Source organism: Vigna unguiculata, chromosome 4 (assembly GCF_004118075.2).
Source record: "Vigna unguiculata cultivar IT97K-499-35 chromosome 4, ASM411807v1, whole genome shotgun sequence".
Classification (NCBI taxonomy): Eukaryota; Viridiplantae; Streptophyta; class Magnoliopsida; order Fabales; family Fabaceae; genus Vigna; species Vigna unguiculata.
This window is the reverse complement of record NC_040282.1, coordinates 7,942,365-8,230,722: the sequence shown is the minus strand read 5'-3', so window position 1 is coordinate 8,230,722 and position 288,358 is coordinate 7,942,365. Positions and strand designations below refer to the sequence as shown.

Sequence of the window (288,358 nt, the reverse complement as noted above, 5' to 3'; positions counted from 1 at the left end):
GATGTGGTTGATAGATTGTATGTGGCGGAGGTGTCTCTTTCTGGCGGATGAGGTGGAGCCTCCGCTTGCGAAGCCACCAGAGATGGTGTTAATAGTACCGCGCAAGGGGGGGTCGGCAGGGGTGATGTTGGTGTGGGCGGGTTGTGAGTGTGGGTCATTGGGTTGGGTGGGTTGGTTATTGTGGTTGGCGGTGTTTGGTTGTTGTCTGTGGTCATGGCGTGGGGTGTGGTGGGGTCGGGAGGAGTTGTGGTCATCTCTGCGGATGAAGCGGCGAAAGTGGCCAGCGCGTACCAGTTCTTCAATCTTATCCTGTAGCGCTCTGCAGTCTTCTGTAGTATGACCGTGATTGCGGTGGTATCGACAATATTTGGTCATATCAGCGTTAGGAGGGGTGGTTGTTTTGCGTGGTGGGGGGAGGAGGTCGACCTGGAGGGCTTCGTCAAGTATGCGGGAGCGGGCTACTGTGAGTGGTGCGTATCTGGTAAAACGTGGTTGGCGGGGTTCACGTGGACGGGTATCGGGGCGCGGCTGAGGCTGTGGGGTGGGATTGGGTACGGGGTTGGGATTGGGGTTGGAGGTGTTAGCGGCATAGTCGTTGCAGAATTTGGTGTGAAGAGTTTGCATTTCTTCCATGCGTACATAGTCAGCGGCACGCAGCTTGAGTTCGTGCATGGAGGTGGGCGGGTGAAGGTAGACGTTGTTAGCGAAGGGTCCAGGTTGCAGGGTGAGGGTCATGCACTGGAGTATCATTTCTTGGTTAAGGTGGGGGGTGCGGAGGGCTGCTTTACTGAAGCGGTCGATGAATGTTCTGAGTGGTTCGTTGGGCTCTTGTCTGATGCCTAGTAGGGACATGGTGGTGGTTTGGTGCGGGCGGCTGCCGGCGAAATGTGTGGAAAACATGTGGGAAAGGGTGTCGAAGTTATCAATGGAGTAGGGTGGGAGGGTGGTGAACCACTCTAGGGCGGGGCCTTTGAGTGTTGTGGGAAAAGCTTTGCAGAAGACTGCGTCCTGGGACTTGTATAGGGCGACGTGTGTGATGTAAACTTTGAGGTGTTCATCGGGGTCAATTTCGCCAGTGTAGCGATCGAGGTTGAATGGTTCCCACTGGGTTGGGAGAGGGGTGTTGGAGATAAAGTCTGTGAACGGGTGGCGGCGTCTGGGCTGGTGGGGATGGGGAATGTGGGGTGGGGGTGGGTGGTTGATCATGGTAGGGAAGGTGGAGGTGATGTTATGAGGAGGGATGTGGGTTGTGGGGAGATATGGGGGGTAGTAGGGTGGGACGTATGTGGTGTGGAGAGTGGTGGGTAGGTTGTGGGGAATGTGGGTTGTTGAGGGTGCTGTAAGCCCTGGGTGACCGGGTGGGAGGTGTTGGGGGTGTGTGGTCGTGAGAGGGGTTTGTTGGGTAGAGGTAAAGGTATGAGGGGTGGGATTATATTCACTCTCTTCCTCTGTAGGTTGGAAAGCCGGAGACTTCACGGCTTCAGAGGTCTCTTTGCCTTTTCCCTTCAGGTCGGCATCTGCCTCGATTTTCCTCCTGAGGCGGGAGTTCTCTTGTTTGAGCGCTTCCATCTCTTCAGCGTTGCGCTTCTTCAGGTCTGTGAGTTCCTGTTGCATCTTCATCTGGCCGTCTAGGATGGCGGCCAAGTCAGGGGTGACGCCAGGAGGTCCAGAGGGACCAGCGTCAACTTGCCTGCTAGCTCCAGCTTTGCTGCGGGTAGAAACCATCTTCAGAGAAAAGCGGGTACTAAGGATGTTTGTCTCGTGCCCCACGGTGGGCGCCAATTGTTCCTGCAGAGAACAAACAAGAAGTCAGACACAAGAGTCACCTTACCATGTAGTCCGCTATCTCCTCAGTTGGCCTCTTCCCACTCGATACATGTCGGCTTGAACCCAGGAGGGGTTACCTGCAGAAGAATCTCCGAAGCTCAAGTAAGTCAAAGCTCTCCAAGAGTCCAATCAGCAATTAATGAATGCGTACCTTTAAATGATGGGGTCCACGTGTATTTATAGACATTAATGACGTTTGACCATCTCATGGGCTGGGCCTTGACTTGGGCTCTGGCTTGGGCCCCGGCTTGGGCCATGAGTGGGCCTGGTCCTAAAACAGGTTCTAGAGGTGTATTGAAGTGGGTTAACCTTTTAGGCAAGTAGTCGGTTTTGGCCGGCTACCTGCCTAGATGACTAATGCTGGTTGTGTCCGGGTACTAGATGGTATGTGGTTTTAACGTGTGTACTGTTTACTTGACTGGGTTTGACTAGGTACAGTACAATTTCTATTATTGATCATATACTTTTTTTCTGTATAATATTGATATCCTCTATTTGAGAAAAAAATTTAACTATGGTGGATAGGTTGCTTGTTTATAACCATGTTTCTCCTATTTGCGAAACATTGTCAATTATTGTATTGCATTCTTTTGTTTTTTTAATCCAATTTTAAATTTAATAAAGTTATATCGATTTTATATTGTAGATTATAATGGTCTTTTGAACCATGAAATTAATAAGAAGTTTTGTATAGATGTTCATAACATGTACATATATAAATGTTCAGAAAATTTAAACTTTATATTAGACAAAACAATTGTAACATCCCATTAATAAATAAGCTTAATTAAATGAAACATCACACAATATAATATAGAGAGTAAAGCTTCAGAGTATATATGTCACTCCATACAGTTATCCAAAGTTTACTTAAAGGAAACTAAGACACACCACGATGTCAATACAAAATAGAAGAAAGGTTTTGCAATATTCAACATAAAAGCCTAAAAGGGCAACGCAGTACATGGGCTATAGCCCTAAAGAAAACTCAAAGTAGCGGGATCCAACTCGATAAGCTATGCAGTAGAATCTCCATTACCTTGTTGACCACGAGGAGTTCTCGCATCTGCTCAATTAATAAATGGGTTAAATATGTTTTTGGTCCCTTAACTTTCAATGAATTTTGGAATTAGTCCATTTTGAAACTTTGGACCAATTTAGTCCTTCATCTTTCGGAATACGTGAATTTAGTCCTTTTAATCAAATTTTGGTAGGTTTATTTGATGTTTCGTACGCATTTTAGGATTGTATTTGAGTTGTTTATACTGTTTGACACATTTTTGCTTTAGTGTTAAGTCAAATACTATTGTGAAACGCGCTTGAAATGTCAAATAAACTTAACAAAATTTGATTAAAAGGACTAAATCCATGTATTTCAAAAGATGAAAGATTAAATTGGTTCAAAGTTTCAAAATGGACTAATTCCAAAATTCACTGAAAGTTAAGGGACCAAAAACATATTTAACCCTTAATAAATTGATGATCTTCGCAAAAAGAGAAAACCACACACTAAGAACATACAACAAGCAGAAAGGGTAAGCTAAAGTAGAAAATGATTTATCATCTAATTACATACACTTTCATAGTCCAAGATACATATATCAACCCATCATGTTATGACTCGCAAACAATACACTAAGACTTAAGATACGACTTATCCAGATACATATAATTAGTCGGATTCACCGGATGCTTGCACTTGTGGCGGCCTCTACTACTCTACCGAGCTAATGGTCAAAGTGTTTCATCCCACCATGCACAAAGTTTGCCTTAAAGTGTTTCAGGCCTCTTGCTACTCTCACCACTTGAGTCAGTACACTCTACGTGAGACTAACTGACTCTTTACAGTGTCAGGATGTAATCCTTACCTTGAATCCTTACTAAATTATACAACGAGGCACCACCACGAACTCCCACTAACAGGGGTCATGGAATTATGTCCTGACCATGAGGCACCACAACGCATGTTATCTATCGATTATAATCTATGGGTAAATTAAATATTATATACAAATATTATCTATCATTTTAATCCGTTGATAAATTAAACATTACTTACATATATTATCTACTATGCGTATATATACATGAAAGAAAAAAAAAGGACCAGGACTACCTCAAACATATATGAGCTCTACCATTAATTATACCTATATTGGATAGGTCCACTAATGCCTATATATTACTTTTTCTTGCTTATAAAATTTTTCTATTTTAGCACATAAGATTAAAGTTCATCCAAACTAAGGTATCGGGAGATTCCAATGATAGAAGAATGAGTCTCTTCCATATATATATATATATATATATATATATATATATATATATATATATATATATAAAATAAATGGGAATCATTTTTTAAAATTGTCTTGACATGTATCTCGGACACACAAGTGAAGGAGGAAAATGCAAATCACAATTTCCGCAAGAAAATGTGAGAATAACAAACACTTGTTGAAAGATGCAATGCATTGAAAAACTATATAAACTACAACAAAGAATGAGAAAATATGCATTAGAAAAATTAACACTAACAACACTTCATTTTTCATTCACAATTTAAAACGCAAGATGGACTCCCAAAACGCGAGCTACAATGCTGGGCAAGCCAAAGGCCAAGCTCAGGTCTACCTTTAATCTCCTCTCTTTGTAGCGTGTTGATGTTCATGCATGTTAGATATTCAAAAAACATTGACAACTTTTTTATGGTATTTTAGGAAAAGGCTAGCAACATGATGGACAAGGCTAGCGATGCTGCTCATTCTGCTCAAGACTCCATGCAACAGGTTCCTCTATATATATACTTTATTTCTCAATTTTTATCCAAATCAAATCATGTGATAACATTCATGTTTAATCCCTTTTTACAATATTCATTAGTATGTGAATAAAAAGAGTTTTGCATGGTTGTTCTATAATAAATTAGGATGCATGACAAAAGAGAGTGTATTTTGTTGTGTATAGGCTGGGCAACAAATGCAGGAAAAGGCACAAGGAGCCGCTGATTCTATCAAGAGTGCTTTGAATTCAAAGAACCAATGAAGCTAAATGGATCATTAATTATGGTGAACTTCGCTTCCCTTCAATAAGCATTGTTCCTACTCAGTGAACTTGTTTTTGTACTCCTTAATATATTGATGTATGAGCTTTCATATGTGGATTTATTACTTTGTGTATTGTGATTATTGTATTTCATACTATTTATGGTTTTAAAATATATTTATTGATAATACTTTAGAATCGAGAAATTATATATATATATATATATATATATATATATATATATATATATGTATACCATGGATTAAATCAATTAAATTGTTCAATTTTCTGTGGGGAAATTGCCCATTCTCTAAATGGGGAAGCAAAAGCACTTTTGGTTAGACCATCATATTTGACTCAAATATCGAGGGTCAAACCAATACTATTTTCGACAACTTCCATGCTACAAAATTCGCTAGCTTCTTATTATTATTTTTTTGGTTAAAATACATATTTAATTTGTCCCTTCTCAAATTGAGACAAAATTTAATTTTTATATAAATATTATATCGATTTTTAGGTTAGACTATTTAATTGATTTTTAACCTAAAAATCACATAAAGTATTAAATAGTTTAATTGATTTTTAACCTAAACATCATATAAAGTATTAAATAGTTTATATGATTTTTATCCTCTTCAAATTTTAAATTAATGATATTAGTCCCCGCTTTTAAATTTTTCATAATAATTTTAAACGAACTCTAACCCTAAATTAGGAATATTTTAATAAAAATTGTATAACATTTAAATAAAAATTAAATTTGGTCTCAATTTTGAAAAAGATAAAATTGCTCAATTTAGAAAAAAAAGGTTGAATTGGACAAATATAACGAATATAAAAAAAAGGCACACTTACTACCATGTGACACGATGTTGGCATGTGGCACACATCTCTCACTATCCATTAATTATTTAAACAATGTTAGTAAAAATAACTAAATTGAACAAAATTGACAAAAAATAGATCTTATTGAAGACAAAAATACAATTAGGATTGAATTGACAAGACCAAATAAAAATAGGGACTAAATATATATTTTAACCTTATTTAAAAAAAACATTGGTACTGTCATGAGTTAAGCCCTTGCTAGCTATTTAATTTTGAAAATTAATAACACTCATAGAGTCCATCTGGTCATTGCAAGATATGTAATTAATTAATTCTTAATATATAAAGAAAATATTTATATGGCCAACACTTAAAGCAAAGTTCAAATCCTATGCTGAATAGTGGCAATCAACAATCATAGATAATTGAACACTCAACACCTTAACTACATAAGTAAATACAAATTATAAACACAAAATTGGAAGTCTTCACAAATTATGCCATTTTATAACTACTAAACATTAGAAAGACAAAAACTAACCTTTGGACGACAATAGCAACACAACTTTCACTTCACCAATAATCATGCTCAAAATCGAGACTATATATCATGTTCAAACTCGAGAGTATATAATTCAAATCACAAAATTCAGTTAAAATCAAATATACTTGCACTATAACACTCATCTTTAATTAAAGTTTAGGGTTTGTGCTCTCACTGTAACGTCCCATTTAATTATTAAGCAAAATTAAAAGAAACGTCACACAAAATAGTAATGTAGAGTAGTCCCGGGGTCCTTAACACAACCCCTACAAACTAGGCACACCACGATGCCAACGGAAACCGGATAAAAGTCTAACAAAATGAGAGTAAAATAGTAAAGCATAGAGCAATACATGGGCCATAGCCCTAAAGAAAACCCATGAAGAAAAATAAACATAAAGTCTAACCCAGATGGCTAAGCAGTGCAATCGTCATTTCCTTGCTGACCGCGGGAACCTCGCCCATTTGCTCCCATCAATTAAATTGATGATCATCGCAAGAAAGAAGAGCGACATACAAGACAACCATACAAGAAACCGGGTAAGCTAGAGCCAACAACATTTTCATCATACAGTCAAATATACTTTCACCATCCAATATCCATACAACAACCAAGCATGTTATGACTTTTCAATCAATACACTACGACTCGACTCGACTCATCCGGATACGTATAACCTGGTCAGATTCACCGGATGCTCGCACTTGTGGTGGATACCTCTGCTCACCCCCGAGCTATGTGTTACAAGTGTTACAATGAATCAATTTCCCTCACCACAAGGTTAGCCCTTAATGAATTTCAGGCCTCCTGCTACTCACACCACAGGAGTCAGTCCGCTCTAGATGAGACTAACTGACTCCTTAGAGTGTCAGGATGCAACCTTACCTTGAATCCTTACCTAGTTATACAGATGGGGCACCACCAGGGACACCCACTAACAGGGGCCATGGAATTACGTCCCGACCACTGAAGCGCGACCTTGAAAGTCTCACCTAGAGACTCCAAGGAATTACGCACTGACACCGACCAAACATAATCAAACAGCCAAATAACATTCATCATGCATGTATATGTTCGTCATCCCAACCTTTAAAACCAACGTCTTTCATGTTCCAGGCCCAACTCATTTCCACTCATCATAAACCATCCATGCATAAGGATTCCCAACTCATCTCGTTATCATGTCTCTTTAATACCAACCATATCATGCTAATTTCACGCCAAGGATTTATTCAAGTTTGTCATTCATAAATTCATACACCCTCTCACACATTCATATTATACCCTACATGCCATTATACAATAATTCCATCAATTTCATACCAAACACAAAAAGAGAAAAGGAGTAACCACTCAACCAGCGCATACCCTCGCCCAAACTCTTCGCTCAAGCCAAGGGGTCTCGCTCAGGCGAGAAGGACTCTAGCTAATGTTGGTACCACGCAGCGGAATGTTTTAAGCGGGGGGTGAATTGGTTTTAAGTAATAAAATTAATACTTTAAAATTTTTCCAAAATTTATCAATTAAATCAAATATTAATTTCTTTTAATCACAATAACATATAAAATAAGGAGATAGAGAAGAAGATTGAACACAAGTATTTATACAGGTTCGGATCAAAAGACCCTACGTCTAGTTGTTAATCTCTCAATAACGAGATTAACTAAATCACTAGCAAGTAACAGATTTACAATCAGATATTAAAAGAGTAAGGAAAGAAAACACCTCTCTTGAACACACAAGAGATGAACACCTTTCTCTGAATCACACAGAGAACCTTGACCTTAGCTTTCCTAGCAACAGCAGCAGCACTCAATCTCCTAGAACACCTCTCAGGAAAAGTTATCGCTCTACCCACACTAGGTTTTTCAAAGCTTCTATTGAGAACACTAAGAGAACTCTTGCAATCACAGCACTAGCACTCTAGCTTCTCAAAAAGGTAAGTGAGAAGTAACTCTGAGGTTCCTTAAATAGGGGTTCCAGAAATTAGGTCAAAAAGTTGAACAGTCGCGCCCAACTGACTAGGATAATCGATTATCAGAGGCGATAATCGATTATTCCAGTGCTTTCTTGAAAAAGTTGGTTTTGCTCAGGATAATCGATTATTCTAAGTGATAATCGATTATCACTTTGATTTTTCGAGAAATACCAGAATTTTCTTGTACAATATTGATTCTAACTAACAACACATGGTCTTCATATTGACTTCCAGATGGCTTTCAGGCTTCTTTTATCATCATCAAAATCTTGCTTCAGCATTTAGACTTGTATTGCTTTTGCCAACAATCTCCCCCTTTTTGATGATGATCAAAACAATATGTTTAAAGTATCTGCAATCAAAATATCTTACAAGTAGATTTGTTAGTAGCACTGGTTGGGTTAAACGTTTAAACTTTTTCTCCCCTTGTTTTGATCATATGAAAAATGTTTTAATAGAGAAGCTCCCCCTCAATGAGACAATGGTAAAGAATAGCAATAAAAAGAGACGTTTATTGAGAAATAATAAAACTGGAAACTGGCATTTGGTATAGACATCTTTTTATAAAAAGTACTTTAACTATGTCATCCTGATCATGTTCAACATATTTGGTTAAATGGTTACAGTTGAAGTAGTAGATAATTGTCATTCTAGTGCTGAGGAGATCCAAGATATTGGTGGTCATAGAGATTTGGATACTGGAGCAGTTACCAAACCCTGTAAGAAAATACATTTTCTAGTTTAATTCGTTTTGTCATTTTGGAATGTAATATTTAAACTTATGCATTGGTTTCCCTCTTGACAACTTTTATGATGTAGGTAGGTCAAAGAAAGATAAGAAAAAAAGAAAACAGGAGGATAGAAATTCCCAGGATAAGGGAGAAGGGTACAACAATCTGAAGGAAGTTTATACTATTTCCTCCGTAGATGATGACCGCTCAAAAGGAATGAAAAGTATGAATTGTTAATATTAAGTGCATTTCTTTTCGTTTGATTTAAAACTCCAAACATTAGACATTCATAACATGTTTGAACATTTAGAGATATCTTTCTTTCAATCTGTTGATCGAATGGATTGTGATGCACCTTTGTTTTCTGTCCATATTTGTCACCAATTTACTAACAATAGTTTCTGAATGGGTACTTCTGAAACTACAGAATGGATCATGGAATACCATCAAAGCAGACCAGGATTGGAAGTATTGCAGCATCAAATTGATGACTTTATAATTGCTCATCAAGAGAAACTGGAAGAGGTAATTGTTTTGACAAACATGCATGTAATGACAACAGAATGATTAGACACACTTGTCATATTAAGCACTGATTCATAAGCATGTTTTTGAATTCCATAAATGTTTAGGCTTTTATTTTTCATATCGTACGAATGATCCCACATTGTTTTGTCTTTATTTTTGTTTTACATGTAATGATTTATTTATGATTGCAAGAAAGAAAAGAAAAAGAAGCCCTTGCTGCTGAAGGGGGGTGGACAGTTGTTGTACACCATAAAGGTAGAAAGAAAACTACTGATTCTGAAACTGGAATTGCAGTGGGTTCGGTTGCTCAAGCAGCCATGGAGAACAAAATGACCAAAAAGAAACATAAAGAAGTTGGTCTTGATTTCTACCGATTTCAAAAGAGAGAAGCACAGAGAAATGGTAAAATATGTATTTGTTTTTGAAAGTGACCTAAAAGTTGTTCTGTTTATGTCAAACAAATTTCATTAATTAGGGAGTTTTCTATCAAAGTTCGGATAAAAAAAATTTAGAAGCTGATGTCATTTGCTTTTCTTTTGTTTCTAATGAATTCCTTAATGTGTAAGTAAAAAAACCGTAATGTTTTTCCATTTCTATTCCCATATTGGATATTCATGAAATGGATCTCATGTTGCTATTGGTTGGAACTGCTTAAGGAATTATATGATTTCATGTATATCATGCTTTATATCTCATTTTGTTTCTTAGCTCAAGTTGTTGGAAATCAAAACCTAGTAACTGTTTAAATTGATTTTGATTAGATTTTTGTTATTGTTGGTGATCAAGGTGAGATAAACCCTTCTTATTTTGTTTGCAGAGATCATGACACTGCAGAGCAAATTTGAGGAGGATAAAAAACGTCTACAGCAGATGAGAGCTGCCAGAAAATTTAGGCCTTATTAATCAATGTTTTTAGCACAGTTCAAGGTTCACTGTAGTTTTTATGGGGAATCTAGGTTAGTTATGAAGTCTTAAAGTTGAATTGTTCCACAAATCATTTAAAAAAAGATTTCATTTATCATTCCAATTTTGCCGAAGGTATTTGTACATTAATATAGGTAATCATTATTTTATTTCGAGTTACATGACTTTGCAGGGGTGGGAACTTCATTTTTTTTTTGGCAACATTGTTATAAGCTTAACAATCTGTGTATTTGTTAGTTGTCATTTATATGCAAAATTTTGTTAACTATATAAGTATATAGTCTAAATTTGTTAATCTCATCCTAAATTATTTGATAAACTTAATGAAGTAATTAGTTACACTAATCTATCCTATACAAAAATATTGTGTTGTAAATATAAAATTTTCACAAAAAATTATCTTGTGAAAATCATGATCTTAAATATTTTTAAATATACATCCTTATAATGATTGAGAAATGGACATTATTATATATGGTAGTGTAGAGGAATTTGATCCATAAATCTTATAAATTTATTTTGTTTCTCTTTAATTTCTAAGTGATGATGTTTTGATAAAAGAAATACACTATTTCAAAAACTACATAAGAGAGTCACATAATCTTTTACTTGTAAAGGATGCAACTCCTCTTTGGAGTGGACGTGAAAACAAAGAAAAAAGAATTTTTTAATTGTAATTATAAAATATATAATACTCGTAATTATCAATACTCATAATTACCTTATTTATCTACACACACAAAAAAATGATATATATATATATATATATATATATATATATATATATATATATATATATATATATATATATATATATATATATATATATATATATATATATATATATATATATATGTGTGAAAACACATAACATGTGTCTTCACCTTTTTATTATAGGTAATTTTTATTTGTAATTTATTATGGATAATTATTATTATTTTTGTAGGTAACTTTTTTATCAAAAGTTATTTTAATTTTAAAAAATGATTAAATTTCAAAATGGTCAAATAAAAAATAGGGTCAAATGTTTAAAAATCACTTAAAACAAATAATTAACGATAACATTAGAAAATGAAAAATAAATTGAACACCAAAATGAAGAATTAACTTATATATTAGTATAGAAATATAAATAATAGTAAAAAAGTATAGATAGCATAGATTATTCTAGATTATACAAGAATAATTTCTACCTAATCATAAATATAAAAAAATATTAATAACTTGTGAAATTCTTTTTTTATTATAATTAATTTTGTATATATTTAACCATTTTATTTCTATGTTATAGTGGAGCTAACGTTAACAAACTTGCCTAAAATTAAAAGTCAACAAGCATTTTCCAATCATATATATTAAAAATATATCGTTATTGTAATTTTTATCAACAATGTGGGTGTTGATTTAAGGTTAATTCATGTAAATAAGTCATTTTACCTTTTAATTTATATAAAATTTTAATTTATATAAAATGGTATATTTTAAAAATATTACGTGTTTTTTTATCTAATTAAATAGAAATAGAATTAAATAACAATTTTAAAGTTATATTCAAAATAATATACACACATTATACATGGTATATGTCGTAATTATTAAAAGTAAAATATGAATACATATGTATAAATACATAAATACAACCTAAAAATATAAATATTACTATATTAAAAAAGCATTACCAAAGTATTTTTTAAAATATACAGTTTATTCAAAAAAGTAACAAAGTCAATACCATGACTAAATTTGCTTATTCAATAGTTTAGTATAGAACACTGAAATTTATGGTAAAAAAACAATTTCAGTATGGTATTCTTTTTATACATACCAAAAAATTATTTAATCCTTAAATTATTATGAATACAAATGTTTGTATCATTCTAGATTTATATACTTCAAATAATGTAGACACTGTCTCACAAAGGAAAAAATATTATCTAAATAGCCTAAAAATCAATAGCTATGTAGTACCTTAAAATCAAAAACTTTGTAGTACCTTAAAATTAAAGACATTGTCACATTAAACTTCAATTGAGAGATTAAAGACGATGTTAAATACAAAAATTGAGGAAATAGACTTCATAAAAAAATATTATTGGAGGACTAAAACCCATGAACAAATGTTAAGAAACTAAAAGTAGTTTTATTAAAAATTTTAAGAATTAAAAACAAAATTTACGTAAAAAATTAATGTGGCTGTTATGTCATATTTATAATTCACGTGGTAAGTCAGATGATTTTGATAACATAATAATGGCAATATCTAAATACATTAATTTCAAGTTGAGGAATAAAGACTAATAAACATTTATTAATTAAAAAAATTTGAAAGATGAGAAATTTTAAAATAATTTCTAATTACACACCTATCATTTCCAAATAATCTTTTATAAAAGTGACTTTTTGGATTATCTATTGTAAAAGCGTTTCAGAATAAATTTTTTGAAATTTCTAAACATGATTTTTAAAATAGGATCTTCGAAATAAAGTGTTCAGAATTCTAGAACACATGAAAAATACTTCAAAAGAGTTTTTCAGAATAAACTTTTCGTAAGACATTTTTAGGAACACGTACAATACTTTTTAAAATACAATTTTTGAAAAAAGATTTAGAACATTTTTGAAACACATTAAATGTGTATGAAACAAGTTTTTTTTTTTTCCTTTGCGATAGAGAACAATGATGACATAGAAGAATAAATATATTTTAATATTTTTCCAATAATAGCTAGTGCATTTAATAATAATGGAAGTGTAGAAAGAAAACTGCTAATAAATTGCATAGCCCTTTTACGACCACGATGACGTGGCAATGGAAGGTTTGTCTTCTCATCCCATATTGCATGTTTTTAATATGAAGATGATTGAAATAGAAAAATAAATAAATAAATAAATAATGGATTGAGATAGAGAAGTTTTTTAAATTTTTCTTTTTTTTTTGACAAAAATTATAACTTTCAAGTATTAACTTGATTAAACATTAACATAATTTTTATAAAAATATAACCAATATTTAAATAAGTCAATATGTATTAATTAGAAGTTTTTCTAAACTAATTTAAAAAAAAACACTATATAATTTATCTATAATATAAGTATAAAAGTAAATATTGAATCCTTTATATTAAACTCATCATTCAATAGTGAATTAGTTTAGGTTAAATCAGTTTTGACACAATCAAAATAAAACTCAGCCTGGTTTAAATGGATTGAACTGGGTCTGGGTCAGATTAAATCATCGATAATGTAACCCCATGAATACCCCTCCACTTATTAAACAAAAAAGAAGAAAAAAATGTTTTCAAGAAAAACAATTCGTTGATTAGATATACTACATTTTTTTAGTATTCAAGAAATTTGAAACACAAATCTTAATAGCTACATGAATACTTGAATTCCACAAACATTACATCTTACAATAATTCTAAATCTTACATTATCCTCTTAAATACATTTTTAACTTTAAGGGATTAAATACATTTTTTGTTCATTTAATTTTTTTCCTATGCAACAAAGTAATAGGAAGAGCAGTGAGAGAAGTAGGAAAATGTTACATAACATCATTACTCACTCCCTAGAACTATTGCCTTGTTCTTCCCACCAAACTACTTTAGTTCCCACATATCTTTAACCCTAAAGATAGAGGTTTGGACCACCTCACCTAAAAATAAGTAATAGGAAAAGTGAGTAGCATGCTAAAACTTCAATTGTTTGATTGGTGACAACACCTTCCATGAAGTGTTGGAATTATCCCAACACTTTAATTTCTCCTATCTTTTCTGGAAACACTTTGTAAGATCACAATCCCTTTGTTCATATTACAATCCTTTCCAGACTGTCCAACAATATCTTTCTTGGTGAAACATGTGTTCATTTTCTAATGCAATCATTCCACTCAATATAAAGATCTTCCTCCAATGGGGACCACAACAAAATGGGAACGTGGAAACCACATGGTTGTCGAATGCTAGATTCTCTGACTTTACCAAAGTCAATGGTTCAAGCTCAATTTAACACTTTTCCCACAAATATCCAACTTCAGTGACAATCTTATTTGAAGCACCATTAGAAACTAACAAAAAAAAAAAACCAAACTTTTAATTTGCCATATTATGATAAACTAACCCAAATCTGTCTGATCCAATTCCTGTTTAATCCCCACCCCAGGCTACCACAACTCATAATTTTGCACGAAACAGGTAATAATTACATAATATTAAACTGAGCCGAGACATCATTCTTCTTCATTGGTTCTAAATTCATGACTTGGTTACAAGGTTGGAGAAGAGGTTGGTTTAATGCCATTAGATGATAAAGACCCCACATCTGGCTAGGGAAAATGCAAGGTCCACATAACAAATTAAGAATCAGGTCCATGTTTGGTATAGCCTCTTTTTTAAAGCGTAAAAAAAATCTATCTCAAGAGAGTTTGTTAAAATAAGTTATTGTTTCATCAAAATAAGTTAAGGCAGACAAGCAACAATAGTTCCATTTCTAGGATTGAGTGTAGTACTGATAGTATATAAACTTGGGAAAAAAATGTACACACTTGCAGTAACAGACTAGATAACTGACTTAACCTAAATGCTCCAAGAAAGATTCTCCCAGAAAACACTGACATTTTCCACCTAGTTGACAATGCAACGACAAGCTTTTACTCATAGCAAGTCAAGGCATCTTACTTTCTCTTGTCATTTAAGGTTACAAGCGTTTTGAGCACTCCAGGGCTTATCTTGTCTGCAAGAACACCTGACTCGGATAGAAGGTAAGCTTTTTCCTTCATAATGCTCTGTAGTTTCTTTGACTCAAAGTCAAGCTTCGCTTGATCTGTAAATAATTACATGGTCAGTAAAAAAGTATAGCAAGCAATTTTTATTGAAAATAAGTTTTCGATAAAAGGACTTCACTTATAGCTATAGTTCAAAGTTTGGACAATTATAATAGTAACGATCAATAAAAGAACATGAATGGAGATAGTCAGTCTCAACACAACCTATAAACTATAATGTTGGTGTCATGTCATTTGCTTATATAAGTAAAGATTATGTATTACACAATTAAACATAAATTAATATAAAAAATAATCATAAAGTCCCGTGTCAACAATTCAGATATAGTTCTACACAAAGAATAGTTCTTTTAAGTGGCATTAGCATTTTGAAACCGCAACAGCGCATTAGACAAAAGCCACATTTACGTAAAATTACATTCTTTTCATTGTTGCAGCAATTGCAATTACAATGACTGAAGATAACCAAAGTGGGTGAACATCTAGGGAAATTTTCTGACTTTCTTTTAGTATTTTTCAAATGGTTAGAGAATAGGGTGGCCAAAAACATGTTTCCAATATAGTATGAGCTGCATGAAACTTGTATTCTGGCAAACAGATCTGTTCCTGGAAACATCATCCATGTCGGCTCAGAAGTGTTATGGTTGCCACAGGTGTTGCAAACCTCCTGAACCAAAGGTCTTTAGCTCTCAGGAACTCCCCTCATCATTGACTCGAAAGGAGATGGAACACTGCTCGTTGTTGTCCGAGCCCTTTTCCTTAATGCAGTAAGTGCTTCTCTATTCCCATTTCTCAATCTATCATTCTCAACCAGCTGTATTTTTCCAAAAGGGAGAATTGTATAACACATTTGATAGAAAAGCAATTAAAAAGAAGCTTTTATAGGCATAGTAAACAAAAAATAATAATAATGTTGATTGGCATTGTGGTATTAAAGTGATTTTTGTACATAGTAATAAGGAAATAACATTGGGATCAAGTAATTAGTTACTTTGTGAATCCAAACTGACTGACAAAACTCATTTGGCACTTTAGTTGGCTTTTCGTAGCTTTTGGTGTGCAAATTGAGTTCTGTTTTAACTTATTGCAGAGGGTAATATAGTGGATAGTAGAATGGACAGTATACCAATGATACTAGGGAAAAAAGAAATGTAACACCAAAGACATCTAATCAAAGAACAATTACAACAACCAACACTAAGGTTTCATAATTTAGGAGAGTTAGTTGCCCAACAACTTTGGTAGATGGGTCAAGGTTAAATATAGTTTTTGTCACTTAGGGGGTGTGCTTAGCTAAAAGCTTCTTTCGGAAAAAAAGAAGCTATTATACCATATTTTTTCAAAAGCTACGTTTGTAACTTATAGATCAAACATTGTTGTGTTCTACAATAATATAGACAAATGATTGACCTTTAAATCTTCCTGTATAGTTTTGCCTATAGTTCTTCTGATTCCAGTACTTCTATGCTTAGTTTTTATGTCTCCATCATGGTTAACAGTTATAACCCTTTTAATCAATATTAATAGTTTTACACATCACACTTATTGATGAAACTTATACACCCTTTTAAAAGTAGATCATGATTAACAAATGTTTTAATCATGTGCAACTTAAAAGAAATAAACCATTCTAAAATTATATATGGTTAAGTTGCACATGATTAAACACATCAGGGTGACATGCTAGTCACGTGTCAATCACCTGACGGAGTTTGTCAAATTTTAACAGAAAAATTAACATAAGAAGTTTCTGCATTTTGAGAACCTTGAGAATCTAAACATGCCTTTTGAAGTCAAGAGACAAAGTTGTACAAGACACAGATCTCAAGATGCTAATCTGTAGTTTTCCATGATTAATATGCTACAAAACTATTTCATCTTGAGGAGATATGATTGAAATTCGAGGAACTATGTACCAGACTCTTATTATACTTATTCATTTATGAAACGAGCAGGATGTTTTCACCATAAATTTGTGTAAAAACCTTGGAAGAAGGCAACATTAAGGAAAGTAAAAGAAGAATACATTAGATGTGAGTAAAGTGTCTCAAATTCATCCATATCATGTTCCCAAGACAATATTTGAATACAACAATAGATTCTGACATACATACTTCATACAAACCAAGGAAAAAGTTAGAAGCTAGAGTTTACTCCTTTTTAATGAATTTTATTACTTACTTAGTTTATAAGTCTTTGAAAAAACATAATCAACTTCAATTCATAAATTTGAATTACCTGTTGTCGGGCTAAAAGATGGTGCTCAGCTTCCACTTCCAATTCTGTTAATTTTTTTTGGAACTGTTTCATGCTCTCATCCATATTTGAAGAAAAGAAACTCCTGAAAGAATTAAGAAAACATTATCTAGAGAAACTTGAGTAAAATATCATCAAAACAACAATCATTCAGTTGAATCAAAATGGAAAAATAATGCTATCTGTTAAGGCAAAGAAAGGCAACACCGTAACTCACAGAAAGGAAAAAAAGCTTACCTTTTAGACACAAATAGCATAATCAAATTTCTTCAACATATTCAACTCAGAAGCAAAACACATAAATCAATGACAAGGCTGAAACTAAACACTTTACGACATTGCATAAACGCATTAGAAATTCTTACCGGGTGTAGAGGCGATTGGAGCTCGAGCTAGGGTTTTTAAAATAAGGGATTTTCGAACCTAAGGATGCAACCCACAAAGGACAAATCAAATTGAATGCAATTGGGAGAACAACAACTTTCTTTAATATAAACACATTCTTCGGAACTGAAATAGGGTTCGATGCACGAACCTCTACAGATTTAGTATACCATTGCATCCTAATATAAGTTTAATGGCACAAGATTTAGTAACAGATTTGATTCATTGCTGTAAAGAGTATCAAATTTTACTCACATTTAGTGTTAGTAACAAATGCAGTATATTAAAAAAATGTCATGTGTCTAGCTATGACACTCCCAAGTTAATACATTGTCAGCACCTATACCAGAAAATCTTACAACTGAATTCAAAACGGATGATTTCAATTAAAAAACAAAACATTGCACTTGATGTAACCAAAAAAATAACATTGCATTGTGACACAAACCTTTCATGGCAGGGGCTTTTGTAACAGCTTTTGACTCCTCATTAGCTTCTTGGAAGATGTACTTTTAGTTTATAAATGAGATCTTGCTGCTGGAAAGTAACAAACAATAAAGATAGTGGATACCTTTAGCTTTTGAAGTAGCATCGCCAGCTTATCGATCTGTTTATCAACCTCATGGATATAATACCAAAACAAAGAATATCAGTACATGTAGGATATTAAACTGCACACTATTGAACAAACTACATGAAGAAAAAGTTGATTATTATCCCCTTGGACAACAATATCTTTCAACTTCCAGCCTATTCTAAAATAATATCTGCACAACAAAAAACCCTAGAAAGTAATAAATTTACAGAACCTGGAAGGACCAACTAAACAGAGACAAAGCATGAAGATGCAAAGGAGGACGAAGCTCTGCAAGAAGAAAACGAAAACTGATTTAACAAATTAACACAAAAGTAGAACAAATTGCTAGAATCTCAAAACCATATCGCAACGTATGAAGTGAATGCAGATCTAGGAATTGTGCCATGCAACAGCGCTATAGTCGCTGCTTAAATCAAAGCCCACAAATAACGTGTGCTCATTTATCCCAGTATCTCAACACACTCAAAATTAAAGGTAGCATTCACATTTTCTTTCTCCATAACATCCAAAAACAACTCAATCGAGTTAGACAGTTAAAACCACTGAATGGGGTGGATTGACAAATAGAACACCTAAACGCATATTTGCACGCATCGTCAACAGACCCAACAAAAAAAATTAAGCAAAAAATAAAACAAAACTCCGATTCTCTGTTTCTTGATGAGAATAAAAGAACAAATACCATGAAATGTACATAAGCCTCAACACAACAGTTTACTTGAACACAATAGTCGCTCACTCATTTAACATCACAATGACAAGCATGGCGAAGAGAACCCTAAAGACAACGAGGATTAAGAGCACAAGAATAGGTCTTGATTAAAACAATGATATTAATTCAAATAACAAGAATAGGGATTGAGCATAAACAATAGACAACGGTGAGTAAAACCAAAACAAAGAGACTCTAATCGTTTATAGAGAAGCATTACATTCAATTCAAATAGTGAATAGATAGACAAAGAGAATCTTGAGAAAAGGGGGAATTGCACGAGCTCGTGCCACTGCCACGACGGCGAAAGAGTAAAACTGTGTTTTGAAGTGAATGGAGAGAAAATCGAATGAGAAATGAGTGTTCACACCAATTTTTTTTTACTACATTTTAAATTTTTGGTAAAAATCGGAGTCTCTCTTCTGTCTTTCTAATTAAAATTTTGTTAAATTTTTTATTAAAATTTATTAAATTTATTTAACGTATTAAACATATTTTTTAATTAATAATTTAATACAGAAGAAAAAATATGTTGAACCGTATAAATATATTATAAACTATGTTTGAATCATTAAATAAATTTAACAGATTTTAATTAAAAATTTAAATACACATATTTTTAAAATTTGAGATTAAAATTTAAAAACAAAATAAAAAACCAAAAACCTATTTAACAAATTTGGGGTTCAATCTATATAACTTCTAAACTGCCTCCCAATTTGTATTTCTAAAACCTTTATATTTGTTTATAGAGTTCATCTTATGTCAATATAATGATAGAAATGTTGAGAATTCTAATAGATGCATAGACAAACTTGTCTAATGAATATTCATAGACTTGTCTAATTAATTTATGGAGTGACCCATCCAATATTTTTTTTAAATACATCTAACTAGCACATGGATAAACTTGTCTAATATGTAATGATAGGTTCATTTAATTAGTATATGGACAAACTCGTCTAATGTGCATTAATAGACTCATCTAATTTATGTATGGATAGACTTGTTTAATATGTATTGTTAAACTCATATAAATTAGTGTATGAACAAACCTGTATAATAAAAATGTGTCATATGTAATCAAAGCAACATGAATTTCATAATTAGAGAAAAAAAAATAAAGTTTAACATAAGTGTTTGCAAATACAAAGCAAAATAAAGCTCCATTTAAACATAATTGTTTATCTTCAACCACAAAAGATTTGTCTAATATGACTCATATAAATTTGTGTATTAATAGACTTGTCTAATACGTATTGTTAAATTCATATAATTAGTGTAAGAACAAACTCGTATAATAAAATGTATCATATGTAATCAAAGCAACATGAATTTCATAAATAGAGAAAAATAAAATTTAACATAAGTGTATGCAAATACAAAGCAAAATAAAGCTCCATTTTAAACATACTTGTTTATCTTCAACCACAAAAAACAATAAAAATATCAATTTTAATTTTAATAAAAATATTTGTATACCATTTATATAAAATCATATTTTATTTTAATTTAGAGATCTACGAAATTGCTTATTTTTTTTTAAAATTATAACAAAATGAAAATACAAGAATCAAATTGATATTAAAATAAAGCACTTAGATGTGATACATAATATTATCACGACCATATCACACTGTTACTACTATTACTATGTCATGTGGTACAACACATGTAATAATTTTTAATTTTTTTAAATAAAAAAGAAAAAAATTAATAAAATAATAAGACGACTCGTGACATCCTCTAACATATTAGTAAAAAAATTAAAAATTGAAACAAAATAAAAATATAAGAATCAAATCACATCATTTAATCATTCTTACATAACAAATTTTTAATTTTTATTAATATAAAAATCAAAAATCACGATATATAACACCTCTTTACAACAAAATATATTGATACTATAATATTAACAAAAAAGAAAAAACTGATTGCGTTAAATTTTTTAAACAAAATTTAAACTAAGACACAAAAAAGAAAAAGACTAAATCTATATTTTCCAACAAAAATGTGAATGAATAGATAATTTAACTTAGATAATGGCACGACAGAATCCTGCACATGCATCTACGATCAAAATGTCCGGTGTGAGTTCTTTATACACAAGTCAACTACAAACAAACAAATCACTATCTTTTTTGTCGTTTTTTTTTTCTGAGGTTCAACTGAGCTGCTAAATTCTATCCTCTAAATCCTAAACCCTTCGATACAAGAGTTTGACTGAGTTTACCAACTCATAACCGATTCTAGGACGATTTAACCAGGTTGGAGTGTGTAAATGCAAATGACCCATTTGCAGTTTTTCCAACCTGAAATTTGATCCACCCAAGAAAGAAAGAAAAGCAGAAACTCATAACACTTTTCTTTCAAACTGTAATGCTTTGCAGGCCTCGAAATGCCGCTGTTTTCGCTGTTCATGTTTTCAAAGCTTCTTCAAGATTTCTCCATTCCTCTTCTCCCCAAACTCACCCCAATTTCCCAATCCCACGCAGCAATTCACCCCCTTCTCATGTCATTAACCCTTCCTCTCTTCTCTCTGATCTTGTCTCTTGCTCCCACAGCGACATGGCTGGCGTTTTGGCTCGTCACAAACGAGAATTAACCTCCAACCTCGTTCTTGGCATTTTGAGGGGCTACAAGCAACTGGGTAGGGCCAAAACCTTGAAATTTTTCTCCTTGGCCGGGTCCCACATGGGGTTTGACTTTGATGATTCCGTGGTTGAGTACATGGCCGATTTCTTGGGGAGAAGAAAGCTCTTTGACGACATCAAATGCTTGCTGACCACAGTGGCGTTTCACAAGGGTGGAGTGTCGCATAAGGCATTGGCCATTTGCATCAAGTTTTTGGGGAGACAAGGAAGAATCAAGGAAGCACTGTCATTGTTTGAGGATATGGAGACTGTGTTCAAGTGTAAGCCTGATAACCTTGTGTGCAACAACATGCTTTATGTTCTCTGCAAGAGGGAATCATCTCTGGAGATGATTCAGCTTGCACATTCAATCTTTCACAAGATTGAAACCCCTGATACTTACTCCTGCAGTAACATGATTGTTGGGTTTTGTAAGTTTGGTAGAGTAGAGTCAGCCCTTGAGATTTTCAATCAAATGGAGAAGATTGGAGTGCTCCCTACTCGATCTGCTGTTAATATGCTTATTGGGGAGCTGTGTTTGACGAGTGCAAAAGAAGGATCTGTTGAGAAGGTGAGAGTGAGGAACACTCGGAGACCATATACTATATTAGTTCCTAACATGGGAGGAAACAGTGATGCAATGCAGCCTGCAGTTCAAGTGTTTTGGGCAGTTTCTAAGGCTGCATTGTGTGAATGTCACAAAGTGAAGGAAGCTAGTGATTTGTTTGGGAGGATGTTGAGCCTTGGCTTAAAGCTAAAGTTGGTTGTTTATAACTCTGTTATACTTATGCTGTGTAAATTGGGAAAGCTAAAGGATGCTACCAGGGTTTTTGAAATCATGAACAAGAACAGGTGTCTTCTTGATGATTTAACCTACGCTGCTCTGATCCATGGTCATGGTGAGGGTAAGAACTGGAAAGTTGTTTATGATTTACTGATTGAAATGTTGGGTTTGGGATTGCTTCCAAATTTTGACACTTACAACTTAGTGGAGAGTCTTTTGAGAGAACATGGTAGGTTGGATCTGTGTGTTAAATTGGATAGAAAATTGGAGAACCAGAAGTTGCAGAAGTTGTGCAGAGGAGGTGAACTAGATGCTGCTTATGAGAAAGTGAAATCAATGCTGGAAAAGGGTATTCCTTTGTCAGCTTATGCCAGAGACATTTTTGAACAGGTGTTTCAGAAGTGTGGCAAGCTAAAAATAGCACGTCAGTTACTGGAGAATACTGAAAGAGTTCAGAAGGCTGAGGAGATTGACAAAACATAAATATTTAGAGCAACAAAATTCAAATCTGTTGCTGTTGGAAGTTGGAAGAATTTAGGTTTCATAATGATACTTATATTTTACCATAACTTTTTCCCTCAATCTTTTATTAAATATAGGAGGAATTGACCCTCAATTGTTACCAACATACATTGAACAATGGACTGCTACTGTAATCCGTGACTATGGTATTCATTACGAAAAAGAAGTCCAATCTTCACAAGAAATGATCGCCAAAGGTGAAACCTATTTAGGTGATATAGCAAGAGCATGTTGGGAATCCTTTAAACAAAAATACCCATCAGAATTAAATACATTAGCAATAGAACCTGGTCCCAATATTTATAATTTCTGTTCACTAATACAGAGATTACTCACCTCCCAATCCGTAAATGATGGGAATACACTCAGACAAAGAATTTATCTAGGACACCTAGAAAGGTTGTCTATAACATATTTTGGAAAAATTAAAGAATTTCTACAAGATTATCTCATGTATGCCTCCATAGCCGGATGCTTTCATGATATAAGCGTTGGAGAAAAAATGTTTCTCAAACTTCCAGGAAAATTAGGTCAGAAAATTAGAGAATCCTGGAAAAACGACGAAGTAACTCCCATGTTAAATAACCTCTCAATAAGAATACAACACATTATGAAAATAATGGAAGACACTTGCACACATATTGCAATACAAAAACAGCTAAAAAATTCTGATTCCGGAATTTGTAAACAGATATACACTCCACAGCAATACCATCAAAACAGACCAAACAGAAAACCTATTCCCAGAAGAAGACCTAAATATAACCAATCTTACAGTCAAAGGTCTCAAACTTCTGTACAAAAACCTTCAAATTCTAGAAAAACTTATACAATAAGATCCTCAAATTCTAGAAAACCTACTCTAAACCCTGACAGGCACGTCAGAAAATTTAGAGAAAATAAAAATTACAAACAAGCATTAAAATGTTATGCTTGTAACCAAACTGGACATTTCTCAAGAGATTGTCCAAACATAGCAAATCTCTATACAAAAGAAGCAGAACTTGTAAAATCCTGTCACATGAATCTTCTTCCGATCGACGAAGATGTATCTACTGACTCTGAAATATTATCAGTAGTTAGTATAACAGAATTCAATGATGAAATCAATTTAGAAAAACAACCCAAAAATTATGATTTAATAAATGATTTCACAAATAATGAATTTATCGAAATTTATCCTAAAGAAAATAATTTCGAATTAAATGACAAATACAACGAATTAGGAGAAATATTAGATGATTCTGGATATTATCTAATGAACATAACTGAAACAAATATATGTTCCCATACATTACAATACTTTTCAGGACCAACTTCTATTCCCTGCCAGTATTGTGAGAGATATTTTCATAAATCACAAAGGGCTCATTGTCCTTTATGCTACAAAAATTTTTGTATAAAATGTATTACAACACATTTAAAAATACAAGAAATACCAATCTTTTTAGAACAAAAAGAAAACATTAAAGATAAAAATATAATTGATACTAGGACCTCGATTTTAGAAACCAGAGTCAATAATCTGGAAGAAAAAATCCTTCAGCTAGAACAAATAATCCAAGATTTTGGAACAAACACCAATTCACAAAACATACCAAATAACATGATGGGAACCACAGAATGTATCCCATTAGTCTGCAACGAGAAACAACTAATATCTGTTAAGGTATTAGTAAAATTAAACTTTCCCAAACAAAACAAAAACTCTGCTAAAGAAGAAATCATACAGGCCCTCATAGACACAGGATGTTCAGAAACAGTTGTCTGCAAAACAAAAGTACCCCCATACATGATTACTAAGAGTAAACATGTACAAAAGACCAGGACTATGTCCGGAATAATAATGATAAATGATGAAGAAATAAACAATATTTCTCTTCAATTTAGTACTAATTGTGACCTTTTTGGCCAAAAGATACACCTTAAAACAATACGAGTAGAAAACTTAGTCCCTTCAAAACAAAGTATGATCATCGGTCTAGATTTTATTTTAGGCCAGAATAGAGTTATTACCATAAATAAAGATTACGTCACTATTAGTGACAAAACACAAATGTCACCCATAATTAGTGGAGACAGCCATACAAGACAAGTCCCTGAGGAATGCTCATGTACAAACCCTAAATCCTCAGAAAAATGTGATTGTATGAAAGAAAATCTAGAAGATATAGATTATTATTCAGATGACACAATGGATTCTTTTTCATCCATAAAAATATCTAAAACAATCACTTTCGATAGTATCCAACAGATTTTGGACAGGTTAAACAAAACTAGCATAATAGGAGAAGATCCCACCAAATTTTGGGATCGTGACCCCATTACTTGCAAATTAAACATAATTAACCCAGATTTAGTTATAAAAACTAAAGATATACAGTTTAATAACTGGGAACAAGAAGAATGTAGAATGCATATCTACCACCTTCTAAAGTTGAAAGTAATAACTCCAAGTGAAAGTCCTCACAGGAGTCCTGCTTTCATAGTTAATAAATCTTCTGAACAAAAAAGAGGTAAATCTAGAATGGTTTACAATTATAAACGATTAAACGACAATACAGTTGAAGATGGATACACAATTCCATCTAAAGAAATTCTTATAAATCGAATTCAGAACGCAAAATGGTTTTCAAAATTCGATCTCAAAAGTGGATTCCATCAAGTAAAAATGGATCCAGAATCCATAAAATGGACAGCATTCTCCTGTTCTGAAGGATTATACGAATGGCACGTTATGCCTTTTGGTCTTAAAAATGCTCCAGCAATTTTCCAAAGAAAAATGGACAACATTTTTAATGACTGCAAATCCTTCACATGCGTCTACATAGACGATATACTTATATTTTCCAAAACAAAAGAAGAACATTATCTCCATTTAAAACAAGTACTATACAAACTGGAAAAACATGGTTTAATTATATCAAAAGGAAAAATGGAAATTTGTAAAAATTTCATTGAATTCCTTGGAACAGAAATAGGTAATGGAACTATTAAACTCCAACCCCATATTTCTAAGAAAATACAAGATTTTCCTGACAAAATGGAAGACATAAAAACATTAAGATCCTTTTTGGGACTCTTGAATTATGCTCGAAATTTTATCCCAGATTTAGGAAAATACACTGCTCCTTTATACAATAAAACCTCTCTAAAAGGAGAAAGAAAATTCAATTCTGAAGACATAAAATTAGTCCAAAATATAAAACAAAAGGTAAATAAGCTACCTATTTTACAATTACCATTAGATTCAGATTACTTAGTAGTCGAATGTGATGGATGTGAATCAGGATGGGGAGCCATCCTAAAAAGGAAGAAAAATAAATATCTGTCTAAAAAAGATGAACAAATATGCAGGTATGCTTCTGGAAAATATACTGTAAAGCCACAAGTTTACCAAACTAGCACCGATTATGAGGTCAATGCAATCATACATGCCTTAGAAGCGTTTAAATTATTTTTGATAAATAAACCAGAAATAACCATTAGAACTGATTGCGAAGCAATTGTTTCATATGGAAAAAATCAAATAAATAATGACAAAAAGCCTCACAGGCGATGGCTACTTTTTAGGGACTATATGAATTCCGGAAAAATTATAAATTTTGAACATATCAAAGGATCTGACAATATGTTTGCTGATATCCTTTCCAGGTACATCGTACAAAAATAAGATTCGAAAGAATCTTTTATACAATTATGAATGTAATACACATCAGAGATCCTGAGATCCCTCCTGGGTTCCGAATTAATATCAGAATACAGGCACTTCCACCAAGAGGAATTAGTCCTAATTTTAGCCCCAATCCTGCCGTTGAAATAACTAAACTAATAAAAAGGATGAAAAGAAAAATAGCCAAGTTAAGGCTAAGAAGGAATGAATTATTCCCATACAACCCCTTTCAATACACCTATAGCCGACATCATAATTTTGGAAAAACACCTCAGGGCTATTAGACATTTTATTGCCTAACCTTTATGTCTTATTTCAGGTACAAAAATCCCAGAATGGAATTTATACAAAGTACAAAGAAAGGACCTCTAGGTCCTAAACCCGTAAAGTCCCCTTTTGTGGTGGACCAATACACAAAATATGGCAAACAAGAGTTGCCAATACTTACAAATACCTACCATTTCCCTGGTAGAGATAACACAAATGTCAAATTAAATGTTTTAATTGACAACATTTGGAATATTCCAAAATACACAGTTCAGAATGAACAACAAGTCACTAAGGTGAAACAAAGCATCATTAGTGCATTATACAATTTCTGCAACGCAGACAACAAAGGAGTTTTATTAACTTCATCAGCCTCTCCCTCTGGGAAAGGATTTACACATTATGCCTTAATTACAGGGCCAAACAAAGGAGTTTATACTTCATACAAAGACCTCTCTGAGGCAAAACAGGACCAATTCTGGTCTACATACAAAGGTTTCAATTCCTTAGAAGAAGCCCAGATGGCTTTAAAACTAGGAACTATTGATGAAGAGAAAATAAAAATGGGAATGGCATTCGAACCTAAGACCCAAACACATACCTATGCTGCTTCTTGCAGTTTTTCACCACAAATAAACCCAAACATTTTCCTCGCAAAATTTGGTGTCATACAGGAATTCTTGTTTGAGGTACATTCAGAAACACAAAATTACAACGGTTTGTTTGTCAAACCCCAAACATATTTTGATACAAAGACACCGTGTCAAGAGTCCTCCGAATATTGTAAGACAGTGTCTACAAAGTGTACTTGCCAGATCAAGTTTATCTTTAGAAAGGCCCAAATTGACTTAAAGACCTTCAAAAACCAACTATACAGAGATGTAGTCATATGTCCTTCTCTATTATTAGAAGCAGGATGTCTCCAGACACTTATCATTCCCCCTACCGAAAAATTCAACTCCCTCACCCAAGAAATAAATTCGGTAGTGAATGAAATACAGGCAGAATACATGACTAGTATCTGCCTACAAATTACCTCTTCTCCGAAGAGTGCCTCGAACCCTGACAGCATGGCAACCCATGTAATAAAACTATACACAGAGACAAATCCCGAGGCCCATGTCCATCTTCAACACGGAACCTTGACAGGATTATCCTTAAATAAAGATAAGTTTTACCAATACCAGCTTTGGAAGGCATATGTTGAAGGATCAAATTGGAATTTCTCTAGAAAGGATAACTCAGAATATATCCTTTTGAAAGAAACTATAAACACAAAGATGTATTGGAAAAAGTTTATGGGAAATAAATTTCACCCTTTTCCTATTGAAGCTAGTCCAATACTAGTAAAAAGATTTGAAAAAGAAAGAATATACAGAGAAATCTATGAAGAAACAGGAAGCCATGGACAAGGAACACCTGGATCTTCTTTTCCATCAGACAATGAAGACTCTGATCAAATCCTAGAAGAAGACCATGAAGACTTAACATCCACTGTGGTCTCCAGAAAAGGACAATAAAGAAAAGTTTTACCTGTGACACAGTAATTTTACTCTTATCCGAGTAATAGACTGAAGGGTAAAACAACACAGTCATCTCATGACCTACACTACAGGTAACCGGTCATTTAAAACCGGTTCTACAAGTTACAAGTCAAAAATTTTTCTATAAAAGAGTCTGTAAGACCCTTATGCTGGGCAAGAACTCGGAACCTCTCTCTCTCTAAATCCTCACTTCCCTCTTCCTCTGCCTTCTCTCTAAAAATCTCTCTCTCTCTAATTTCCCCCCTTGTATATTTTGTTTCCAAACATAAATAAACGAGGAACTTCAGATCTCTCCCCCCTCCCTCTGGAATCAAAGTAAGTTTTTATGGAGTAGTTCTTTTCTAGGCATCTACGGATGCCTTGAGTAATATTTATTAAAAGATGCTATAATCATTTAAAGGCTTAAAAACGTTTTATGTACAGAATTTTATCTTCCCGTTTATCTTTCTGTTTATATTTTGTCTTGCCCCCTGAGAATAAAATTTATGAGAGAATATCTAACCGGCTTTGCCAGATTTATATTCTCATAAGTTTTACCTCTTTTATGTTCATATTTTATGCTGAGACTAAAATTTATGAGAGAATATCTAACCGGCTCTGCCAGATTTATATTCTCATAAATTTTACCTCTCTATGTTCATTATCTCTCTCCCTCTTTCAATGTTTCTAAAAGTCTTGCATTGCCTAGCAAAATCTTCCAAGTTTATCACTGTAAATTGAATAAAAGAAAAGAAAGGACTTTTGATCTTCAATTTTCACTTATAGACCAATTCTCAGGATCAAGGCACATTGTAATCATCATTCAACAAATAAATATAGCAACACAATACTTTTAAAACTATTTAGATTAAAACTAAAATTAAATAAATGAGTTATTTTGATCCATTAACTTTAATTTATCCATGATCACAAAAAAAAAAAAAAAAACAGGTGAATTGGAGCATATTGGCCTAAAATCCTTTAATGGTGAAGAAGAGCGCAGAGCAATGAGTGTTCGGTCCAAAAACTTTAGCATATCGGCCTAAAACCCTGTTCCACTATTGGCCTGTCTTGTTTTTCTTTTTTCCTTCATTTTTTAATAAATTATTTTAACATTTATGATTTATATTGCAAATAATAAATATATTACTTATTCAAATGATGTTACATTTTCAATAAATATCTTATATCCGTCATAAATACAAATATTGATATGCTTTATTTAAAAATAATTAATAAAATTTTATTAAAAACTGAAAATAATCATCCATTTTTAATAAGCCTAATATGCACTTACAATGTCTGAAAGAAAGCCCTGCAGAATTCTACGATGCCTAAGTTTAAATTTTATGTTCATGAATTCACACGTATTTTTCCCTGTTGACATTCTTTCTCTTTTTTGTTTTATTTTATATTTTGGAAATTAGTTCCAGAAACGTAATTTCTAAAATACATTCTATACCAACCATAGGAAGAACACAACTGAATTAGTACACAAAGATAAGACATAAAAATTAGAAAAGAAAGGTCCTTCAATTAGTGAACATTGTGAAACTGAAGCAAATGACAATTTGAAAAATAGAGAAAAACGGTAGCCACAGAAAATACAAACAATGTAAATTTATCATCCTTTTACAACATAGAAGTCTTGCCCTATTCTTTCCTATATAGTTATTCCGTAAGTTTTCTTCTCTCTGGTTTTCCTTCATGAGAATTTTCTGGGGACATAGAGGAAATGCCACTGCTGTGACCATGTGAGACCTCAGACAAGTTGAATTTAGATTTAGATTTAGATTTAGAATTAGACTCGTGTCTTTTTTTTTGAAATACTTGATGGCTCAGTATATTCAGACAAAGAGCTTTTCTGTCTGCTACCTTTTGATGAAGCTGCACGTCCACCACTTTGCATAGGAAAGTATCGAGATGAAGTTGTCCCTGTGATTCCAGAAGAATGTCGATGTGCATGTCTTACATTGGTTGAATTGAGGCTCTCAAGTTCTTTAGGATCAGGGTAATGGACGGTTGAAACTCGCATCGAAATCTTTGCTGCAGTAAAGGGAAATAAATAACTTCTCTTAATGCTTGAATTCAAAGGCTACAAAATTAAAAACCTATAAGAATTAAAAGTGCTATTAAACAAAGCGACAAAGAAAAGTTTTTAGAAGGTTAAACAAACACATCGGAACTTTTTAGAAGTGATTTTTAAAAGAAGAAAAGAATGTGGAGCAAATGAACTCTTACTATCACAACTCATTAACTATGACTATATTAGGAAAAAAAAAAAAAGATATGCTTGAGGTACTAACTCAGGGATGTTGCAGCAAGTACATCCAATCCAACACCATTGTAAAGGCTATTTACTCAGACAACTTTTGATGTAGAACCAAGCACCGGCCCATCTTACATGTTCTAATGACTTGAGATTTTACCTCAAATTATAGTAACTAACCATAAAGCCCTCTTGGAGAGCTGTGATAACTCTCAAATAATTCTTACATTAACCAAAGAACAAAGATTAGTCATGGTCCCATCTTACATGTTCTTCTAACTTGAGATTCTACCTCAAATAATAGTAATAACAAAGCTCTTGCTTTTTATGACCCACAACAATTCTCAAACAAAAAACAAAATCTATGGATACTTACCAATTTTTGGTTCTGTAGAGGAAACAAAAACTGTTTCGTCTGGCTCCTGACCGAAAAAGCTTACAAAATCATATGCCTTACCTGCCAACATAAAATGAAAATTAAGGCACTCGCAGAAAGCAATCATATTCATCTACAACACACACACACAAAAAGAAGAAAAACACCAATTTAGAGATCAATTATGCAGAAATTTAAGTTGAAAAAAATAGGTCGTGGCACAGATGATTAATTTTATTTACCTGATGAACCCTTAAAGCGGGCTAGTTTACCATCATTATGAAGTGTGAGAGACAATTTCTTTCCATGTATGTCAGACAAAAAATCCTGGACAACATCATACACACATCAAGCAAGACAGCAATGGCAATAATAATTAACACAACACCAAGCAGGGCTCTTCCACCATCTAACTCCTAGATGGAACGAAACACCGCCAATACACATACCAGCTCATTTGAATAGAACTCAACCTTAAAAAGTTATAAAATTGACCGGTCTCCTATAATAAAGTAAGGGGATAAATGTAAGCAAATGAATAGAGGTAATATACAGAAATGTATTTTTCTACACTCCTTAATGAGAGCTAGCTAGCACAACAAAATTAACATGAAACATACACGGGAACTTTTAATCACCAATCAGAATCTAACACAATTAAAACTCCGCTTACGCTTAGTGGATAGGCTTGATAAAAAAAAAACAAAAAAACCTAATTGTTTGAAAACTGAAGTCAATTCACTCACTTCTATTTTTTAAATTTGCTTGAAACTACACTTGATTTTCCACTTTGTGATGAACAACAATATCAATCCTTAGTGATTTTTCTTTTTCATTTAGTTGGTATTAGCAGTTCAGATTCAGTTCAAAACAAATAACCAAACAAAGGCATAAAGGAGAAACTTACATTGGAAGAAGGCAACTTAAGAAACAAAAGTTCAGTTGAGTCAGTCAAGTTGATCAGAGCATCATTGCTGTCTTCCACGTATTCTGCAGAAGGCTTGTAACCTTCTGCACCCTCCAAATCCGCCATTGAAATCTGCAGAGCCTAAAATAAACACAGAAGAATACCGAAATTAATACAAAAGAAAAAAAACAATTATTGTACAAAAACAATTAATATATGAAATACACACCTCACCCTTCCTTGCTTCCTTCTTCACCTTTCTCTTCTTGCGCTTGTGTCTTTCTCCGAGCCGCTGAATCAGAATCTCTTTAGGTTCGTTCTGTTGCGTTGGTGTTCTTCGGTGCCACTTACGAAAAACCCTAGACTTTAAAATTTACCAATCATATAGTTTTCTTCAGGGATTCAATGTTATAATTTGTAAAGTGAAATTTATTTTTCCTTCCACAAATTTCAGTTGTTAATTAATTATTTATAAGATATTCCGTATCAAAATATATTAATTGACAAGTGTAATTATCTTTTAAATATCTTTTTCTTTTCTGAGTTTCGAGACTTATCTAAAGACTTAATTTATTCTAAAACTTTTAAGTACGAAAGTAAATATACTTTTTACAATACCATTTAACTACACATCAGTGACAAATCTGGACAGAATTCAAAGGTGCAGTACAATCCATTCTGTCAACAGATTGAAAGAAAGATATCTCTAAATGTTTAAACATGTTATGGATGTCTAATGTTTTGGAGTTTTAAATCAATCAAAAAGAAATGCGCTTAATATTAACAATTCATACTTTTCATTCCTTTTGAGCAGTCATCATCCACGGAGGAAATAGTATAAACTTCCTTCAGATTGTTGTACCATTCTCCTTTATCCTGGGAATTTCTATCCTCCTTTTTTCTTTTTTTCTTATCTTTCTTTGACCTACCTACATCATAAAAATTGTCATGAGGGAAACCAATGCATAAATTCAAATATTACATTCCAAAATGACAAAACGAATTAAACTAGAAAATGTGTTTTCTTACAGGGTTTGGTAACTGCTCCAGTATCCAAATCTCTATGACCACCAAAGTCTTGTATCTCCTCAGCACTAGAATGACAATTATCTACTACTTCATCTGTAACCATTTAACCAAATATGTTGAACATGATCAGGATGACATAGTTAAAGTATTTTTTTATAAAAAGATGTCTATACCAAATGCCAGAACAGGGAGAAATAATGCCACCAAATGAAAATTAACACAATATATAGTACTACAATAGTATGAGCAATTGTTCTACAACAATTGAAAATAAAATATATTCTAGTTTAAACTCTGACACTAGCCTACACTCCATATAACTTCTAACTCACCGCTTTGCTCTTCCAAATCAACTTCTTCACCCTTCGGTTTTCGTTTCCTAACTAGACTTTTGTCCTTGTTCTTCCTTTTTTTGTTGACAGAAGCCTTCTCCTTCTTTGTGTCACTAACATGTATTTCATTATCCACTGAAACAAACACTTTACATCAGACACAGCCAAACAAAAGGGTGATGATTATGAAAACAAAGCACTGTTACCTTCAACGTCCTCCACAGTAGCTTGTATCTCTACTTCATCATTTTGTTCCCTGTTCCTTTTCTTCTTCTTTTCCCCAGTATGCAGATCTCTTTTAGCCTTCTTTACCTTCATTGTACCAAATACTCAACCTGTGAGTGAACAAAAAATATTATGGTTAATCCGCAAACTACGAATCAAGTATACACAATGCATAAGAAGCATTCACAAGGACGAACCTGGAAGGACCAACTAAACAATGACAGAGCCTACAGATGCAAAGGAGGACGAAGCTCTGCAAGAAGAAAACGAAAACTGATTTAACAAATTAACTCAAAAGCAGAACAAATTGCTAGAATCTCAAAACCACATCTCAACGCATGAAGTAAATGCAGATCTAGGAATTGTGCCATGCAACAGCGCTATAGTCGCTGCTTAAATCAAAGCCTACAAATAACTTGTGCTCATTTATCCCAGTATCTCAACACACTCAAAATTAAACGTAGCATCACATTTTCTTTCTCCATAACATCCAAAAACAGTTCAATCTCGTTAGACAGTTAAAACCACTGAATTGGGTGGATTGACAAATAGAATACCCTAAACGCATATCCGCACGCATCATCAACAGACCCAACAAAAAAAAAAATTAAGCTAAAAATAAAACAAAACCCCGATTCTCTGTTTCTTGATGAGAATAAAAGAACAAATACCATAAAATGTACACAAGCCTCAACACAACATTTCTCTTGAACACAATAGCCGACTCATTCATTTAAAATCACAATGACAATGCATGGCGAAGAGAACCCCAAAGACAACGAGGATTAAGAGCACAAGAATAGGTCTTGATTAAAACAATGATATTAATTCAAATAACAAGAATAGGGATTGAGCATAAACAATAGACAACGGTGAGTAAAACCAAAACAAAGAGACTCTAATCGTTTATAGAGTAGCATTACATTCAATTCAAATAGTGAATAGATAGAGAGAAAGAACCTTGACAAAAGGGGGAATTGCACGAGCTCGTGCCACTGCCACGGCGGCGGAAGAGTAAAACTGCTTTGTGAAGTGAATGGAGAGAAACCGAATGAGAAATGGGTCCTCACACACACACACGTGTGAGTATTTTTTTTCTTCTTTTTACTTAAATTTAAAATTTTAGTGAGAATTTAAATTAGTTTCTTTATCAAATTTTAGTCTGGCCATCTTATAAATGTATGAATCTAATTTTTTTATTTATAAATTATTAAATTTATTTAATATATCAAATATATTTTTCAATTAATATTAAAAATGAAAATGGTCGAAGTATAAATATATCATGACGTTTAAAACGTGACATAAATATAATAAATTTTGATTAAAAAATTAAGTTAAGCAACAGAAAACCTATTTAACCAAGTTGCACTTCTAAATCCTTCATATTTGTTTTTATAGGGTTCATCGTATATCTAATATAATAATAGATATGTTGAGAAATCTAATATTGTAAAGAAAAAGGAAAAAAGAAAGTGGAGATTATGATATGGAGAATTCCAATATTTTTTGTTTATGAAGATAGTTCGTTGCCATTTCAAGATTTGGCTTTAGACCAAAGATAAATAATGTCTAAAAAAAATTATTTACAATAAAGTGAAATATAAGAAAATAAAAACAAAGTAGATTACATGAATAGAAATTTAATTCAAATTAAAATATGTTTTTTTCTTTTTTATTTTAAATATTTACCCTAGAAGTCAATGGTGAATTGATGATACAAGTATATGAGTTTTTTATTTACATAATAGTTATAGAAGATACACCATTATTAATTAATATATATTATTTCAAATAATTCTTTTATACTTAAGAAGAGAAACCCTAACCTGCCTTAATCCAGAAACTCAAAGGAGAAAGTGGGAAGGCAAAATCTGAGAAAGACACCAATAAATAAACAAATGCAATACCTACGAACAAACAAACAAATCCGCTGTCGTTTTTATCTTCTAGTGTTCAACCGAGCTTGCTGAACTGAGAAACGATTCTACGAGTTAACTAAGAAAGAGGAAAAGCAAAAAACCATAACATTGGTCTTTCAAACTGTAATGCTTTGCAGGCCTCGAAATGCCGCTGTTTTCGCTGTTCATGTTTTCAAAGCTTCTTCAAGATTTCTTCATTCCTCTTCTCCCCAAACTCACCCCAATTTCCCAATCCCACGCAGCAATTCACCCCCTTCTCATGTCGTTAACCCTTCCTCTCTTCTCTCTGATCTTGTCTCTTGCGCCCACAGCGACATGGCTGGCGTTTTTGCTCTCCACAAGCGAGAATTAACCTCCAACCTCGTTTTTGGCGCTTTGAGGGGCTACAAGCAACTGGGTAGGGCCAAAACCTTGAAATTTTTCTCCTTGGCCGGGTCCCACATGGGGTTTCACTTTGATGATTCAGTGGTTGAGTACATGGCCGATTTCTTGGGGAGAAGAAAGCTCTTTGACGACATCAAATGCTTGCTGACCACAGTGGCGTTTCACAAGGGTGGAGTGTCGCATAAGGCATTGGCCATTTGCATCAGGTTTTTGGGGAGACAAGGAAGAATCAAGGAAGCACTGTCACTGTTTGAGGATATGGAGACTGTGTTCAAGTGTAAGCCTGATAACCTTGTGTGCAACAACATGCTTTATGTTCTCTGCAAGAGGGAATCATCTCTGGAGATGATTCAGCTTGCACATTCAATCTTTCACAAGATTGAAACCCCTGATACTTACTCCTGCAGTAACATGATTGTTGGGTTTTGTAAGTTTGGTAGAGTAGAGTCAGCCCTTGAGATTTTCAATCAAATGGAGAAGATTGGAGTGCTCCCTACTCGATCTGCTGTTAATATGCTTATTGGGGAGCTGTGTTTGACGAGTGCAAAAGAAGGATCTGTTGAGAAGGTGAGAGTGAAGAACACTCGGAGACCATATACTATATTAGTTCCTAACGTGGGAGGAAACAGTGATGCAATGCAGCCTGCAGTTCAAGTGTTTTGGGCAGCTTCTAAGGCTGGATTATTGCCTAGTTCTTTTGTTGTGGTTAAGGTTATGTGTGAGCTTTGTCGTTTGGGTAACACAGAAGAAGCTGGTAGAGTTTTGAGGATTGTTGAGGAAAGAAAACTGAGGTGTGTTCATGAGGGTTACTCTGTTGTTATAAAGGCATTGTGTGAATGTCACAAAGTGAAGGAAGCTAGTGATTTGTTTGGGAGGATGTTGAGCCTTGGCTTAAAGCCAAAGTTGGTTGTTTATAACTCTGTTATACTTATGCTGTGTAAATTGGGAAAGTTAAAGGATGCTACCAGGGTTTTTGAAATCATGAACAAGAACAGGTGTCTTCCTGATGATTTAACCTACACTGCTCTGATCCATGGTCATGGTGAGGGTAAGAACCGGAAAGTTGCTTATGATTTGCTGATTGAAATGTTGGGTTTGGGATTGCTTCCAAATTTTGACACATACAATTTAGTAGAGAGTCTTTTGAGAGAACATGGTAGGTTGGATCTGTGTGTTAAATTGGATAGAAAATTGGAGAACCAGAAGTTGCAGAAGTTGTGCAGAGGAGGTGAACTAGATGCTGCTTATGAGAAAGTGAAATCAATGCTGGAAAAGGGTATTCCTTTATCAGTTTATGCTAGAGACATTTTTGAACAGGTGTTTCAGAAGTGTGGCAAGCTAAAAATAGCACGTCAGTTACTGGAGAATACTAAAAGATTTCAGAAGGCTGAGGAGATTGACAAAACATGAATATTTAGAGCAACAAAATTCAAATCTGTTACTGTTGGAAGTTGGAAGAATTTAGGTTTTATAATGATACTTATATTTTACCATAACTTTTTCCCTCAATCTTAGTTTCAGTTTGTATTGTATCTTCTAAAAGTCTTGCATTGCCTAGCAAAATCTTCCAAGTTTATCACTGTAAATTGAATAAAAGAAAAGAAAGGGTTTTTGATCTTCAATTTTTTCACTTATAGACCAATCCTCAATATCAAGGCATATTGTATCACTAAGGAGAGATTCATCATCATTCAACAGATAAATAAAGCAACACAATACTTTTAAAACTATTTAGATTAAAACTAAATGAATGAGTTATTTTGATCCATTAACTTTAATTTATCCATGATCAAAAAAAAAAAAACAGGTGAATTGAGTGTTCGGTTCAAAAACTTGAGCATATTGGCCTAAAACCCTGTTCCACTATTGGCCTGTCTTGTTTTTTCTTTTTTCCTTCATTTTTTAATAAATTATTTTAACATGTATGATTTATATTGCAAATAATAAATATATTACATTTTCAATAAACATCTTTTTACCCGTCATAAATACAAATATTGATATGCTTTATTTAGAAATAATTAATTAAATTTTATTAAAAACTGAAAATAATCATTCATTTTTTATAAGCCTAATATGCACTTACCACGTCTGAAAGAAAGCCCTGCAGAATTCTACTATGCCTAAGTTTAAATTTTAGGTTCATGAATTCACGTATTTTTCCCTGTTGACATTCTTTCTCTTTTTTGTTTTATTTTATATTTTGGAAATTAGTTCCAGAAACGTAATTTCCAAAATACATTCTATATCAACCTTCATTGTGCCTGAAACTAATTTTACATACTTAGTTATTTTTGAATTCTATTTTACAATATTACCTTTACATTATTCTTTAACCCCTTCACATGTATTTTCTCTCCTGTTTCTTCCTATGTAAAAAACAATACAATTTTATCAAAATTTCATTCTCAGTCCAGTTTTGACAACAAAGGCCCTAACAATGTGATGCCAGCAGGGTTTCAAAAACACTATTAGGACCAAAACAATCCAACCATAGGAAGAACACAACTGAATTAGTACACAAAGATAAGACATAAAAATTAGAAAAGAAAGGTCCTTCAATTAATGAACATTGTGAAACTGAAGCAAATGACAATTTGAAAAATAGAGGAAAATGGTAGCCACAGAAAATACAACGTAAATTCATCATCCTTTTACAACATAGAACTCTTGCCCTATTCTTTCCTATATAGTTATTCCGTAAGTTTTCTTCTCTTTGGTTTTCCTTCATGAGAATATTCTGGGGACATAGAGGAAATGCCACTGCTGTGACCATGTGAGACCTCAGACAAGTTGAATTTAGATTTAGATTTAGATTTAGAATTAGACTCGTGTCTTTTTTTGAAATACTTGATGGCTCAGTATATTCAGACAAAGAGCTTTTCTGTCTGTTACCTTTTGATGAAGCTGCACGTCCACCACTTTGCATAGGAAAGTATCGAGATGAAGTTGTCCCTGTGATTCCAGAAGAATGTCGATGTGCATGTCTTACGTTGGTTGAATTGAGGTTCTCAAGTTCTTTAGGATCAGGGTAATGGACGGTTGAAACTCGCATCGAAATCTTTGCTGCAGTAAAGCGAAATAAATAACTTCTCTTAATGCTTGAATTCAAAGGCTACAAAATAAACCCATCTTACATGTTCTAATGACTTGAGATTTTACCTCAGATTATAGTAACTAACAATAAAGCTCTCTTGGAGAGCTGTGATAACTCTCAAATAATTCTTACATTGAAATAACCAAAGAACAAAGATTAGTCATGGTCCCATCTTACATGTTCTTGTAACTTGAGATTCTCCCTCAAATAATAGTAACAACAAAGCTCTTGCTTTTGTGAGCCACAACAATTCTCAAACAAAAAACAAAATCTATGGATACTTACCAATTTTTGGTTCTGTAGAGGAAACAAAAACTGTTTCGTCTGGCTCCTGACCGAAAAAGCTTACAAAATCATATGCCTTACCTGCCAACATAAAATTAAAATTAAGGCACTCGCAGAAAGCAATCATATTCATCTACAACACACACACACAAAAAGAAGAAAAGCACCAATTTAGAGATCAATTATGCAGAAATTTAAGTTGAAAAAAATAGGTCGTGGCACAGATGATTAATTTTATTTACCTGATGAACCCTTAAAGCGGGCTAGTTTACCATCATTATGAAGTGTGAGAGACAATTTCTTTCCATGTATGTCAGACAAAAAATCCTGGACAACATCATACACACATCAAGCAAGACAGCAATGGCAATAATAATTAACACAACACCAAGCAGGGCTCTTCCACCATCTAACTCCTAGATGGAACGAAACACCGCCAATACACATACCAGCTCATTTGAATAGAACTCAACCTTAAAAAGTTATAAAATTGACCGGTCTCCTATAATAAAGTAAGGGGATAAATGTAAGCAAATGAATAGAGGTAATATACAGAAATGTATTTTTCTACACTCCTTAATGAGAGCTAGCTAGCACAACAAAATTAACATGAAACATACACGGGAACTTTTAATCACCAATCAGAATCTAACACAATTAAAACTCCGCTTACGCTTAGTGGATAGGCTTGATAAAAAAAAAACAAAAAAACCTAATTGTTTGAAAACTGAAGTCAATTCACTCACTTCTATTTTTTAAATTTGCTTGAAACTACACTTGATTTTCCACTTTGTGATGAACAACAATATCAATCCTTAGTGATTTTTCTTTTTCATTTAGTTGGTATTAGCAGTTCAGATTCAGTTCAAAACAAATAACCAAACAAAGGCATAAAGGAGAAACTTACATTGGAAGAAGGCAACTTAAGAAACAAAAGTTCAGTTGAGTCAGTCAAGTTGATCAGAGCATCATTGCTGTCTTCCACGTATTCTGCAGAAGGCTTGTAACCTTCTGCACCCTCCAAATCCGCCATTGAAATCTGCAGAGCCTAAAATAAACACAGAAGAATACCGAAATTAATACAAAAGAAAAAAAACAATTATTGTACAAAAACAATTAATATATGAAATACACACCTCACCCTTCCTTGCTTCCTTCTTCACCTTTCTCTTCTTGCGCTTGTGTCTTTCTCCGAGCCGCTGAATCAGAATCTCTTTAGGTTCGTTCTGTTGCGTTGGTGTTCTTCGGTGCCACTTACGAAAAACCCTAGACTTTAAAATTTACCAATCATATAGTTTTCTTCAGGGATTCAATGTTATAATTTGTAAAGTGAAATTTATTTTTCCTTCCACAAATTTCAGTTGTTAATTAATTATTTATAAGATATTCCGTATCAAAATATATTAATTGACAAGAAATGTGTAATTATATTCAAAAGGATAAATTAAAAAAATATATATAGACATAAGATAGAGAATCCTCCTTATGTATAATTATATAAATATTTGTAAGTGTTTGTAACATAGGAAAAATATAATGTTATTGAAAACAAATCACAAAAATAAACAAGAGTAAAAAAATAAATGAAAAAATAATATATGTTTGAATTATACATAAAAAAATATATGTTTGAATAAAAAAACAAAATTTCATGGACTTTAACTTTTTCTAGATTAGAAATCCATGAAAAATACAATAAAGAAAAGTAATTTTGGAAACTGTAAAAAGAAATAGGACGAAACTTCAGAAATTTATATCAAGATAAAAAAATTGATAAAATAGTACACATGAAAATACACCATAACAAGAAGTTTATAATACATTTTCAATGAAAGAAATAAAAAAAAAAAGTGTAATTGAATCACACACATACAAACAATAATGTTAAAAAAAATCAAATTATTTAAAACTTGAGACATTTTTAGAGAGCAAATATAGTATAAAACACACACACATATTAATTATCAGTCAATACAATTTAACGAATAATTAATGAAAATAATTAAATTAAAAAAGGTAATTATAGTGAATAGTATTTTGCATATTCATGAAAAAAACTTCCTTTTCTCAAAAAGTATTGCACCTTTTGTAATTTTTTTTTTTAAAATTGCCCAAACTTTTTATTGATAGATTATAGATGTACTTTAAAAAAAATCATATCCATAATGCATCTTCATAGTGATTATAATCTGTTTTGATACACACATGCATACATATATTTAAAAAACACATTATAATTAGTTATATAATTATGTCATGCTTCTTCACACGTTCCATCCTAATATTTTAAAAAAATTGATAAAAAATTAAATAAAATTAGATTAAAATAAAACACCACATACTAATTAGATCATATTCATTAACAAAGAAAGAAGTCTAATTTTTATATAATTTTTTAAAAACATATTTTAATTTTAGTACTAATCAAACATTGAAGTTATTATTTCTTTAAAAACCTAAAGAATAACTTAAATTTTAATATTCGAAACTAATTTTTATATAAAAATATAATTATAGTAATAATAAATTTAAATATTAAGAATTCAAGTTCAAACTCTAAGATCACACAATAAAAAATGCGTTCAGATGTCCATCATTATCTCTAACAAATTTTTCTCTCACAACAGAAATATTTATTTTGTAAAGAATTAGTTAGAACAAAGTTGAAAAATAATTTGTTTAATAGTCGTAAACAAAAATCTTTTTTAAGTAGAATTATTGTTTTATTATATATATATATATATATATATATATATATATATATATTTTAAATGGTTAATCGAGTACCGGTTTGGTTGATAGCAAATTTTGGGTCACAATCGATGGCCGGAAATGATGTGCAAAAAATGAGACCAGACATCTTTTATTTATTTTATTTGTGGAAAAATAAAAGTAGGAATTGCAAAAAATAAAAATAAAAAAGGGAAAATATGAAGGTGGTTCATTACACACTTTCTCGACTAATCCCTAGCTATTGACACTCTCTATCTCCACTCGCACACTCTGCCGCCTTCTTCTTGCCTGCGATTTTCTCTGCTCCGGCGCCGGAATCCACCGACGATCACTTCGACCGTAGCCTCTGTTTCGTTATCATTCTCCATCTCTCCTTCCCTCTTCCTTCATCTTCTTCATTTTCTTGTCCACCGCACCGCGTGATCTATTATTGGTTGCTGTCTGCATTTTGGTACCGAATCAGAAAATAGGTTTTCATTGTTATTTTCTCAATTCATTCATCTGCCATTTGAATCCCACATTCAGGGTTGTTGAATCCTTTAACTCTCCATATTACAATGGAGCTTTATCAGCGAATCGAAACTCACGATTTGCTCTTTTTTTTTCATTTTTCCTTTCAATATTTACACTCTCACGTTTTCCCTGAGGTATATGCAACTCTTCGCAATCCATTTTTACTCGCACTTGCTTGCTGAACTTGATCTCTTCTTTTTGCACACAATGGTCGTTTAGTCGAGACCACTCTATAATGCCAGAGAGAAAAAACCAATCCATTTTTATGGTGGATGAAATGCGCATATAGATGTAGGCCCATAGTTTGCTATAGGTTGAACCAAGGTTATTAGAGTCGAGAGTCTATGTAGATTCGTGAGAGCTTCGTAGACCTGACTTGTAGACTCGTACGAATCTACTATACCCCTACTTCATATAAAAAATTATATATAGTATCATACCAATTCATAATTTAATCACCACAATTAATGCAAATAGTAAACAATAGTTCAATAATTACAAAATAACTTAGTTCAAGAAACATGATTATTATATAAATTCAAATTTCAGCAAACACATAAGTTAATATGAATAAAAAAAAACATAAATAACTTCAACTTTTTGACTCCAATCATCTACTTATATCATCTCCAACATCATCTTCTTCATTAGGATCACAAGAATTTGAATGTCAGTCTCACTTCCGAACATTATAAACCAATCTCAATCAATTAAAAATCAAATAATTTAAATTTTAGAAAACCAAAAATAAATTAAATATAAAACAAAACTACATCTATATTATATATATGTAACAGAACAACAACGAAAGCCAAAGAAAAAAAATGAAATGAAAAAACAAAGAAAGATATATAATTTATATAATATATATATACATATATATATATAATGATTAGTAAAAGTAAAAAAAATGAAATAAAAAAACAAAGAAATATATATTATATACGTATGTCATTACTTCAAAAGAGGGAAAAGAGAAAGAGGGATCAACGACGCCACTGAACCAGCGTCCCGACGGAGCTGCCACGCGAGGCGATCAGAGTTGTTGTGCGAGACGATCGGAGCTGCGACGTGAATGACCGAAGCTGAGATTTCGAAATAGGTCAATGTTTTCAAGTTCTATCTTCTCTTCTTCTTCGATTAGGGTTTTCGAGTTGGGCTTCAATCTCTGTTTTCGCTTGGATTTTCGATTTGGAGCATTGGGGTTTTGGTTTGGGCTTAAAATCCGAAAGCCAACAACATGTTTTTGTGTCATTTCGTCTGGTTCTTCGAATTCGGTGACTCGCTCTCGAACTCGCGAGTCTGGTACGAGTCCACGAGTTTACTCCGAGTTCACTACGAGTTTGAAAAAAAATGAGTTTATATACGAGTTAACCCGTGAACACTGTCATGACTCGCAGACTTGTACGGGTGTACGAGTCAACTCGCGAGTTTGATAACCATGGGTACGTGCATCGAACTCTATTTCAGTTCCGAAGAATGTGTTTATATTAAAGAAAGTTGTTGTTCTCCCAATTGCATTCAATTTGAATTTGTCCTTTGTGGGTTGCATCCTTAGGTTCGAAAATCCCTTATTTTAAAAACCCTAGCTCGAGGTCCAATCGCCTCTGCACCCGGTGAGAATTTCTAATGCGTTTATGCAAATGTCGTAAAGTGTTTAGTTTCAGCCTTGTCATTGATTTATGTCTTTTGCTTCTGAGTTGAATATGCTAAAGAATTTGATTATGTTGTTTATGTCTAAAAAGTCATCTTTTTTTTTCCTTTCTGTGAGTTACGGTGTTGCCTTTCTTTGCCTTAACAAATAGCATTATTTTTCCATTTTGATTCAACTGAATGATTGTTGTTTTTATAATATTTTACTAAGTTTCTCTAGATAATGTATTAAGGAAAATGGCTCGAACAACAACAAGCAGTGTTCCATCTCCTTTCGAGTCAATGATGAAGGGAGTTGCTAGGAGCTCAAGACCTTTGGTTTAGGAGGTTTGCAACACCTGTGGCAACCATAACACTTATGAGCCGACATGGATGATGTTTCCAGGAACAGATCTGTTTGCCAGAATACCATTTCATGCAGCTCATACTATATTGGAAACAGGTTTTTGGCCACCCTATTTTCTAACCATTTGAAAAATACTAAAAGAAAGTCAGAAAATTTCCCTAGATGTTCACCCACGTTGGTTATCTTCAGTCATTGTAATTGCAATTGTTGCAACAATGAAAAGAATGTAATTTTACCTAAATGTGGCTTTTGTCTACTGCGTTGTTGCGGTTTCAGAATGCTAATGCCACTTAAAAGAATTATTCTTTGTGTAGAACTATATCTGAATTGTTGACATGGGACTTTATGATTATTTTTTATATTAATTTATGTTTAATTGTGTAATACATAATCTTTACTTATATAAGCAAATGACATGACACCAACATTACAATTTATAGGTTGTGTTGAGACTGACTATCTCCATTCATGTTCTTTTATTGATCGTTACTATTATAATTGTCCAAACTTTGAACTATAGCTATAAGTGAAGTCCTTTTATCGAAAAACTTATTTCCAATAAAAATTGCTTGCTATACTTTTTTACTGACCATGTAATTATTTACAGATCAAGCGAAGCTTGACTTTGAGTCAAAGAAACTACAGAGCATTATGAAGGAAAAAGCTTACCTTCTATCAGAGTCAGGTGTTCTTGTAGACAAGATAAGCCCTGGATTGCTCAAATCGCTTGTAACCTTAAATGACAAGTGAAAGTAAGATGCCTTGACCTGCTATATAGTGAGAAAAAGCTTGTCATTGCATTGTCAACTGGGTGGAAAATGTTAGTGTTTTCTGGGAGAATCTTGAAGCATTTAGGTTTTCAGTTATCTAGTCTGTTACTGCAAGTGTGTACATTTTTTTCCCCAAGTTTATATACTATTAGTACTACACTCAATCCTAGAAATGGAACTGTTGTTGCTTGTCTGCATTAACTTATTTTGATGAAACAATAACTTATTTTAACAAACTCTCTTGAGATAGTTTTTTTTTTACGCTTTAAAAAATAAGCTATATCAAACATGGACCTGATTCTTAAATTGTTATGTAGACCTTGCATTTTCTCTAGCCAGATGTGGGGTCTTTATCATCTAATGGCATTAAACCAACCTCTTCTCCAACCTTGTAACCAAGTCATGAATGAATTTAGAACCAATGAAGAAGAATGATGTTTGTGCTCAGTTTAATATCATGTAATTATTACCTGTTGTGCAAAAATTATGAGTTGTGGTAGCCTGGGGTGGGGATTAAACAGGAATTGGATCAGATAGATTTGGGTTAGTTTATCATAATATGGAAAATTAAAAGTTTGATTTTTTGTTTGTTAGTTTATATTTAGTTTCTAATGGTGCTTCAAATAAGATTGTCACTGAAGTTGGATATTTGTGGGAAAAGTGTTAAATTGAGCTTGAACCATTGACTTTGGTCAAGTTAGAGAATCTAGCATTCGACAACCATGTGGTTTCCACGTTCGCATTTTGTTGTGGTCCCCATTGGAGGAAGATCTTTATATTGAGTGGAATGATTGCATTAGAAAATGAACACATGTTTCACCAAGAAAGATTTTGTTGGACAGTCTGGAAAGGATTGCAATATGAACAAAGGGATTGTGATCTTACAAAGTGTTTCCAGAAAAGATATGAGAAATTAAAGTGTTGGGATAATTCCAACACTTCATGGAAGGTGTTGTCACCAATCAAACAATTGAAGTTTTAGCATGCTACTCACTTTTCCTATTACTTATTTTCAGGTGAGGTGGTCCAAACCTCTATCTTTAGGGTTAAAGATATGTGGGAACTAAAGTAGTTTGGTCGGAAGAACAAGGCAATAGCTTTAGGAAATGAGTAATGATGTTATGTAACATTTTCCTGTTTCTCTCACTAGTCTTCCTATTACTTTGTTGCATAGGAAAAAAATTAAATGAACAAGAAATGTATTTAATCTCTTAAAGTTTAAAATGTATTTAAGAGGATAATGTAAGATTTAGAATTATTGTGAGATGTAATGTTTGTGGAGCTCAAGTGTTCATGTAGCTATTAAGATTTGTGTTTCAACTTTCTTGAATACTAAAAAAATGTCATTTTAGAAGGGGAGAAAAAATTATACATATAGGTAGATAAAATACATAAATTGAACTACTGTAAAGTTAAACTAAATTTTATAATTAATTTAAAAGAATTGAACTAATTGATAAAATAGTTTAAATACTTTAATATTACTTTAGAATATCTGAATTATGTCAATGTCAATTATCACTGAAACATCTTATTTTAAAATATATTTCAGTTACTTCAAACAATCCGACTAGTACATAACATTAACTTATTAAATCTAAAACTAAATCTTGATTAATTTAACTCAAATTCTTAACTAGATCAAGGAATTGTTTTTCTTAAAAACATTTTTTTTAATAAGTAGAGGGTATTCATGGGGTTGAGTTATTGATGATTTAATCTAACCCAGATCCAGTTCAATCCATTTAAACCAGGTTGAGTTTTATTTTGATTGTGTCAAAACTGATTCAACCTAAACTAATTCACTATCGAATGATGAGTTTAATATAAATGATTCGAAATTTACTTTTATACTTATATTATAGATAACTTAAATAGTGTTTTTTTTCATTAGTTTAGAAAAACTTCTTATTAGTACTTATTGACTTATTTAAATATTTTTATATATTTTTATAAAAAAATTTATTTTTTAATCAAGTTAATACTCCAAAAGTATAATTTTTGACAAAATAAAAAATTTAAAACTTTTCTATCTCAATCCATTATTTATTTATTTGTCTATTTCAATCCATCTTCATATTAAAAAACATGCAATATGGGATGAGAAGACAAACCTCCCATTGCCACCGTTATCGTGGTCGTATAAGGGTTATGCAACTAATTATCAGTTTTCTTTCTACACTCCATTATTATTAAATGCACCAGTTATTATTAGAAAAATATTAAAATATATTTATTCTTCTATGTCATCATTGTTCTCTAATGCAAAGGAAAAAGAAGAGAGGCAAACTCATTCTAAAAAAAAAAATATATTCGTTTCAAAAATTATATTTTAAAAAGTATTGTACGTGTTCCTAAAAATGTCTTAAGAAAAGTTTATTCTAAAAAACTCTTTTGAAGTATTTTTCCTGTGTTCTAGAATTCTAAACAATTTAGTTCGAAGATCCTATTTTAAAAATCATGTTTAGAAATTTCAAAATATTTATTCCGAAATGCTTTTACAATAGATAATCCAAAAAGTCACTTTTATAAAAGATTATTTGGAAATGATAGGAGTGTAATTAGATATTATTTTAAAATTTCTCATCTTTCCGAATTTTTTACTTAATAAATGTTTATTAGTTTTATTCCTCAACTTCAAGTTAATGTATTTAGATCTTGCCATTATTATGTTGTCAAAATCATCTGACTTACCACGTGAATTATAAATATGACATAACAGCCACATTCATTTTTTTTACGTAAATTTTGTTTTTAATTCTTAAAATTTTTAATAAAATTACTTTTAGTTTCTTAACATTTGTTTATTGGTTTTAGTCCTATAATAATATTTTTTTTTTATGAAATCTATTTCCTCAATTTTTGTATTTGACATCGTCTTTAATCTCTCAATTGAAGTTTAATATGACAATGTCTTGTGATTTTAAGGTATTAGAAAGTTTTTGAAATTGTGAAACAGTAAGACTTTTTTTTCATGAAAATGAGCTTAAAAATGAATATATATATATACATATATATATATATATATACATATATATACATATATATATATATATATATATATATATATACATATATATATATATATATAATTTGCGATTCCCTCCAACTCTCAATGTTCAAAATCCATTTAATGTTCATTAAAAAAAATTGGCCTAGTTTAGACAGTATGTAGGTTAAACAGGTTGATTAAAAATTGGTAGACGAAAACATTATTAAAAGACTAAAATTAGTAAAAAAAATTGTAAAAAATTAAGAAAATATTTAGAATTAAAATGAGTCAGCAAAATATAAAAAAGCTAAAAGTAGATTTAATAAAGAATAAGAAAAAAAAATTTGACCCAAAAAAAAAAACTGTTATCACATTAAATTCATAATAAAAAATTAACATAAATATCTCATCTTAATTATAAAAGCTAAGACATTAATGAGTTTAGAAACATAATTTTCTCGTAAATTAAAAAATCTGTTTATTAAGAAGCAGAAAAATATATTTACTATTATGTTAATAATATTTAAATAATATATATATATATATATATTAATTTTGTCTATACTATACTTATTTTTTTATTACATCATATAATTTATAAATTTTATAATATTTGTTATCGGTAAATAAATATTTTTCTAATATTTAAGCATCGAAAAATATATATATATATATACATATATATATATATATATATATATATATATATTTTGTGATGAGTGATGATGCAAAATTGTTAGTATGAGACATTCCGTACACTAGTCATGGTCTCTGTCAGTCTTTCTCTTGAGATAACATTTTTTTTCTCTCTCTTTTCTTTTTCTTTTTTTTTATCTCATCAAATTTGAACTTTGATGCATTCTTTCTCTTATCCACAGCGGAAGCATTTCACTTGCCACTGGGCATATATTGGATGTACTCGCTGCAGTGAAAAACCAAGTGGCTACCCTCTGCCACGTGTCGATAGTCTGAGGAGAGTGAATAGGTCCTGCGACTGGGAATCACTTCATCTCTGAACAAACTATCTATAATTCATGCTACTTTCTGATCTCTTCGTCGGTTTTACATTTTTATCTTTTTATTTCGATTCAAACACTTAGAAAAAAGAAAAAAAGTTATAATTATAACTATACCATATTCTAATATAATTATTTTTATTAACTCTTAATGCATATGTATATATCTAATTTGATATAATTTATATCATGACTCATTTATATATATATATATATATATATATATATATATATATATATATATATATATATATATATATATATATATATATATATATATATATATATATATATATATATATATATATATCATATCCATTTACATGAAAGGTCAATTAAGTGATTAAATGTAGAGATATTTTAAAATATTCTTACAAACTTTTATATTCTCGTATTTACAATAATTATGTTATTCTATTAGCAATTTGATTATTTCGTGATATTTTCTAATGTCGTATATTTGTATAATATATGGTATAAGCATGGTTGGCATATTATTATTATTATTATTATTATTATTATTATTATTATTAATTAAGGTAAAATATTATTTTATTTATATTGCCTAAATATCACATTACTATTTTTTAGAAATTTCACATGGTGTGAAGAAAGAGTTTGACAAGGTTAAGAGTGATTCTAAATCATTTATATGTGCTCTCATGATGTTGGAAAATAGCTCTCACCAAATTAAGATAATTGACTTAGATATAATGTTGCTAGTTTAATTTTTTTTATTATGATGGTTGGATTGTATATGATTTGAAATTTTCACCGAAGAATTGCTCTTAAACATTAAGCTTATGGTTGGATTGTTTTTATTAAGATTATTGTATTGTATTTAAATTTCTCATTGTTAAACTTAGATATAACCACTATAATCACAATTATTTACTTTAATGATACTCTTAATTTTCTTATTATAAATTTTCTATATTTATTATTGTAATAATTATTTGGAACATATATCATGACTTTCAAGATGTCCATATTTTGTAGGTATTGTAGAAAAAAAATATTTTAATTAAAACTAGTAAACACATTACCTATGAATCATATCAGTAGGTAATTACATAGAGATATATCCGTAGGTAATTACATATGGACATATCTGTATGTAATTACCTACGGAATAATCTATATGTAATTACTTACAGATTAATCCGTATGTAATTATCTATGGATATATCAGTATGTAATTATTTACGGATTTATCCGTAGATAACGTTAGTTACGACTATTTTATCTACGAATTTTTGTTCATAGGTAGTCCATAGGTAAAATTGTTTTACCTACAGATTTTGTGAGTTACATATGAATTTTGACTGTAGGTAATAGGATTTTTTCTTGTAGTGTGATATCACCATGACCTTAACAAAGATTCATCTTTACCTTCTTAAACATCATTTGCAAACACTTATTCCTAGGAATGAAAACAACCAAATGAGAAAAGAGAAAAACAATAACTTACTATAAAAAAATTTACTTTACTTTCAAGACTATAGAAGGTGAAGACTCTAGACAAACTTATGAAGAAAACCCTAATTTCTTGTACCAAACAATAAATTCCTAACTCAAGGCGTAGTTAACATGTAGTTGAGGAACCCCAAACTCATGCAACATGCAAACTTTGGGTTCCCCTATGCATCTAAGGAACATCGACTTATGTATGCACAAAATACTTCAAATTCATATGCAAAAGACAAACTTCAACTTCAGTTGCATACTAAATCGAAGATTATGATATTAAAGATGCAACATGATAATATTGTCATAAAAAATAGACTATGCATTACATTCATCGATCAATATCAATAAAGTAGCTTCCCTTACTTGAAAAAATCCATCTACTTTAAGCTGAAACCCACATTACTAAAAAAAACACATATTTCCTGTCAATTTTCTTTTGAATTTTTTTTAGAAAACACTTGCAAATTTTGTTATGAATAATGGTTTGCAAGAATTTACAACCAATTTTTGCAAAATATTTTGCACAAAAATCTTTTTTTGCAAAATTTTTTGTAGGAAATACTAGTGAATTTTATAATTTTATAGGAAATAATTACCTACAAAGGAATTACTTGTCAAAAAAAATTTGTAAAAAAAAATAGAAAAAATAAATCATTTCTTGCGAAAACTTTATAACAAATTTTCAAGACAATTCTCATAAAATATGAAAAATTCTAATAGTGCCAATAAATTTATTTTCAATAGAAAAAACTCAAATATAATGTAGAAAATCTTGATCATCAAATTAATGATATCACTATGATCCCAACAAAGATTCAACTTTATCCCTCAAACTTTCATATGCAAACATTTATTCCTAAGCATGCAAACAACCCAATAAGAAATCATCTCAAGAAAATAGACAAACAAGGACTTACATTAAACAAAACTCTCATTCATAGATTATTTTCTCTTATTTACTAACATGCCTACGATGGATTCAGATCTCGAAAATGATGATATGTAAACTCAAAATCTTAGGAAAAAAGTATAGCAAATTTGAGTTTAGAAAGATACTAATTTTTATAAAATAAAATTTGCACAAACATTTTTTTTATTTATAAACTTTTTAAGTTCCTTAATTAAACAAAGTGTATCTCGTTTAAACCATTTATATTTTTAGACCAAATTACCCTATCATTAGAATAATTGATATTATAATTTAAATAATTTATATTGATTTTTATTAGTAATCTTTCTTATTAAAACTTAGGAGCTACACGGGTCAAGTTGATTATATTTCGATAAATCTATCACCTAACTTCACCTAACTCAATTCGGATCAAATCAGATTTTTTTTAATCGATACAACTTTATCAAAATTATCATTCCTAAAGTTATAGTGAATTAAATCAATTGAATAATATGTTTTATTTGTTTTTCAAAATTTATTATTTCAAAACATTTGTCTTGTTAAATTTTGTTAGAAAAGACAAACTTTATCATTTACTATTTAAAATTGAATAATTTAATATTCCAAAAATATACATTTAACTAAAAGAAAAATAGAATAATTATTATATTATTATTAGTATATTTTTTTTTTTGTTGAATTGAGTTAAGAATCTGTTATCCAACCAAAAATTGTGCTGTCCGATTTAATCTAACTAGAAAGGAATTCCCACTTTTTTTTAAGTTCGTATTAAACTAGATTAAATGTTATTCAATCAATTAAGAATAAAAGTCGCAAATAAGTAAATGTAAATGTATTTATCGAATTCATTTAAAAAAACATATTTAAATAAATTAGTTGGTCTATCCATATAGAAATAATCAGGAGCGGAGCTAAAACTTTAACTTTAACCTAAACAAATATTTTTTTTCTTGTTAAAAAATTAAGGAATCACAACAAATATTATAATAACTATAATAAATTTAGGCTAAGTATATTTTTAGTTTTTATTAAAATTCATTTTGGTGTGAAACTTTAATACATTTTTGTCTTTAGAATTTAGAAATGAATTAATGTAGTCCTTTTAACCTAATTAAGTTAAATATTTTGAATGTGTAAAACGCATTTCATGCGAATATTAAGTTGTTTACACCGTTTGACATGTTCTCACTTCAATATCTGTTGAGAAACATGTTTTACATGTTAAAAAAAATTAACGTAATTAGGTTAAAAGAACTATATATGAAACTTTGATACATTTTTGTCCTTAAACTTTAAAAATGAATGGATATAGTCATCTTAACTCAATTACGTTAAACTTTGTGACGTGTCGAACACGTTTTATGCTAACATTTGAGTTATTTATACCGTTTGACACGTTCCCGCTTCAATGTTGGTTGGAAAACGCATTTTACATGTTAAAAAACTTTGTGTTGTGTTTGAACGAGGTAATTTAGAAGGGTAATTCATTTATTTGAAGAATTTAAAATTCTTCACACTAAAATGATTTGTTTAGATAAAGTAATTAAAAAGTAATTCAAATTTAAGAAATTTTGGAAGGTATTTTAAATCACTAAAATAGAAGAATTTCAAATGCTCTCAAAAGTATACGAAATTTGAAATTTCACTTATTTTCACTCCACCATCACTCTACTCACGAAGATCGAGCCGAGTCTGCCCACATTGAAGGTCGATCCGAGTGGCTCCGGATCGATAGTCGAGTCGAGTTGGCTCGGGATGACAGTCTGACTGGGTCAGCCCGGGCTGAATATCGATCCTGGTCAGCCCAAACCGAAGTTAGAGCCAGGTCAGCCTCAACCGACATTCGAGTCGAGTCAACTCAGGGCGAAATTTAAATCAGGGTCAATCCAAACCAGTGATCGTATCGGATCTGTAGCCGGGTCGGCTCGAGGCAAAGGTTGAGCCTAGCCATGTCCAAATTATTTGAGTATCAAGAGTGTGGATAAAAGTTATAATCTTTGAAAAAGAGAAATGAGAGAAAAAAATATTGTTAGTGTTTTTTTTATGACTATTATTATCATTTTTTATTGTTGTTCCTTATATATTTTTTAAATTTAGAAAAATTATTTCCGATAAATATTTTATTACTTTTTGTTGTTGTGGTGGTGGTGTTCCCATCCCCTTGAACTAGTTTGATTTTGACAAAGCATTAGGTTTATTTGAAGGCATACTATGTAGCCATGTTCATTGGACTATACCAAAAGCTCTTCCTAAGTTTTTAGAATCATTGATGTTACATGTGAAAGAAGAGGATTGTTAATATGGTATTAGGTTTAAGGAGTGAATTGAATTGAAATGATGAATTTTGGTTGTTGTTGTTGCAGTACATTGTCACATCTCTCAACAGCTTTGGCATTTTCCCACACTTTGTGGACATTCTTCAGCCACAAATTCTTCATCTTCTTCTTCCATCCAACTTCACCAAAACACAATAATACAATACTACACATTCTATAAACCAAAACACTCTTTTACCTACATGCTTTCTCACACTTTCATATCATAACCAAACTCTAATTAGGATTTGTTTGCTTCAATTCGAGAAGTGATTTAATTTTAATAAATATAATAATAAAATGTTTAATTATAAAATGGATAAGTGTATTGATAATATATATAGTCATAACTATCTCTTTTTCTTTATCAAAATATTTAATGTTTTAGTTAATAGTGTATGTTATTGTTTCATTGTATTTAAACATTTTTTAAATTAAATAGAAAAGCTTATATATATATATATATATATATATATATAATTAATTACATAAATTGGTTTTTCTTATACGATTTGATCCTAGGCTTTTTTACTTTGGCTTCTTCGAGTAATACACACGACTCACCTTACGATGGAAGCCAAACACTATAGATTTTTGCTTAAATTGCAAAATTAAGGTGATATTATTAAACAAAGTACATGTTTCAATACTAAAACAAATAATCACTAATTAATTATTTTTTTGTCCTACAAGTTTCATAAAATATCAATCTTGTAAACAAAATTGTCTGAAGATACTTTCAATGAAACAAAATAAATAGTTTTTTCATGAGTCAAAATTAACTTACAAAAAGATTAAAACATAGAATTCATAAAAATTAACTCATTCTAGTTACTACAGCTTGTATTAAATATTTAGATTATGAAACTTTATTTTGATTAAATATTTAGAATTTGAAATGTTGACAGGTCCAAAAGTGAAGAAAATAAAAAAGAAATGGATTTAGAAGGCTAGGTAGGTCTGAAGCCTAACTCAATGAAAGAAGAGTTTTTGCATAAATAGTTTATTTCCCTAACATGAATATGATGATTGATTAGCAGCTTTTTGTGAAGCTGTTACTTTCTTACCATAATGCTGTCAATTAGCATGTCCAGTGCCAGAACTGCACCAGTACTACTTCTTTCCCTTTTCCTACCCACCATTTTCCTTCTTCTCAATTTCATCAAACATTTTTCTACCATTACTTTGCCTCTAACTTTTTCACCTTCAAATTCTACTCCTTCTTCCAAATCAGTTTACGTCAACATAAATTACTACAAATTGTGTTAATTTTTTTTAATCTTTACTTTAACGAGCAGACTAGAATTTGTTGTTGTCTTAATTTCCAAATTTAAAAAATGAATGAATGTAGTCTTTTTAACTCAATTACATTAAATTTTAACATGTCAAACGTGTTTTTGAACTAACATTAAAGTGAAAACATGTCAAATAATATAAACAACTTAAATATTAACATGAAACGTGTACATCAAAAAAATTTAATGTAGTTGGAAGAAAAAAATTATTTCCAATTGTTCATAAAGTTTGAGAATCAAAATGTATCAAAATTTCGAATATGTACAAATTTTAATTTTGCGTCAAACTGTTAGAGACTAAAAACATATTTAATCTTTATAAATTTTGACATCTCAGTTATTAAGTTCAAATTTCATCAATCATAAATTAAAATCCTCTTTTATTTTTTCACCCACTCACATTTCTCCCTAGAGTGTTAATCTTGCTTAATGTTCCAACCTCAACACTCCAAACATGCAAAAGCAACTTCTGTTGCCATCAAATATAGAGTTAAACAAATCATAACTTTCTTTTATGATATATCTATGTTTCATTAGAGACTTTGAAGACATATCAGCATTATAAACAAGACTATAATTTCTGTATGTGTACTATATGTATAAGAGAAAACAATTAAAAAAAGTCGACTTTTTTCCATATACTAAAATTACATAAATTAAGAATTAAAAGTTGAGAAATGTTTAAGTTGATTTAAACTTCTAAAAGAACCTTCTTTTAACTAATATCGGTAAAAACAGATACTTAATATGTCAAGTATATCGAAACTGAAACTTATGATATATATGATTGAAGTTAAATGATAAATCGATAAATAGTAATCAGGTATGTTTGTTTTGGAGTTTAAACAAGTTTTAACATGGATTTCTAGGTTTATAATCTTACATACTTTTTAAAATATATTAACCTCGTTGATTTTTCGAAGAGATTCATTAAAGATATTTAATATCAATGAAATAATCATGTAAAAAATTTAATGTTATTACAATTTAAAATTTTAAAACAATAAATTTATGAGTTTTATTTTTATAATTTGTTCAACTTTTTTTTATTGACTTAAATTTTCACTTAAATTCTCGACTAAATTCTTAATGTAACTTTAACATGATTTTGTGAATTATATGTAGTTTCCAAACAAATAATTGGTGGTGGAAGGGAAGTAAATTGGAATTTTTATGATGAAAAGTTAATATAAATTATCATTGACGTGAGATATATTGCAAGGAAAAATATGAAACTAGGGCTAGGGAACCCTACTTACTTGACCTTTTCCTTTTCTTTTTTATCTCTTGTTCTTTGTTTTCGTCTCATTTGATTTTCGCATTTTGGTTTCTGCAATTAGGTCACTTATAAATGCTTTTGAATGATACTTATTTGATGAAACTTACACTATGTCATGTTATTTACGACAAGAGAATATATATATATATATATATATATATATATATATATATATATATATATATATATATATATATATATATATATTGCATACAATAATTTACAAATTACGGAATTTAGATGAAGAAGAGATTAATTAACCAAATGGGTTAATAATAATAATTATTTTAATCAGAAACTACTTGCAGCTTTCGTTGGGTTGTGTTTTTTTTCTATAAATGAATGTTATATATTTCAATATGGACAAAACTTTAGCATAAGAAATATCATTTTATCATTGCAGAGTCATGTACAATATTATAGGGGGAGTGTTTTGATAAAATTAACTTATTTTAAATTAATTACTTAAAATCTTGGGCATAAAAGGTTAAAAGTGTACAATAAGTTAATCTTTTTTAGGATAAAAGGTTGATTGCTGAAAAGGACAACACAAATTATTAATAAAAGAAAAACATAATAAATTATGAAAGGATTAGGTCAAAACTCATGAAATACAAGAAGAAACATACAAAATTAAGCAAAAGTGAATGTAGATAGATCACGCTTATTCTTAAAGAAGTGAATCATGTAAAACTATAAGTCTTATTCCACCAAAAAAGAACTTGTATATTATTAATATCACGTTTGATTAATCTATTTTATATACATATATATGTATATATATATATACATGTATATGTATATATATATATATACATGTATATAAATATATATATACACATGTATATATACATGTGTATATATATATATATATATATATATATATATATATATATATATATATATATATATATATATATATATATATATTACAAGTGTCACTCTCTAGAAATATGTAAATAGTGAAAGATTATAGATTAACATTTCATCTCATAGAAGACACCATGTCACAAAACATAAGAATTAGTTGTGAATCACATTGTAAAAGTAATGTTTTTGTTAGATTAAAAGTTATATATGATCCATGTTAAAAGTAGTCTGAAATTACAAAAATATCACCGCACCATTATATGTTTCAGTTCCTGGACAACCGGGACATATAAGACGAATTAAAAATCAAAATCTGCATTAGTGAAGATTTATAAATTGTAAAATTAGTGTTGGCTTAAGTGTGACATAAATTTAAATAATTATTAAAAATAGATTTTATTAGCATAGGCTAAATCAACATTAACAAATAAATATTAAATAATTTAGACTAATATTAACTAAATTCACACTAACTTAAATAAATATAAACTAACTTCATCATATTTAATTCTATTAACTTTTTTTATTCTAGTTACAATATAGAACCAGCCCGACTAACATTATTTGTGATATTTATAGTTGATTCACTGACTCTAACTTTTTCTTTTTGATTTAAGCAATAAAATAAAATCAGTTAACTTGATGCAAAGTTTACATAATAAAAATAACTAAATTTTGTAATGACTTAACATTTTTTAATCCGTTGAAATTAAATTTAAAGTATTTATTTTTATTGACTTAATCAACTATTAACATCTCACTTTAGAATCTCATTTTAGGGTAAAAAGTGTTTATTTAAACCTAGTTTATTATTTTCTTGTAATATTAACGATACTAAAAAAATAATTTGAATATTTTCTTTTACTTTTCATATTAATTAAAATCATGTAACACGTAAATCCATAATAAAAATTAATATATTAAAATCAAATTATATATGTTTAATAATATTTTTTTGCTATCAATAAATTTATCATTTAAGTCTGTCTTGGCTTTTACATTTACTGAACTTCTGTTAGGCGACATCATATAAACATTATCACTTAAATTTCATCAAAACTCGTTTTAAACAACTTCCTCAAAATCAAATTTAAGGATCTAACATGTGCTCGCGGAAGGAAAAACACATTTTCGCTTAATCTTTCATGATAAGCACGTTTTCATTTTCAAATAAAAGTCTCCTTTTAGATTAATATAAAGAGATTTCCAATAAATATTAAAGATATGAAAATGAAAAAAAAAAACGAACCCAAAAATTAAGACTCGCATTTTATAAGCTAATTAAAGTCATTTATGATAAAAATAAGAGTTAAATATGTAACTTTAAGTGAATTTTAGAATTAGTCCATTTCGAAATTTTGGACAAATTTAGTCCTTCATCTTTCGAAATACGTGGATTTAGTCGTTTTAATCAAATTTGTTAAATTTATTTGATGTTTCGTACGTATTTCAAAATTATATTTGAGTTGTTTATACTGTTTGACACATTTTTGCTTTAATGTTAAGTTAAATACTATTATGAAACACGCTTGAAATGTTAAATAAACTTTATAAAATAAGTCCAGTTACAAAATAAGCTTACCAAGATGGAGGTATAAGGTTGTCTTAATTGTAAGAGTTCGAAAGAATATGAATATGAAAAATGTTATGTATTCAACTCTTTCCACTGACATTTGAAAAATATATAATTGGTTTGAAGGATTTAAAAAAAGGATCTGACAGAAATTATGAATCCAACTTCTCTCATTGACAAAATATTAACAAGTAACATTTAGTGATATAAAAGAAAACTTGTCAAAGTAATTTTTATTACATAAAGTATTATTAGTAGGATGTTATTTCTAAAATATATATATTTTTTCAGTTTTCTTAAAACATGAAAAGTCTCGAATCAACTAGAAATATCATAAAAGATTTAGGATTAACAATAGTATCAAAATTATCTAAAAAATATTTTAACAATATTTATTTATTAGACCTATATCATGACATCCGTTTTCAAATATCAAATTATTATTATAATATTCTAGTCTTACATTTTGAAAAGTATAAATTTTGTAAGAATCATTAAAAAATGTAGAGAGGTAGCCCACGTGATAATTTCAGAAATTCCAGCAGAATTTGGTTCGCATGGCTGCTTTTTGGGCCATACAAGGTCCCAACATTTGACTCACTCTTTCTTTCTTTCTTTCTTCCCTTAATAATAATGTGGAACCATCATCACCACAAAAACTCCATTTAATGTCTGCAATTCTTTCACTCTCTCTCTCTCTCTCACACACACTCACCTCTTTCAACACTCACATTTTTTCATCTATTCAATCCTCAAGCTTGCAAAATGCTATATATAATCAAAACCCAGTAATGAGTAGAAGAACAGTACAGTTTTCATATGAAGAATTTGGTGTAGCTATAGGTTGTTGCATGGTCAGTGAGTGCAGTGAGTAGTGTGAGAGAATAATACATTTTGGTGCATGCATGTTTTGTCTACATAAGTACATTTAATTCCAATATTCACATCATATCATTTTGTTTCTTGCTGGCTGAAGTTATATATAGATATATAGATATAGGTTATGGATCTGTTTCTGCAATGCTGCAATGCTGCATGAGCTTGTGTTATGTCAAACTGACTATAGTACTGAAGAGAGATGTGTGACTTTGTTTTTGTACAAAATCAAGTGCACACAGAATTTCTGCATGCTGCATAGATCAGTGTAATGGAAACTAAACCCTCCAAGGAGGAAAATCCCAAGTCAACCAAAAACCCAAACTCATTGGAATGTGTGCATATGCAGAGATCAATAATTAACTACAGCTTTAGGTAGAGAATGTTTTAATTTGCTTCAAGATGATTGCATTCTTAGTGTATATAATCATGCATCAGTAAAGTACTTCATATATTTTAAGAAATTGTTGAAATTCAAAGTTTATATATTTTTGTGGGGATATTAATTAAAAGGGGCAAAAAAGAGTTTGGTAAGAAAGTCATTTAGTGATTTTGCAAAGGAGTAGGTTGATTTAATGGTGATTTTGAAAATACATATCAGTGGTTGCAGTAAGATTGTAAGATAAAGAAGAAAAAGGCTTTATGTTTCGCAGTATAGTCTATAAATAAAGCTGTTGATATTTAAGAAGTGAAGTAAGATCTGATTTATGCACTGACACCTTTTTCCATTTTTGTTTTTTGCTCCTCTTAGGTAGAATTAAATGGCATGCTAATCTTTGCTTAATCAGAAGTTAACAACACGACCACAGGGACTTAATCAGAAACCTCAGTGGGTGGAAGAATTTGAAAAAATAAAAATAAAAAAGTGATTGGGTTCATTAGGAGGAGAATCACATGGGTTGAAACTTTTAATGTAAAAAACATGGTGCCATTTTACACTGAAATAATGAAACAGATGCAGTTGCACTTATTCTAAAGAGTCCCTTTCAAATGTTCAAAAACGAAATAAAGGGGTGCGTTTGGAAAAGCAAGAAAGCGAAAATTCAATTAAGCAATCACAAAATCCACCTAGCCATATATATATATCACAATTAATCATCATCTGGGAGCCACTCATCAGACGGACCAAACTCAAAAATCAGATTGTGGGTCCGAAAATTTATTCTCACCCTCTTCTTCACTTCACTAACCCCATCTCACCAACAACAACATTATTAGATCTCACGAAAAGAAAAAAAAAACATTAATTTAGATGGCATATGTTATAAATATACTGCTTCTGATTTTTCTAGGTTCTGCTCTTGTTCAGTTCAAAATCGGGTTAATCAGTTTTTGTTTTATTGCTTTGTCTACTTCTCACATTGCTAATTAATTACTGCTCCCACCATCACCACCATGCTCCTTCTTCCTCTAACTTATCTGCCACAAAAGCAGGGTAATATTGCATTGCACTGCACCGCAAAATAAAAATATCAATATATATTTCTCCGTACGTTTTTGCATGTTCATTCCGTTCAACTAAAAAATAAAAATTAAAAATTCTTGCTTTTTTCATTTCATAACTAGATTGGCCTGCCCACAAGCTTGAACTTGAATGTAAAACCATTTTATGGTGAGTTTCTGGATTTGTTGTATATGGGGTAAAATTGAATTGAAGCAAAATAAAAACTTGACCTTTATGAATTTTTGTGGCGAAGGATAACATTGAAGTTCATTGGGTGAATGATATTGTAGTAAAGTTTTGTTTATACCTTTTGAAAAAAAGTGAAAAAGATGGAATTTGATTGGATTGTGATGGTAATTTTTCCATTGAAGTTGTAACATATATCACAGTACAGATCACCCACCAATTACCCACTGTCTGCAGAAGCCGCCTCATAAACTGAGTTTCCCTCAAACTCTCACACACTCTCACACCAATAGAGAGAGAGAGAAGAGTAGTAACTTTTCTTGGCATAGAGAGAAAGAGAAAGAGAAAGAGAAAGAGAGAGAGATGGAGAAAGGGGACAAAAGGGTTCAGCTTTTTGAGGGTGAAAGTGAGATCTTTTAAGCGCACATCCATTTAGCAAAGAGGCAGAGTCTTAAACCACCAAGTGTGAAAAGAGAGAGAGAGAGAAAGAAAAACACACAGAGAAACACAAGGAAGAAAAAAAAGAAAGAAAGAAAAGAAAAAAAGACTTAATGTGCACGCCATTTATGGTGAGAAAGAAAGATAGAGAGAAGAAAATGAAGTTCCAAAGCTAACAACAACACAACCTCTCCAAATTAGGGCTTTTATTCTCTCACTCTTTCACTTCACTTCACTCTCCAAACTCGCACAGGTAACACTTGTTCATAAACCCTTCCTTAAAAAAACAAAACCCATGTTTTTATTTTCCTTATTTTTCTCGAATCTCTTCTTTCCTTCTTCTTGTTCCTACCGGCTTATTTTATTATCGCTTTTTTCGTGTTTGCAGTGTTTGAGACATGTTGGACTACGAATGGGGAAACCCGTCTTCAATAATGCTAACCGGAAACGAGGAGACCGCCGCCGGGGCTTCCGACCAGACGCACCGTCAAATCTTCGACCACTACGCGTCGCACTCGCTCATCCCCGACCACTTTCTGCACGCGCCAACTCACTCCGCCGTCACCACCGCCGCGGCCGCCACCGTCGAGTTCACCAACCACCACCACCACTTCAACCCGCAGTCGCACCACCACCAAGTCAACAACCACCACCACCACCACCCGTTCTTCGACCCACGCGCCTTCCACGGCACGTCCTCCGCCTCCTACCCCCCACCCCCTTCCATGCTCTCGCTTGACCCGCTGCCCCACGTCAACGCCGCCAACTGCGGCCCTGGGCCCGGCCCCGGCCCGGGCGGACTCCTCCTCGTTCCCAAGTCCGAGGACGTGGGCCGGCCCATGGACTTTGTCGGCTCACGAATTGGCCTGAATCTCGGTGGCCGGACGTATTTCTCCTCCTCCGAGGACGATTTCGTGAGCCGTCTCTACCGTCGGTCCCGGCCGGCGGAATCCGGTTCGGCGGCTTCCTCCAACTCCCCGCGCTGCCAGGCCGAGGGATGCAATGCTGATCTGTCTCAGGCCAAGCACTACCACCGCCGCCACAAGGTGTGCGAGTTCCACTCCAAAGCCGCCACCGTCATCGCCGCCGGGTTGACTCAGCGATTCTGCCAGCAATGCAGCAGGTTGTGGTGGTGGCGCTTGTCTCTTCCCTCACCGTCGGAAAATTAACATCAATCATTGATATTGAGTTCGCCTCTCCCAGGGGCACTTCCGTCTTTTCGCTACCCCTCGCGTAGCAATTTTATTTCACTTTGCAACACAACACACCGAACCAACCACGGCTTTAACTTAGTTCAAATTAAATTTTCATTATTTAATCGGGAGCCTCACGAAATGACGAAAACATCCCTCGTTTTCGTTCCTATTTTTTTTTTTGGATCCCAACATAGAAATTAAAATTAAAATCTGGGTGGGTCTTAGAAAAATTACGTTGCTTGGTTTCTTAGAAACTAATAAAAATGTGTGAAACATAGAATGGTGATGTTTCTCCATGGATGTAGGGGTGAGGTGGAAAAGACGGAATTGCCCTTGGGAGAGTGTTGATAATGATTGAGTTTGCCGTACGTTAAAAAAAAACCATATTCTTGATGCATCTTCATAGTGATTATAATTTGGATACACACATGCATACATATATTTAAAAAGCACATTATAATTAGTTATATAATTATGTCATGCTTCTTCACACGTTCCATCTGAATATTTAAAAAAAAATAAATCGATAAAAAATTAAATAAAATTAGATTAAAATAAAACATCACATACTAATTAGATCATATTCGTTAACAAAGAAAGAAGTCTACTCTAGTCTCATATTTTTTAATTTTAGTACCAATCAAACATTGAAGTTATTATTTCTTTAAAAAAACTTAAAGAATAACTTAAATTTTAATATTCAAAATTATTTTTTATATAAAAATATAATTATATTAATAATAAATTTAAATATTAAATAAGGGAAAAAGGTTGATTTAAATCCACCTCTAAAATTTTTATTACACTTTGTGAATCATTATTCTGAAATCTTGAATCGTGTAGAACTATCAAAGCTCTAGCTCCAATCATATGTCTAGCTAGGGATCTGACTCCAATGGTAATCAATCCCATGTGAACATATCTTCCTTGTTGATTTTGTAATTGTCTACCTGTTTGTGGAGATATTAAAGTAATTATCTCATAGGTGTTGTCAGGGAGATGAAAATCAGATCATATTCATTAACAAAAGAAAGAAATCTACTGTAGTCTCATATTTTTTAATTTTAGTACCAATCAAACATTGAAGTTATTATTTCTTTAAAAAACCTAAAGAATAACTTAAATTTTAATATTCGAAATTAATTTTTATATAAAAATATAATTATAGTAATAATAAATTTAAATATTAAGAATTCAAGTCCAAAATATAAGATCACACAATAAAAAATGCTTTCAGATGTCCATCATTATCTCTAACAAATTTTTCTCTCACAACAGAAATATTTATTTTGTAAAGAATTAGTTAGAACAAAGTTGAAAAATAATTTGTTTCGTAGTCGTAAATAAAAAATCTTTTTTTAGTAGAATTCTTGTTTTATTATATATATATATATATATATATATATATATATATATATATATATATTTTAAATGGTTAATCGAGTACCAGTTTGGTTGATAGCAAATTTTGGGTCACAATCGATGGCCGGAAATGATGTGCAAAAAATGAGACCAAACATCTTTTATTTATTTTATTTGTGAAAAAATTGAAGTAAGGAACTGCAAAAAATAAAAATAAAAAAGGGAAAATATGAAGGTGGTTCATTACACACTTTCTCGACTAATCCCTAGTTATTGACACTCTCCATATTACAATGGAGCTTTATCAGCGAATCGAAACTCACGATTTGCTTTTTTTTTTCATTTTTCCTTTCAATATTTACACTCTCACGTTTTCCCTGAGGTATATGCAACTCTTTGTAATCCATTTTTACTCGCACTTGCTTGCTGAACTTGCTCTCTTCTTTTAGCATACAATGGCCGTTCAGTCGAGACCACTCTATAATGCCAGAGAGAAAAAACCAATCCATTTTTATGGTGGATGAAATGCGCATATAGATGTAGGCCCATAATTTGCCATAGGTTGAACCAAGGTTATTAGAGTCGAGAGTCTATGTAGACTCGTGAGAGCTTCGTAGACCTGACTTGTAGACTCGTACGAATCTACTATACCCCTACTTCATATAAAAAATTATATATAGTATCATACCAATTCAGAATTTAATCACCACAATTAATGCAAATAGTAAACAATAGTTCAATAATTATAAAATAACTTAGTTCAAGAAACATGATTATTATATAAGTTCAAATTTCAGCAAACACATAAGTTAATATGAATAAAAAAAACATAAATAACTTCAACTTTTTGACTCCAATCATCTACTTATATCATCTCCAACATCATCTTCTTCATTAGGATCACAAGAATTTGAATGTCAGTCTCACTTCCGAACATTATAAACCAGTCTCAATCAATTAAAAATCAAATAATTTAATTTTTAGAAAACCAAAAATAAATTAAATAAAAAACAAAACTACATATATATTATATATATGTAACAGAACAACAACGAAAGCCAGAGAAAAAAATGAAATGAAAAAGAAAGATATAATATATATATATATATATATATATATATATATATATATATATATATATATAATGATTAGTAAAAGTAAAAAAAATGAAATAAGAAAACAAAGAAATATATATTATATACGTATGTCATTACTTCAAAAGAGGGAAAAGAGAAAGAGGGATCAACGACGCCACTTAACCAGTGTCCCGACAGAGCTGCCATGCGAGGCGATCAGAGTTGCCGTGCAAGACGATCGGAGCTGCGACGTGAATGACCGAAGCTGAGATTTCGAAATAGGTCAATGTTTTCAAGTTCTATCTTCTCTTCTTCTTCGATTAGGTTTTTCGAGTTGGGCTTCAATATCTGTTTTCGCTTGGGATTTTCGATTTGGAGCATTGGGGTTTTGGTTTGGGCTTAAAATCCGAAAGCCAACAACATGTTTTTGTGTCATTTCGTCTCGTTCTTCGAATTCGGTGACTCGCTCTCGAACTCGCGAGTCTGGTACGAGTCCACGAGTTTACTCCGAGTTTACTACGAGTTTGAAAAAAAACGAGTTTATATATGAGTTAACCCGTGAACACTGTCATGACTCGCAGACTTGTACGGGTGTACGAGTCAACCCGCGAGTTTGATAACCATGGGTACGTGCATCGAACTCTATTTCAGTTTCGAAGAATGTGTTTATATTAAAGAAAGTTGTTGTTCTCTCAATTGCATTCAATTTGAATTTGTCCTTTGTGGGTTGCATCCTTAGGTTCGAAAATCCCTTATTTTAAAAACCCTATATCGAGGTCCAATCGCCTCTGCACCCGATGAGATAGCGGACTACATGGTAAGGTGACGTTTGTGCCTAACCTCTTATTTGTTCTCTACAGGAACAGTTATCATTAATTATTTGTTTTAAGTGATTTTTAAACATTTGACCCTATTTTTTATTTGACCATTTTTAAATTTAATCATTTTTTAAAATTAAAATAGTGATAAAAAAGTTACCTACAAAAATAATAAAAATTATCCATAATAAATTACAAATAAAAATTACCTATAATAAAAAGGTGAAGACACATGTTATGTGTTTATATTAAAGAAAGTTGTTGTTCTCCCAATTGCATTCAATTTGAATTTGTCCTTTGTGGGTTGCATCCTTAGGTTCGAAAATCCCTTATTTTATAAACCTAGCGCGAGCTCCAATCGCCTCTGCACCCGGTAAGACTTTCTAATGCGTTTATGCAAATGTCGTAAAGTGTTTAGTTTCAACCTTGTCATTGATTTATGTGTTTTGCTTCTGAGTTGAATATGTTGAAGAAATTTGATTATGCTATTCGTGTCTAAAAGGTAAGCTTTTTTTCCTTTCTGTGAGTTACGATGTTGCCTTTCTTTGCTTTAACAGATAGCATTATTTTTCCATTTTGATTCAACTGAATGATTGTTGTTTTGATGATATTTTACTCAAGTTTCTATAGATAATGTTTTCTTAATTCTTTCAGGAGTTTCTTTTCTTCAAATATGGATGAGAGCATGAAACAGTTCCAAAAAAAATTAACAGAATTGGAAGTGGAAGCTGAGCACCATCTTTTAGCCCGACAATAGGTAATTCAAATTTATGAATTGAAGTTGATTATGTTTTTTCAAAGACTTATAAACTAAGTAAGTAATAAAATTCATTAAAAAGGAGTAAACTCTAGCTTCTATTGCTACATTGAGGACAAGAATTTGGTCTTAATGAGAAAGTAGATGGTAAAGTTCATAATTATATTTGTTTCTGCTATAACTTTTTCCTTGGTTTGTATGAAGTATGTATGTCAGAATCTATTGTTGTATTCAAATATTGTCTTGGGAACATGATATGGATGAATTTGAGACACTTTACTCACATCTAATGTATTCTTCTTTTACTTTCCTTAATGTTGCCTTCTTCCAAGGTTTTTACACAAATTTATGGTGAAAACATCCTGCTCGTTTCATAAATGAATAAGTATAATAAGAGTCTGGTACATAGTTCCTCGAATTTCAATCATATCTCCTCAAGATGAAATAGTTCTGTAGCATATTAATCATGGAAAACTACAGATTAGCATCTTGAGATCTGTGTCTTGTACAACTTTGTCTCTTGACTTCAAAAGGCATGTTTAGATTCTCAAGGTTCTCAAAATGCAGAAACTTCTTATGTTAACTTTTCTGTTAAAATTTGACAAACTCCGTCAGGTGATTGACACGTGACTAGCATGTCACCCTGATGTGTTTAATCATGTGCAACTTAACCATATATAATTTTAGAATGGTTTATTTCTTCTAAGTTGCACATGATTAAAACATTTGTTAATCATGATCTACTTTTAAAAGGGTGTATAAGTTTCATCAATAAGTGTGATGTGTAAAACTATTAATATTGATTAAAAGGGTTATAACTGTTAACCATGATGGAGACATAAAAACTAAGCATAGAAGTACTGGAATCAGAAGAACTATAGGAAAAACTATAAAGGAAGATTTAAAGGTCAATCATTTGTCTATATTACTGTAGAACACAACAATGTTTGATCTATAAGTTACAAACGTAGCTTTTGAAAAAATATGGTATAATAGCTTTTTTTTTTCCGAAAGAAGCTTTTAGCTAAGCACACCCCCTAAGTGACAAAAACTATATTTAACCTTGACCCATCTACCAAAGTTGTTGGGCAACTAACTCTCCTAAATTATGAAACCTTAGTGTTGGCTGTTGTAATTGTTCTTTGATTAGATGTCTTTGGTGTTACATTTCTTTTTTCCCTAGTATCATTGGTATACTGTCCATTCTACTATCCACTATATTACCCTCTGCAATAAGTTAAAACAGAACTCAATTTGCACACCAAAAGCTACGAAAAGCCAACTAAAGTGCCAAATGAGTTTTGTCAGTCAGTTTGGATTCACAAAGTAACTAATTACTTGATCCCAATGTTATTTCCTTATTACTATGTACAAAAATCACTTTAATACCACAATGCCAATCAAGATTATTATTATTTTTTGTTTACTATGCCTATAAAATCTTCTTTTTAATTGCTTTTCTATCAAATGTGCTATACAATTCTCCCTTTTGGAAAAATACAGCTGGTTGAGAATGATAGATTGAGAAATGGGAATAGAGAAGCACTTACTGCATTAAGGAAAAGGGCTCGGACAACAACGAGCAGTGTTCCATCTCCTTTCGAGTCAATGATGAGGGGAGTTCCTGAGAGCTAAAGACCTTTGGTTCAGGATGGATGATGTTTCCAGGAACAGATCTGTTTGCCAGAATACAAGTTTCATGCAGCTCATACTATATTGGAAACATGTTTTTGGCCACCCTATTCTCTAACCATTTGAAAAATACTAAACGAAAGTCAGAAAATTTCCCTAGATGTTCACCCACTTTGGTTATCTTTAGTCATTGTAATTGCAATTGCTGCAACAATGAAAAGAATGTAATTTTACGTAAATGTGGCTTTTGTCTAATGCGCTGTTGCGGTTTCAAAATGCTAATGCCACTTAAAAGAACTATTCTTTGTGTAGAACTATATCTGAATTGTTGACACGGGACTTTATGATTATTTTTTATATTAATTTATGTTTAATTGTGTAATACATAATCTTTACTTATATAAGCAAATGACATGACACCAACATTATAGTTTATAGGTTGTGTTGAGACTGACTATCTCCATTCATGTTCTTTTATTGATCGTTACTATTATAATTGTCCAAACTTTGAACTATAGCTATAAGTGAAGTCCTTTTATCGAAAACTTATTTTCAATAAAAATTGCTTGCTATACTTTTTTACTGACCATGTAATTATTTACAGATCAAGCGAAGCTTGACTTTGAGTCAAAGAAACTACAGAGCATTATGAAGGAAAAAGCTTACCTTCTATCAGAGTCAGGTGTTCTTGCAGACAAGATAAGCCCTGGAGTGCTCAAAACGCTTGTAACCTTAAATGACAAGAGAAAGTAAGATGCCTTGACTTGCTATGAGTAAAAGCTTGTCGTTGCATTGTCAACTAGGTGGAAAATGTCAGTGGTTTCTGGGAGAATCTTTCTTGGAGCATTTAGGTTAAGTCAGTTATCTAGTCTGTTACTGCAAGTGTGTACATTTTTTTTCCAAGTTTATATACTATTAGTACTACACTCAATCCTAGAAATGGAACTATTGTTGCTTGTCTGCCTTAACTTATTTTGATGAAACAATAACTTATTTTAACAAACTCTCTTGAGATAGATTTTTTTTACGGTTTAAAAAAGAAGCTATACCAAACATGGACCTGATTCCTAATTTGTTATGTGGACCTTGCATTTTCCCTAGCCAGATGTGGGGTCTTTATCATCTAATGGCATTAAACCAACCTCTTCTCCAACCTTGTAACCAAGTCATGAATTTAGAACCAAATGAAGAAGAATGATGTCTGGGCTCAGTTTAATATTATGTAATTATTACCTGTTTCGTGCAAAATTATGAGTTGTGGTAGCCTGGGGTGGGGATTAAACAGGAATTGGGTCAGACAGATTTGGGTTAGTTTATCATAATATGGCAAATTAAAAGTTTGGTTTTTTTTTGTTAGTTTCTAATGGTGCTTCAAATAAGATTGTCACTGAAGTTGGATATTTATGGGAAAAGTGTTAAATTGAGCTTGAACCATTGACTTTGGTAAAGTCAGAGAATCTAGCATTCGACAACCATGTGGTTTCCACGTTCCCATTTTGTTGTGGTCCCCATTGGAGGAAGATCTTTATATTGAGTGGAATGATTGCATTAGAAAATGAACACATGTTTCACCAAGAAAGATTTTGTTGGACAGTCTGGAAAGGATTGTAATATGAACAAAGGGATTGTGATCTTACAAAGTGTTTCCAGAAAAGATAGGAGAAATTAAAGTGTTGGGATAATTCCAACACTTCATGGAAGGTGTTGTCACCAATCAAACAATTGAAGTTTTAGCGTGCTACTCACTTTTCCTATTACTTATTTTTAGGTGAGGTGGTCCAAACCTCTATCTTTAGGGTTAAAGATATGTGGGAACTAAAGTAGTTTGGTGGGAAGAACAAGGCAATAGTTCTAGGGAGTGAGTAATGATGTTATGTAACATTTTCCTGCTTCTCTCACTGCTCTTCCTATTACTTTGTTGCATAGGAAAAAAATTAAATGAACAAGAAATGTATTTAATCCCTTAAAGTTAAAAATGTATTTAAGAGGATAATGTAAGATTTAGAATTATTGTAAGATGTAATGTTTGTGGAACTCAAGTATTCATGTAGCTATTAAGATTTGTGTTTCAAATTTCTTGAATACTAAAAAAATGTAGTATATCTAATCAACGAATTGTTTTTCTTGAAAACATTTTTTTCTTCTTTTTTGTTTAATAAGTGGAGGGGTATTCATGGGGTTACGTTATCGATGATTTAATCTGACCCAAACCCAGTTCAATCCATTTAAACCAGGCTGAGTTTTATTTTGATTGTGTCAAAACTGATTTAACCTAAACTAATTCACTATTGAATGATGAGTTTAATATAAAGGATTCAATATTTACTTTTATACTTATATTATAGATAAATTATATAGTGTTTTTTTTTAAATTAGTTTAGAAAAACTTCTAATTAATACATATTGACTTATTTAAATATTGGTTATATTTTTATAAAAATTATGTTAATGTTTAATCAAGTTAATACTTGAAAGTTATAATTTTTGTCAAAAAAAAAAGAAAAATTTAAAAAACTTCTCTATCTCAATCCATTATTTATTTATTTATTTATTTTTCTATTTCAATCATCTTCATATTAAAAACATGCAATATGGGATGAGAAGACAAACCTTCCATTGCCACGTCATCGTGGTCGTAAAAGGGCTATGCAACTTATTAGCAGTTTTCTTTCTACACTTCCATTATTATTAAATGCACTAGCTATTATTGGAAAAATATTAAAATATATTTATTCTTCTATGTCATCATTGTTCTCTATCGCAAAGGAAAAAAAAAACTTGTTTCATACACATTTAATGTGTTTCAAAAATGTTCTAAATCTTTTTTCAAAAATTGTATTTTAAAAAGTATTGTACGTGTTCCTAAAAATGTCTTACGAAAAGTTTATTCTGAAAAACTCTTTTGAAGTATTTTTCATGTGTTCTAGAATTCTGAACACTTTATTTCGAAGATCCTATTTTAAAAATCATGTTTAGAATTTTCAAAAAATTTATTCTGAAACGCTTTTACAATAGATAATCCAAAAAGTCACTTTATAAAAGATTATTTGGAAATGATAGGTGTGTAATTAGAAATTATTTTAAAATTTCTCATCTTTCAAATTTTTTTAATTAATAAATGTTTATTAGTCTTTATTCCTCAACTTGAAATTAATGTATTTAGATATTGCCATTATTATGTTATCAAAATCATCTGACTTACCACGTGAATTATAAATATGACATAACAGCCACATTATTTTTTTTACGTAAATTTTGTTTTTAATTCTTAAAATTTTTAATAAAACTACTTTTAGTTTCTTAACATTTGTTCATGGGTTTTAGTCCTCCAATAATATTTTTTTATGAAGTCTATTTCCTCAATTTTTGTATTTAACATCGTCTTTAATCTCTCAATTGAAGTTTAATGTGACAATGTCTTTAATTTTAAGGTACTACAAAGTTTTTGATTTTAAGGTACTACATAGCTATTGATTTTTAGGCTATCTAGATAATATTTTTTCCTTTGTGAGACAGTGTCTTCATTATTTGAAGTATATAAATCTAGAATGATACAAACATTTGTATTCATAATAATTTAAGGATTAAATAATTTTTTGGTATGTATAAAAAGAATACCATACTGAAATTGTTTTTTTACCATAAATTTCAGTGTTCTATACTAAACATTATTGAATAAGCAAATTTAGTCATGGTATTGACTTTGTTACTTTTTTGAATAAACTGTATATTTTAAAAAATACTTTGGTAATGCTTTTTTAATATAGTAATATTTCTATTTTTAGGTTGTATTTATGTATTTATACATATGTATTCATATTTTACTTTTAATAATTACGACATATACCATGTATAATGTGTGTATATTATTTTGAATATAACTTTAAAATTGTTATTTAATTCTATTTCTATTTAATTAGATAAAAAAACACGTAATATTTTTAAAATATACCATTTTATATAAATTAAAAGGTAAAATGACTTATTTACATGAATTAACCTTAAATCAACACCCACATTGTTGATAAAAATTACAATAACGATATATTTTTAATATATATGATTGGAAAATGCTTGTTGACTTTTAATTTTAGGCAAGTTTGTTAACGTTAGCTCCACTATAACATAATAGAAATAAAATGGTTAAATATATACAAAATTAATTATAATAAAAAAGAATTTCACAAGTTATTAATAGTTTTTTATATTTATGATTAGGTAGAAATTATTCTTGTATAATCTAGAATAATCTATGCTATCTATACTTTTTTACTATTATTTATACTTCTATACTAATATATAAGTTAATTCTTCATTTTGGTGTTCAATTTGTTTTTCATTTTCTAATGTTATCGTTAATTATTTGTTTTAAGTGATTTTTAAACATTTGACCCTATTTTTTATTTGACCATTTTGAAATTTAATCATTTTTTAAAATTAAAATAACTTTTGATAAAAAGTTACCTACAAAAATAATAATAATTATCCATAATAAATTACAAATAAAAATTACCTATAATAAAAAGGTGAAGACACATACACACACACAAACACACACACACACACACACACACACACACACACACACACACACACACACACACACACACACATATATATATATATATATATATATATATATATATATATATATATATATATATATATATATATATATATATATATATCACTTTTTTGTGTGTGTAGATATTGAATTAAAAAAATAAATAATTTGATCATTTAATAAAAAATTAAAATAAAAAAATTATCTTAAATTTTGATTAAATAATTTTACTAACATTTTTTAAAGTTTAATTAATTTATTCGATTAATTTTTTTTGTAATTAAATTAGAATAATCATTTATAATAAAATTACTTATTTATATATATTTATAATAGAATTGTGAAAACTTTTTATATTTGCTTTTATAATTATGATTGATGATAAAAAAATAAATTTACATACATATAAATATAATGTGTAGTTAAATGGTATTGTAAAAAGTATATTTACTTTCGTACTTAAAAGTTTTAGAATAAATTGACTCTTTAGATAAGTCTTTCTCCAACACTTCTATCATCAAAATTAGGTCAGAAAATTAGAGAATCCTAGAAAAATGATGAGGTAACTCTGATGTTGAATAACCTCTCAATAAGAATACAACACATTATGAAAATAATGGAAGATACTTGCACCCATATTGCCATACAAAAACAGCTGAAACATTCCAATTCCAGAATTTGTAAACAAATATACACACCACAACAGTACAATCAAAATAAATCTACAAAACGATACACATCTAGAAGAAAACCTAGATATAACCAAAATTACAGATCACAATCATATGTACAAAAACCTTCTACTTCTAGAAAGACTTATACAATAAGATCTTCAAATTCCAGAAAACCTACTCTAAATCCCGACAAACATGTTAGGAAGTTTAGAGAAAATAAAACATACAAACAAACCCTAAGGTGTTATGCTTGTAACCAACCAGGACATTTCTCCAGAGATTGTCCAAACATTGTAAATCTTTATACAAAGGAGGCAGAACTTATTAAATCTTGCCATATGAATCTTCTTCCAATTGATGAAGACATATCTACAGATTCTGAAATACTATCAGTGGTTAGTATAACAGAATATAATGACGAAATAAATTTAGACAATAGTCATAAAAACTATGATATAATAAATGATTTTACAAATAACGAATTCGCCCAATTATACCCTAAACAAAATGAATTCGAATTAAATGAAAAATACAATGAATTAGGTGAAATCCTAGATGAATTAGGATATGGCCTGATGAATATAATAGAAAAGAATACATGTTCACACACACTGCAGTTCTTTATAGGACCAACATCTATTCCTTGCCTATATTGTGATAGGTATTTCCACAAATCCCGAAGGGCACATTGCCCCCATTGTTACAAAATTTTTTGTATTATGTGTATCAAAACACATTTACCAGAACAAGAAATACCAACTTTCTTAAAAGAAAATACAAAAGATAAGACTATAATAGACACTAGAATTTCTATTCTAGAAACTAGACTAAACAATCTTGAAGAAAAAATTCTTCTTCTAAAACAAATAAATCAAAACCCAGAAACTAGTATTGTTTCAAGAAACATACAAAATACCATGATGGGAACAACAAAATGTATCCCACTAGTTTGCAATAAAAGACAACTAATATCTGTCAAAGTATTAGTTAAATTAAATTTTCCAAAACAAAACCAAAATCCAGCCAAAGAAGAAATCATACAGGCTCTCCTAGATACTGGATGTTCTCAGATAGTCATCTGCAGGACAAAAGTACCCCCACATATGATTACTAAAAGTAAGCATATACAAAAAACTAGGACCATGTCCGGGATTGTAATGCTAAATGATGAAGAGATAAGCAATATTTCTCTTCAATTTAGTACAAATTGCGACCTATTTGGCCAAAAAATACACATTAGAACCATGAGGGTAGAAAATTTAGTCCCTTCAAAACAAACCATGATTATTGGTTTAGATTTTATTTTAGACCAAAATAGAACCATCACTATAAATAAAGATTATGTTATCATTAGTGATAAATCACAAATGTCACCCATAATTAGTGGAGATAGTTCTACAGAACCATCCCTTAAAGAGTGTTCTTGTACAAACCCTGAATCTTCAGAAAAATGCGACTGCATAAAAGAAGATTTAGAATTTATGGATTATTATCCAAATGACATTATGGATTCCTTTTCATCCATAAAAATATCCAAAACAATTACTTTTGACAATATCCAACAGATTTTGGATAGATTGAATAAAACTAGTATAATAGGTGAAGACTTAAAAACTCTTTTTTTTTTATTATTATTATCTGACTTCGTATACCTCAACTGCGAGCTAAGGGGTTGTTATACTCAAGTGTTGTTAGCACTCCTCTTAATATATACCTCGAAGTTATAAGCCCACTATAAGCATTATAACCCAAAATACGCGTAGTATTTGATTGTTTCTAGTCAGATATTAAAACAAAAATTAAAAGAACATATGAACAAGAAAATATAAGTATAAAGAGTGTCGCAATATGCAAAGTATTCCTCAACCTACAAAGGTAGATCCAATGGGACTTATGGCTCTGTTGGCTCTCCTGGCCATAACCTGCCCGATCTACAAAGGGTATCCTAGCAAATACAGGCCACTTCAATTACACAGATATTCATAGGGTATCCAAGGATATTCATAGTTAAATTATAATTCTAACATGCTCTGATACCAATTGTTGAATTATGAATCCAAAAAATATTATAAGAAGCATCAAACAATCGATATAATTGAATTATCCCAATATTAAAAGCAGTTCCTAATAATATAATAATAGTATGCGGAAGCGTACCTGATCAGTAATTAAGAACAATATAGATGAATAGTGATACCTGATCTTCCAAATTAAATCAATGAAAGACTAAAATTAGTTTACATGTGAGATAATACTGATCTCTTTCTTGTAGGGTTTTCTAGAAGGTATCTTACAAATGTGTTTTTACATCGTCTCATAAAACTGACTAATGGGATATCAATTTTATATCCTTACCAGCAGAGACCAGGGATCTCTCAACAAGTTCCTGAATAGTTAAGTCCATCACAGACCGTTCATTGAACAATCCAACCCATCACGGATCATTCATCAGAAACCGAATATATATTATCCATAAATTAATAACAATTGTGTAATATAATTGATATTTACAAATAATTTAATTTATTAATTAATGTTAATCCACAATAATAATAGAGAATAATAATTTTATATAATAAAATTATATAAAATACAACAATCTCCCACTTGGATAACATTAATAAATAAATTAATTATATCAATTACAACATAAGCACAAATACCAATTAAGAAATATAAGCATAAATCACAAAGATAACATCCGATAGGGATACATATCATATGCTTAGATTTCAAAAAAAATGGATAATAAATAAAATAAAAACAAACATAACAAATATGTGATCCCAAAATGGTTCAAACATTTTATATGTTGAAAGAGATGTAATGAAACTGACGTCATTCATAAATTTACATCTCATGAAAACCATTATAATATAAAGGGTACATTACAGACTCCCACTAATCCAGAACATCAAAAGACTTAACCACATCCATATGAGTTAAAACTCCAATAGCTAAGTCTTTAGTTAGTGGATCTGCTAACATATCTTATGTAGCAGTATGTTTAATCTAAGTCTGAAAATCCAAAACTTTCTCTCTAGCAAACATAAATTTTATATCAAGATGCTTTGAGCATTAGAATGTATGTTGTCTTGAGAGAAATGCAAGGCAGTAGTATTTCCACTATATATTACAAGTAGCCTAGCAATACTTTCAACAATTTGAAAGCCAAAAAATCAAATTTTAGGCCACACAGTTTGACAAGTGCTTCATAACAAGCAACATACTGCCTTCAGGAGTAGCTGTAAGAGTTTGTTTAACCCTTTTCCAAGAAATAACTTCTCCTTCCATCATAAAATCAAAGCCAGAAGTAGATTTTCGGTCGTCAGGGCAACCATCAAAACCAGAATCAAAAAAACAAAATCAGACTAACTAATGACCTGAAGTTGATCAGACTTCTTATAGGTCAACATGTGATCCTTGGTTCCCTGCAAATATCTAAAGACCTTTTTAACGGCTTTACAATGACCCAAACCTGGGTCGCTCAAGTATCTCCCTACAATATTAAAGCAAAAGATTTAAAGGGACGAATACAAACTTGAGCATACATTAGACCAACAGCGGAAGCAATTATGGAACTTTTCCCAATTCAACTCTATCATTAACTATCAATTTTAAGTACTTTGAGTTGAGGACATTGAGATTTAGAGAGCTTGTCACCTTTTTTTAACAGGTGCTACACATAAAGAGTAAGAATGCATGTTAAACCTTGAGGATCAATATATCCTCTCTGAGACCATCCAATAATGCCACATGGCCTGTCACGAAAAACTGAATGCCTAGAAAAACAAAGGCATCGCCAAGGTCCATCATATCAAAGTGGCTATTTAACACAAATTTTGTCTCAGTCATAAATTCAACACTTCTACTAATAAGAACAATATCATTAACATATAAGACAACAATGATGAATTGACTCCCACTAGCCTTCAAATGAACTGACCTGATGTATTTTCCTTGAAACAAAAAAATAATGACCACCTGGTCAAATTTCAAATACCATTGTTTATAATCTTGGCTCAACTTATAAATAGACTTATTCAACCTGTAAACCAAAAGCTTTTTGCCTTTTCTAGCAAAGCCACCAGGTTGAACCATATAGACTTCCTCATGGTATATTTCAACACCATCAAGACACACTGTTTTGAGTGTTCCAACAATTTCTTACAAGGAGCTCTTTAGACAGTAGTGGACTCAAGAGTAAGAGCTGGAGGCTCTTCTTCTCTCAACGAAGAGTCCATATCGGTATTTGTCAAATATAAGTCCAAAGATTCTTTCAAGTCCTCAAAAAATTTGTCTTATTCAAAATTTTGACCAAAGTCAATTGCATAGGCAAAGAAGCCAATATCAAAATGACAAAGAAACATCTAATATGCGTGCAATAAAAATTTAATGTTTCTGAATACACACCCAAACATGTGTATAATACCAAATTTCTCATTCACTATGATCCCGCCTAAGGGTCCCGAATCATAATAAATAAGAAATATAATTCAAAAATAAAATACTATGCACAACTTATGTCATAAAAAAAATAAAGAAATCTAATACCGATAGGGTACAAGACAATTGATTAACATAAGATAAAATTCAAAAGTACATTATTTCAAAAAATAAAATAAATTACATTAACAACAACAAACCGCCGATAGGGCATGATTGACATTAATGTAATAATATAAAATTAATTAATGAGATAATTAAATTATCTCATTCACACAAAATTTTATACAACTGTACCCACGATAGGTGAGTTCACAACCATATAAAATTATATCAATCATGCTTAACAAAATATAATAAAATTGTATTATACATGAAAAACCCCTTAAATAAAAATATTTACAAATAAGGGTCAAAAAATTTAATTCAAGTATAAACATGCTACCAGAGAGAACATAACACAAAATTAAATTTTATTTATGAAATAATTAAAATAAATTATTTCATCTACACAAAATTTCATACGACTATATCCACGATAGGTGAAATCACAGTCATATAAAAATATATTACTCATTTAATTTTTAATTTAAAATGGATGCCTTAAAAACGTAATTAAATAAAGCGAATAATTGATCCGCCAATTAAAATAAATAAGCAAAATCATGCAACCATTTAATGAAACATATTTCGTTAATGCACCAGAATATAAACATAAATACTAGGTGCCTTTGCTTTCCCTAATTGAATGCCAATTTAATATGCAAAGAAAAATATAAAAAATAAATTTCAATAGAAAACATTTATAGCATTCAATAAGCACTATTCAATTGCATGATTTGACAATGAAATGAAAAACTTTTCAATTGCCATAATTCCAAATCCAAATTCACATATTTTTTGTACAATGCTCCTTTTGCACTCTTATTCAAATAATACAATTAATTCATGTATTATAACCAGTAATCCACGTATCCAAAACCAATACATGGCACTTTGTTTTCAATTCCCAAACAACACGCATGTATCATTCTAGTGCATCCAAAATATACACGAAACATGAATTTTAATTCCAGTAACAGAATATGTGCATGGGTCATATGGATTGCAAACCACATCGATAATTGCATCGACAGTAAAAAGATTTTCCCAAGACAAAAGCCATTCAAATAAGCAATTAAGAAACTTAAATACCCTAAATCTTAAAATCAAAAGAACATCTATTAATGACCCATAAAGCAATACATTTATATGCAATTCACATAAGTCATCCAATTCAATTGCATCAATTCTAATAAATTAGCTTGCAGCTAATAGTGGCAATTGTAACAAAAATTCAATTAAAACCACATGAACAAGTCCCTTTCTCTCTCTCTTCCGCGAGCCACCATTGACGGCAAAACCCAATGCAAAACCATTAGCACGAGGACAAAAGTCTTTCCAATCACATGTATTCATGCTATGATAAAACCAAATCACAGCTTTCGTAACATCATCCAAAAACAATTTCTTAGTCACCAGAAAACTGAATTAATGCATAAGGTTCAAAGAAAATGAAATCTCTAAAATTCCATAATTAGGATCCTGAAATTGCCACAAATTGGTAACTCAAGATGGATCTACGATGGTTGCACGGTGGCAGCGATTCAGCGATAGCGCCAAAGAAGACGAAGGAGCAGCGCCACCAAAGCAAGAAGAAGGGTGCCTCCGAAACAAACCATCTTGCCGGAACAGCGAACCCAAATCCCAAACTCCGAACGTTCCAACGCTAGCCACCGCGCCACCAGACCCATCGTTCCAAAAAACGAACGAGGACTGACATGACAGAGGCGCTTCGAGTCGCTGTCACAAACGCGACCGTGAGCTCTCCTGCGTTCACACAGTGCCACCACAGGCTAGAGGGGCAAGCTTTTATACCATGATTGCTCCTAACTTATCACCTCTTCCATGTTGATATTAACAAGTCATAGTATACACAATCTAATTGTCAATTTATGTATAACTGGTGTCAGAGATATAATAGTCTCAAGAACCATATTTCTGTCTTTGAAAGATAAAGAAAAGGTTTTCCATCTTCGGAATCGCTATAGCTTTGTTACAGCAAAATCCCCCCGTAAAGTTTGTCTCCAAAGTAAGCAAATGAGGGTATACACTCCCTTAAATTCAAGTAGATAAAGTTCATGATGAACTTCAAAAGAAGATGAAGAGTAACCAAAACAAGGTAAGTATATGGTCTTATGTTCTTATTATGACTTTTAAAGCTGAGAATTATTCAATGTCTTGCATTGAACCTGCCTTCTGCTAACTGTTAGTTATTTGTCTTTTATATACTTAACCATCTAGAGATCATCATTCCCCCCAAAATATTCGGGACTGATTTAACTTTAATCATGTAAGGTACTTGTCCTCATTAATTCTTAGAATACTTTGAATTTGTGACAACTTTACCACTTATTGTCCCCATAGCTGCAATATCATGGGAACTTTTGTCAGCAGAGCATGTAGAGTCAAGGAAAATAATTGCCAAGAAAGTTCTCAAATCAGAAGGAATAGGAGGTACAGAATTTCAACATTCACAGTTATCCTAATCATCCTCACAGTGATTAAAAAGGCCATGTAACTATTGCATGTTTATAGCACAGAGGGTTAGAGAATAGAACTTCAGTATCCATTCTACACTCGATAGGCAATGGAGTTATGGACTACACTTGAGTTTGATATTTTCATATAGCTAAAGACTACACTAAAGGATATACAGGAAAATTGGAAAACTCCAAGCTACTAATACCCATCGAATGCTGCCTCCAGCTATATTCAACGTATTTCACTTGCATTTTTTTCTTACCAAGTTTCATCATTCAGAAAGAACTACATTTGTTTTCAATTAGCCATGTTGCCTAGAAGCATATATATTCAAGTTTTCAGAACTTCATTTATTTCCTTGATAATGTGTGGTGAGACATGTAAGCAGAAAATTATATTCTGTATAGCCCAGCCATTTGAACAACTTTTATCACTGAAATCAATCTAGATTTCAAGGTAAAGGAAATCCTAATTCTTTTATGTTGATATTGTCTTGGGGTCATTATGACTTTCAAGGTTGGATTTTTCACAGTATACATTTGCTACCATGATATTTTTAGTAGGCATCTAGCACATGAAGTGACATGAACAACGATATTTAATGACAACAATGTCAATATCATCTAACAACCAATACCATAAAACCATGTTAAGCAGATACTCCTTTTGATTGTTAAGGCACCAGAAGATAGCACGCAACAAACAACCATGTATCAAACATCAACCAGCCAATATCCAATATTTGAATTCACTCATTGAAATCATAAAGATCCACAATTTCTATAAATAAGAGACAGGGGGCAATAGAAACTCAATGTTCGTCATCTGAAGAAGCAGAAAATACTTGCAGTCTAGCACAGCGAGAGCAATCTAATATAGCATGAACAAACGCAGACATCTGACATGTTAGAATTTATGATGAAACAGCCCAAAAATGTGATTTTGACGAAACAAACATTGAACTTTAAGTTTGAAAGCGTAAAATATGTGTGGATGAGTATAAAAAGTTCATTAATTTTCATAATAATAACTTAAAAATTATAACCAACAATGATTTCCAATTAGTTGATAATAGAAAAATTCAAAGAAGAAACTTTGTACAGGGCTGAAAATTTCATATTAAGTTTCATAACAAAAACAAGTTTTCAAACAAACCTTCTGCACTTACCAATCAACATTTAACAAATTTGCAAAAGCTAACCCATATTCCACAGTTTAGGGTTCTCAACCTACCTTTCCTGTTCTGAAATCTCTCTCATGGATCTCTTGAACTGTATATGAATTAGATCTACTTCGATTTCAGGGTTAGCGAAACAGAGGTAAAGTGAAGATAGCAGAATCCATAGGAAGACAAACATTGAATACGAAACATTAAATATAGAAAAAAAAATAATAATAAAAGAAAAGAAAATAAAGCTGCTTATACTTTGAAAAATGAAAAACATGGATTCCATGGTTGGTTGAAAATTAGGTTGCGAGATGCTTCATGGCGATCGCCATTTTCTTTGTGATTGAAATCGAGAGAAAGCGATAGTTCATATTAAATTTTGTCGTTTATTTATTCACTTTATTCTATACTTATTATTTTAATAATTTAATAATATGTATAAGAAAAGAAATTACTATGGGTTAAATTTGGTTTTACTGCATAAATAAGCGAAAATAAAATTCCTTATTATCTCAATTTTTTATTTTTCAAAATTTAAAAATATTATATATACGAAATATTGTGGTTCATCTCACTGAACCTTCCTCGCACTGTAACCTTGTCACTTAACCTGAAATCGGAGTTCAGTCGAAGAAGACGAAGTTCGGTTGACGTTGGCGAGTGAAATCCGGTGAGAAATTTGTCACTGTGTAGAGGTACGTGCAAGGTTATTAGACTCGAGAGTCTATGTAGACTTGCGAGAGCTTCGTAGACCCGACTCGTAGACCTGATTATGGTTCATTTCTGCATTAATTTCCTAGTTGATGAATTGTGATTTTGTTCTTCTTTTGTTAGATATTTTGAGTTTCTAGCATTTTTCATGATCAAACAAACTTATTTCATGGTATATTAAAAAACAACTTATTGTTAATTTGTTACCTTCTACAATATAATATCATTAAGTTAATATACAAAATAATTTTATATTTATTAAAATTAAAGTGAAATAAAAAAAAAATTAACAAAATCATTATTATAATAGTTTTGTAGAAAACATATAAAAATAATAGTTTTAAAAAATAAATAAATAATTATATTCAAAAGGATAAATTAAAAAAATATATATAGACATAAGATAGAGAATCCTCCTTATGTATAATTATATAAATATTTGTAAGTGTTTGTAACATAGGAAAAATATAATGTTATTGAAAACAAAGAAAGATCATATTCATTAACAAAGAAAGAAGACTAATTTTTATATAACTTTTTAAAAACATATTTTAATTTTAGTACCAATCAAACATTGAAGTTATTATTTCTTTAAAAACCTAAAGAATAACTTAAATTTTAATATTCGAAACTAATTTTTATATAAAAATATAATTATAGTAATAATAAATTTAAATATTATTAAGAATTCAAGTCCAAACTCTAAGATCACACAATAAAAAATGCGTTCAGATGTCCATCATTATCTCTAACAAATTTTTCTCTCACAACAGAAATATTTATTTTGTAAAGAATTAGTTAGAACAAAGTTGAAAAATAATTTGTTTAATAGTCGTAAACAAAAAATCTTTTTTTAGTAGAATTATTGTTTTATTATATATATATATATATATATATATATATATATATATATATATATATATATATATTTTAAATGGTTAATCGAGTACCGGTTTGGTTGATAGCAAATTTTGGGTCACAATCGATGGCCGGAAATGATGTGCAAAAAATGAGACCAGACATCTTTTATTTATTTTATTTGTGGAAAAATAAAAGTAGGAATTGCAAAAAATAAAAATAAAAAAGGGAAAATATGAAGGTGGTTCATTACACACTTTCTCGACTAATCCCTAGCTATTGACACTCTCTATCTCCACTCGCACACTCTGCCGCCTTCTTCTCGCCTGCGATTTTCTCTGCTCCGGCGCCGGAATCCACCGACGATCACTTCGACCGTAGCCTCTGTTTCGTTATCATTCTCCATCTCTCCTTCCCTCTTCCTTCATCTTCTTCATTTTCTTGTCCACCGCACCGCGTGATCTATTATTGGTTGCTGTCTGCATTTTGGTACCGAATCAGAAAATAGGTTTTCATTGTTATTTTCTCAATTCATTCATCTGCCATTTGAATCCCACATTCAGGGTTGTTGAATCCTTTAACTCTCCATATTACAATGGAGCTTTATCAGCGAATCGAAACTCACGATTTGCTCTTTTTTTTTCATTTTTCCTTTCAATATTTACACTCTCACGTTTTCCCTGAGGTATATGCAACTCTTCGTAATCCATTTTTACTCGCACTTGCTTGCTGAACTTGCTATCTTCTTTTTGCATACAATGGCCATTTAGTCGAGACCACTCTATAATGCCAGAGAGAAAAAACCAATCCATTTTTATGGTGGATGAAATGCGCATATAGATGTAGGCCCATACTTTGCCATAGGTTGAACCAAGGTTATTAGAGTCGAGAGTCTATGTAGATTCGTGAGAGCTTCGTAGACCTGACTTGTAGACTCGTACGAATCTACTATACCCCTACTTCATATAAAAAATTATATATAGTATCATACCAATTCATAATTTAATCACCACAATTAATGCAAATAGTAAACAATAGTTCAATAATTATAAAATAACTTAGTTCAAGAAACATGATTATTATATAAATTCAAATTTCAGCAAACACATAAGTTAATATGAATAAAAAAAGAACATAAATAACTTCAACTTTTTGACTCCAATCATCTACTTATATCATCTCCAACATCATCTTCTTCACTAGGATCACAAGAATTTGAATGTCAGTCTCACTTCTGAACATTATAAACCAATCTCAATCAATTAAAAACCAAATAATTTAAATTTTAGAAAACCAAAAATAAATTAAATATAAAACAAAACTACATCTATATTATATATATGTAACAGAACAACAACGAAAGCCAGAGAAAAAAAATGAAATGAAAAAACAAAGAAAGATATATAATTTATATAATATATATATATATAATGATTAGTAAAAGTAAAAAAAAAATGAAATAAAAAAACAAAGAAATATATATTATATACGTATGTCATTACTTCAAAAGAGGGAAAAGAGAAAGAGGGATCAACGATGCCACTGAACCAGCGTCCCGACGGAGCTGCCACGCGAGGCGATCAGAGTTGTTGTGCGAGACGATCGGAGCTGCGACGTGAATGACCGAAGCTGAGATTTCGAAATAGGTCAATGTTTTCAAGTTCTATCTTCTCTTCTTCTTCGATTAGGGTTTTCGAGTTGGGCTTCAATCTCTGTTTTCGCTTGGATTTTCGATTTGGAGCATTGGGGTTTTGGTTTGGGCTTAAAATCCGAAAGCCAACAACATGTTTTTGTGTCATTTCGTCTGGTTCTTCGAATTCGGTGACTCGCTCTCGAACTCGCGAGTCTGGTACGAGTCCACGAGTTTACTCCGAATTCACTACGAGTTTGAAAAAAAATGAGTTTATATACGAGTTAACCCGTGAACACTGTCATGACTCGCAGACTTGTACGGGTGTACCAGTCAACTCGCGAGTTTGATAACCATGGGTACGTGCATCGAACTCTATTTCAGTTCCGAAGAATGTGTTTATATTAAAGAAAGTTGTTGTTCTCCCAATTGCATTCAATTTGAATTTGTCCTTTGTGGGTTGCATCCTTAGGTTCGAAAATCCCTTATTTTAAAAACCCTAGCTCGAGGTCCAATCGCCTCTGCACCCGGTGAGAATTTCTAATGCGTTTATGCAAATGTCGTAAAGTGTTTAGTTTCAGCCTTGTCATTGATTTATGTCTTTTGCTTCTGAGTTGAATATGCTGAAGAATTTGATTATGTTGTTTATGTCTAAAAAGTCAGCTTTTTTTTTCCTTTCTGTGAGTTACGGTGTTGCCTTTCTTTGCCTTAACAAATAGCATTATTTTTCCATTTTGATTCAACTGAATGATTGTTGTTTTTATAATATTTTACTAAGTTTCTCTAGATAATGTATTAAGGAAAATGGCTCGAACAACAACAAGCAGTGTTCCATCTCCTTTCGAGTCAATGATGAGGGGAGTTGCTAGGAGCTCAAGACCTTTGGTTTAGTAGGTTTTGCAACACCTGTGGCAACCATAACACTTATGAGCCGACATGGATGATGTTTCCAGGAACAGATCTGTTTGCCAGAATACCATTTCATGCAGCTCATACTATATTGGAAACAGGTTTTTGGCCACCCTATATATATATATATACATATATATATATATATATATATATATATATATATCTATATATATATATATATATACATGTATATATATATATATATATATATATATATATATATATACATGTATATATATATATATATATATATATATATATATATATATATATATATATATATATACATGTATATATATATATATATATATATATATATATATATATATATATATATATATATATATATACATGTATATATATATATATACATATGTATATATATATATATATATATATATATTTATATATATATTAATTACAAGTGTCACTCTCTAGAAATATGTAAATAGTGAAAGATTATAATTAACACAAAGTTAAACATTTCATCTCATAGAAGATACCATGTCATAAAACATAAGAATTAGTTGTGAATCATATTGTAAAAGTAATGTTTTTGTTAGATTAAAAGTTATATATGATTCATGTTAAAAGTAGTTTGAAATTACAAAAATATCACCGCACCATTATATGTTTCAGTTCCTGGACAACCAGGACATATAAGACAAATTAAAAATCAAAATCTGCATTAGTGAAGATTTATAAATTGTAAAATTAGTGTTGGCTTAAGTGTGACATAAATTTAAATAATTATTAAAAATAGATTTTATTAGCATAGGCTAAATCAACATTAACAAATAAATATTAAATAATTTAGACTAATATTAACTAAATTCACACTAACTTAAATAAATATAAACTAACTTCATCATATTTAATTCTATTAACTTTTTTTATTCTAGTTACAATATAGAACCAGCCCGACTAACATTATTTGTGATATTTATAGTTGATTCACTGACTCTAACTTTTTCTTTTTGATTTAAGCAATAAAATAAAATCAGTTAACTTGATGCAAAGTTTACATAATAAAAATAACTAAATTTTGTAATGACTTAACATTTTTTAATCCGTTGAAATTAAATTTAAAGTATTTATTTTTATTGACTTAATCAACTATTAACATCTCACTTTAGAATCTCATTTTAGGGTAAAAAGTGTTTATTTAAACCTAGTTTATTATTTTCTTGTAATATTAACGATACTAAAAAATAATTTGAATATTTTCTTTTACTTTTCATATTAATTAAAATCATGTAACACGTAAATCCATAATAAAAATTAATATATTAAAATCAAATTATATATGTTTAATAATATTTTTTTTTGCTATCAATAAATTTATCATTTAAGTCTGTCTTGGCTTTTACATTTACTGAACTTCTGTTAGGCGACATCATATAAACATTATCACTTAAATTTCATCAAAACTCGTTTTAAACAACTTCCTCAAAATCAAATTTAAGGATCTAACATGTGCTCGCGGAAGGAAAAACACATTTTCGCTTAATCTTTCATGATAAGCACGTTTTCATTTTCAAATAAAAGTCTCCTTTTAGATTAATATAAAGAGATTTCCAATAAATATTAAAGATATGAAAATGAAAAAAAAAAACGAACCCAAAAATTAAGACTCGCATTTTATAAGCTAATTAAAGTCATTTATGATAAAAATAAGAGTTAAATATGTAACTTTAAGTGAATTTTAGAATTAGTCCATTTCGAAATTTTGGACAAATTTAGTCCTTCATCTTTCGAAATACGTGGATTTAGTCGTTTTAATCAAATTTGTTAAATTTATTTGATGTTTCGTACGTATTTCAAAATTATATTTGAGTTGTTTATACTGTTTGACACATTTTTGCTTTAATGTTAAGTTAAATACTATTATGAAACACGCTTGAAATGTTAAATAAACTTTATAAAATAAGTCCAGTTACAAAATAAGCTTACCAAGATGGAGGTATAAGGTTGTCTTAATTGTAAGAGTTCGAAAGAATATGAATATGAAAAATGTTATGTATTCAACTCTTTCCACTGACATTTGAAAAATATATAATTGGTTTGAAGGATTTAAAAAAAGGATCTGACAGAAATTATGAATCCAACTTCTCTCATTGACAAAATATTAACAAGTAACATTTAGTGATATAAAAGAAAACTTGTCAAAGTAATTTTTATTACATAAAGTATTATTAGTAGGATGTTATTTCTAAAATATATATATTTTTTCAGTTTTCTTAAAACATGAAAAGTCTCGAATCAACTAGAAATATCATAAAAGATTTAGGATTAACAATAGTATCAAAATTATCTAAAAAATATTTTAACAATATTTATTTATTAGACCTATATCATGACATCCGTTTTCAAATATCAAATTATTATTATAATATTCTAGTCTTACATTTTTGAAAAGTATAAATTTTGTAAGAATCATTAAAAAATGTAGAGAGGTAGCCCACGTGATAATTTCAGAAATTCCAGCAGAATTTGGTTCGCATGGCTGCTTTTTGGGCCATACAAGGTCCCAACATTTGACTCACTCTTTCTTTCTTTCTTTCTTCCCTTAATAATAATGTGGAACCATCATCACCACAAAAACTCCATTTAATGTCTGCAATTCTTTCACTCTCTCTCTCTCTCTCACACACACTCACCTCTTTCAACACTCACATTTTTTCATCTATTCAATCCTCAAGCTTGCAAAATGCTATATATAATCAAAACCCAGTAATGAGTAGAAGAACAGTACAGTTTTCATATGAAGAATTTGGTGTAGCTATAGGTTGTTGCATGGTCAGTGAGTGCAGTGAGTAGTGTGAGAGAATAATACATTTTGGTGCATGCATGTTTTGTCTACATAAGTACATTTAATTCCAATATTCACATCATATCATTTTGTTTCTTGCTGGCTGAAGTTATATATAGATATATAGATATAGGTTATGGATCTGTTTCTGCAATGCTGCAATGCTGCATGAGCTTGTGTTATGTCAAACTGACTATAGTACTGAAGAGAGATGTGTGACTTTGTTTTTGTACAAAATCAAGTGCACACAGAATTTCTGCATGCTGCATAGATCAGTGTAATGGAAACTAAACCCTCCAAGGAGGAAAATCCCAAGTCAACCAAAAACCCAAACTCATTGGAATGTGTGCATATGCAGAGATCAATAATTAACTACAGCTTTAGGTAGAGAATGTTTTAATTTGCTTCAAGATGATTGCATTCTTAGTGTATATAATCATGCATCAGTAAAGTACTTCATATATTTTAAGAAATTGTTGAAATTCAAAGTTTATATATTTTTGTGGGGATATTAATTAAAAGGGGCAAAAAAGAGTTTGGTAAGAAAGTCATTTAGTGATTTTGCAAAGGAGTAGGTTGATTTAATGGTGATTTTGAAAATACATATCAGTGGTTGCAGTAAGATTGTAAGATAAAGAAGAAAAAGGCTTTATGTTTCGCAGTATAGTCTATAAATAAAGCTGTTGATATTTAAGAAGTGAAGTAAGATCTGATTTATGCACTGACACCTTTTTCCATTTTTGTTTTTTGCTCCTCTTAGGTAGAATTAAATGGCATGCTAATCTTTGCTTAATCAGAAGTTAACAACACGACCACAGGGACTTAATCAGAAACCTCAGTGGGTGGAAGAATTTGAAAAAATAAAAATAAAAAAGTGATTGGGTTCATTAGGAGGAGAATCACATGGGTTGAAACTTTTAATGTAAAAAACATGGTGCCATTTTACACTGAAATAATGAAACAGATGCAGTTGCACTTATTCTAAAGAGTCCCTTTCAAATGTTCAAAAACGAAATAAAGGGGTGCGTTTGGAAAAGCAAGAAAGCGAAAATTCAATTAAGCAATCACAAAATCCACCTAGCCATATATATATATCACAATTAATCATCATCTGGGAGCCACTCATCAGACGGACCAAACTCAAAAATCAGATTGTGGGTCCGAAAATTTATTCTCACCCTCTTCTTCACTTCACTAACCCCATCTCACCAACAACAACATTATTAGATCTCACGAAAAGAAAAAAAAAACATTAATTTAGATGGCATATGTTATAAATATACTGCTTCTGATTTTTCTAGGTTCTGCTCTTGTTCAGTTCAAAATCGGGTTAATCAGTTTTTGTTTTATTGCTTTGTCTACTTCTCACATTGCTAATTAATTACTGCTCCCACCATCACCACCATGCTCCTTCTTCCTCTAACTTATCTGCCACAAAAGCAGGGTAATATTGCATTGCACTGCACCGCAAAATAAAAATATCAATATATATTTCTCCGTACGTTTTTGCATGTTCATTCCGTTCAACTAAAAAATAAAAATTAAAAATTCTTGCTTTTTTCATTTCATAACTAGATTGGCCTGCCCACAAGCTTGAACTTGAATGTAAAACCATTTTATGGTGAGTTTCTGGATTTGTTGTATATGGGGTAAAATTGAATTGAAGCAAAATAAAAACTTGACCTTTATGAATTTTTGTGGCGAAGGATAACATTGAAGTTCATTGGGTGAATGATATTGTAGTAAAGTTTTGTTTATACCTTTTGAAAAAAAGTGAAAAAGATGGAATTTGATTGGATTGTGATGGTAATTTTTCCATTGAAGTTGTAACATATATCACAGTACAGATCACCCACCAATTACCCACTGTCTGCAGAAGCCGCCTCATAAACTGAGTTTCCCTCAAACTCTCACACACTCTCACACCAATAGAGAGAGAGAGAAGAGTAGTAACTTTTCTTGGCATAGAGAGAAAGAGAAAGAGAAAGAGAAAGAGAGAGAGATGGAGAAAGGGGACAAAAGGGTTCAGCTTTTTGAGGGTGAAAGTGAGATCTTTTAAGCGCACATCCATTTAGCAAAGAGGCAGAGTCTTAAACCACCAAGTGTGAAAAGAGAGAGAGAGAGAAAGAAAAACACACAGAGAAACACAAGGAAGAAAAAAAGAAAGAAAGAAAAGAAAAAAAGACTTAATGTGCACGCCATTTATGGTGAGAAAGAAAGATAGAGAGAAGAAAATGAAGTTCCAAAGCTAACAACAACACAACCTCTCCAAATTAGGGCTTTTATTCTCTCACTCTTTCACTTCACTTCACTCTCCAAACTCGCACAGGTAACACTTGTTCATAAACCCTTCCTTAAAAAAACAAAACCCATGTTTTTATTTTCCTTATTTTTCTCGAATCTCTTCTTTCCTTCTTCTTGTTCCTACCGGCTTATTTTATTATCGCTTTTTTCGTGTTTGCAGTGTTTGAGACATGTTGGACTACGAATGGGGAAACCGTCTTCAATAATGCTAACCGGAAACGAGGAGACCGCCGCCGGGGCTTCCGACCAGACGCACCGTCAAATCTTCGACCACTACGCGTCGCACTCGCTCATCCCCGACCACTTTCTGCACGCGCCAACTCACTCCGCCGTCACCACCGCCGCGGCCGCCACCGTCGAGTTCACCAACCACCACCACCACTTCAACCCGCAGTCGCACCACCACCAAGTCAACAACCACCACCACCACCACCCGTTCTTCGACCCACGCGCCTTCCACGGCACGTCCTCCGCCTCCTACCCCCACCCCCTTCCATGCTCTCGCTTGACCCGCTGCCCCACGTCAACGCCGCCAACTGCGGCCCTGGGCCCGGCCCCGGCCCGGGCGGACTCCTCCTCGTTCCCAAGTCCGAGGACGTGGGCCGGCCCATGGACTTTGTCGGCTCACGAATTGGCCTGAATCTCGGTGGCCGGACGTATTTCTCCTCCTCCGAGGACGATTTCGTGAGCCGTCTCTACCGTCGGTCCCGGCCGGCGGAATCCGGTTCGGCGGCTTCCTCCAACTCCCCGCGCTGCCAGGCCGAGGGATGCAATGCTGATCTGTCTCAGGCCAAGCACTACCACCGCCGCCACAAGGTGTGCGAGTTCCACTCCAAAGCCGCCACCGTCATCGCCGCCGGGTTGACTCAGCGATTCTGCCAGCAATGCAGCAGGTTGTGGTGGTGGCGCTTGTCTCTTCCCTCACCGTCGGAAAATTAACATCAATCATTGATATTGAGTTCGCCTCTCCCAGGGGCACTTCCGTCTTTTCGCTACCCCTCGCGTAGCAATTTTATTTCACTTTGCAACACAACACACCGAACCAACCACGGCTTTAACTTAGTTCAAATTAAATTTTCATTATTTAATCGGGAGCCTCACGAAATGACGAAAACATCCCTCGTTTTCGTTCCTATTTTTTTTTTGAATCCCAACATAGAAATTAAAATTAAAATCTGGGTGGGTCTTAGAAAAATTACGTTGCTTGGTTTCTTAGAAACTAATAAAAATGTGTGAAACATAGAATGGTGATGTTTCTCCATGGATGTAGGGGTGAGGTGGAAAAGACGGAATTGCCCTTGGGAGAGTGTTGATAATGATTGAGTTTGCCGTACGTTAAAAAAAAACCATATTCTTGATGCATCTTCATAGTGATTATAATTTGGATACACACATGCATACATATATTTAAAAAGCACATTATAATTAGTTATATAATTATGTCATGCTTCTTCACACGTTCCATCTGAATATTTAAAAAAAAATAAATCGATAAAAAATTAAATAAAATTATATTAAAATAAAACATCACATACTAATTAGATCATATTCGTTAACAAAGAAAGAAGTCTACTCTAGTCTCATATTTTTTAATTTTAGTACCAATCAAACATTGAAGTTATTATTTCTTTAAAAAAACTTAAAGAATAACTTAAATTTTAATATTCAAAATTACTTTTTATATAAAAATATAATTATATTAATAATAAATTTAAATATTAAATAAGGGAAAAAGGTTGATTTAAATCCACCTCTAAAATTTCTATTACACTTTGTGAATCATTATTCTGAAATCTTGAATCGTGTAGAACTATCAAAGCTCTAGCTCCAATCATATGTCTAGCTAGGGATCTGACTCCAATGGTAATCAATCCCATGTGAACATATCTTCCTTGTTGATTTTGTAATTGTCTACCTGTTTGTGGAGATATTAAAGTAATTATCTCATAGGTGTTGTCAGGGAGATGAAAATCAGATCATATTCATTAACAAAAGAAAGAAATCTACTGTAGTCTCATATTTTTTAATTTTAGTACCAATCAAACATTGAAGTTATTATTTCTTTAAAAAACCTAAAGAATAACTTAAATTTTAATATTCGAAATTAATTTTTATATAAAAATATAATTATAGTAATAATAAATTTAAATATTAAGAATTCAAGTCCAAATATAAGATCACACAATAAAAAATGCGTTCAGATGTCCATCATTATCTCTAACAAATTTTTCTCTCACAACAGAAATATTTATTTTGTAAAGAATTAGTTAGAACAAAGTTGAAAAATAATTTGTTTCATAGTCGTAAATAAAAAATCTTTTTTTAGTAGAATTCTTGTTTTATTATATATATATATATATATATATATATATATATATATATATATATATATTTTAAATGGTTAATCGAGTACCAGTTTGGTTGATAGCAAATTTTGGGTCACAATCGATGGCCGGAAACGATGTGCAAAAAATGAGACCAAACATCTTTTATTTATTTTATTTGTGAAAAAATAGAAGTAAGGAACTGCAAAAAATAAAAATAAAAAAGGGAAAATATGAAGGTGGTTCATTACACACTTTCTCGACTAATCCCTAGTTATTGACACTCTCTATCTCCACTCGCACACTCTGCCGCCTTCTTCTCGCCGGCGATTTTCTCTGCTCCGGCGCCGGAATCCACCGACGATCAATTCAACTGTAGCCTCTGGTTCGTTCTCATTCTCCATCTCTCCTTCCCTCTTCCTTCATCTTCTTCATTTTCTTGTCCACCGCACCGCGTGATCTATTATTGGTTGTTGTCTGCATTTTGGTACCGAATCAGAAAATAGGTTTTCATTGTTATTTTCTCAATTCATTCATCTGCCATTTGAATCCCACATTCAGGGTTGTTGAATCCTTTAACTCTCCATATTACAATGGAGCTTTATCAGCGAATCGAAACTCACGATTTGCTTTTTTTTTTCATTTTTCCTTTCAATATTTACACTCTCACGTTTTCCCTGAGGTATATGCAACTCTTTGTAATCCATTTTTACTCGCACTTGCTTGCTGAACTTGCTCTCTTCTTTTTGCATACAATGGCCGTTCAGTCGAGACCACTCTATAATGCCAGAGAGAAAAAACCAATCCATTTTTATGGTGGATGAAATGCGCATATAGATGTAGGCCCATAATTTGCCATAGGTTGAACCAAGGTTATTAGAGTCGAGAGTCTATGTAGACTCGTGAGAGCTTCGTAGACCTGACTTGTAGACTCGTACGAATCTACTATACCCCTACTTCATATAAAAAATTATATATAGTATCATACCAATTCAGAATTTAATCACCACAATTAATGCAAATAGTAAACAATAGTTCAATAATTATAAAATAACTTAGTTCAAGAAACATGATTATTATATAAGTTCAAATTTCAGCAAACACATAAGTTAATATGAATAAAAAAAACATAAATAACTTCAACTTTTTGACTCCAATCATCTACTTATATCATCTCCAACATCATCTTCTTCATTAGGATCACAAGAATTTGAATGTCAGTCTCACTTCCGAACATTATAAACCAGTCTCAATCAATTAAAAATCAAATAATTTAATTTTTAGAAAACCAAAAATAAATTAAATAAAAAACAAAACTACATATATATTATATATATGTAACAGAACAACAACAAAAGCCAGAGAAAAAAAATGAAATGAAAAAGAAAGATATAATATATATATATATAATGATTAGTAAAAGTGAAAAAAATGAAATAAGAAAACAAAGAAATATATATTATATATGTATGTCATTACTTCAAAAGAGGGAAAAGAGAAAGAGGGATCAACGACGCCACTGAACCAGTGTCCCGACGGAGCTGCCATGCGAGGCGATCAGAGTTGCCGTGCAAGACGATCGGAGCTGCGACGTGAATGACCGAAGCTGAGATTTCGAAATAGGTCAATGTTTTCAAGTTCTATCTTCTCTTCTTCTTCGATTAGGGTTTTCGAGTTGGGCTTCAATATCTGTTTTCGCTTGGATTTTCGATTTGGAGCATTGGGGTTTTGGTTTGGGCTTAAAATCCGAAAGCCAACAACATGTTTTTGTGTCATTTCGTCTCGTTCTTCGAATTCGGTGACTCGCTCTCGAACTCGCGAGTCTGGTACGAGTCCACGAGTTTACTCCGAGTTTACTACGAGTTTGAAAAAAAACGAGTTTATATATGAGTTAACCCGTGAACACTGTCATGACTCGCAGACTTGTACGGGTGTACGAGTCAACCCGCGAGTTTGATAACCATGGGTACGTGCATCGAACTCTATTTCAGTTTCGAAGAATGTGTTTATATTAAAGAAAGTTGTTGTTCTCTCAATTGCATTCAATTTGAATTTGTCCTTTGTGGGTTGCATCCTTAGGTTCGAAAATCCCTTATTTTAAAAACCCTATCTCGAGGTCCAATCGCCTCTGCACCCGATGAGATAGCGGACTACATGGTAAGGTGACGTTTGTGCCTAACCTCTTATTTGTTCTCTACAGGAACAATTATCATTAATTATTTGTTTTAAGTGATTTTTAAACATTTGACCCTATTTTTTATTTGACCATTTTTAAATTTAATCATTTTTTAAAATTAAAATAGTGATAAAAAAGTTACCTACAAAAATAATAAAAATTATCCATAATAAATTACAAATAAAAATTACCTATAATAAAAAGGTGAAGACACATGTTATGTGTTTATATTAAAGAAAGTTGTTGTTCTCCCAATTGCATTCAATTTGAATTTGTCCTTTGTGGGTTGCATCATTAGGTTTGAAAATCCCTTATTTTAAAAACCTAGCTCGAGCTCCAATCGCCTCTGCACCCGGTAAGACTTTCTAATGCGTTTATGCAAATGTCGTAAAGTGTTTAGTTTCAACCTTGTCATTGATTTATGTGTTTTGCTTCTGAGTTGAATATGTTGAAGAAATTTGATTATGCTATTCGTGTCTAAAAGGTCAGCTTTTTATCCTTTCTGTGAGTTACGATGTTGCCTTTCTTTGCTTTAACAGATAGCATTATTTTTCCATTTTGATTCAACTGCATGATTGTTGTTTTGATGATATTTTACTCAAGTTTCTCTAGATAATGTTTTCTTAAATCTTTCAGGAGTTTCTTTTCTTCAAATATGGATGAGAGTATGAAACAGTTCCAAAAAAAATTAACAGAACTGGAAGTGGAAGCTGAGCACCATCTTTTAGCCCGACAACAAGTAATTCAAATTTATGAATTGAAGTTGATTATGTTTTTTCAAAGACTTATAAACAAAGTAAGTAATAAAATTCATTAAAAAGGAGTAAACTCTAGCTTCTATTGCTACATTGAGGACAAGAATTTGGTCTTAATGAGAAAGTAGATGGTAAAGTTCATAATTATATTTGTTTCTGCTGTAACTTTTTCCTTGGTTTGTATGAAGTATGTATGTCAAAATCTATTGTTGTATTCAAATATTGTCTTGGGAACATGATAAGGATGAATTTGAGACACTTTACTCACATCTAATGTATTCTTCTTTTACTTTCCTTAATGATGTCTTCTTCCAAGGTTTTTACACAAATTTATGGTGAAAACATCCTACTCGTTTCATAAATGAATAAGTATAATAAGAGTCTGGTACAGAGTTCCTCGAATTTCAATCATATATCCTCAAGATGAAATAGTTCTGTAGCATATTAATCATGGAAAACTACATATTAGCATCTTGAGATCTGTGTCTTGTACAACTTTGTCTCTTGACTTCAAAAGGCATGTTTAGATTCTCAAGGTTCTCAAAATTCAGAAACTTCTTATGTCAATTTTTCTGTTAAAATTTGACAAACTCCGTCATGTGATTAACACGTGACTGGCATGTCACCTTGATGTGTTTAATCATGTGCAACTTAACCATATATAACTTTAGAATGGTTTATTTCTTCTAAGTTGCACATGATTAAAACATTTGTTAATCATGATCTACTTTTAAAAAGGGTGTATAAGTTTCATCAATAAGTGTGAGTGTAAAACTATTAATATTGATTAATAGGGTTATAATTTTTAACCATGATGGAGACATAAAAACTAAGCACTAGAAGTACTGGAATCAGAAGAACTATAGGCAAAACTATAAAGGAAAATTTAAAGGTCAATTCATTTGTCTATATTACTGTAGAACACAACAATGTTTGATCTATAAGTTACAAACGTAGCTTTTGAAAAACTATGGTATAGTAGCTATTTTTTCCGAGAAAAGCTTTTAGCTAAGCACACCCACAAGTGACAAAAACTATATTTAACCTTGACCCATCTACCAAAGTTGTTGGGCAACTGACTCTACTAAATTATGAAACCTTAGTTTTATCTGTTGTAATTGTTCTTTGATTAGATGTCTTTGGTGTTACATTTCTTTTTTCCCTAGTATCATTGGTATATTGTCCATTCTACTATCCACTATCTTACCCTCTGCTGCAATAAGTTAAAACAGAACTCAATTTGCACACCAAAAGCTACGAAGAGCAACTAAAGTGCCAAATGATTTATGTCAGTCAGTTTGGATTCACAAAGTAACTAATTACTTGATCCCAATGTTATTTCCCTATTACTATGTACAGAAATCACTTTAATACCATAGTGCCAATGAAGTTTTTTTTTTGTTTACTATGCCTATAAAAGCTTCCTTTTAATAGCTTTTCTATCAAACCTGCTATGCAATTCTCCCTTTTGGTAAAATACAGCTGGTTGAGAATGATAGATTGAGAAATGGGAATAGAGAAGCACTTATTGCATTAAGGAAAAGGGCTCGGACAACAATGAGCAGTGTTCCATCTCCTTTCGAGTCAATGATGAGGGGAGTTGTTGGGAGCTCAAGACCTTTGGTTCAGGAGGTTTGCAACACCTGTGGCAACCATAACACTTCTGAGCCGACATGGATAATGTTTCCAGGAACACATCTGTTTGCCAGAATACCGTTTCATGCAGCTCATACTATATTGGAAACAGGTTTTTGGCCACCCTATTGTCTAAGCATTTGAAAAATACTAAAAGAAAGTCATAAAATTTCTCTAAATGTTCACCCACATTGGTTATCTTCAGTCATTGTAATTGCAATCGCTGCAACAGTGAAAAGAATGTAATTTTACCTAAATGTGGCTTTTTTCTACTGCGCTGTTGCGGTTTCAAAATGCTAATGCCACTTAAAAGAATTATTCTTTGTGTAGAACTATATCTGAATTGTTGACATGGGACTTTATGATTATTTTTTATATTAATTTATGTTTAATTGTGTAATACAAAATCTTTACTTATATAAGCAAATGACATGACACCAACATTACAGCTTATAGGTTGTGTTGAGACTGACTATCTCCATTCATGTTCTTTTATTGATCGTTGCTATTATAATTGTCCAAACTTTTAACTATAGCTTTAAGTGAAGTCCTTTTATCGAAAAACTTATTTCCAATAAAAATTGCTTGTTATACTCTTTTACTGACCATGTAATTATTTACAGATCAAGCGAAGCTTGACTTTGAGTCAAAGAAACTACAGAGCATTATGAAGGAAAAAGCTTACCTTCTATCAGAGTCAGGTGTTCTTGCAGACAAGATAAGCCCTGGAGTGCTCAAAACGCTTATAACCTTAAATGACAAGAGAAAGTAAGATGCCTTGACCTGCTATGAGAAAAAGCTTGTCGTTGCATTCTTAACTAGGTGGAAAATGTCAGTGTTTTCTAGGAGAATCTTTCTTGGAGCATTTAGGTTAGGTCAGTTATCTAGTCTGTTAGTACTACACTCAATCCTAGAAATGGAATTGTTGTTGCTTGTCTGCCTTAACTTATTTTGATGAAACAATAACTTATTTTAACAAACTCTCTTGAGATAGATTTTTTTTTACGCTTTAAAAAATAATTTATACCAAACATGGACCTGATTCTTAATTTGTTATGTGGACCTTGCATTTTCCCTAGCCAGATGTGGGGTCTTTATCATCTAATGGCATTAAACCAACCTCTTCTCCAACCTTGTAACCAAGTCATGAATGAATTTAGAACCAATGAAGAAGAATGATGTTTGTGCTCAGTTTAATATCATGTAATTATTACTTGTTGCGTACAAAATTATGAGTTGTGGTAGCTTGGGGTGGGGATTAAACAGGAATTGGATCAGACAGATTTTGGTTAGTTTATCATAATATGGCAAATTAAAAGTTTGATTTTTTTTTTGTTAGTTTCTAATGGTGCTTCAAATAAGATTGTCACTGAAGTTGGATATTTGTGGGAAAAGTGTTAAATTGAGCTTGAACCATTGACTTTGGTCAAGTTAGAGAATCTAGCATTCGACAACCATGTGGTTTCCACGTTCCCATTTTGTTGTGGTCCCTATTGGAGGAAGATCTTTATATTGAGTGGAATGATTGCATTAGAAAATGAACACATGTTTCACCAAGAAAGATTTTGTTTTACAGTTTGGAAAGGATTGCAATATGAACAAAGGGATTGTGATCTTACAAAGTGTTTCCAGAAAAGATAGGAGAAATTAAAGTGTTGGGATAATTCCAACACTTCATGGAAGGTGTTGTCACCAATCAAACAATTGAAGTTTTAGCATGCTACTCACTTTTCCTATTACTTATTTTTAGGTGAGGTGGTCCAAACCTCTATCTTTAGGGTTAAAGATATGTGGGAACTAAAGTAGTTTGGTGGGAAGAACAAGGCAATAGTTTTAGGGAATGAGTAATGATGTTATGTAACATTTTCCTGCTTCTCTCACTGCTCTTCCTATTACTTTGTTGCATAGGAAAAAAATTAAATGAACAAGAAATGTAATTAATCTCTTAAAGTTAAAAATGTATTTAAGAGGATAATGTAAGATTTAGAATTATTGTAAGATGTAATGTTTGTGGAACTCAAGTATTCATGTAGCTATTAAGATTTGTGTTTCAAATTTCTTGAATACTAAAAAAATGTAGTATATCTAATCAACGAATTGTCTTTCTTGAAAACATTTTTTTCTTCTTTTTTGTTTAATAAGTGGAGGGGTATTCATGGGGTTGAGTTATTGATGATTTAATATGACCTAGTTCAATCCATTTAAACCAGGCTGAGTTTTATTTTGATTGTGTCAAAACTGATTTAACCTAAACTAATTCACTATTGAATGATGAGTTTAATATAAAGGATTCGATATTTACTTTTATACTCATATTATAGACAAATTATATAGTGTTTTTTTTTAAAATTAGTTTAGAAAAACTTCTTATTAGTACATATTGACTTATTTAAATATTGGTTATATTTTTATAAAAATTATGTTAATGTTTAATCAAGTTAATACTTGAAAGTTATAATTTTTGTCACAAAAAAGAAAAATTTAAAAAACTTCTCTATCTCAATCAATTATTTATTTATTTATTTATTTTTCTATCTCAATCATCTTCATATTAAAAACATACAATATGGGATGAGAAAACAAACCTTCCATTGCCACGTCATCGTGGTCGTAAAAAGGCTATGCAACTTATTAGCAGTTTTCTTTCTACACTCCCATTATTATTAAATGCACCATCTATTATTAGAAAAATATTAAAATATATTTATTCTTCTATGTCATCATTGTTCTCCATTGCAAAGGAAAAAGAAAAAAATAACTTGTTTCCTACACATTTAATGTGTTTCAAATATGTTCTAATTTTTTTTTTCAAAAATTGTATTTTAAAAAGTATTGTACGTGTTCCTAAAAATGTCTTACGAAAAGTTTATTCTGAAAAACTCTTTTGAAATATTTTTCCTGTGTTCCAGAATTCTGAACACTTTATTTCGAAAATCCTATTTTAAAAATCATGTTTAGAAATTTCAAAAAATTTATTCCGAAACGCTTTTACAATAGATAATCCAAAAAGTCACTTTTATAAAAGATTATTTGGAAATGATAGGAGTGTAATTAGAAATTATTTTAAAATTTCTCATCTTTCAAATTTTTATAATTAATAAATGTTTATTAGTCTTTATTCCTCAACTTGAAGTTAATGTATTTAGATATTGTCATTATTATGTTGTCAAAATCATCTACGTGAATTATAAATATGACATAACAGCCACACATTATTTTTTTTACGTAAATTTTGTTTTTAATTCTTAAAATTTTTAATAAAACTACTTTGAGTTTCTTAACATTTGTTCATGGGTTTTAGTCCTCCAATAATATTTTTTTATGAAGTCTATTTCCTCAATTTTTGTATTTAACATCGTCTTTAATCTCTCAATTGAAGTTTAATGTGACAATGTCTTTGATTTTAAGGTACTACAAAGTTTTTGAAATTTTGAAACAATAAGACTTTTTTTTTAAATTTACAATTTCCTCCAACTTTCAATGTTCAAAATCCATTTAATGTTCATTAAAAAAATTTGGCCTAGCTTAGACAGCGTGTAGATTAAACAGGTTGATTAAAAATTGGTAGACAAAAACATAATTAAAAGACTAAAATTAGTAAAAAAATATTATAAAAAATTAAGAAATATTAAGGAATTAAAATGAGTCAGCAAAATATAAAAAAGCTAAAAGTAGATTTTATTGAAAAATAAGAAAAAAAATTTGACCCAAAAAAGAAACTGTTATCGCATTAAATTCATAATAAAAAAATAACATAAATATCTCACCTTAATGATAAAAGCTAAGACATTATTGAGTTTAAAAACATAATTTTCTCGTAAATTAAAAAATCTGTTTATTAAGAAGCAGAAAAATATATTTATTATTACGTTAATAATATTTAAAATAATATATATATATATATATATATATATATATATGTATTAATTTTGTCTATACTATACTTATTTTTGTTATCGGTATGTTGTTAACGTAAATAAATATTTTTCTAATATTTAAGCATCGGAAAATATGTATATATATATATATATATATATATATATATATATATAATATATATATATATATATATAATATATATATATATATATATATATATATATATATATATATATATATATATATATATATATATATATATATATATATATATATATATTTTGTGATGAGTGATGATGCAAAATTGTTGTATGAGACATTCGGTACACAAGTCATGGTCTGTGTCAGCCTTTTTCTTGAGATAACACTTTTTCTCTCTCTTTTTTTTTTCTTTTTTTTTATCTCATAAAATTTGGACTTTGATGCATTCTCTCTCTTATCCACAGTTCAAGCATTTCACTTGCTTATTTAAAATATTTAATTTTATAATTATATTTTATCTTTTAATATTTTTTCCTTTGTGAGACACTGTCTACGAAGTATATAAATATAGAATGATACAAACATTTGTATTCATAATAATTTAAGGATTAAATAATTTTTTGGTATGTATAAAAAGAATACCATACTGAAATTGTTTTTTTACCATAAATTTCAGTGTTCTATACTAAACATTATTGAATAAACAAATTTAGTCATGGTATTGACTTTGTTACTTTTTTGAATAAACTGTATATTTTAAAAAATACTTTGGTAATGTTTTTTTAATATAGTAATATTTATATTTTTAGGTTGTATTTATGTATTTATACATATGTATTCATATTTTACTTTTAATAATTACGACATATACCATATATAATGTGTGTATATTATTTTGAATATAATTTTAAAATTGTTATTTAATTCTATTTCTATTTAATTAGATAAAAAAACACGCAATATTTTTAAAATATACCATTTTATATAAATTAAAAGGTAAATTGACTTATTTACATGAATTAACCTTAAATCAACACCCACATTGTTGATAAAAATTACAATAACGATATATTTTTAATATATATGATTGGAAAATGCTTGTTGACTTTTAATTTTAGGCAAGTTTGTTAATGTTAGTGTCCACTATAACATAATAGAAATAAAATGGTTAAATATATACAAAATTAATTATAATAAAAAAAGAATTTCACAAGTTATTAATAGTTTTTTATATTTATGATTAGGTAGAAATTATTCTTGTATAATCTAGAATAATCTATGCTATCTATACTTTTTTACTATTATTTATACTTTTATACTAATATATAAGTTAATTCTTCATTTTGGTGTTCAAATTTCTTTTCATTTTCTAATGTTATTGTACCGTACCTAGTCAAACTCAACCAAGTAAACAGTGTGCATATCGAAACCGTCAAGTACCCAGGCTAGGCCGAGTTAGCACTTCACATCACCAACATAAGCCATCTAGGCAAGTAGTCGGTCGAGACCGACTACTCCAATAAACTTATGCAAAAATCGATGCCCCCGCATTCAATAGGTCTCAAGGGCCTAAGTTGGGACCCAGGTCCATTCATGGCCCAAACTAGAGCCCAAGTCAAGACCCAGCCCATGAAATGGTCAAACGTCATTAATGTCCTATAAATACACGTGGACCCTATCATTTAAAGGTACGCATTCATTAATCACTGATTTGACTCTCTGAGAGCTTTTGACTTACTTGAGCTTCGGAGATTCTTATGCAGGTAACCCCTCCTGGGTTCAAGTTGACATGTTGACATGTATCGACCGAGAAGAGGCCAACTGAAGAGATAGCGGACTACATGGTAAGGTGACGTTTGTGCCTAACCTCTTATTTGTTCTCTACAGGAACAGTTATCATTAATTATTTGTTTTAAGTGATTTTTAAACATTTGACCCTATTTTTTATTTGACCATTTTTAAATTTAATCATTTTTTAAAATTAAAATAGTGATAAAAAAGTTACCTACAAAAATAATAAAAATTATCCATAATAAATTACAAATAAAAATTACCTATAATAAAAAGGTGAAGACACATGTTATGTGTTTTCACCGATATATATATATATATATATATATATATATATATATATATATATATATATATATATATATATATATATATATATATATATATATAATTTTTTTGTGTGTGTAGATATTGAATTAAAAAATAAATAATTTGATCATTTAATAAAAAAATTAAAATAAAAAATTATCTTAAATTTTGATTAAATAATTTTACTAACATTTTTTAAAGTTTAATTAATTTATTCAATTAATTTTTTTTGTAATTAAATTAGAATAATTATTTATAATCAAAATTACTTATAAAATAAATATTTATAATAGAATTGTGAAAACTTTTTATATTTGCTTTTATAATTATGATTAATGATAAAAAAATAAATTTACATACCTATATATACGATGTGTAGTTAAATGGTATTGTAAAAAGTATATTTACTTTCGTACTTAAAAGTTTTAGAATAAATTAAGTCTTTAGATAAGTCTCGAAACTCAGAAAAGAAAAAGATATTTAAAAGATAATTACACTTGTCAATTAATATATTTTGATACGGAATATCTTATAAATAATTAATTAACAACTGAAATTTGTGGAAGGAAAAATAAATTTCACTTTACAAATTATAACATTGAATCCCTGAAGAAAACTATATGATTGGTAAATTTTAAAGTCTAGGGTTTTTCGTAAGTGGCACCGAAGAACACCAACGCAACAGAACGAACCTAAAGAGATTCTGATTCAGCGGCTCGGAGAAAGACACAAGCGCAAGAAGAGAAAGGTGAAGAAGGAAGCAAGGAAGGGTGAGGTGTGTATTTCATATATTAATTGTTTTTGTACAATAATTGTTTTTTTTCTTTTGTATTAATTTCGGTATTCTTCTGTGTTTATTTTAGGCTCTGCAGATTTCAATGGCGGATTTGGAGGGTGCAGAAGGTTACAAGCCTTCTGCAGAATACGTGGAAGACAGCAATGATGCTCTGATCAACTTGACTGACTCAACTGAACTTTTGTTTCTTAAGTTGCCTTCTTCCAATGTAAGTTTCTCCTTTATGCCTTTGTTTGGTTATTTGTTTTGAACTGAATCTGAACTGCTAATACCAACTAAATGAAAAAGAAAAATCACTAAGGATTGATATTGTTGTTCATCACAAAGTGGAAAATCAAGTGTAGTTTCAAGCAAATTTAAAAAATAGAAGTGAGTGAATTGACTTCAGTTTTCAAACAATTAGGTTTTTTTGTTTTTTTTTTATCAAGCCTATCCACTAAGCGTAAGCGGAGTTTTAATTGTGTTAGATTCTGATTGGTGATTAAAAGTTCCCGTGTATGTTTCATGTTAATTTTGTTGTGCTAGCTAGCTCTCATTAAGGAGTGTAGAAAAATACATTTCTGTATATTACCTCTATTCATTTGCTTACATTTATCCCCTTACTTTATTATAGGAGACCGGTCAATTTTATAACTTTTTAAGGTTGAGTTCTATTCAAATGAGCTGGTATGTGTATTGGCGGTGTTTCGTTCCATCTAGGAGTTAGATGGTGGAAGAGCCCTGCTTGGTGTTGTGTTAATTATTATTGCCATTGCTGTCTTGCTTGATGTGTGTATGATGTTGTCCAGGATTTTTTGTCTGACATACATGGAAAGAAATTGTCTCTCACACTTCATAATGATGGTAAACTAGCCCGCTTTAAGGGTTCATCAGGTAAATAAAATTAATCATCTGTGCCACGACCTATTTTTTTCAACTTAAATTTCTGCATAATTGATCTCTAAATTGGTGCTTTTCTTCTTTTTGTGTGTGTGTGTTGTAGATGAATATGATTGCTTTCTGCGAGTGCCTTAATTTTAATTTTATGTTGGCAGGTAAGGCATATGATTTTGTAAGCTTTTTCGGTCAGGAGCCAGACGAAACAGTTTTTGTTTCCTCTACAGAACCAAAAATTGGTAAGTATCCATAGATTTTGTTTTTTGTTTGAGAATTGTTGTGGCTCACAAAAAGCAAGAGCTTTGTTGTTACTATTATTTGAGGGAGAATCTCAAGTTACAAGAACATGTAAGATGGGACCATGACTAATCTTTGTTCTTTGGTTATTTCAATGTAAGAATTATTTGAGAGTTATCACAGCTCTCCAAGAGAGCTTTATTGTTAGTTACTATAATCTGAGGTAAAATCTCAAGTCATTAGAACATGTAAGATGGGTTTATTTTGTAGCCTTTGAATTCAAGCATTAAGAGAAGTTATTTATTTCGCTTTACTGCAGCAAAGATTTCGATGCGAGTTTCAACCGTCCATTACCCTGATCCTAAAGAACTTGAGAACCTCAATTCAACCAACGTAAGACATGCACATCGACATTCTTCTGGAATCACAGGGACAACTTCATCTCGATACTTTCCTATGCAAAGTGGTGGACGTGCAGCTTCATCAAAAGGTAGCAGACAGAAAAGCTCTTTGTCTGAATATACTGAGCCATCAAGTATTTCAAAAAAAAGACACGAGTCTAATTCTAAATCTAAATCTAAATCTAAATTCAACTTGTCTGAGGTCTCACATGGTCACAGCAGTGGCATTTCCTCTATGTCCCCAGAATATTCTCATGAAGGAAAACCAAAGAGAAGAAAACTCACGGAATAACTATATAGGAAAGAATAGGGCAAGAGTTCTATGTTGTAAAAGGATGATGAATTTACGTTGTATTTTCTGTGGCTACCGTTTTTCTCTATTTTTCAAAATTGTCATTTGCTTCAGTTTCACAATGTTCACTAATTGAAGGACCTTTCTTTTCTAATTTTTATGTCTTATCTTTGTGTACTAATTCAGTTGTGTTCTTCCTATGGTTGGTATAGAATGTATTTTAGAAATTACGTTTCTGGAACTAATTTCCAAAATATAAAATAAAACAAAAAAGAGAAAGAATGTCAACAGGGAAAAATACGTGTGAATTCATGAACATAAAATTTAAACTTAGGCATCGTAGAATTCTGCAGGGCTTTCTTTCAGACATTGTAAGTGCATATTAGGCTTATTAAAAATGGATGATTATTTTCAGTTTTTAATAAAATTTTATTAATTATTTTTAAATAAAGCATATCAATATTTGTATTTATGACGGATAAAAAGATATTTATTGAAAATGTAACATCATTTGAATAAGTAATATATTTATTATTTGCAATATAAATCATAAATGTTAAAATAATTTATTAAAAAATGAAGGAAAAAAGAAAAACAAGACAGGCCAATAGTGGAACAGGGTTTTAGGCCGATATGCTAAAGTTTTTGGACCGAACACTCATTGCTCTGCGCTCTTCTTCACCATTAAAGGATTTTAGGCCAATATGCTCCAATTCACCTGTTTTTTTTTTTTTTTTTTTTTTTTTTTTTGTGATCATGGATAAATTAAAGTTAATGGATCAAAATAACTCATTTATTTAATTTTAGTTTTAATCTAAATAGTTTTAAAAGTATTGTGTTGCTATATTTATCTGTTGAATGATGATTACAATGTGCCTTGATCCTGAGAATTGGTCTATAAGTGAAAATTGAAGATCAAAAGTCCTTTCTTTTCTTTTATTCAATTTACAGTGATAAACTTGGAAGATTTTGCTAGGCAATGCAAGACTTTTAGAAGATACAATACAAACTGAAACTAAGATTGAGGGAAAAAGTTACGGTAAAATATAAGTATCATTATGAAACCTAAATTCTTCCAACTTCCAACAGCAACAGATTTGAATTTTGTTGCTCTAAATATTTATGTTTTGTCAATCTCCTCAGCCTTCTGAACTCTTTCAGTATTCTCCAGTAACTGACGTGCTATTTTTAGCTTGCCACACTTCTGAAACACCTGTTCAAAAATGTCTCTGGCATAAGCTGACAAAGGAATACCCTTTTCCAGCATTGATTTCACTTTCTCATAAGCAGCATCTAGTTCACCTCCTCTGCACAACTTCTGCAACTTCTGGTTCTCCAATTTTCTATCCAATTTAACACACAGATCCAACCTACCATGTTCTCTCAAAAGACTCTCCACTAAGTTGTAAGTGTCAAAATTTGGAAGCAATCCCAAACCCAACATTTCAATCAGTAAATCATAAACAACTTTCCAGTTCTTACCCTCACCATGACCATGGATCAGAGCAGCGTAGGTTAAATCATCAAGAAGACACCTGTTCTTGTTCATGATTTCAAAAACCCTGGTAGCATCCTTTAGCTTTCCCAATTTACACAGCATAAGTATAACAGAGTTATAAACAACCAACTTTGGCTTTAAGCCAAGGCTCAACATCCTCCCAAACAAATCACTAGCTTCCTTCACTTTGTGACATTCACACAATGCCTTTATAATAACAGAGTAACCCTCATGAACACACCTCAGTTTTCTTTCCTCAACAATCCTCAAAACTCTACCAACTTCTTCTGTGTTACCCAAACGACAAAGCTCACACATAACCTTAACCACAACAAAAGAACTAGGCAACAATCCAGCCTTAGAAACTGCCCAAAACACTTAAACTGCAGGCTGCATTGCATCACTGTTTCCTCCCATGTTAGGAACTAATATAGTATATGGTCTCCGAGTGTTCCTCACTCTCACCTTCTCAACAGATCCTTCTTTTGCACTCGTCAAACACAGCTCCCCAATAAGCATATTAACAGCAGATCGAGTAGGGAGCACTCCAATCTTCTCCATTTGATTGAAAATCTCAAGGGCTGACTCTACTCTACCAAACTTACAAAACCCAACAATCATGTTACTGCAGGAGTAAGTATCAGGGGTTTCAATCTTGTGAAAGATTGAATGTGCAAGCTGAATCATCTCCAGAGATGATTCCCTCTTGCAGAGAACATAAAGCATGTTGTTGCACACAAGGTTATCAGGCTTACACTTGAACACAGTCTCCATATCCTCAAACAATGACAGTGCTTCCTTGATTCTTCCTTGTCTCCCCAAAAACCTGATGCAAATGGCCAATGCCTTATGCGACACTCCACCCTTGTGAAACGCCACTGTGGTCAGCAAGCATTTGATGTCGTCAAAGAGCTTTCTTCTCCCCAAGAAATCGGCCATGTACTCAACCACGGAATCATCAAAGTGAAACCCCATGTGGGACCCGGCCAAGGAGAAAAATTTCAAGGTTTTGGCCCTACCCAGTTGCTTGTAGCCCCTCAAAATGCCAAGAACGAGGTTGGAGGTTAATTCTCGTTTGTGACGAGCCAAAACGCCAGCCATGTCGCTGTGGGAGCAAGAGACAAGATCAGAGAGAAGAGAGGAAGGGTTAATGACATGAGAAGGGGGTGAATTGCTGCGTGGGATTGGGAAATTGGGGTGAGTTTGGGGAGAAGAGGAATGGAGAAATCTTGAAGAAGCTTTGAAAACATGAACAGCGAAAACAGCGGCATTTCGAGGCCTGCAAAGCATTACAGTTTGAAAGAAAAGTGTTATGAGTTTCTGCTTTTCTTTCTTTCTTGGGTGGATCAAATTTCAGGTTGGAAAAACTGCAAATGGGTCATTTGCATTTACACACTCCAACCTGGTTAAATCGCCCTAGAATCGGTTATGAGTTGGTAAACTCAGTCAAACTCTGTATCGAAGGGTTTAGGATTTAGAGTATAGAATTTAGTAGGTCAGTTGAACCTCAGAAAAAAAATGACAAAAAAGATAGTGATTTGTTTGTTTGTAGTTGACTTGTGTATAAAGAACTCACACTGGACATTTTGATCGTAGATGCATTTGCAGGATTCTGTCGTGCCATTATCTAAGTTAAATTATCTATTCATTCACATTTTTGTTGGAAAATATAGATTTAGTCTTTTTCTTTTTTGTGTCTTAGTTTAAATTTTGTTTAAAAAATTTAACGCAATCAGTTTTTTTTTTGTTAATATTATAGTATCAATATATTTTGTTGTAAAGAGGTGTTATATATCGTGATTTTTTGATTTTTATATTAATAAAAATTAAAAATTTGTTATGTAAGAATGATTAAATGATGTGATTTGATTCTTATATTTTTATTTTGTTTCAATTTTTAATTTTTTTACTAACATGTTAGAGGATGTCACGAGTCGTCTTATTATTTTATTAATTTTTTTCTTTTTTTATTTAAAAAAATTAAAAATTATTACATGTGTTGTACCACATGACATAGTAATAGTAGTAATAGTGTGATATGGTCGTGATAATATTATGTATCACATCTAAGTGCTTTATTTTAATATCAATTTGATTCTTGTATTTTCATTTTGTTATAATTTTTAAAAAAAATAAGCAATTTCGTAGATCTCTAAATTAAAATAAAATATGATTTTATATAAATGGTATACAAATATTTTTATTAAAATTGATATTTTTATTGTTTTTTGTGGTTGAAGATAAACAAGTATGTTTAAAATGGAGCTTTATTTTGCTTTGTATTTGCATACACTTATGTTAAATTTTATTTTTCTCTATTTATGAAATTCATGTTGCTTTGATTACATATGATACATTTTATTATACGAGTTTGTTCTTACACTAATTATATGAATTTAACAATACGTATTAGACAAGTCTATTAATACACAAATTTATATGAGTCATATTAGACAAATCTTTTGTGGTTGAAGATAAACAATTATGTTTAAATGGAGCTTTATTTTGCTTTGTATTTGCAAACACTTATGTTAAACTTTATTTTTTTTTCTCTAATTATGAAATTCATGTTGCTTTGATTACATATGACACATTTTTATTATACAGGTTTGTTCATACACTAATTTATATGAGTTTAACAATACATATTAAACAAGTCTATCCATACATAAATTAGATGAGTCTATTAATGCACATTAGACGAGTTTGTCCATATACTAATTAAATGAACCTATCATTACATATTAGACAAGTTTATCCATGTGCTAGTTAGATGTATTTAAAAAAAATATTGGATGGGTCATTCCATAAATTAATTAGACAAGTCTATGAATATTCATTAGACAAGTTTGTCTATGCATCTATTAGAATTCTCAACATTTCTATCATTATATTGACATAAGATGAACTCTATAAACAAATATAAAGGTTTTAGAAATACAAATTGGGAGGCAGTTTAGAAGTTATATAGATTGAACCCCAAATTTGTTAAATAGGTTTTTGGTTTTTTATTTTGTTTATAAATTTTAATCTCAAATTTTAAAAATATGTGTATTTAAATTTTTAATTAAAATCTGTTAAATTTATTTAATGATTCAAACATAGTTTATAATATATTTATACGGTTCAACATATTTTTTCTTCTGTATTAAATTATTAATTAAAAAATATGTTTAATACGTTAAATAAATTTAATAAATTTTAATAAAAAATTTAACAAAATTTTAATTAGAAAGACAGAAGAGAGACTCTGATTTTTACCAAAAATTTAAAATTAAGTAAAAAAAAATTGGTGTGAACACTCATTTCTCATTCGATTTTCTCTCCATTCACTTCAAAACACAGTTTTACTCTTTCGCCGTCGTGGCAGTGGCACGAGCTCGTGCAATTCCCCCTTTTCTCAAGATTCTCTTTGTCTATCTATTCACTATTTGAATTGAATGTAATGCTTCTCTATAAACGATTAGAGTCTCTTTGTTTTGGTTTTACTGACCGTTGTCTATTGTTTATGCTCAATCCCTATTCTTGTTATTTGAATTAATATCATTGTTTTAATCAAGACCTATTCTTGTGCTCTTAATCCTCGTTGTCTTTAGGGTTCTCTTCGCCATGCTTGTCATTGTGATGTTAAATGAGTGAGCGACTATTGTGTTCAAGTAAACTGTTGTGTTGAGGCTTGTGTACATTTCATGGTATTTGTTCTTTTATTCTCATCAAGAAATAGAGAATCAGAGTTTTGTTTTATTTTTTGCTTAATTTTTTTTGTTGGGTCTGTTGACGATGCGTGCAAATATGCGTTTAGGTGTTCTATTTGTCAATCCACCCCATTCAGTGGTTTTAACTGTCTAACTCGATTGAGTTGTTTTTGGATGTTATGGAGAAAGAAAATGTGAATGCTACCTTTAATTTTGAGTGTGTTGAGATACTGGGATAAATGAGCACACGTTATTTGTGGGCTTTGATTTAAGCAGCGACTATAGCGCTGTTGCATGGCACAATTCCTAGATCTGCATTCACTTCATACGTTGCGATATGGTTTTGAGATTCTAGCAATTTGTTCTACTTTTGTGTTAATTTGTTAAATCAGTTTTCGTTTTCTTCTTGCAGAGCTTCGTCCTCCTTTGCATCTTCATGCTTTGTCTTTGTTTAGTTGGTCCTTCCAGGTTCTGCAAATTTATTACTTTCTAGGGTTTTTTGTTGTGCATATATTATTTTAGAATAGGCTGGAAGTTGAAAGATATTGTTGTCCAAGGGGATAATAATCAACTTTTTCTTCATGTAGTTTGTTCAATAGTGTGCAGTTTAATATCCTACATGTACTGATATTCTTTGTTTTGGTATTATATCCATGAGGTTGATAAACAGATCGATAAGCTGGCGATGCTACTTCAAAAGCTAAAGGTATCCACTATCTTTATTGTTTGTTACTTTCCAGCAGCAAGATCTCATTTATAAACTAAAAGTACATCTTCCAAGAAGCTAATGAGGAGTCAAAAGCTGTTACAAAAGCCCCTGCCATGAAAGGTTTGTGTCACAATGCAATGTTATTTTTTTGGTTACATCAAGTGCAATGTTTTGTTTTTTAATTGAAATCATCCGTTTTGAATTCAGTTGTAAGATTTTCTGGTATAGGTGCTGACAATGTATTAACTTGGGAGTGTCATAGCTAGACACATGACATTTTTTTAATATACTGCATTTGTTACTAACACTAAATGTGAGTAAAATTTGATACTCTTTACAGCAATGAATCAAATCTGTTACTAAATCTTGTGCCATTAAACTTATATTAGGATGCAATGGTATACTAAATCTGTAGAGGTTCGTGCATCGAACCCTATTTCAGTTCCGAAGAATGTGTTTATATTAAAGAAAGTTGTTGTTCTCCCAATTGCATTCAATTTGATTTGTCCTTTGTGGGTTGCATCCTTAGGTTCGAAAATCCCTTATTTTAAAAACCCTAGCTCGAGCTCCAATCGCCTCTACACCCGGTAAGAATTTCTAATGCGTTTATGCAATGTCGTAAAGTGTTTAGTTTCAGCCTTGTCATTGATTTATGTGTTTTGCTTCTGAGTTGAATATGTTGAAGAAATTTGATTATGCTATTTGTGTCTAAAAGGTAAGCTTTTTTTCCTTTCTGTGAGTTACGGTGTTGCCTTTCTTTGCCTTAACAGATAGCATTATTTTTCCATTTTGATTCAACTGAATGATTGTTGTTTTGATGATATTTTACTCAAGTTTCTCTAGATAATGTTTTCTTAATTCTTTCAGGAGTTTCTTTTCTTCAAATATGGATGAGAGCATGAAACAGTTCCAAAAAAAAATTAACAGAATTGGAAGTGGAAGCTGAGCACCATCTTTTAGCCCGACAACAGGTAATTCAAATTTATGAATTGAAGTTGATTATGTTTTTTCAAAGACTTATAAACTAAGTAAGTAATAAAATTCATTAAAAAGGAGTAAACTCTAGCTTCTATTGCTACATTGAGGACAAGAATTTGGTCTTAATGAGAAAGTAGATGGTAAAGTTCATAATTATATTTGTTTCTACTATAACTTTTTCCTTGGTTTGTATGAAGTATGTATGTCAGAATCTATTGTTGTATTCAAATATTGTCTTGGGAACATGATATGGATGAATTTGAGACACTTTACTCACATCTAATGTATTCTTCTTTTACTTTCCTTAATGTTGCCTTCTTCCAAGGTTTTTACACAAATTTATGGTGAAAACATCCTGCTCGTTTCATAAATGAATAAGTATAATAAGAGTCTGGTACATAGTTCCTCGAATTTCAATCATATCTCCTCAAGATGAAATAGTTCTGTAGCATATTAATCATGGAAAACTACAGATTAGCATCTTGAGATCTGTGTCTTGTACAACTTTGTCTCTTGACTTCAAAAGGCATGTTTAGATTCTCAAGGTTCTCAAAATGCAGAAACTTCTTATGTTAACTTTTCTGTTAAAATTTGACAAACTCCGTCAGGTGATTGACACGTGACTAGCATGTCACCCTGATGTGTTTAATCATGTGCAACTTAACCATATATAATTTTAGAATGGTTTATTTCTTCTAAGTTGCACATGATTAAAACATTTGTTAATCATGATCTACTTTTAAAAGGGTGTATAAGTTTCATCAATAAGTGTGATGTGTAAAACTATTAATATTGATTAAAAGGGTTATAACTGTTAACCATGATGGAGACATAAAAACTAAGCATAGAAGTACTGGAATCAGAAGAACTATAGGCAAAACTATACAGGAAGATTTAAAGGTCAATCATTTGTCTATATTACTGTAGAACACAACAATGTTTGATCTATAAGTTACAAACGTAGCTTTTGAAAAAATATGGTATAATAGCTTTTTTTTTTTCCGAAAGAAGCTTTTAGCTAAGCACACCCACAAGTGACAAAAACTATATTTAACCTTGACCCATCTACCAAAGTTGTTGGGCAACTAACTCTCCTAAATTATGAAACCTTAGTGTTGGCTGTTGTAATTGTTCTTTGATTAGATGTCTTTGGTGTTACATTTCTTTTTTCCCTAGTATCATTGGTATACTGTCCATTCTACTATCCACTATATTACCCTCTACAATAAGTTAAAACAGAACTCAATTTGCACACCAAAAGCTACGAAAAGCCAACTAAAGTGCCAAATGAGTTTTGTCAGTCAGTTTGGATTCACAAAGTAACTAATTACTTGATCCCAATGTTATTTCCTTATTACTATGTACAAAAATCACTTTAATACCACAATGCCAATCAAGATTATTATTATTTTTTGTTTACTATGCCTATAAAATCTTCTTTTTAATTGCTTTTCTATCAAATGTGCTATACAATTCTCCCTTTTGGAAAAATACAGCTGGTTGAGAATGATAGATTGAGAAATGGGAATAGAGAAGCACTTACTGCATTAAGGAAAAGGGCTCGGACAACAACGAGCAGTGTTCCATCTCCTTTCGAGTCAATGATGAGGGGAGTTCCTGAGAGCTAAAGACCTTTGGTTCAGGAGGTTTGCAACACCTGTGGCAACCATAACACTTCTGAGCCGACATGGATGATGTTTCCAGGAACAGATCTGTTTGCCAGAATACAAGTTTCATGCAGCTCATACTATATTGGAAACATGTTTTTGGCCACCCTATTCTCTAACCATTTGAAAAATACTAAACGAAAGTCAGAAAATTTCCCTAGATGTTCACCCACTTTGGTTATCTTTAGTCATTGTAATTGCAATTGCTGCAACAATGAAAAGAATGTAATTTTACGTAAATGTGGCTTTTGTCTAATGCGCTGTTGCGGTTTCAAAATGCTAATGCCACTTAAAAGAACTATTCTTTGTGTAGAACTATATCTGAATTGTTGACACGGGACTTTATGATTATTTTTTATATTAATTTATGTTTAATTGTGTAATACATAATCTTTACTTATATAAGCAAATGACATGACACCAACATTATAGTTTATAGGTTGTATTGAGACTGACTATCTCCATTCATGTTCTTTTATTGATCGTTACTATTATAATTGTCCAAACTTTGAACTATAGCTATAAGTGAAGTCCTTTTATCGAAAACTTATTTTCAATAAAAATTGCTTGCTATACTTTTTTACTGACCATGTAATTATTTACAGATCAAGCGAAGCTTGACTTTGAGTCAAAGAAACTACAGAGCATTATGAAGGAAAAAGCTTACCTTCTATCAGAGTCAGGTGTTCTTGCAGACAAGATAAGCCCTGGAGTGCTCAAAACGCTTGTAACCTTAAATGACAAGAGAAAGTAAGATGCCTTGACTTGCTATGAGTAAAAGCTTGTCGTTGCATTGTCAACTAGGTGGAAAATGTCAGTGTTTTCTGGGAGAATCTTTCTTGGACCATTTAGGTTAAGTCAGTTATCTAGTCTGTTACTTCAAGTGTGTACATTTTTTTCCCAAGTTTATATACTATTAGTACTACACTCAATCCTAGAAATGGAACTATTGTTGCTTGTCTGCCTTAACTTATTTTGATGAAACAATAACTTATTTTAACAAACTCTCTTGAGATAGATTTTTTTTACGGTTTAAAAAAGAAGCTATACCAAACATGGACCTGATTCTTAATTTGTTATGTGGACCTTGCATTTTCCCTAGCCAGATGTGGGGTCTTTATCATCTAATGGCATTAAACCAACCTCTTCTCCAACCTTGTAACCAAGTCATGAAGAAGAATGATGTCTGGGCTCAGTTTAATATTATGTAATTATTACCTGTTTCGTGCAAAATTATGAGTTGTGGTAGCCTGGGGTGGGGATTAAACAGGAATTGGGTCAGACAGATTTGGGTTAGTTTATCATAATATGGCAAATTAAAAGTTTGGTTTTTTTTTGTTAGTTTCTAATGGTGCTTCAAATAAGATTGTCACTGAAGTTGGATATTTGTGGGAAAAGTGTTAAATTGAGCTTGAACCATTGACTTTGGTAAAGTCAGAGAATCTAGCATTCGACAACCATGTGGTTTCCACGTTCCCATTTTGTTGTGGTCCCCATTGGAGGAAGATCTTTATATTGAGTGGAATGATTGCATTAGAAAATGAACACATGTTTCACCAAGAAAGATTTTGTTGGACAGTCTGGAAAGGATTGTAATATGAACAAAGGGATTGTGATCTTACAAAGTGTTTCCAGAAAAGATAGGAGAAATTAAAGTGTTGGGATAATTCCAACACTTCATGGAAGGTGTTGTCACCAATCAAACAATTGAAGTTTTAGCATGCTACTCACTTTTCCTATTACTTATTTTTAGGTGAGGTGGTCCAAACCTCTATCTTTAGGGTTAAAGATATGTGGGAACTAAAGTAGTTTGGTGGGAAGAACAAGGCAATAGTTCTAGGGAGTGAGTAATGATGTTATGTAACATTTTCCTGCTTCTCTCACTGCTCTTCCTATTACTTTGTTGCATAGGAAAAAAATTAAATGAACAAAAAATGTATTTAATCCCTTAAAGTTAAAAATGTATTTAAGAGGATAATGTAAGATTTAGAATTATTGTAAGATGTAATGTTTGTGGAGCTCAAGTATTCATGTAGCTATTAAGATTTGTGTTTCAAATTTCTTGAATACTAAAAAAATGTAGTATATCTAATCAACGAATTGTTTTTCTTGAAAACATTTTTTTCTTCTTTTTTGTTTAATAAGTGGAGGGGTATTCATGGGGTTACGTTATCGATGATTTAATCTGACCCAAACCCAGTTCAATCCATTTAAACCATGCTGAGTTTTATTTTGATTGTGTCAAAACTGATTTAACCTAAACTAATTCACTATTGAATGATGAGTTTAATATAAAGGATTCAATATTTACTTTTATACTTATATTATAGATAAATTATATAGTGTTTTTTTTTTAAATTAGTTTAGAAAAACTTCTAATTAATACATATTGACTTATTTAAATATTGGTTATATTTTTATAAAAATTATGTTAATGTTTAATCAAGTTAATACTTGAAAGTTATAATTTTTGTCAAAAAAAAAAAGAAAAATTTAAAAAACTTCTCTATCTCAATCCATTATTTATTTATTTATTTATTTTTCTATTTCAATCATCTTCATATTAAAAACATGCAATATGGGATGAGAAGACAAACCTTCCATTGCCACGTCATCGTGGTCGTAAAAGGGCTATGCAACTTATTAGCAGTTTTCTTTCTACACTTCCATTATTATTAAATGCACTAGCTATTATTGGAAAAATATTAAAATATATTTATTCTTCTATGTCATCATTGTTCTCTATCGCAAAGGAAAAAAAAAAAAACTTGTTTCATACACATTTAATGTGTTTCAAAAATGTTCTAAATTTTTTTTCAAAAATTGTATTTTAAAAAGTATTGTACGTGTTCCTAAAAATGTCTTACGAAAAGTTTATTCTGAAAAACTCTTTTGAAGTATTTTTCATGTGTTTTAGAATTCTGAACACTTTATTTCGAAGATCCTATTTTAAAAATCATGTTTAGAATTTTCAAAAAATTTATTCTGAAACGCTTTTACAATAGATAATCCAAAAAGTCACTTTTATAAAAGATTATTTGGAAATGATAGGTGTGTAATTAGAAATTATTTTAAAATTTCTCATCTTTCAAATTTTTTTAATTAATAAATGTTTATTAGTCTTTATTCCTCAACTTGAAATTAATGTATTTAGATATTGCCATTATTATGTTATCAAAATCATCTGACTTACCACGTGAATTATAAATATGACATAACAGCCACATTATTTTTTTTACGTAAATTTTGTTTTTAATTCTTAAAATTTTTAATAAAACTACTTTTAGTTTCTTAACATTTGTTCATGGGTTTTAGTCCTCCAATAATATTTTTTTATGAAGTCTATTTCCTCAATTTTTGTATTTAACATCGTCTTTAATCTCTCAATTGAAGTTTAATGTGACAATGTCTTTAATTTTAAGGTACTACAAAGTTTTTGATTTTAAGGTACTACATAGCTATTGATTTTTAGGCTATCTAGATAATATTTTTTCCTTTGTGAGACAGTGTCTACATTATTTGAAGTATATAAATCTAGAATGATACAAACATTTGTATTCATAATAATTTAAGGATTAAATATTTTTTTGGTATGTATAAAAAGAATACCATACTGAAATTGTTTTTTTACCATAAATTTCAGTGTTCTATACTAAACATTATTGAATAAGCAAATTTAGTCATGGTATTGACTTTTTTACTTTGTTGAATAAACTGTATATTTTAAAAAATACTTTGGTAATGCTTTTTTAATATAGTAATATTTATATTTTTAGGTTGTATTTATGTATTTATACATATGTATTCATATTTTACTTTTAATAATTACGACATATACCATGTATAATGTGTGTATATTATTTTGAATATAACTTTAAAATTGTTATTTAATTCTATTTCTATTTAATTAGATAAAAAAACACGTAATATTTTTAAAATATACCATTTTATATAAATTAAAAGGTAAAATGACTTATTTACATGAATTAACCTTAAATCAACACCCACATTGTTAATAAAAATTACAATAACGATATATTTTTAATATATATGATTGGAAAATGCTTGTTGACTTTTAATTTTAGGCAAGTTTGTTAACGTTAGCTCGACTATAACGTAATAGAAATAAAATGGTTAAATATATACAAAATTAATTATAATAAAAAAAGAATTTCACAAGTTATTAATATTTTTTTATATTTATGATTAGGTAGAAATTATTCTTGTATAATCTAGAATAATCTATCCTATCTATACTTTTTTACTATTATTTATACTTCTATACTAATATATAAGTTAATTCTTCATTTTGGTGTTCAATTTATTTTTCATTTTCTAATGTTATCGTTAATTATTTGTTTTAAGTGATTTTTAAACATTTGACCCTATTTTTTATTTGACCATTTTGAAATTTAATCATTTTTTAAAATTAAAATAACTTTTGATAAAAAAGTTACCTACAAAAATAATAATAATTATCCATAATAAATTACAAATAAAAATTACCTATAATAAAAAGGTGAAGACACATGTTATGTGTTTTCACACACACATATATATATATATATATATATATATATATATATATATATATATATATATATATATATATATATATATATATATATATATATATATATATATATATATATATATCATTTTTTGTGTGTGTAGATATTGAATTAAAAAAATAAATAATTTGATCATTTAATAAAAAAATTAAAATAAAAAAATTATCTTAAATTTTGATTAAATAATTTTACTAACATTTTTTAAAGTTTAATTAATTTATTCGATTAATTTTTTTTTGTAATTAAATTAGAATAATTATTTATAATAAAATTACTTATTTATATATATTTATAATAGAATTGTGAAAACTTTTTATATTTGCTTTTATAATTATGATTAATGATAAAAAAATAAATTTACATACATATAAATATAATGTGTAGTTAAATGGTATTGTAAAAAGTATATTTACTTTCGTACTTAAAAGTTTTAGAATAAATTGACTCTTTAGATAAGTCTTTCTCCAACACTTCTATCATCAAAATTAGGTCAGAAAATTAGAGAATCCTAGAAAAATGATGAGGTAACTCTGATGTTGAATAACCTCTCAATAAGAATACAACACATTATGAAAATAATGGAAGATACTTGCACCCATATTGCCATACAAAAACAGCTGAAACATTCCAATTCCGGAATTTGTAAACAAATATACACACCACAACAGTACAATCAAAATAAATCTACAAAACGATACACATCTAGAAGAAAACCTAGATATAACCAAAATTACAGATCACAATCATATGTACAAAAACCTTCTACTTCTAGAAAGACTTATACAATAAGATCTTCAAATTCCAGAAAACCTACTCTAAATCCCGACAAACATGTTAGGAATTTTAGAGAAAATAAAACATACAAACAAACCCTAAGGTGTTATGCTTGTAACCAACCAGGACATTTCTCCAGAGATTGTCCAAACATTGTAAATCTTTATACAAAGGAGGCAGAACTTATTAAATCTTGTCATATGAATCTTCTTCCAATTGATGAAGACATATCTACAGATTCTGAAATACTATCAGTGGTTAGTATAACATAATATAATGACGAAATAAATTTAGACAATAGTCATAAAAACTATGATATAATAAATGATTTTACAAATAACGAATTCGCCCAATTATACCCTAAACAAAATGAATTCGAATTAAATGAAAAATACATTGAATTAGGTGAAATCCTAGATGAATTAGGATATGGCCTGATGAATACAATAGAAAAGAATACATGTTCACACACACTGCAGTTCTTTATAGGACCAACATCTATTCCTTGCCTATATTGTGATAGGTATTTCCACAAATCCCGAAGGGCACATTGCCCCCATTGTTACAAAAATTTTTGTATTATGTGTATCAAAACACATTTACCAGAACAAGAAATACCAACTTTCTTAAAAGAAAATACAAAAGATAAGACTATAATAGACACTAGAATTTCTATTCTAGAAACTAGACTAAACAATCTTGAAGAAAAAATTCTTCTTCTAGAACAAATAAATCAAAACCCAGAAACTAGTATTGTTTCAAGAAACATACAAAATACCATGATGGGAACAACAAAATGTATCCCACTAGTTTGCAATAAAAGACAACTAATATCTGTCAAAGTATTAGTTAAATTAAATTTTCCAAAACAAAACCAAAATCCAGCCAAAGAAGAAATCATACAGGCTCTCCTAGATACTGGATGTTCTCAGATAGTCATCTGTAGGACAAAAGTACCCCCACATATGATTACTAAAAGTAAGCATATACAAAAAACTAGGACCATGTCCGGGATTGTAATGCTAAATGATGAAGAGATAAGCAATATTTCTCTTCAATTTAGTACAAATTGCGACCTATTTGGCCAAAAAATACACATTAGAACCATGAGGGTAGAAAATTTAGTCCCTTCAAAACAAACCATGATTATTGGTTTAGATTTTATTTTAGACCAAAATAGAACCATCACTATAAATAAAGATTATGTTATCATTAGTGATAAATCACAAATGTCACCCATAATTAGTGGAGATAGTTCTACAGAACCATCCCTTAAAGAGTGTTCTTGTACAAACCCTGAATCTTCAGAAAAATGCGACTGCATAAAAGAAGATTTAGAATTTATGGATTATTATCCAAATGACATTATGGATTCCTTTTCATCCATAAAAATATCTAAAACAATTACTTTTGACAATATCCAACAGATTTTGGATAGATTGAATAAAACTAGTATAATAGGTGAAGACTTAAAAACTCTTTTTTTTTTTATTATTATTATCTGACTTCGTATACCTCAACTGCGAGCTAAGGGGTTGTTATACTCAAGTGTTGTTAGCACTCCTCTTAATATATACCTCGAAGTTATAAGCCCACTACAAGCATTATAACCCAAAATACGCGTAGTATTTGATTGTTTCTAGTCAGATATTAAAACAAAAATTAAAAGAACATATGAACAAGAAAATATAAGTATAAAGAGTGTCGCAATATGCAAAGTATTCCTCAACCTACAAAGGTAGATCCAATGGGACTTATGGCTCTGTTGGCTCTCCTGGCCATAACCTGCCCGATCTACAAAGGGTATCCTAGCGAATACAGGCCACTTCAATTACACAGATATTCATAGGGTATCCAAGGATATTCATAGTTAAATTATAATTCTAACATGCTCTGATACCAATTGTTGAATTATGAATCCAAAAAATATTATAAGAAGCATCAAACAATCGATATAATTGAATTATCCCAATATTAAAAGCAGTTCCTAATAATATAATAATAGTATGCGGAAGCGTACCTGATCAGTAATTAAGAACAATATAGATGAATAGTGATACCTGATCTTCCAAATTAAATCAATGAAAGACTAAAATTAGTTTACATGTGAGATAATACTGATCTCTTTCTTGTAGGGTTTTCTAGAAGGTATCTTACAAATGTGTTTTTACATCGTCTCATAAAACTGACTAATGGGATGTCAATTTTATATCCTTACCAGCAGAGACCAGGGATCTCTCAACAAGTTCCTGAATAGTTAAGTCCATCACAGACCGTTCATTGAACAATCCAACCCATCACGGATCATTCATCAGAAACCGAATATATATTATCCATAAATTAATAACAATTGTGTAATATAATTGATATTTACAAATAATTTAATTTATTAATTAATGTTAATCCACAATAATAATAGAGAATAATAATTTTATATAATAAAATTATATAAAATACAACAATCTCCCACTTGGATAACATTAATAAATAAATTAATTATATCAATTACAACATAAGCACAAATACCAATTAAGAAATATAAGCATAAATCACAAAGATAACATCCGATAGGGATACATATCATATGCTTAGATTTCAAAAAAAATGGATAATAAATAAAATAAAAACAAACATAACAAATATGTGATCCCAAAATGGTTCAAACATTTTATATGTTGAAAGAGATGTAATGAAACTGACGTCATTCATAAATTTACATCTCATGAAAACCATTATAATATAAAGGGTACATTACAGACTCCCACTAATCCAGAACATCAAAAGACTTAACCACATCCATATGAGTTAAAACTCCAATAGCTAAGTCTTTAGTTAGTGGATCTGCTAACATATCTTATGTAGCAGTATGTTTAATCTAAGTCTGAAAATCCAAAACTTTCTCTCTAGCAAACATAAATTTTATATCAAGATGCTTTGAGCATTAGAATGTATGTTGTCTTGAGAGAAATGCAAGGCAGTAGTATTTCCACTATATATTACAAGTAGCCTAGCAATACTTTCAACAATTTGAAAGCCAAAAAATCAAATTTTAGGCCACACAGTTTGACAAGTGCTTCATAACAAGCAACATACTGCCTTCAGGAGTAGCTGTAAGAGTTTGTTTAACCCTTTTCCAAGAAATAACTTCTCCTTCTATCATAAAATCAAAGCCAGAAGTAGATTTTCGGTCGTCAGGGCAACCATCAAAACCAGAATCAAAAAAACAGAATCAGACTAACTAATGACCTGAAGTTGATCAGACTTCTTATAGGTCAACATGTGATCCTTGGTTCCCTGCAAATATCTAAAGACCTTTTTAACGGCTTTACAATGACCCAAACCTGAGTCGCTCAAGTATCTCCCTACAATATTAAAGCAAAAGATTTAAAGGGACGAATACAAACTTGAGCATACATTAGACCAACAGCGGAAGCAATTATGGAACTTTTCCCAATTCAACTCTATCATTAACTATCAATTTTAAGTACTTTGAGTTGAGGACATTGAGATTTAGAGAGCTTGTCACCTTTTTCTAACAGGTGCTACACATAAAGAGTAAGAATGCATGTTAAACCTTGAGGATCAATATATCCTCTCTGAGACCATTCAATAATGCCACATGGCCTGTCACGAAAAACTGAATGCCTAGAAAAACAAAGGCATCGCCAAGGTCCATCATATCAAAGTGGCTATTTAACACAAATTTTGTCTCAGTCATAAATTCAACACTTCTACTAATAAGAACAATATCATTAACATATAAGACAACAATGATGAATTGACTCCCACTAGCCTTCAAATGAACTGACCTGATGTATTTTCCTTGAAACAAAAAAATAATGACCACCTGGTCAAATTTCAAATACCATTGTTTATAATCTTGGCTCAACTTATAAATAGACTTATTCAACCTGTAAACCAAAAGCTTTTTGCCTTTTCTAGCAAAGCCACCAGGTTGAACCATATAGACTTCCTCATGGTATATTTCAACACCATCAAGACACACTGTTTTGAGTGTTCCAACAATTTCTTACAAGGAGCTCTTTAGACAGTAGTGGACTCAAGAGTAAGAGCTGGAGGCTCTTCTTCTCTCAACGAAGAGTCCATATCGGTATTTGTCAAATATAAGTCCAAAGATTCTTTCAAGTCCTCAAAAAATTTGTCTTATTCAAAATTTTGACCAAAGTCAATTGCATAGGCAAAGAAGCCAATATCAAAATGACAAAGAAACATCTAATATGCGTGCAATAAAAATTTAATGTTTCTGAATACACACCCAAACATGTGTATAATACCAAATTTCTCATTCACTATGATCCCGCCTAAGGGTCCCGAATCATAATAAATAAGAAATATAATTCAAAAATAAAATACTATGCACAACTTATGTCATAAAAAAAATAAAGAAATCTAATACCGATAGGGTACAAGACAATTGATTAACATAAGATAAAATTCAAAAGTACATTATTTCAAAAAATAAAATAAATTACATTAACAACAACAAACCGCCGATAGGGCATGATTGACATTAATGTAATAATATAAAATTAATTAATGAGATAATTAAATTATCTCATTCACACAAAATTTTATACAACTGTACCCACGATAGGTGAGTTCACAACCATATAAAATTATATCAATCATGCTTAACAAAATATAATAAAATTGTATTATACATGAAAAACCCCTTAAATAAAAATATTTACAAATAAGGGTCAAAAAATTTAATTCAAGTATAAACATGCTACCAGAGAGAACATAACACAAAATTAAATTTTATTTATGAAATAATTAAAATAAATTATTTCATCTACACAAAATTTCATACGACTATATCCACGATAGGTGAAATCACAGTCATATAAAAATATATTACTCATTTAATTTTTAATTTAAAATGGATGCCTTAAAAACGTAATTAAATAAAGCGAATAATTGATCCGCCAATTAAAATAAATAAGCAAAATCATGCAACCATTTAATGAAACATATTTCGTTAATGCACCAGAATATAAACATAAATACTAGGTGCCTTTGCTTTCCCTAATTGAATGCCAATTTAATATGCAAAGAAAAATATAAAAAATAAATTTCAATAGAAAACATTTATAGCATTCAATAAGCACTATTCAATTGCATGATTTGACAATGAAATGAAAAACTTTTCAATTGCCATAATTCCAAATCCAAATTCACATATTTTTTGTACAATGCTCCTTTTGCACTCTTATTCAAATAATACAATTAATTCATGTATTATAACCAGTAATCCACGTATCCAAAACCAATACATGGCACTTTGTTTTCAATTCCCAAACAACACGCATGTATCATTCTAGTGCATCCAAAATATACACGAAACATGAATTTTAATTCCAGTAACAGAATATGTGCATGGGTCATATGGATTGCAAACCACATCGATAATTGCATCGACAGTAAAAAGATTTTCCCAAGACAAAAGCCATTCAAATAAGCAATTAAGAAACTTAAATACCCTAAATCTTAAAATCAAAAGAACATCTATTAATGACCCATAAAGCAATACATTTATATGCAATTCACATAAGTCATCCAATTCAATTGCATCAATTCTAATAAATTAGCTTGCAGCTAATAGTGGCAATTGTAACAAAAATTCAATTAAAACCACATCAACAAGTCCCTTTCTCTCTCTCTTCCGCGAGCCACCATTGACGGCAAAACCCAATGCAAAACCATTAGCACGAGGACAAAAGTCTTTCCAATCACATGTATTCATGCTATGATAAAACCAAATCACAGCTTTCGTAACATCATCCAAAAACAATTTCTTAGTCACCAGAAAACTGAATTAATGCATAAGGTTCAAAGAAAATAAAATCTCTAAAATTCCATAATTAGGATCCTGAAATTGCCACAAATTGGTAACTCAAGATGGATCTACGATGGTTGCACGGTGGCAGCGATTCAGCGATAGCGCCAAAGAAGACGAAGGAGCAGCGCCACCAAAGCAAGAAGAAGGGTGCCTCCGAAACAAACCATCTTGCCGGAACAGCGAACCCAAATCCCAAACTCCGAACGTTCCAACGCTAGCCACCGCGCCACCAGACCCATCGTTCCAAAAAACGAACGAGGACTGACATGACAGAGGCACTTCGAGTCGCTGTCACAAACGCGACCGTGAGCTCTCCTGCGTTCACACAGTGCCACCACAGGCTAGAGGGGCAAGCTTTTATACCATGATTGCTCCTAACTTATCACCTCTTCCATGTTGATATTAACAAGTCATAGTATACACAATCTAATTGTCAATTTATGTATAACTGGTGTCAGAGATATAATAGTCTCAAGAACCATATTTCTGTCTTTGAAAGATAAAGAAAAGGTTTTCCATCTTCGGAATCGCTATAGCTTTGTTACAGCAAAATCCCCCCGTAAAGTTTGTCTCCAAAGTAAGCAAATGAGGGTATACACTCCCTTAAATTCAAGTAGATAAAGTTCATGATGAACTTCAAAAGAAGATGAAGAGTAACCAAAACAAGGTAAGTATATGGTCTTATGTTCTTATTATGACTTTTAAAGCTGAGAATTATTCAATGTCTTGCATTGAACCTGCCTTCTGCTAACTGTTAGTTATTTGTCTTTTATATACTTAACCATCTAGAGATCATCATTCCCCCCAAAATATTCGGGACTGATTTAACTTTAATCATGTAAGGTACTTGTCCTCATTAATTCTTAGAATACTTTGAATTTGTGACAACTTTACCACTTATTGTCCCCATAGCTGCAACATCATGGGAACTTTTGTCAGCAGAGCATGTAGAGTCAAGGAAAATAATTGCCAAGAAAGTTCTCAAATCAGAAGGAATAGGAGGTACAGAATTTCAACATTCACAGTTATCCTAATCATCCTCACAGTGATTAAAAAGGCCATGTAACTATTGCATGTTTATAGCACAAAGGGTTAGAGAATAGAACTTCAGTATCCATTCTACACTTGATAGGCAATGGAGTTATGGACTACACTTGAGTTTGATATTTTCATATAGCTAAAGACTACACTAAAGGATATACAGGAAAATTGGAAAACTCCAAGCTACTAATACCCATCGAATGCTGCCTCCAGCTATATTCAACGTATTTCACTTGCATTTTTTTCTTACCAAGTTTCATCATTCAGAAAGAACTACATTTGTTTTCAATTAGCCATGTTGCCTAGAAGCATATATATTCAAGTTTTCAGAACTTCATTTATTTCCTTGATAATGTGTGGTGAGACATGTAAGCAGAAAATTATATTCTGTATAGCCCAGCCATTTGAACAACTTTTATCACTGAAATCAATCTAGATTTCAAGGTAAAGGAAATCCTAATTCTTTTATGTTGATATTGTCTTGGGGTCATTATGACTTTCAAGGTTGGATTTTTCACAGTATACATTTGCTACCATGATATTTTTAGTAGGCATCTAGCACATGAAATGACATGAACAACGATATTTAATGACAACAATGTCAATATCATCTAACAACCAATACCATAAAACCATGTTAAGCAGATACTCCTTTTGATTGTTAAGGCACCAGAAGATAGCACGCAACAAACAACCATGTATCAAACATCAACCAGCCAATATCCAATATTTGAATTCACTCATTGAAATCATAAAGATCCACAATTTCTATAAATAAGAGACAGGGGGCAATAGAAACTCAATGTTCGTCATCTGAAGAAGCAGAAAATACTTGCAGTCCAGCACAGCGAGAGCAATCTAATATAGCATGAACAAACGCAGACATCTGACATGTTAGAATTTATGATGAAACAGCCCAAAAATGTGATTTTGACGAAACAAACATTGAACTTTAAGTTTGAAAGCGTAAAATATGTGTGGATGAGTATAAAAAGTTCATTAATTTTCATAATAATAACTTAAAAATTATAACCAACAATGATTTCCAATTAGTTGATAATAGAAAAATTCAAAGAAGAAACTTTGTACAGGGCTGAAAATTTCATATTAAGTTTCATAACAAAAACAAGTTTTCAAACAAACCTTCTGCACTTACCAATCAACATTTAACAAATTTGCAAAAGCTAACCCATATTCCACAGTTTAGGGTTCTCAACCTACCTTTCCTGTTCTGAAATCTCTCTCATGGATCTCTTGAACTGTATATGAATTAGATCTACTTCGATTTCAGGGTTAGCGAAACAGAGGTAAAGTGAAGATAGCAGAATCCATAGGAAGACAAACATTGAATACGAAACATTAAATATAGAAAAAAAAATAATAATAAAAGAAAAGAAAATAAAGCTGCTTATACTTTGAAAAATGAAAAACATGGATTCCATGGTTGGTTGAAAATTAGGTTGCGAGATGCTTCATGGCGATCGCCATTTTCTTTGTGATTGAAATCGAGAGAAAGCGATAGTTCATATTAAATTTTGTCGTTTATTTATTCACTTTATTCTATACTTATTATTTTAATAATTTAATAATATGTATAAGAAAAGAAATTACTATGGGTTAAATTTGGTTTTACTGCATAAATAAGCGAAAATAAAATTCCTTATTATCTCAATTTTTTATTTTTCAAAATTTAAAAATATTATATATACGAAATATTGTGGTTCATCTCACTGAACCTTCCTCGCACTGTAACCTTGTCACTTAACCTGAAATCGGAGTTCAGTCGAAGAAGACGAAGTTCGGTTGACGTTGGCGAGTGAAATCCGGTGAGAAATTTGTCGCTGTGTAGAGGTACGTGCAAGGTTATTAGACTCGAGAGTCTATGTAGACTTGCGAGAGCTTCGTAGACCCGACTCGTAGACCTGATTATGGTTCATTTCTGCATTAATTTCCTAGTTGATGAATTGTGATTTTGTTCTTCTTTTGTTAGATATTTTGAGTTTCTAGCATTTTTCATGATCAAACAAACTTATTTCATGGTATATTAAAAAACAACTTATTGTTAATTTGTTACCTTCTACAATATAATATCATTAAGTTAATATACAAAATAATTTTATATTTATTAAAATTAAAGTGAAATAAAAAAAAAATTAACAAAATCATTATTATAATAGTTTTGTAGAAAACATATAAAAATAATAGTTTTAAAAAATAAATAAATAATTATATTCAAAAGGATAAATTAAAAAAAATATATAGACATAAGATAGAGAATCCTCCTTATGTATAATTATATAAATATTTGTAAGTGTTTGTAACATAGGAAAAATATAATGTTATTGAAAACAAAGAAAGATCATATTCATTAACAAAGAAAGAAGACTAATTTTTATATAACTTTTTAAAAACATATTTTAATTTTAGTACCAATCAAACATTGAAGTTATTATTTCTTTAAAAACCTAAAGAATAACTTAAATTTTAATATTCGAAACTAATTTTTATATAAAAATATAATTATAGTAATAATAAATTTAAATATTATTAAGAATTCAAGTCCAAACTCTAAGATCACACAATAAAAAATGCGTTCAGATGTCCATCATTATCTCTAACAAATTTTTCTCTCACAACAGAAATATTTATTTTGTAAAGAATTAGTTAGAACAAAGTTGAAAAATAATTTGTTTAATAGTCGTAAACAAAAAATCTTTTTTTAGTAGAATTATTGTTTTATTATATATATATATATATATATATATATATATATATATATATATATATATATATATATATATATTTTAAATGGTTAATCGAGTACCGGTTTGGTTGATAGCAAATTTTGGGTCACAATCGATGGCCGGAAATGATGTGCAAAAAATGAGACCAGACATCTTTTATTTATTTTATTTGTGGAAAAATAAAAGTAGGAATTGCAAAAAATAAAAATAAAAAAGGGAAAATATGAAGGTGGTTCATTACACAATTTCTCGACTAATCCCTAGCTATTGACACTCTCTATCTCCACTCGCACACTCTGCCGCCTTCTTCTCGCCTGCGATTTTCTCTGCTCCGGCGCCGGAATCCACCGACGATCACTTCGACCGTAGCCTCTGTTTCGTTATCATTCTCCATCTCTCCTTCCCTCTTCCTTCATCTTCTTCATTTTCTTGTCCACCGCACCGCGTGATCTATTATTGGTTGCTGTCTGCATTTTGGTACCGAATCAGAAAATAGGTTTTCATTGTTATTTTCTCAATTCATTCATCTGCCATTTGAATCCCACATTCAGGGTTGTTGAATCCTTTAACTCTCCATATTACAATGGAGCTTTATCAGCGAATCGAAACTCACGATTTGCTCTTTTTTTTTTCATTTTTCCTTTCAATATTTACACTCTCACGTTTTCCCTGAGGTATATGCAACTCTTCGCAATCCATTTTTACTCGCACTTGCTTGCTGAACTTGCTACCTTCTTTTTGCATACAATGGCCATTTAGTCGAGACCACTCTATAATGCCAGAGAGAAAAAACCAATCCATTTTTATGGTGGATGAAATGCGCATATAGATGTAGGCCCATACTTTGCCATAGGTTGAACCAAGGTTATTAGAGTCGAGAGTCTATGTAGATTCGTGAGAGCTTCGTAGACCTGACTTGTAGACTCGTACGAATCTACTATACCCCTACTTCATATAAAAAATTATATATAGTATCATACCAATTCATAATTTAATCACCACAATTAATGCAAATAGTAAACAATAGTTCAATAATTATAAAATAACTTAGTTCAAGAAACATGATTATTATATAAATTCAAATTTCAGCAAACACATAAGTTAATATGAATAAAAAAAGAACATAAATAACTTCAACTTTTTGACTCCAATCATCTACTTATATCATCTCCAACATCATCTTCTTCATTAGGATCACAAGAATTTGAATGTCAGTCTCACTTCTGAACATTATAAACCAATCTCAATCAATTAAAAACCAAATAATTTAAATTTTAGAAAACCAAAAATAAATTAAATATAAAACAAAACTACATCTATATTATATATATGTAACAGAACAACAACGAAAGCCAGAGAAAAAAAATGAAATGAAAAAACAAAGAAAGATATATAATTTATATATAATATATATATATATAATGATTAGTAAAAGTAAAAAAAAATGAAATAAAAAAACAAAGAAATATATATTATATACGTATGTCATTACTTCAAAAGAGGGAAAAGAGAAAGAGGGATCAACGACGCCACTGAACCAGCGTCCCGACGGAGCTGCCACGCGAGGCGATCAGAGTTGTTGTGCGAGACGATCGGAGCTGCGACGTGAATGACCAAAGCTGAGATTTCGAAATAGGTCAATGTTTTCAAGTTCTATCTTCTCTTCTTCTTCGATTAGGGTTTTCGAGTTGGGCTTCAATCTCTGTTTTCGCTTGGATTTTCGATTTGGAGCATTGGGGTTTTGGTTTGGGCTTAAAATCCGAAAGCCAACAACATGTTTTTGTGTCATTTCGTCTGGTTCTTCGAATTCGGTGACTCGCTCTCGAACTCGCGAGTCTGGTACGAGTCCACGAGTTTACTCCGAGTTCACTACGAGTTTGAAAAAAAATGAGTTTATATACGAGTTAACCCGTGAACACTGTCATGACTCGCAGACTTGTACAGGTGTACGAGTCAACTCGCGAGTTTGATAACCATGGGTACGTGCATCGAACTCTATTTCAGTTCCGAAGAATGTGTTTATATTAAAGAAAGTTGTTGTTCTCCCAATTGCATTCAATTTGAATTTGTCCTTTGTGGGTTGCATCCTTAGGTTCGAAAATCCCTTATTTTAAAAACCCTAGCTCGAGGTCCAATCGCCTCTGCACCCGGTGAGAATTTCTAATGCGTTTATGCAAATGTCGTAAAGTGTTTAGTTTCAGCCTTGTCATTGATTTATGTCTTTTGCTTCTGAGTTGAATATGCTGAAGAATTTGATTATGTTGTTTATGTCTAAAAAGTCAGCTTTTTTTTTCCTTTCTGTGAGTTACGGTGTTGCCTTTCTTTGCCTTAACAAATAGCATTATTTTTCCATTTTGATTCAACTGAATGATTGTTGTTTTTATAATATTTTACTAAGTTTCTCTAGATAATGTATTAAGGAAAATGGCTCAAACAACAACAAGCAGTGTTCCATCTCCTTTCGAGTCAATGATGAGGGGAGTTGCTAGGAGCTCAAGACCTTTGGTTTAGTAGGTTTGCAACACCTGTGGCAACCATAACACTTATGAGCCGACATGGATGATGTTTCCAGGAACAGATCTGTTTGCCAGAATACCATTTCATGTAGCTCATACTATATTGGAAACAAGTTTTTGGCCACCCTATTTTCTAACCATTTGAAAAATACTAAAAGAAAGTCAGAAAATTTCCCTAGATGTTCACCCACGTTGGTTATCTTCAGTCATTGTAATTGCAATTGTTGCAACAATGAAAATAATGTAATTTTACCTAAATGTGGCTTTTGTCTACTGCGTTGTTGCGGTTTCAGAATGCTAATGCCACTTAAAAGAATTATTCTTTGTGTAGAACTATATCTGAATTGTTGACATGGGACTTTATGATTATTTTTTATATTAATTTATGTTTAATTGTGTAATACATAATCTTTACTTATATAAGCAAATGACATGACACCAACATTACAATTTATAGGTTGTGTTGAGACTGACTATCTCCATTCATGTTCTTTTATTGATCGTTACTATTATAATTGTCCAAACTTTGAACTATAGCTATAAGTGAAGTCCTTTTATCGAAAAACTTATTTCCAATAAAAATTGCTTGCTATACTTTTTTACTGACCATGTAATTATTTACAGATCAAGCGAAGCTTGACTTTGAGTCAAAGAAACTACAGAGCATTATGAAGGAAAAAGCTTACCTTCTATCAGAGTCAGGTGTTCTTGCAGACAAGATAAGCCCTGGATTGCTCAAATCGCTTGTAACCTTAAATGACAAGTGAAAGTAAGATGCCTTGACCTGCTATATAGTGAGAAAAAGCTTGTCATTGCATTGTCAACTGGGTGGAAAATGTTAGTGTTTTCTGGGAGAATCTTGAAGCATTTAGGTTTTCAGTTATCTAGTCTGTTACTTCAAGTGTGTACATTTTTTTCCCCAAGTTTATATACTATTAGTACTACACTCAATCCTAGAAATGGAACTGTTGTTGCTTGTCTGCATTAACTTATTTTGATGAAACAATAACTTATTTTAACAAACTCTCTTGAGATAGTTTTTTTTTACGCTTTAAAAAATAAGCTATATCAAACATGGACCTGATTCTTAAATTGTTATGTAGACCTTGCATTTTCTCTAGCCAGATGTGGGGTCTTTATCATCTAATGGCATTAAACCAACCTCTTCTCCAACCTTGTAACCAAGTCATGAATGAATTTAGAACCAATGAAGAAGAATGATGTTTGTGCTCAGTTTAATATCATGTAATTATTACCTGTTGTGCAAAAATTATGAGTTGTGGTAGCCTGGGGTGGGGATTAAACAGGAATTGGATCAGATAGATTTGGGTTAGTTTATCATAATATGGAAAATTAAAAGTTTGACTTTTTGTTTGTTAGTTTATATTTAGTTTCTAATGGTGCTTCAAATAAGATTGTCACTGAAGTTGGATATTTGTGGGAAAAGTGTTAAATTGAGCTTGAACCATTGACTTTGGTCAAGTTAGAGAATCTATCATTCGACAACCATGTGGTTTCCACGTTCGCATTTTGTTGTGGTCCCCATTGGAGGAAGATCTTTATATTGAGTGGAATGATTGCATTAGAAAATGAACACATGTTTCACCAAGAAAGATTTTGTTGGACAGTCTGGAAAGGATTGCAATATGAACAAAGGGATTGTGACCTTACAAAGTGTTTCCAGAAAAGATATGAGAAATTAAAGTGTTGGGATAATTCCAACACTTCATGGAAGGTGTTGTCACCAATCAAACAATTGAAGTTTTAGCATGCTACTCACTTTTCCTATTACTTATTTTCAGGTGAGGTGGTCCAAACCTCTATCTTTAGGGTTAAAGATATGTGGGAACTAAAGTAGTTTGGTCGGAAGAACAAGGCAATATCTTTAGGAAATGAGTAATGATGTTATGTAGCATTTTCCTGTTTCTCTCACTGGTCTTCCTATTACTTTGTTGCATAGGAAAAAAATTAAATGAACAAGAAATGTATTTAATCTCTTAAAGTTTAAAATGTATTTAAGAGGATAATGTAAGATTTAGAATTATTGTGAGATGTAATGTTTGTGGAGCTCAAGTGTTCATGTAGCTATTAAGATTTGTGTTTCAACTTTCTTGAATACTAAAACAATGTCATTTTAGAAGAGGAGAAAAAATTATACATATAGGTAGATAAAATACATAAATTGAACTACTGTAAAGTTAAACTAAATTTTATAATTAATTTAAAAGAATTGAACTAATTGATAAAATAGTTTAAATACTTTAATATTACTTTAGAATATCTGAATTATGTCAATGTCAATTATCACTGAAACATCTTATTTTAAAATATATTTCAGTTACTTCAAACAATCCGACTAGTACATAACATTAACTTATTAAATCTAAAACTAAATCTTGATTAATTTAACTCAAATTCTTAACTAGATCAAGGAATTGTTTTTCTTAAAAACATTTTTTTTAATAAGTAGAGGGTATTCATGGGGTTGAGTTATTGATGATTTAATCTGACCAGATCCAGTTCAATCCATTTAAACCAGGTTGAGTTTTATTTTGATTGTGTCAAAACTGATTCAACCTAAACTAATTCACTATCGAATGATGAGTTTAATATAAATGATTCGAAATTTACTTTTATACTTATATTATAGATAACTTAAATAGTGTTTTTTTTTCATTAGTTTAGAAAAACTTCTTATTAGTACTTATTGACTTATTTAAATATTTTTATATATTTTTATAAAAAAATTTATTTTTTAATCAAGTTAATACTCCAAAAGTATAATTTTTGACAAAATAAAAAATTTAAAACTTTTCTATCTCAATCCATTATTTATTTATTTGTCTATTTCAATCCATCTTCACATTAAAAAACATGCAATATGGGATGAGAAGACAAACCTCCCATTGCCACCGTTATCGTGGTCGTATAAGGGTTATGCAACTAATTATCAGTTTTCTTTCTACACTCCATTATTATTAAATGCACCAGTTATTATTAGAAAAATATTAAAATATATTTATTCTTCTATGTCATCATTGTTCTCTAATGCAAAGGAAAAAGAAGAGAGGCAAACTGTGACATCCCATTTTAATAGATTTCTCTACCAAATAAAGCATCACAAAATTTTTGATAACGATAACCAATCAGATAAACATGAAACGTACGAAAAGTAACTATTACAGTCATCCATAGGAGTACTTAGAGGAAAATCTGGGCATACAACCATGCCACAACTAAAAGAAAACTAACAGAATCCAACACTTTTGCAAAAGGAGTTGCCACTGGGCAACCATTACAAAAGGCCCCATGGCCATGAATCTGCCCCTAAGGTCATCAAGACAGACAAACTAGATCGCACCGCTGCGTCCCCCGGATCCACCTCAAGCCTCCCTCTCATCTGCTCCCACCAGAAGGTGATCATCGCAAAAGAGGAACCATAACAGAAACACACACAAAAATGCAAGGGTAAGCTAGTGTAATTTGATCTTATCATGATACAACAGACAAGTACTTAAACATTCCTTAACATGCAACACAATAGGCACAGGACATCATGTTATAGCAAACAAGCAGGACACTATGACTCAATTATCCGGATACATATACTAGGATCAGATTCACTGGACGCTTGCACTCGTGGTGGCCTCTACTGCTCTGCAGAGCCATTGCCAATGGGTTTCACCCTACCACACACGAGGTTAGCCTTTAAACGTCTAAGGCCATTATCCTGCCAAAGACTAGGGCCTCCCGCTACTCTCACCACTTGGGTCAGTTTGCTCTACTTGAGACTCACTGACCCTTTAGAGTTTCGGGATGCGATCCTTACTTGAATCCTTATCCTAATATATACACTACACGCCACCAGGAGATCTCCCCACGAGACTCATGGAATTACGCCTATCACACAACAAATTCATGTTTCATACCATATCCCCATCTTTATCTCAAAACATCTAATTCTCATTTCACCCAATAATCATGTGTAATTCATGCCATCACTCATACCAAACATACCAATCTCGTTCATAAAATCCAAGCACCCAAGTATATTCACGCACATCATATTTAGAAAGAATAATTTAAACGGTACATGCAACAAATCATTCAAACAGCCAGGGAAACATAGCCCACTCTCGCGAACTCGCTCAGGCGAGACGCTGGCCTCACTCAAACAGCGGGCTCTCGCCCAGGCGAGACATGCAACGAGGGGTCTTCACGAACTCTCACTCAGGCGAGATGCTGTCCTCACAGAAACAGCGAATTCTCGCCCAGGCGAGACGCGCGACAGTGGAGGCTTCACAAGATCTCGCTCAGGCGAGGCCTTCTCGCCTGAGCGAGACTCTGCGTCGCTCAAAACGGGAAAGGGCCGCCTAGGTGAGTTCTCGTGGCAGTGAGCACTCTAGTACTCTCGCCTAGGCGAGACGAGCTCGCTTGGGCGAGAATAACAGATCTCACCACTGTCAGCACACAAGTAGCGGCGAGAATGGCTCAGATCATCGCCCAAGTACACATGCAACTCAATTTCATCCAACAAAAGCACACTATGCACGCATATAAACGTAAAAATGACCAAAAATAGCCAAGAATAGTTCGAGATCGATGAATCTAGCTTCCCTTACCTTTGTTTTGGAGTACTAAAAGCAACCAACCCTAGCTATGGGGTATAGCAGCTATAAGAACAAGAGTAGAGCTGAAACATGAAGATCCAAACCAACACAGGGTTAGGAGGTCGAACCCTAATATACCCAAAGCGCTCAACAGCGAAGAAAAAGGGAGGAATTAAACTAAAGCTCTAGAGTTCGACTTACCAAGAGTACCGGATGGGTTAGGCTAGCTTGGAGATGGAAGATGGTACGTGCCCTAGCAGAACCTTGCTGAAGGATAGAGTGTCTTGAGGGAGGGGAACCTGCTTCTGTAAAGGGGACAAGAGCCAAATGAGCGGACAATGTAGGGTATAGGGTCCTACTGAAGGGCTGGCCTTGGGCCTCCGAAAAGGCCAGGCCCAAAAACTTTATACACTGAAAAAAAAGAGCTTACAATATCTCCCAAACAACAAAAATTTTTCGTCCTCGAAAAATTAGACTTACCAGAACAGATGCGGATATGAACTCCTCATCTCCTCCTCTAGCTCCCAAGTTGCGTCACCTGTCCTCCGGTCCCAGATGACCTTCACAAGACTCGTGGCTCTGCCCTTCCGCTCCTTAACTTGACGATCCTCTATAGCCACGGGCTGTACCACTACCTGGAGATTCTCCCTGACTTGCACATCCTCTACCTCCAAGACATGCGATGGGTCAAAAACATACTTCCGTAGCTGTGAGACATGAAAGACTGGGTGTAGATTAGCCAACTGGGGTGGCAATGCAACCTCATAAGCCACGGGCCCTATCCTCCTCAAGATCTGATACGGACCTAAAAACTTAGGTGACAACTCCCTCGAGCGGATAGCCCTCCCCACACCAGTGGTTCGGGTCACCCTCAAGAACACATGTTCCCCAGCCTCAAACTCTAGGGGTCTCCTTCTTCGGTCTGCGTATGCCTTCTGCCGACTCCAAGATGCTTGCAATCTATCTCTCACTAACTGCACCTTCTCTGTGGTCTGTTGCAGCAACTCAGGTCCTACCAAAACTGACTCATCGTCCTGGTACCAACACAAAGGGGTCCTACATCTTTTCCCATACAAAGCCTCATAAGGCGCCATCCCTATACTCGCTTGGTAACTGTTGTTATAGGTAAACTCTACCAGCGGTAACACCTCGTCCCAACTGCCAAGGTGATCCAAGATACAAGTCCTCAGCAAGTCCTCCAAGGACTGAATCACCCTCTCTGACTGGCCATCCGTCTGAGGATGATAAGCAGAACTCATCCTCAACCTGCTACCCATAGCCTCCTGCAGTGCCTGCCAGAACCTGGAAGTGAACCGGGGGTCTCTGTCAGACATTATGCTACTAGGCACTCCATGAAGTCTCACTATCTCACGGATGTAGAGCTGGGCCAACTTGGTCATAGACATTCTGAGATTCACCGCCAAAAAGTGAGCACTCTTCATCAAACGATCCACCACTACCCATATAGCATTATGTCCTCTCACGGTGCGAGGCAAGTGGGTAACAAAATTCATGGCTATGCTATCCCACTTCCACACCGGAATATCTAAGGGTTGAAGCGTTCCACCAGGTTTCTGATGCTCCACCTTTGCCTTTTGACAAGTCAAACAGGCCGATACAAACTATGCAACTTCCTTTTTCATGCCCTGCCACCAAAAGTTCTCCTTGAGGTCTTGGTACATCTTAGTCATGCCAGGGTGCAGACTAAGACGACTCTTGTGTCCTTCCTCAAGGATCAACTTCCTCAACTCGACATCCTCTGGTACACAAACCCTGCCTCTGAACCTCAACACACCATCACTGCCCAAGGCAAACTCCTTGGCCTGATCCGATCCCAGTAACTCCTTTACCTTCTGTAGACTAACATCCCTTGCTTGCCTCTCCCTGATTAAGCCCAAGAAGTCACTAGATATGACCAAGGTGCTACACCTGATGAATTCTGGTTCCAACTCAAACTGTAGCTTCAAGTCTCTGAAGCTCTCTAGCAACTCCATCTCTTTTATCATCAAGTGTGCCACATGCACTGTCTTCCTACTTAGTGCGTCTGCCACCACATTCGCTTTCCCTGGATGATAGAGAAGCTCGAAGTCATAGTCCTTTAGAAATTCCATCCACCTCCTTTGCCTCATATTCAGCTCTTTTTGATCAAAGAGGTACTTCAAACTCTTGTGGTCACTAAACACACGAAACTGCGCACCATACAGGTAGTGCCTCCACATCTTCAAAGCAAAAACCACCGCTGCTAACTCTAGGTCATGAGTGGGGTAGTTCTTCTCATGAACCTTCAACTGCCTTGAAGCATAAGCCACCACCTTCCTCTCTTGCATCAAGACACACCCAAGGCCCTGATGAGAGGCATCACAGTAAACCTCAAAGGGTTTACTCACATCCGGGATTACCAACACTGGAGCACTCGTCAACCTCTGCTTAAGCTCCCTGAAGCTCTCTTCACATCTATCAGTCCATGCAAACGGTTGGTCTTTCCTGGTTAGCTGGGTCAAGGGTGCCACTATCTTGGAGAACCCCTCTATAAATCTCCTATAGTAGCCAGCTAAACCCACGAAGCTTCGAATCTCCGTCACGGACTTGGGACATTCCCACTGTATCACGGCCTCTACCTTAGCTGGATTCACAGCTATACCCTGAGCTGATATCACGTGCCCCAAGAACTGTACCTCTCTCATCCAGAAGTCGCACTTGGACAACTTAGCAAACAGTTGCTTCTCCCTCAAAATGCTAAGCACTATCCTTAGATGCTCGGCATGTTCCTCCTGCGTCCTGGAGTAGATGAGAATGTCGTCTATGAAGACCACGACAAACTTATCTAAAAACGGACGGAAGATCCAGTTCATGTAATCCATGAACAAAGCCGGGGCATTAGTCACACCGAATGGCATGACAACATACTCGTAATGCCCGTATCTGGATCTGAAAGCAGTCTTCTCAACATCTTCTGCCTTCACCAGAATCTGATGATAACCCGACCGAAGATCAATCTTGGAGAACACTGATGCCCCATGAAGCTGATCCATCAAATCATCAATTCTCGGCAAGGGGTACTTGTTTTTAATAGTCAGCTTGTTCAGCTGCCTATAATCCACACACAACCTTGAGCCACCGTCCTTCTTCTTCACAAGCAAAACAGGCGCTCCCCACGACGAAGCACTCGGCCTTATAAACTGTTTCTCAAGCAATTCCTCTATCTGCTTCTTTAACTCTACCAACTCTGCTGGGGCCATGCGGTAAGGAGCTATCGACACAGGGCCGACTCCCGGTACCAAGTCTATGGAGAACTCAACTTCTCTCCTCGGGGGCAAACCTGATACCTCTTCGGGAAACACATCCTCAAAGTCCCTGACCACTGGTATCACGGTGATCCTCTCTTCCTTCTCAACCTCTATCCTGGCAAAGACCATAAAGCACTGTGCACCGCCCTGGATTTCCTTCATAACCCCATGAGAAGACAATAACTCAGGCTCCTCTGAGTCTGAGAACAACAACTTCTTCTCCCGACAGTCTATGAGAACATGATTGGCAGAGAGCCAATCCATTCCTAAGATCACATCAAGCCCTTGCAGAGGGAGGCATATAAGATTGACTTTGTATACGCGCCCCTCTACCTCAACTGGACATCTAGCACACACTGAAGAAGTCCTAACCAACCCAGATGCCGGGGTAGATACCACGAGGTCAAACTGTAGCTCACACACCGGCAGACTCAACTCCCGCACACAAGACTCTGACACAAAAGAGTGTGTCGCCCCGGAATCAAAAAGCACACAACAAGACTTGCCAGATATCACACAACAACCAATCACAAGGTTACCTGAACCTGCTGCCTCTGACCCGGTCATCGCAAAAACCCTGCCTGTAGCCTGAGGCCTGCTGCCTCCCCTTCTCTGCTGAGTCTGACCCGAAGTCTGGCTCGGAGTCTGTGGTGACGGTCGTGCAACTGTCCTCCTCAGAGTGGGACAATCTCTACCAAAGTGGCCCTCCCTGCCACAGTGGTTGCATCTGCGAAACCCGGATAGTTGTGGGCAGAAACTCTTCACATGCGGTCCTCCGCAGTGGTGGCACTGGATCCTGCTGGGTGAGGAAGAAAAACCTCTAGACCCCTGTGGCTGTGGATGAGGCCTAGCATACGGCTTCTTCTTTTCATCAACTCTCGGCCTGGACCCGGATGGTCCGCTAACCCTCTGTGGTGGCTGCTGGGCTTCCACTTCCACCTTCATGCGCTCCATAACCCTGGCCTTTTCCACCAAGGCCGCAAAGTCCTTGATGGACAGTGGAGCTACCATCAAGCGGATGTCTCCTCTGAGACCATTCTCAAATTTCCTGCAACGCCACTCCTCATCGAGCGGCATGGTGTAAAAACGCCCCAGATGCTTGAACCTCTCGACGTACTCAGCTACTGACTTGTTCCCCTGCGTCAGCTAGAGGAACTCTACCTCCTTAGCGTACCTCACGCTGTCCGGAAAATACTCCGAAAGAAACCTCCTCTTGAAGGCTTCCCATGTGACATCCTCATGTTTCTCCTCCATCACCAGCTTCATGCTGGCCCACCAATGCTCAGCCTCTCCGGTGAGCATGTAGACAACGAAAGCAAGCCTGCTCTCATCGGGGCACCTCTTGGCATCAAAGATGCGCTCCATGTCCTTCATCCACTGGTCCGCCTGGTCGGGACTCGTCTTGCCATCAAACTTGGCTGGGCGGTGCTTTAAGAAGTCTTCCAAACTCCATTCAGGGGGTGGAGGTTGGGGATGAGGACCATGCATCTGAGCACCAGCAGCATTCTCTCCTAACTGACGGAGAGCATCCACATGCTGCCTCTGAGCGTCCTCTGCAGCCTGCCTAGCAGCTTCCATCTGCTGCATCATGAAGTTCTGCTGCTCGAGAGAGGCTTCCTGGCGCTGCATTGCCGCCTCATGCTGTTGCATCATGGCATTGCTTTGCTGAGTCAAAGCAGCAGCCATGGCCTCGATCGCCCTGGCCAGATCTTGCCCATCGCCCTGAGTGGGTGGAGGAGGAGCGATACGCGGGGGTGCCATAACACTGGACACACAGAAAGAACCATCAGAACTCGATTAGATTGGAAACTCATCTAAACATGACAAGAAAGACACAACGAAAGCTAAGCAAACACATAGCCCACAGACACTTAGGAACGAAGGCTCTGATACCATAAAAGTGTGACGTCCCATTTTAATAGATTTCTCTACCAAATAAAGCATCACAAAATTTTTGATAACGATAACCAATCAGATAAACATGAAACGTACAAAAAGTAACTATTACAGTCATCCATAGGAGTACTTAGAGGAAAACCTGGGCATACAACCATGCCACAACTAAAAGAAAACTAACAGAATCCAACAGTTTTGCAAAAGGAGTTGCCACTGGGCAACCATTACAAAAGGCCCCATGGCCATGAATCTGCCCCTAAGGTCATCAAGACAGACAAACTAGATCGCACCGCTGCGTCCCCCGGATCCACCTCGAGCCTCCCTCTCATCTGCTCCCACCAGAAGGTGATCATCGCAAAAGAGGAACCATAACAGAAACACACACAAAAATGTAAGGGTAAGCTAGTGTAATTTGATCTTATCATGATACAACAGACAAGTACTTAAACATTCCTTAACATGCAACACAATAGGCACAGGACATCATGTTATAGCAAACAAGCAGGACACTATGACTCAATTATCCGGATACATATACTAGGATCGGATTCACTGGACGCTTGCACTTGTGGTGGCCTCTACTGCTCTGCAGAGCCATTGCCAATGGGTTTCACCCTACCACACACGAGGTTAGCCTTTAAACGTCTAAGGCCATTATCCTGCCAAAGACTAAGGCCTCCCGCTACTCTCACCACTTGGGTCAGTTTGCTCTACTTGAGACTCACTGACCCTTTAGAGTTTCGGGATGCGATCCTTACTTGAATCCTTATCCTAATATATACACTACACGCCACCAGGAGATCTCCCCACGAGACTCATGGAATTACGCCTATCACACAACAAATTCATGTTTCATACCATATCCCCATCTTTATCTCAAAACATCTAATTCTCATTTCACCCAATAATCATGTGTAATTCATGCCATCACTCATACCAAACATACCAATCTCGTTCATAAAATCCAAGCACCCAAGTATATTCACGCACATCATATTTAGAAAGAATAATTTAAACGGTACATGCAACAAATCATTCAAACAGCCAGGGAAACATAGCCCACTCTCGCGAACTCGCTCAGGCGAGACGCTGGCCTCACTCAAACAGCGGGCTCTCGCCCAGGCGAGACATGCAACGAGGGGTCTTCACGAACTCTCGCTTAGGCGAGATGCTGTCCTCACAGAAACAGCGAATTCTCGCCCAGGCGAGACGCGCGACAGTGGAGGCTTCACGAGATCTCGCTCAGGCGAGGCCTTCTCGCCTGAGCGAGACTCTGCGTCGCTCAAAACGGGAAAGGGCCGCCTAGGCGAGTTCTCGTGGCAGTGAGCACTCTGGTACTCTCGCCTAGGCGAGACGAGCTCGCTTGGGCGAGAATAACAGATCTCACCACTGTCAGCACACAAGCAGCGGCGAGAATGGCTCAGATCATCGCCCAAGTACACATGCAACTCAATTTCATCTAACAAAAGCACACTATGCACGCATATAAACGTAAAAACGACCAAAAACAGCCAAGAATAGTTCGAGATCGATGAATCTAGCTTCCCTTACCTTTGTTTTGGAGTACTAAAAGCAACCAACCCTAGCTATGGGGTATAGCAACTACAAGAACAAGAGTAGAGCTGAAACATGAAGATCCAAACCAACACAGGGTTAGGAGGTCGAACCCTAATATACCCAAAGCGCTCAACAGCGAAGAAAAAGGGAGGAATTAAACTAAAGCTCTAGAGTTCGACTTACCAAGAGTACCGGATGGGTTAGGCTAGCTTGGAGATGGAAGATGGTACGTGCCCTAGCAGAACCTTGCTGAAGGACAGAGTGTCTTGAGGGAGGGGAACCTGCTTCTGTAAAGGGGACAAGAGCCAAATGAGCGGACAATGTAGGGTATAGGGTCCTACTGAAGGGCTGGCCTTGAGCCTCCGAAAAGGCCAGGCCCAAAAACTTTATACACTGAAAAAAAAGAGCTTACACAAACTCATTCTAAAAAAAAAAAATACTCGTTTCAAAAATTGTATTTTAAAAAGTATTGTACGTGTTCCTAAAAATGTCTTAAGAAAAGTTTATTCTAAAAAACTCTTTTGAAGTATTTTTCCTGTGTTCTAGAATTCTAAACAATTTAGTTCGAAGATCCTATTTTAAAAATCATGTTTAGAAATTTCAAAATATTTATTCCGAAATGCTTTTACAATAGATAATCCAAAAAGTCACTTTTATAAAAGATTATTTGGAAATGATAGGAGTGTAATTAGATATTATTTTAAAATTTCTCATCTTTCCGAATTTTTTTACTTAATAAATGTTTATTAGTTTTATTCCTCAACTTCAAGTTAATGTATTTAGATCTTGCCATTATTATGTTGTCAAAATCATCTGACTTACCACGTGAATTATAAATATGACATAACAGCCACATTCATTTTTTTTACGTAAATTTTGTTTTTAATTCTTAAAATTTTTAATAAAATTACTTTTAGTTTCTTAACATTTGTTTATTGGTTTTAGTCCTTCAATAATATTTTTTTTTATGAAATCTATTTCCTCAATTTTTGTATTTGACATCGTCTTTAATCTCTCAATTGAAGTTTAATATGACAATGTCTTGTGATTTTAAGGTACTAGAAAGTTTTTGAAATTGTGAAACAGTAAGACTTTTTTTTCATGAAAATGAGCTTAAAAATGAATATATATATATATATATACATATATATATATATATACATATATATATATATATACATATATATATATATATACATATATATATATATATATACATATATATATATATATAATTTGCAATTCCCTCCAACTCTCAATGTTCAAAATCCATTTAATGTTCATTAAAAAAAATTGGCCTAGTTTAGACAGTATGTAGGTTAAACAGGTTGATTAAAAATTGGTAGACGAAAACATTATTAAAAGACTAAAATTAGTAAAAAAAATTGTAAAAAATTAAGAAAATATTAAGAATTAAAATGAGTCAGCAAAATATAAAAAAGCTAAAAGTAGATTTAATAAAGAATAAGAAAAAAAATTTGACCCAAAAAAAAAAACTATTATCACATTAAATTCATAATAAAAAATTAACATAAATATCTCATCTTAATTATAAAAGCTAAGACATTAATGAGTTTAGAAACATAATTTTCTCGTAAATTAAAAAATCTGTTTATTAAGAAGCAGAAAAATATATTTACTATTACGTTAATAATATTTAAATAATATATATATATATATATATATATATATATATATATATATATATATATATTAATTTTGTCTATACTATACTTATTTTTTTATTACATCATATAATTTATAAATTTTATAATATTTGTTATAGGTAAATAAATATTTTTCTAATATTTAAGCATCGGAAAATATATATATATATATATATATATATATATATATATTTTGTGATGAGTGATGATGCAAAATTGTTAGTATGAGACATTCCGTACACTAGTCATGGTCTCTGTTAGTCTTTCTCTTGAGATAACACTTTTTTTCTCTCTCTTTTCTTTTTCTTTTTTTCTATCTTATCCACAGCGGAAGCATTTCACTTGCCACTGGACATATATTGGATGTACTCGCTGCAGTGAAAAACCAAGTGGCTACCCTCTGCCACGTGTCGATAGTCTGAGGAGAGTGAATGGGTCCTACGACTGGGAATCACTTCATCTCTGAACAAACTATCTATAATTCATGCTACTTTCTGATCTCTTCGTCGATTTTACATTTTTATCTTTTTGTTTCGATTCAAACACTTAGAAAAAAGAAAAAAAGTTATAATTATAACTATACCATATTCTAATATAATTATTTTTATTAACTCTTAATGCATATGTATATATCTAATTTGATATAATTTATATCATGACTCATTTATATATATATATATATATATATATATATATATATATATATATGTATATATATATATCTATATATATATATATACATGTATATGTAATGTATATATATATATATCTATATATATATATATATATACATGTATATGTAAATGGATATGATATGATATATATATATATATATATATATATAGTACAAGTGTCACTCTCTAGAAATATGTAAATAGTGAAAGATTATAATTAACACAAAGTTAAACATTTCATCTCATAGGAGACACCATGTCATAAAACATAAGAATTAGTTGTGAATCATATTGTAAAAGTAATGTTTTTGTTAGATTAAAAGTTATATATGATTCATGTTAAAAGTAGTTTGAAATTACAAACACTAGTGCAGGAAGGGCTTTTGGCAGCGGTTATTTTTGTCATTTTGCCCCGGTTCTAGAACCGAGGCATATTAGGACGAGGCCAAAAAGGTTAGCTTTTTACCTCGGGTCTCAACCGAAGCAGAAGCTCCATATTCTACCTCGGTTCTGCTGAGAACTGAGGCCATATGTGCTTCTCTGCCCATCTTCTTCACCAGAAACCCTAGGTAGTCACCATGGTTACACCACAACTTCGTCAACCACCGCCAGATCTGAAACACAAAACGAAAGATCTGTAGCCACTGTAGTCTTCTCCTTCATCGTAAGAGCAATTTTTGAATCGTGCAACCACCATGTTCTTCATACACAAAAATGTGAACATCACTCTTGCATAAATGCAAACCAAAATCAACCATCTGCAGCAAATCACAAACCCTAAATCACAGATCTCCATCCATGCACAACACCAATCTACCACGCACCTGTAACACAACGAACTGATGCCCACTTCGCAAGCCCCAAATCGCACTTCGCCAAACCAGAACACGAATGAGTCAAACGTCTAGTAGTTGTGAGTGGTCGGAGTGCAACAGCAGCAGTGGAGGTGGGTGGCTGAGAGAGAGAACGTGCACGCGAGGAAGAAGAGGAAAAAAGTGATTCGCGATTTTTGAACCCTAATGAACCTTTTGGCCTCGGTTCAATTTTTAACCGAGGCAGAAAATCGATTTTTGGCAGCGGTTCAATTCCACCTGAGACAGAAAACTGGTTTTTGGCCTCGGTTCAATTTTAACCGAGGCAAAAAACAGTTTTTGGCAGCGGTTCAATTCCAACCGAGGCCAAATGTCACTGCTATAATGGCATTTTTGAAATATTAGCCAACTTTTAGGCTTCGAGTCTTCAAAACCGAAGCATATTAGACCTTTTGGCACCGGTTTTCTAATGAACCGAGGCATAAAAGTTGAAAAAAATTACAAAATTGCCACTGCGCCATTTTATGCTTCGGTTGAGCGACAACCGAGGCCTATAACGTGAGTTAAAAGGCCAAAACTGCACTAGTGAAAAATATCACCGCACCATTATATGTTTCAGTTCCTGGACAACCGGGACATATAAGACGAATTAAAAATCAAAATCTGTATTAGTGAAGATTTATAAATTGTAAAATTAGTGTTGGCTTAAGTGTGACATAAATTTAAATAATTATTAAAAATAGATTTTATTAGCATAGGCTAAATCAACATTAACAAATAAATATTAAATAATTTAGACTAATATTAACTAAATTCACACTAACTTAAATAAATATAAACTAACTTCATCATATTTAATTCTATTAACTTTTTTTATTCTAGTTACAATATAGAACCAGCCCGACTAACATTATTTGTGATATTTATAGTTGATTCACTGACTCTAACTTTTTCTTTTTGATTTAAGCAATAAAATAAAATCAGTTAACTTGATGCAAAGTTTACATAATAAAAATAACTAAATTTTGTAATGACTTAACATTTTTTAATCCGTTGAAATTAAATTTAAAGTATTTATTTTTATTGACTTAATCAACTATTAACATCTCACTTTAGAATCTCATTTTAGGGTAAAAAGTGTTTATTTAAACCTAGTTTATTATTTTCTTGTAATATTAACGATACTAAAAAAATAATTTGAATATTTTCTTTTACTTTTCATATTAATTAAAATCATGTAACACGTAAATCCATAATAAAAATTAATATATTAAAATCAAATTATATATGTTTAATAATATTTTTTTGCTATCAATAAATTTATCATTTAAGTCTGTCTTGGCTTTTACATTTACTGAACTTCTGTTAGGCGACATCATATAAACATTATCACTTAAATTTCATCAAAACTCGTTTTAAACAACTTCCTCAAAATCAAATTTAAGGATCTAACATGTGCTCGCGGAAGGAAAAACACATTTTCGCTTAATCTTTCATGATAAGCACGTTTTCATTTTCAAATAAAGTCTCCTTTTAGATTAATATAAAGAGATTTCCAATAAATATTAAAGATATGAAAATGAAAAAAAAAAACGAACCCAAAAATTAAGACTCGCATTTTATAAGCTAATTAAAGTCATTTATGATAAAAATAAGAGTTAAATATGTAACTTTAAGTGAATTTTAGAATTAGTCCATTTCGAAATTTTGGACAAATTTAGTCCTTCATCTTTCGAAATACGTGGATTTAGTCGTTTTAATCAAATTTGTTAAATTTATTTGATGTTTCGTACGTATTTCAAAATTATATTTGAGTTGTTTATACTGTTTGACACATTTTTGCTTTAATGTTAAGTTAAATACTATTATGAAACACGCTTGAAATGTTAAATAAACTTTATAAAATAAGTCCAGTTACAAAATAAGCTTACCAAGATGGAGGTATAAGGTTGTCTTAATTGTAAGAGTTCGAAAGAATATGAATATGAAAAATGTTATGTATTCAACTCTTTCCACTGACATTTGAAAAATATATAATTGGTTTGAAGGATTTAAAAAAAGGATCTGACAGAAATTATGAATCCAACTTCTCTCATTGACAAAATATTAACAAGTAACATTTAGTGATATAAAAGAAAACTTGTCAAAGTAATTTATTACATAAAGTATTATTAGTAGGATGTTATTTCTAAAATATATATATTTTTTCAGTTATATTTTTAAGTTTTCTTAAAACATGAAAAGTCTCGAATCAACTAGAAATATCATAAAAGATTTAGGATTAACAATAGTATCAAAATTATCTAAAAAATATTTTAACAATATTTATTTATTAGACCTATATCATGACATCCGTTTTCAAATATCAAATTATTATTATAATATTCTAGTCTTACATTTTTGAAAAGTATAAATTTTGTAAGAATCATTAAAAAATGTAGAGAGGTAGCCCACGTGATAATTTCAGAAATTCCAGCAGAATTTGGTTCGCATGGCTGCTTTTTGGGCCATACAAGGTCCCAACATTTGACTCACTCTTTCTTTCTTTCTTTCTTCCCTTAATAATAATGTGGAACCATCATCACCACAAAAACTCCATTTAATGTCTGCAATTCTTTCACTCTCTCTCTCTCTCTCACACACACTCACCTCTTTCAACACTCACATTTTTTCATCTATTCAATCCTCAAGCTTGCAAAATGCTATATATAATCAAAACCCAGTAATGAGTAGAAGAACAGTACAGTTTTCATATGAAGAATTTGGTGTAGCTATAGGTTGTTGCATGGTCAGTGAGTGCAGTGAGTAGTGTGAGAGAATAATACATTTTGGTGCATGCATGTTTTGTCTACATAAGTACATTTAATTCCAATATTCACATCATATCATTTTGTTTCTTGCTGGCTGAAGTTATATATAGATATATAGATATAGGTTATGGATCTGTTTCTGCAATGCTGCAATGCTGCATGAGCTTGTGTTATGTCAAACTGACTATAGTACTGAAGAGAGATGTGTGACTTTGTTTTTGTACAAAATCAAGTGCACACAGAATTTCTGCATGCTGCATAGATCAGTGTAATGGAAACTAAACCCTCCAAGGAGGAAAATCCCAAGTCAACCAAAAACCCAAACTCATTGGAATGTGTGCATATGCAGAGATCAATAATTAACTACAGCTTTAGGTAGAGAATGTTTTAATTTGCTTCAAGATGATTGCATTCTTAGTGTATATAATCATGCATCAGTAAAGTACTTCATATATTTTAAGAAATTGTTGAAATTCAAAGTTTATATATTTTTGTGGGGATATTAATTAAAAGGGGCAAAAAAGAGTTTGGTAAGAAAGTCATTTAGTGATTTTGCAAAGGAGTAGGTTGATTTAATGGTGATTTTGAAAATACATATCAGTGGTTGCAGTAAGATTGTAAGATAAAGAAGAAAAAGGCTTTATGTTTCGCAGTATAGTCTATAAATAAAGCTGTTGATATTTAAGAAGTGAAGTAAGATCTGATTTATGCACTGACACCTTTTTCCATTTTTGTTTTTTGCTCCTCTTAGGTAGAATTAAATGGCATGCTAATCTTTGCTTAATCAGAAGTTAACAACACGACCACAGGGACTTAATCAGAAACCTCAGTGGGTGGAAGAATTTGAAAAAATAAAAATAAAAAAGTGATTGGGTTCATTAGGAGGAGAATCACATGGGTTGAAACTTTTAATGTAAAAAACATGGTGCCATTTTACACTGAAATAATGAAACAGATGCAGTTGCACTTATTCTAAAGAGTCCCTTTCAAATGTTCAAAAACGAAATAAAGGGGTGCGTTTGGAAAAGCAAGAAAGCGAAAATTCAATTAAGCAATCACAAAATCCACCTAGCCATATATATATATCACAATTAATCATCATCTGGGAGCCACTCATCAGACGGACCAAACTCAAAAATCAGATTGTGGGTCCGAAAATTTATTCTCACCCTCTTCTTCACTTCACTAACCCCATCTCACCAACAACAACATTATTAGATCTCACGAAAAGAAAAAAAAACATTAATTTAGATGGCATATGTTATAAATATACTGCTTCTGATTTTTCTAGGTTCTGCTCTTGTTCAGTTCAAAATCGGGTTAATCAGTTTTTGTTTTATTGCTTTGTCTACTTCTCACATTGCTAATTAATTACTGCTCCCACCATCACCACCATGCTCCTTCTTCCTCTAACTTATCTGCCACAAAAGCAGGGTAATATTGCATTGCACTGCACCGCAAAATAAAAATATCAATATATATTTCTCCGTACGTTTTTGCATGTTCATTCCGTTCAACTAAAAAATAAAAATTAAAAATTCTTGCTTTTTTCATTTCATAACTAGATTGGCCTGCCCACAAGCTTGAACTTGAATGTAAAACCATTTTATGGTGAGTTTCTGGATTTGTTGTATATGGGGTAAAATTGAATTGAAGCAAAATAAAAACTTGACCTTTATGAATTTTTGTGGCGAAGGATAACATTGAAGTTCATTGGGTGAATGATATTGTAGTAAAGTTTTGTTTATACCTTTTGAAAAAAAGTGAAAAAGATGGAATTTGATTGGATTGTGATGGTAATTTTTCCATTGAAGTTGTAACATATATCACAGTACAGATCACCCACCAATTACCCACTGTCTGCAGAAGCCGCCTCATAAACTGAGTTTCCCTCAAACTCTCACACACTCTCACACCAATAGAGAGAGAGAGAAGAGTAGTAACTTTTCTTGGCATAGAGAGAAAGAGAAAGAGAAAGAGAAAGAGAGAGAGATGGAGAAAGGGGACAAAAGGGTTCAGCTTTTTGAGGGTGAAAGTGAGATCTTTTAAGCGCACATCCATTTAGCAAAGAGGCAGAGTCTTAAACCACCAAGTGTGAAAAGAGAGAGAGAGAGAAAGAAAAACACACAGAGAAACACAAGGAAGAAAAAAAAGAAAGAAAGAAAAGAAAAAAAGACTTAATGTGCACGCCATTTATGGTGAGAAAGAAAGATAGAGAGAAGAAAATGAAGTTCCAAAGCTAACAACAACACAACCTCTCCAAATTAGGGCTTTTATTCTCTCACTCTTTCACTTCACTTCACTCTCCAAACTCGCACAGGTAACACTTGTTCATAAACCCTTCCTTAAAAAAACAAAACCCATGTTTTTATTTTCCTTATTTTTCTCGAATCTCTTCTTTCCTTCTTCTTGTTCCTACCGGCTTATTTTATTATCGCTTTTTTCGTGTTTGCAGTGTTTGAGACATGTTGGACTACGAATGGGGAAACCCGTCTTCAATAATGCTAACCGGAAACGAGGAGACCGCCGCCGGGGCTTCCGACCAGACGCACCGTCAAATCTTCGACCACTACGCGTCGCACTCGCTCATCCCCGACCACTTTCTGCACGCGCCAACTCACTCCGCCGTCACCACCGCCGCGGCCGCCACCGTCGAGTTCACCAACCACCACCACCACTTCAACCCGCAGTCGCACCACCACCAAGTCAACAACCACCACCACCACCACCCGTTCTTCGACCCACGCGCCTTCCACGGCACGTCCTCCGCCTCCTACCCCCCACCCCCTTCCATGCTCTCGCTTGACCCGCTGCCCCACGTCAACGCCGCCAACTGCGGCCCTGGGCCCGGCCCCGGCCCGGGCGGACTCCTCCTCGTTCCCAAGTCCGAGGACGTGGGCCGGCCCATGGACTTTGTCGGCTCACGAATTGGCCTGAATCTCGGTGGCCGGACGTATTTCTCCTCCTCCGAGGACGATTTCGTGAGCCGTCTCTACCGTCGGTCCCGGCCGGCGGAATCCGGTTCGGCGGCTTCCTCCAACTCCCCGCGCTGCCAGGCCGAGGGATGCAATGCTGATCTGTCTCAGGCCAAGCACTACCACCGCCGCCACAAGGTGTGCGAGTTCCACTCCAAAGCCGCCACCGTCATCGCCGCCGGGTTGACTCAGCGATTCTGCCAGCAATGCAGCAGGTTGTGGTGGTGGCGCTTGTCTCTTCCCTCACCGTCGGAAAATTAACATCAATCATTGATATTGAGTTCGCCTCTCCCAGGGGCACTTCCGTCTTTTCGCTACCCCTCGCGTAGCAATTTTATTTCACTTTGCAACACAACACACCGAACCAACCACGGCTTTAACTTAGTTCAAATTAAATTTTCATTATTTAATCGGGAGCCTCACGAAATGACGAAAACATCCCTCGTTTTCGTTCCTATTTTTTTTTTTTGGATCCCAACATAGAAATTAAAATTAAAATCTGGGTGGGTCTTAGAAAAATTACGTTGCTTGGTTTCTTAGAAACTAATAAAAATGTGTGAAACATAGAATGGTGATGTTTCTCCATGGATGTAGGGGTGAGGTGGAAAAGACGGAATTGCCCTTGGGAGAGTGTTGATAATGATTGAGTTTGCCATACGTTAAAAAAAATCATATTCATGATGCATCTTCATAGTGATTATAATTTGGATACACACATGCATACATATATTTAAAAAGCACATTATAATTAGTTATATAATTATGTCATGCTTCTTCACACGTTCTATCCGAATATTTAAAAAAAATTAAATCGATAAAAAATTAAATAAAATTAGATTAAAATAAAACATCACATACTAATTAGATCATATTCGTTAACAAAGAAAGAAGTCTACTCTAGTCTCATATTTTTTAATTTTAGTACCAATCAAACATTGAAGTTAGGTTTAATTATGCCTTTGCTCCCCATTTTGGAGTCAAAATCTCAAAATGGTATCCAAATTTTTAAAAGTCTCAAAATGGTCCCCTTTTTTGTTGAAACGTCTCACGTTCGCCCTTCCCGTTAAGTCAATGTTGACGCCGTTAAAGGGAGTGCCACGTGTCAATTCCTCGATTTTTTGAATTTTTTATTATTTTTTTTGAATTTTTTTTTATTTTGAATTTTTTTTTTGAATTTTTAAAAAAAAATCAAAAAAATTGCCACGTGTCAAGCTGTCATCGTGCCACGTGGCAGTGATAGTGACACGTGTCAGTATTACGCCACATGTCATTTTGTTAGTCTCAATTTGGTCCCTTTATTTTAATTTGTCTCAATTTAGTCCCAATTTTTGTAAAAATTAGCAATTTTGTCTCCCTTCAAATTGAAACAAAATTTAATTTTATATAAATGTTACACAAATATTTTTATTAAATTTGATATTTGTATTCAAATTGATATTTTTATTATATATTTTTAACATAGCTAAGTTTAGTTAAAATTATGTTTCACATTCAACTTTACTTAAAATTGTTTTAAAATTTTAAATTTATATGTGTTTTATTGTAACATGAACTAGGTAATTTATGAATTTTTTCTATTAACATTATTTTCTATTAACAACTTTTAAACCATTTTAAATAAAGTTCAATGTAAAATATTAATTAAATGAACTTAATTTGGTTAAAAATATTTACTTGAAATATCAATTTTGATGGAAATATTTGTGTACATTTATACATAAATTAAATTTGATTTCAATTTGGAGAGGGATAAAATTGCTAATTTTTACAAAATTTGGGACTAAATTGAGACAAATTAAAATAAAGGGACCAAATTGAGACTAAGAAAATAACACGTGGCGTAATACTGACACGTGTCACTGTCACTGCCACGTGGCACGATGACAACTTGACACGTGGCAATTTTTTTAATTTTTTAAAAAAATTCAAAAAAAATTCAAAAAAAATTAATAAAAAAATTCAAAAAATCGAGGAACTGACACGTGGCACTCCCTCTAACGGCGTCAACGTTGACTTAACGACAAGGGCAAACGTGAGACGTTTCAACAAAAAAAGGGACCATTTTGAGACTTTTAATAATTTGGGTACCATTTTGAGATTTTGACTCCAAAATGGGGACCAAAGGCATAATTAAACCTTGAAGTTATTATTTCTTTAAAAAAACCTAAAGAATAACTTAAATTTTAATATTCAAAATTATTTTTTATATAAAAATATAATTATATTAATAATAAATTTAAATATTAAATAAGGGAAAAAGGTTGATTTAAATCCACCTCTAAAATTTCTATTACACTTTGTGAATCATTATTCTGAAATCTTGAATCGTGTAGAACTATCAAAGCTCTAGCTCCAATCATATGTCTAGCTAGGGATCTGACTCCAATGGTAATCAATCCCATGTGAACATATCTTCCTTGTTGATTTTGTAATTGTCTACCTGTTTGTGGAGATATTAAAGTAATTATCTCATAGGTGTTGTCAGGGAGATGAAAATCAGATCATATTCATTAACAAAAAAAAGAAATATACTGTAGTCTCATATTTTTTAATTTTAGTACCAATCAAACATTGTAGTTATTATTTCTTTAAAAAACCTAAAGAATAACTTAAATTTTAATATTCGAAATTAATTTTTATATAAAAATATAATTATAGTAATAATAAATTTAAATATTAGGAATTCAAGTCCAAAATATAAGATCACACAATAAAAAATGCGTTCAGATGTCCATCATTATCTCTAACAAATTTTTCTCTCACAACAGAAATATTTATTTTGTAAAGAATTAGTTAGAACAAAGTTGAAAAATAATTTGTTTAATAGTCGTAAATAAAAAATCTTTTTTTAGTAGAATTCTTGTTTTATTATATATATATATATATATATATATATATATATATATATATATATATATATATATATATATATATATATATATTTTAAATGGTTAATCGAGTACCAGTTTGGTTGATAGCAAATTTTGGGTCACAATCGATGGCCGGAAACGATGTGCAAAAAATGAGACCAAACATCTTTTATTTATTTTATTTGTGAAAAAATAGAAGTAAGGAACTGCAAAAAATAAAAATAAAAAAGGGAAAATATGAAGGTGGTTCATTACACACTTTCTCGACTAATCCCTAGTTATTGACACTCTCTATCTCCACTCGCACACTCTGCCGCCTTCTTCTCGCCGGTGATTTTCTCTGCTCCGGCGCCGGAATCCACCGACGATCACTTCAACCGTAGCCTCTGGTTCGTTCTCATTCTCCATCTCTCCTTCCCTCTTCCTTCATCTTCTTCATTTTCTTGTCCACTGCACCGCGTGATCTATTATTGGTTGCTGTCTGCATTTTGGTACCGAATCAGAAAATAGGTTTTCATTGTTATTTTCTCAATTCATTCATCTGCCATTTGAATCCCACATTCAGGGTTGTTGAATCCTTTAACTCTCCATATTACAATGGAGCTTTATCAGCGAATCGAAACTCACGATTTGCTTTTTTTTTTTTTCATTTTTCCTTTCAATATTTACACTCTCACGTTTTCCCTGAGGTATATGCAACTCTTTGTAATCCATTTTTACTCGCACTTGCTTGCTGAACTTGCTCTCTTCTTTTTGTATACAATGGCCGTTCAGTCGAGACCACTCTATAATGCCAGAGAGAAAAAACCAATCCATTTTTATGGTGGATGAAATGCGCATATAGATGTAGGCCCATAATTTGCCATAGGTTGAACCAAGGTTATTAGAGTCGAGAGTCTATGTAGACTCGTGAGAGCTTCGTAGACCTGACTTGTAGACTCGTACGAATCTACTATACCCCTACTTCATATAAAAAATTATATATAGTATCATACCAATTCAGAATTTAATCACCACAATTAATGCAAATAGTAAACAATAGTTCAATAATTATAAAATAACTTAGTTCAAGAAACATGATTATTATATAAGTTCAAATTTCAGCAAACACATAAGTTAATATGAATAAAAAAAACATAAATAACTTCAACTTTTTGACTCCAATCATCTACTTATATCATCTCCAACATCATCTTCTTCATTAGGATCACAAGAATTTGAATGTCAGTCTCACTTCCGAACATTATAAACCAGTCTCAATCAATTAAAAATCAAATAATTTAATTTTTAGAAAACCAAAAATAAATTAAATAAAAAACAAAACTACATATATATTATATATATGTAACATAACAACAACGAAAGCCAGAGAAAAAAAATGAAATGAAAAAGAAAGATATAATATATATATATATATATATATATATATATATATAATGATTAGTAAAAGTAAAAAAAATGAAATAAGAAAACAAAGAAATATATATTATATACGTATGTCATTACTTCAAAAGAGGGAAAAGAGAAAGAGGGATCAACGACGCCACTGAACCAGTGTCCCGACGGAGCTGCCATGCGAGGCGATCAGAGTTGCCGTGCAAGATGATCGGAGCTGCGACGTGAATGACCGAAGCTGAGATTTCGAAATAGGTCAATGTTTTCAAGTTCTATCTTCTCTTCTTCTTCGATTAGGGTTTTCGAGTTGGGCTTCAATATCTGTTTTCGCTTGGATTTTCGATTTGGAGCATTGGGGTTTTGGTTTGGGCTTAAAATCCGAAAGCCAACAACATGTTTTTGTGTCATTTCGTCTCGTTCTTCAAATTCGGTGACTCGCTCTCGAACTCGCGAGTCTGGTACGAGTCCACGAGTTTACTCCGAGTTTACTACGAGTTTGAAAAAAAACGAGTTTATATATGAGTTATAGACATGTCAAAGTGAGCCAACCCGGCTCACACGGGTTGGCTCACCACGGGCCGGGTCAGAAAACGAGTGAGCCCAACCCGGCTCACTTTAAGGTGAGCCAGATTTTTTACAACCCGGCTCAACCCACCACGGGTTGGTGGGTTAAGTGGGTTGGCTCACCAACCCGCATACAAAATTAAATTTTTTATTTTTTTTAAATTTTTAAATATTTAAATATTTAAATAATTTTTTTAAATAATGTATGAGATGATAATTACAATAAAATCAAGTACCAATGTGTCTCCATCATGCTCACTACAAGGCTCATACTAGGAAATTTGTATCATTGTATTCAACAAAACATAAATGAAAATAGTATACATCTTTATCATGGTAATTCAAAAAATTTGGTTCATGTTTGAATCTTGTCATCCTCCAATTGCTTTATCTATCTCCCTTTGCCACTCTTCTAACATGTGCAGTTCTCAAAATCTTGTCCTACACGAACTGCAAAAAACAAAACCTTCCCCTTGCAAAAAAACATAATTTGGCAGCTGCTAAATGACTGCATAAAGCATGATAAAACAAGAACAATTTAGAAACTAATAAAAAGCACATATTCATGAGTTATGTACATCAATGGTGATGAATAAAAAGATTTAAAGTAAAAGGTTTAGAAACTAATTCATATCATACTTAAAAAGATAAAACTACATATTGGTTAAATACTAGTTTTAAAATAAGCACAACAAATGCTTTGGATTTGATTGGGCACCAATACACCAAGCTAGAGTATATAAACAGTGAAATTGGGTAGAGTTGCACTGGACTTAAATCTAGAGATGATATAAACAGTGAAATGTTCAAGGTAAAATTATAAAATACATTAAGCTTAAATCATAAAAGTACCCAAGCTAAATACCTCTCTAGACATTACTATTTGGAAGATTCTTACAACTATAACCACTCCCAATTTTCTTCTCAAACTCGTAAATCATGCAACAAGATAAAATAGACTAAAAGAAAAGAGACAGTATGTAGAAGACTACAAGTTTTTGTTTCCTTACCTAGAATTACTACACATGAGGTGCATTGGAGTCATGGATTGAAAAGTCTAGAACAACTTCCTCTTCCTTTTGATCATCTTCATTATCTTCATCTTCAAAATCAAGAAGAAACTATTAGGAAATAATATAATTTAGAATTAGAGGTATGATATAAAGAAAAGATTGAAAAAATACATTACCAATATTTTCAAATCCATGTAACCAATTTTGAGTTAAAATCAGTGCTTGAACATTTTCAGGAAGAAGATTAGATCGATACTTGTTAAGCACGTGACCACCAATGCTAAATGCAGACTCATTAGCAACAGTTGTTATTGGAATACTTAACACCTCACATGCTAGTCTACATAGATTTGGATAACGTTCTTGACGATCCTTCCAATAGCTCAAAACATCTAACTTTGGAAAATACTTTGGCTCAAGTGGTGTTTCAGTTAGATACAGATCCAACTCAGACTTGCCAGTTACATTCACATTTTGGCTTACATAATTGATATATTCCTATAAAAATATAATCCAAAGATAAAAATTGGTTAATAAAGATTACATAATAATAAACAACAAAGACATAATGATGACATACTTACATTATATGGATCAATCTCTTTGTCTTCTTCCATGTTCAAATGTTCTTCTGTTGAACATGTGAATTGAGAACTTGATGCATTAGATGAAATTGACTTCACACTCACGTATTCTTCAAAAAGTTTGTACATCTTCCCTTTTATATGAATAAGCTTTTCATCACAAGTAGAAGAGTCAAGCTTGGAGTAATAGAACCGGAGTGCTTCAAGTTTCATTCGTGGGTCAAGAATCATAGCAATTGAAAGAATGGTACTATATTCACCCCAATACTTGTCAAATTTATCCATCATCCTTTTTGCCATGTCTTTCATTAAGGGGTCATCGCTTTTAAGAGTATCCCTTAACAACCACTCAATTTTCCAAACTTGCATAAAATATTCATTAGAGGTTGGATAAGATGTGCCTGAAATCAAATTGGTTATCTTATAAAATGGCCTTAAAAATTCACACATCCTCTCAGCTCTTTTCCACTCTTCAGTTGTTGGGCAATGTTTAAAATTTCTGTCACGTAAGGTGAAACTTGAAAAAGCGCGACGATACTTAAGACCACTTTCAAGCATCATAAAAGTCGAATTCCATCTAGTAGGAACATCTAACCTTAAACCCACTTTAGTATCAATGCCCCTCACTTGAACAACACATTCAGTAAATGCCATTTTCCTTGCCTCTGACCCTTTAACATATTTAATGCTTTCTCTAATTTTTTGCAAAGCAACTTCAGCCACTTTTAAACCCTCTTGGACTATAAGATTCAAGATATGAGCACAACACCTCACATGAAAAAATTCACCACCACATAATAAGCTATTTTGTAAGCTTAATTGTTCACCCAAAATATGTTGCATACGGTCATTGACAGTAGCATTGTCTAAAGTTATAGAAAATATTTTCCTATCAATTCCCCAATCAGTCAAACATTCAAACACTTTATTTGCTAGATCATGACCCGTGTGTGGAGGTTCCATTTTACAAAAAGCAAGAATCTTACTATTCAATTTCCAATTGTTATCAACAAAATGGGCTGTTAAACAAATATATCCCTCTTGAGTACAAGCAGTCCAACAATCTGATGTCAAACAAATTCGGTTATGACAATGATGCATTTCATGTTTTAATTTCTCCTTCATTTGAACATGAAATTTCCACAAATCAGAAACAGCTGTATTCCTACTCACATGCTTTACATCAGGATTCAAATATGAAAGCAATTCTCTTATCCATTTGTATTCAACAAACTTAAATGGCAAACCATGTTTGACAATAGCCATTGTCATAATCTCTCTAACATGCTTGTGATCAAGTTCCCTACTCCTTAACTTTCCCATATTATCAATTATCATTCCCCCTACATCTTTATATTTTGGGCTAACATTGCATTTTTTTAAATGACGCAACAGTGTTGAAGTGCCTATTTTAGTACCACCAATAACATATTCTTGCCCACATGCATTACATTTGGCCTTCTCTTTACCATCTTTTACTCCAACTTTAGAAAAATATTTCCAAACTTCAGAGGTAGTTGTCTTAGCTTTCTTAGTTTCTTTTTGAACTTCACTGTCTTCATTGTTTACAGAAGGTGGTTCTTGTGGGTCATTAGCAATTTGATTATGTATATTATCATCAACATTAACATTCACATTCACACTTCGATTAATAGTTTCAGATTCCATGCTGCACATTAATTTATGAAAAAAATAGTGTGAAAAACTTACTAAAAACAGCCATCGAACACATGAACAAATCTAACCAAAAACATGAGATGAGTGAACAACTAACCTATTTGCAGCAGACAATGATTGCAGCAGGCAGGGGATGATTATAGAGGAGGAAAACACCAAAAAAGCACCTCGTCGTCGCAGACCAGTGCACAACAGTAACAAATGGCCACCAACATCAGCAAGTGTTAAACTTAACCCGGGCACCTGCATAAGATGCAATTATTAAGTTCTTAAGCACATGAAAGAAAAAGATTATTCACATTTTTCATGTGGGTCTTTAGTGTTGCCATATTTTCCTTTTCTTTGTTATTCCTTTCAAAAAAACAAATAACAAACTAATTTAAATTTGAAAGGAAGGAGAAACAAAATTGCCAACCAAAGGAGGTAAACCAAACAGCAAGTTGCTGCCAAAGTTTCCAAGCTTAATGCAGCCACCACAGAGATGCAATGTTCTGGCTAGTTCCCAAAGAAGAATCTGGACATGTTCGGCACTATACAAATTAATGGAAATCCAAAAAAGAAAATATTCAGAGCAAATAGCCAAAATAGTCCCTCAAAGATGACCTGCTTGAATAAATTTCACACAAGTGCTTCTAGAAGAAGAGGCAAACTTCTCTATAAGTACAAAGTAAAAAATAATCTATTTAGAGAAACAAGTATGAAAGGGCTTTTATAATTAATTTATGCATAAGCTAAATTTAGCTTGTGGGTTTATGCAAAAGTTTATTTCAATTTTTTCTTACAAGTGCCTATGAGAAAAAAAATCCAAAAAGACCGTTACGGCTGGTCATGCTAGTGATTCAATGATGAAAATTGCACTTAGATTCCCTGAATATGCATTGCTCAAGTCAAATTAGTACTCGCCTCACAAATCTCGATAACTAATTTAACAAATGGAAAACACACTCAAGGACTGATTAGAGTTTCGAATAACTGTATATTCAAGGACCTTAACAACAATTTCCACCATTCAAGAACAAATACCAGACACTGTATTGCACCTTGCTAAAACTAATTTACAATCGACTCAAACATTTAACAAGAAAAAGGAAATTGAGAAACACCAAAATTCTCACCACAGAAACTCCAATTAACGCAGAGAGGCCAAACGTCGTCGTAGACCAGTGCACAACACTAACAAATGGCCACCAATGTCGACTCTAGCATCGTCGTAGACCACTCAGACCACCAATGAGCACGCACAGACCAGACGACAGTCAAACAAACGTCTGAAGATAGCATGAGAATAAGAACCCCATAGATGAGCGACAAGCGACAAGAGATAGAACTGGAAGTGGAAGCTGAGCATCATCTCTTAGCCCGACAACAGGTAATTCAAATTTATGAATTGAAGCTGATTATGTTTTTGACTTATAAACAAAGTTAGTAAAAATTCATTAAAAAGGAGTAAACTCTAGCTTCTATTGCTACATTGAGGACAAGAATTTGGTCTTAATGAGAAAGTAGATGGTAAAGTTCATAATTATATTTGTTTCTGCTGTAACTTTTTCCTTGGTTTGTATGAAGTATGTATGTCAGAATCTATTGTTGTATTCAAATATTGTCTTGGGAACATGATATGGATGAATTTCATACACTTTACTCACATCTAATGTATTCTTCTTTTACTTTCCTTAATGTTGTCTTCTTCCAAGGTTTTGACACAAATTTATGGTGAAAACATCCTGCTCGTTTCATAAATGAATAAGTATAATAAGAGTCTGGTACAGAGTTCCTCGAATTTCAATCATATATCCTCAAGATGAAATAGTTCTGTAGCATATTAATCATGGAAAACTACATATTAGCATCTTGAGATCTGTGTCTTGTACAACTTTGTCTCTTGACTTCAAAAGGCATGTTTAGATTCTCAAGGTTCTCAAAATGCAGAAACTTCTTATGTCAATTTTTCTGTTAAAATTTGACAAACTCCATCAGGTGATTAACACGTGACTAGCATGTCACCTTGATGTGTTTAATCATGTGCAACTTAACCATATATAACTTTAGAATGGTTTATTTCTTCTAAGTTGCACATGATTAAAACATTTGTTAATCATGATCTACTTTTAAAAGGGTGTATAAGTTTCATCAATAAGTGTGAGTGTAAAACTATTAATATTGATTAAAAGGGTTATAATTGTTAACCATGATGGAGACATAAAAACTAAGCACTAGAAGTACTGGAATCAGAAGAACTATAGGCAAAACTATAAAGGAAAATTTAAAGGTCAATTCATTTGTCTATATTACTGTAGAGCACAGCAATGTTTGATCTATAAGTTACAAACGTAGCTTTTGAAAAACTATGGTATAGTAGCTATTTTTTCCGAGAAAAGCTTTTATCTAAGAACACCCCTAAGTGACAAAAACTATATTTAACCTTGACCCATCTACTAAAGTTGTTGGGCAACTGACTCTCCTAAATTATGAAACCTTAGTTTTGTCTGTTGTAATTGTTCTTTGATTAGATGTCTTTGGTGTTACATTTCTTTTTTCCCTAGTATCATTGGTATACTGTCCATTCTACTATCCACTATCTTACCTTCTGCTGCAATAAGTTAAAACAGAACTCAATTTGCACACCAAAAGCTACGAAGAGCAACTAAAGTGCCAAATGAGTTATGTCAGTCAGTTTGGATTCACAAAGTAACTAATTACTTAATCCCAATGTTATTTCCTTATTACTATGTACAGAAATCACTTTAATACCATAGTGCCAATGAAGTTTTTTTTTTTTGTTTACTATGCCTATAAAAGCTTCTTTTTAATAGCTTTTCTATCAAACCTGATATGCAATTATCCCTTTTGGTAAAATACAGCTGGTTGAGAATGATAGATTGAGAAATGGGAATAGAGAAGCACTTATTGCATTAAGGAAAAGGGCTCGAACAACAATGAGCAGTGTTCCATCTCCTTTCGAGTCAATGATGAGGGGAGTTGCTGGGAGCTCAAGACCTTTGGTTCAGGAGGTTTGCATCACCTATATCAACCATAACACTTCTGAGCCGACATGGATGATGTTTCCAGGAACAGATCTGTTTGCCAGAATACCGTTTCATGCAGCTCATACTATATTGGAAACAGGTTTTTGGCCACCCTATTCTCTAACCATTTGAAAAATACTAAAAGAAATTCATAAAATTTCCCTAAATGTTCACCCACGTTGGTTATCTTCAGTCATAAGTATTTAAGGTGATGTGTGAAAGGTGTAAATGACTAGTACTATCTTCTTCCTGTGTAAACAAATGATTGATTTGATTTCAGGAGAATTAGCAAGGGTAATTCATTCAAAAGTTGAGCATGCAAACATATGAGGTAAGCTTGAGTAGTTATAAACAACAATGGTTGAGAATTATTAATCTTGTGATCCAGTTACTGTTTAGAAACACTGGCTCTGTGGTGGAGTTTCTTTAGGGTAGAGGGGGGAAGCTTTTATACCATGATTGCTCCTAACTTATCACCTCTTCCATGTTGATATTAACAATTCATAGTATATATACACAATCTAATTGTCAATTTATGTATAACTGGTGTCAGAGATATAATAGTGTCAGGAACCATATTTCTGTCTTTGAAACATAAAGAAAAGGTTTTCCATCTTCGGAATCGCTATAGCTTTGTTACAACAGAATCCCCCTGTAAAGTTTGTCTCCAAAGTAAGCAAATGAGGGTGTACACTCCCTTAAATTCAAGTAGATAAAGTTCATGATGAACTTCAAAAGAAGATGAAGAGTAACCAAAACAAGGTAAGTATATGGTCTTATGTTCTTATTATGACTTCTAAAGCTGAGAATTATTCAATGTCTTGCATTGAACCTGCCTTCTGCTAACTGTTAGTTATTTGTCTTTTATATACTTAACCATCTAGAGATCGTCATTCCCCCCAAAATATTCGGGACTGATTTAACTTTAATCATGTAAGGTACTTGTCCTCATTAATTCTTAGAATACTTTGAATTTGTGACAACTTTACCACTTATTGTCCCCATAGCTGCAATATCATGGGAACTTTTGTCAGCAGAGCATGTAGAGTCAAGGAAAATAATTGCCAAGAAATTTCTCAAACCAGAAGGAATAGGAGGTACATAATTTCAACATTCACAGTTATCCTAATCATCTTCACAGTGATTAAAAAGGCCATGTAACTATTGCATGTTTATAGCCCAGAGGGTTAGAGAATAGAACTTCAGTGTCCATTCTACACTCGATAGGCAATGGAGTTATGGACTACACTTGAGTTTGATATTTTCATATAGCTAAAGACTACACTAAAGCATATACAGGAAAACTGGAAAACTCTAAGCTACTAATACCCATCGAATGTTGCCTCCAACTATATTCAACATATTTCACTTGCATTTTTTTCTTACCAAGTTTCATCATTCAATTAAAATTTCTTACATCAACAGAAAGAACTACATTTGTTTTCAATTATGTTGCCTAGAATCATATATATTCAAGTTTTCAGACCTTCTTTTATTTCCTTGATAATGTGGTGAGACATGTAAGCAGAAAATTATATTCTGTATAGCCAGCCATTTGAACAACTTTTATCACTGAAATCAATCTGGATTTCAAGGTAAAGGAAATCCTAATTCTTTTATGTTGATATTGTCTTGGGGTCATTATGACTTTCAAGGTTGGATTTTTCACATTATACATTTGCTACCATGATATTTAGTAGGCATCTAGCACATGAAGTGACATGAACAACGATATTTAATGACAGCAGTGCCAGTATCATCTAACAACCAATACCATAAAACCATGTTAAGCAGATACTCCTTTTGATTGTTAAGGCACCGGAAGATAGCACGCAACAAACAACCATGTATGAAACATCAACCAGCCAATATACAATATTTGAATTCACTCATTGAAATCATAAAGATCCACAATTTCTATAAATAACAGACAGGGTGCAATAGAATCTCAGTGTTGGTCATCTGAAGAAGTAGAAAATACCTGCAGTCCAGCTCAGCGAGAGCAATCTAATATAGCATGAACAAACGCAGACATCTGACATGTTAGAATTTATGATGAAACAGCCCAGAAATGTGATTTTGACGAAACAAACGTTGAACTTTAAGTTTGAAAGCGTAAAATATGTGTAGATGAGTATAATAAGTCTATTAATTTTCATAATAATAACTTCAAAATTATAACCAACAATGACTTCCAATTAGTTGATAATAAAAAAATTCAAAGAAGAAACTTTGTACAGGGGGATGAAAATTTCATATGATGTTTCATAACAAAAACAAGTTTTCAAACAAACCTTCTGCACTTACCAATCGACATTTAACAAATTTGCAAAAGCTAACCCATATTCCACGGTTTTGGGTTCTCAACCGACCTTTCCTGTTCTAAAATCTCTCTCATGGATCTCTTGAACAGTATATGAATTAGATCTACTTTGATTTCAGGGTTAGCGAAACAGAGGTAAAGTGAAGATTGCAGAATCCATAAACATTGAATACGAAACATTATAGAAAAAAAAAAGAGAAGAAAATAAAGCTGCTTATACCTTGAAAAATGAAAAACATGGATTTCATGTTTGGTTGAAAATTAGGTTGCGAGATGCTTCATGGCGAATCAGATCGTCATTTTCTTTGTGACTGAAATCGAGAGAAATCGATAGTTCATGTTAAATTTTGTTGTTTATTTATTCACTTTATTTTATACTTATTATTTTAATAATTTAATAATATGTATAAGAAAAGAAATTACTATGGGTTAAATTTGGTTTTACTGCATAAATAAGCGAAAATGAAATTCCTTATTATCTCAATTTTTTATTTTTCAAAATTTAAAATATTAGATATACGAAATATTGTGGTTCATCTCACTGAACCTTCCTCGCACTGTGTAACCTTGTCACTTAACCTGAAATCGGAGTTATGTCAAAGAAGATGAAGTTCGGTTGACGTTGGCGAGTAGTAATGGCAAAATGGGTCGAGCCCGACGGGCATACCCCCAACCGGACAAAAAAAACATGGGCCGGATCAAGAAATTCAGCCCGTTAACCCGAGATAGTCCCCCCAGTCAAGCCCGTTGGCCCGTCGGACCAACCTGCGAGCCAAAACGGGCCAGCCCGCGACCCGTATCACTTACTAAAACAAAGAACATGTGACAATTTTTTCATATCCCTCCCTCACAAACTGCGCCAGACCAGACACCTCACACACTCTGCGAGACTACGACTCTTCTTCTCGACTCTCTTCTCTGTGCCATACTTGTGTTTCTCCTCCACCCACGTCGTCGCTGGCCACCACGAAACACGAAGGCAGAGTGCAGCAGCCCACTCACGGCGTCTCGTTTATCCTCCACCGCGACATCCACCACGTCGCTAGCAATAGCGAGAAAACATAGCGAAGTGCACGAAGAACGCAGAGCCACCATCGGACTGCGATTGGCGGACGATTCCGACCGCCACGACCACAGCGAAGACAGGTTTGTTCGTCATTTTCATTCTGGTTCCCTTTTTCTCAATTTAGAACCTAAATTTCTGATTTTCGTAACCCTAAATTTCTGATTTTTTGATTTCCGACCACCACGACCCATTCTATGAATCTAATTGTTGTAGCTGCTGCCGTTAATCGATGTTCATCCTTACATTTTTCCCCAATTTCAATTTCAATTTCGTAGTTGCTATTACCAGGGTTTGATGTTGGGGAGATTTCAGAAGATGCTCCTATTGGTTTGGAGGGTTTAGATGCTTCTGCAGCACATGTTGCCAAACACATGGACCATAATTAATGCTTCTATTTTGTTTTATGTAGTTGCTTGCACTTTGGTTATGCTCCATGCCTAAATTACTCTCATTCAGACATGTTATTGATGCTGCAACAGTGATCTTGATGACTTGTAGAGAGCAAGACATTATTTGTTCTATGATAATTTTCTTGCATGAACGTGCTTGAACCTGAACTGAATCAGTTATGTTATTATATTATATTACAGAGTTGTTTGTCTTGTGATAATTTTCTTGTTTAATAGATCATTGTTGTTGTATTCTTCATTGAAGGAGATTTTCTTTGGTAATATAACAGTGGGACAATATTCAGTAAGCTAAATTTGAAATGAAAAAAATTTAAATCTTATTTTGGGCCACAAATTAAACATATGAGAAAAAGCTAGCGGGCCAGCCCGCCAACCCGCCAGCCCGTGGGCCGGGTCCAGAAATGCAACCCGTTTCACCATGTTGGGCCAGCCTGGTCCGATCCATATAAAGCGGGCCAAAAACGGGTCGGGTCAAAATGGGCCGGGCCGGCCAATTTTGACACCCCTAATGGCGAGTGAAATCCAGTGAGAAATTTGTCGTTGTGTAGAGGTACGTGCATCGAACCCTATTTCAGTTCCGAAGAATGTGTTTATATTAAAGAAAGTTGTTGTTCTCCCAATTGCATTCAATTTGAATTTGTCCTTTGTGGGTTGCATCATTAGGTTTGAAAATCCCTTATTTTAAAAACCTAGCTCGAGCTCCAATCGCCTCTGCACCCGGTAAGACTTTCTAATGCGTTTATGCAAATGTCGTAAAGTGTTTAGTTTCAACCTTGTCATTGATTTATGTGTTTTGCTTCTGAGTTGAATATGTTGAAGAAATTTGATTATGCTATTCGTGTCTAAAAGGTCAGCTTTTTTTCCTTTCTATGAGTTACGATGTTGCCTTTCTTTGCTCTAACAGATAGCATTATTTTTCCATTTTGATTCAATTGCATGATTGTTGTTTTGATGATATTTTACTCAAGTTTCTCTAGATAATGTTTTCTTAAATCTTTCAGGAGTTTCTTTTCTTCAAATATGGATGAGAGTATGAAACAGTTCCAAAAAAAATTAACAGAACTGGAAGTGGAAGCTGAGCACCATCTTTTAGCCCGACAACAAGTAATTCAAATTTATGAATTGAAGTTGATTATGTTTTTTCAAAGACTTATAAACAAAGTAAGTAATAAAATTCATTAAAAAGGAGTAAACTCTAGCTTCTATTGCTACATTGAGGACAAGAATTTGGTCTTAATGAGAAAGTAGATGGTAAAGTTCATAATTATATTTGTTTCTGCTGTAACTTTTTCCTTGGTTTGTATGAAGTATGTATGTCAGAATCTATTGTTGTATTCAAATATTGTCTTGGGAACATGATAAGGATGAATTTGAGACACTTTACTCACATCTAATGTATTCTTCTTTTACTTTCCTTAATGATGTCTTCTTCCAAGGTTTTGACACAAATTTATGGTGAAAACATCCTACTCGTTTCATAAATGAATAAGTATAATAAGAGTCTGGTATAGAGTTCCTCGAATTTCAATCATATATCCTCAAGATGAAATAGTTCTGTAGCATATTAATCATGGAAAACTACATATTAGCATCTTGAGATCTGTGTCTTGTACAACTTTGTCTCTTGACTTCAAAAGGCATGTTTAGATTCTCAAGGTTCTCAAAATTCAGAAACTTCTTATGTCAATTTTTCTGTTAAAATTTGACAAACTCCGTCATGTGATTAACACGTGACTGGCATGTCACCTTGATGTGTTTAATCATGTGCAACTTAACCATATATAACTTTAGAATGGTTTATTTCTTCTAAGTTGCACATGATTAAAACATTTGTTAATCATGATCTACTTTTAAAAAGGGTGTATAAGTTTCATCAATAAGTGTGAGTGTAAAACTATTAATATTGATTAATAGGGTTATAATTTTTAACCATGATGGAGACATAAAAACTAAGCACTAGAAGTACTGGAATCAGAAGAACTATAGGCAAAACTATAAAGGAAAATTTAAAGGTCAATTCATTTGTCTATATTATTGTAGAACACAGCAATGTTTGATCTATAAGTTACAAACGTAGCTTTTGAAAAACTATGGTATAGTAGCTATTTTTTCCGAGAAAAGCTTTTAGCTAAGCACACCCACAAGTGACAAAAACTATATTTAACCTTGACCCATCTACCAAAGTTGTTGGGCAACTGACTCTACTAAATTATGAAACCTTAGTTTTATCTGTTGTAATTGTTCTTTGATTAGATGTCTTTGGTGTTACATTTCTTTTTTCCCTAGTATCATTGGTATATTGTCCATTCTACTATCCACTATCTTACCCTCTGCTGCAATAAGTTAAAACAGAACTCAATTTGCACACCAAAAGCTACGAAGAGCAACTAAAGTGCCAAATGATTTATGTCAGTCAGTTTGGATTCATAAAGTAACTAATTACTTGATCCCAATGTTATTTCCCTATTACTATGTACAGAAATCACTTTAATATCATAGTGCCAATGAAGTTTTTTTTTTTTGTTTACTATGCCTATAAAAGCTTCTTTTTAATAGCTTTTCTATCAAACCTGCTATGCAATTCTCCCTTTTGGTAAAATACAGCTGGTTGAGAATGATAGATTGAGAAATGGGAATAGAGAAGCAATTATTGCATTAAGGAAAAGGGCTCGGACAACAATGAGCAGTGTTCCATCTCCTTTCGAGTCAATGATGAGGGGAGTTGCTGGGAGCTCAAGACCTTTGGTTCAGGAGGTTTGCAACACCTGTGGCAACCATAACACTTCTGAGCCGACATGGATAATGTTTCCAGGAACACATCTGTTTGCCAGAATACCATTTCATGCAGCTCATACTATATTGGAAACAGGTTTTTGGCCACCCTATTGTCTAAGCATTTGAAAAATACTAAAAGAAAGTCATAAAATTTCCCTAAATGTTCACCCACATTGGTTATCTTCAGTCATTGTAATTGCAATCGCTGCAACAGTGAAAAGAATGTAATTTTACCTAAATGTGGCTTTTTTCTACTGCGTTGTTGCGGTTTCAAAATGCTAATGCCACTTAAAAGAATTATTCTTTGTGTAAAACTATATCTGAATTGTTGACATGGGACTTTATGATTATTTTTTATATTAATTTATGTTTAATTGTGTAATACAAAATCTTTACTTATATAAGCAAATGACATGACACCAACATTACAGCTTATAGGTTGTGTTGAGACTGACTATCTCCATTCATGTTCTTTTATTGATCGTTGCTATTATAATTGTCCAAACTTTTAACTATAGCTATAAGTGAAGTCCTTTTATCGAAAAACTTATTTCCAATAAAAATTGCTTGTTATACTCTTTTACTGACCATGTAATTATTTACAGATCAAGCGAAGCTTGACTTTGAGTCAAAGAAACTACAGAGCATTATGAAGGAAAAAGCTTACCTTCTATCAGAGTCAGGTGTTCTTGCAGACAAGATAAGCCCTGGAGTGCTCAAAACGCTTATAACCTTAAATGACAAGAGAAAGTAAGATGCCTTGACCTGCTATGAGAAAAAGCTTGTCGTTGCATTCTCAACTAGGTGGAAAATGTCAGTGTTTTCTATGAGAATCTTTCTTGGAGCATTTAGGTTAGGTCAGTTATCTAGTCTGTTACTGCAAGTGTGTACATTTTTTTCCCCAAGTTTATATACTATTAGTACTACACTCAATCCTAGAAATGGAATTGTTGTTGCTTGTCTGCCTTAACTTATTTTGATGAAACAATAACTTATTTTAACAAACTCTCTTGAGATAGATTTTTTTTTACGCTTTAAAAAATAATTTATACCAAACATGGACCTGATTCTTAATTTGTTATGTGGACCTTGCATTTTCCCTAGCCAGATGTGGGGTCTTTATCATCTAATGGCATTAAACCAACCTCTTCTCCAACCTTGTAACCAAGTCATGAATGAATTTAGAACCAATGAAGAAGAATGATGTTTGTGCTCAGTTTAATATCATGTAATTATTACTTGTTGCGTACAAAATTATGAGTTGTGGTAGCTTGGGGTGGGGATTAAACAGGAATTGGATCAGACAGATTTTGGTTAGTTTATCATAATATGGCAAATTAAAAGTTTGATTTTTTTTTGTTAGTTTCTAATGGTGCTTCAAATAAGATTGTCACTGGAGTTGGATATTTGTGGGAAAAGTGTTAAATTGAGCTTGAACCATTGACTTTGGTCAAGTTAGAGAATCTAGCATTCGACAACCATGTGGTTTCCACGTTCCCATTTTGTTGTGGTCCCTATTGGAGGAAGATCTTTATATTGAGTGGAATGATTGCATTAGAAAATGAACACATGTTTCACCAAGAAATATTTTGTTTTACAGTTTGGAAAGGATTGCAATATGAACGAAGGGATTGTGATCTTACAAAGTGTTTCCAAAAAAGATAGGAGAAATTAAGTGTTGGGATAATTCCAACACTTCATGGAAGGTGTTGTCACCAATCAAACAATTGAAGTTTTAGCATGCTACTCACTTTTCCTATTACTTATTTTTAGGTGAGGTGGTCCAAACCTCTATCTTTAGGGTTAAAGATATGTGGGAACTAAAGTAGTTTGGTGGGAAGAACAAGGCAATAGTTTTAGGGAATGAGTAATGATGTTATGTAACATTTTCCTGCTTCTCTCACTGCTCTTCCTATTACTTTGTTGCATAGGAAAAAAATTAAATGAACAAGAAATGTAATTAATCTCTTAAAGTTAAAAATGTATTTAAGAGGATAATGTAAGATTTAGAATTATTGTAAGATGTAATGTTTGTGGAACTCAAGTATTCATGTAGCTATTAAGATTTGTGTTTCAAATTTCTTGAATACTAAAAAAATGTAGTATATCTAATCAACGAATTGTCTTTCTTGAAAACATTTTTTTCTTCTTTTTTGTTTAATAAGTGGAGGGGTATTCATGGGGTTGAGTTATTGATGATTTAATATGACCTAGTTCAATCCATTTAAACCAGGCTGAGTTTTATTTTGATTGTGTCAAAACTGATTTAACCTAAACTAATTCACTATTGAATGATGAGTTTAATATAAAGGATTCGATATTTACTTTTATACTCATATTATAGACAAATTATATAGTGTTTTTTTTTAAATTAGTTTAGAAAAACTTCTTATTAGTACATATTGACTTATTTAAATATTGGTTATATTTTTATAAAAATTATGTTAATGTTTAATCAAGTTAATACTTGAAAGTTATAATTTTTGTCAAAAAAAGAAAAATTTAAAAAACTTCTCTATCTCAATCCATTATTTATTTATTTATTTATTTTTCTATCTCAATCATCTTCATATTAAAAACATACAATATGGGATGAGAAAACAAACCTTCCATTGCCACGTCATCGTGGTCGTAAAAGGGCTATGCAACTTATTAGCAGTTTTCTTTCTACACTCCCATTATTATTAAATGCACCATCAATTATTAGAAAAATATTAAAATATATTTATTCTTCTATGTCATCATTGTTCTCCATTGCAAAGGAAAAAGAAAAAAATAACTTGTTTCCTACACATTTAATGTGTTTCAAATATGTTCTAAATTTTTTTTCAAAAATTGTATTTTAAAAAGTATTGTACGTGTTCCTAAAAATGTCTTACGAAAAGTTTATTCTGAAAAACTCTTTTGAAATATTTTTCCTGTGTTCCAGAATTCTGAACACTTTATTTCGAAGATCCTATTTTAAAAATCATGTTTAGAAATTTCAAAAAATTTATTCCGAAACGCTTTTACAATAGATAATCCAAAAAGTCACTTTTATAAAAGATTATTTGGAAATGATAGGAGTGTAATTAGAAATTATTTTAAAATTTCTCATCTTTCAAATTTTTTTAATTAATAAATGTTTATTAGTCTTTATTCCTCAACTTGAAGTTAATGTATTTAGATATTGCCATTATTATGTTGTCAAAATCATCTACGTGAATTATAAATATGACATAACAGCCACATTATTTTTTTTACGTAAATTTTGTTTTTAATTCTTAAAATTTTTAATAAAACTACTTTGAGTTTCTTAACATTTGTTCATGGGTTTTAGTCCTCCAATAATATTTTTTTATGAAGTCTATTTCCTCAATTTTTGTATTTAACATAGTCTTTAATCTCTCAATTGAAGTTTAATGTGACAATGTCTTTGATTTTAAGGTACTACAAAGTTTTTGAAATTTTGAAACAGTAAGACTTTTTTTTAAAATTTACAATTTCCTCCAACTTTCAATGTTCAAAATCCATTTAATGTTCATTAAAAAAATTTGGCCTAGCTTAGACAGCTTGTAGATTAAACAGGTTGATTAAAAATTGGTAGACAAAAACATTATTAAAAGACTAAAATTAGTAAAAAAATATTATAAAAAATTAAGAAATATTAAGGAATTAAAATGAGTCAGCAAAATATAAAAAAGCTAAAAGTAGATTTTATTGAAAAATAAGAAAAAAAATTTGACCCAAAAACGAAACTGTTATCGCATTAAATTCATAATAAAAAATTAACATAAATATCTCACCTTAATGATAAAAGCTAAGACATTATTGAGTTTAAAAACATAATTTTCTCGTAAATTAAAAAATTTGTTTATTAAGAAGCAGAAAAATATATTTATTATTACGTTAATAATATTTAAAATAATATATATATATATATATATGTATGTATTAATTTTGTCTATACTATACTTATTTTTGTTATCGGTATGTTGCTACCGTAAATAAATATTTTTCTAATATTTAAGCATCGGAAAATATATATATATATATATATATATATATATATATATATATATATATATATATATATATATATATATATATTGTGATGAGTGATGATGCAAAATTGTTGTATGAGACATTTGGTACATAAGTCATGGTCTGTGTCAGCCTTTTTCTTGAGATAACACTTTTTCTCTCTCTCTTTTTTTTCTTTTTTTTATCTCATAAAATTTGAACTTTGATGCATTCTCTCTCTTATCCATAGTTCAAGCATTTCACTTGCCTATTTAAAATATTTAATTTTATAATTATATTTTATCTTTTAATATTTTTTCCTTTGTGAGACACTGTCTATATTATTTGAAGTATATAAATATAGAATGATACAAACATTTGTATTCATAATAATTTAAGGATTAAATAATTTTTTGGTATGTATAAAAAGAATACCATACTGAAATTGTTTTTTTACCATAAATTTCAGTGTTCTATACTAAACATTATTGAATAAGCAAATTTAGTCATGGTATTGACTTTGTTACTTTTTTGAATAAACTGTATATTTTAAAAAATACTTTGGTAATGTTTTTTTAATATAGTAATATTTATATTTTTAGGTTGTATTTATGTATTTATACATATGTATTCATATTTTACTTTTAATAATTACGACATATACCATGTATAATGTGTGTATATTATTTTGAATATAATTTTAAAATTGTTATTTAATTCTATTTCTATTTAATTAGATAAAAAAACACGCAATATTTTTAAAATATACCATTTTATATAAATTAAAAGGTAAATTGACTTATTTACATGAGTTAACCTTAAATCAACACCCACATTGTTAATAAAAATTACAATAACGATATATTTTTAATATATATGATTGGAAAATGCTTGTTGACTTTTAATTTTAGGCAAGTTTGTTAATGTTAGTGTCCACTATAACATAATAGAAATAAAATGGTTAAATATATACAAAATTAATTATAATAAAAAAGAATTTCACAAGTTATTAATATTTTTTATATTTATGATTAGGTAGAAATTATTCTTGTATAATCTAGAATAATCTATGCTATCTATACTTTTTTACTATTATTTATACTTTTATACTAATATATAAGTTAATTCTTCATTTTGGTGTTCAAATTTCTTTTCATTTTCTAATGTTATTGTACCGTACCTAGCCAAACTCAACCAAGTAAACAGTGTGCATATCGAAACCGTCAAGTACCCAGGCTAGGCCGAGTTAGCACTTCACATCACCAACATAAGCCATCTAGGCAAGTAGTCGGTCGAGACCGACTACTCCAATAAACTTAAGCGAAAATCGATGCCCCGCATTCAATAGGTCTCAAGGGCCTAAGTTGGAGCCCAGGTCCATTCATGGCCCAAACTAGAGCCCAAGTCAAGACCCAGCCCATGAAATGGTCAAACGTCATTAATGTTCTATAAATACACGTGGACCCCATCATTTAAAGGTACGCATTCATTAATCACTGATTTGACTCTCTGAGAGCTTTTGACTTACTTGAGCTTCGGAGATTCTTCTGCAGGTAACCCCTCCTGGGTTCAAGTTGACATGTTGACATGTATCGACCGAGAAGAGGCCAACTGAAGAGATAGCGGACTACATGGTAAGGTGACGTTTGTGCCTAACCTCTTATTTGTTCTCTACAGGAACAGTTATCATTAATTATTTGTTTTAAGTGATTTTTAAACATTTGACCCTATTTTTTATTTGACCATTTTTAAATTTAATCATTTTTTAAAATTAAAATAGTGATAAAAAAGTTACCTACAAAAATAATAAAAATTATCCATAATAAATTACAAATAAAAATTACCTATAATAAAAAGGTGAAGACACATGTTATGTGTTTTCACCGAGATATATATATATATATATATATATATATATCATTTTTTTGTAGATATTGAATTAAAAAATAAATAATTTGATCATTTAATAAAAAAATTAAAATAAAAAAATTATCTTAAATTTTGATTAAATAATTTTACTAACATTTTTTAAAGTTTAATTAATTTATTCAATTAATTTTTTTTGTAATTAAAATTATTTATAATAAAAATTACTTATAAAATAAATATTTATAATAGAATTGTGAAAACTTTTTATATTTGCTTTTATAATTATGATTAATGATAAAAAAATAAATTTACATACCTATATATACGATGTGTAGTTAAATGGTATTGCAAAAAGTATATTTACTTTCGTACTTAAAAGTTTTAGAATAAATTAAGTCTTTAGATAAGTCTCGAAACTCAGAAAAGAAAAAGATATTTAAAAGATAATTACACATTTCTTGTCAATTAATATATTTTGATACGGAATATCTTATAAATAATTAATTAACAACTGAAATTTGTGGAAGGAAAAATAAATTTCACTTTACAAATTATAACATTGAATCCCTGAAGAAAACTATATGATTGGTAAATTTTAAAGTCTAGGGTTTTTCGTAAGTGGCACCGAAGAACACCAACGCAACAGAACGAACCTAAAGAGATTCTGATTCAGCGGCTCGGAGAAAGACACAAGCGCAAGAAGAGAAAGGTGAAGAAGGAAGCAAGGAAGGGTGAGGTGTGTATTTCATATATTAATTGTTTTTGTACAATAATTGTTTTTTTTCTTTTGTATTAATTTCGGTATTCTTCTGTGTTTATTTTAGGCTCTGCAGATTTCAATGGCGGATTTGGAGGGTGCAGAAGGTTACAAGCCTTCTGCAGAATACGTGGAAGACAGCAATGATGCTCTGATCAACTTGACTGACTCAACTGAACTTTTGTTTCTTAAGTTGCCTTCTTCCAATGTAAGTTTCTCCTTTATGCCTTTGTTTGGTTATTTGTTTTGAACTGAATCTGAACTGCTAATACCAACTAAATGAAAAAGAAAAATCACTAAGGATTGATATTGTTGTTCATCACAAAGTGGAAAATCAAGTGTAGTTTCAAGCAAATTTAAAAAATAGAAGTGAGTGAATTGACTTCAGTTTTCAAACAATTAGGTTTTTTTGTTTTTTTTTTATCAAGCCTATCCACTAAGCGTAAGCGGAGTTTTAATTGTGTTAGATTCTGATTGGTGATTAAAAGTTCCCGTGTATGTTTCATGTTAATTTTGTTGTGCTAGCTAGCTCTCATTAAGGAGTGTAGAAAAATACATTTCTGTATATTACCTCTATTCATTTGCTTACATTTATCCCCTTACTTTATTATAGGAGACCGGTCAATTTTATAACTTTTTAAGGTTGAGTTCTATTCAAATGAGCTGGTATGTGTATTGGCGGTGTTTCGTTCCATCTAGGAGTTAGATGGTGGAAGAGCCCTGCTTGGTGTTGTGTTAATTATTATTGCCATTGCTGTCTTGCTTGATGTGTGTATGATGTTGTCCAGGATTTTTTGTCTGACATACATGGAAAGAAATTGTCTCTCACACTTCATAATGATGGTAAACTAGCCCGCTTTAAGGGTTCATCAGGTAAATAAAATTAATCATCTGTGCCACGACCTATTTTTTTCAACTTAAATTTCTGCATAATTGATCTCTAAATTGGTGCTTTTCTTCTTTTTGTGTGTGTGTGTTGTAGATGAATATGATTGCTTTCTGCGAGTGCCTTAATTTTAATTTTATGTTGGCAGGTAAGGCATATGATTTTGTAAGCTTTTTCGGTCAGGAGCCAGACGAAACAGTTTTTGTTTCCTCTACAGAACCAAAAATTGGTAAGTATCCATAGATTTTGTTTTTTGTTTGAGAATTGTTGTGGCTCACAAAAAGCAAGAGCTTTGTTGTTACTATTATTTGAGGGAGAATCTCAAGTTACAAGAACATGTAAGATGGGACCATGACTAATCTTTGTTCTTTGGTTATTTCAATGTAAGAATTATTTGAGAGTTATCACAGCTCTCCAAGAGAGCTTTATTGTTAGTTACTATAATCTGAGGTAAAATCTCAAGTCATTAGAACATGTAAGATGGGTTTATTTTGTAGCCTTTGAATTCAAGCATTAAGAGAAGTTATTTATTTCGCTTTACTGCAGCAAAGATTTCGATGCGAGTTTCAACCGTCCATTACCCTGATCCTAAAGAACTTGAGAACCTCAATTCAACCAACGTAAGACATGCACATCGACATTCTTCTGGAATCACAGGGACAACTTCATCTCGATACTTTCCTATGCAAAGTGGTGGACGTGCAGCTTCATCAAAAGGTAGCAGACAGAAAAGCTCTTTGTCTGAATATACTGAGCCATCAAGTATTTCAAAAAAAAGACACGAGTCTAATTCTAAATCTAAATCTAAATCTAAATTCAACTTGTCTGAGGTCTCACATGGTCACAGCAGTGGCATTTCCTCTATGTCCCCAGAATATTCTCATGAAGGAAAACCAAAGAGAAGAAAACTCACGGAATAACTATATAGGAAAGAATAGGGCAAGAGTTCTATGTTGTAAAAGGATGATGAATTTACGTTGTATTTTCTGTGGCTACCATTTTCCTCTATTTTTCAAATTGTCATTTGCTTCAGTTTCACAATGTTCATTAATTGAAGGACCTTTCTTTTCTAATTTTTATGTCTTATCTTTGTGTACTAATTCAGTTGTGTTCTTCCTATGGTTGGATTGTTTTGGTCCTAATAGTGTTTTTGAAACCCTGCTGGCATCACATTGTTAGGGCCTTTGTTGTCAAAACTGGACTGAGAATGAAATTTTGATAAAATTGTATTGTTTTTTACATAGGAAGAAACAGGAGAGAAAATACATGTGAAGGGGTTAAAGAATAATGTAAAGGTAATATTGTAAAATAGAATTCAAAAATAACTAAGTATGTAAAATTAGTTTCAGGCACAATGAAGGTTGATATAGAATGTATTTTGGAAATTACGTTTCTGGAACTAATTTCCAAAATATAAAATAAAACAAAAAAGAGAAAGAATGTCAACAGGGAAAAATACGTGAATTCATGAACCTAAAATTTAAACTTAGGCATAGTAGAATTCTGCAGGGCTTTCTTTCAGACGTGGTAAGTGCATATTAGGCTTATAAAAAATGAATGATTATTTTCAGTTTTTAATAAAATTTAATTAATTATTTCTTAATAAAGCATATCAATATTTGTATTTATGACGGGTAAAAAGATGTTTATTGAAAATGTAATATATTTATTATTTGCAATATAAATCATACATGTTAAAATAATTTATTAAAAAATGAAGGAAAAAAGAAAAAACAAGACAGGCCAATAGTGGAACAGGGTTTTAGGCCAATATGCTCAAGTTTTTGAACCGAACACTCAATTCACCTGTTTTTTTTTTTTGATCATGGATAAATTAAAGTTAATGGATCAAAATAACTCATTCATTTAGTTTTAATCTAAATAGTTTTAAAAGTATTGTGTTGCTTTATTTATCTGTTGAATGATGATGAATCTCTCCTTAGTGATACAATATGCCTTGATCTTGAGGATTGGTCTATAAGTGAAAAAATTGAAGATCAAAAACCCTTTCTTTTCTTTTATTCAATTTACAGTGATAAACTTGGAAGATTTTGCTAGGCAATGCAAGACTTTTAGAAGATACAATACAAACTGAAACTAAGATTGAGGGAAAAAGTTATGGTAAAATATAAGTATCATTATAAAACCTAAATTCTTCCAACTTCCAACAGTAACAGATTTGAATTTTGTTGCTCTAAATATTCATGTTTTGTCAATCTCCTCAGCCTTCTGAAATCTTTTAGTATTCTCCAGTAACTGACGTGCTATTTTTAGCTTGCCACACTTCTGAAACACCTGTTCAAAAATGTCTCTAGCATAAACTGATAAAGGAATACCCTTTTCCAGCATTGATTTCACTTTCTCATAAGCAGCATCTAGTTCACCTCCTCTGCACAACTTCTGCAACTTCTGGTTCTCCAATTTTCTATCCAATTTAACACACAGATCCAACCTACCATGTTCTCTCAAAAGACTCTCTACTAAATTGTATGTGTCAAAATTTGGAAGCAATCCCAAACCCAACATTTCAATCAGCAAATCATAAGCAACTTTCCGGTTCTTACCCTCACCATGACCATGGATCAGAGCAGTGTAGGTTAAATCATCAGGAAGACACCTGTTCTTGTTCATGATTTCAAAAACCCTGGTAGCATCCTTTAACTTTCCCAATTTACACAGCATAAGTATAACAGAGTTATAAACAACCAACTTTGGCTTTAAGCCAAGGCTCAACATCCTCCCAAACAAATCACTAGCTTCCTTCACTTTGTGACATTCACACAATGCCTTTATAACAACAGAGTAACCCTCATGAACACACCTCAGTTTTCTTTCCTCAACAATCCTCAAAACTCTACCAGCTTCTTCTGTGTTACCCAAACGACAAAGCTCACACATAACCTTAACCACAACAAAAGAACTAGGCAATAATCCAGCCTTAGAAGCTGCCCAAAACACTTGAACTGCAGGCTGCATTGCATCACTGTTTCCTCCCACGTTAGGAACTAATATAGTATATGGTCTCCGAGTGTTCTTCACTCTCACCTTCTCAACAGATCCTTCTTTTGCACTCGTCAAACACAGCTCCCCAATAAGCATATTAACAGCAGATCGAGTAGGGAGCACTCCAATCTTCTCCATTTGATTGAAAATCTCAAGGGCTGACTCTACTCTACCAAACTTACAAAACCCAACAATCATGTTACTGCAGGAGTAAGTATCAGGGGTTTCAATCTTGTGAAAGATTGAATGTGCAAGCTGAATCATCTCCAGAGATGATTCCCTCTTGCAGAGAACATAAAGCATGTTGTTGCACACAAGGTTATCAGGCTTACACTTGAACACAGTCTCCATATCCTCAAACAGTGACAGTGCTTCCTTGATTCTTCCTTGTCTCCCCAAAAACCTGATGCAAATGGCCAATGCCTTATGCGACACTCCACCCTTGTGAAACGCCACTGTGGTCAGCAAGCATTTGATGTCGTCAAAGAGCTTTCTTCTCCCCAAGAAATCGGCCATGTACTCAACCACTGAATCATCAAAGTGAAACCCCATGTGGGACCCGGCCAAGGAGAAAAATTTCAAGGTTTTGGCCCTACCCAGTTGCTTGTAGCCCCTCAAAGCGCCAAAAACGAGGTTGGAGGTTAATTCTCGCTTGTGGAGAGCAAAAACGCCAGCCATGTCGCTGTGGGCGCAAGAGACAAGATCAGAGAGAAGAGAGGAAGGGTTAACGACATGAGAAGGGGGTGAATTGCTGCGTGGGATTGGGAAATTGGGGTGAGTTTGGGGAGAAGAGGAATGAAGAAATCTTGAAGAAGCTTTGAAAACATGAACAGCGAAAACAGCGGCATTTCGAGGCCTACAAAGCATTACAGTTTGAAAGACCAATGTTATGGTTTTCTGCTTTTCCTCTTTCTTAGTTAACTCGTAGAATCGTTTCTCAGTTCAGCAAGCTCGGTTGAACACTAGAAGATAAAAACGACAGCGGATTTGTTTGTTTGTTCGTAGGTATTGCATTTGTTTATTTATTGGTGTCTTTCTCAGATTTTGCCTTCCCACTTTCTCCTTTGAGTTTCTGGATTAAGGCAGGTTAGGGTTTCTCTTCTTAAGTATAAAAGAATTATTTGAAATAATATATATTAATTAATAATGGTGTATCTTCTATAACTATTATGTAAATAAAAAACTCATATACTTGTATCATCAATTCACCATTGACTTCTAGGGTAAATATTTAAAATAAAAAAGAAAAAAACATATTTTAATTTGAATTAAATTTCTATTCATGTAATCTACTTTGTTTTTATTTTCTTATATTTCACTTTATTGTAAATAATTTTTTTTAGACATTATTTATCTTTGGTCTAAAGCCAAATCTTGAAATGGCAACGAACTATCTTCATAAACAAAAAATATTGGAATTCTCCATATCATAATCTCCACTTTCTTTTTTCCTTTTTCTTTACAATATTAGATTTCTCAACATATCTATTATTATATTAGATATACGATGAACCCTATAAAAACAAATATGAAGGATTTAGAAGTGCAACTTGGTTAAATAGGTTTTCTGTTGCTTAACTTAATTTTTTAATCAAAATTTATTATATTTATGTCACGTTTTAAACGTCATGATATATTTATACTTCGACCATTTTCATTTTTAATATTAATTGAAAAATATATTTGATATATTAAATAAATTTAATAATTTATAAATAAAAAAATTAGATTCATACATTTATAAGATGGCCAGACTAAAATTTGATAAAGAAACTAATTTAAATTCTCACTAAAATTTTAAATTTAAGTAAAAAGAAGAAAAAAAATACTCACACGTGTGTGTGTGTGAGGACCCATTTCTCATTCGGTTTCTCTCCATTCACTTCACAAAGCAGTTTTACTCTTCCGCCGCCGTGGCAGTGGCACGAGCTCGTGCAATTCCCCCTTTTGTCAAGGTTCTTTCTCTCTATCTATTCACTATTTGAATTGAATGTAATGCTACTCTATAAACGATTAGAGTCTCTTTGTTTTGGTTTTACTCACCGTTGTCTATTGTTTATGCTCAATCCCTATTCTTGTTATTTGAATTAATATCATTGTTTTAATCAAGACCTATTCTTGTGCTCTTAATCCTCGTTGTCTTTGGGGTTCTCTTCGCCATGCATTGTCATTGTGATTTTAAATGAATGAGTCGGCTATTGTGTTCAAGAGAAATGTTGTGTTGAGGCTTGTGTACATTTTATGGTATTTGTTCTTTTATTCTCATCAAGAAACAGAGAATCGGGGTTTTGTTTTATTTTTAGCTTAATTTTTTTTTTGTTGGGTCTGTTGATGATGCGTGCGGATATGCGTTTAGGGTATTCTATTTGTCAATCCACCCAATTCAGTGGTTTTAACTGTCTAACGAGATTGAACTGTTTTTGGATGTTATGGAGAAAGAAAATGTGATGCTACGTTTAATTTTGAGTGTGTTGAGATACTGGGATAAATGAGCACAAGTTATTTGTAGGCTTTGATTTAAGCAGCGACTATAGCGCTGTTGCATGGCACAATTCCTAGATCTGCATTTACTTCATGCGTTGAGATGTGGTTTTGAGATTCTAGCAATTTGTTCTGCTTTTGAGTTAATTTGTTAAATCAGTTTTCGTTTTCTTCTTGCAGAGCTTCGTCCTCCTTTGCATCTGTAGGCTCTGTCATTGTTTAGTTGGTCCTTCCAGGTTCGTCCTTGTGAATGCTTCTTATGCATTGTGTATACTTGATTCGTAGTTTGCGGATTAACCATAATATTTTTTGTTCACTCACAGGTTGAGTATTTGGTACAATGAAGGTAAAGAAGGCTAAAAGAGATCTGCATACTGGGGAAAAGAAGAAGAAAAGGAACAGGGAACAAAATGATGAAGTAGAGATACAAGCTACTGTGGAGGACGTTGAAGGTAACAGTGCTTTGTTTTCATAATCATCACCCTTTTGTTTGGCTGTGTCTGATGTAAAGTGTTTGTTTCAGTGGATAATGAAATACATGTTAGTGACACAAAGAAGGAGAAGGCTTCTGTCAACAAAAAAAGGAAGAACAAGGACAAAAGTCTAGTTAGGAAACGAAAACCGAAGGGTGAAGAAGTTGATTTGGAAGAGCAAAGCGGTGAGTTAGAAGTTATATGGAGTGTAGGCTAGTGTCAGAGTTTAAACTAGAATATATTTTATTTTCAATTGTTGTAGAACAATTGCTCATACTATTGTAGTACTATATATTGTGTTAATTTTCATTTGGTGGCATTATTTCTCCCTGTTCTGGCATTTGGTATAGACATCTTTTTATAAAAAAATACTTTAACTATGTCATCCTGATCATGTTCAACATATTTGGTTAAATGGTTACAGATGAAGTAGTAGATAATTGTCATTCTAGTGCTGAGGAGATACAAGACTTTGGTGGTCATAGAGATTTGGATACTGGAGCAGTTACCAAACCCTGTAAGAAAACACATTTTCTAGTTTAATTCGTTTTGTCATTTTGGAATGTAATATTTGAATTTATGCATTGGTTTCCCTCATGACAATTTTTATGATGTAGGTAGGTCAAAGAAAGATAAGAAAAAAAGAAAAAAGGAGGATAGAAATTCCCAGGATAAAGGAGAATGGTACAACAATCTGAAGGAAGTTTATACTATTTCCTCCGTGGATGATGACTGCTCAAAAGGAATGAAAAGTATGAATTGTTAATATTAAGCGCATTTCTTTTTGATTGATTTAAAACTCCAAAACATTAGACATCCATAACATGTTTAAACATTTAGAGATATCTTTCTTTCAATCTGTTGACAGAATGGATTGTACTGCACCTTTGAATTCTGTCCATATTTGTCACTGATGAGTTCAAATTTTTGCCCTCATTTAATATTTAAATTTGGGGATTTAATTGAATTTTCTGTGCTAAAAGATTGATTTAATTAGGATTTGTGATTATTGGATTTATTGAGTAAGTTTGGTAAAAGTGGTGTAAAAATTGATTTTAGTTGCATAAAATATTATTGGATATTCTAACGTTTGTTAATGCAGCTGGAATTTATTTTTGGTCAATTAATAGTGTGATTTTGAAATATTCAAAGTTACAAAATAAGTCCAAAATCAAGAAATTCTGGAAAAGAATAAATCAGGAGCTAAATGCACCCCCAGATTTTATTTGCACACTCCTTCTAAAGTGGACCACCAAAAACCCTGTTCTGCACTCCCAGTTTTCACTAAGTTGCACCCCTCCTACCACTTAAACTCCACTCAACCAGATCATGCCATGTGGCAATCCCCACCTCTTAAAATTAGCCAACCAAAGCAAGCCACGTGGCAACAATCCTTGCACTAACAAGCTGTCCAATGGAAGGCTGCCACGTCATCATCTTCATCTCCCAAAACCCTAACCCTAATTTTCTCCTCTCCTTCCATCACCATGGCAACCGCCGCCGCCATCTCCTCGCCGGCCACCACCAATCTGCAGCAGCGACGACACCACCATCTTCCTCCACACAGTCGCCGCCACCATTACAGCAGCTGCTTCGCACCACCACGTCGGAATCAGCAACCACCGCGAGCTTTGTCGCAACCATGCCACAGCACCTCCACGAACACCATCTTCTGCGTTCGCACAGCAGCAGCCACCGCAGCAGCGCAACTCGCCGAAGATCCGACCACCATCAGCGAGACCAGCACACCTCCATCATCTCTTTGTAAAACTTAATTGAGGATCTTTAAGATTTATGATTCTCACTCGATAAAACATAATAGAGCACTAACCTTGATCCATGAGAGATCCTGTGAATATGCGTTCTTCAAATTTGTAATCTTGTGTGCTCTTCAATCACCGTTTCTCAATCTATCTCTTTGACTTTCTTTCTCTTCTCACACGTTCTTGATGGGTTACTGTGAAAAGAACCTTATGGCCAGAGACAGAACCCTAATTCCTTTTATAAACCAACGTCCATCAAGTTGGTTTTTATTTTATCTTTATCTTTATTTTATTTTATTATCACTTCCTATAATAATAACCAATAAGTCTCTATATTTTATTAAATCACAATTGGGCCCATCATAATATTTCAAATGAGTCACTAATAGAATTAATTCGTCAATTAATTCTAACATTCTCCCACTTGACTCATACGATGTCATAACATTATGTGATTTAATACATAAACATAATGCGCAATAAAAGACCTTGCATAAATTGGTTCCATCATTATTCATAATTAAAGATACAGAAATAATAAGAGTCATGGCAGTCACACATCATTTGATCGACATGATCCCTTCCATGTACTACTATATCATCCCTTTCTCCTTAATATGACCTTAAAAACGAGAAGTCCATAATGAGTTCAAACATAATGTCATTCTACAAAGCAATAACATAACATAATTTGTTTTCTTCATCATAATTTGCATGCATAAACATAAAGAAGAAAACACATATTTCAGAAATTTATACATTAGGGAGCTCAAAGTGTCACATAAACATTAAAAAACATTAACATTCAACATTTAACATTCACTAGTAGACATAATGCCCATATTCTTTACATGACCAGCATACAATTTGGGCGGTAACCCTTTTGTTAAAGGGTCAGCAATCATAAGATCTGTGCTAATATGTTCTATTGACACTTTACGTTTCTGAACTTCTTCTTTAACGGCAAAGTATTTCAATTCCATATGTTTAGCACCTTTAGAATACTTGTTGTTTTTAGAAAAGAAGACTGCTGCGGAATTATCACAATAAATTTTCAGCGGCTTGGAAATACTGTCGACTACTCCAAGTCCTGAAATAAAGTTCCGCAACCAATTAGCCTGAACTGTGGCCTCAAAGCATGCCACAAATTCAGCTTCCATGGTGGATGCAGCAATGACAGACTGCTTCGCACTTTTCCATGAAATCGCTCCTCCGGCTAAAAGATACAATAACCAAATGTAGACTTTCTTGTATCCACACAGCCGGCAAAGTCTGAATCTGTATAACCTATCACCTCAAGGTGATCAGATTTTCTATAAGTAAGCATGTGATTCTTTGTTCCTTGTAGGTATCTTAAAACTTTCTTTGCAGCTTTCCAATGCTCCAGACCTGGATTACTTTGGTATCTACCAAGCATACCAACTGCAAAGCTAATATCTGGCCTCGTACAGGTTTGAGCATACATCAAACTCCCAACAACAGATGCATAAGGGATATTTTTCATCTGTTTCCGTTCCAAATCATTCTTTGGACATTGCATGAGACTAAACTTGTCTCCTTTCTGTATTGGAACAGGAGATGCTGAACATTTATCCATTCTGAATCTCTCTAAAACTTTATTAATATATGCATTCTGAGACAAACCTAACAATCCTTGTGATCTGTCACGGAATATTTCTATTCCTATCACATAGTATGCCTCACCCATATCTTTCACTTCAAAGTTATTAGAGAGAAACCTCTTAGTCTCACTTAATAGACCAAGATCATTAGTCGCAAGCAAGATATCATCAACATACAGAATCAGAAATATAAACTTACTCCCACTGACCTTCAGATATATACACCGATCAACGGTGTTTTCCTTAAATCCAAAGGACACAATAGTATCATTGAACTTAAGATACCATTGCCGAGAAGCTTGTTTAAGTCCATATATCGATCTCTTAAGTTTACACACCATGTGCTCCTTTCCTTCTTCAGCGAACCCCACCGGTTGGTCCATATAGACATCCTCTTCTAAATCCCCATTCAGAAAAGCAGTTTTAACATCCATTTGATGCAACTCAAGATCATAATGAGCTACTAATGCCATGATAATTCTAAAAGAATTTTTCTTAGAAACAGGCGAAAATGTTTCCTTATAGTCAATGCCATCTTTCTGAGTAAAACCTTTGGCAACAAGACAGGCCTTGTAACGTTCAATATTGCCTTGAGAGTCACGCTTAGTCTTAAAGACCCATTTACACCCAACTCTCTTGCATCCTTCTGGCAATTCCACAAGGTCCCATACGTCATTATGTGCCATTGATTTAAGCTCATCTTTCATGGCATCTAACCACTTATCAGAATTATCACCATTAATGGCTTCTGAAAAAGAAATTGGATCATTATCAATACTTAAGTCATTTTCTGACTCTTGTAGATAAACCACATAATCATTCGAAATAGCAGACTTTCTATCTCTGTGAGATCTTCTTAATACTATTTCTTGTGGTTGTTCTACTATTGGTTCATTGTTAACCTCGGGATCATTAATTTGTTGTTCTTCTTGATTGTTGTGAGTTTCTACAACATGTGGAACAACAACTCTTGATAAAGAAGTACTAGTTATAGGAACTTGTACTCTAACTTCCTTAATCTCCACATTTCGTGAAGCTTCACTCCCACTGGTTTCACCATTTTCAATGAACCGAGCATTTCCAGTTTCAACGATTCTAGTACTATGGGTAGGACAGTAAAACATATACCCCTTTGATTTTTCTGGATAACCAATGAAAAATCCACTGATTGTTCTTTCATCCAGTTTCTTTTCTTGCGGATTGTATATTCTTACTTCTGCCTGACAACCCCAAACATGCAGGTGTCTCAAACTGGGTTTCCTATTCGTCCATAACTCAAAAGGAGTCTTTTGAACAGCTTTACTAGGAACCCTGTTCAACAAATACATGGCAGTCTTTAAAGCATACATCCACAATGATACGGGTAAACATGAATTACTTAACATACTCCTAACCATATCCATTAAGGTTCGATTACGCCTTTCTGATACACCATTTTGTTGTGGTGTGCCTGGCATTGTGTATTGAGCACAAATACCACGTTTCTCAAGGAACTTAGCAAACGGACCAGGGTGTTGTCCACTTTCATCATATCTTCCATAATACTCACCACCTCTATCAGACCTTACGATTTTCACCTTTCTGTCTAATTGCCTTTCCACTTCATTTATATAAACTTCCAAGGCATTTACTGACTGAGATTTCTCATGCAGTAGATAGACATGTCCATAACGCGAAAAATCATCAATAAAGGTGATGAAGTACTTCTCTTTATTGAAAGAATTTACATCAAACGGACCACATATATCGGTGTGTATGATTTCAAGAAGCTGAGTGCTTCTCGTGGCTCCTTTCTTTGTGTGTTTAGTTTGTTTGCCTTTAATACAATCCACACACACATTCAGATCAGTAAAATCTAAATCCGGAAGGATTTCATTCTTTACTAATCTTTGCATTCTTTCTTTGGAAATATGTCCCAAACGTTTATGCCACAAGTAAGCAGATCGTTCATCCACTAAACTACGTTTAGTGCCAACATTGTGATGCACAGTCATAAGAGTTTCAGCATATAAATTATCCAAATTCAATTTATATAAACCATCATAAAGTGTACCAGATTCAATCATAAAAGTACGCTTAAACAAACTGAAACAACCATTCCCAAACTTAAAAGAATATCCAGCAATATCAAGCTTAGACAAAGAAATTAAATTCCTAGTGATACTAGGTACATAAAAAGTATCCATAAGGTCTAAGTGATATCTAGTGTCGAGGATTAGACGATAAGTCCCGACCGCTTCCACTGGAACTTTCTCTTTATTGCCCATGAAGACAAACTTCTCATTTGGGTTTATGGTTCGGGTTGTAAGAAATCCCTGCATCACATTAGAAACATGACTCGTACATCCAGAATCAATCCACCACGTATTATGGGGAACTTCAGTTAAGTTTGATTCAAAACATACGTAAGCATTATGCTCACCTTTCTTTTCGAACCAAGCCTTACGCTTTATGCAGTCCTTCTGGAAATGTCCAGACTTCCCGCAGAAATGACATTTGTCATTTTTCTTCTGGATTTTGGTTGAGGACTCGTCAATCTTTAGTGGTCCTTTACCCTTTCCATGTTTCTTAGCAACTTTCTTTCCAACAGCTCCTTGATTCTTCACATATTGAATAGAGTGGCTTCCTAAGTTCTTCAGTCGGGTCTCCTCCTGAACTAGCATACTGTGCAATTCATGCACATTCCACTTGTCTTTTATGGTGTTATAGTTCATCTGGAACGGACCATACTCAGACGGTAATGAGTTCAGAATGAACTGCACGAGAAAACCTTCATCCACTGCCATTCCTAAAGACTTAAGTCTTGTTGCGATATTTGTCATCTCGATCACATGCTCATGCATAGTACGCGAACCGTCAAACTTCATAGTGGTCAACGTACTCATCAGTGTCCCAGCGAGAGACTTATCAGCAGTTTGGGAGCGCTCTTCCACAAATTTCATGAATTCTTTTGCGTCATCAGTTTTGGGAAGAGCTGACTTTATATTACTTGCTATGCTCATTCTCATAAACATTAAGCTAAGTCTGTTTGATCTTACCCAAGCTTTGTAATGGGCTTTCTCTTCATTGCTACTAGCATCCGTGATAGCAGCCGGCTTTTCAACTAGAAGAGCTAGATCAAGATCCAACACACCTAAGTGAAATTGGACTTGCTCACTCCAGTCAGGGAAATTCAACCCATTAAAGACTGGAACAGACGAAGCAAGCGCGTGTAAAGATACTGGAACAGAGACTGCAATTAACACATGCCTAACATTAATGCTTTGAGTCATAAAACTAAACGTAAAAACAGATTCAGATATAAACAATCATTCTATGCATACTAATGTTCTCCTTTGGGAGATCCACTAATACACAAACATAAACATAATGATGCTAATCATATTATAACATTATTGATAATTAAAATATGCATCAACTAGAATCACCTACTACCTTTGGGTATATAAATAAAACTAGTGACGCATACAAAATTATCTACAATCATGTTCATTAATTATGAGAACAATTAATCAACCTTTGGGCGATCCTTAAATGTCTTATAATTAATGAATTTTAATTAACCCATAAATTTAATTATTCATAATTTAGCATCCATACTATGGGTAATTAAAATAAAAAACATTAATAATTTGAAATTATATAAACATTAAAATTTTGGCACTTTGGTGACTAACAAAATTTATCATACTTAATTTCAAATAAATAAATACACATACATTTAATTGCTATAAATTTTATATAGCATACTCATTAATTTTAATTTAACAATAACAAACATAAATATTATTGCAAATTAAAATAAAATTATTAATTATTTATATAAATAAAATAATTAATATTAATTTTATTGGTGACATAAACCAATAAAAATATTGCTCTCAAATTCAATTAACTTAATAGGATTTCAAAACTCAAAACGTAAAAGTGCAAAAACACTTTTAAATTCACAACCGCACACCTCATGAAAGCTTGCAATAAGCGGTTTGCAATCCACGTAAAAGACCAACTCGTACACGTTCACACAGCATTTCAATCAATGAAAGATAACACTTTCACACGTAACAGCCACTTTCATACGTAACAGGGTTTTTTTTTTTTTCTTTTCTTTTATTCAATGCCAAAAAAAAGATAAAAACCATTACAGTAAAGCACACACAGTAAAGCACGCATACTGATAAATGGCAGCAGTGGATACAATATTTTAATAGCAATATCATCGTTCATAAAATTAAATTAGGAGAAAACATCATAAAGAGAAACATCACATAATAGGAGAATCATAAATCCTACAACCTGGCTCTGATACCACATGTAAAACTTAATTGAGGATCTTTAAGATTTATGATTCTCACTCGATAAAACATAATAGAGCACTAACCTTGATCCATGAGAGATCCTGTGAATATGCGTTCTTCAAATTTGTAATCTTGTGTGCTCTTCAATCACCGTTTCTCAATCTATCTCTTTGACTTTCTTTCTCTTCTCACACGTTCTTGATGGGTTACTGTGAAAAGAACCTTATGGCCAGAGACAGAACCCCAATTCCTTTTATAAACCAACGTCCATCAAGTTGGTTTTTATTTTATCTTTATCTTTATTTTATTTTATTATCACTTCCCATAATAATAACCAATAAGTCTCTATATTTTATTAAATCACAATTGGGCCCATCATAATGTTTCAAATGAGTCACTAATAGAATTAATTCGTCAATTGATTCTAACACTCTGCACCTCGCGCACTCTATGGCAGCGCCACCGTTCGCGCACCAGCAACCAGAATCACGCTCCATTCGCGCAGCTTCCATCTTCACGCGAGCTTCCACCGTCCCTGCAATTGTCAGCTCGCGCACAACCATGGCAGCAGCTTCTGCAGCCATCATAGCACCACCTTCGAACAGATCCTCATGGCAGCAGCGGAGACGTCCGCACACCACCTGAACCAGGCACGTTCCACCGCACTTGCATCGTTCTCGCCTCCATCGTAGCTCCACGCACCACCACCAGCAGATTTCGCAACAGCAACAGCACCATACAAAGCCACCATTTTAGCTTCAATCAGGCACGTCCACGACGCACCAGCGAACTTGCAGCGCTGTCCATGCCACCATGAGTGAGAACGAACCATGGCAGCCACCGCACTCATCGGAAAACGGCAGCAGTCGCCGTCAGCCGCGCAGCCAAGGAAGAAACATGGGGCAGAAACCCTAATTCTGGAGAGAGAGTACTCTGCGCCACGTGTCAGCATCTGATAAGGCAGTCAAATTGGTCAACTGGTCAACTCTGATCAACTGGTCAAAGTCAGCAGTCCACTCTGGTCAAAACTGCAAATATGGTTAAATGAGAGGGGCAGAATTGAAAATTGGGCAGGAATTAAGTTGCTAATTAATGAAATAAAAATAAAAGATTTTAGCAACTGACAGATAAAGCCCAAAGTCCAGTGGAAGCCTATATAAAGAGGCTTAAGGGAGCAGAAGCGGGGAGAACTTACACAGCTGAGACCGCTGAGAACTCTCTGGTTTTGGCAGACACCGTCATCCATCACATCTCTCATCCTCTCTTTTCTTTTATTTTCTTTCCTTCATTTCATCATGTATTCCATCAAAGCCATGGAGGGCTAAGCTTGTAGGGTTGATTCCACTGTAATTTCTTAAATGAATTCTGAGGTTAGATGAATTTATGTGTTTGTTATTTTGATTATTGTTGTGGTTTTTGTTTATCTATGTCCTTTGCTTCTTAATCGAATAGAAAATAATGATTTTAAATCTACATGCTAATTATATGAGTTAAAAGGTTTTTAAATTAAATTGAGACTTTACTTTGATTTTGTTTAGAAACTTTCATTTGATTAAATAAGTTTTTGCCAATAATTGAGACTTTAATTTGATTAGAGGTAATTACTTTAACTAAAATTAGTCAAGACTTTACTTTGATTAATTAAGTTTTCTATTTGGTAAAGAAACAAAGGAATAGACATGATTAGGCATAATAAAATTAATTGAGACTGTACTTTGATTGAATTTACTATGGACAATCTAACAATTCTCACTTTTAATTGAGACTGTACTTTGATTAAAAGTGAAGATGCCAACAAATGAATTGAGTCTTTACATTGATTGATTTGTAAAACAACAACAATAATTAATTTAACAATAATCTCTAGATAACCAATGAAGAATCTTATTTAGAAAAAGCAGTGGAATTGACCTATCTACTATTATTGTGTTTACAATCTTCCGTGTCATTTTCTTTGCACATCAAAATTCCCCTATTTTTATAGTTGCTAGTTTTAATTGCATTTTTAAGAATCAAATATTTGAGATCAATTCCGTATTCGTTGTGAGACGACTCAGGGTTATCTTAACCCTAACTATTTTGTTCACTACTAACTGGCAATACTGAAGTTGTTAAAGTAGTGGTAATTTGATCGCCTAACGACAGCGATATCAAATTTGGCGCCGTTGTCGGGGAATACGGTTAGTATTTCTTTTATTTTGATTCTGTTTTTATTTATTTATTTTATTTTTATTTTTATTTATTTTTATTTATTTATTTATTTAGTACTTCCTATAATGCAGGGAACAGAAAACATACTTGGATCCTTACACTTTTGCGGCATCCTGACTGCAGGCTTCTTAATTAAGCTAGAGACATTTCTTCCCATGTTCACTACCTCTTTGTCCATAATACGCCTTTTATGTGTACATAATTCTTTGAGAAACTTGGCGTATTTAGGAATTTGTCTTACAGCATCCAACAAAAGGATGTTTATCTCCACTTTCTTGAAAGTATTCAGGATTTCTTTGTCTAACTCCTCCATCTTTTTAGTTTTTGGTTTCAAACGGTTTGGATAGGAAGGAGGAGGATAATAAGGAAGAGGATTTTCAGAGGAAGTATTAGGGAATACTAACCTGGAGTTATCAGTCACCAATTTACTAATAATAGTTTCTGAATGGGGACTTCTGAAACTACAGAATGGATCATGGAATATCATCAAAGCAGACCAGGATTGGAAGTATTGCAGCATCAAATTGATGACTTTATAATTGCTCATGAAGAAAAACTGGAAGAGGTAATTGTTTTGACAAACATGCATGCAATAGCAACAGAATGATTAGACACACTTGTCATATTAAGCACTGATTCATAAGCATGTTTTTGAATTCCATAAATGTTTAGGCTTTTATTTTTCATATCGTACGAATGATCCCACATTGTTTTGTCTTTATTTTTGTTTTACATGTAATGATTTATTTATGATTGCAGGAAAGAAAAGAAAAAGAAGCCCTTGCTGCTGAAGGGGGGTGGACAGTTGTTGTACACCATAAAGGTAGAAAGAAAACTACTGATTCTGAAACTGGAATTGCAGTGGGTTCGGTTGCTCAAGCAGCCATGGAGAACAAAATGACCAAAAAGAAACATAAAGAAGTTGGTCTTGATTTCTACCGATTTCAAAAGAGAGAAACACAGAGAAATGGTAAAATATGTATTTGTTTTTGAAAGTGACCTAAAATTGTTCTGTTTATGTCAAACAAATTACACTAATCTATCCTATACAAAAATATTGTGTTGTAAATATAAAATTTTCACAAAAAATTATCTTGTGAAAATCGTGATCTTAAATATTTTTAAATATACATCCTTATAATAATTGAGAAATGGACATTATTATATATGGTAGTGTAGAGGAATTTGATCCATAAATCTTATAAATTTATTTTGTTTCTCTTTAATTTCTAAGTGATGATGTTTTGATAAAAGAAATACACTATTTCAAAAACTACATAAGAGAGTCACATCATCTTTTACTTGTAAAGGATGCAACTCCTCTTTGGAGTAGACGTGAAAACAAAAGAAAAAAGAATTTTTTACTTGTAATTATAAAATATATAATACTCATAATTATCAATACTCATAATTATCTTATTTATCATGTAATAACTTTAATGTAATTTAATTTTATTGCTTTCTCTTTTGATATGAATAATTTATTGAATATTTTCTTCATGCCCTAAATAAAATGAAAAATATTTGTGAACGACTTAAATTTTCTTCTCTCACACACACACAAATATATATATATATATATATATATATATATATATATATATATATATATTCAATATTCAATAACATAAACAGAATAAAATTTTCTTTTCATATAAATTAGCGTCCAAAATAAAAAAATATTTGTGAACGAATTACGAATTAAATGAGAAACTTTTTTTTTCTAGAATTTGTTCTTGAAACAAAACATTAAGTTTATATTGCCTAATCAATGCATGTTCTATTACATAACGGAAACAAAAACTTTTTCGATGTAAAATTGTTGTCTAAAATCAATAAGGATGAATATTTTTCACCATTGTTGTCTAAAATCAATAAGGATGAATATTTTTCACCCATGACTAGGAGTGATTTAGAATCTATTAATAAGATAAATAGTGTATCTGAAAACTCCTTTGAGTTAAATTACTAAGAAGAATTATAATTGAAAATTTTAATCATTGATATAACAATCTAAATTCAAATTTTTTTGTCCTATTTGATTTAACAAATTTTCAGAATCCCTGCGATCATGTTTTGAAGTATTGCAGAAAGCATTGCGAGAGAGTTCGTTGGTTGCCCTACATTGCTTCGCTGTCGTTTTGCCGGCCAAAACACAACCATTGTTGCCGTTTAACTGTTTGCTTTGGACATTTTCTTCTCTCTCACAGTTTGATTTGATAATTCACGATGAACGATCTTCTCACTAGTTGATATCTGTAATTCCCTCTTTCGATTCCAAAATCCCATTTTGATCACTGGGTCTTGTAGTTCTGTTGCTAAACTTATTGTTTTTCTGTTCTAATTTTCTGCCATCTCAGTGTCAGATTCGTACTGTGTTTTATTTTATTTTATCTAATTTGAAGAAAAACGACATTAAGAGGTGCCCAAATTTTTTACTTGGATTCTACTGGGGTACGAATAGGAATCATCGTGTTCTGATATTCTAAGCCGTAAAATTTAGTTCCTAGCTGAATCACTATATGGGTAGTGGAAATTTTCTGAAAGGCGGTGTCTTACTTTAACACAGATCATGGTTAATCCCGAATTAGATTTCAGGTGGTTATTTTGTCTGTGGCATAATTGTTGGTTTTGGATTTATTCTGATAGTGATTCTGGTGTTTTTGTTTTGTTTTGTTACTGTTAATTAGTTGGACATGGGTTATGTTTAGTACAATGTTGTTGTGTTATAAGATCAAAGTCTATGGATAGTTTTGTTTTTCCTTTTACTATTATCATTGTTATTTGCATTCTTTCTTGCAGGATTCATTTGTTGGTGGGGCTGGTAATGGCCAGCCTTCTAGAGAAACTGACATTGAAATGGGACAGGTTCCCAGAAGCAACTCTGATATGGGAATGGAAGCTTTTAATAAGCAGGTACACAATGTGCATGCTTTTTAAAATTTGAAATCATTTGACTATTTAGGATGCAAATTTATTACTTTGTAGGATTTTTTGTTGTGCGGATATTATTTTAGAATAGGCTGGAAGTTGAAAGATATTGTTGTCCAAGGGGATAATAGAACTGATAAGTTTTGCTGTTTCCGTAATCAACTTTTTCTTCATGTAGTTTGTTCAATAGTGTGCAGTTTAATATCCTACATGTACTGATATTCTTTGTTTTGGTATTAGATCCATGAGGTTGATAAACAGATCGATAAGCTGGCGGTGCTACTTCAAAAGCTAAAGGTATCCACTATCGTTATTGTTTGTTACTTTCCAGCAGCAAGATCTCATTTATAAACTAAGAGTACATCTTCCAGGAAGCTAATGAGGAATCAAAAGCTGTTACAAAAGCACCTGCCATGAAAGGTTTGTGTCACAATGCAATGTTATTTTTTTGGTTACATCAAGTGCAATGTTTTGTTTTTTAATTGAAATCATCCGTTTTGAATTCAGTTGTAAGATTTTCTGGTATAGGTGCTGACAATGTATTAACTTGGGAGTGTCATAGCTAGATACATGACATTTTTTTAGTATACTGCATTTGTTACTAACACTAAATGTGAGTAAAATTTGATACTCTTTACAACAATGAATCAAATCTGTTACTAAAGCTTGTGCCATTAAACTTGTGTTAGGATGCAATGGTATATTTTAGTTGAACCATCCATTTTGAGTTTCGGAATAAGATTTTCTGGTATTGGAGCTGAAATTTTATTAACTTGGGTTTTTCAGGCTGCTATAGCCAGACAGACACATGGTAAAATGCCTTTCTAGCAACAATGGCAAATTGCATAATATTTATGCTTAAAATTTAATTTTTTTGATATACTGCTTTTGTTCCTTTCAATGTATGCGAACAAAACTTAATAGTGTTTATAAGACTAATAAACCTATAACATTATTTTCAGGTATCAAGAAGAGGATGGAGAAAGATATTGATGAAGTTGGAAAGATTGCTCATGGTGTCAAAACAAAGATAGAGGCTATAAACAGAGATGTATTGAGCTATTTGGCTTAATATTGTTTTATTAGATCTCAATTTATTGTAAAATTTTCCGACAACTATGAAAATTATTTGTTCAGGAATTGTATTTTGCAGAACCTATCCAACAGACAAAATCCTGGCTGTGAGAAGGGAACAGGTATTGATAGAGCAAGAATGAATATGACAAAGTAAGTAGGTTGTAGACATCTTTCTAATTGTACTTGATAAAAAGGACCCGGAAAACTGAATTATTTACTTCTCCTTGAAACCACAGTGCCTTGGCTAAAAAGTTCAAGGATCTCATGACAGAGTTCCAGGTATATTTAGTTTTTAACAACTAACACCAGAAGCTGTTTTTCCAACTTCATGTCTGTCTTCTCATCAATGTGTTGTGGTTCAGACTCTTAGACAAAGAATACAAGATGAATATCGTGAGGTCGTGGAGAGGAGAGTGATAACAGGTTTGAACATTTCATCCCTGTGGTACACTAGTACAATTGTTTTTTTATTTTATTTTAAACTTATATATTAGAAAGTGTTTAATTATCTTAACTTTGTGACACTTTTGTGATTACTTGATTTGATCTACAGTTACTGGAACTAGGCCAGATGATGAGGTGAGCTTAACTCATAAGTTTGTGATTTGAGATGAGATATTCACTGCATATAAATTTTGTTGTAATTGGCCATCATTGACTGTGATAGACAATTGATCACCTGATAGAAACTGGAAACAGTGAGCAAATCTTCCAGAGAGCAATTCTAGAAGCAGGCCGAGGACAGGTACCTGGTTTGTGATTTTTCACATGAATTTGTCTTTTCCTTTTGTAAAGTTCAACACATTGTGTTATCTTTTCTGTCATCCTCTTTTCTTGGAAAAACCGGGTTTGTTTAATACCTGGAAAAAACGGCTGAGTCGAAAATTAATTCATGATCCATACATTTTCTTCATTATCTTTCTATTTACATCAACACTTTATACAGTAAAGCGAGTTTTCACATTCTATCTCATGGTCAAAGACTATAAGTTTTATTCAGGGGCGTAGTCAAACATTTCAATTGTTTTATTTTGGTAACACATCTGAAATTATAGTAGTTATGATTTTGCCTCACCTGTGTGGAGAATTAAAACAAATGAAAACCTGGATTTTGCAGGTAGTAAACACAGTAGAAGAAATCCAAGAGAGACATAATGCTGTGAAAGAGATTGAGAAAAAACTTCTTGATTTACACCAGGTTTGCCTACACGAAGATCTCAGTCTTAAATATTTATTCTAGCTGTAACAATAGCTTGTCTAATTTTGTTTTACCATTTATCAGATTTACCTTGACATGGCAGTCTTAGTTGATGCTCAAGGAGAAATTCTAGATAACATTGAAAGTCAGGTTTGTTCATGTTGGAAGGGGGAGCCTTTCATTCATAAATGAAGAACAGTTTTTGATGATGTCTACTGATCTAGGATAAAACATAGCTTGGTCCAGTTAGGTTATGCACTAGGAAATTAGCTTTTCTTTATCATTTGTATTTCAGGCTTGCTGTGTAACTCTGTATATGATTAGTTCTTTAACTAATGGATTAGCTGTGAGTATTGTACTAAGTAAGTGAAAATATACTCACGATAATCGATTAGGTAAATAGCTAATTGAATTAGTGACAGCAAAAACCTTTGTATAAAAGCTGTTTTGTAATCTGTTTTGGGTTTGGAATTTTTGAGATAGATCACGCAGTCTGCATCTGGAAAAGAGCAATCTGAGAGACACAAGAGCTTCAGAAGATTCTGCAATAACCCAAGGACAGATCCAAGAATGATTGATGATTGATTCTACCATGATGGATCTTGCTTGATTCAAGGAGCATCAAGTCAAATCTGCACAATTTAGGTGTTTTCGTTTCTTGTTTTGTTTTCTGTATCTTTGATTACAGTAGCTTCAGTGGTTGAAGTGTGGACCTAGGTGCAATTGTGTGGATGCATTGCTCCTAGGGGAAGTTCTTGATTGTTGAATCAAGTTCTTGGGTTTTGGGGTTAGAATTACATAGGTGTGCTTGTAATTCTTGGAACCTTTGTGTTTAGTGGAATCCTCCTAAGTGTATTACTTAGGAGAAGACTGGATGTAGATTCGCCTTGAATCGAACCAGTATAAATTGTGTGTTTTGATTCCTCTTATCTCTTTTAATTCTTCTTGATTGTCTTAAAACAGTCCATTAATCCAGAACTGTGTGATTGATTAACTAAGCTTTAAACCTTAAAGACTCCTTCAAGATTCACATTAAACAAGTGAGAAACTCATTTATCAACACAGATCCCTTTGTGGTTAAGAGTATTGGACAGATCTGTTTTAACAGTTCACTCTGTGCCTCTCACACCCTTAATCTTGTGTTTGCATGCATGTGTATGTGGAACACAGGGCATATATAGTTTGATTTTTGGTTAATGAGAGGCTTGTTCAGGTCAACAACGCAGTCGATCATGTCCAGAGAGGGACAACTGCACTTCAAAATGCTAAGAAACTGCAGAAGAACTCACGAAAATGGATGTGCATTGCCATAGTTATACTGTTGATAATAGTAGCTATCATAGTTGTGGGTGTTCTCAAACCTTGGAAGAGTAGCTAGTGCACTTGAGTGTGTGGCCCTGTACCTTTTTTGTCCATAACATATGCATTTGTGTCAGAAGAACATCTTAGAGCAGAATTCCTAAGCCTTCTTATCTAGTATGATCGAGGTGTGTTTGTTTTGTGTGGTGTGACTGATTTCTGAATACATTCATTGTGGTGTCTCAAGATATAAATTCATATTCTTTGTAGCCCTCAAAGGTTTATCATTATCATGGTGTTTTTGTTCCCTTGTATTATTCTATAAAGATGATTTTTCTGTCACTGTCTAGTTGCAATCTTGCATTGATATTCTTCTTGGAAAGAAAGCACATCCATAGAGGACACTCATTAGTGCTTGTTCAATTTCTGATATATTTGCTTCTTCAATTCACGAACTTTTTTTTTTGGTGACAAGTTTCACTTTCCACTTTTTAGTATCAATTTATTGTAGGATGTCATGTATTCTTCTTTTTCTTCATATAATAATAATAAGAAGAAGAATTTGATGTTATAAATATTATTATTATTATTATAGGAACTTACGTGGATATCAATATACATTATCCTCTATATTTATAAATTTGAAAAGTTTTTTTCGTATTCAATTTCAATGATATTTTATTCTCTCATACTGTTACAGATTTCATTATTCATCTGAGCAACTACTTTTGTTTTTCTTAGGAAATTTTTTCTTCTTCTTTTATCATTGTTTAAGGTTTTTACCTCTTCATGATTTCTTTATCTTTCCTTGATTCCTTCATTTTTTTTATTTGATCTGATTTGTCTCTCTCATATCAAACTATATATATATATATATATATATATATATATATATATATATATATATATATATATATATATATATATATATATATATTTTAATTTCCTGAAGATAAATCGTCTTTGTTCCTTTTCATTTGGATACTAATTTAAATTGATTTACCACTATTTTAATTATTATTTTTATTTAATTTCTTACCTAACCTAGTTTTAATTTATTTCATGATCTTGACCACATTGATTATGCCTTGAGTTTAAAACGTAGTAATTATTGAAATTTTAATATTTTTATTTATTAATAATTATTATATTTAGATATATATAATATTTCCCTAATACAAATTTGTTGTTTTTTATTGATTTGATTTACTATAATTAAATTATGTGTTTATATTTTATGTTAAATAATTATTATAATAATAAATTATATATTGGATTCGACCTATTGCAATGCATGTCAATATAAATTTTATTTGAATTTCAAAATAAAATGCATCTGTAAGAATTCTTACTTATCTCTTGAACTCTTGATCTGTGTTATTTTCAACAAGAGTTAATAATTTGAGAGAGTGATTACATGATTATTTTACTTATTCTTTTTCCTTCTTGTGCCTTTGAATAACCCATTTAAGTACGATGTATAGAAAAAATTGAGAAGGTGAAAATGAAATAGAATATTTTCCCTACATATCCTTGCTTTATTATGCTTTTTACTTTTAAGATCAGGTTAAGTTTGGTGAGGATTATAGAAATAGAGTAGATGAACAAAAATGTGAGTGTAAATATATATGTAAGAAAAAAAGGTTAAATATATTTTACTCCTAAATTAAACTGTTGTCTTTAAATAAAATTATAAAATGTTTTATCTCTTTAAAATATTTTTGCCAAGGATATATTACAATCCATTATAAAAGTTTGTATGACACAGCAGAAACATTGTAATTTGTTAAGAAAAATATTTTACATGAACTTTTATAAAATTCAAGAACCAATTATTTTATAATTTAAATTAAAAATTTAAACAATTTTTTTATAACAATTTGAAAACAAAAAATATATTTAATTTTAAAAAATATTACGAAAGTTAAAGATATTAACGCAGAGAAAAACGAAAAATAAATATGATAAAAGTAGAAATAGGAGTGAAAATAAAAGAAACACTATAGTAATCTATTTGGGAGTGTTAGGCTGAGGAATGGATCATATAGGAATCAAAACTTCACCCATTAGGTGCGATTGAATGGTCTTAGAGATCATTTTTTTTTTCTTTTATGATATTTGAATTATACTCTCTATAATGTAAATGTTTCTCTTCTTTTTTCCTTCTTCCAATCCTACCAAATAAGCACCTAAAATATGAGTGTTATTTTTTTTTTTTTCCTTTTTCATTCTACCCATCTTGAATAACCAAAAACAAACTTCACTTTTTTTTGGATTATTTTTATCTATGGAAACACCACTTTATATCACTTTATACTTTATTTTAGGTTAAATATGTTTTCGATAGATTAACTTTCAATGAAAATTCAAATTAATCACTTTTTAAAATTTTGAATTAATTTAATTCCATCTTTAAAAATATAATAAATTAATCCTTTTAACCTAATTTTATTAAATTTATCGAATATTTTAAATTTATTTCTTAACTAGTATTAAAATAAAAATATATTAAACAGAATAAACAATTCAAATACTATTATGAAACATGTTTAGAATATCAAATAAACTTCACAAAATTTGATTAACAGAGCTAAATTCTTACATTTCTAAAATTTGAAGACTAAATTAGACCAAAGTTTTAAAGATGAACTAATTTTAATTTTCAGTGAAAGTTAAGAAACACAAATATATTTAATCTTTAGGCTGGTTTTTCACACTAGTTCTTGCCTCTTATCTCATTCAAACAAAGTTTTATATACTTGGACTGTGGCATGTAAGCTTGAGAAGGTTAAAAATCATACTATACAAAGAAACACAAAAACTTGAATTATACATCTAATCATGTCTTTTTAAAATGCCATTCTGTAATGAAACAGGTGACAAACGCAACTGATCATGTGAGACTGGGTAACAACGCTCTCCAAACTGCAAAAAGTTTGCAAAAGAAGTCAAGAAAATGCATGATCATTTCCATTATTTTGCTCCTGGTCATTGCCCTCATCATCGTACTCGCTGTTTTGAAACCATGGAAGAAGTAACTAGAAGAGAGGAAAGTAATTTTATTGCTTAGATTTAAAGAACAGAAATGTAGATATTTCACATTTAATTTTCTTTTAAATGCATGAAAACCCTCAATTGTTACTGTAGTTACTTCGATTGTAGTACTTCTACATTGTCAACAAATTTTCTGTAACTCTGAATCACGAGCAAGAGCTTTTATCCATTACTTTTTTGGTAAATAGAGCTACTCAAACATTTTCCAATACATCACTCTGATTATCCAGCTACCAAACTTAGTTAAATCTACCCATATCTAACTAAAAATGCTATATTATAAGTATTTAAGGTGATGTATGAAAGGTGTAAATGACTAGTACTATCTTCTTCCTGTGTAAACAAATGATTGATTTGATTTCAGGAGAATTAGCAAGGGTAATTCATTCAAAAGTTGAGCATGCAAACATATGAGGTAAGCTTGAGTAGTTATAAACAGCAATGGTTGAGAATTATTAATCTTGTGATCCAGTTACTGTTTAGAAACACTGGTTCAGTGGTGGAGTTTCTTTAGGGTAGAGGGGGAAGCTTTTATACCATGATTGCTCCTAACTTATCACCTCTTCCATGTTGATATTAACAAGTCATAGTATATATACACAATCTAATTGTCAATTTATGTATAACTGGTGTCAGAGATATAATAGTCTCAGGAACCATATTTCTGTCTTTGAAACATAAAGAAAAGGTTTTCCATTTTCGGAATCGCTATAGATTTGTTACAGCAGAATCCCCCTGTAAAGTTTGTCTCCAAAGTAAGCAAATGAGGGTGTACACTCTCTTAAATTCAAGTAGATAAAGTTCATGATGAACTTCAAAAGAAGATGAAGAGTAACCAAAACAAGGTAAGTATATGATCTTATGTTCTTATTATGACTTCTAAAGTTGAGAATTATTCAATGTCTTGCATTGAACCTGCCTTCTGCTAATTGTTAGTTATTTGTCTTTTATATACTTAACCATCTAGAGATCATCATTCCCCCCCAAAATATTCGGGACTGATCTAACTTTAATCATGTAAGGTACTTGTCCTCATTAATTCTTAGAATACTTTGAATTTGTGACAACTTTACCACTTATTGTCCCCATAGCTGCAATATCATGGGAACTTTTGTCAGCAGAGCATGTAGACGTCAAGGAAAATAATTGCCAAGAAAATTCTCAAATCAAAAGGAATAGGAGGTACAAAATTTCAACATTCACAGTTATCCTAATCATCCTCACAGTGATTAAAAAGGCCATGTATGTAACTATTGCATGTTTATAGCCCAGAGGGTTAGAGAATAGAACTTCAGTATCCATTCTACACTCGATAGGCAATGGAGTTATGGACTACACTTGAGTTTGATATTTTCATATAGCTAAAGACTACACTAAAGGATATACGGGAAAACTGGAAAACTCCAAGCTACTAATACCCATTGAATGCTGCCTCCAGCTATATTCAACGTATTTCACTTGCATTTTTTTCTTATCAAGTTTCATCATTCAATTAAAATTTCTTACATCAACAGAAAGAACTACATTTGTTTTCAATTAGCCATGTTGCCTAGAAGCATATATATTCAAGTTTTCAGAACTTCATTTATTTCCTTGATAATGTGGTGAGACATGTTAGCAGAAAATTATATTCTGTATAGCCAGCCATTTAAACAACTTTTGTAACTAAAATCAATCTGGATTTCAAGGTAAAGGAAATCCTAATTCTTTTATGTTGATATTGTCTTAGGGTCATTATAACTTTCAAGGTTGGATTTTTCACAGTATACATTCGCTACCATGTTATTTAGTAGGCATCTAGCACATTAAGTGACATGAACAACGATATTTAATGACAGCAGTGTCAGTATCATCTAACAACCAATACCATAAAACCATGTTAAGCAGATACTCCTTTTGATTGTTAAGGCACCGGAAGATAGCACGCAACAAACAACCATGTATCAAACATCAACCAGCCAATATCCAATATTTGAATTCACTCATTGAAATCATAAAGATCCACAATTTCTATAAATAAGAGACAGGGGGCAATAGAAACTCAATGTTCGTCATCTGAAGAAGCAGAAAATACCTGCAGTCTAGCACAGCGAGAGCAATCTAATATAGCATGAACAAACGCAGACATCTGACATGTTAGAATTTATGATGAAACAGCCCAGAAATGTGATTTTGACGAAACAAACGTTGAACTTTAAGTTTGAAAGAGTAAAATATATGTAGATGAGTATAAAAAGTTCATTAATTTTCATAATAATAACTTACAAATTATAACCAACAATGATTTCCAATTAGTTGATAATAAAAAATTCAAAGAAGAAACTTTGTATAGGGCTGAAAATTTCATATTAAGTTTCATAACAAAAACAAGTTTTCAAACAAACCTTCTGCACTTACCAATCGACATTTAACAAATTTGCAAAAGCTAACCCATATTCCACGGTTTAGGGTTCTCAACCGACCTTTCCTGTTCTAAAATCTCTCTCATGGATCTCGAAACAGAGGTAAAGTGAAGATTGCAGAATCCATAGGAAGACAAACATTGAATACGAAACATTAAATATAGAAAAATAATAATAATAAAAGAGAAGAAAATAAAGCTGCTTATACTTTGAAAAATAAAAAACATGGATTCCATGGTTGGTTGAAAATTAGGTTGCGAGATGCTTCATGGCGAATCAGATCGCCATTTTTTTTGTGACTGAAATCGAGAGAAAGTGATAGTTCATGTTAAATTTTGTCGTTTATTTATTCACTTTATTTTATACTTATTATTTTAATATTTTAATAATATGTATAAGAAAAGAAATTACTGGTTTTACTGCATAAATAAGCGAAAATGAAATTCCTTATTATCTCAATTTTTTATTTTTCAAAATTTAAAAATATTAGATATACGAAATATTGTGGTTCATTTCACTGAACCTTAACTTTGTCACTTAACCTGAAATCGGAGTTCAGTCGAAGAAGACGAAGTTCGGTTGACGTTGGCGAGTGAAATCCGGTGAGAAATTTGTCGTTGTGTAGAGGAAATGTTTAAATTGAAAAAGTGTAGGAGACGGACACGACAAAAAAAAAGAATATATATATATATATATATATATATATATATATATATATATATATATAACAATTACAGTTCATAGTCTAAAAAATTAAAGATTAATATTTATATAAAAAATAATCTACCAGTTATATTTCATGATCTAATAGAAATCAAGATAAACAATTATAAAAGAAATAAAGTCTAGCAAAAGAAAAACAAAAATACGTATGTAAATTATGATGTTTAGCTCTTATATTTGTTCATCTGCATTGAAAAATTCTTTTTCTAATTCTGGTTCATCAAAAAATAGACTAGCAATCTGAAGAATTTCACTATTTTTTAATGAATAGTCATCTCCTCCGATATTCTACAATTTAGTTTTCTTTTCTTTATACTTTGATTATGTATAATTGATTAAGATTTTTATCAAATAAATACATTCCTCATCACAAATTCAGACAAAACATGGAAGAACAACTCATTTAGATTGTATAAATGAAAACACATACAAGTTTGGTTGAATAGGAGTATTGTGGCATTCTGCTTCAAATATTGGATATTCATCATCACCACATTTCAACAGCATACCAAAAAGCAATCCCATATTATAAGCATACAATCAATCATGAAATCAATAAAATAAACGTTTATGACAAGAAATACAATACGTGTATTGAACATTTGTAGTGCTTACAATGGCGTTATCTAGTCTTTTGCGATTTTTATTGGAATGTCCAATTGAATCCAAGACATAAAGCTTCTTCTGTTGACAATTTACAGCATAGCACCACCAATGACCTTCATGCACCGTTGGGGCAAACAACTGCATCAAATAATAAATGTATCACTTAACTTGGAAAGTATTAAATATGCAGCAAAAATTACATATATGAAGAGGAATCTCACAAAATCAGCATCCACAATATCCTTCACAGAAATCAGTCCTGCACGAAAGTAAACCTCATAGTCTTTCAATGTCCATTGCCGTCTATTAATCTTCATCCTTCGTGAGTCATTCAGAACATGAGTCTACAATCAAAACTGACATTAGTTACTTCTAACTCAAATAAAGCTAAGTCATTCGTAACCAAACATTAAGTTGTTGTACCGCATATAACGGATTGAAAGCTACTCGCTTGACATGACCATATTTGCGTCGTTCAAAGTACATCATTGTGCTTGCACCGAACAAAACAGCCTACACAAAAGGATTCACCAAATCAGGCAAATGAATATGAAATTAAATTCATGTTACAAAGGGCTCAAAAAACCTTTATGTTCCTTGCTCGGGGAGATTTACAATTAATTACAAACATACTGTTGTGACCAGGCGTGGGGAGTGCTATGATATTACATGGGGACTGACTACATAAATTTTGGTCTTCAGATTTTCAAATTAATTATTGATCACAAACCATTGGGTCCCGAACATCAGCACCTCACTTTCATAGAAATAGAAATACAAAAAATAGTTCTTACCATATTGTCCACCTTATTTGTAGGACCAAAACCACAGCATTCAGAGGTTCCCAAAATTTGGCCATTTATATTGGCCACCAACCTACAATTTAAGTCTGTCAGTAACAAATTTAATGGTTTGTTTAATCATTTTCATACATGTCACAAAAAATTAATTAATAATACCTATAAGGAGTACGGTCATAAGTTACAGTGTTGTACAACTTCATCAAGTCAACTCCTAATGAATCAAATGATGGCTGTTGTGGATCATATGGAGCAATGGCTTGAAGTGCTAAAACCTCCCCAAACTGGGCAACATCAGATTCGGAGTTCAAATCAAAACATTTATGAAGATGTTCACCAATTTCATCCTCCTGATCACGCTGTTCAACCTCAACCTCAACATCGGCTTCTTTGTGTACACCTTCCGCACCATTCTCGTCAACATTTTCTCCATCTTCTTCATCCCCTACATGAGATCTAGACAATATTTCTTCATGCAATTCCGTCATGTGCTTCTTCAACTTCCGTAGTCGTCTTCCATGCTTTCGCAGCTTCTTTAACAAGTCTTGCATCGACGCAACCTTGTTATCTACATGCGCTTTTTTGGATTGCCCTTCGTGTCCAAGTTGCAAGGCTTCTCGAATAATTTCATTCTCATGGTCTTCTTCTCTCAACCTCCATTCCAAAAAAAATCTAAATGAACAAATAACCTAACAAATTAGTGCTCAAATATAATTAACATTTTCATAAACTAAAAATGGTAGGCAAATATAATTAACATTTTCATAAAGTAAAAATGGTAGGCACTTATACATGGGTCTCTTGAAATAACTTCTCAACGCGTCTTCTCTTTAATTGAAAGTCCGTCCAGCCCAAAATTCGTGGAAAAACAATCTCTGCATCTGACGCACATAATCGAAGCCGTTCTACGGCCCACAACTACAAAATAGAAATTTGTAAATCTCATCAATTTATATATTGTACAAATCAGTAATAATCATTAAATGAAGTTCTTTGTACCTGCAAAACTGTTGTTGAGCCGCTTAAGCAGATTTCCGTTTGACCAAGTGCCAAAAAGGCACGACTTAAACTTTTTACCAGATACGTATGGACTGCTTTACCCCAGTTGTAAGTGGACAACCTATCTATATTGTCTAAAACACTGAACGGAATATTGCAAATAGTTCTTGAATTCCTAGGGAAGTATAGGACAGCAAAACAAACTAAAATATATAAACGGCAAACATTATCAACATCAACAAACTCAGCCTCTAACAAACTCTTAATGACATTAATAACATTTTCAACTGTTAGTAATTTATCTTTCATAACTGACCCCACAACACCACATATATTTTTTTCAAATTCCACATCCACCCCAACACCACCCAATCTTAAGCACATGGAGATATCACCACAACTTAATGGAATACACCGTTGCATGACACGAAAAGATTCCTGAGCCGGTAACCATCGCTTCAACATCTCCAGCATAAGGGGATTATATATTTGTAACGGTTTCACTATCTGCAAACACCATTGGAATGGTGTATCTTGTAGCCTTGCACGATGGCTATCCAAAAGCAAGCCGTTAATTTGAACAATGTACTTCGTGTAACAAAAGGTCCGCAACCGACACTAACATTCAATCAAAATACATAAATTATAACTTATTTAAAAATCATACCCAAATAATGATAACAACCAATTCATAAAAGTGTAATGTCAATACCTTCTCATCAGATTGTCCTTTACCCGCCATCCTTTCCTATTTTACAACTCAAAACATTTACCCTTGAATGACATAGTATCAAATAATTACACAAACCAAATAAAATTCCAAAAACAACAAACAATAACAACAATATCAAACACCAAAGTCCATCCCCTGAAACATAAAAATTTCATATTTTCCATATCCAACCATAACTCAATAACATTCGGCCACCACAAAATTAAAAAACCCCCAAATGTGCTGCTTTGAAAATTTTGGTGTTGTCCAAACGCACAACATTGTCAAACACCACAACATGCCACTACAAAATCAAGACTACAAAACCACACCACAATGCAAACCAGAATATACCAACGACTCTGTCAAACAATGTTGTACCAAACTCGAAAATAAATGAAACGTTTTTCCCCCAAAGATTAAACCTTTTCGATTGCTGAAGAAAAAAACACGAACCTTACACTAAAACAGTGTTGCAGAACGGCTTCCGGTAGGTTGGTTGTCGTTGTCGTCGACTCGCTTCCACTGGATTCGATCCCCTCCACTATCGTCGCTGTCGCAAGTGTGTCCTCTCACGGTGACCGCCTCCCACCTCGCTTCTGTAACACCACAACTTCTCTGTCTCGACTTCCTCCGACTATCTCAGTCTCTCTCGGCCGTTTCGCCGACTTCCTCACTCTGGCTTCACCTTTCCACACACTTGATCACCCTGTCTCCGCCTTTCCTTTGAGTTGCTCATGCTGTCGCCGCCTTTCCGCCGACTTTCTCACGTTGTTTCCGCCTCTCCTCCGACTTACAGAAATTGTCTCCACTTCCTCCAACTTTCTCCCTCCCTGTCTCACAAACACTCTACAAATTTTGCATTTTGGGACACTTTCTCTCTCCACATCTACTTTACTTTTGGCAAAAAGAATTTGTTGCACATAACCTCCGTGCACGTGACCATGGGTTCTGTTTGATTTAAAAAAAAGAAAAAAAGGGTGTCACGTCACCCATGTCAAAATTGAGTTCGAATTTTATGTTCGAATATCATTTTCATTTCTGCAACGGCAACTGTAACAGTGAGATCAACACCCACTTCTCACTTTTCTCCGCGCGTCCAGAAGAAAGATCGTGTCCGACCCAAATATCAGTGTCCGACATCGCGTCGTACGTGCTTCTGACGGGTGTCCGTGTCTGGTGCGCTTCCGACTCGAGGAAGCGCGGCTCCAACACGTGTCAGAGCTTCATATCAGCACCCAAAAACCGACAGAAACTTGCGAGAGAGAACCAGTGAACCATTACTCAGGTGTGTTCTGATAAGTAGTCCCTAGAAACCAACAAATCCATTGTTGTAATATATTTTTTTTGCCTATTCTTTTTGTGCTGCTCGACTGAGTTCGCTGAATCGACTCTAATCTCAGCGATTTTACACGAGCTTGAGCGAGTTTGCTCCACTTCACACGAACCTACTCAAAAGCGATTCTAGATACGAGTTAAGTAGATTCGGGGTGTGGAACGTAAACTCGTCCAACTTCACGAGTTGAGTCACGATTTTTATAAATTTCTAAATATATTTAAGTTTATATATTGCCATGGTATATATCAGCGCTTGAGATGGAGAACTCTAGTTTTAATGTTGTGGCAAAGATCATGGTCTTTGTCCAGCATAATGATAATCTTTGTAATGTATTCATTTATTAGGAATTAGAAACATTATAACGTTGATGAATAACTTTGACTCCAAAATTTTCACGATGGTCTATTTTAAGTTGTTTTTTCAACACTAGTGAAGAATTGACCTTGTATTCTGACTGCAACTTTAAATTTTAAGGAAACTGTTCATTTTTAATCATTGATGAATAACCTTGTGTTTTCTTTTAAATATACTAGACAATATGCTAGCATAAACTACATAATATGACGTGCCTTAAAAAAAAATCTAAGTTGTTGGTTCAGTTTGAAACATGAGTGATATTGTATAGCATTTGTGCATCATGATAGAAAAATCTGCATTGTAAGTTCAAATTTTCTCTCTCTTTTCAATCCTGGCAAGGCCTTAGTTAATATTTGCGTGACATAACTCGAACAAATACTAATTGTTAAAATTAAGGATGATTTAATGTTAATGTTGAATTCACAAAGTAGGAAATTTAGAGTTAAGCCTACAGAAGATAGGCGGCATATAAGTGGATCTGTATCATACCATAACCTTATCTGGTTACATGGATCATTCAACTCTATTGAGTTCAATGGCCAAATTTTCAAGGATATCTCATCCATGAGGTAACTTTCAATAATTTCCTATTTGCATAAAAATTGGGCCATACATGGCCCAACAAAAATATTCTAATATACTACCCACGCCTCTCCTTCTTCTTCGGCCCCATTGCCGACCATTGCTTCCATTAGTTGCCGCCCCTGCATTCCATCACTGCCACTGCAACTCTTTTTCTTTTTTCAAATTACTTTTGTTAACTGCCAGCTGAGTTCCTAATTTTTTATTCTTCTTTTCCACTTCATAAAGGATTTTTGGGGTTTTCAATATTCTGATATCAATATTTTGGGGTACCACGTGCATCGAACCCTATTTCAGTTCCGAAGAATGTGTTTATATATAAGAAATTTAAATTGCATTCAATTTGAATTTGTCCTTTGTGGGTTGCATCCTTTGGTTCGAAAATCCCTTATTTTAAAAACCCTAGCTCGAGCTCCAATCGCCTCTGCACTCGGTAAGAATTTCTAATGCGTTTATGCAAATGTCGTAAAGTGTTTAGTTTCAGCCTTGTCATTGATTTATGTGTTTTGCTTCTGAGTTGAATATGTTGAAGAAATTTAATTATGCTATTTGTGTCTAAAAGGTCTTTTTTTCCTTTCTTTGAGTTACAGTGTTGCCTTTCTTTGCCTTAACAGATAACATTATTTTTCCATTTTGATTCAACTGAATGATTGTTGTTTTGATGATATTTTTCTCAAGTTTCTCTAGATAATGTTTTCTTAAATCTTTCAGGAGTTTCTTTTCTTCAAATATGGATGAGAGCATGAAACAGTTCCAAAAAAAATTGACAGAACTGGAAGTGGAAGCTGAGCACCATCTCTTAGCCCGACAACAGGTAATTCAAATTTATGAATTGAAGTTGATTATGTTTTTTCAAAGACTTATAACAAAGTAAGTAATAAAATTCATTAAAAAGGAGTAAACTCTAGCTTCTATTGCTACATTGAGGACAAGAATTTGGTCTTAATAAGAAAGTAGATGGTAAAGTTCATAATTATATTTGTTTCTGCTGTAACTTTTTCCTTGGTTTGTATGAAGTATGTATGTCAGAATCTATTGCTGTATTCAAATATTGTCTTGGGAACATGATAATGATGAATTTGTTTGAGACACTTTACTCAATCTAATGTATTCTTCTTTTACTTTCCTTAATGCTGTCTTCTTCCAAGGTTTTGACACAAATTTATGGTGAAAACATCCTACTCGTTTCATAAATGAATAAGTATAATAAGAGTCTGGTACAGAGTTCCTCGAATTTCAATCATATATCCTCATGATGAAATAGTTATGTAGCATATTAATCATGGAAAACTACAGATTAGCATCTTGAGATCTGTGTCTTGTACAACTTTGTCTCTTGACTTCAAAAGGCATGTTTAGATTCTCAAGGTTCTCAAAATGCAGAAACTTCTTATGTTAATTTTTCTGTTAAAATTTGACAAACTGCGTCAGGTGATTAACACGTGACTAGCATGTCACCTTGATGTGTTTAATCATGTGCAACTTAGCCATATATAACTTTTGAATGGTTTATTACTTCTAAGTTGCACATGATTAAAACATTTGTTAATCATGATCTACTTTTAAAAGGGTGTATAAGTTTAATCAATAAGTGTGAGTGTAAAACTATTAATATTGATTAAAAGGGTTATAACTGTTAACCATGATGGAGACATAAAAACTAAGCACTAGAAGTACTGGAATCAGAAGAACTATAGGCAAAACTATAAAGGAAAATTTAAAGGTCAATTCATTTGTCTATATTACTGTAGAACACAACAATGTTTGATCTATAAGTTACAAACGTAGCTTTTGAAAAACTATGGTATAGTAGCTATTTTTTCCGAAAAAAGCTTTTAGCTAAGCACACCCCTAAGTGACAAAAACTATATTTAACCTTGACCCATCTACCAAAGTTGTTGGGCAACTGACTCTCCTAAATTATGAAACCTTAGTTTTGTCTGTTGTAATTGTTCTTTGATTAGCTGTCTTTGGTGTTACATTTCTTTTTTCCCTAGTATCATCGGTATACTGTCCATTCTACTATCCACTATCTTACCCTCTGCTGCAATAAGTTAAAACAGAACTCAATTTGCACACCAAAAGCTACGAAGAGCAACTAAAGTGCCAAATGAGTTATGTCAGTCAGTTTGGATTCACAAAGTAACTAATTACTTGATCCCAATGTTATTTCCTTATTACTATGTACAGAAATCACTTTAATACCATAGTGCCAATGAAGTTTTTTTTTTTTGTTTACTATGCCTATAAAAGCTTCTTTTTAATAGCTTTTCTATCAAACCTGCTATGCAATTCTCCCTTTTGGTAAAATACAGCTGGTTGAGAATGATAGATTGAGAAATGGGAATAGAGAAGCACTTACTGCATTAAGGAAAAGGGCTCGGACAACAATGAGCAGTGTTCCATCTCCTTTCAAGTCAATGATGAGGGGAGTTGCTGGGAGCTCAAGACCTTGGGTTCAGGAGGTTTGCAACACCTGTGGCAACCATAACACTTCTGAGCCGACATGGATGATGTTTCCAGGAACAGATCTGTTTGCCAGAATACCGTTTCATGCAGCTCATACTATATTGGAAATAGGTTTTTGGCCACCCTATTCTCTAACCATTTGAAAAATACTAAAAGAAAGTCATAAAATTTCCCTAAATGTTCACCCACGCTCAGTCATTGTAATTGCAATCGCTGCAACAATGAAAAGAATGTAATTTTACCTAAATGTGGCTTTTGTCTACTGCGCTGTTGCGGTTTCAAAGTGCTAATGCCACTTAAAAGAATTATTCTTTGTGTAGAACTATATCTGAATTGTTGACATGGGACTTTATGATTATTTTTTATATTAATTTATGTTTAATTGTGTAATACATAATCTTTACTTATATAAGCAAATGACATGACACCAACATTACAGTTTATAGGTTGTGTTGAGACTGACTATCTCCATTCATGTTCTTTTATTGATCGTTACTATTATAATTGTCCAAACTTTGAACTATAGCTATAAGTGAAGTCCTTTTATCGAAAAACTTATTTCCAGTAAAAATTGCTTGCTATACTTTTTTACTGACCATGTAATTATTTACAGATCAAGCGAAGCTTGACTTTGAGCCAAAGAAACTACAGAGCATTATGAAGGAAAAAGCTTACCTTCTATCAGAGTCAGGTGTTCTTGCAGACAAGATAAGCCCTGGATTGCTCAAATCGCTTGTAACCTTAAATGAAAAGAGAAAGTAAGATGCCTTGACCTGCTATATAGTGAGAAAAAGCTTGTCGTTGCATTGTCAACTGGGTGGAAAATGTCAGTGTTTTCTGGGAGAATCTTTCTTGAAGCATTTATGTTAGGTCAGTTATCTAGTCTGTTACTGCAAGTGTGTACATTTTTTCCCCAAGTTTATATACTATTAGTACTACACTCAATCCTAGAAATGGAACTATTGTTGCTTGTCAGCCTTAACTTATTTTGATGAAACAATAACTTATTTTACCAAACTCTCTTGAGATAGATTATTTTTTTTACGCTTTAAAAAATAAGCTATTCAAACATGGACCTGATTCTTAAATTGTTATGTGGACCTTGCATTTTCTCTAGCCAGATGTGGGGTCTTTATCATCTAATGGCATTAAACCAACCTCTTCTCCAACCTTGTAACCAAGTCATGAATGAATTTAGAACCAATGAAGAAGAATGATGTCTGTGCTCAGTTTAATATCATGTAATTATTACCTGTTGTGCAAAAATTATGAGTTGTGGTAGCCTGGGGTGGGGATTAAACAGGAATTGGATCAGACAGATTTGGGTTAGTTTATCATTATATGAAAAATTAAAAGTTTGATTTATTTTTTGTTATTTTATATTTAGTTTCTAATGGTGCTTCAAATAAGATTGTCACTGAAGTTGGATATTTGTGGGAAAAGTGTTAAATTGAGCTTGAACCATTGACTTTGGTCAAGTTAGAGAATCTAGCATTCGACAACCATGTGGTTTCCACGTTCCCATTTTGTTGTGGTCCCCATTGGAGGAAGATCTTTATATTGAGTGGAATGATTGCATTAGAAAATGAACACATGTTTCACCAAGAAAGATTTTGTTGGACAGTCTGGAAAGGATTGCAATATGAACAAAGGGATTGTGATCTTACAAAGTGTTTCCAGAAAAGATAGGAGAAATTAAAGTGTTGGGATAATTCCAACACTTCATGGAAGGTGTTGTCACCAATCAAACAATTGAAGTTTTAGCATGCTACTCACTTTTCCTATTACTTATTTTCAGGTGAGGTGGTCCAAACCTCTATCTTTAGGGTTAAAGATATGTGGGAACTAAAGTAGTTTGGTGGGAAGAACAAGGCAATAGTTTTAGGGAATGAGTAATGATGTTATGTAACATTTTCCTATTTCTCTCACTGCTCTTCCTATTACTTTGTTGCATAGAAAAAAAATTAAATGAACAAGAAATGTATATTAATCTCTTAAAGTTTAAAATGTATTTAAGAGGATAATGTAAGATTTAGAATTATTGTAAGATGTAATGTTTGTGGAACTCAAGTATTCATGTAGCTATTAAGATTTGTGTTTCAAATTTCTTGAATATTAAAAAAATGTCATTTTAGAAGGGGAGGAAAAATTATACATATAGGTAGATAAAATACATAAATTGAACTACTGTAAAGTTAAACTAAATTTTATAATTAATTTAAAAGAACTGAAGTAATTTATAAAATAGTTTAAATACTTTAATATTACTTTAGAATATCTGAATTATGTCAATGTCAATTATCACTGAAACATCTTATTTTAAAATATATTTCAGTTACTTCAAACAATCCGACTAGTACATAACATTAACTTATTAAATCTAAAACTAAATCTTGATTAATTTAACTTAATTCTTAACTAGATCAACGAATTGTTTTTCTTAAAAACATTTTTTTTAATGAGTAGAGGGTATTCATTGGGTTGAGTTATCGATGATTTAATCTGACCCAGTTCAATCCATTTAAACCAGGCTGAGTTTTATTTTGATTGTGTCAAAACCGATTCAATCTAAACTAATTCACTATCGAATGATGAGTTTAATATAAATGATTCGAAATTTACTTTTATACTTATATTATAGATAACTTAAATAGTGTTTTTTTTTTCATTAGCTTAGAAAAACTTCTTATTAGTACTTATTGACTTATTTAAATATTTGTATATATTTTTATAAAAAATTTATTTTTTAATCAAGTTAATACTTCAAAAGTATAATTTTTGACAAAATAAAAAATTTAAAACTTTTCTATCTCAATCCATTATTTATTTATTTATTTTATTTATTTGTGTATTTCAATCCATCTTCACATTAAAAACATGCAATATGGAATGAGAAGACAAAGCTTCCATTGCCACCGTTATCGTGGTCGTATAAGGGCTATGCAACTAATTAACAGTTTTCTTTCTACACTCCATTATTATTAAATGCACCAGCTATTATTAGAAAAATATTAAAATATATTTATTCTTCTATGTCATCATTGTTCTCTAATGCAAAGGAAAAAGAAGAGAGGCAAACTCATTATAAAAAAAAAAAACTCGTTTCAAAAATTGTATTTTAAAAAGTATTGTACGTGTTCCTAAAAATGTCTTACGAAAAGTTTATTCTAAAAAACTCTTTTGAAGTATTTTTCCTGTGTTCTAGAATTCTAAACAATTTAGTTCGAAGATCCTATTTTAAAAATCATGTTTAGAAATTTCAAAAAATTTATTCCGAAATGCTTTTACAATAGATAATCCAAAAAGTCACTTTTATAAAAGATTATTTGGAAATGATAGGAGTGTAATTAGATATTATTTTAAAATTTCTCATCTTTCCGAATTTTTTTACTTAATAAATGTTTATTAGTTTTATTCCTCAACTTCAAGTTAATGTATTTAGATCTTGCCATTATTATGTTGTCAAAATCATCTGACTTACCACGTGAATTATAAATATGACATAACAGCCACATTCATTTTTTTATGTAAATTTTGTTTTTAATTCTTAGAATTTTTAATAAAATTACTTTTAGTTTCTTAACATTTGTTTATTGGTTTTAGTCCTCCAATAATTTCTTTTTTTATGAAATCTATTTCCTCAATTTTTGTATTTGACATCGTCTTTAATCTCTCAATTGAAGTTTAATCTGACAATGTCTTGTGATTTTAAGATACTAGAAAGTTTTTGAAATTGTGAAACAGTAAGACTTTTTTTTTTTCATGAAAATGAGCTTAAAAATGAATATATATATATATATATATATATATATATATATATATATATATATATATATATATATAATTTACAATTCCCTCCAACTCTCAATGTTCAAAATTCATTTAATGTTCATTAAAAAAATTTGGCCTAGTTTAGTCAGTATGTAGGTTAAACAGGTTGATTAAAAATTGGTAGACGAAAACATTATTAAAAGACTAAAATTAGTAAAAAAAATTGTAAAAAATTAAGAAAATATTAAGAATTAAAATGAGTCAGCAAAATATAAAAAAGCTAAAAGTAGATTTAATAAAGAATAAGAAAAAAAAAATTTGACCCAAAAAAAAAACTGTTATCACATTAAATTCATAATAAAAAATTAACATAAATATCTCATCTTAATTATAAAAGCTAAGACATTAATGAGTTTAGAAACATAATTTTCTCGTAAATTAAAAAATCTGTTTATTAAGAAGCAGAAAAATATATTTACTATTACGTTAATAATATTTAAATAATATATATATTAATTTTGTCTATACTATACTTATTTTTTTATTACATGGTATAATTTATAAATCTTATAATATTTATTATCGGTAAATAAATATTTTTCTAATATTTAAGCATCGAAATATATATAAATATTGTGATGAGTGATGATGCAAAATTGTTGTATGAGACATTCCGTACACCAGTCATGGTCTGTGTCAGCCTTTTTCTTGAGATAATAACACTTTTTTTTTATCTCATAAAATTTGGACTTTGATGCATTCTCTCTCTTATCGACAGTTGAAGCATTTCACTTGCCACTGGGCATACATTGGATGTACTCGCTGCAGTGAAAAATCAAGTGGCTACCCTCTGCCACGTGTCGATAGCCTGAGGAGAGTGAATGGGTCCTGCGACTGAGAATCACTTCATCTCTCAACAAACTATCTATAATCATCTCTTCCTCGCTTTTACATTTTTATCTTTTTCTTTCGATTCAAACACTTACAAAAAAGAATAAACTTATAATTATAACTATACCATATTCTAATATAATTATTTTTATTAACTCTTAATGCATATGTATATATCTAATTTGATATAATTTATATCATCACCTTTGACCTCATTTATATATATATATATATATATATATATATATATATATATATATATATATATATATATATATATATATATATTACTTATCATACCCATTTACATGAAAGATCAATTAAGTGTTTAAATGTAGATATATTTTAAAATATTTTTGCAAAATTTCATATTCTCGTAAATTCTCGTATTAACAGTAATTATTAACAGTAATTATGTTAGTTAATTCTCTTAGCAGTTTGATTACTCTGATGTTTTTTAATGTCGTATATTCACATAATATGTGGTATAAGTAAATTTGTTCGCATATTACTATTACTATTACTATTATTATTATTATTATTATTATTATTATTATTATTATTATTATTATTAATAAGGTAAAAATATTTTACCGCTTAAACCTCATATTACTTTTTTTTCAAGAATTCCACATGGTGGGAAGAAAGAGTTTGACAAGGTTAAGAGTGATTCTAAATTATTTAACTAATTTTAGATATATTGATGTTAGTTTAATTTTTTTTTTTATAATGATGGTTGGATTGTATAAGATTTAAAATTTTCACCAAAGAATTACTCTTAGACATTAAGTTTATGGTTGGATTTTTTTATTAAGATTATTGTACTGTATAGTATTTAAATTTTTCATTGTTAAACTTAATTATAATCACTGTAATCACAATTATTTACTTTAATGACACTTTTAATTTTTTTATTATAAATTTTCATTGTAATAATTATCTTAAACATATTTGAATGTATTTGTATACATTCAAATAACTTTATAATAAGTTTTCATTATCACATTTTTTTTTTCTTTTTTATGATGACCAAATGTTTCCTCATTATGCTCACATGATATGAATTGGACATTCTTCCCTTTTCGAATATAAAAAAAATGTGATTGTAGACAAACAAATAAAGAAAAGAGAAATATTGTTTATAATTTCATTTATTATAAACAATATAAAAATAAATCAAAACATTTCAAACAACAAAAACGTTAATGACATTTCTTATTCTCTTATGCTTTATTATGACCAATTTTATTTTTTTGTCTAGAAAGTTTTTCAGAGTATATTGTCCAATCTCGTCACATAACAATAAAAACAATCGAAGGTTTTAACTAAATAACTTATTTATTAAAATAATAAACAAACCACAAAATTTGATACGTTTTATTTGTCAACTTAAAATAATTGATATTTAGTGGTCGATAACTTAATCAATAACAAGATAATCAATTATGTACTTGAGATAAATTTATTATTTTGAATTATATAATTTTTCAATCGATGACTTTTAAATGCGACAAAATCATACGAAAATGGGCATTAAAAAGAAAATGTAATTTCTCAACGGCAAAATGAAGATTTGGTATTTCTAGAAGTGGTGTGGAAGGAAAATATGGGGTACAAAAAGAAAAACCGCCTGCGTAGAAATGGGCTTGAACACCCAACCAAGAAACGGTTGTGAAAACTGAAAGGTAAAAGAAAATAACGTCGTCAAATTGGTCTCCACCACCACCAATATTCCTTTAATTCTCTTACTGCGGTTGTTACGAAACGAACCAAAACAACGCCACCGCTCTGAATCGCTTCCTTCCTTCTTTCACCTTCAATTCAATTCTCTTTCTCGTTTGCATCACACTTCCCAAAGGTATAATCATACAATACATGTTTCCAATTTTCGTTTTCTTCTTTTTCACCATTATCATCGCTGTTTTCATTTCATGACCTTCATTGCGCGCGTTTTGCAGAGCCACCATCGGACTGTGATTGGCGGACGATTCCGACCGCCACGACCACCGCGAAGACAGGTTTGCTCGTAATTTGCATTCTGGTTCCCTTTCTCCCGATTTGTAACCTAAATTTCTGATTTTCGTAACCCTAAATTTCTGATTTTGTGATTTTCGACCATCACGACCCATTCTTTGATTCCCATCAGACTGAAATGCTGGGGTTTAAATTTAGTGTCTAAGAATGTCATTTTGTCTAGCTAACGGTTCCAGCATTTACCTTCGAAATAACATTCTCTTCAGCTTCAACTACTTTAGAACAAGTAAAGAACTAAATAGAAAGAATGTGAGGCATTGGCGAGCTTTACACAACTGATGTGCTTTCAGTTTGTTCATTGGGTATTTTCTTTTCTATGGAGAATTTATCCTAGTGCAGCAGTAAAGTTGCACCTTGATGACCAATTGATCATGATTCAAATATGAAAAAACCCTCTATGCATATATAAGGATAAGAGTATGTATGGTGACCCTCCTTAATATCATTACTTAGTGAGTAGACTGCATGTTAGTTAATTTTCTGTGGAGGATATGCTATCCTCGGCCACTGCACTTTTTTCTCTCCCTCTTATCCAGGAATATTTTTTCTATTGTATTAATACTGAGTAATGTAAATGAAATTTTTGGTTGTTCCATTGCTAGACATTCAGGGGTTTAAAGCAACAATCATATTGATGATGTCCGTTGAACTTGGAAGGAGGACATTTAGAAAGATAGGGAACCTAATCTAATAGAAGGGAAAGCTTTTATTCTTGTAGAATGTATTGTATAGATCTTGCATATAGTCCATGTACATAGCTTTTTATAACCCATTATGTGTGCTCTCCGTATAAAATAAAACTTTGCTGCTAGTCTTCTGCAGCACATGTTGCCAAACATATGGACCATAATTAATGCTTCTATTGTTTTTGTATTCTTCATTGAAGGAGAATTTCTTTTTGGTAATATAACATTGGGACAATATTCAGTCAACTAAATTTGAAATGAAAAAAATAAAATCTGATTTTTGGGCCACAAATTAAACATATGAAAAAAAGTTGGTGGGCTGGGCCCAGAAATGCAACCGGTTTCACCATGTCGGGCCAGTCCGGCCCGACCCTTTTAAAGCGGGCCAAAAACGGGCTGGCTCAAAACGGGTCGGGCTGACCTGTTTTGACAACGTCACTGAACCAGCAACCCGGCGGAGCTGCCATGCGAGGCGATCAGAGCTGTCATGCGAGACGATCGGAGCTGCGACGTGAATGACCGGGGCTGAGATGTCGAAATAGGTCAACGTTTTCAAGTTCGAACTTCTCTTCTTCTTCGATTAGGGTTTTTGAGTTGGGCTTCGATCTCTGTTTTCGCTTGGATTTTGATTTGGGGCATTGGGGTTTTGGTTTTGGCTTAAAATCCGAAAGCCAACAACATGTTTTTGTGTCATTTTGTCTCGTTCTTCAAACTCGGCTCGCTCTCGAACTCGCGAGTCCGGCACGAGTCAACGAGTTTACTCCGAGTTTGAAAAAAAACGAGTTATATGCGATGACTTGCAAACTCGTACGGGTGTACGAGTCAACCCGCGAGTTTGATAACCTTGTTTGTTAGTATGATTATTGTTTTCTGATCATAGGTTGTACTATATAAAGCAGAATAGTTATGTCTGTTACTAAAGGTAGACTTGGATAAATAACTTAATTAAGCACTTATTAAATATGAGCTAGTCATAATAAGCACTTGGATTTTAGTTTTTTACTTTTTTGTATAATCGAAGAAATCAGTTTGAAATATTTTCATGTAAGATAGAAGCTGTTTTTATTAATTATCCCAGAAAGCTTATTTAATAAGTTTAGGACAACTTATGGACATATCATAAGCTATTACAGAATTGAAGATTAGCTAAAATAGGCTTTAAATAAGCTCTTCCTAACTGATTAATTTTGATCATGGCTTAGGAATGTGAGTTCATGGTTCTGGCTAGAATATATTTAAATGCTGAGAAATGTGATTATTTTAGTTGGGATTAGGTACCAAACACAATATTTCCTGTCTATAGATTCTATAGTAATGATGGCGGAAACCTTTTTGGAGCAATATCTCCATATTCATTTACTCTGGGTGCATCTGCTCTATTCTGTATATTTTTTTTAAATGCAATGAGATGCATGAACACCTAGAGAAATGAATTTGAATTTGTCCTTTGTGGGTTGCATCCTTAGGTTCGAAAATCCCTTATTTTAAAAACCCTAGCTCGAGCTCCAATCGCCTCTGCACCCGGTAAGAATTTCTAATGCGTTTATGCAAATGTCGTAAAGTGTTGAGTTTCAGCCTTGTCATTGATTTATGTGTTTTGCTTCTGAGTTGAATATGTTGAAGAAATTTGATTATGCTATTTGTGTCTAAAAGGTTAGTTTGTTTTCCTTTCTGAGTTACGGTGTTGCCTTTCTTTGCCTTAACAAATAGCATTATTTTTCCATTTTGATTCAACTGAATGATTGTTGCTTTGATGATATTTTACTCAAGTTTCTCTAGATAATGTTTTCTTAAATCTTTCAGGAGTTTCTTTTCTTCAAATATGGATGAGAGCATGAAACAGTTCCAAAAAAAATTAACAGAACTGGAAGTCGAAGCTGAGCACCATCTTTTAGCCCGACAACAGGTAATTCAAATTTATGAATGGAAGTTGATTGTGTTTTTTCAAAGACTTATAAACAAAGTAAGTAAGAAAATTCACTAAAAAGGTGATTAACACGTGACTAGCATGTCACCTTGATGTGTTTAATCATGTGCAACTTAACCATATATAACTTTAAAATGGTTTATTTCTTCTAAGTTGCACATGATTAAAATGTTTGTTAATCATGATCTACTTTTAAAAGGGTGTATAACTTTTATCAATAAGTGTGATGTGTAAAACTATTAATCATGATTAAACGGGTTATAACTGTTAACCATGATGGAGACATAACTGGAACCAGAAGAACTATAGGCAAAACTATAAAGGAAGATTTAAAGGTCAATCATTTGTCTATATTACTGTAGAACACAACAATGTTTCATCTATAAGTTACAAACGCAGCGTTTGAAAAACTATGGTATGGTAGCTTTTTTTTTTTCCGAACAAAGCTTTTAGGCAAGCACACCCCTAAGTGACAAAAACTATATTTAACCTTGACCCATCTACCAAAGTAGTTGGGCAACTAACTCTCTTAAATTATGAAACCTTAGTGTTGTCTGTTGTAATTGTTCTTTGATTAGATGTCTTTGGTGTTACATTTCTTTTTTCCCTAGTATCATTGGTATACTGTCCATTCTACTATCCACTATCTTACCCTCTGCTGCAATAAGTTAAAACAGAACTCAATTTGCACACAAAAGCTACGAAGAGCCAACTAAAGTTCCAAATGAGTTATGTCAGTCAGTTTGGATTCACAAAGTAACTAATCACTTGATCCCAGTGTTATTTCCTTATTACTATGTACAGAAATCACTTTAATACCATAGTGCCAATCAAGATTTTTTTTTGTTTACTATGCCTATAAAAGCTTCTTTTTAATAGCTTTTCTATAAAACCTGCTATGTAATTCTCCCTTTTGGTAAAATACAGCTGGTTGAGAATGATAGATTGAGAAATGGGAATAGAGAAGCACTTACTGCATTAAGGAAAAGGGCTCGGACAACAACAAGCAGTGTTCCATCTCCTTTCGAGTCAATGATGAGGGGAGTTGCTGGGAGCTCAAGACCTTTGGTTCAGGAGGTATGCAACACCTGTGGCAACCATAACACTTCTGAGTCGACATGGATGATGTTTCCAGGAACAAATCTGTTTGCCAGAATACCGTTTCATGCAGCTCATACTATATTGGAAACAGGTTTTTGGCCACCCTATTCTCTAACCATTTGAAAAATACTAAAATAAAGTCAGAAAAATTCCCTAAATGTTCACCCACGTTGGTTATCTTCAGTCATTGTAATTGCAATCGCTGCAACAATGAAAATAATGTAATTTTACCTAAATGTGGCTTTTGTCTACTACGCTGTTGCGGTTTTAAAATGCTAATGCCACTTAAAAGAATTATTCTTTGTGTAGAACTATATCTGAATTGTTGACATGGGACTTTATGATTATTTTTTATATTAATTTATGTTTAATTGTGTAATACATAATCTTTACTTATATAAGCAAATGACATGACACCAACATTACAGTTTATAGGTTGTGTTGAGACTGACTATCTCCATTCATGTTCTTTTATTGATCGTTACTATTATGGTTGTCCAAACTTTGAACTATAGCTATAAGTGAAGTCCTTTTATCGAAAAACTTATTTCCAATAAAAATTGCTTGCTATACTTTTTTACTGACCATGTAATTATTTACAGATCAAGCGAAGCTTGACTTTGAGCCAAAGAAACTACAGAGCATTATGAAGGAAAAAGCTTACCTTCTATCAGAGTCAGGTGTTCTTGCAGACAAGATAAGCCCTGGATTGCTCAAATCGCTTGTAACCTTAAATGACAAGAGAAAGTAAGATGCCTTGACCTGCTATATAGTGAGAAAAAGCTTGTCGTTGCATTGTCAACTGGGTGGAAAATGTCAGTGTTTTCTGGGAGAATCTTTCTTGAAGCATTTAGGTTAGGTCAGTTATCTAGTCTGTTACTGCAAGTGTGTACATTTTTTTCCCCAAGTTTATATACTATTAGTACTACACTCAATCCTAGAAATGGAACTATTGTTGCTTGTCTGCCTTAACTTATTTTGATGAAACAATAACTTATTTTACCAAACTCTCTTGAGATAGATTATTTTTTTTACGCTTTAAAAAATAAGCTATTCAAACATGGACCTGATTCTTAAATTGTTATGTGGACCTTGCATTTTCTCTAGCCAGATGTGGGGTCTTTATCATCTAATGGCATTAAACCAACCTCTTCTCCAACCTTGTAACCAAGTCATGAATGAATGTAGAACCAATGAAGAAGAATGATGTCTGTGCTCAGTTTAATATCATGTAATTATTACCTGTTGTGCAAAAATTATGAGTTGTGGTAGCCTGGGGTGGGGATTAAACAGGAATTGGATCAGACAGATTTGGGTTAGTTTATCATTATATGAAAAATTAAAAGTTTGATTTATTTTTTGTTATTTTATATTTAGTTTCTAATGGTGCTTCAAATAAGATTGTCACTGAAGTTGGATATTTGTGGGAAAAGTGTTAAATTGAGCTTGAACCATTGACTTTGGTCAAGTTAGAGAATCTAGCATTCGACAACCATGTGGTTTCCACGTTCCCATTTTGTTGTGGTCCCCATTGGAGGAAGATCTTTATATTGAGTGGAATGATTGCATTAGAAAATGAACACATGTTTCACCAAGAAAGATTTTGTTGGACAGTCTAGAAAGGATTGCAATATGAACAAAGGGATTGTGATCTTACAAAGTGTTTCCAGAAAAGATAGGAGAAATTAAAGTGTTGGGATAATTCCAACACTTCATGGAAGGTGTTGTCACCAATCAAACAATTGAAGTTTTAGCATGCTACTCACTTTTCCTATTACTTATTTTCAGGTGAGGTGGTCCAAACCTCTATCTTTAGGGTTAAAGATATGTGGGAACTAAAGTAGTTTGGTCGGAAGAACAAGGCAATAGTTTTAGGGAATGAGTAATGATGTTATGTAACATTTTCATGTTTCTCTCACTGCTCTTCCTATTACTTTGTTGCATAGGAAAAAAATTAAATGAACAAGAAATGTATTTAATCTCTTAAAGTTTAAAATGTATTTAAGAGGATAATGTAAGATTTAGAATTATTTGTAAGATGTAATGTTTATGGAACTCAAGTATTCATGTAGCTACTAAGATTTGTGTTTCAACTTTCTTGAATACTAAAATAATGTCATTTTAGAAGGGGAGAAAAAATTATACATATAGGTAGATAAAATACATAAATTGAACTACTGTAAAGTTAAACTAAATTTTATAATTAATTTAAAAGAACTGAACTAATTTATAAAATAGTTTAAATACTTTAATATTACTTTAGAATATCTGAATTATGTCAATGTCAATTATCACTGAAACATCTTATTTTAAAATATATTTCAGTTACTTCAAACAATCCGACTAGTACATAACATTAACTTATTAAATCTAAAACTAAATCTTGATTAATTTAACTCAATTCTTAACTAGATTAACGAATTGTTTTTCTTAAAAACATTTTTTCTTTTTTTTTAATAAGTAGAGGGTATTCATTGGGTTGAGTTATCAATGATTTAATCTGACTCAGTTCAATCCATTTAAACCGGGCTGAGTTTTATTTTGATTGTGTCAAAACTGATTCAACCTAAACTAATTCACTATCGAATGATGAGTTTAATATAAATGATTCGAAATTTACTTTTATACTTATATTATAGATAACTTAAATAGTGTTTTTTTTTCATTAGTTTAGAAAAACTTCTTATTAGTACTTATTGACTTATTTAAATATTTTTATATATTTTTATAAGGGTTATGCAACTAATTAACAGTTTTCTTTCTACACTCCATTATTATTAAATGCACCAGCTATTATTAGAAAAATATTAAAATATATTTATTCTTCTATGTCATCATTTGTTCTCTGTTGCAAAGGAAAAAGAAGAGAGGCAAACTCATTCTAAAATAATTTAAATATATTTTTGCCTTTTAATTTTCAATAAATTTAGGAATTAGTACATTTTAAAATTTTAAACCGATTTAGTTATTTATTTTTCGAAATAGGTGAATTTAGTATCTTTAATCAAATTTTGTTAGGTTTATTTGATATTTCAAGCACATTTCATAATTGTATTTGGATTATTTATATTATTTGACACATTTTTACTTTAATGTTAAATCAAATACTATTATGAAACGCATTTGAAATATTAAATAAATTTAATAAAATTTAATTAAAAGGATTAAATCCATATGTTTTGAAAGATAAATGACTAAATTGGTCCAAAAATTCAAAATAATTAATTCTAAAATTCACTTAAAATTAAAGACCAGAAACATATTTAACCAAAAAAAATAACTTGTTTCCTAACACATTTAATGTGTTTCAAAAAATTTGTTCTAAAAATTTTTCAATGTTCAAAATTCATTTAATGTTCATTAAAAAAATTTGGCCTAGTTTAGATAGCATGTAGGTTAAGCAAGTTGATTAAAAATTGGTAGACGAAAACATGATTAAAAGACTAAAATTAGTAAAAAGATTGTAAAACATTAAGAAAATATTAAGGAATTAAAATGAGTCAGCAAAATATAAAAAAGCTAAAAGTAGATTTTATTGAAAAATAAGAAAAAAAAATTTGACCCAAAGAAAAAACTGTTATATCATTAAATTCATAATAAAGAAACTAACATAAATATCTCATCTTAATGATAAAAGCTAAGTCGTTAATGAGTTTAGAAACATAATTTGCTCGTAAAATAAAAAATCTGTTTATTAAGAAGCAGAAAAATATATTTACTATTACGTTAATAATATTTAAATAATATATATATTAATTTTGTCTATACTATACTTATTTTTTTATTACATCATATAATTTATAAATCTTATAATATTTGTTATCGGTAAATAAATATTTTTCTAATATTTAAGCATAGGAATATATATAAATATTGTGATGAGTGATGATGTAAAATTGTTGTATGAGACATTCCGTACACTAGTCATGGTCTGTGTCAGCCTTTTTCTTGAGATAACACTTTTTCTCTCTTTTTTTTTCTTTTTTTTTATCTCATAAAATTTGAACTTTGATGCATTCTATCTCTTATCCACAGTTCAAGCATTTCACTTGCCACGTGGCTGCAGCCTGAGGAGAGTGAATGGGTCCTGCGACTGGGAATCACTTCATCTCTCAACAAACTATCTATAATTCATCCTACATTCTCATCTCTTCCTCCGTTTTACATTTTTATCTTTTTGTTTCGATTCAAACACTTAGAAAAAAAAAAACTTATAATTATAACTATACCATATTCTAATATAATTATTTTTATTAACTCTTAATGCATACGTATATATCTAATTTTATATAATTTATATCATGACCTTTCACCTCATATATATATATATATATATATATATATAGCCAAACTCGACCAAATAAGTAAATAATGTGTGTATCGAGACCGCCAAGTATCCAGTCTAGGCCGAGTTAACCTAGCTTGTACCGGTTTTAACCTAAATTAAATGTCTAAGAGGACAACCTGCACCTCATGTCACCAACATAAGCCATCAAGGCAAGTAGGCGGTCTGGACCGACTACTCGAGCATATCTAGTAAGATTACAGCCTAAGCCGACCACTTAAATACACTCAGTATGATGGAACCTCCACATTCAATAAATCCTAAGGGCCTGGGTTTGGGCCCTGGCCCACTCGCAAGCCCCTGATGAGTGCGTATTTTTGCCCTCATTTAATGTTTAGTTATGGGTATTTAATTGAATTTGTGTGCTTAAAGAGTGATTTAATTGATAATTCTAATAATTAGGCCATTTGAGCTTGTGTGATAAAATTGTCTTAAAAAGTGATTTTTAGCTGCATAAATTATTTTTGGATATTTTAACGTTTGTTGATGCAGCTGAAGTTAAGATTAAGCTTATTTAAAGGTGGAAAAATAAATTGATTGAAATTACAAACACCTCTAAAGAAGGCTGAAATTAACAAGTTTTGGAAAAATCACTTTTGCACCCCTAAATTACATATGCACTCCCCTCCTTCCAAATGGGCTACAGAAAACTTACTTCTACACCCCTACATTTGTCTATTTTCACTCCCTCTTACCACTTAAACCCAACTCACTCAGATCAGGCCATGTGGCAATCCCCAACTTTTAAATCTGTCCAATTAAAACATTCCACGTGGCATTAATCCTTGCACATGCATGTGAACCAATTAAGTAGTGCCACGTCATCATCATCTTCTTCCCTTAAACCCTAGCAGCCAACACTCACGACCACCATGGCAGCTACTGCTCCACCACCACCGTGAGCCACCACGCCAGAAAGCACGAACCATGACAGCACCACAGCAGCACTCAGCCGCCGTCCTCCCTCCACCCTCGCCGGCAGCTACCGCGAGTTCCTCCGACCACCGCGAGCACCTACAACGCACAGCAGCACCTGCAGCTACCAGCACCGTCAGCCACCGCGCAGCAGCAACGAGCGCGCAACCATGGCCACCGCGACACCATCGTCAATGCACCTGTGAGCCAGAACAGATCCACCGCGACAGCGAACCATCGCTGCAACGCGCAAGCAGCCACGCCGGAAAACGCTGCTGGAGCGAAGCCACCGGGAGCAACCACACTATATCTGCAACGCACCAGATCTTCACGCAGCACCTCCATCTTCGTCCACATTCGCGGTGCAGTACTAACACCTCTGTTTTCGTGCAGCAGCCGTGCCTATAGCTGACCACTGCAACCTTTCTTCATCTTCCCCGCACATGACGCCGGCCACCGCAGATCTGCAACTCGCCGGAAAACGCGAAACGACGCAACCAAGGAGATGGACCTGCAGCAGCAGAAACGTGAGAGCAGCAGCCATGGAAGCTCATAATTCGTGTTGTGGCAGAAACCCTAGGGGAAGAGAGAGAGAGTTTCATTTGGGAGAGAGAAGACTATGCCACGTGTCATCCTGTCATTGCACAGTCAAATGGTCAAATCTGGTCAAACATTCAAAAGTTGGTCAAACAGTCAACTCTGGTCAAAGACTGGTCAAAGGAGAGGGATTTATTTGCAAATATTGATATTTTTGGATGTCTTTGCAAAATTAGACTACATGATTGAAATGGGTTATTTAGAAAATTAATACAAATATTATTTGGTGATAATTTACCAGATATCTTTAAATAATTAATTTATTTAATTATATCATAAATTATTAACCAACTATATTTGTCAAATAGTTTATATCTCTCCAAATATCTTTGAATATTTATCTTTATCTTTATTTTAAAAGATATTTGAGAGGTTTTAGCAATAGAAAAGCCCAGTCCAATTCCTATATAAAGAGACCAAAGGAGAAGCAGAAAAAGACAAGCTCGGCACTTCGGAATTTAGGAACCCTTAGGGGGACCTAATTTCTTTCTCTCTTTTCTTCTCTCTATTCATCTCTCTTTATTTTGCATTCATGGAGTTCTAAACTTCTTGGGTTGATTCCATTGTAATTTCATTATGGATTTTGAGGTTAGAATGAATTAATTTCTTTGTTCTTTTTATTATTGTTGAGGTTTTAATTCATCTATGTCTTTTATCTTTGAATCACGTAAAAAGTAATGATTTAAAATCTATATGCATGTTGATCATATGAGTTCAAGGGTTTTTAAATTGAATTGAGACTTTACTTTGATTTTATTTAGAAACTTTCATGTGATTAAATGAGTTTTTACCAATAATTGAGACTTTACTTTGATTAAAGGTATTTACTCTAATGAAAATTAATCGAGACTTTACTTTGATTAATTAAGCTTTTTATTTGGTGAGGAGATAAAAGAATAGACATGATTAGGCATAGTAAAATTTGATTGAGACTGTACTTTGATTGAATTTACTATGGATAATCTAAAAGTTCTCACTTTTAATTGAGACTGTACTTTGGTTAAAAGTGAGAACGCTAACAAATTAATTGAGACTTTACATTGATTAATTTGCAAATCTACAACAATAATTAATTGAGCAATAATCTTTAGATAACCGATGATGAATCTATTTTGAAAAGGCAATGGAATCAATCTATTTTCTTTACTATTGTTTTTATTTCTTTTTATCTTTTAAATTTTATTTCTATCTGTGTTTATCTTAATCCCCATATTTTTATTATTTTATTTGACTAACTCTTTTGTATAGAATTTATAAGAACTAATTTGTTAAAAATCAATTCCGTGTTCGTTGGGAGACGACTTTGGGTTACTTTACCCTTTCTATTTTGTTGACTACTTTCTTAATAATACTGAAGTTGTTATAGATAAGTAGTATTAATTTGATCGCGTCAACGACAGCGTTATCAGTCCCACTTAGAGCCCAAGTCAAGGCCCAACCCGTGAAATGGTCAAACTTCATTAATGCTTTATAAATACGCGTGGACCCCATCATTTAAAGGTACGCATTCATTAATCACTGATTTGACTCTCTGAGAGCTTTGACTTACTTGAGCTTCGGAGACTCTACTGCAGGTAACCCCTCCTGGGTCAAGCTGACATGTATCGACCGGGAAGAGGCCAACTAAGGAGATAGCGGACTACGTGGTAAGGTGACGCTTGTGCCTAACCTATCTTATTTGTTCTCTGCAGGAACAATTGGCGCCCACCGTGGGGAACGAGACGAACACCTTTAGTACCCGTTTTTTCTCTGAAGATGGTTTCTACCCGCAGCAGAGCTAGAGCGAACAAGCAAGTGGACGCTGGTCCCTCTGGACCTCCCAACATCACCCCTGACTTGGCCGCCATCCTAGACGGTCGGGCAAAGATGCAACAAGAACTCGCAGACCTGAAGAAGCGCAGTGCTGAAGAAATGGAGGCGCTAAGACAAGAGAACTCTCGCCTCAGGCGAAAGATCGAGGCGGATCCCAACCTGAAGGGAAAAGCCAAAGAAACCTCTGAAGCTGTAAAGTCTCCGGCTTTCCAGCCCACAGAGGAAGAAAGTGAATACAATCCCACCCCCCACACCTTCACCACCACCCAACAGACACCTGTTACTTCTACACATCCCCATCACTTTCCATCCAGTCAACCGGGGCTCACCGCACCCCCAACTCCCGCCCCCACCATCCGCACCACCCACGCCCCCTACAACATACCCACCGCCCTCCATACCACACATATCCCACCCTACAACCCACAATATCTTCCCACAACCTACATTCCTCCTCACAACATCACCTCCACCTTTCCTGCTATGATCAACCACCCACCCCCACCCCACATGCCCCACCCCCACCAGCCCAGATGCCGCCACCTATTCACGGATTTTATCGCCAACACCCCTTTCCCAGCCCAGTGGGAACCATTCAACCTGGATCGCTATACCGGCGAAACCGACCCGGATGAACACCTGAAAGTCTACATCACCCATGTCGCCCTGTACACATCCCAAGACGCAGTATTTTGCACAGCTTTCCCCACCACCCAGAAAGGCCCTGCCCTAGAATGGTTCACCACTCTCCCGCCCTACTCAATTGATAGTTTCGACACCCTTTCCCACATGTTTTCCACCCATTTCGCTGGAAGCCACCCACATCAAACCACCACCATATCCCTACTGGGTATCAGACAGGAACCCAATGAACCACTCAGAACGTTCATCGATCGCTTCAGTAAAGCCGCCCTTCGTACACCACACCTCAACCAGGAGATGATACTCCAATGTATGACTCTTACCCTACAACCCGGCCCCTTCGCCAACAACGTCTACCTCCACCCACCCACCTCCATGTACGAACTCAAGCTAAGTGCAGCCGACTACGTCCGCATGGAGGAAATGCAAACCCTTCACACCAAATTCTGCAACGACTACGCTGCCAACACCTCCAACAACACCTCCAACCCCACCCCACAACCTCATCCACGCCCTAATACCCGCCCACGCGAACCCCGCCAACCTCGCTTCACCAGATATGCCCCCCTCACAGTAGCCCGCTTCCGCATCCTAGACGAAGCCCTCCAAGTCGATTTAATCCCTCCACCACGCAAGACGACCACACCTCCCAACGCCGACATGACCAAGTATTGCCGCTACCACCGCAACCATGGTCACACTACGGAGGAGTGCAAAGCACTCCAGGATAAAATAGAAGAACTGGACCGTGCTGGCCACTTTCGTCGCTTCATCCGAAGGGATGACCATTCCTCCTCCTCCTGATCCCGCCACTCCCCACGACCCGACCACAGACGTCAACCAAATGACTCTTATCACAATAGCCACCCCATCCAACCCAACAGTCAACAACCAGAGCTCGCCCGCACCGACATCACCCCTGCCGACCCCCCTTACGAGGCACTATTAATACCATCTCTGGTGGCTTCGCAAGTGGAGGCTCCACCTTGTCCGCCAGAAAGAGACACCTCCGCTATATACAATCCATCAACCATATCACCCATTCCCACCACAGACGCCGCATGCCCCCCATCGTATTCACCGATGACGACTTCCACGGCCTCGACCACCAACAAGATGACCCCATGGTCATCACCATCGAAATTGAAAATTATGCTGTTAAGAAAGTCCTTATCGATCAAGGCAGCTCAGTTGACATCCTCTACTGGGCCACCTACCAAAAATTACAACTTCCTGACACCGCCATGATACCATATGATGAGCCCATATACGGTTTTTCCGGCGAACGAGTATCCACCCGGGGCTACATAGACCTCCACACCGTCTTTCGGGACGGAGCCCAACCAAAACCATCCCAATCCGCTTCCTTATTGTCGATGCGCCAACATCTTACAACATACTTCTGGGTCGTCCTTCCCTCAATACACTTGGCACAGTCGTCTCTACCCCTAACCTGGCCATGAAGTTCCCTGCCCCATCCGGCGACATCCTAACCATAAACTGTGACCAGCGCTTGGAACGCGAGTGCTACATGGCGAGCTTAAGACCACAACTCTCAATCCAACAAACCAACCACATCGAAAGACCCCCTGATCACAGCATAGCCCTATCCGGCGAAGACCTCGACCCCAGAATAGGCCAGGATGTCCGCCTCGAACCAGTCGAGGACACCATTCCTCTGGAGCTCCCCAATGGCCACTCCACTAACTTAGGCACCGATTTAAATTCTGACGAGCGTGCCACAATCACACCCACCCTCATCAACAACACAGATCTTTTCGCCTGGTCAGCCGCCGACCTCCCTGGAGTAGACCCCCAGGTGGCATCACACAAGCTGTCCATATATAAAGAAGCCTGCTACGTATCCTAGAAAAAGCGCAAGCTTGGGGAGGAACGCCGACAAGCGGCCAAGGTGGAGGCCGACAAGTTATTGAGCGCAGGATTTATAGAAGAAGCTCAGTACACCACTTGGCTTTCTAACATTGTCTTGGTGAAGAAAGCCAATGGAAAATAGCGGATGTGCGTAGACTACACGGATCTGAATAAGGCTTCCCCTCGCTACGCCTATCCCCTACCCAACATCGATCGACTCGTAGACGGCGCGGCAGGAAACAAGGTGCTTAGCTTTTTGGATGCATATTCAGGTTATAACCAAATTCCCATAGCCACAGCAGATATGCATAAGACCGCCTTCATCACGGACGATGCCAACTACTTCTATAGGGTCATGCCCTTTGGCCTCAAAAACGCCAGAGCAACTTACCAACATCAATGGACAAGGTCTTCAGCCACCTCACAGGACACTGTGTCGAAGTATACGTCGATGGCATGGTTGTCAAGTCCCCAAGCCATCATCAACACGCTGAAGACCTGGCGGTAGTGTTCTCCGCGCTGCGCCAATATAACCTCCGCCTAAACCCCGATAAATGCGTATTCGACGTCGACCGGGGTAAATTCCTTGGTTTCATGCTAACGCAACGCGGCATAGAGGCTAACCCTGAAAAATGCAAGGCTATCATCGAAATGCGCAGCCTCATTACTGTCAAAGAGGTCCAACGCCTAATCGGCCGCCTCACGGCCATTTCTCGCTTCCTACCCAAACTAGCGGAACAAACTCAACCCATAATCCAGCTCCTAAAGAAATCCGCCCGGTTCACGTGGACTGATGATTGTGAACAAATCTTCCAAAAACTTAAAAAAACCCTAACCTCACCCCCCATCCTCCACAAACCAGACACCAACCAACCCCTGCTAGTATATATCATGGCCACCGACTATACCGTCAGCGCAGCCCTTGTTTAAGAAGTCGAAGGCACACAACATCCTGTGTATTTTGTGAGCAGAACACTACAAGATCCTGAAACCAGGTATGAGATGGTAGAAAAACTAGCCCTATCCTTGGCCCATGCAGCACGCCGCCTACGCCCATATTTCCAAAACCACACCATAACCGTCAAGACCGACTACCCAATCCAAAAAATATTACAGAAGCCGGATCTAGCCGGACGCATGTCATGAAACTGTCAGAATTCAACATCCGCTATGAACCCCATGGCCCCATCAAAGCCCAGTGTCTCTTAGACTTCGTCAATGACCTACAACAAACACCCGTTGAGGACCAATGGACGCTTCATGTAGAGGGCTCCTCAAACCCAAGGGGTGCCGGCGCTGACATCGTCTTAGAAGGCCCCAATGACATCCTCATCGAGAAATCCCTTCACTTTGCTTTCAAAACATCAAATAACCAAGCCGAGTATGAAGCTATCCTCGCCGGCCTTTCCCTAGCCCGTGAAGTCGGCGTGAAGAAGTTAACATGCAAAACCGACTCCAAACTCACTGTAGGTCATCTAAATGATGAATTCCAAATCAAAGACCCCATCCTCCAACAGTATTACCATCTGGTCCGTGCAATTATTCAATCCGCCTTCAAACAAGTCCGCGTCGAACACATCCCGAGAACCGAAAATGTCAGGGCCGACATCCTTTCCAAGTTAGCCAGCACCAAACTCAGAAACCATAATCGATCCCTACTACAGCAAACACTCTCCACACCTTCCATCACACACACTTGCCAAACATTAACCCACACCCCAACAAACAACGTCACCCTCTCCCAAACCCAAAACTGGACCACCCCCTATATTCAATACCTTAAAACCGGCAACCCCCCTCGACGCAGACAAAGCTTGGCCGGCTAAAGCCGCCAGATACACCATGGTAGGCGATGACCTCTACAAACGCAGATACGACCAACCCCTACTCAAATGTGTCACAGCAGAGCAAGCCCAATATATCATCAAAGAACTACACGAAGGAATTTGTGGTTATCATTCAGGCGCACGCACCATGGCTACAAGAGTTCTCAGAGCCGGATACTTCTGGCCCACTATAGAAGCAGACTGCCAGGATCATGTCAAGAAGTGCAAGCCTTGCCAGAAACACGACAACCTCATTCATCAGAAATAGGAACAACTACACCACATACTATCCCCATGGCCATTCGCTAAGTGGGAAATGGACACCTCGGCCCCTTCTCACCCGACAAAGGGCAAGTAAAATTCCTCATAGTAGTTGTTGATTATTTTACCAAATGGATCGAGGCCAAGCCGCTAACCACCATCACGGCCCAGCAAGTCCAGCAGTTCGTGTGGAAGGACATTGTATGCAGATATGGTGTACCAGATACCATTATAACCGACAATGGCCGACAATTTATCGACAAAGAGCTAGCCAAGTTCTACACCGGCCTAGGCATCAAGCACATAACGAGCTCTGTAGAGCATCCACAAACCAATGGGCAAGCAGAGGCAGCAAATAAAGCTATCCTCGTGGAGCTGCGCAAGAGGTTGGATACCGCAAAAGGCCGATGGCCTGAAGAATTGATAGAAGTACTATGGGCTTACAAATGCACCCCCAATCATCAATAAACGAATCCTCATTCAACCTAGTCTACGGCGCATACGCCATGATACCGGTAGAAATTGGCGAACCATTCCTGTGCCGAGAACTATACGACCCAACCCACAACAACCAGAACATGGCCTTACATCTCGACCTCCTACCCGAACTCAGAGAAAAAGCCCAAAACGTAATCTAGATGCCAAACAGCGAGCTGCAAGGAAATATAACGCAAATCTACACCCACGATCATTTGTTGTTGGGGACCTGGTATGGAGAATAGCCAGCAGTGCTAGAAAGAAGGAGGGCAAGTTCTCTGCCAATTGAGACGACCCGTACCATATACAAGAGGATGCAGGAGGAGGGGCTTATCGCCTAGAACAATTATCTGGAGAAGATATTCCCAACACATGGAATGTATCGCACCTCAAATTCTACTACAGCTAAATGTGTATTGTAATTGAACCAATACTTATAACCCCGGGTGTACTCTTTTTCCTCACTTGGTCTTTTTTCCCTAAGGAGGGTTTTGGCCAAGGAGGTTTTAACGAGGCACCCCCATTCAATAAATAAAAAAGAGGGTTCCCTACTTTATGACTCTATCCCTTTACTCTTGATTGTTACGTTTAAGTTCCCCACCCTTACCCCAAGTAAGCGACCTGGGTCGAACACCCTTTACTCTTGATTGTTACGTTTAAGTTCCCCACCCTTACCCCAAGTAAGCGGCCTGGGTCGAACACCCTTTACTCTTGATTGTTACGTTTAAGTTCCCCACCCTTACCCCAATTAAGCGGCCTGGGTCCAACACCCTTTACTCTTGATTAATTCATTTCCCACACTTATCACGAATAAAACGATCAGGGTCGAACACCCTCAATTCAAAATCGAATTTGCCAAACATCGCATACATCAAAACGCCCACTCATAATTATATCATCCGCTAACGCACCGCAATCACGCAAGTTATCGCATCCAATAAAAAACATAACATACACAAAGCATTCATCATATTAAGAGCAAAGTAAAATAGTGTACGGGTTATTACAGACATAGAATTCAAGTTTCAAATTATAAAAAATAAAGGTCTTACGTCGCCTTGTTATCATCACCCTCCACGGCAGCTTCCGCATCCTTCTCCTCCTCTGCCGCTTGCCCCTCCAACTCCTCAGCATCCCCCTCATCCTCCCTCACCAACTTCCCATCAACTATGTCCTTATCTACGTCAAATCTTGAATCCGATACATCCACATCCGGATGGAAGAAGGCCGCCTGCCGCAACCCCTTCTCGAAACCATTAATATGCTCTTGGATGACGCTGTTCTTCAGATCATCAAGTTCCCCGACAGCCCCATCATACTTATCCTTCAAATCCTCATAGTCTTCCTTCAACTCCCCTATACGCTTGTTTAAAAGCTGTTTTGTAATCTGTTTTGGGTCTGGAATTTTTGAGATAGATCACGCAGTCTGCATCTGGAAAAGAGCAATCTGAGAGACACAAGAGCTTCAGAAGATTCTGCAATAACCCAAGCACAGATCCAAGAATGATTGATGATTGACTCTACCATGATGGATCTTGCTTGGTTCAAGGAGCATCAAGTCAAATCTGCACAATTTAGGTGTTTTCGTTTCTTGTTTTGTTTTCTGTATCTTTGATTACAGTAGCTTCAGTGGTTGAAGTGTGGACCTAGGTGCAATTGTGTGGATGCATTGCTCCTAGGGGAAGTTCTTGATTGTTGAATCAAGTTCTTGGGTTTTGGGGTTAGAATTACATAGGTGTGCTTGTAATTCTTGGAACCTTTGTGTTTAGTGGAATCCTCCTAAGTGTATTACTTAGGAGAAGACTGGATGTAGATTCGCCTTGAATCGAACCAGTATAAATTGTGTGTTTTGATTCCTCTTATCTCTTTTAATTCTTCTTGATTGTCTTAAAACAGTCCATTAATCCAGAACTGTGTGATTGATTAACTAAGCTTTAAACCTTAAAGACTCCTTCAAGATTCACATTAAACAAGTGAGAAACTCATTTATCAACACAGATCCCTTTGTGGTTAAGAGTATTGGACAGATCTGTTTTAACAATTGGCACCAGAGCTGGCTAATCGCACGATAATCGATTAGAAAGATCCTGATATGTCTAATACATCTCAAACCTTTGCTGAAGGGGCATCCATCATCAGGCCACCTCTGTTTGCTGGTGAAAACTACCCTTTTTGGAAAATTAGAATGAAAATTTTTCTTGAATCAGTGGACAAAGGGGTCTGGGATGCTGTAGTTAATGGACCTTTTCAACCCATTAAAGTTGTGGAAGGCAAAACTGTTCTTAAAGAATTCTCACAATGGACTCTTGATGAAAATAAAAGGGCACACTATAATGTTAGAGCCAAAAATATTATATCCTCTGCACTAACTTTGGATGAATTTTACAGGGTATCTGTGTGTGAATCCGCCAAAGAGATGTGGGATGTTTTGGAGGTCACCCATGAGGGCACGAATGAAGTCAAAAGGGCAAGGAAGAATACTCTCATTCAAGAGTATGAGATGTTCAGAATGAAGGCTGGAGAAAGCATTTGTGATGTGCAAAAAAGATTTACACATATAGTAAATCACCTCCTAGCTCTTGGCAAGACCTTTGACAAAGAGGAACTCAATATCAAAATTTTGAAGAGCTTAAATAGGACATGGCAGCCCAAAGTGACAGCAATTTCTGAATCTAGAGATCTCACTAGCATGAGCATAGCCACTCTCTTTGGAAAATTGAGGGAACATGAATTAGAGCTTGGAAGACTCAAGGAAGAAGAGGATGGAGAAAAGAGGCACACTATAGCCTTGAAGAGTGCAGTGAAATCTGCAGTAAAATTGAAGAAAGCAGAAATTGTAGATGACTCTAATGATGATCACAACTCTGACAGTGAAGCCTTGAGACTAATGGTGAAAAAGTTCTCAAAATTTCTGAAGTATAAGAATAAAACTAATAACAGTCATGCAGGAAACAAGAAGCAATCCAGATCTGGAACTCAAACCTGCTATGAGTGTGGCAAGACAGGACACATCAAGGCAGATTGCCCTGTGCTGAAGATGAAGCAGAAACTAGAAGAGAAAAATGAGACAGAGAAGCACCTGAAGAAAAAGAAAGCCTACATTGCTTGGGAAGAAAATGATTCCAGCACATCCAGTGAATCTGATGACAGCACAGAAGAGGAAAATAATCCGTGTCTGATGGCTAAAGCAGAATCATCCAAAAGCAGTGTGAGTAGTTTCACATCTGAACATGAGGAAAATAATTACTATGAACTGCTTGATGCATTTAATGAACTGCATAAGGAAGCTACAAAACTGCAAAAGTCAAATAGCAAGCGTAAAGGAGAGATTAAATGGCTTGAGGGTAGGATAAAACAGTTAGAAGAGGAAAATGAGAATCTAATAACTTGCTTGGAGAAATTAGAAAAATCTGAAAAGCATCCTAGGTCCAGATGTGAGCACTGCCCAGGACAGCTAGAAAAGATAGAGTATTTGATGAAAACTCTCTCTAAATTTACCCTAGGAAGATCCAACCTAGATGTTGTACTAGGATCTCAAAGGAGTGTGCTGAATAAAGAGGGAATTGGTTACAGTGGCAACTCTAATCGATTATCGTGCAGAAACTTTCTCAACATCAGCAAGCCATCCTCTATTATCTGCACTTACTGTTCTGAACCTGGCCATTTTTCTAATTCCTGCTACTTTAAAAATTGTGGGGTTCCTAAAGGAGAGTACAAATGGGTACCTAAAGGAACACCTCAAACCACTAACATGAAAGGACCCAAGTTCAATTGGGTACCTGCATCTTCTCTTTAATCTTTGTTTCAGGTGTGTCTTGATGCAAGGAAAACAATGTAGCTTTTATATAATGGATGCTCAAGACACATGAAAGGAGATGTGAAGAAGTTCTGCAAGATATCTTACAAAGCCAATTATTGGTCATGTTACAAGAGGTGTTAATAACAAAGGTCAAATTTTAGGCATTGCCAAGGTGAAAAGTTCCTCTTCTATTGTGATATTGCAACTGATTTAAACTGATATTGCAATACTTAATTGCTGATTTGATTTATGACTGTCTACACTCTGATGTTAACCTGCGCTACTGATTTCACCTGCTGTGTTGTTAGTATTGTCATACATTGTATGCCTATTGTGTTCAAACTGTGTAGCTGCTTGCCTAACCTTGGCCTTAATCCATTATCGTGTTCTATCTGAAGCCTAGTCTGTGTTAAGTTCTGCATCACATAGTTGCTACTTAATTTCTCAAAAGGAGCCCGCTAATCCATTATGCGAAATTGTTATGCATTCTGGTTGTTATCCTGGTTGTTATGCATTATCTCCTGCTGCATCTCTTACATTGCTGCGCTGTTTAGATACAATTTTCCTGCTGTTCTATATTGCATCCTAAATCTGTTTGATTTTTTTTGCTAATGTCCAAAAAGGGGGAGATTTGGTATATTGATAGTTTATATTGGTAGGGGGAGTATGGAATTAAAATGATATTTGTTAAATGCCTATGCTGTTTTCTGTTGTCTGGTTTATGCCTATGTTGGTACTGCTGTTGTTGTTTGCTTAATGTGCTGCAGGTAGGCTTATCACAGTCCATGTTTTGGACATCATCAAAAAGGGGGAGATTGTTGGAAGGGGGAGCCTTTCATCCATAAATGAAGAACAGTTTTTGATGATGTCTACTGATCTAGGATAAAACATAGCTTGGTCCAGTTAGGTTATGCACTAGGAAATTAGCTTCTCTTTATCATTTGTATTTCAGGCTTGCTGTGTAACTCTGTATATGATTAGTTCTTTAACTAATGGATTAGCTGTGAGTATTGTACTAAGTAAGTGAAAATATACTCACGATAATCGATTAGGTAAATAGCTAATTGAATTAGTGACAGCAAAAACCTTTGTATAAAAGCTGTTTTGTAATCTGTTTTGGGTCTGGAATTTTTGAGATAGATCACGCAGTCTGCATCTGGAAAAGAGCAATCTGAGAGACACAAGAGCTTCAGAAGATTCTGCAATAACCCAAGCACAGATCCAAGAATGATTGATGATTGACTCTACCATGATGGATCTTGCTTGATTCAAGGAACATCAAGTCAAATCTGCACAATTTAGGTGTTTTCGTTTCTTGTTTTGTTTTCTGTATCTTTGATTACAGTAGCTTCAGTGGTTGAAGTGTGGACCTAGGTGCAATTGTGTGGATGCATTGCTCCTAGGGGAAGTTCTTGATTGTTGAATCAAGTTCTTGGGTTTTGGGGTTAGAATTACATAGGTGTGCTTGTAATTCTTGGAACCTTTGTGTTTAGTGGAATCCTCCTAAGTGTATTACTTAGGAGAAGACTGGATGTAGATTCGCCTTGAATCGAACCAGTATAAATTGTGTGTTTTGATTCCTCTTATCTCTTTTAATTCTTCTTGATTGTCTTAAAACAGTCCATTAATCCAGAACTGTGTGATTGATTAACTAAGCTTTAAACCTTAAAGACTCCTTCAAGATTCACATTAAACAAGTGAGAAACTCATTTATCAACACAGATCCCTTTGTGGTTAAGAGTATTGGACAGATCTGTTTTAACAGTTCACTCTGTGCCTCTCACACCCTTAATCTTGTGTTTGCATGCATGTGTATGTGGAACACAGGGCATATATAGTTTGATTTTTGGTTAATGAGAGGCTTGTTCAGGTCAACAACGCAGTCGATCATGTCCAGAGAGGGACAACTGCACTTCAAAATGCTAAGAAACTGCAGAAGAACTCACGAAAATGGATGTGCATTGCCATTGTTATACTGTTGATAATAGTAGCTATCATAGTTGTGGGTGTTCTCAAACCTTGGAAGAGTAGCTAGTGCACTTGAGTGTGTGGCCCTGTACCTTTTTTGTCCATAACATATGCATTTGTGTCAGAAGAACATCTTAGAGCAGAATTCCTAAGCCTTCTTATCTAGTATGATCGAGGTGTGTTTGTTTTGTGTGGTGTGACTGATTTCTGAATACATTCATTGTGGTGTCTCAAGATATAAATTCATATTCTTTGTAGCCCTCAAAGGTTTATCATTATCATGGTGTTTTTGTTCCCTTGTATTATTCTATAAAGATGATTTTTCTGTCACTGTCTAGTTGCAATCTTGCATTGATATTCTTCTTGGAAAGAAAGCACATCCATAGAGGACACTCATTAGTGCTTGTTCAATTTCTGATATATTTGCTTCTTCAATTCACGAACTTTTTTTTTTGGTGACAAGTTTCACTTTCCACTTTTTAGTATCAATTTGTTGTAGGATGTCATGTATTCTTCTTTTTCTTCATATAATAATAATAATAAGAAGAATTTGATGTTATAAATATTATTATTATTATTATAGGAACTTACGTGGATATCAATATACATTATCCTCTATATTTATAAATTTGAAAAGTTTTTTTCGTATTCAATTTCAATGATATTTTATTCTCTCATACTGTTACAGATTTCATTATTCATCTGAGCAACTACTTTTGTTTTTCTTAGGAAATTTTTTCTTCTTCTTTTATCATTGTTTAAAGTTTTTACCTCCTCATGATTTCTTTATCTTTCCTTGATTCCTTCATTTTTTTTATTTGATCTGATTTGTCTCTCTCATATCAAACTATATATATATATATATATATATATATATATATATATATATATATATATATATATATATTTTAATTTCCTGAAGATAAATCGTCTTTGTTCCTTTTCATTTGGATACTAATTTAAATTGATTTACCACTATTTTAATTATTATTTTTATTTAATTTCTTACCTAACCTAGTTTTAATTTATTTCATGATCTTGACCACATTGATTATGCCTTGAGTTTAAAACGTAGTAATTATTGAAATTTTAATATTTTTATTTATTAATAATTATTATATTTAGATATATATAATATTTCCCTAATACAAATTTGTTGTTTTTTATTGATTTGATTTACTATAATTAAATTATGTGTTTATATTTTATGTTAAATAATTATTATAATAATAAATTATATATTGGATTCGACCTATTGCAATGCATGTCAATATAAATTTTATTTGAATTTCAAAATAAAATGCATCTGTAAGAATTCTTACTTATCTCTTGAACTCTTGATCTGTGTTATTTTCAACAAGAGTTAATAATTTGAGAGAGTGATTACATGATTATTTTACTTATTCTTTTTCCTTCTTGTGCCTTTGAATAACCCATTTAAGTACGATGTATAGAAAAAATTGAGAAGGTGAAAATGAAATAGAATATTTTCCCTACATATCCTTGCTTTATTATGCTTTTTACTTTTAAGATCAGGTTAAGTTTGGTGAGGATTATAGAAATAGAGTAGATGAACAAAAATGTGAGTGTAAATATATATGTAAGAAAAAAAGGTTAAATATATTTTACTCCTAAATTAAACTGTTGTCTTTAAATAAAATTATAAAATGTTTTATCTCTTTAAAATATTTTTGCCAAGGATATATTACAATCCATTATAAAAGTTTGTATGACACAGCAGAAACATTGTAATTTGTTAAGAAAAATATTTTACATGAACTTTTATAAAATTCAAGAACCAATTATTTTATAATTTAAATTAAAAATTTAAACAATTTTTTTATAACAATTTGAAAACAAAAAATATATTTAATTTTAAAAAATATTACGAAAGTTAAAGATATTAACGCAGAGAAAAACGAAAAATAAATATGATAAAAGTAGAAATAGGAGTGAAAATAAAAGAAACACTATAGTAATCTATTTGGGAGTGTTAGGCTGAGGAATGGATCATATAGGAATCAAAACTTCACCCATTAGGTGCGATTGAATGGTCTTAGAGATCATTTTTTTTTCTTTTATGATATTTGAATTATACTCTCTATAATGTAAATGTTTCTCTTCTTTTTCCTTCTTCCAATCCTACCAAATAAGCACCTAAAATATGAGTGTTATTTTTTTTTTTTTCCTTTTTCATTCTACCCATCTTGAATAACCAAAAACAAACTTCACTTTTTTTTGGATTATTTTTATCTATGGAAACACCACTTTATATCACTTTATACTTTATTTTAGGTTAAATATGTTTTCGATAGATTAACTTTCAATGAAAATTCAAATTAATCACTTTTTAAAATTTTGAATTAATTTAATTCCATCTTTAAAAATATAATAAATTAATCCTTTTAACCTAATTTTATTAAATTTATCGAATATTTTAAATTTATTTCTTAACTAGTATTAAAATAAAAATATATTAAACAGAATAAACAATTCAAATACTATTATGAAACATGTTTAGAATATCAAATAAACTTCACAAAATTTGATTAACAGAGCTAAATTCTTACATTTCTAAAATTTGAAGACTAAATTAGACCAAAGTTTTAAAGATGAACTAATTTTAATTTTCAGTGAAAGTTAAGAAACACAAATATATTTAATCTTTAGGCTGGTTTTTCACACTAGTTCTTGCCTCTTATCTCATTCAAACAAAGTTTTATATACTTGGACTGTGGCATGTAAGCTTGAGAAGGTTAAAAATCATACTATACAAAGAAACACAAAAACTTGAATTATACATCTAATCATGTCTTTTTAAAATGCCATTCTGTAATGAAACAGGTGACAAACGCAACTGATCATGTGAGACTGGGTAACAACGCTCTCCAAACTGCAAAAAGTTTGCAAAAGAAGTCAAGAAAATGCATGATCATTTCCATTATTTTGCTCCTGGTCATTGCCCTCATCATCGTACTCGCTGTTTTGAAACCATGGAAGAAGTAACTAGAAGAGAGGAAAGTAATTTTATTGCTTAGATTTAAAGAACAGAAATGTAGATATTTCACATTTAATTTTCTTTTAAATGCATGAAAACCCTCAATTGTTACTGTAGTTACTTCGATTGTAGTACTTCTACATTGTCAACAAATTTTCTGTAACTCTGAATCACGAGCAAGAGCTTTTATCCATTACTTTTTTGGTAAATAGAGCTACTCAAACATTTTCCAATACATCACTCTGATTATCCAGCTACCAAACTTAGTTAAATCTACCCATATCTAACTAAAAATGCTATATTATAAGTATTTAAGGTGATGTGTGAAAGGTGTAAATGACTAGTACTATCTTCTTCCTGTGTAAACAAATGATTGATTTGATTTCAGGAGAATTAGCAAGGGTAATTCATTCAAAAGTTGAGCATGCAAACATATGAGGTAAGCTTGAGTAGTTATAAACAGCAATGGTTGAGAATTATTAATCTTGTGATCCAGTTACTGTTTAGAAACACTGGTTCAGTGGTGGAGTTTCTTTAGGGTAGAGGGGGAAGCTTTTATACCATGATTGCTCCTAACTTATCACCTCTTCCATGTTGATATTAACAAGTCATAGTATATATACACAATCTAATTGTCAATTTATGTATAACTGGTGTCAGAGATATAATAGTCTCAGGAACCATATTTCTGTCTTTGAAACATAAAGAAAAGGTTTTCCATTTTCGGAATCGCTATAGATTTGTTACAGCAGAATCCCCCTGTAAAGTTTGTCTCCAAAGTAAGCAAATGAGGGTGTACACTCTCTTAAATTCAAGTAGATAAAGTTCATGATGAACTTCAAAAGAAGATGAAGAGTAACCAAAACAAGGTAAGTATATGATCTTATGTTCTTATTATGACTTCTAAAGTTGAGAATTATTCAATGTCTTGCATTGAACCTGCCTTCTGCTAATTGTTAGTTATTTGTCTTTTATATACTTAACCATCTAGAGATCATCATTCCCCCCCAAAATATTCGGGACTGATCTAACTTTAATCATGTAAGGTACTTGTCCTCATTAATTCTTAGAATACTTTGAATTTGTGACAACTTTACCACTTATTGTCCCCATAGCTGCAATATCATGGGAACTTTTGTCAGCAGAGCATGTAGACGTCAAGGAAAATAATTGCCAAGAAAATTCTCAAATCAAAAGGAATAGGAGGTACAGAATTTCAACATTCACAGTTATCCTAATCATCCTCACAGTGATTAAAAAGGCCATGTATGTAACTATTGCATGTTTATAGCCCAGAGGGTTAGAGAATAGAACTTCAGTATCCATTCTACACTCGATAGGCAATGGAGTTATGGACTACACTTGAGTTTGATATTTTCATATAGCTAAAGACTACACTAAAGGATATACGGGAAAACTGGAAAACTCCAAGCTACTAATACCCATTGAATGCTGCCTCCAGCTATATTCAACGTATTTCACTTGCATTTTTTTCTTATCAAGTTTCATCATTCAATTAAAATTTCTTACATCAACAGAAAGAACTACATTTGTTTTCAATTAGCCATGTTGCCTAGAAGCATATATATTCAAGTTTTCAGAACTTCATTTATTTCCTTGATAATGTGGTGAGACATGTTAGCAGAAAATTATATTCTGTATAGCCAGCCATTTAAACAACTTTTGTAACTGAAATCAATCTGGATTTCAAGGTAAAGGAAATCCTAATTCTTTTATGTTGATATTGTCTTAGGGTCATTATAACTTTCAAGGTTGGATTTTTCACAGTATACATTCGCTACCATGTTATTTAGTAGGCATCTAGCACATTAAGTGACATGAACAACGATATTTAATGACAGCAGTGTCAGTATCATCTAACAACCAATACCATAAAACCATGTTAAGCAGATACTCCTTTTGATTGTTAAGGCACCGGAAGATAGCACGCAACAAACAACCATGTATCAAACATCAACCAGCCAATATCCAATATTTGAATTCACTCATTGAAATCATAAAGATCCACAATTTCTATAAATAAGAGACAGGGGGCAATAGAAACTCAATGTTCGTCATCTGAAGAAGCAGAAAATACCTGCAGTCTAGCACAGCGAGAGCAATCTAATATAGCATGAACAAACGCAGACATCTGACATGTTAGAATTTATGATGAAACAGCCCAGAAATGTGATTTTGACGAAACAAACGTTGAACTTTAAGTTTGAAAGAGTAAAATATATGTAGATGAGTATAAAAAGTTCATTAATTTTCATAATAATAACTTACAAATTATAACCAACAATGATTTCCAATTAGTTGATAATAAAAAAATTCAAAGAAGAAACTTTGTATAGGGCTGAAAATTTCATATTAAGTTTCATAACAAAAACAAGTTTTCAAACAAACCTTCTGCACTTACCAATCGACATTTAACAAATTTGCAAAAGCTAACCCATATTCCACGGTTTAGGGTTCTCAACCGACCTTTCCTGTTCTAAAATCTCTCTCATGGATCTCGAAACAGAGGTAAAGTGAAGATTGCAGAATCCATAGGAAGACAAACATTGAATACGAAACATTAAATATAGAAAAATAATAATAATAAAAGAGAAGAAAATAAAGCTGCTTATACTTTGAAAAATAAAAAACATGGATTCCACGGTTGGTTGAAAATTAGGTTGCGAGATGCTTCATGGCGAATCAGATCGCCATTTTTTTTGTGACTGAAATCGAGAGAAAGCGATAGTTCATGTTAAATTTTGTCGTTTATTTATTCACTTTATTTTATACTTATTATTTTAATATTTTAATAATATGTATAAGAAAAGAAATTACTGGTTTTACTGCATAAATAAGCGAAAATGAAATTCCTTATTATCTCAATTTTTTTATTTTTCAAAATTTAAAAATATTAGATATACGAAATATTGTGGTTCATTTCACTGAACCTTAACTTTGTCACTTAACCTGAAATCGGAGTTCAGTCGAAGAAGACGAAGTTCGGTTGACGTTGGCGAGTGAAATCCGGTGAGAAATTTGTCGTTGTGTAGAGGAAATGTTTAAATTGAAAAAGTGTAGGAGACGGACACGACAAAAAAAAAGAATATATATATATATATATAACAATTACAGTTCATAGTCTAAAAAATTAAAGATTAATATTTATATAAAAAATAATCTACCAGTTATATTTCATGATCTAATAGAAATCAAGATAAACAATTATAAAAGAAATAAAGTCTAGCAAAAGAAAAACAAAAATACGTATGTAAATTATGATGTTTAGCTCTTATATTTGTTCATCTGCATTGAAAAATTCTTTTTCTAATTCTGGTTCATCAAAAAATAGACTAGCAATATGAAGAATTTCACTATTTTTTAATGAAAAGTCATCTCCTCCGATATTCTACAATTTAGTTTTCTTTTCTTTATACTTTGATTATGTATAATTGATTAATATTTTTATCAAATAAATACATTCCTCATCACAAATTCAGACAAAACATGGAAGAACAACTCATTTAGATTGTATAAATGAAAACACATACAAGTTTGGTTGAATAGGAGTATTGTGGCATTCTGCTTCAAATATTGGATATTCATCATCACCACATTTCAACAGCATACCAAAAAGCAATCCCATATTATAAGCATACAATCAATCATGAAATCAATAAAATAAATGTTTATGACAAGAAATACAATACGTGTATTAATAAAACTGGAAAACATATTACAATAAAAGATAACTAGGATGTAGACTTTTAAAAGTCTTGACTCATGTCATCATCTTCATCATATTTATCAAACTTATGTTCTAAATTAGAAATCCTAGAATCTAGTCCTCTAATTAATCCAGTGACTTCTTCATGTCTGTGAGTGGAGAGAAGAAAGAATTCTTCAAGTCTCTGGTTGAGGTTTAAAATGCGATCCTCTAAAGAAGAGGATGAGCAAGGAATACAGGAGACGATATTGAGGCAATCTCTTGGCTTTGAGCATGGTGTCAAGAATGATGCTTGGCCAATAGATAGGAATGTGGTTGAGCATGGCATAGATGATCATAAGATCTGCTTCACTGCACTGTGCGTGGTTTGTACCCCGTGGACATAAAATCCAAACAATGAGATAGTGAAGTAGACGCTCATCAATTTTGAGAGGTCCGGCTAGCAGTTGACGGCCTATTTCTTGATCCTGGCGTCGTATAAAGGATCTATAAGCGAATATGCGGTTGAACCTTCAATGCCAACAGTGAGAATTGGAGATGTGCCATCATGAATAGGAAATTGTGCAACATTTTCCCAAATATCATCATCCAAAATAATTTCAACACCTTTCACCTTTGTAAAACCCACTCCATCTCTGAATTTGTAATTGAAATAGAACGATCGTACCAAATCGGGGTAGTAGGTGCCATGCATCTCTGTGAAGATTTTGACCCCTTGTTCAGCAAGAAAATTTGGAATTGTGAAATGACGATTAACAAACCATTGAGACTGGATGAATTTCGGAGTGATGAGGGGTTTGTCTTTCCACAATGTGATGAATTCAGATCTTCTTTCTTCATCGGAAATTCATCCTTCAATGGAAGCAGTCCTAGGTGTCGTTGAGGGTTGAGAGGCACGAGATGCAATCCTTCTGCGGGTAGGAATCTTTCTGCGAGAGGGTTCAGCCATGGTTGAGGTAAAGGAGAGGAAGGTTCTTGAGAGTTTTTGAGAAAATGAGAAAATGAAAGGTTCTTGAGTGTTCATGAAGAGAAAAGAATTTTCTGGTGACAAAAATGGCTAATATTTATAGAGAAGAGTCTCCAACGGCCATGTACACGCGATTTGATGCAAATCTAGTCGTTGCAACGGCTAGTTTTTGAATTTATTTGGTCCAACAACGTGTAATAATCGATTATCCTAAGGTGATAATCGATTATTGGTTCATGAACTAGGCAAAATATGAAGTCTGACGAGCTGATAATCGATTATCCTAAGTGATAATCGATTATTCCAGTGAGTTTTTGATTTTTTGGCTTAGAATTAAGGATAATCGATTATTGCCCCAAATAATCGATTATTTAGAGAATGTTTTTAAATTTTAAGGCTGAGAATTTAAGGATAATCGATTATTGCCCCAAATAATCAATTATTCCAGAATGTTTTGGGATTTTTTAAGAGTGTCTGATAATCGATTATTTACACTTATAATCGATTATTTACGCTATTTTTCGGATTTTTTTAAGGAAATTGAGTTTTTGGCAACTTAAGAGATCTCTAATATGTCTAAGTCTCTTCTTAGTTCATAAAATTTGTCTTTAGCTAAAGGTTTGGTAAAGATATCAGCTAATTGGTGCTTTGTATCTTCGTATTCTATCTCGCAATTCCCTTTATTAATGTGATCTCTTAGGAAATGATGCCTTATTTCAATGTGCTTTGTCCTAGAGTGCATTATGGGATTTTTGGTTAAATTAATAGCACTGGTATTATCACATTTCAGAGGTATGTGATTTAGAAAGATATTATAGTCTTCTAGTTGTTGTTTCATCCAAAGAATTTGAGCACAACAGTTTCCAGCTACTATGTATTCAGCCTCTGTAGTTGACAAAGCCACACAAACTTGTTTCTTCGAGTGCCAAGAGACTAATGAACTACCTAAGAGGTGACAAGTACCACTGGTACTTTTTCTATCTATTTTACAACCACCATAATCAGCATCTGAATAACCTATCAAATTAGGAGATGCCCCTGAAGGATACCAAAGTCCAAAATATGCAGTTCCTTTTAAGTATTTTAAAATTCTTTTTACTGCAGTAAGATGTGATTCTTTTGGATGGGCTTGAAAACGAGCACACACACATAAAGATTGCATAATGTCAGGCCTACTTGCAGTAAGATACAACAAAGAACCTATCATGCCTCTAAACATAGTTTGATTTACCTCTATTCCTGATTCATCTTTGTCTAAGTAGCAGGAGGTTCCCATAGGAGTACTTGCTTCCTTAGCAGTATCCATTCCAAATTTCTTAAGTACTTCTTTACAGTACTTAGATTGAGAAATGAAAGTTCCATTTTCCATTTGCTTAATTTGAAGACCCAAAAAGAATGTCAATTCTCCCATCATTGACATTTCAAATTCTCCTTGCATTATGCTTGCAAAGCCTTTACATAGTGAACTATCAGTAGACCCAAATATTATGTCATCTACATAAATCTGAACTAGCAAAATATGCTCATTTACTCTTTTAATAAACAGAGTTAAATCAATTTTACCTCTTTCAAAATTATTTTCTAACAAAAATGTACTTAATCTTTCATACCAAGATCTAGGTGCTTGTTTTAATCCATACAATGCTTTCTTTAATTTATAAATGTGATTAGGAAACTTATAGTCTTCAAATCCAGGTGGTTGTTCAACATACACATTTTCTTTTATAAATCCATTTAGGAAAGCACTTTTGACATCCATCTGATATAGTTTAAATTTCATGAGAGAAGCATAGGCAAGAAGTAAACGTATAACTTCTAACTTGGCAACTGGAGCATAAGTCTCATCATAGTCTATACCTTCTTCTTGTCTGTACCCCTTTGCTACAAGTTTGGCTTTGTTTTTAGTGATGTTTCCATCTTCATCCAGCTTGTTTATGAACACCCATTTTGTTCCTATGACTTGGTGTGAATCATCCTTAGGAATGAGTTCCCAAACTCTATTCCTTTCAAATTGATTCAGCTCTTCTTGCATTGCTATACCCCATTGATCATCTTGAAGAGCTTCTTCTACATTTTTGGGTTCTATCTGTGAAACAAAAGCAATAGTCATACAGAAATTTGACATATTTCTAGTAATTACTCCCTTTGATATATCTCCAATGACATTTTCTAGAGACAATCCTCTAGGTGATTTCCAGCTTTTGGCAAGATCTTCAGGTTCAGTCAGTGGATTTTCATTTAGATACATCTCATCAAGGGCTTCTTTGAAATATTCTTCATCACCTGCATTTGTTTTACTTGACTCAAGAGGGTTCTCCTCAAGGTCCACAATTTCATCAAAAACAACATGCACAGATTCTTCCACATTCAAGGTTCTTCTATTGAAAATTCTATAGGCTTTACTAGTTAATGAATATCCTAAGAAAATAGCTTCATCGGCTTTAGAATCAAATTTACCCAAATTTTCTTTTCCGTTATTTAGAACAAAGCATTTGCATCCAAATATTTTTAAATGTGCTACGTTAGGTTTTCTTCCTTTAAACAATTCATAGGGGGTAATTTTTAAAATTGGTCTAATGAGCATTCTATTTAATACATAACAAGCTGTGCTCACAACATCAGCCCAAAAATATTTAGGCACATCATATTCGTTCAACATTGTGTGAGCTAATTTTTCTAAAGATCTATTTTTCCTTTCTACAACTCCATTTTGTTGAGGAGTTCTAGGTGCAGAAAAATTATGCAAGATTCTGTTTTCTTCACAAAAGTTTTCAAACAATTCATTTTGAAATTCTCCACCATGATCACTTCTCAAAACTTTAATTTTCAAATCTTTTTCATTTTGAACTACTTTTGCAAATTTCTTAAAAGCTTTAAATGCCTCACTTTTTAGTGTGAGAAAGAAGGTCCATGTATATCTTGAGTAATCATCAACAATAACAAGAGCATAATAATTTCCTCCAAAACTTTTTGCCCTTGAAGGACCAAACAAATCCATATGCAAAAGTTCTAAAGGTTTTGATGTAGAAATTACATTCTTTGAATGAAATGAAGATTTTATTTGTTTTCCTTTTTGACATGCATCACATAGTTTATCTTTTTCAAACTTTATTTTTGGCAATCCAATTACTAATTCTTTAGAAATCAGTTTGTTTAATTGTTGCATGTTAATATGAGCAGCTCGTTTATGCTATAACCAAGGATTTTCTTCTTTAACAACCAAACAAGTTATATCACTAGATGATGCAGTATCAAGATCAATCAAGTAAATGTTATTATGTCTCATACCTTTTAAGGTTACTTTTTTGGAGTCCTTTTGATGAATAGTGCAGTAGTCACTCTCAAATATTACTTTGAGTCCTTTATCACATAACTGGCTTATACTGAGAAGATTGTGCTTTAGTCCTTCCACATACAGTACATCCTTGATCTCCAAAGTATTTCCTCCACCTACATCACCTGTTCCAAGTATTTTTCCTTTGTTGTTATCCCATAAGTGACAAATCCTTGTTCCTTTCTTTTAAAGTTCTTAAACTTCTTTTTGTCTCCAGTCATGTGTCTTGAACAACCACTGTCAAGATACCACATTGATCTTCTGGATTTAGAAGTCATCTGCAAAATAAGGAAACAATTCATTTAGGTCCCCAACAACTTGTTTGGGTCCTTAGGGTTAGAATATCTAAGTATGAATAGGCACCCAATGATACTTCCCATTTGGAACACCAAAATATTTAATATTGCATTTGTTTGAAGTATGACCCTTTTTCATGCAATAAAAACATGTAGCAGTACATGCATATGTATTCATAGAATGATATGTTCCTTTTTCTACCCAAATTCTACGAATTCTAATAGAATTGATCTTGTTTGGGTTTTTCTTGATATTAAACTTTTCACAATTTTTATTTTCTAAGGCATCTTCAAGATGTTTTTCCAAAATACATATATCAAACATATAACTTTTACATGAAGCACATTCAACATTTTATTTTTCTTTATTTTCTAAAATTGAAATTTTACTTCTCAAAAGTTCTTCTTCTTCAAGAGATTTTTCAAATTTACTTTGCAAATCTTTAAAATCAGATTTTAACTTTTTATGAGCGGTATCCAATTTACTAGATTTAATGAGTAATTGTTGAAAAGCATCATACAAATCATCAAAGTCATTTTCATGGCAAGTAGAATTTACCTCACTGTCAGAATCATCATGATTAGCCATCAAACATAGATTTGCTTCTTCATTTTCAGAATCGCTAGAATTTGATATGCTTGAGGCATTGTCTTCCCATGCTATGTATGCCTTCTTTTTAAAGAATTTTCTGCCCTTCTTTTGTTCACTTTTCTTTGAATTTGGGCAATTAGCTTTAACGTGTCCAGATTCTCCACATCCGTAGCATTTGAAATTTGAGGATGATCCTTGATTATCCTTCTTGTTGCTTTTGAATTGATTTTTACCTTTGGCCTTCATAAATTTTGTAAACTTCTTAATCATAAGACTAAGATTTTCATCGTCATCCGAATCTTCTTCTTCCTTTTGCTTTTTGCCTTTAATCACTTCAGTTTTAAAGACTATGTTCTTCTTTCTTCCAATATCTTCTTCATCATTTAGTCTGCCCAATTCAAGCTCATCTTCTCTCAACTTTCCAAATAGAGTCGCCATCGTCATTGTCGCAAGATTTTGCGACTCTGTGATGGCTGTCACCTTCGGCTAGCAAGTCCTGTTCAAGGATTTAAGAATTTTTATATTTAATTCATCAGTGTCAAAAGTTTTACCTAGACTTGTGAGATGATTGACGATATGTGTGAATCATTTCTGCACATCGTATATAGTTTCTCCTTGTTGCATCCGAAACATTTCGTATTCTTGGATTAAGGAGTTCTTGCGTGCTCTTTTCACATCGTCTATTCCTTCATGGGTCACACGCAATATTTCCCACATTTCTTTTGCACTGGTGCAGACTGAGATCCTGTAAAACTCATCTAGGGTTAAGGCAGATGAAATTATATTTCTAGCTTTTACATCATACTGTGCACGTCTATTTTCGTCTGCTGTCCATTGCGAGAATGGCTTTGGTTCCTACACATCATTTACAACATTAACAGGAATAAATGGACCATTTACAACAGCATCCCAAATACCTCTATCAACAGATTCCAGAAAAATTTGCATCCCAACTTTCTAGAAGGGATAATTTTCACCAGTAAATAGAGGAAGTCTGTTGATAAACGCACCCTCAGCAAAGGTTTGATTTTGTCCAACCATTTTCGAAAAATTTGAATAACTATCAAAACAAGCTCTGATACCAATTGTTGGTATCGCGCAGCGGAATGTTTTAAGTGTTTGGACAAAAACCAAGAGCGGGATGAATTGGTTTTAAGTAATAAAATTAATACTTTAAAATTTTTCCAAAATTTATCGATTAAATCAAATATTAATTTCTTTTAATCACAATAACAAATAAAATAAAGAGATAGAGAAGAAGATTGAACACAAGTATTTATACTGGTTCGGATCAAAAGACCCTATGTCTAGTTGTTAATCTCTCAAAAACAAGATTAACTAAATCACTAACAAGTAACAGATTTACAATCAGATATTAAAAGAGTAAGGAAAGAAAACACCTCTCTTGAACACACAAGAGATGAACACCTTTCTCTGAATCACACAAAGAACTTTGACCTTAGCTTTCCTAGCAACAACAGCAACACTCAATATCCTAGAACACCTCTCAGGAAAATTTATCGCTCTACCCACACTAGATTTTTCAAAGCTTCTATTGAGAACACTCAGAGACCTCTCTTGCAATCACAGCACTAACACTCTAGCTTCTCAAAAAGGAAAGTGAGAAGTAACTCTGAGGTTTCTTAAATAGGGGTTCCAGAAATTAGGTCAAAAAGCTGAACAGTCGCGCCCAACTGACCAGGATAATCGATTATCACTAGTGATAATCGATTATTCCAGTGTGTTTATGAAAACCAAATTTTTGAGCAGATAATCGATTATCAGAGGTGATAATCGATTATTCCAGTGCTTCCTTGAAAGAGTTGGTTCTGCTTAGGATAATCGATTATTCTAAGTGATAATCGATTATCACTTTGATTTTTTGAGAAATACCATAATTTTCTTGTACAATACTGATTCTAACTAATCTAATTACATTTTACAAGATAACTTTAAACACAACAACACATGGTCTTCATATTGACTTCCAGATGGCTTTTAGGCTTCTTTTATCATCATCAAAATCTTGCTTCAGCATTTAGACTTGTATTGCTTTTGCCAACAGCTAAGGCGAATTCCCCTTCGCTTAGGCGAGAGTTCGATAACACGGACATAAACAAATACGCCAACTCGCTTAGGCGAGCTCACCTCGCCTGAGCGAGATAGACCCTCGCTCAAAAATAAGATCCACCTGCCTGGGCAACAACTCGGGCAGAAGGTCTGGGCGAGCCTTCGTCAGACTCGCTTAGGCGAGCCCGGCTCGCCTGGGCGAGATTAACAGTTCTCGCCTTGATTCGCCTGCAACAAATGTGTTTTTCCAAACCAACAAATCATGCAAAGAACTCCACGCATCAAAACAGTGATTTATACATACAAACAACAAACAAGCTTAAGAACAATCCACAAATAATATAACTCGAAACCCTAACTTCCCGTACCTGGAAAAGGGCTAAGAGCAGGGTGCGTCTTCAACAGTGGAACGCGAAACTCCAAAGGCAGATTACTGAGCTGCGGGACAGATGCGGAAGAGTATATGTAAGCCTACGACGAACCCCTACTGGAAGTACAAACATAAAAGCGGAAGGAAAACAAGACCTGGGGTGTAGAGCACTTACATGAGGCTAGGAAACGTAACTGAGCTCACTGGTTCAAGGTTAGGAGTAAACCCTAGCAGAGGAAAAACAACAGCCGCTCTAAGGATTGTGAAAGTTCTATTACCAAAATGAGCACAAGGTTAGGGTTGGTAGGTTAGGTCTGACCCTTCCTCTTTGGGCCAACCTAGGCCCATAAGATTGGGGCAACCCTTAAAATAAAAGGGACAGAATGAAACGGGCCTTACACTCACTAACACTTTCTCTGTCACCATTTACTTAAATGCTGGTGACCTTCATTCCCAAAATTGTTTACAAAAATTTAGGGTCTCACATCAACAATTTGAGAATTTCAATTACTTACCAATCTTATGCTCTTCTCAAAACTAGAATCGCATGTCATTCAAACGCCTTAGGGCTTTTCGAGTAGACGACACCTTACTTTATCTCTTTTCTTCTTCTTCAGCTTTAGTGACCTTCAATACTAGTTGGGAACAAAGAAATCAGCCACAAAGAAAAAAGTTTATATTAGTAGGAACTTGAGGAAATTAAAAATAATGAAAATCAAATAATTGAAATGAAATACATTATCCCATTATAAATATTTATCGGTCTTAATTAATCACTAAAATTTTTATTTAACCCACATTGCTACAATGGTTCATAACTCGATAAAATCAAATCTTTCAATTCTTATCAAAACTTTAATCGTTGAGATGAAAAACTGGGTTGGTTATGTCATCACTACTAAGGTCGGCATCCTTCTTACCACTTCATCCAATTGTGTAATAATTTAAAAAGTAGACTCTCCCTTTTGTGTAAATTAAAAAGTAAATTGAGCTGTTTATGTAAATCGACCAACCTTAGACATAAGTTTAATTAATAAACTAGCTTTTTGAATTTAGTTTTGTGTTGGGTATAGAGACGCTAATAATATTATTAGTTATTTAAAATTATAAAAGTATTTTACAATTTTATTAATAAAATTAAATTTTATTCATTTTTATTATTTATTGATTTGCATTGGTTTTTAGTAGGCTTAGCCTTTTTTATATAGTTTACATTTGCTTTTGAATCTCGTTATAGTCTAATTAGCTGACAATTAATACAGTCTATTTATGCTTTGTTTTAAGATGACTAATTCATTGTTTTCTTATAGTCATGTTGAGAAGCAATGTTATCACTCTATTTGGATCTCCATGTTACCTGTTATGTTGGATATGTCTTGTATGTAGTGAACATCAAATCAATTAACACAAATGTTGTAATGAAGATGAGTTTAAGATAAAGTAAAGTGTTTAATAGAAAAAGAGAGATAAATATACAAAATGTTATGAAATAAAGCTAATAATAGAGAGAATAATAGAAGGAATAATAGGGAATGAGAGAATAGTGAGCAATTTTTCTATCTATCTTATTACTGATAAGAAGATTCCTATTTATATATACAACGTGTAACCCATAAAAATATAAATGAAATAGTTAATACAAATATTTACATAAAGAGTAATGAATCATATGAGTATCAATCATATCAATCACGAGTAACTGCATCAAATCAGTGAACGACCATTAATTCATAACACCTCTCCCATTGGGTGTTCATTGATAAGAGAATGTGACTCGTTAAAACATTAATAGGAAAAACCCTTTGGGATAAAAACCTAGTGAAGGAAAAAGAGTACAACATTTTGTATTTTTTAATACAATATTGTTCATCACATATTCTATTTTTTTCCCTCGTGTAAACTTACATCATTAAGATGAATAAGTCCAAAGTTGAGAATCATTTATTCAAAAGTTCTTCTTGGCAAAGACTTTATAAATAGACCTGCCAGATTTTTCACATGAATGAATCTTTTGGATATCTATATCATCCTTTCAATTGAATAATATACTATTATCTTCATATATGGTTGTTGATTCCATCATTGTCGAGGATAACCACAAGTTTCTTGAACATGTTGAATCATATACCTTAACCAAACAAATTCATAACTTACCTCATGTAATAATAAAACTTTTGTATGACTAGACAATGTTGCTGCTATAGTTTGTTTCATAGACCGCCATGAAATCATTGTGCTACCACATGTGAAAAAATATCCTGTGTGTGATCAACCATTGTGGCATTGTGAGGATATGATAAATAACATGCATCTACATAACCCATTAGATCTTATTTGAATCATTTGGATAAAATAAGCTCATATTCATAGTACCCTTAAGGTAACAAAATATATGTTTTACTCCAATCCAATGTCTTCTTGTAGGTGAAGAACTATCTCTTGCTCACAAATTTATAGCAAATATTGTATCAAGTCGAGTATAATTAGCAAGATACATTGAGCAAACAATTGTGCTTTGTATCTAACAATTTCATCATTCTTAATTTGATTTTGCGCAAAAATCCATATTACCAACGAGTTTCACACTCTTAGGTGTGCGAACTATAGGTCCAAAAACCTTTCATTTAGCATGCAAATCTAATTAGGTTTTTTTCATATTTTCATTTTGGCCAATTATTTCTTTGTCGACAATCTTCAATGATCATTGGTTATTGATCCTCATTGTCATTAATAACATTCATCGTTATATTATATGTAAAAGTTTCATCAATGTTGACTTTGTTTTGGTTCCATATTATATGATTTATGACATAATTTATTGAGGTCTCATCATTTTCAACAATTTCAGGTACTTGAGGTTCTTTTGGAACCGAATAATTAATTATGTCAAATGAATTTTTTGGGATTTCCACCTTTTCGATTAGGTCATCTTGCATTTTAGCTCCCTTTCTCATTCAAGATTTTTTATCTTTGGAACTAATAGGCCTACTACACTTCAAGTGTGTCTTTGGAACTAACAAGCTTACCACGCTTCAGGCATGTTATGAATTAATATCAATTATTTTCGAAGCATTAGCAATTGGTATTAGTTACCCATTTTTGTCAGAAAAACATAAGGTAATTGATTGACTAATTTTGTAAATGAATTATCCTTTGAACTTCTAGTTCACATTCTTTTGTATGAGAATCAAGATGAGATAATGATAATTCATTCCAACCAATATCTTTTTCCAATTTTTTTCTTTCTTGTTGGAAGAACTTATTCATCAAAGTGATAGTCAAAAGGTTGAATTGTAAATAAGTCTCTTGTTGGTAGTTCAAGGTATTTTGTTATTGAGGGAGAATCATATCTAACATATATTGTCAATCGTCTCAGAGGACCCATCATAGTCCCTTTTGGTGGAGAAATTGGAACATATACACCACACCCGAAAATTCTTACATGAAAATATTTGGTCACTAACTAAAAACAAACTCCATGATAGAGTATTTGTGATAATTGTAATGTCCTAGCTGGAAATTACTTTAATAAAATAAATAATATATAAATAGAACTCAATAGTCATAAAATACTCTTCCCAAAATATGGGAATCTTTAAAATTCGTTCGACACGTGTCAATTCAAATGAACATATCCACGAATTTTATTACAAGTTCTACAAACCAACTGAAGGCAAATCAAATAACTATAAATAGTTCATAATAAAACTCCCAGGATAACACTTTCTTTGTCTCTATGTGTCCCCAACATCACCCGGAACATCATCTCCTCCCGTGTGACAATGCTTCCACAAACCTACTCGCTCGTGGTTCAACTATACGAACCTCCCTGCTCGTAGTCCAATTCTACGGACCTCCCCGCCCGTAGTCCAACACGTGTGATCCATCCAACTAAGAACCTCCCCGCTCACAACAACTCTCAAGTGTGAGCACGAAACATATGAACTTCCCAACTTGTATTCTCGCATGAGAGTATCATTAATATGAACCTCCCCACTCATATTAAACACGCATTCCAACACCAATCATGAACCTACCCGCTCGTGATACGGTCAACCATATCCTAGACCAGACCTAACACAACAAGCCATGCAAAATGCATCATAAACGCACCAGGCGAAATGGTAGTGCAAACCGCTTGGCGGTTCAATAACACTGTCGGGCGCCACGACACACAAGGCTTCCCTATTTCTTGCTATCGCTTGATGGTTCACTCTACACCACCAGGCGCTACACCAGTAATGTGACACTACTGGTTTTAGGTACCCTAATTCAGTTCCTAGCATCCAACAATTCAATTCTCAAACATCCAAAAACCAAAATACCCATTCATATACTTCATATACTCAAATTTACAATATCACAGCTCATATGCATCATTCAAGTATAAGCACACATCTATCCCTTTGTAAATTCATATAAAACCATTAAAACAAAGTGTTATACCCAACACAATCATGGACAACCAAACAATATACAAACTAGGAAGAACACATAACCATTGCCCCAACATATCGCACGGGCAATAAAATAGTAATAATGATAATAATAAGAATAATAACAACAACAATAATAATGATGATGATAATAATAATAATAATAATAAAATGAAACTATAAAAATAATAATAATAATAAAATAAAATGAAACAATAATAATAAAATAAAAATACTAATAAGATAAAACAATAAGAATAATAAAATAATAATAATAATAAAATAAAGCAATAATAATAATAATAAAATCATAAATAAAATAAAACAATGATACTAATAACAATAATAATAAAATATAATAATAATCATAATAAATAAAATAAAATAAAATAATAACAATAATAATAATAATAATAATAAATGTGTCGTATTTAGAAGAAAATTTCTAAATATCATGCAATGCTAAAACGAAGAATCATAATAATCACTATAGGGATAAAGTCATAAAGAGAACGTAATACAATGGAAACCACAAGCACACACATACTCTCTTTAAAATAACATACAACAAACATCAAGAGGTTAAACGATAAAAGAATTTGGTTTAGGAGAAAGCTTCCATGCATCAATATATAATGCAATTGCATATAATATCATTAAAACAGGAAATGACGCGAGAATGGTGACTCTAGCTTTAGCTTGAGCGAGATTGTTTTGGTTTGAGCGACCTTGACATAATTCCTTCCCTATTTTCTCTATTTCCTTCTTTCTCCTTTGCTCGTCTTAAGTTCTTTCCTCTTTCTATTCTACTTTACCTGAAATTTACACAAAACAGGGATCAAGTGACTTCTTTTTAACAAAAACTTAGAAACATGTGACTAAAGCTCATTTTACTAAACACAAGTTTTAAGAATCTTTACTGAATTTTGACACTTAAATGAACACAAGTTAAAAGCATAAGTCGTAGACTTTTCTATGAATCTTTACTGAATTTTGACATTTATCAACTCCCCCCAACCTAGCATCTTGCTTGTCCTCAAGCAAAGTAAAAAGATGTACTAGTCATTCAAAACTAAAACTCTCAAATTGGTTATTGAGAAATCATTTTCACAGTTCCTTACCAGACAACTTTTGCATTCCAAACCACATATTCAAAATCAGAAGCAAATGGTGAATCCAATTATTAAACAACAGTATGATAAGAGTGTAGCCAATTTTTCAGGAAAACTAATTGTAATAACAAATGATTCTAACTAAGGAAATTCTCTCTTAAATGTCACAGGCATGTGTTTTCTCTCATTTTCCACAGAATTTGAACAAATCAAAATTGCTAGTTATTTTCAATCCAACCACAAACACACAATTAGCATGGATCTTAAGGTATTTTCAAGGTTGTAATGAGGCTAGGCTTTCAAGAATAATGGTTTTTCAAGATCACAAAAGCACAACTTAGAAAAGAGAGCATAGCTACAATTCAAGCCCAATTTCATTTTCACTCTCAATTCCTCGCAATTAAGACCTCAATACTCCAAGTTTCTTTTTCATTCATAATTCACTCTCATCTCTTTTTATTCTTTTCTTTTCTTTCCTTTTTTTCGTAAATATATATATTCCTACACAATACTAAAGAGTGAATTATGATACTCAGCCCTTCTCTTCCTTGACTGCAATTCCACCAACCAATTACCCTTATAGTTGAATAAAATGCACATATGCTCTCTATCCCTAAGTGTGCAAAGGGAAAGGATAGTAATAAAAGTTAAGGTTAAGGTGCATAATACAAACAATTAGGCTCAAATGGGCTATCAACAAATGATGATTATTTACAGGTTGGCTATTTGGCACTGAGTTATAAATTCAACAAAATTGCCTTAATACTTTCCATGCTTCAAATGTGATGTTATCAAATGAAAACTCAAGCAATATCGACTTGTCAACAAACAATAGAAACACTCAAACTATTATGGATTCACACACTTACTGGGCTTTCTGTTTTATTTCCTTGGTCTATCACTTGTTGTTACAACTGATTGTCTTGACTAATTATCCAGCACTAATATCCTAATCCTGTTTAATTATGAACTCAACCAAAACTTTCCTCTTTATCCTTTGTGTTTAGTTCACTCAATTGTCTTAGAATCAGGATACTTACTGATATCAGATTTCTCTTTAACCAATTCCTTCAAGAAAGATTTTCAAAATGATTCCCAAAAAATTTTAGTTGTCTCTAAGTATTATGCACAAAATACTAAGCCAAAAAGTAAAGTTAAATAGTTAATTAACTAAATAATATAACATTCTAGCCAAAACAACTAAAGCAAAATAGTACTAATTACATAAATACTGCAAAATACAAAAAGAAAAAGAATAATGAAACCGTATTTATAGAGTTCTGAAGGGTGGAATGGTGTTGTGAATCAATCTCCTCCAATCTCTCTATCAAAATCAATCTCCTCCTCAATGTCCACTCCATTTGTCTCAGCAGCAAAGTCATCTTTGTCCGCAGCTCTTGATGGTCCCTCACCTGCAGCAGGTCCACTTCCCCCTGGGAAAGTAAGACTGTCCCCAGGCCACTATAGATAAGCCAAGAAGAGTCATGCCTGGGTATGGTCCGCGGACATTGTGATAGAGGTACTCCTGAAGGTGGAGTTGTCCTCTATGAATGAAAGCATTTTGCTGCTGGGTGTGCTCCATCTACAACCTCAGATATTTCATCTGCTCAAGCAATTCATTGTTCATGTTAAGTTGAGGTTGTTGTGTGGGCCCTGTTTGTTGTTCTTCCATTACTGGTTGTTTTCAGCTTGTTGGTCCAACTGTGGCATTTCTGGTTGCTCCAATCCTTCTGGGTGGGTACAAAAGTGTTCAATGAATTTCTTGGTGATGTGGGGTTGTATCTTTTCGGTTAATTCCACCTCCACCCCTTGATCTTGGCACAGAGCTGTGATTAAAGCCGAAAAACCCAAGGCACCTTTTGCCTTTTCAGTGTTTTTGTTGACCTCATATCTCACAAATTTGTGGATTTCTTCAGAAATAATGGTGGCCACATCAACAGTAAGATCCTCCCTTATTATGCAATAAAGGAGATGACATCTAGGCACATTCAAGTCTAACACATGGCTGATGGGCACTATGTTTGCAAGTAAGATTGTGGTCCAGACTTGGGCTAAGGTTTTCATATCCCCTCTTAGAATTCTGAGAGGATTTCTAGTGGGCCCGACTTGATAGGATCGATTGGGAGTGCATATATTGCGTGATACTTCATTTTCATCATAAGGTTCCTGACTCCTCCTTTTTCTTGTAAAATCACAGCGTTCCCAGGTTCTAGTGGTAGTGGATTACCAAGGAATTCACTGATGGCTGCTCGATCATAATGACCCACCTACCTCTAACTTTAGATCGTTTTTCTCTAGGACTATCCTCATAATAGGAATTTGCATAAAACTGTTTGACAATCTCTGGATTAGACATAGGAAGAGGGTCAGCTAGTTTCATCCAGTTCCTCCTGATAAGACCATTCAAGAATGGATCATATTCGTCCAGGAGTAGTACCACCTTTCTTTCTTTGATAAAGACCCAGTGCTTTATCTTCTCATATCGTTCTTGTCTTTGGGGGTCTCTAAACAAATTGCTATTTGGCCTTTCAGGAGAGCGACTTCTTATGGATCTTATCTTCTTCCCTCTAGGTTCAGTGGGGGGAAGTCGAAATGTTGTCTTTGTTCTAGCCATTGACCTGCAAAGATAAAAATTAACCCATCAAAATCTTGCCAAGTTAGTTAATTACAATGTAATAGCAGTTTCCAGAATCCATTCACTAGCCAACCAAGAACAATCAAGAAAAAATTCAGCATGACATTTCATCAAACAGATTGGGTGCACTTTCAAACTGTGAAAAGTTTTGAATCAATTCATCCATAGGCAACCCACATTATTCAGTTCCAACGTCAATTCACACTAAAAACCACAATGTAAACACAAAACGCAGCAAACAGAGCATGGGTACTATCCTAGGGTTTGTAGTGTACAAAACCATTATTGTGATTGGTGAAATTGAAGAGAATGAGGAAGAAGAACTTACCTTGAAGAGAAATTAACAAAGGGAAGACGAAATTTGTGAACTAAATTGCAGAGAAATGAGTGAGTGAAGGTGTGCCCAAAGAGTGGGAAAGGTAGAACGTGAGCAAGAGTTGTGAGCGAGAGTTTGGGGGAAAGAAAACTGAGTGAGTTATGCCCCTGTCCCTCTCTCAACGTGATTTCTCGCTCAAGCGACAAAGTCTCGCTTAAGCGAGATGAGCGTGGCAGAAACATTAAAAAGTCTTGCGCAGGCGAGACTGCGTTGCCTAAAACTGTCTTGGTACAAGGCATTCTTGCCCAAGCGAGCCATGTCTTGCTTAAGCGAGATTACCATAGAAAATTTTTGGTTTGGTTTTCTGCATATCTCGCCCAAGCGAGAAAGTTGATTTTTAGGCGAAAATTTGGCAGTTTTACAGAGCACAAATTTTTGCCACTTTTCACAATTGAAATCAACTTGTACTCACTCAACCCATGATCAGTCTAGTGTAATTAAACTAGAAACACACATCAAACCATTCTTTAACTCATTCTTTATCATTCCAAAAGGTTTCACATCAACAAACTCAAAATCAAGCTTTTAAACTCAAATTTCACAATTTGGGCAAAACAAGGCAATTTTTAGCATTCAATGAACTCAATTCCCATGCTTAAAACACCAGTTTTGTTTGAAAACACCAAAAGTGCATGGTTTGCCTTATTGAGATAATTGGATGCTAAAAATTCACCTTTTTACACACAAACATATAACTATAAACACAAACACATAATTACATACACAAACACATTTAATCACACAAGAGGAAATTGAAGTGCAAAAACATAATTAAAACAATGGGTTACCTCCCAAGAAGCGCTTGTTTAACGTCACGAGCCTAATGCCTGTTTCATTAAGGTTCGTCCAATTGAATGATTGTGGCGAGCCTATCATCTCACCACCAAAGTAGGGCTTCAACCTTTGCCCATTTACAACCCAACTTCTCTTTGATTCAGGATCCTCTAACTCAATGGCTCCATAGGGTTTCACATGTTTGACAAGAAACGGTCCTGACCACTTTGATTTGAGCTTTCTAGGGAATAACCTCAACCTGGAATTGAATAGTAGCACAAATTGGCTTGGATAAAATTCTCTTTTGAGAATTTTATTGTCATGATAAGCTTTCATCCTTTCCTTGTAGAGCTTAAAGGACTCATAAGCGCTGAGTCTCATTTCCTCCAATTCTTGCAGCTGTAATTTTCTTTTTTCTCCTGCTGCCTTTGGATCAAAATTCAAGAATTTCAAGGTCCAAAATGCCTTGTGTTCCAATTCGACCAGTGTGACATGACTTGCCATATCCCAGCTGGAATAGGGATAAACCTGTGGGATACTTATAAGTAGTTCTATAGGCCCAAAGTGCATCATCCAACTTCATTGACCAATCTTTTCTTGAAGATGCCACTATTTTCTCTAGAATATGCTTGATTTCCCTATTTGACACCTCCGCTTGTCCATTGGTCTGTGGATGATAAGGTGATGCAATTTTATGCTGCACTCCATAATGTTCCAAACATTTCTGAAGTTGAGCATTGCAAAAGTGTGAACCACCATCATTAATCAACACTCTTGGAGTACCAAACCTGCCAAAGATGTTCCGCTTGAGGAATTTGATTACGGTTTTGGCATCAGCCTTAGAAGCTGTCACTGCTTCAACCCACTTTGTCACATATCAACTGGCACCAAAATGTATTCATTTGAGAAAGAAGATTGAAATGGTCCCACAAAATCAATTCCCCAACAATCAAAGGCTTTTACCTCTAAAATGATAATCAGTGTCATTTCATGTCTTTTTGAGATTCCCCCTATTCTTTGACAGTTATTGTACTGTTGCACATATTTGTGTGCGTCTTTAAATAAGGTGGGCCAGTAAAAACCAGATTGGAGGACTTTTGCAGCTGTCCTCTCTCCATTAAAATTTCCTTCATAAGGGGAACTATGACAATGCCACAAAATACACTTTGCTTCTTCATTGGATACACACCTTCTTAACAGTTGACCAGCTCCAATTTTGAATAAATGAGGATCATCCCACACATATTGGTGTGCATCTGTCAAGAATTTCTTCTTCTGGTGCCAATTAAAATCTTCAAGTATGACCCCTGCAGCTTTGATTGAGAGTTGGTCACCTTAGTATTGACTAATCTAGATAAATGATCAGCTACAAAGTTTTCACTTCTCTTTTTGTCCTTGATCACCAAATCAAATTCCTGTAGCAATAAAATCCATCTAATGAGTCTTAGCTTTGAATCAGATTTGGTTAACAGATACTTAATTGCAGCATGATCAGTATATACAGTGACAGATGAACCAATCAAATATGCTCTAAATTTTTCCAATGCATAAACTATAGCTAGCAATTCCTTTTCAGTTGTTGCATAATTAATTTGAGCTTCATTAAGGACTTTGCTAGCATAGTGTATAGCATGGAAAACCTTGGATTTTCTCTGTCCTATAACTGCTCCTATGGCATAGTCACTTGCATCACACATTAACTCAAAACCTAAATTCCAATCAGGAGCAATTATCACCGGAGATGAAATTAATTTTTGTTTTAACAATTCAAAAGCATGCAAACATTCAACATCAAAATTGAAAGGTGTATCCTTGTTTAGCAGATTGTTGAGTGGTTTGGCAATTCTGGAGATATCTTTGATGAATCTTCTGTAGAAACCAGCATGGCCTAGAAAACTCCTGATACCCTTCACATTTTTGGGTGGTGGCAGCTTTTCAATGATCTCCACTTTAGCTTTAATAACTTCAATACCTTTAGCAAAGATTTTATGGCCCATCACCACACCTTTAGTTACCATAAAATGGCATTTTTCCCAGTTCAAGACCAGATTGGTATCAACACACCGCTTCAGTACGTTTTTTAAGTTTTCCAGGCATTGATCAAATGAAGCACCAAATACAGAGAAGTCATCCATAAAGACTTCTATGCATTTTTCCACCAAGTCAGAGAAAATTGCAAGCATGCGTCGTATAACATCCCGGTCGCGGGTCTTACACATTGTTGAAAGGTTGATAGTATATTACACAATCCAAACGACATTTTCTTGTAAGCAAACACACCAAAGGGACAAGTAAAAGCAGTTTTTTCTTGGTCTTCTGAATCTACTACAATTTGATTATAACCAGAATATCCATCCAATAAACAATAGAAAGCTTGCCCTACTAACTTTTCTAGCATTTGATCCATGAAAGATAAAGGAAAATTATCTTTTCTAGTGGCTTGATTTAATTTTCTATAATCTATACACATTCTCCAACCTGTGACTGTTCTAGTAGGAATTAATTCACTTTTGTCATTACAAACAACAGTCATACCTCCCTTTTTTAGAACTACCTCTGGGCTAACCCAGGCATTGTCGAAGATTGGATAGATCATATCTGCATCAAGTAATTTCATCATTTCTTTCTTGACCACCTCTTTCATGGTTGGATTCAATTATCGTTGAGGCTGTGCTACGGGCTTGTAATCTTGTTCCATGTGAATTTTGTGCATACAGTAGGATGGACTAATTCCTTTGAGATCAGATAAAGTCCAACCTATTGCACCCTTATTGGCTTTGAGAACTGAAATCAGTTTTTCTTCTTCCGAAGTCGTTAAAGCATTGCTGATCACCACTGGTTTATTACCTCCATCTGTAAGAAAAACATATTTTAAATGGGGAGGTAATACCTTTAGCTCCAACTTCTGACTTTCAGTTTTATTTTCTTGCTGTAATTTCTCAATTTGTATTTCATTTGATGCAATTTCTTTTGTTGAATTCAGATGTGTCAAGTATTCATCAACTTTCTTTTCTTCATCATCCTCCATATCATCACAAGCACCAATTAAAGCATTTTTCAATGGGCTTGCCTTTGTCAATTGCTTCCTGGCTGACAGAAAAATTTCATCCATCACATCCATCTTGAAGCATTGTTGTTTGTCCTTTGGGTGCTGCATTGCTTCAAACACATTAAAATTGACTTCATCATCTTGCACCCTGACTTTTAGTTTGCCATCATCAACGTCAATAATGACCTTGGTCGTCTTCATAAAAGGTCTTCCTAGTATTAGAGGAACTTCAGTGTCTTCCTCAATATCCATTACTACAAAATCAACTGGGAACATGAATTTCTCAACCTTAACCAAGACATCCTCTGCCACACTATAGGGATACTTCATAGATCTGTCAGCTAGTTGTAATGTCATCCGTGTAGGCCTTACTTCCAAATCTCCTATTATCCGTAACATAGACAAAGACATCAAATTTATATTGGCACCCAAATCAAGCAATGCTTTTCCCACTGACAATGTTCCAATTGTAACTAGAATTGTGAAGCTCCCAGGGTCCTTAGATTTCTGAGATAATGATTTTTGAATTATAGCACTGCACCCTACTTCAAGCTCCACTGTCTCTTCAGAAAATCTTCTCTTTTCTGTTAGGAGCTCTTTCATAAATTTTACATATGTCGACATTTGCTCCACAGCCTCTACAAAAGGAATATTAATTTGCAGTCGCTTGAAAATGTTCATAAATCTTGCAAACTGCCTTTCCTTGTTTTTTTGGAAGGATTTTGAGGGTATGGTAGGCTCTTCAACTGTGGTACCTGTTTCTCACCCTTCTCCCTCTTTTTCTCTTCACTTTTATTCTTTTCTTCTTTTTCCTCTCTTTCATTTACAAACTCACTTTTATTTTGTTCTCCCTCAGACTTATTTTTTTCTTTGTCTCTCTATTTTTCCTCCAAAACTTGCTCCTCTACACCTAGTTTGTCTCCAATCCCTCTTCCCACAATTTTACCACTTCTAGTGGTAATTGATTTACAATGCTCCTTGGGATTAGTCTGTGTGTTGGCTGAAAATTGACCTGCCTGCTGATCTGATAACTGTTTTACCAACTGTCTAACTTGTGTTTCAAGGTTCCTGATTAAAGCTTCTGTATTTTTTTTATAAGTCAAAGAAGCTTGCATAAACTTTTCTAGAGTATCCTCCGGTTTAGTTGTTCTATCATGCACATAAAGATAATGTTGTTGTTGTTGATAAAGAGGTTGTCTGTTTGAAGGACCAGCATCTTGCTTCCATCCAAAATTGTGATTTTGATTGTTTCTCCACCCCTGTGAAAAGTTATTATTGTTGGAGAAATTTCTTGGTCTTCCTTGGTTACTCACATATTGAACTTCTCTTTGTGAGGTACTTTGATAAGAACAATGACCAGTTGGATGATCGCCTCCACAAAAGTCACATCTCATGGGTTGTTGACTAGGAGAAGATTGCACAACTTGCAACTGCTCTAGTAATTTAAACATCTGCTTCGTTAGTGTTTCAATTTGTTGAGTCAGAATTTTATTCTGAGCTAAGATCGAATCTGTAGTACTATGATCAAACACTCCTTTCCTTTGAACAATTTGCCTATTATGCTGAGCTTGATGATCTATGGATGCTAATGCCTCAATGATTCTTGTTGCTTTCTCCGCATCTACACTCATCATTGTTCCACCTGCTGTTGCATCTAATATCATCTTGGTATCAGGCCTCAAACCGTTACAAAATATGTTCAACTGAGCAATATCTTCAAATCTGTGATTTGGGCATTTCCTCAATAAAGAATTGAGCCGCTCCCAAGCTTCACAGAATGGCTCATCTGGTCCTTGCCTAAAAGTCAAAATATCAGCTTTGGCTTTGATGTAGTGAGATGGTGGAAAGAATCTGTTCAAGAATTTCTCCTCAACATCCTTCGAGTTGTTCAAGCTCTGATTTGAATGTGACTTAAGCCATTCCTTTGCTTTACCTACCAAAGAAAAAGGAAACAAACACATATGCTCAAGATCTCCTTCTGGAAAGCCTATGGTTCCTATCAATTCATAGAATGTAGAGAGATGAGTATATGGATCTTCATTATCCATTCCAGTGAATTGTTGAGAACTAATTAAGCTGAGGAAATGTGGCTTCATCTCTAAAGTTTTGGTGGTGGGTGGTATTGTTATGCTAGAAAAATATCTTGGCCCTTGTTACATAGCATAATCTCCAAGTGTCTTTCTAGTTGGAGCTGGTCTTTGATTCTCCATAATTTCTGATTGAAGTGTGATGGAAGTACTCGAAGATTTTTCCCTTGTCTTTCCTTGCTTCTTTTTTTTTGCCTTTGTTCCTTCTAGCTATCTTTTCTATCTCCGGGTCAAATGTTTATCGATCTTGAGGAACCTGACCTCGTAAAAGCATAAATCAAAACAACTCAAGCAAGGATTACTACAAAGGGAAAATTGAATAAACTATCTAATTAAGAAAATATACACAAAGCTGGATGAGATAACTAAAAATTTCAAAAGAACATTGTTCCCCAACAACGGCGCCAAAAATACTTGTTGATCTCCTGGCAAGCGTACCAAAAATCAACTGTAGTATAATGATTTGAAGTAGGAGTGTCGAACCCACGAGGAACAAATTTAGTGAAAATTAATAATTATCTCAATCAGCAGATGTACAAAGATTTTAATTGATTTGTCATTGACTATTGCATCAAATTAATATAGTAAAAGCGGAAAAGTTTAGAAATATTCAGTAAAAGAAACTAGGATTGAATTTCATCTATCTCCTTTGTCTGTAATCGGGATGAATATAATACATAACATCTGAAAATACAATTATTGATGCAACACTTAAAAATCATTTATACCGATCCCTCGCGAATACAATTAATAAGATTAGTTCCCTGAATATTGATTCCTCACATATTCAGCAAACTATCCAACATTACGGTCGAGTGTTAAAAGCAATTGATATATTGAGATCTATTCCTAGCATCACAGTATATCAAGTATCATTGTTCAAATCAGATTTACAGAAATACTTTCCAGTCATATCTAAAAATCAAAATAAAGACATTTATTGATCAGATAGAATCAAGCATTAAGAACTGAACAATAATACCAATATTGAGTAAATATAGAAATGCGATATATAAATATCACCAGATTACATCCAAGTTCGAGTAGATTACATTCAAAATCCTAAGAACTAAAGAAGAAGAAGAAGAAAATATGAATTGAGCTCTGCTCGTGGTCGCAGCTCTCCAGTAGGTCTGTAGTTCTTCTCCAAAATCCTAGCTGCTTTCACTTTCTGATTCAAGGAGTATTTATACTCCACGAAGGTCTCACTCAAGGTACCTGAGTCTCGCTTGAGCGAGACAGATTACTTCAAGCTAAAGAAAGAGTCTCGCATGGGCGAGAAGTGCTGAAGAAAATATCTCGCTTAGGTGAGCCAAAGTACTTCGAGCTGAAGAAAGGGTCTTGCTTAGGCAAGATTGACAACATTAGATTTTGCTTGGGCGAGAATGGCGACACTAGCTTTCGCTTGAGCGAGATTGTTTTGGTTTAAGCGACCTTGACATAATTTCTTCCCTATTTTCTTTGTTTCTTGCTTTCTCCTTTGCTCATCTTAAGTTCTTTCCTCTTTCTATTCTACTTTACCTGAAATTTACACAAAATAGGGATCAAGTGACTTCTTTTTACCAAAAACTTAAAAACATATGACTAAAGCTCATTTTACTTAAATTAGGGGAAACAAAATCAAATGAACACAAGTTAAAAGCACAAGTGCCAGACTTTTCTATGAATCTTTACTGAATTTCTGCACTTATCATAGATCATGCACATCTAAAGGAAACAAAACACAAGTCCTGCCTTTGCATTATCACATAGCGCTGCTATAGAGCTGCCAGGCGAAATTCGCTTCCAGACCGCTTGGCGTGGGCCTCGTGCCGCCAGGCGCCAAGCGCACTGATGCCACTAACTCTATAGGTATTGCCTGGCGAGATGACCCTCATTGCTAGGCATCATGCGTTCTAGTGGCCCTCTGCGTTTGTGGCTATCGCTTGGTGGGTAAACCACCACCGCCAAGCGCTACACTAGTAACACGAATTTTACTAGTGTTGCATACTCTTAACCAAGTTCCAACACTTCACTCCTGTTATATCATGCACCTGGATTGCTCAATCCTTATATATATATATATATATATATATATATATATATATATATATATATATATCCCCGTATAACATCTCAACCATCATTCACAAATTTAAAAATATGATATCTTTCAATTTCCTCTAAGAGTGTAACCCACTTAGGCTGAACACAAACAGTGGCACTCAACCAATTTAATTGTGATTTATTTCCACATTAAAAGTACTTATTGTGCCTTCCCACCATCATAATTACTACATCAAGTACTCCCCATTTCAATCATGTTATTGGTAATTCTTAGCAACATTCAACCTTAAGTTAATAATGGGCTTTCTACAACTGTTAGAAACGCTCCATCTCACTTAATTAGAATCGTTATAGATATGAATCCAGAAACTCAGTAGAAATCACATGAGTTGCCTGGCAGCTTTGTAGGCTTGCTAGGCAGTTTTTTGAAAAATTTCTAGAAACATGTAATTACTAATTTTAGGCGTGTAAACATCCAACATATATACTTTCATGCAAAAGAATGATACAATTAAAAAATTAGCGAGTCCAGCTCCCCTAACCTGGATTCCTTGCTTAAGTCTTGGAATTTTTCAAGTCTTTGTGCACCACAAAAAGTCCAACCCTTCTCTCCTTTCAAGCTAGGTTCGAACATACAACCATGACAATGCCAAGTCAATGCATAACCATTAAACTAACTCATGTTTTGTGATAATTCTTATAATTCTAGGATTATATTATCACTCATCATGATCACGCACATTATTATTATATCAATAATCAATGAAATAACACACAAATTGCATACATAGGACTCGAACCCCAAGTCCTCTCAATACAATCAAGTTCTCTCAACCATTTGAGCTAGTACTTTTACACACCATACAAGCTAACATTGATTGCCATAAAGGCTCCCTCTACCCACATTGATTAATTAAATATTTATTTAATTAATTAAATTTCGCGAGTCTTACGTTGGAGTACTCTTTCTATTTAGATCTAGGTTCATCTTTGAATCACTAGAACCAATGACTTCAAACCCAATGTGATTCCTTACTCCTGGTAGAATGAATCCTTGCCATGTGCAGGACCCTTTCATCCAGCGTCTTCTCTGGCTACTTGAATAAGTACCAGTACATGTATGACGATTTGATTAGACCATAGTTTGAGACTAGTTTCCCAACTTAATCCAAACCAGTTAAACCGAACCAGTTAAATAGATGAGTGATCAAATCATGAATAAGCATAAATCAAACCACATACAATTGAATGAAAGCAAAGATAAATACCCAAGAAGTAGAAGTATATAGAATCATAATTGATTACATCAAACCTGGACACGAGGGAGTTTAACTACTCATAGAATATTACAATGTAATTCTAGCAGCATCTACACATAAGATTTACACTAAGAGCATCTCTCTCGTGCCTCACAAACCCTATTCTCTCCTACTGTTACATTTCTAACACCACTCAATGCTTCTAATGAGAACCCAAGGTTTTTATTTATAGAAATTTTTGGGCGGTGCTCAGCGCAACTTTTGGCGCTCAACCATGCATCGCCTTAAGTGCTAAGCACATTCTATTGTGGTTTAGTCATATATCGCCTTAAGTGCTGAGCACATTCTCTTGTGGCGCATCCATGCACTGCTTTAAGTGTTGAACACATTCTTTCGTGGCTCAGCCATGCACCGCCTTAAGTGCTAAGCACTATTTTGTTCTGGCTTACCTCCATTGGTCATATTCTGGACCCTTTCTTGATCGTCTTACTAGAGCTCAGCCATGAATTTTGGGACTCAGCTGCATTATTTTTAATTGTTCAAGAAATTGCTACAAAATCATCCAAAATTCATCAATCTCTTATTTTTCTTCTTTTCAATACCTCATTCTGTAATTATAAGCTAAAATGGTTTGGTTCTTACAAAATATGACCAATTAAAGCATGATAATTGTCAAGTTTATATGAAAAATTTACATATTCTAGACACTTATCACTTAGCTTTGAGAGTAGCATACTAACATATTTTATATAGTGAAAGAATTTCAATAAATATTTTAAAGTATTAACGTTTTTTTATGGATGTACAAAATTTTTAAAATAACAAATAGTTTAAATACTAAATCTAAAAAACATACTTTTATTTATATATTAATTTATATATATGAAAAAAAAAACAAGAAGACTAAGACCACCTCAAGCATATGTGAGCTCCACCACTAATTCTACCTATCTTAGATAGTTTGACTAATGCACATACTACACTTTTTCTTGATTATTGTCGCAACCTAAATCGTGACGGAATGACAAAATTAAAAATAAATTTCATTTGGAAAAAGAGATTTGAAGTCGCCACCATAATTTATTCTAGAAAACTATGGAAAACCATAAAAATAATATAAAGTCTGCGAAAACCAAATTTAGAGTCCGGGAGACAGTTACGCGTAGGAAAGGTAGTAGCACCCTACAGTGCCCGGCCAAAGGCGGTACCTTTAATTAAATTTGAAAAAGAGATGTGTTTATTTTATATATTTATTTTTCCCAAAAAAAAGAAAATATTGAACAAACATATATTTTGAGTGAATGGGACCTGACAAGGGTTAAAACCTTGGTCCTACGTATTGTCATTAAAAATGAGAAATCAAGACTATGTAGTTCTTTATAAAACTATTTGAAAATGATTTGGAAAACCTTTTGATTTTTGAGAAGTGAACCTGACAAGGACTTGCCCCGCTCCTACGTATCTTCATTCGCAATGGAGAATCAAGGATCACGTAGTTCCAGATAAAACTTGATTATAATATTTAACTTTTAAAGTTGTCTTTTGACATTTTTGAAAATAAGTGTCATGCAACGCGTACGGCCGAGTTGACACCAAATTTTTTATAACTTTTATATTTTAAAAAGAAGTGTCGTGCGTCGCGAGCTATCGGTTAGACAACAAAACCATTTTTATAACTTTTATATTTTCAAAAGAAGTGTCGTACGACGCAAGCGGTCGATTAGACACAAAAACAATTTCTATAACTTTTATATTTTAAAAATAAGTGTCGTGTGACACAAGCGGTTGATTAGACACTAAAAGATAAAATAAATAAAATAACTTTAAATTTTATTTATTCTTATTTTTATCATTTTAATAAAATTACTTTAATTTTTATTTCAATTTTAAAATACATATATTATTTCTTGAAAGTGATGTGATTGAAATGTGAGATTTACTTAAAAACGCAGAAACATGGTGGCTAAAGTAAACGCGGGGTGCATAAAGTAAACGCGAGGTGCATAAAGTAAACGTGGGGTGCATAAGGTAAATGTGGGGTGTGTTCTTACGAAAAATGCAGGTACATAAAGTAAAAAGAAAATTAAATATAAGGGATGTGGGGTTATTACATTGAGGAGTGTATAAAGTAAAAAAAATCAGAATCCAAATTCAAAGCAGGGGCGCACAAATTAAATTATGGAGTTACGTGAAGAAAAAATAATATGCTAACCCTAATTGAAAATAGGGGTGGTGCGTGAATGAATTGTTGTGGTGCATGAATTAAAATTTAAACCTACTAATCCTAATAAAAACAAGGGTGGTGCATGAATGAATTGGGGTGGTGTGTGAAACAAAATTTAAATATGATCTAATCCTAATAAAAACAAGGGGTGGTGCGCGAATGAATTATGGTGGTGCATGAAAAAAAAATTTCAATATGTTCTAAAAACGCACGACACAAGTTAAACATGAGACCTAACCCTTACTTCATCTTCTTCCTTTCCGCAAAACACCATTACCGCAACATTCACCCTCAATTTTCTTGAATTCCTAAACCCCAACTCTTATTTACCGTCATTTTTTAGTTTTACATGGTGGGTTAATTAATCATTTTACAAAATGAGATTAAGAAAGTTAATTTTGCTCCCACAATCTTCATACAATTAATACATCCCTAACAAAAGGAACAAGGGCATCATTGCAAAGTTAAAAAAAAAAAAAACCACATGTACCTTAATTGCTCTTGATTCTTAATGAAAGTTGAATATCTCCTATATGCCCTTTTTGGTTTCAGCACTCTATTTATGACAAAACATGTGTCATTTCCATTGTTGCCATTGTCATAGTGAAAAGAATCCCCAAAATTTTGTTTTTGCTACCAGAGATGTATAACCCAAAAAGAAGGAAGAAAACTATTTTTTTTATGATGATGAGTACCACGATCCAATATATCTCCCCCCAAAAAATGAAGTCACCGGGAGGAGTTTAAAGTATAAGTTGAGATAAGAATAAGATAAAGTGTTCCCTCCCTGCAAACCATTTTTATTTTCAAATTTTAATTTTTGAATTCTGAATTTTATTAATTAATTAAAAACAAAATTATTATTTTTTTATTATATTAAAAACAAAAATATTTTACTGAACGTTATAAAAAACATAAATTAAAAACTTTTATTAATTAATTTTTATTATTATTTTTCAACAATATTTTTATCCTTTTTTTTATTTAACACTTATTTTTGAATATATATATATATATATATATATATATATATATATATATATTATTTTATGTTATTTCATTGTTATTTTATTATTTTATTTTATTTTATTTATTTTACTTTATTTATTATTTTTTTATTTTATATATATATATATATATATATATATATATATATATATATATATATTTAAAAAACAATGTTATTCGTCCGGACGAAATTGGGTGTTGACAATTGTCCCTCTTTTCTTAGATCTTACTAGATGATACGAAAAATTAGTCATTTTCATTTCATCAAAGTAAAATATAAGAAAAGATAGAAACACTAATTTCATCCAGGCTCTAAAAAGAAACCACATCAATGCAAACATTAAGAAAATTAATGACCATTCCATCGAAGAGGGCCCTTATATAAACATACAAAATCAATGACCATTCCATCGGAGAGGGCCTTAATATGAAAGATCAATGACCATTACTTTGCAGAGGGCCTCGATATGAAAGCACATGAGAATCAATGACCATTCCATCGAAGAGGGTCTTAATATAAAAATATGAAATCAATGACCATTCCATCGGAGAGGGCCTTGATATGAAAGATCGATGACCATTGCTTTGCAAAGGGCCTGGATATGATAACACATGAAAATCAATGACCATTCCATCGGAGAGGGCCTTGATATGAAAGATCAATGACCATTGTTTTACAAAGGGCCTCGATATGACAGCACATGAAAGTCAATGACCATTCCATCGAAGAGGGTCTTGATATAAAAAAGTAGTTTAATATCCTAGTTTAGACAATATGAATACATGTTATGCATGGATCACCTAGAACCTTTGTCTTTTCATTCTTCTTTTCCCTTTCATCCTCAATCATTCCTTCTTCATCATCATTTTTCATCTCATTTTTCATTTCATTTTTCATTTTTCCATTCATTCATCATTATCTCTCTTTTTCTTAAGAAGACACATGTCTCTATAATCATTTGCTTTTGCAATCATCAAATTCAATGCATGCTCATAATTTATTTTTCTCATTATCACCTCACACTCTATATCAGAACCACAAGGAATTAGGCAAATCTTTACGTGGAATGAGAGCACTGTATGCCTTACATTCTCTTTTTTGATGCACAACACATCTCAAGTATGTTTGATACTATGGATAGATGTTACACAACTGACTCAATTTTGTGACAACAGCGTGTTTCAATAAAAAAACTTGTATCGAAAAGGATTGCCTTACTTTAAAACTTTTGACTAAATTTAACGACTGACTGAGTTTTTGCTTTTTCTCTCTTTTCTCTTTTTTCTTTTCAATGATGTGTCATAAACCAAATTCTTTTTTGTTTCTAAGATATTCCCATGAACAAAATCTGACAGACATTTTTCAATCAGTGTGGACTTTTATTAGCTTGTAACGTGGCCCAAGCTTAAGGATTTTGAAAGAAATAGATATTAGAGGCCCAAATAAATTATCAACGGCTTTTACATTTTGTAACAAAGATCATTTGCAAGGTTATCACCTTGGCTATCATCCACGGTCTAGAACTTTTAAAGTTCTCTTCATTCTCAACTTTTCCTTCTCAAGTTCTTTTTTCAGCCATTCAGATTTATTACTTTATGACTTTCTTTGTATTTCTAACTTTTGGCTTTTTTCTATTGAAACGTTTTTTCACTTAATTGAGTCCCTGTAATAGCTTTGCAATTCTTGACATGTTGATGATCCTTATTCAAGGGTATTTTGGAAACAAATTATTATTTTTAGCTCAAAGAGGGTACAATGGAAATATATTTTTCATCATTTTTTGGATGAGGAAAATATGGCCACATATCATTTTAAAACTTGACTGCCCCATTCTCTTTAGAGAGCTAACTCAGTAAAAAAAACAAATGACATTAGACACATGTCATTATTTATTTTTATTTGTGTCTATAACTCTCTTTTTCTTCTCACTCTCTCCTTTTTTATAACTTTACTCAAAACAACCATTTTAGTCAAATAGGGCTATCAAAATGTGCCCCAGCGTACTATTTATGTTCTCTTTTCTTTGGAAAATCCTTTATCTTAGGGAAATCTTAATGAATTGGAGGATTCAAACAACATGAGTGCAAAATGCTTCAAAATAGGAAGTATTTGATCCGCTATCCTCAATGCCACAAAACTTAGACGAACCATATCTCCTCACTCTGATTAATTCTTTTCATTTTCTTTCGCCTCTTTCTAGTGATGCATTGTATCTGTAATTGCATAGTCAAACAATTTTGACTTGTGATCTTCTTTGTTTATTTTGCTTACTTCCGTGACACCCTTCAAGAACCACTTTGGGCTATACTAAATGACTTGTATTTCATGATTTAAACCCATGGCATTTTATTTCGAAAAGCTTACTGTGATGCCAAAAGACATTTACAGAAGAACATAAAACAAAATTACAAAGAAATAACAATCCAGACTTGACTACAACAAAGCATAATACAATGAACCATAAAAAACAATGTCAATGTTTCCCAATTATTATCAGATCATTACGCATGGAACTTCTTTACTACATCTGAGTTGACAGGTAGAGGTAACTCTTCCCCATCCATTTTTGTGAGAACTAGCGCGCCACTTGAAAATGTTTTCTTCACTACATATGGGCCTTCATAATTTGGAGTCCATTTCCCTCTGTGATCTTTTTGTATAGGCGAAATCATTTTCAAGAACAGATCACCTTCATGAAACTCTCTTGGACGAACCTTTTTATCAAATGTCATTTTCATCCTTCTCTGATACAATTATCCATGACAAGCTGATGTTAACCTTTTTTCTTCAATTAAATTAAGTTGGTCAAATTTGGCCTGAACCCATTCTGCTTCTTCTAACTGAGTTTCCATTAGCACCCTCAGAGATGGGATTTCTACCTCAAAAGGAAGGACTACTTCCATCCCATATACCAAAGAGAAAGGCATTGCACCAGTTGAGGTCCATACCGATGTACGATATCCGTGTAAGGCAAAGGGAAGCATTTCATGCCAATCTTTATATGTAATCACCATTTTCTGCATAATCTTCTTTATATTCTTATTAGTAGCTTCAACAGCCCCATTCATTTTTGGGCGATAAGGAGACGAATTGTGAAGTTGAATTTTGAATTCTTCATATAACTCTTTCATCATTTGATTATTCAGATTAGTTGCATTATAAACTTTACTATCACTTTTCTGGTCACATTGGCGTAAGAAGCTGCTTCCACCCATTTGGTGAAATAGTCAATTGCAACCAGAATGAAATGATGTCCATTTGACGCCTTCGGTTTTATGGCTCCAATAACATCTATTCCCCACATCGCAAATGGCCATGGTGCAGATAGAACATGTAAGGTTGTATGAGCTATATTAATGTTATCTGCATAGGTCTGACATTTTTCACATTTTTTCACATGCATGTAACAGTCATTCTCCATAGTCAACAAAAAATAACCAGCTCTCAAAATCATTTTAGCCATAGAGTGCCCATTCATATTTGTACCAAAAGCCCTTTCATGAATTTCTTTCAATATCAACCCTGCTTCTCTTGCATCGACACATCTGAGGAGTACCATGTCATGATTTCTTTTATACAAGAAATCCCCATTTAGAATAAAACTTGAAGCTAACCTTCTCATGGTTATTTTATCATTCTTAGAAGTTGTTTTAGGATATTCTCGGGTCTTAAGATAGAGCTTTATATCAAAATACCAAGGCTTACCATCTGATTCTTCTTCAACAAAATAACAATACATTGGGGTTTCAAAACTCCTCATTTTGATCATCAGCATTTCCTTATCTTGACTAATTTTAAACATTGACGACAAGGTGGCCAAAGCATAAGCTAATTGGTTATCCTCTCGTGGAATGTGATGGAACTCAATGGAATCGAAAGCTCCATCAATCCTTTAATGTATGTTTGATAAGGGATTAACTTTTGGTCTCTAGTCTCCCATTCTCCTTTTAACTAATGAACCACTAATGTCGAATCACCATACACTTCCAGCACCTTCACCTTCGACTCGATAGCTGCCAAAATACCCATGGCGCATGCTTCATAGTCTGCAACATTGTTGGTACAACTAAAGCACAACCTTACTGTTATCAGAATGTAATGATTCTCTGGCGAGATGAGCACTGCCCCTATTCCATGTCCAAGTGCATTGGATGCTCCATCAAACAATAATATCCAAGCCTTTTCATGATGGCCACCCTCTTTTTCACCAAACAGGGTAAGAATGTCCTCATCTGGAAATTCAGGTTGCATAGGTTGATAATCTTCAATGGGCTGTTAAGACAGATATTCTGCTAAAGCACTTCCTTTTACAACTTTTTAAGTCACATAGAATATATCATATTCTGAGAGCAACATTTGCCACCGAGCCAATCTGCCAGTGAGAGCAGGCTTTTCGAAAATATACTTAATTGGGTTCATCTTGGATATCAGCCAAGTAGTGTGACTCAAAATATACTGACGTAAACGATGTGTTGCCCATGTTAATGCACAACAAGTTCGTTCCAACATAGAATATCTTTGTTCACAACCTGTAAACCTTGTACTCAAATAATAAATGGCATGCTTTTTCTTCCCTGTCTCATCATACTGCCCTAAAACACAACCCATCACAGTTAAATATAAAATGAGGGGCCTCCTCGATAGCGGTGGACGTAGTACGGAAGGATCCTGCAAATATTGTTTGATTCTATCGAAGGCTGCTTGGCAATCTTCATTCCATTCCACAACTTGATTTTTACGCAAAAATCTAAATATTGGCTCACAGGTGGAGGTTAATTTGGAGATGAATCTAGCAATGTAGTTCAATTTGCTTAAAAACCCTCGCACCTCTTTTTTAGTCTTAGGAGCTGACATTTCCATTATTGCTCACACCTTATCTGGGTCAACCTCAATACCTTTCTCACTGACAATAAAACCCAACAACTTTCCTAATTTTACACCAAAGGTACATTTAGTTGGATTCAATCTGAGTTTAAACTTCCTTAACCTCTCAAATATTTTTCTTAAATTCATGATGTGATCATCTTCCGATTCAGATTTAGCAATCATATCATCAGCATAAACCTTGATTTCTCTATGCATCATATCATGAAAAAGAGTCAACATCGCTCTTTGATAAGTTGCCCCAGCGTTTTTAAGTCCAAATGACATTACTTTATAACAAAATGTTCCCCAAAGCGTAATAAATGTGGTTTTCTCCATATCTTCCGGTGCCATCTTAATATGATTATAACTCGAGAATCCATCCATGAAAGAGAACAATGAAAATCTAGTAGTGTTATCCACCAAGATGTCAATATGTGGCAACAGGAAATTATCCTTAGGGCTAGCTCAATTTAAATCCCTATAATTAACACACATTCGAACTTTACCATCCTTTTTTGGCACAAGGACAATGTTGGCACCCATTGAGGATATTTTGCTACCACCAAAAACCCTGCATCAAATTGTTTCTTCACTTCTTCTTTAATCTTTAGTGACATTTCAGGTTTCATTCGTCTTAATTTTTGTTTAATCGGGGGACATTCTTCTTTAAGTGGAAGTTTATGTTGCCCTATATCAGTATCCAACCTAGGCATATCTTGGTATAACCAAGCAAACACATCTCTGAACTCTTTCAACAAATCATATAATTTTCCTTGTACCTCCTTACTTATGTTGTTACCAATTTTAACCTCCTTTTTCTCATCTTCATCCCCTAGATTAAGTATTTCAATGATTTCTTGATAGGGTTTTATTTCTCAGTCTTCTTGTTTCACTAACCTTTACAACTCAGAACAAGGTTCCCAACCGTCTTCATGATCATCATCCATATTATCGATAAGGTGCTCAAAATTAGGAATATTGACATCATTATTTTCAAAACATTCATTGTCATATCTGCATTATTTGGATTTATAAAAGAAAATAAATAGACAAACAAAGTATGTAGTGAAAGCAAACATAATTGAACATCACATTGAACTAAAAACGAAATATAGAACCAGTCCATAAAGACATCCTAAAATGTTTTGGAGAAAAACAAAAAAGAACAACTAGACAAAAGGAAAAACAAGCATTACATTTGATTGAACTTAAACACCCAGGTAAATTCACAGTTTTCCAATTATCGATCTACATGTTTGGAGGACAGGGTTGTACAAAACTGGAACTCCCTTCCCTAGATTCATCTTCAACGGCTGCCACTTGACTAGTATTGATCCATCAAGCACTACAAAAGCACTTCTTTAAGTCACAGATAGAGATCTTTCCTACCCTCGGCTCCCGACCCTACAAGCGAGCTAAGCTTCGTTCTTTCTTTTCCTCCATTAGTCTTCTTTTATTCTCCTTAGTAGGCTTGTACCCCAGGTCGAACCTATTCTTGTTCTCAACAATTTTCAGTGGAAATATTGGTCCCTGTCTGACTTTGCCTAGGCCTTTTCCATATTCATAACCTTCTCTCAACATAACCCTTGCCGTCATCAGAGAGGCACATAATAAAGATGGATTTATTTGAAATGGTTCAACATATGTATTCCCCACAATTTCCAGAGTTTGAAAAGCCATCTCAAGAGCTTCCTCTGTTGTTTCAATATATCGAGCAGATGAAGAACCACTCACCAAAAAATCTTCCACTTCTGAAATTGTTACCATCTTATCCCTCATTACATACTTCAACTTTTGATGCAAATTGGAAGGCACCACCCTTGCAGAATGAATCCAAGGTCTACCGAGTAAACAATTGTACACTGGCAGGATGTCCATTACTTGAAAAGTGATTTGAAATACACACGGACCAACTTAAACTAGCAGTTCTATTCCTCCCATCACTTCTCTTTTGCTACTATCAAAAGCTCTCACAATCATAATACTTGACTTCACAGGGAATTTATCATGTGATAACTTCTCCAGCGTCACCTTAGGCATCACATTTAAGGAATAACCATTATCAATCAACACAAGAGCTATAACATGGTTGAGACATTTGACAGATACATGAAGAGCCTTATTGTGTCCCCTTCCTTCAATAGGTATCTCATCATCCGAAAAAGTAAGGAAATCATTAATGGTAATATTGTTAACAATCCCTTCGAATTTATCCAGCAAAATATTTTGCTGAACATGAGCCTCACTCAATATTTTCATTAGCAATTTTCGGTAAGCTGTCGAATGCATGAGCAATTCCAGAAGCGAGATTCGAGCCGGTATACGATTCAACTGCTCCACCACCTTGTATTCACTTTGTTGGATGAATTCAAAAATTCATAGGCCTCTTCATTTGATATTTCTTTTCGTTTATCCTTTTTGTAGTCTTTCTGAACTTGTATCATCTTTCCTCTTAATATCTCTTTTGCTTTTTCCATTCCATCATTTACTTTACTTCTCTGGCATCCTTCCTTCCTTAGTTCTGGTGGTGTAAAGAAATGACCACTCCATGTTATCCCACCAAGACCTGATATATTTTCAACAATTGGACCTTCATGAACAGAAGTGTTTTCAACTTGTTGTCCCTCACCAAGTTCATATACTCCATACTTCCATGGAACAACTCTATCACTTTCATAAGGAAAAGATGAGGGTGTTTTTATTACCATGGGTTGCCTTCCTTGTTCCACAAGAAAAGGTGCATGTCTAGTGAAATGAATCACTAAATGTTCTAGCGAGGTTAAATTGGATTGTTCATCAGTTTGTGCCAATACCTCCTCATCCTTCTTTCCATGAAAAACTTGCAAGAAATGTTTATCAACTAGATTTTGCTGCTCTAGCTTGAACTCCACACAATCATTAATAGAATGTTTAGCACCCGGATGGAATGCACAAGCATTGCTTGGATCATATTCACCTTTTACTAGCCCCTTCTCCAATAGTGCTTCCAGGATGAATTTCATAGAGCTCCGAATTTCACTTACTTTTCTTACCAACCTCTGCTCCCTTTCCTCAATAGCATTTGTTGAAGTCTTCTCATGCCCCGACAAAGGGTTATCTTCAATACTAGGTTTATCTTCTTTGAATGTCAACCACCCTGAATCAATTAAAGACTGTACCTTGTATTTGAGAGGAAAACACATTTCTGTTGAATGCCCCTTTGCTCCCCCATGGTAGTCACATGTAGCATTTGGATCATAATTCTTGGAAAAAGGAGGTTGTTGTGGCTTCATTGGGCAAATTGCAACAAAAGATTTACGAAGAAACATCAGTAACAACTCTGTGTATGTCATAGGAATGAGACTAAAATGAAGAAATTTCCATAACCACTAGCAGTCGCTTTCTGAGGTTGCAACTGATTGTTTGAAACAAGCTATATTTGGTAATTAACAGGTGTGCGGTTATCCCAAGCGGATGCGACATGACCTTCAACTTCTTTTTTCTTACTTTGATTGAAACTTGATTTTTTGGTATTTGCAGCCGTGGACGGGCCATATGCAATTTTACCATTTTTTACCTCGGTCTTAATCCTTTCACCAATAATAATGATGTCTGCAAAATTAGAAGATATATTCCAATTCCCAATCATATGCTCATAAAACAGAGGTTGTAGCGTATTCACAAACATTGTAACCATCTCTTTATCATATAGTGGTGGCTTAACCTGGGCAGCTATCTCTCTCCAACGCTGGGCATACTCTTTGAAAGTTTCATTTTTATTCATTGTCATATTTTGCAATTGTATTATGTCTGGTGTTGTATCCATATTAAATTTATATTGCTTTATGAAAGCATCAACTAGATCCACTCAAGAATGAATATGATTCGGCTCAAGATGCATGCACCAATTTAGCGCTGCCCCAACTAGGCTATCTTGGAAAAAGTGGATAAACAATTTCTCATCATGAGTATGGCCAGTCATCTTTCGACAATACATTGTTATATGGCTCTTTGGACACGTAGTCCCTCTATATTTCTCAAAGTCAGGCACTTTGAACTTATGGGGTATCACCACGTCAGGAACCAAAGATAAGCCTACAACATCACCAAAACCATAACTTTTATTCCCTTCAATAGCCCGTAGTCTCTCCTCCAATATCTCTAACTTTCCCTTGTTATTCTCAATTGATGAAATCACCTGAGCTAGTGTCTTTTCTTGTGAACCCACACCTACAGTCGAAACATGTGGTGGAA

The 288,358-nt window shown here is 33.0% G+C and overlaps 18 protein-coding genes, 2 long non-coding RNA genes, 1 other non-coding gene and 6 pseudogenes across 28 annotated transcripts; 18 read left to right on the top strand and 9 right to left on the bottom strand.

Annotated features, from left to right (window-relative positions):
* Positions 1-4,356: 4,356 nt before the first annotated feature.
* LOC114180951 (stress-induced protein KIN2-like) lies at positions 4,357-5,060 on the top strand. Its single transcript, XM_028067244.1, has 3 exons — positions 4,357-4,455; positions 4,548-4,616; positions 4,795-5,060. The coding sequence occupies exons 1-3, from the start codon at positions 4,402-4,404 to the stop codon at positions 4,870-4,872; spliced, it is 201 nt and encodes a 66-aa protein (XP_027923045.1). The 5' UTR covers positions 4,357-4,401; the 3' UTR covers positions 4,873-5,060.
* Positions 5,061-15,069: 10,009 nt separating this feature from the next.
* Positions 15,070-19,431, bottom strand: LOC114182758 (annotated as a pseudogene).
* Positions 19,432-21,527: 2,096 nt separating this feature from the next.
* LOC114180450 (pentatricopeptide repeat-containing protein At3g53700, chloroplastic-like) lies at positions 21,528-23,048 on the top strand. The gene has a single exon (XM_028066766.1). It carries the CDS (start codon positions 21,528-21,530, stop codon positions 23,046-23,048), a length of 1,521 nt encoding a protein of 506 aa, XP_027922567.1.
* A 7,057-nt stretch (positions 23,049-30,105) lies between these two features.
* Positions 30,106-32,913, bottom strand: LOC114180449 (annotated as a pseudogene).
* LOC114181966 lies at positions 32,650-34,797 on the bottom strand. Its single transcript, XM_028068680.1, has 6 exons — positions 34,649-34,797; positions 33,886-33,941; positions 33,670-33,798; positions 33,464-33,598; positions 33,132-33,224; positions 32,650-33,027 (listed from the first exon to the last, which is right to left on the bottom strand). Exons 3-6 carry the CDS (start codon positions 33,779-33,781, stop codon positions 32,951-32,953), a joined length of 417 nt encoding a protein of 138 aa, XP_027924481.1. The 5' UTR covers positions 33,782-33,798; positions 33,886-33,941; positions 34,649-34,797; the 3' UTR covers positions 32,650-32,950.
* A 939-nt stretch (positions 34,798-35,736) lies between these two features.
* LOC114180448 (pentatricopeptide repeat-containing protein At1g63070, mitochondrial-like) lies at positions 35,737-37,649 on the top strand. The gene has a single exon (XM_028066765.1). The coding sequence runs from the start codon at positions 35,737-35,739 to the stop codon at positions 37,402-37,404; it is 1,668 nt and encodes a 555-aa protein (XP_027922566.1). The 3' UTR covers positions 37,405-37,649.
* Positions 37,650-38,556: 907 nt separating this feature from the next.
* LOC114180447 lies at positions 38,557-40,656 on the bottom strand (annotated as a pseudogene).
* A 3,981-nt stretch (positions 40,657-44,637) lies between these two features.
* On the top strand, positions 44,638-45,564 carry LOC114180314. Its single transcript, XR_003603667.1, has 2 exons — positions 44,638-44,717; positions 45,229-45,564. It is a non-coding gene; the product is annotated as an uncharacterized LOC114180314 (long non-coding RNA).
* Positions 45,565-61,824: 16,260 nt separating this feature from the next.
* Positions 61,825-63,376, top strand: LOC114181599 (squamosa promoter-binding-like protein 8). Its single transcript, XM_028068099.1, has 2 exons — positions 61,825-62,311; positions 62,447-63,376. The coding sequence occupies exon 2, from the start codon at positions 62,457-62,459 to the stop codon at positions 63,225-63,227; it is 771 nt and encodes a 256-aa protein (XP_027923900.1). The 5' UTR covers positions 61,825-62,311; positions 62,447-62,456; the 3' UTR covers positions 63,228-63,376.
* A 28,355-nt stretch (positions 63,377-91,731) lies between these two features.
* LOC114181575 lies at positions 91,732-92,649 on the top strand (annotated as a pseudogene).
* Positions 92,650-96,700: 4,051 nt separating this feature from the next.
* Positions 96,701-99,223, top strand: LOC114181860. Its single transcript, XM_028068473.1, has 3 exons — positions 96,701-96,800; positions 98,299-98,563; positions 99,075-99,223. The coding sequence occupies exons 1-3, from the start codon at positions 96,717-96,719 to the stop codon at positions 99,221-99,223; spliced, it is 498 nt and encodes a 165-aa protein (XP_027924274.1). The 5' UTR covers positions 96,701-96,716.
* Positions 99,224-105,043: 5,820 nt separating this feature from the next.
* On the top strand, positions 105,044-107,168 carry LOC114180446 (the record flags this gene model as incomplete). Its single annotated transcript, XM_028066764.1, has 5 exons — positions 105,044-105,187; positions 105,276-105,416; positions 105,997-106,081; positions 106,243-106,323; positions 106,641-107,168. Coding segments are annotated over 5 exons (825 nt in total), but the record flags the coding sequence as incomplete, so codon positions are not given.
* Positions 107,169-108,134: 966 nt separating this feature from the next.
* Positions 108,135-109,802, bottom strand: LOC114180445 (annotated as a pseudogene).
* Positions 109,803-113,802: 4,000 nt separating this feature from the next.
* LOC114181864 lies at positions 113,803-116,330 on the top strand (annotated as a pseudogene).
* Positions 116,331-132,683: 16,353 nt separating this feature from the next.
* Positions 132,684-216,498, top strand: LOC114181862. Its single transcript, XM_028068475.1, has 4 exons — positions 132,684-132,704; positions 213,217-213,319; positions 214,821-215,085; positions 215,588-216,498. The coding sequence occupies exons 2-4, from the start codon at positions 213,236-213,238 to the stop codon at positions 215,734-215,736; spliced, it is 498 nt and encodes a 165-aa protein (XP_027924276.1). The 5' UTR covers positions 132,684-132,704; positions 213,217-213,235; the 3' UTR covers positions 215,737-216,498.
* LOC114181856 (squamosa promoter-binding-like protein 8) lies at positions 152,217-153,768 on the top strand. Its single transcript, XM_028068466.1, has 2 exons — positions 152,217-152,703; positions 152,839-153,768. Exon 2 carries the CDS (start codon positions 152,849-152,851, stop codon positions 153,617-153,619), a length of 771 nt encoding a protein of 256 aa, XP_027924267.1. The 5' UTR covers positions 152,217-152,703; positions 152,839-152,848; the 3' UTR covers positions 153,620-153,768.
* Positions 161,657-162,782, bottom strand: LOC114181865. Of its 2 annotated transcripts, none has more exons than XR_003603957.1 (3): positions 162,577-162,782; positions 161,877-161,991; positions 161,657-161,704 (listed from the first exon to the last, which is right to left on the bottom strand). It is a non-coding gene; the product is annotated as an uncharacterized LOC114181865 (long non-coding RNA). The 2 variants fall into 2 exon arrangements; XR_003603958.1 differs by having other exon boundaries at positions 161,877-161,975; positions 162,577-162,636.
* Positions 169,291-171,815, top strand: LOC114181858. The gene is made up of 3 exons (XM_028068470.1): positions 169,291-169,390; positions 170,891-171,155; positions 171,667-171,815. Exons 1-3 carry the CDS (start codon positions 169,307-169,309, stop codon positions 171,813-171,815), a joined length of 498 nt encoding a protein of 165 aa, XP_027924271.1. The 5' UTR covers positions 169,291-169,306.
* Positions 177,379-179,648, top strand: LOC114181857. Of its 2 annotated transcripts, none has more exons than XM_028068468.1 (5): positions 177,379-177,668; positions 177,757-177,897; positions 178,478-178,562; positions 178,724-178,804; positions 179,122-179,648. In XM_028068468.1, exons 2-5 carry the CDS (start codon positions 177,772-177,774, stop codon positions 179,493-179,495), a joined length of 666 nt encoding a protein of 221 aa, XP_027924269.1. In that variant the 5' UTR covers positions 177,379-177,668; positions 177,757-177,771; the 3' UTR covers positions 179,496-179,648. The 2 variants fall into 2 exon arrangements, with proteins under 2 accessions (XP_027924269.1, XP_027924270.1); XM_028068469.1 differs by having other exon boundaries at positions 177,473-177,663.
* Positions 180,591-182,445, bottom strand: LOC114180444 (pentatricopeptide repeat-containing protein At1g63070, mitochondrial-like). Its single transcript, XM_028066762.1, has one exon. The coding sequence runs from the start codon at positions 182,443-182,445 to the stop codon at positions 180,778-180,780; it is 1,668 nt and encodes a 555-aa protein (XP_027922563.1). The 3' UTR covers positions 180,591-180,777.
* LOC114181859 lies at positions 183,385-185,514 on the top strand. 2 transcript variants are annotated; one of them, XM_028068472.1, is made up of 6 exons: positions 183,385-183,533; positions 184,240-184,295; positions 184,383-184,511; positions 184,583-184,717; positions 184,957-185,049; positions 185,154-185,514. In XM_028068472.1, exons 3-6 carry the CDS (start codon positions 184,400-184,402, stop codon positions 185,228-185,230), a joined length of 417 nt encoding a protein of 138 aa, XP_027924273.1. In that variant the 5' UTR covers positions 183,385-183,533; positions 184,240-184,295; positions 184,383-184,399; the 3' UTR covers positions 185,231-185,514. The 2 variants fall into 2 exon arrangements, with proteins under 2 accessions (XP_027924273.1, XP_027924272.1); XM_028068471.1 differs by having other exon boundaries at positions 185,150-185,514.
* On the top strand, positions 194,714-195,459 carry LOC114181861 (ribosomal RNA-processing protein 7 homolog A-like). Its single transcript, XM_028068474.1, has 2 exons — positions 194,714-194,991; positions 195,186-195,459. The coding sequence occupies exons 1-2, from the start codon at positions 194,872-194,874 to the stop codon at positions 195,417-195,419; spliced, it is 354 nt and encodes a 117-aa protein (XP_027924275.1). The 5' UTR covers positions 194,714-194,871; the 3' UTR covers positions 195,420-195,459.
* On the top strand, positions 196,435-201,311 carry LOC114181854 (syntaxin-132-like). 5 transcript variants are annotated; one of them, XM_028068462.1, is made up of 13 exons: positions 196,435-196,684; positions 197,229-197,342; positions 197,598-197,654; positions 197,729-197,777; positions 198,320-198,408; positions 198,511-198,584; positions 198,671-198,713; positions 198,797-198,857; positions 198,988-199,013; positions 199,102-199,179; positions 199,552-199,632; positions 199,717-199,782; positions 200,116-200,311. In XM_028068462.1, the coding sequence occupies exons 2-13, from the start codon at positions 197,286-197,288 to the stop codon at positions 200,215-200,217; spliced, it is 783 nt and encodes a 260-aa protein (XP_027924263.1). In that variant the 5' UTR covers positions 196,435-196,684; positions 197,229-197,285; the 3' UTR covers positions 200,218-200,311. The 5 variants fall into 5 exon arrangements, with proteins under 5 accessions (XP_027924263.1, XP_027924264.1, XP_027924262.1 ...); XM_028068463.1 differs by lacking the exon at positions 200,116-200,311 and adding an exon at positions 200,741-200,834 and having other exon boundaries at positions 196,436-196,684; positions 199,717-199,787; XM_028068461.1 differs by lacking the exon at positions 200,116-200,311 and adding an exon at positions 200,846-201,292 and having other exon boundaries at positions 196,448-196,684.
* LOC114180443 lies at positions 203,767-209,989 on the bottom strand. The gene is made up of 9 exons (XM_028066761.1): positions 209,516-209,989; positions 209,309-209,434; positions 208,676-209,205; positions 208,511-208,592; positions 208,140-208,229; positions 207,938-208,060; positions 207,726-207,854; positions 206,060-206,113; positions 203,767-203,856 (listed from the first exon to the last, which is right to left on the bottom strand). The coding sequence occupies exons 1-9, from the start codon at positions 209,987-209,989 to the stop codon at positions 203,767-203,769; spliced, it is 1,698 nt and encodes a 565-aa protein (XP_027922562.1).
* Positions 216,499-221,276: 4,778 nt separating the features above from the next.
* On the top strand, positions 221,277-226,386 carry LOC114182284. Its single transcript, XM_028069122.1, has 5 exons — positions 221,277-221,494; positions 221,595-221,654; positions 224,160-224,262; positions 225,211-225,475; positions 225,987-226,386. Exons 3-5 carry the CDS (start codon positions 224,179-224,181, stop codon positions 226,133-226,135), a joined length of 498 nt encoding a protein of 165 aa, XP_027924923.1. The 5' UTR covers positions 221,277-221,494; positions 221,595-221,654; positions 224,160-224,178; the 3' UTR covers positions 226,136-226,386.
* Positions 226,387-271,512: 45,126 nt separating this feature from the next.
* LOC114180442 lies at positions 271,513-272,682 on the bottom strand. Its single transcript, XM_028066760.1, has one exon. The coding sequence runs from the start codon at positions 272,680-272,682 to the stop codon at positions 271,513-271,515; it is 1,170 nt and encodes a 389-aa protein (XP_027922561.1).
* LOC114182803 lies at positions 272,354-272,458 on the top strand. The gene has a single exon (XR_003604239.1). It is a non-coding gene; the product is annotated as a small nucleolar RNA R71 (small nucleolar RNA).
* Positions 272,683-288,358: the final 15,676 nt, after the last annotated feature.

What these genes read in the sequence shown, in the direction of transcription:
- LOC114180951 (XM_028067244.1), top strand. Translation starts at nt 4,402, where the DNA reads ATGGACTCCCAAAACGCGAGCTACAATGCTGGGCAAGCCAAAGGCCAA. An exon ending in AAGCCAAAGGCCAAGCTCAG is followed by an intron (nt 4,456 to 4,547) that starts GTCTACCTTTAA and finishes ATGGTATTTTAG; the next exon opens with GAAAAGGCTAGCAACATGAT. An exon ending in CTCAAGACTCCATGCAACAG is followed by an intron (nt 4,617 to 4,794) that starts GTTCCTCTATAT and finishes TGTTGTGTATAG; the next exon opens with GCTGGGCAACAAATGCAGGA.
- LOC114180450 (XM_028066766.1), top strand. Translation starts at nt 21,528, where the DNA reads ATGCTTTGCAGGCCTCGAAATGCCGCTGTTTTCGCTGTTCATGTTTTC.
- LOC114181966 (XM_028068680.1), bottom strand. Translation starts at nt 33,781, where the DNA reads ATGAAGGTAAAGAAGGCTAAAAGAGATCTGCATACTGGGGAAAAGAAG. An exon ending in TACTGTGGAGGACGTTGAAG is followed by an intron (nt 33,599 to 33,669) that starts GTAACAGTGCTT and finishes TGTTTGTTTCAG; the next exon opens with TGGATAATGAAATACATGTT. An exon ending in TGATTTGGAAGAGCAAAGCG is followed by an intron (nt 33,225 to 33,463) that starts GTGAGTTAGAAG and finishes AAATGGTTACAG; the next exon opens with ATGAAGTAGTAGATAATTGT.
- LOC114180448 (XM_028066765.1), top strand. Translation starts at nt 35,737, where the DNA reads ATGCTTTGCAGGCCTCGAAATGCCGCTGTTTTCGCTGTTCATGTTTTC.
- LOC114181599 (XM_028068099.1), top strand. Translation starts at nt 62,457, where the DNA reads ATGTTGGACTACGAATGGGGAAACCCGTCTTCAATAATGCTAACCGGA.
- LOC114181860 (XM_028068473.1), top strand. Translation starts at nt 96,717, where the DNA reads ATGGATGAGAGTATGAAACAGTTCCAAAAAAAATTAACAGAACTGGAA. An exon ending in ATCTTTTAGCCCGACAACAA is followed by an intron (nt 96,801 to 98,298) that starts GTAATTCAAATT and finishes GGTAAAATACAG; the next exon opens with CTGGTTGAGAATGATAGATT. An exon ending in TCATACTATATTGGAAACAG is followed by an intron (nt 98,564 to 99,074) that starts GTTTTTGGCCAC and finishes AATTATTTACAG; the next exon opens with ATCAAGCGAAGCTTGACTTT.
- LOC114181856 (XM_028068466.1), top strand. Translation starts at nt 152,849, where the DNA reads ATGTTGGACTACGAATGGGGAAACCCGTCTTCAATAATGCTAACCGGA.
- LOC114181858 (XM_028068470.1), top strand. Translation starts at nt 169,307, where the DNA reads ATGGATGAGAGTATGAAACAGTTCCAAAAAAAATTAACAGAACTGGAA. An exon ending in ATCTTTTAGCCCGACAACAA is followed by an intron (nt 169,391 to 170,890) that starts GTAATTCAAATT and finishes GGTAAAATACAG; the next exon opens with CTGGTTGAGAATGATAGATT. An exon ending in TCATACTATATTGGAAACAG is followed by an intron (nt 171,156 to 171,666) that starts GTTTTTGGCCAC and finishes AATTATTTACAG; the next exon opens with ATCAAGCGAAGCTTGACTTT.
- LOC114181857 (XM_028068468.1), top strand. Translation starts at nt 177,772, where the DNA reads ATGGCGGATTTGGAGGGTGCAGAAGGTTACAAGCCTTCTGCAGAATAC. An exon ending in CCGCTTTAAGGGTTCATCAG is followed by an intron (nt 178,563 to 178,723) that starts GTAAATAAAATT and finishes TTATGTTGGCAG; the next exon opens with GTAAGGCATATGATTTTGTA. An exon ending in CTCTACAGAACCAAAAATTG is followed by an intron (nt 178,805 to 179,121) that starts GTAAGTATCCAT and finishes GCTTTACTGCAG; the next exon opens with CAAAGATTTCGATGCGAGTT.
- LOC114180444 (XM_028066762.1), bottom strand. Translation starts at nt 182,445, where the DNA reads ATGCTTTGTAGGCCTCGAAATGCCGCTGTTTTCGCTGTTCATGTTTTC.
- LOC114181859 (XM_028068471.1), top strand. Translation starts at nt 184,400, where the DNA reads ATGAAGGTAAAGAAGGCTAAAAGAGATCTGCATACTGGGGAAAAGAAG. An exon ending in TACTGTGGAGGACGTTGAAG is followed by an intron (nt 184,512 to 184,582) that starts GTAACAGTGCTT and finishes TGTTTGTTTCAG; the next exon opens with TGGATAATGAAATACATGTT. An exon ending in TGGAGCAGTTACCAAACCCT is followed by an intron (nt 185,050 to 185,149) that starts GTAAGAAAACAC and finishes TTTATGATGTAG; the next exon opens with GTAGGTCAAAGAAAGATAAG.
- LOC114181861 (XM_028068474.1), top strand. Translation starts at nt 194,872, where the DNA reads ATGGGGACTTCTGAAACTACAGAATGGATCATGGAATATCATCAAAGC. An exon ending in ATGAAGAAAAACTGGAAGAG is followed by an intron (nt 194,992 to 195,185) that starts GTAATTGTTTTG and finishes TTATGATTGCAG; the next exon opens with GAAAGAAAAGAAAAAGAAGC.
- LOC114181854 (XM_028068465.1), top strand. Translation starts at nt 197,286, where the DNA reads ATGGGACAGGTTCCCAGAAGCAACTCTGATATGGGAATGGAAGCTTTT. An exon ending in GCAAGAATGAATATGACAAA is followed by an intron (nt 198,585 to 198,670) that starts GTAAGTAGGTTG and finishes TTGAAACCACAG; the next exon opens with TGCCTTGGCTAAAAAGTTCA. An exon ending in ATCTCATGACAGAGTTCCAG is followed by an intron (nt 198,714 to 198,796) that starts GTATATTTAGTT and finishes GTTGTGGTTCAG; the next exon opens with ACTCTTAGACAAAGAATACA.
- LOC114180443 (XM_028066761.1), bottom strand. Translation starts at nt 209,989, where the DNA reads ATGCTGGAGATGTTGAAGCGATGGTTACCGGCTCAGGAATCTTTTCGT. An exon ending in AGTTATTTCAAGAGACCCAT is followed by an intron (nt 209,206 to 209,308) that starts GTATAAGTGCCT and finishes CTAATTTGTTAG; the next exon opens with GTTATTTGTTCATTTAGATT. An exon ending in ATATTGTGGATGCTGATTTT is followed by an intron (nt 207,855 to 207,937) that starts GTGAGATTCCTC and finishes TATTTGATGCAG; the next exon opens with TTGTTTGCCCCAACGGTGCA.
- LOC114181862 (XM_028068475.1), top strand. Translation starts at nt 213,236, where the DNA reads ATGGATGAGAGCATGAAACAGTTCCAAAAAAAATTGACAGAACTGGAA. An exon ending in ATCTCTTAGCCCGACAACAG is followed by an intron (nt 213,320 to 214,820) that starts GTAATTCAAATT and finishes GGTAAAATACAG; the next exon opens with CTGGTTGAGAATGATAGATT. An exon ending in TCATACTATATTGGAAATAG is followed by an intron (nt 215,086 to 215,587) that starts GTTTTTGGCCAC and finishes AATTATTTACAG; the next exon opens with ATCAAGCGAAGCTTGACTTT.
- LOC114182284 (XM_028069122.1), top strand. Translation starts at nt 224,179, where the DNA reads ATGGATGAGAGCATGAAACAGTTCCAAAAAAAATTAACAGAACTGGAA. An exon ending in ATCTTTTAGCCCGACAACAG is followed by an intron (nt 224,263 to 225,210) that starts GTAATTCAAATT and finishes GGTAAAATACAG; the next exon opens with CTGGTTGAGAATGATAGATT. An exon ending in TCATACTATATTGGAAACAG is followed by an intron (nt 225,476 to 225,986) that starts GTTTTTGGCCAC and finishes AATTATTTACAG; the next exon opens with ATCAAGCGAAGCTTGACTTT.
- LOC114180442 (XM_028066760.1), bottom strand. Translation starts at nt 272,682, where the DNA reads ATGGATAATGAAGATCCATATACTCATCTCTCTACATTCTATGAATTG.